Raw genomic sequence first — 273,947 nt, 5'->3', positions numbered from 1 at the left:
GGGGGAGCCAGAGCCAGCCCCGCTCTTCCAAAATAAACCAAGCTTCAAACAACACCCCTTGCAAACAGCCTGGAGGAGAAATTCCTCGTATTTCAGGACCTTGAGGCTGGGAAGTTCTCTGGCTGGATTTTGGGGTCCTTCTGGAGGAAGCAGAGTTCCCCAAGAGTCTGGGTCCCAGAAGAAGGGTTGGGTCTCCTTCCTACACAGTGGAGCCAGGGATGTTTGAGCCCAGATTTCTCCCACTTGCCAGGGGCTGGCTGCACTCTGGGATCCAGAATGTCCAGGAAAAGGCCACTCTGGATCTCTGCTGCCTTGCCTGGAACACACCACTGCTTCTCTTCCCCACCTCCAGCATGCCCAGTGCCACACTGGGGGTTACTGGGAGCACCTGGCCCATGGTCAGTGCAGGCTCCCAGGGGCTGGAGTGACCCCCAGACGTGTCCTGGAGCTGCCTCAGTGACCAGCCCCAGCTTGGACAGTGTTGTGGGTGACCTGGGGACCAGGGCCACCCTCTGGCCCTGGTGGAAAATTTTCATGGAGCAGAGTTCTCCAAAAATCACCTGGTGGAGAGCAGTGGAGAGGGAAGAGCAATGACTGCAGCTCTTAGGGCAATGCAGGACACCTCTGGGCTGAACCTGGGACAGTGAATTCCTCCAAGATGGGCTTAGTGGATCGTTGGGGATTTGGGTGTGGAATAGAATCAAAGCTGAGTGTTTGAGTGTTGTTCTAATTACAGCCAGGCTCCTTTGAAGGAACAGAGCCATCAATAACATCGCTAGAGGAGAAAATTGAAGGGATATCTGCCCAATTAAATAACCTACGGGGCTGGAATTGAGAATCAATGTGCCATGAACCATGAGGGATGGGCTGCAGGAGCCAAGCACTCTGCAGCCTCAGATCTCACCAAGGACAGGATGGCAATTCTGCCACTGTCACTTGTCCAGGAGATGGACAGAGAAGGGCCTGGCACTGTCCTGTGGGGTCTGGATCTTCAGAGCCTTGGGCTGCTCAGGTGGGGGACATGGGCACAGGTGGAGCAGGGATGGATCCGTGCTCCCAGGGAGCACCCAGGAGCTGCCTGTGGGTGCCAAACTCCTGGTGGTTTTCCGGATGTCTTCCTTTTTTGGGAGGCCTGGAGAAGTGGAAGGGAATTCGCTGAGTGTTTGAAGGGTTGGGCATGTTGAACATGAGAGGGATGGGGATGTGGTGGCTGCTGGGGACACAGGGCTGCAGCTGGAGAACAACAGATTTGCCATAGAAAGATGGGGAATTGGAGCAGGATTTTGGGGAAGAACTGTGGATCTGTTTTTCCCTCCTTGAAGAAAACCAAGGCTTGATCCCTGATGTCTGTGGGAGTTTTGCAGGACCCAAGGCAGAGCAGGCCCTCTGTCTCTGTGGAAGTGCTTTTCCATCATCTGGGCACTTTTCCAGCTGGGATTAAGGGTAAGAAACCTCTGCTCTGTGTTTCTCCTTCCTCCTCCTCCTCACCTTGCCCCAAGTGAGCCCCACTGTGGCACAGGGGCCACAAAGCCAAGCCCACCCTGTGTGGGACAGCAGGAGCCGGGCATGGCCAAATCCTGCTCTGCCACTTTAAATTTTTATAAAGGAGAAATTAATTTCATCTTTGCCTAAGTACCTGTCACGTTCAATTACTGAGGCTGATAGTGAAAATGACGAAGCAGCCAGGTCATTAGGCAAATTTTAATTAGAGACTCAGCTGCCCTTTACTAATAAGATGCTACAACTCTTTCCTGGTGTTCCTGCTCTCCATCCACGGGGTCTTTCCAAGCCTACCCAAGGATGTTGTTCCTCTTCTCAGCACCCTTGGGGGCTTCCCATGTTGAGGAAGAGCTTGGGATGAGATGAGGGATGCAGGGGATGGTGGCCAATGGCTCAGTGTCCAGGTGACAACCCGGACATCTGGGCTGGGATAAGTAATGTGTGATGTCCTCACCAGTGTCACAGATGGATTGAGGGCACCCTCAGCAGGTTTGGAGGTGGCACCAGGCCAAGCAGAGTGTTCCACATGCCTCAGGGGTGGGATGCCTTCCACAGGGACCTGGACAAGCCCAAAAAATGGGTCCTCATGAGGTCCAGCAGGGCCAAGAGAGGAGAAATCCAGGAGCTGCCCTGTGGAGAGGGGAAAACCAGGATGGAGGAGGAGAAGAACAGGCTCTTTCTTCCTCTCCTGGCTGGTGACAGGATCAAACCTCCTCATGATGTCCCCAAGCCTCTGTGCCCTGCAGGGACCTGGTTTTGTGTGGGCAATCTCACCAGGGATCCATCATCGAGCTGCCCATCCCAGTCACTGCCAAAGATCCCACAAATGCCATCCTGACCCATCTGTATTTGCTCTCCCTGTCCATGGAATGTGGCTGGAACTGGGCAGGGATGCAGGAAGGGAATCTGTGCCTGGATCCTGGTTTTTGGGGGGGTTGGGGACAGAGTCCTGTGGTCCAGTCTGTGTTACATGAGTAATGTGATGGTTGACTCTCACAATTAAAAGGTAAATATCATGTATACATGTTAAGAGAAGTTTTATAGATTTATAGTTATGTTTTACCCCCCTTGTGTTGTTTTTATGGGGTGCCCTGGGTTTGGGACATTTGGGAGGGTCACTCGTTACTATGGCAGCAGTAACTGATCTCCAATCAAGATTTAATGATTTCCACCACTGGACAGTGAAGAAGGAGTCGACGGACAGAACTTTGGGAGGGGCTAAAGGGTTAAAAGGTGAAACCTCTGTTGTGTGGGTGAGCACATGGTGGGGAAAATCCTCTGCTCCCAGCACCATAATATTTCCTTTATTCACTCTTCTGTTGTATTTTTATAAGATTTTAATAAACCTCTTAAATTTTTTGAAAGTGAATATAATTTCTCTCAAGCCTAAACTTTCTCTGTGGTGCCTTCACCACGCTGATTTTGTCATTCCCATCACTTGCCCATCCCCATGGATCTCCACACAGCTCGGGAATCCCCAGCAGGAGCAGCTTTATTGACAGGAAAGGCGGTTTTCTCATCATGAAAACTTCCTGCAGGAAAGTGCTGCCTTCAATCAAATCCCGCGCGGGAGGGCGAAGGGAAGGGAAAATTCTGTCACGGAGCTTTTTGGCAAAGTGAAAACATCCCTGTTTCCACACATCTGGAAGGGAAAGCTTCAATTTTGCACCACAAAGTGATTTTCACGCTGACATTTCTTTTATTCCATATAATCAGGCAGGTCTAAATATTAGAATTTCACCGCCAGAAGGAAACATTTTGAGTGGCATTTGCCTGCCTTTCCCACCTTCTCTTTTCCTTGCTTTTCCTCCCTTTAGGTGTTTGGGAAGAGTGAAGTTTTTCTCAGGCACTAAAAATTTTGCTGCCTCTTTGTCTGGGAGAATTTTAAGCCTCTTTGCCCCCCAAAAAGCTACAAAATCTCATCCTCTGCCTGATTCTTCCCATCTTTCTGCACTCCATAGCTGGAATTTCTCCAGTTTTTCCCTCTTTGGATGTTCAGCCTAAAACTCAGTGGTTTTGACCAGCAACCAGGAGAGAGGAGATTTAGAAAGAAGATTATGCAAAGAAGTAGTAGCCCTTTTTTTTCCCCCCTTTCTCCTCATCTTGTGCAAATTACCCTATTATTCTGCTCCCTTAGGATGCCTGAGTGTCCTTATTTCTTCTTTTGAGCTAAAGTCATCCATGCATTAAATTAGTTCTCTGCCTAGAAATAGCTTGATTACTTTCTCCAAGCCACACTTAATGGGAGGCTCCCAGAGAGTTTTAAAAATAAAAACCGGGCAAAAAAAGGGTAAAGGGGAGGGAAAAGGAAGAGCAGGGGTAGGATGCAGCCTCCTGGAGCAAATAGAGGAGAGATTTGCCTTGAGTGGGAGGTGTCCTGGAGGGATCCATCCCAGCACTCATGGAATGGCTGGGGCTGGATTTGGAGCTCAGTGAAGTCCTGGCTGTCATCCCTCCCACAGCTCTGGGTGAATAATGAGAGTTTTCCTCACGGTTTGCTTGAATTTTGCCTCAGATTTCTGATTTTTCCATGTGGTTGCTGTGATGGAAGGGAAAGAAGGGAGAGCTTGATGGGATATCCCATCCCAGAGCTGAGCATGGGACAACTGCAAACACTGACAGAGCTTGGGAAGGGCCAGAATCCCTCAGAATCCCTGATTTTCTTCCCTACAATCAGCCTGCCCCCCATGCAAGGCTACCAAGGTGCAGAAAGGAGGAGATTTGGATAATAAACCTCAATTCTCCCGGTGTTTTTGCTGTAATAACGCTACAGGAGCCAGGACAAATTTCATTCTGGGAAGGCTGTGGGACCACAAAACTCCCTTCAAGCCTCCCAAATTCCTCACCTCTTCCTGCAGCACCTTTGAGCCCATTCCCTCCTTTCTGGGGCAGCCAAGATCCTCATCCCTGCTCCACCCACAAACCTCAGCAGATCCCTCACATTCCTCATTTTTTCCCTCAGATCTCTCATTATCTCCCTCATACCCCTCAATATCTACTTCATACCCCTGATTATCTCCCTCATACCCCTCATTTTTTCCCTCACATTCCTCATTTTTTTTCCTCACATCCCTCATTATTTCCCTCAGATCACTCATTATCTCCCTCATACCCCTCATTGTTTCCCTCACACCACTCCTTATCTTGCTCCCATCCCTCTTTTTTTCCCTCATATCCCTCATTTTTTCCCTCATACCCCTTATTATCTCCCTCACACCCCTCATTATTTATTTCATACCTGTCATTATCTCCCTCATACCCCTCAAGATCTACTTCATACCCCTCATTATCTCCCTCATACCCCTCATTTTTTTCCTCACATCCCTCATTATTTCCCTCAGATCTCTCATTATCTCCCTCATACCCCTCATTGTTTCCCTCGCACCACTCATCTCGCTCTCATCCCTCTTTTTTCCCCTCACATCCTTCATTTTTTCCCTCATACCCCTTACTATCTCCCTCACACCCCTCATTATCTATTTCATACCCATCATTATCTCCCTCATACCCCTCACTTTTTCCCTCACATCCCTCCTTGTTTCCCTCAGATCCCTCACTTTTTCCCTCACATCCCTCCTTGTTTCCCTCATACCCCTCACTTTTTCCCTCACATCCCTCATTATTTCCCTCAGATCCCTCATTATTTCCCTCAGATCCCTCTCTATTTCCCTCATACCCCTCATTATTTCCCTCCCATCCCTCATTATTTCCCTCAGATGTCTCCTTATCTCCCTGACACCCCTCCTTATCTCTCTCCCGTCCCGCCGTTCACCTCGGGACCAGCAGGAGCGGTGAAGCTCAAGGTGAATCCCGCCATCCCGGGAGCCTCCAGCTCAATTCCAGCGGCTCTCCCCCACTCCAGTCTCCCTGCTGCCCATCGGGACCATCCCTGATTTCCCTCCCCCTGGAACTCTCCCTTTAACGGCGTTTTTTGCCTCACCCTCCCTTCCTGGGGCTCTTTTCCAAGCAGGCCGAGCCCATCTCCTGAGGGGGCAGCCAATATCAGATAACGCCTCAGAAATGTCCTGTGCCCATTCCTTTGTGCAGCCTTTGGGAGGGGGGTTGCTGATTTTTCCCCTTTATTTCCCTGCCCTGACATTTGCGCTGCCTTTGGGAGGGGGGATTGCTGATTTTTCCCCTTTATTTCCCTGCCCTGACATTTGCACTGCCTTTGGGAGCGGGGTTGCTGATTTTCCCCCCTTAATTCCCAGCCTGTTGGGCAAGGTGGCTGTTTCCAGCTGTTTGCAGGAGTGCCGGAGCTGTTCCTGCTCACTCAGGGCCAATTATCCCTCTTTTCCCGCTGTGTTTTGCTGTATCTGTCCCAGAACCGCATCTTCCCTCTCCTTCCCAGCTTTTCTTCCCACTGGCTTCTCCAAAATCCTCTCACCGAGTGCTGGAAGGAATTTGAGGAGCACCAGCAGATCTGCAGGGAAGGTGTGAGGCTGCCACCCTCTCCCAAGACATTCCCTGCATCCCAGTGTTATAGATATATATTATAATATTGGCTTTTTGCAAATATTAAAATAAATGCTGTGTGAATAATGTTTAATTAACTTTACTATAAAAGGATAGTTTTTATTTCTATTGTTAATTAAGCTTAGATATAGTAGTAAAATAGTTGATACAGTTATACTTGTGTTAATATACTTACTTAGTTGAAATAATATTAAAAAAATATATACTAAAGACCTTACCATTCATATAACTATCAGCACTTACCATCAGTAGAAAATATAGACCAAAGCCCATAACTAGAAGTGATGATAAGAATGGACTAAAACCACAACAAAAGAATACGCACACCCTAAAAAACCCAAAGAAGAGCCATACTAAACAGTTCTTAGAAGATGTAAACTAGTTTAAAGAATAGTTTAAATATGCAACAAGCTAATGCAATAAAAATAGTACATAAAGAGTGTTTTCAAAATACTTGTCTGAGTGCCAAGATGCACCCAGCTGTATATCTTTATTGTCTTTGTCTCCTATTGTCCTTTATTAAACTTTTTAAATTTTTACAAGAAAGTAAAACTTGCTTTTCACAGCAGTGATGCTCCTCCTCCTCTCTCGGATCAAACTAGCTGGAGCCATCCCTCCTTCCCACTGAAGGAACAATTTGTGATTTGGATCATCCAAGCAATCAATTCCTGTTCTGGAGAGTCCCTTCCCTGCTCCCACCATGACAAATGGAGCAGAGGCTGCCATGGAATTGTTATTCCAGAGGAATGAGAGAGGAGGTTTTCCTGCTGGGCAGGGCAGGGAGAGGGTCCTCACTGTATCCACAGGGGATCCTGGGGGAGATGGAGCAGCAAGGGATGATTTGGGTGTCCCCAAAACCAGGAAAAGTGTCCCCAGCCAGCAGTGGGGACAAAACAGGAATCTTGCTCTCCCTTCACTTCCAGGCTCTCCCTGCCTTTTCCAGGCCAGTGGGAAATGAAATCTATGAAGCTTTCCAGATGTTTAGAGGGGACCAGCTGAGGTTGAAGCCTTTTCCATGGGCTCTGTGGGAGAAGAGCCACATCTGGAGGGGGTTTTGCACCATCCAGGCTGCTTTTCCATGGGAATTCCTATTCTGAGCATCCCTCCTGGAGTTAAAGTTCCCCAGCTCACTTTTTCCAAGGCACAGAGGAGCTCTTGGCCATGGGTGGGGAGGTGGGAGGGTGACATCTCCAACCTGGGAAACACCAGCAGGGAAAATGTCCCCAGGCCCTTCCCAGCCCCTTCCCTGATTGCTGGAGGAGAGACAAAACTGATCCAGGAAAATCCTGTCCATGCTGAGAGAGGCTTTTCTTCCTTTAATTAAACAGAAAATGTCTCCCTCCAAAGTCATTAATTACTAATGACACAATTAGAGCCCTCAGTAAAGAGGGGAAGGAGGGATATGACAAAAAAGAAACAAAAAAGAGACAAAACAAACTCAACGCCCCTAAAAAAACCCACTGGCAATCAGAGACGTTTGAAGCTTGAGAGAAATTAAGGAAATAATTGTTTGATTTGGAGTTAATTCTCATTCCTGCTGGGCCCACACAGGATGGGATGGAAACCACTTTCCCAGTGCTTCCCAGAGCAGGGAGAGAGGTCTCTGTCTCATGGAATGAGATTTTCCTACTTGGAGCAGATCCTGAGGCATGCCAGGGTCCTGAAAACCTGGATTTAACTCCATAATACAAATACTCACCTTTTTCCACACCTCCCTTGCCGTCTCTCACAGCCTCAGCCCTGCTTTTCTCTCCCCAGCCATCCCATATTCCCAGCCAAGGAATCAGCTCTTCCCTCCTGCCCCATCCCGAGCTCTGCTGGTCCCAGGGATGGAGCAGAGCTGAGGACAAGCAGGGACAACTCATTCCTGAATTTGAATCTCCTTTTCTTCCAAAGGCCAACTTCAACTGTTTGAGGACTCTCTGAAAAACAGATTAAGGGTGTGGGAAGGAGGGAGCCCTGCAGAGCTTCTTATTCCTGCCAGCTTTAACTCCAGAATCTCACACTGGAATGGCTTTGGGAGCAGAGCGAGGAGAGGCTGGATTAGGCAAAAAGAGCAAATTCCAGCCTCTGGTTTGGGGGTGAAATCAATCTCTGAGCTTGAGGTGGGGTGGGAACAGCCCTGGGAGTGGCAGAGGAATGGGTGAAGGTCACCTGGTGGGGGATCTCCAGGTTTTCCACCTACTTTTCCATGCTGGACCTCCCTTGGGAAGTGAAGGTCCCAAAGCTGGGCTTTGCATGTCTAGAAGGGATGAGGACCTCGGCTGTCCCTCTCCTCTGGGTCTCACAGGGTTTCTGTAGGTCCTGCTTTAATTCCCCTGGCACTGATGATTTCATTGTATCCCAAAAGTGGGGTTTTCCAGGGGGATGGCTCCCATCCCCACAACGCCTCTGTCTCACCCCTCTCCCACTCCAAAACTTCCCAGCCCCAAGATCAGAAAATCAGGAAGGAGGAAGGTCCATCCTTGCTGTTCCTGCCCTTGAGGCCACCAAACCCTGCTGGGCACCACTCTCCTCCCATCAGGAGGCTACAAAGTCCTTGCAGAATTCCCAGGGCAAAGTCAAGGCCTTTTCCCTGTGCCACGGCACCCTCAGGCAGCAGAATTTGCTCAGCATCAGTCGTGGAGGGCCCAGTGAAGGTGTCTGGGTCCTGTCTTCTACTGCGATATCCTCTCACATCAATTTCCACCTACTTTTTATCAGGGATGTGCAAAAAAAAAGCAAGGAAAGGCAAAAAATTGGAAGAAAAATCCAAGATTTCTTGACTTGATTCAGTCTCCAGGGAAGTGGGGAGGGAGAAAAGCTCCTAATCCATGGTTTTGTCTTCAAGCAATTATGTGCAAATGAGTTAATCACAGGGTCACAGGAGCCAGAACCATTAATTAATCCCCAGCATGAGCAGGAAAGATGAATTCTTCGCTGCAGTAAACAAATGTGAGGAACGTGGCAAGGAATCAGCTCCCTCTGGATAATCCCAGAGCTCCCTGAAATGCTTGGTTTGCCCCCCCGCCAGACCACAGAGCAGCCCTTTGCATCCCTGCCAAATGTCAGGAACAGCTTTCCTGGAAAATCCCTGTGTTTGGGAAAGAGGAGCAGGGGAATGAGCGCAAATCCAGATGTTCAGTCACCCCTGGAAAAGGTCTCAGTGCTGCTTCCTCCTGGTGTTCCCAATGTTTGGAGCAGGGATAGGACACTGGATCCCATTAAATCCCAGATCAATCCAGCTCATCTCCAGTGAAAGGGCTCTGGAACCAGACCAGAAAGTTGTAAATCCTAGAAAAATATCCTATTTTCTCTTTTTTTATTTTTCCCCTCCCCCCTTTTTTTGGTACTTCCCCTCATTTTCCCACATGAAGCAGTTGGAAAGGGTAAGAAACCTCCTGAAATTCTTGTGGCAAATTCTTCCTCTAAACCTAAACCATCCCAATTCCAAAAAAATCCTGATTTGCTTTAGGCTGTGTGAGCTGACTGCAGACAATGAAATGAATTTAAACCCTCTATTTATTCAGCTAAATGGAAAGGGAATAATGGAAATCATCCCAAATTCCTCCTGGATTGGGCAAGGCAGGATGAAACTCCCCTGGCTGGGTCTCAGCACCTCCCTGTTCTGCATCCCTTTATCACCCCCCTGTTCTCCCTGGATCTGTGGGCTCATCCCAAGGGAGAGACCCCCAGACCCTCATGGAGATGCTCAGCATGAGGACTACAATCCCAAAAATACAATTGAGGGAACCTGGGAAGGACATTCCCTTCCAGATCAGTGGGAAAGGTGAGGAGTTTTACACACTTTCCCCAAAACCCCATAATTTTAGTGCTCATTCACTTTTTTTTTAAATCTCAGACAATTAAAACAAATAAATCCATTTAAAAGGAACTCAAAATTCTCACTTCAAAGCAATCCAAAGGGAGCTGAGTGTCCTGAAGTGAAACTTCTTGGTTTGAAAGCAGGAGAATGAAACATCCCAGCTCCTCCCAGACACATTCCTGGGCTGTCCCTTCGCTGGGTGTCACCAGTGATGGGGTCTGATATTGGAATAAGGGACTCTGCCACTGACACTGGTTAATTCCACAATTCCAAGTTGTTGCTGCTGTTGCATCCAGGATAAATCACCCAGTGATAAACATGGAGCCCAAAAACAACCCTGGCTGTTGCTCCAGGAGCTCAAGGTGTGACACTTAAATCCCCATCCACGTCTTCATCTTCAACCCAAACAAATTCCTTGGAACAGCAAAAATCCTTTTTAGGGATAGGGAGCAAAAATTAACTCCAGACACCAAGCAGTGGTGAGAGATCCATCCATTCATGTGCTCAACCCATTTCCAGGAGATATGGGGTGTTTTCCTGGGATTTCTCCTCTCATTTCTGGGATCCCTGACCTTTACAGACTTGGCCAAATCCCCCAAAGCCCGGCACTGTTTGTTCTCCCACTCCTGCCTCCCTGCTCCTACTGATCCCCCTCTTCCCAGCCCTGATAACCTTTGGGAAGAGCATTTTGGGAACCTTGTCAGCCACAGGGAAAAGTGTCCCATGGTCCTGGAGGTGAAGGGAGGGATCAGGATGAGGAATCTCCCTGTGAAATTGGATATTTTCCATCAGAGCCAGCTGTGCTGGGGGATCAGATGGGAAAAGCTGGGCTGGGAGAAGCAGGGAAGTGTGAGCTGGGAAGGAGCTGATGGTGACATTTTGGGGACAAGTGAATCGTGGCCCCTGTCCCAGTGGTCAGACAGCAAAAGCTGCTGGTGCCACAGGAAACAAAATTCCTACTTTGCTTAGGTGAGTATGGGAATGCCAAAATGCAGGGATGGAGGTGTCTCTTCCCCAGGACTCTTGGAGTGGTACCTGGAATCCAGCCCTGATTCACTTCAACAAAATCCTAAAAACCCCACAGATGATTCTGGGGCTGCAGCACCCGGGAACAGCAGGATGGAAAATTCCTTGGACCATGGGGAGACTGTGGGGCTGTAGGGAAATCAGCCAAACAAGCTGCCCACCCTGCACTGAGCCATAATCCCCTGCTGGAAAAGAGGAAAAAAGGTTGGGATATCTAAACTCTGCCAGCAGCAGAGCAGGAGGCCAGGCAGCTCCCTGTGTTAAAGGAGAGAGAGAAAATGAGTCCTTTTTGGTCTCCTCACCCATTTACACACATCAAACTTCCCAAATGCTAAGCCAAATAAAGTCTTCTTATCGGTGTATTACCACTTAAGGCTCTTTCAGGCAGATTTAGGATGAATTAGTGCTTTTTTTAACCACAAAAAAAGAGCAAAGTGAAATTTCTCACTCCATCAGCCCATGCAGCCTCTGCCTTAACCCTTGGAGGGGAAAGTGGGGTCAAGGCTGGGCCAAGGTCCCTCCTGGTGCCAAGTTTTGGTGTGGAAAGTGCTTCTTCCCAAGGATCCTGGAGATTCTGGGAGAGGTTTTGGATTGGCTCCAGAGCATCCTGATAACCCCTTGTTACGGTGAGTTATGCAGCTTTTGGGAGCACAGGGAGTGCTCCAAAGTCCCACCTCAGCTCCAGGAGTTGGGAAAAAGCCATTGTGGCTCATTAGGAAGGTAAATTGGCCACTTGGGATCCACAACAGATCCAGGTCTTGTCCTCCTTCCCTCCCAAGCTGGATTTGGGACACAGCAGGACAAGTACTGTTGTCTTCACATGTGCATGGAGGCAAAATTTATGAGGAACTTGAGCACAGAACCTCTCTCAGCTAGGAAAATGGGAATGGGGAGCCTGGAAGGGCTGGGTGATGCATCCCTCTCCCAGTGCCTGGTCACAGGAGAATATTTGCAGCTCCATGCCCAGGAGCACAAAAGATTCACTTGATGTGAGTTCACAGGGGTGGAACTGTCCTCCCAGAGGAGCCACCAAACCCATCAGAGAGCCACCACTCATTAGCAATTAACTGCTTGACTTAATTGCTCTCCATGCCTCCCACTGTTCGCTGTTTCAGGAAAGCTGATGCTTTCCAAAGCATTTTTTTTTCTCTGTGTGTGTTTAGCAGGGAGCAGCCGTTGGAGGCTTTGTGGCTAAAATTATTTCTGGGGATGAATGGCTGTGGCTTCTGGAGCCTCCAGGAATGGAGTCACCATCTGCTCGTGCTTTTCAGGGAGACACATCTTCAGCACACACCCACTCCCACCCAGCTCTGCTCCTCCTGGGCAGCCACAGAGGGCCCAGCCTGGCTGGGAAATTATTCCAGGGGGGAAAAGCAGCTCCAGAGGGGACCACAGCACTTGGGAAGCTGCCAGAAGGATAAGGGCTCTCCAAAGGATGCTCCAGCTGCTGGGGATCCAACCTGATCAAGGCTGGTGATTCCTGTTCTGGAGAGTGTTTGAGGAGGGGTGGTTGAGTCCCATCCACCATCCCGTCCTTCTCCATCCACCATTCCTTCTCCATCCACCATCCCTTCTCCAGCCACCATCCCTTCTCCATCCACCATTCCTTCTCCATCCACCATCCCTTCATCCACCATCCCTTCTCCATCCACCATCCCTTCATCCACCATCCCTTCTCCATCCACCATCCCTTCATCCACCATCCCTTCTCCATCCACCATCCCTTCTCCATCCACCATCCCTTCTCCATCCACCATTCCTTCTCCATCCACCATCCCTTCATCCACCATCCCTTCTCCAGCCACCATCCCTTCCTTCTCCAGCCACCATTCCTTCTTCTCCAGCCTCAGGAATGTGCTCCTACTCATGTTCCAAAAAAACCTCTGTGTCCCCAAAATTCCAGGCTGAACTGCCAGTGCTGGAGATGCAACACAAACCACCCTTTGGGAATAAAGCTGGGCTTTTTTAGGACTTGGCAATGTTTTTCCCTGTCCTCAGCTGCTCCAGGGCTGAGCCAGGATGGGAACTGGTCACTCCAGGGTGGCTTCCAACACCTCCTTCCCAATATTCACGGGGCTGCCACGGGCACAGCACTTTGGGCTTTTCAGTTGGGATCTTCCAGGGTCAGCCACAATCCAGAGCTTTGGGAATGGGGCTGTTGGCCGCTCTGTGGTGGTTCCTCTGTGCCCTATCCTGGACACAGCTCCCTTTGGGACCTACCACCAGGAATCGTAATTCCCTGTCTCCCAGAAGAAGAAGCTGTTGAGATGTTGCTCCTCTTGGAGACCGGCTTTCTGCAGGAAGCCCCAGGCTTTGGGGGGTGGCCACCCAGGACATGGAGACCCAAAAAACCTTGGGAATGACCCAGCCAGTGGCCACCAATCCCCACAAAGCCTCCCAGGCCATCCCTGGTGGTGTGGAGCTGATCTGGGCTGTTTGTGAAGACCCAAAGCTAAATCTTGGCAGGTTCACCTTCAAGAGGGACAGCTCTGGTGCCCTTCCCACATCCTGCTATGGATTAGGAGCCATCAGCAGAGCTGGGAAAAGCCTCCCAGGCAGAGCCAGACGGTGCAGGAGGGATGGTGGAGGAGCTCCATCGGCATCTCCTAGTGTAGGAGGCACCTCCTGCCACACGCCAGGGGCTGGATGGTGCCAGGAGCAGCTCCAGGTGCTCCCTTTCCTCGTGTCACTCCTGGAAATCTCTGTGCCCTAGGCTGGGGCCATGAGGCTCTGCCACACGTGGCTGCTCTGGTGGCTCCTGGGAAGTTGGCCGGAAAATGATCTGGGGTTTTCTGGTCGCTCCTGGGCTCCGTGGTGATCCCCCCACTCTTCAGCAGACTCCAGTTCCCAGCTCTGGCTGGAAAGTGAGTTTCTCCCTCAGTGAGGAATCAGCTCCTCTCTGATTCTTTTTCAGGCCCTGCCAGGATGAGAGGAAAAATCAAAATATGCTAAAGCTCCAGCTGGCTCTGAGAGACCTTCCTCGACCTTCTCTGCAGTCTGTTAGCACCAACTCCACTCTTATTCTCGCTGATTTTTGAGAGCTCCTGGGCCATCCTACTGAATTCTGAAGCTGTCCAGGCCTCTTTTTTTAATTTTTTTTTTTTTTTTTTTTTTTAAGAAAAGAACACTTTCTTCCCAAGGCAAAAGCCAACTCTTTGTGTCCTTTTCACATGCGGCAAGTGGAGCTCACTTTGAAAAAAACACCACAAAGGCAGGAGCGATCCCACATCCCCCCCATCCCAGCTCTCCTCCACTGCACCAAAGCAAATGAAAAGGGAATTTTCAAGTCCTCAATCACAATGGGGAAAGTGCAAGGGCTGAGTTTGGATTCAGGTGGGAGGAAGTGACGCCTTGATCCTTTCCTACAGCTGCTCCCAGCATCCCCATCCTAATATTAGATTAGATGTGGTTGTGGAGAACTGCCCCCAAAAAGCTCCATCTTCTCCCAGGAAAAACAAACTCCAAAAGAAAATTTTATGCAAAGATCCTTTCTCCCCCTCCCAGCTGCAGCCACAAAATTGTCATTTATTGGTGAATTTAGAGAGGCTTTTTTGGGGGAAAGACGTGCTTGGAGACCTTTGCTTGCCTCCCACTTCCAGCCCTGTTTTTCTGACTTTGGAAAAGAAAAAAATCCGGTCTCCATGAAAACCTCACATTGCTGCTGTGGGAAAATCCAGGGGGTTTTTTGTTTTGTTTTGCCCTGGGATGGCTTTGTGGGGGCAGTGTGGTGAGCAACAGGAGCTCCTGGGAAATGAGGAGTGAAGGTGGAAAACTGACAAATATCCAACCCCACTGAGTCCCTCCACTGCAGCTTGGACCTTCTGCGGGGGCAGCAAGACTTCCAAATGGGGCTGGAGCTGCCTTCCCAAGAGCTGGAAAACCCTGGATTGTGCAAATTAAGGGCATAATTAGGTGCATCAGTCATTAATGCAACCCACAGAGACTCATGGCTGCTCCCTCCATGGATGTGGGACGTGGCTTTGTTCATTTTCCCCCAAATTCCTGAGATCACTGAAGTCTGGGGAATGGACCCAGCTCCCAGATTCCAACGCCCCAGCCCATCTGCAGAGCCCAGATCCCAGTTCCCTCTAAGCTCCCAGAAAAGCTCTCAGCTGCTCCCAGTCCCCCAGCCTGGGGACACGGCGCTGCAGGGGACAATTCCCACCCTGCAGTGACACTTTCTCCATGGATCACCATCACATTCCCGCTCCCCTTCCCACCCCTGCCTGGCTCTGAGCCAGCAGAAGCATTTCTTTGCATTTCCTTTGCAGACCTGGAAGGCAAAAGGGATGAAGAGCCGTGGCTGTGCATCCCAAATGTTTGAGGGAAAAGCTCTGGCAGCCTGGAACCGTGAGGGGTGAGAAGCAGGGAAAGAACTGAGTTAATTAACAGGAGCAAAATGAGAATCTGGGGGAGATGATGGATCAAGGACTGCTCATAAACTCTCCAAATACCTCCTATGTGTCACAGGACTGCAGGAAATGTGACTTTATTGTCCAAACCTATGGCAGAGACAGCTTTTCTAGGGAAAAATAATCCTTTTTGTGCTGCTCAGAGAAAACAGGAGGTTCACGTCACTCTGACCTCCTGCTTTATTCCCATCTCCACTGTATTATTGCTCCTGAAAAGTCATCATTTTTCCACTTGATCCCCCAAGCTCTTGGGGAGGGAGATGGAACATCCAAGGGCCATTTACAACATTGCTCTGACCCCAGGGCTCCGTGTTTGGGGAGCTTTGGGAAGCTTTCCTGAGCTAAAAGCCTGCTCCACTCGGGTGGCTCCTCTCAACAGACACCACTGCCCTTGGTCTCTCCCTCTCACACTTCCAGGGCACTTCCAGCAAGTAAACGCCCAAAGTTTTTCCTTGGGATGAAGCTGGGCACCTTTTCCCTTGAACAAAACCCACACCAGTGTGAGAAATGCTACTCACTTCCAAAAAATTTAAAAGGTTTATTAAAACCTTATCAAAAATACAACAGAAGACTGAATAGAGAAAATATTACAGCGCCTGGAGCAAAGGATTCTTCCCACCATGTGCTCACCCACACAATGGAGGTTTCACCTTTTGACCCTTTAGCCCCTCCCAAAGTTCTGTCCATCAGCTCCTTCTGTGCTGCCCAGTGGTGGAGATCACTTCATTAAATCTTGATTGGAGATCAGGTGCTGCCAGAGTAACAAACTGACCCTCCCAAATGTCCCAAACCCAGGGCACCCCATAATAACAACACAAGGGGGGTAAAACACAACTATAAATCTATAGTTAAACTTCTTTTAACGTGTATACATGATATTTACCTTTTAATTGTGGGAATCAACCATCACATTGCTCATCTGTCACACCAGGAATTGGCTGAACCTCTGCACAGGTGGGGTGGTTGGAAGGGCAGCACGGAGCTGGGCTCTCCAAGGGCACTCGAGGGGGTTGGACAGGCAGACTTTGGATAATTCTGATTTATGGCTCTGCTCACCTGTGGAGTTTTCCCTCAGAGCTGCTCCCAGTATCCACATTCCCAGCAGCCAGCCCTGTCTCAGGGCCAGGTTTAAGCAGGAAGCATTTTTGGCTCCTTTGGGTGCCAAACCTTCAGCTCAGCATCTCCAAGTGAAGCTAAAACAGAGCAAATACTCTCCCAGGCCAATCCTCTTGTTGTGTCCTCTCAATTCCAACATTTTACTTGCAGAGCCCCTTCACTGTTGCTTTTTTTTAGCTAAATTTGGTCCTGTTCAACTTGAAGAGAAAGTTTTTCCTTCCTGGAGCAGTGGAATTTGGTGCCAGACACCCATCTGACTGCATGGCTCGGGGCCAGCAGCTCCCTGCCTCGCCAAGGATCCGAGGAATTTCAGAATTTCATCCCCAGACTCCGGATCCTGTTTGTTTCCCATAGCAGGGATTGGTGCTGGCACCGAGCTGGAATGGGAACAGCACCCCCAGAAGTTGTTCTGGGAGATGAAAAGGGGTTTGTTTTCCTCTTTGCATGGAGCTTGGAGCTGCAGATGGACCCAGCTCAGAGAAGGGATGGACTCAGCTCTGTGTCAGGACTAACCTGAGCCCAGACATTCCAGACACCCAGAAAATTTCCCTCTCCAAATTTTTGGCTTTCTGGAGCTGGCACAAGCAGGCTGTCCTTCCTGGGTCACCCTTCATATCTTCCCATGTCCTAATTCTGCACCCTCACATGACGGACGGGTGATCTCTTTCCATGTGCAGATCACTGAATCCTGGGAGCTGGATCCGGTGGGAGATCAGCACTTTCCTGGCCAAAACCCCACCAATCTCATAAATCTTTGCAGCAATGAGCCCCAGTTCACCTCCCTGATGGATTTTCAGGCCTGCTCAGCAGCAGCCTGAGGTCTCAGCTGGAGGCTGAACTCAGAATCCTCCTCTGCTTCCCTCCCATGCCCAGCCTTGGGGAGTGACTTTGCTTTTCCCACCTTGGAATGGGACTGGCAGGAATTGGTTGCTGCAGCTTGGAGCAGCCTCTTGCAGGAGCCTGGGGCAAGGGAACAAGACCACAGCAGGGGAGAGGGTGGGGGAAGGTCCCAGAGTGCATTCAGGAACTTTTTCTGCCTTTTCTCTCCCTAAACCCAGGCTGGAACATTGCAGGGTTTATCAGAGATCTCTGGTTTTTCAGGGCTGAGCAGGTGGGTGGAACTGGAGCAGCTGCTCGGGAGTTGGGGATGTTCCTGTCTCATCCCAGTGGTTTGGAGAGCCCTGCAGGAGCCCTTTCCCTGATTTATTGCCCCGTTGTCACCTCCTGTCCCCACTCCTCAGGGAGGGAATCAAAGCCTGGAGCTGGAGAAATCCCTCCTCTCTGAGCAGGGATTCATTTCCCCCAAACAAAGGAGGGTTTCTCGTCTCCCAAACCCGGTCTAAATCCAGGAATGCACCATAATTTAAAGCAAAATACAAAACATTTTATTTAAATCGCTGAATTCATGAGAAAAATCGATCCTTTAAGTGCGGGTTTGGGCCAAGCCCCACCTGTGTCCTCCCGGGGGATGGGCTGGGGCGGGATTGGAGCTCTTTGGGATTTTGGGGGAGTTTTGGCTGCTGGGTGGCGGCGGCTCCATTTGGCAGTGCAGCAGCAGGGACCTATTTCTGTCGTCCTTCTGGCGCTGGGAGGGCTCAGGCTTTTTTAGGGGCTGCGGGTGCTGTTGGCTCCCGTTTCCCACGGAGGGGGAGCTGCCAATTGCATGAGTCAGGGTGCTTTGAGGAAAAGCAGGATGAAAACACCAGGGCTGCTGGCTCCCACCTCCTGTCTCTCCCGCTGCCAGAGTTCATACAGCTGTTTCCTCCAGCTCAAAACCCGCTGCTAAAAATACTTTGGAAATCTCGAGGATGCTGGCATTCCAAATCGCCTTATTCCGAGGTTTTTCCATGTTTTTTTTTTTCCCTCTTAGTTGCTTTTCCCCGTGCAAAGGAGCTGCCCAGGTGCTCCCTGTGCTGTACCAGGGTTTGGGATGGGTCATGAGCAGGAGGAGGAGGAGGAGGAGGAGGATGGGGCTGGCAGGGACAGTGATGAGCTGAGCCCAGCTGAGTCAGAGCTGCGAATGTGACCCCTGGGAATGGCCAGATCTACACCAGCCCCAGGCTGATCTTGGTCCAGCAGGGAGATATTCCTGCTCTCCCACTCCCACCTCCTCCCTGCTGGCTGTGGCACCGGAGCTCTCCAGCCTGGAGCTGCCCACGAGGCAAGATCTGGGCAGGTGGAGCATCCCATATCCCTAAATTCCAGACCCTGGGAGCTGGGCAGAGCAACGGGATGTTTTCACACTTCATTTATCCTTCTTGCTGCTGGGCACAGTCACATTTTGGGGAAAGGCTGGATTTGGGGCTGTCCTGGGAGCGTAGTTTTGCTTTGCCAGCCTCTCCAGAGCAACAGGGAAGAGAAGCAGGAATGTGGTGGCTTTTTCTCCACATCATGCCTGGGGGATTGGATTCTGCCCCGTGTGATCCTGCCCCTCAATTCTCGCAGCATCCTGAATTATTTCCTGCTCCCAGCCTGCAAGGAGAGAGTCCAGGCATTGTAATTCCAAGAAAAACCAGGAAAACACGCTCTGCTTGATTTTTGCTCTCTTTTTTCCCCCTCTCTCTGGTGTCCCCCATTCCAGAGCCATTCTTGGGCAGGATGCAGCTCAAATTCCTGCCCCTCAGAGCAGGAATCCACAACGGGATTGGAATTCCCCCTGGATCCAGGTGCTCTCGGACTCTCTCTGCAATCCTTCTCGGGGCCACCGATCCCCAGCCGAGCAGGGAATTACCACAAGGAGCAGTTTCCTTTCAGATATTCAATTTTAACTCCCTCTTCCTTAATTTAATTCCATCGTTCCTCCCTTCCACCCCGGGGGAAGCGATAGCACATCCTGATATCCGGGGAGAATTCGCTTTGCTTGTCTTTCATTTGCCTCCGCGACCAAAAGAGGAGAAAAGAAGAGGCCACAATTTGTCTGATGGGATTTTCTGTTTCCCCCTCACCCCGTGCTTCCTAAATCCCTGAGTCCGTGCTGGCAGCACCTTTAGGAGCTGCTGGTGCTGTGGCAGGAGGATGCAGCTCTGTCCCAGTCCCTCCCAGTTGCTCCACCAGTTAATCCCTTAATGCTCTCCCGACACGCTCCCATTTCCTGAGTGTTTCTCTTCCCCCCTGAGCTATTTTTACGAGGCTTTTTGTTACTTCCTAATTGTCCAAACCACTTTTCCACATTTCTCTTGATAAAGGCAGATTTCTAAAAGCAGTTCGGTATCTCAGCCATTTTAGCCTCATCATCTGTCTCATCCCTTTTATTGTTTAGCAAATGCCCTACTTTTGCTGGAGCCTTTTTATTCCCCCCCAAGAGAGGGTTTATTCCCCCCCCCCTTTTTTTTAACAGCTTTTTCTTTCTCTTAAATAATTCCTCTTACACTGATTCCTCCTGCCTTTATTTCACTATTTTATTCCCAGCCATTCCTCTGCTGGGCCAGCCTCCATGGACTCTCCCAGTGCTTAGACTTGGGTTAATTTATTTTATTCCCTTTTCCTCACAAACATTTTGGGTTTTGGGGGGGTTCAGTGCTTTTATCAAAGGAGGGGAAGTGCTGGTGCTGGGTTCCACCCATCCACAGTGATATTCTCAGCAAAACGGAGCAGGTTATTGATGTTTTTGAATTTTCCAGCCTTTTCTTGGCCAAAAATTTTCACACTTCAATGCTTCTCTGGTGCTTCCAGTTGTTGGAGGGAAATCCCAACAGGCCCTTGGTCCCTCACCACAGTAAAGAGGAATTTGGTCCCTAAATGGAGTTTTTGGAGCTGCCTGGGGACCACTCGAGCAAATTATTTCCTCTCAGGAGGAAAGAAATGGAGAGGAGACAAAACATTGCTGCAAAAGGGTATTTTTTGTTTCCAAATACTGGAATAAGGGACGTGAAAGGAAAGGGAATCTCGGAGACAAACAAAGCTGACACAGGGGAGAGAAAAATTCCTCTGGGAGAGAATCCTGAATCCCACCCTGGATGGTTTGTGTAGGACTCACTTTGCTCTGAGTTCAGCAGAATCAGGAGCTTTTTGCCGTTTAAGTCATTTTTCTTACGAGGGAAACAAAAGATGTCAAGAAGATTCAAGTCCAGGTTTGAAACAATCCTTTCCATGAGCCCTCCAGAGGATCCAAACTGGTTTTTCCTCGGCTCACAACGGCCACATTCCGTGGAATTCTGAGGGAACAAGTGACATTTTGAGATGAAAGGGATGTAGAGCACATCCCTGTGGCTGAGTGGGAAGGGCAGGACAAGCACACGGGGATGGTGTCTGTGCCTGGGAAATTAGGGCAGCACAGCCTGAGGTGCCTTGGTGGAGGGTGAGGGTGGAGGGAAGGATCCAGACTGAGAACTGGGGTGTCCATGTGCTCCTGGGTCTGGTGAAGCTCCTGCTTCCTGCTGTGAATGTGGGATAGGAGGGGACAGGGAAGGTGAGGATGGAAGGAAAGATCCAGATTGTGAGGATTGGGGTGTCCATGGGTTCCATGGGTCTGGCTGAAGCTCCTTCTTCCTCCCATGAGTGCTGGGACAAGAGGGGAGGGAGGGATCCAGCCAGGGAGGATCCATGAATTCCTTAATTCTGGCTGCATCTCCTTGTTCCCCTCATGCCACAGGAGGGGACAGGGAGGGTGAGGTGGTTGCCAAGCAAAGGGAAAGGGAACTTTTCATCCTGGAGGCAAACAAAGCTTTTCCAAATGCACGGAGCAGACACCAGAGGATCCACACAGGACTGGGGTCTCAAATAGGAAACATCTCCCTGAGCCAGGACTGTCCCACAAACCACCCCAAAGGAGCCACAGCCAGCTGTGGTTTTCTTGCTGGTGCTGGATAATGCTCCGGGAATTTCCCCAGGGACTGCTCCTAATTGCCTGGAGAGTCCCTGATGGCTGGTGAAAAAAAGGATGACATTCCCAGCACGGCCCTTTCCTCAGCAGGGCCATTAATTATGTCCTTCACTCCTCTGGCAGGCTGGGGATCCTCACCAAGCCTGTCAGAACATAATTCTCCTCAGATTCCCATTATTGCTGTCAAATCCTGTTCCAATTGCTTCCTAAAGTGGAACATGAGGAGAGCAGACACTCCAGCTGCCTCAGGCACAGGGAGGGAGACCCCATAAACCTCCTTTCTTCTGGAAATCAGGCTTGCAGAAACCAAAATACTCCTTTTCTTTTTGTTTCTTTGGAGCTCAGCACATCCATCCTGGCACTGGTGTCCAGCCCTCAGCAGAATGCAGGGATCCTTCCCTCCAGGAATGTTGGGGCACTTCTGGAAAGCTGTCCCAGCAGGAATGACCTGTCCTGGAGTCACAGGAAAAGCTCCTGCAGCAAACCCAGCCCTGGAAGCAGCTGATGAGCACCACGGTGGGAGAAATCCCTCTGCCTTGGGATTTCACCCTGGGAATTTACATGGGGGATAATTCCCTTTTTTTCCTTCCCTCTGTGGGGTGCAGAGGTTGGTGCTTTCAGGGATTGGGAGCAGCTCTATTTTGAGGGCTCAAAAACCAGTCAATCCCCTCTCTGGGTTGCACCAATGTCCCTGCTCATGGACAGTTTGGCACTTGTCATCTGCAGGGAAAAAAATCAAATAAAAATATCTTTACAAGGTGGAATCGTGTCCATCCTTTGTCACCACTCTACAGGGAAAGCAGGAGCCAGCTGGGGCTGGGGGAGGGATCCTGAGATCCAGATCCATCTCAGCTCTGGAACAAACTAGAACAGAAATTCAATGTTTCTTTCCCTTTTTAGTGTGCCTGATGCCTTTTTTAGGACTCTCATGGGAGGCAGGGAGAGTGCAGGGATGTGGGGAGAGTAAAGCACTGGCTAAAGTTGAGGGAAAGGAATTCCAGGTGGGAATAACTCATTGCAGGGGGAGTGACACAGGGACAGGGACCTGTGCTGGGTGGGGACAACTGGGCTGGGAGCAAAACACAGCTCAGGAGTTGGAATATAAAAGGTGGGAAGAGAAAATCCAGCAGTGGATGAGGGTTGGGAACAGGACAGGGCAGGAGCCTGGGGGCAGCTGAGCCAGTGTCACCTTGGCCAGGCTGTGCTGGGACAAGGGTTTGGGCTGGGGTGTCCTGCAGGTACAGGGCACTCAGTGGGAAGGTGAAGGACCAGGATTGATCTTTCCTGTCTGGGCGGAGAATTTTTAGGGGCTGCTCTGCCCTATGTGACAAAGAAGCTGCAAGGAAAACTCTGCCTGGGTGCTTGGGGACTTTGTTCCCTCAGCCCATCCTCGCTGGCTGGGCTGCAAGCTGGGATTTGGGAGAAGGGATCTGGTTGGGATGAAGGTGCTGAGCTCCCCTCTGCCGCCTGAGGATCCAGCCCTGAGCACAGCCTGCAGCTCCCAGAACTCCAGAAGGAGAAACCAGGAGAGTGTCTCCCTTTCCCAGCACTTCACAGCTCACAGAAGTTGTTGGTGCTGCAAAAAGGAGCCCTCGCTTCCTCTGCTGGGAAGGAACCAGGCAAGGGAAGGAAGGAAATGAAATCATCCTCCTCCACAAGGCACCAGAACGCCAAAACCAGCCAGGCTCCAGCTCAGAACCACCTGCAGAGTGTTTGGGGGCTTGGTGTCAGGTGTGACAGCGTGGGGGCTCCGTGTGACCCGTGCTGGGTGTGCCACCACTGGGGAGTGCTGGCTTTGCCACAGACCCACGGCAAGGCACCTCCCTTCCCTTTAACATCCCAAGGAGCTGCAAATGCTGGGAATGCTGGAAGTGCTGGAAGTGCTGGAAGTGCTGGGAAATGCTGGAAATGCTGGGAATGCTGGAAATGCTGGGAATGTGACTGCCAAGGTGCAGAGCTCCGTGCCTCCGAGCAGATGTTGCTCCTCCTGCTACACCAGCGCTCGTCTGCTTCCCAGATGTCCCTGACTAATGAGCAGCTACTTCGTGCTCCTTCCCCTCGTTCCAGGGTCATCCCAGGTCTGAGGGATTTAAAAATATCCATGGACACTGCAGCTCAGCACAGCCGGGGTGGTTTGGGAAGTTCTGGTCCAGTGGCTGACCAGGAGGTGGATTTGGGGAGCATTTTAAACTCCTTTATAAACCTGGAATGAAGCAGAAGTGTTGATGCACGATACATGCCTCACTTTTCCTTCAGCAAACTCCATGGATGCTGCAGCCACAGCATTCACCCATTCTGGTGGAGGTGGGCTGAGTTTCTAAACCACCATCCCATGCAGGAGGTGGATGGAGGATCCCAAACCATCCCATGCAGGAGGTGGATGGAGAATCCCCAAACCATCCCATGCAGGAGGTGGATGAAGAATCCCCAAACCATCCCATGCAGGAGGTGGATGGAGGATCCCAAACCATCCCATGCAGGAGGTGGATGGAGAATCCCCAAACCATCCCATGCAGGAGGTGGATGAAGAATCCCAAACCATCCCATGCAGGAGGTGGATGAAGAATCCCAAACCATCCCATGCAGGAGGTGGATGGAGAATCCCCAAACCATCCCATGCAGGAGGTGGATGGAGAATCCCAAATCATCCCATGCAGGAGGTGGATATAGGATCCCAAACCATCCCATGCAGGATGCTCCATCTTGTCTTTTTCTGAGGGTTTTTGGAAGGGGATGAGCATCCTGCCCCTGACATCTCCACTGAGCCATGTTATTGGGCTGGGATTAAATAAAAACCCCTTTGCAGGTGCCAATGCTGTAAAAATAAATCGGTACCAGAGCTGGAGTGGTGAGAAGGAGGCAGGAGCCTGCAGCTCCTGCTGCACTCGTAATCCAGGGGGAATGAGTGTGTGAATAATGAATGGGCACTGGAAAAATAAAACACATTATTGTGGGGAAGATAAGTCTATTAAAGTCTTGCTGCAGAGCCTGCCTGATGGATTATGGAGTTCTCTGCCTCTGGCTGCAGCTCTTCGCTGTGCTGGGCTGGGTGAGATCCACCCAGAGCTTTCCATGGGCTGTGCCTGCATCCCAGCTCGCCTGGATGGACATTCCTGGCCTCTTTTCCTGCTTTCCATGGGCTATGCCTGCATCCCAGCTCGCCTGGATGGACATTCCTGGCCTCTCTTCCTGCTCCCCAGAAGTGCCCTGGAGTGGATTTTAGCAAGCTTAAGGGAATCCCCATGGGATGGTGGGGCTACCTAAAAGCAGAGGCCAGAGAGAATTAAGGCAATAAAAAGCAGTTTATTTATATTTATTGAAGGGCCTTCAGGTACAGTTAGGGCAGATTAAGTCCCCCAGGGGCTGTGCCCAAAATGGATGTGGGGTCACAGGTTTTTATACTTTCATAATTTTGGTCCATTTGCATATTGGGGGTTAATCTTCCAATTACAGCTTCAGATAATGAAGTCATTTACCCCAAGTTTGCTCCCACAACTCACTTTTGTTTACATTTCTCAGGACCTGAGGCAGTGAGGTGTCCTTGATTTCCAGGCCTGGAGAGGAATTTTTGTGTCTGACCAAATGGGAGAACAGCAGTGAGCACTGTATATGGAGCTTAGAGTTATGCACTAAAGAGCTGCAGGATTACAAATATATGAAAATATAACAGCTAAAACCCTAAGGGATCAGTGGGAGCTGGGTGAATTTGGAAGCACAGCACCCTCAGTCCCTGAGTCCTGGTGGGGTTTCCAGGCTCTGTCCCCACCCTCCATGGGGACAGTGTTGCACCAGGGTTATCCTGGTGGGAAAAGCCTCCTGCTTGCCAAATCCAGAGTTTCCATGCTCAGCTGCAGGAGGAGATGGGCTGCAAAGCTTGGCCATCATCCCAGCATCTCCAGGTGCTGACAATCTCTTCTTCCCTCTCCTTGCACCACCTGAACCACCCTGAGATGGCTGGAACCCAGCAAGAGGTGGTGATGAGGGGTCCTGTGGGGTCTTCAGGCCTTCATCACCCTCCTCTGCCAGCACTGGCCAGGGAATCCCCCACTCCTGTCCCTTGGGATGCCACCTCAGGTGCTGTGTCCTGCTCTTCTCCCAGAGGTGTTGGAAAATCCGGTCCTGCCCCATCACCCCTGGCTGTGCTGGCAAAGGGGGAAAACACCTCTGGCCATCCCTCCTGGCCGTGAGTTTTGCTGTCACTGTGGCTCCAGAGGATAAAGGCACCTCTCATTCACCATCTGGGCCATCCTCGAGCTCCAAAACAGCCCCAGCTGAGCACGTGGGCAGCAAAAGCTGCTTCTCCACTCCCTCAACCCCAAAGCAGCAGCAGCAGCCAAGGCCAGGTGCCAGGACCTTGTGGGACACACGTGTGGGCAGGGATGGGGTCACACTGCTGTCCCCAAGCTCAGCCCCACAGCACTGAGCCCGGCTGTGCTGCCCTAATTAGAAACACCCAAATTAATCAGGGCATCGCAGCTCTGAGAGGAGCCTGTGTTGTTCTGCACTGACCTGAAAGGATTTGTCAGTGCAGCCGTGGTGGGGGACGGTGTCTGCTCCCATTCCAGCTTTCCCTCTGCTCTGGGCTTGGGTTCCTTGGCTTTTTTCCTCAAAGAAAAAGGGGGGGGGGTTTTTGTGTTTCTCCTTCAGCAGCAAGAAATTTCCAAAGGAACAGTCACTTTCAGTCAAAGTCTATCCTTTCTGGATGGGCTGGTGAGGCTTGGGGAGGTTTTCCCCATTTTGAACTTGTCTGGGATGAGACTTGGGCAAGGTGGAAATGGGGTGTGGGGTCAGCACCCTCAGCCCTGTGCAGGGACAGATGTGAGGGGACAAACTGCTGAGTGATCACTGCCTGGCAGCCAGACCCCTGCCTTGTGACAGGTCCAGAGAAGGCTTCAGGGTCTTCCTCCCTCCACTTCAGCCCACTGGCAGCTCAGGCTGTGCTGGGTTTATCACCCAAACAGGGCAGGGAGGCTCTTTTTGTTTTCAGCTGAGCCTCAGTCCTGGGCTTTGATGGGGACACAGGGAGGACAGGTGGGGATCAGTCTTTTCTCCCAGGTAACAAGAGGAAATGGCCTCAAGTTGCTCCAGGGGAGGATTAGGTTGGACATTAGGGAAAATATCTTCATAAAAGTGTTGTCAGGCTCTGCTGCCCAGAGCAGTGGTGGAGTCACCATCCCTGCAGGGACTTCAAAGCAGCGTGGATGTGGCATTGGGGACATGTCAGTGGTGGCCTTGGCAGTGCTGACATTGAACTCAATGACCTTGGAGGGCTTTTCCAACCTAAATGACCCCAGAATTCCATTCCCACAGTGCCAATGCCCCACGAGGAAAAGCACCACAATCCATCCCTGTTTCTTCTTCCTGCCCTCCTCCAGACACACACCAACCCCTCAGTCCATCTGTCACTCCCTGGAAAAGGTGAGCAGGGCACAGACCAGCCCTGAGTAGAGGTGGAGCCTGGGATTGCCCCATCCTGCAGTGGGAAATTACCCCACTGTCACTGTCACTGCTGAAAGGCAGCAAAAAAGGAGGGATTTACTTTGGGATGGTTGTGGAACCTGCATCCACGGGCAAGGTGGCATTTTGGGGCATGGGAGAGCTGCTGGGCATCATTTCCTCCCTCAGATCTGCCCCAAAGGAGCTCAGGGAAGTTAATCCAAAGCAGTCTGAGGTGTCACACCCCATGCCAGGTTTGCTCTGTCCCAGAGCGGTGCTCAAGGTCTCAAGGGCAAAGCTGCAGCTTTTCCTCCTTCTCCTTCTCCTTCTCCTTCTCCTTCTCCTTCTCCTTCTCCTTCTCCTTCTCCTTCTCCTCCCTGGGCTCCCACCCTCGGGAAGGTTCCTGCAGCAGAGGCAGCCCCAGCCCAGGATTGGTGTTTGAAGAACGAGCTCGATGCCTGTTGTGTGATTTGGGAATTGCAGGGGGGAGCAGCAGCAGCAGCTGGGAATGTTGGGGGTAAAACAACATCAATAATGGAGAGAGCACGAAGGGAACCGGCCAGGGCTGCCCGACAGCTCGCTGATTTAGGATTCACTTTGAAAACAGATTTCCCTTCAGGGGAAACACGTGCGTGCCCTGCCGGCAGGAGGGAAGGGAAGGGAAGGGAAGGGAAGGGAAGGGAAGGGAAGGGAAGGGAAGGGAAGGGAAGGGAAGGGAAGGGAAGGGAAGGGAAGGGAAGGGAAGGGAAGGGAAGGGAAGGGAAGGGAAGGGAAGGGAAGGGAAGGGAAGGGAAGGGAAGGGAAGGGAAGGGAAGGGAAGGGAAGGGAAGGGAAGGGAAGGGAAGGGTTGCAGGAGCAAAGTGGAGTCAAATCCCTTCGGAATAGGAGCTGGGCCGGCAATTCCCACTCCATCAATGGAGTGTGAGTGACCAGGCTTTGGCTCCGGGAAGGGGAGGGGAGAGGCTCGTCCTCAGCACAGGAATCCAGGCACATCCCTCTGGGAAGAGCTTCAAAGGCTCTCCTGCCTCGAACACCTTTCCTGCTGGTAGCCTCTGCTTTGCCTTTTCATTTTTCAAACACCGCTCAATCACACTAATGAATACATTCTGGGATAATTCTTCCTGGCTTCCACCGAATTGAAATCAGCTTTTATCAGCATTTTGCCGTGGCTGTGGTGGTTGGTCTGGTCCTGGTGCCCCTTCCCCAGCTGCTTTCTCCTCCCCAAAGGTGACACCACGGGATGACACTGTTTGGAATTGCCCTTTACAGCCAAAACTGATCATTGTGCCCTTTAATCCTGCCCTCTTCTTGCCTCCCCTTCCCTTGTGCCAGCAGGAGCAATGAGGGCTGCTGGGGATGGTCAGGACAAGCACACAGGTGGGTTTTTCTCCCCCAAGCTATCTCCTGGAGCTCACACACCCTCCTGCTTCATCCTTGTGGAGGATGGGGGAGAGGAGGGGCTCAGGTCCATCCGACATGGGATGAGAGGCTGCATCCCTGCCCCTCATCTCCCACAGGGGAGAAGTGGGTGTTTAATCCCAGATTTCTATGGCTGCAGATCTGAGAAGGTTTGGGGGTAACTACAGGAATCCCTCCAGATTTTGGCCCTCATGTTTGGGGTCAAAATCCCCCCTCTGACACCACAGAGAAAGCAGAGGCGGTGATGGAAGAGGCTTCAGGACGTTTTTGGCACATTTGCTGATATTTCCCGGGGGAAATTCCTGCTGTAGAGCCGAGCCATCCCTCCCTCCCTGCTCTCCCCGCTGTCCCTTCGCTGCTGGCCGTGATCGATCCCCGCTGTCACCCCGGGCCAGGTCAGGGCTCCTCGCCCCCAGCGCCCGCCGGGCTGCGGGGGAAGAGTCACCCACAGCAGCGTCACGCTCATTAATCTTAATTAGACGTGCCAGGGCTCGGAGCCCATCAACCCCGGCTCGTCTCGGCTGTCAAAGCCGGGTCCCGCCGGGCTGAGCCCCTGCGTGCCCAGGGAGGGGCAGGAAGAAGGCGGAAAGGATGGAAATTTAGGGAGAGGAGGAGTGCAGACGCCTGGTTTTTAAAGAACACAGAACCTGGAGCGTGCCTTTGCTGTCACCCCTTCCCTTCCCGTCCCCATCTCCTCTTTCACAGCCTGATGCAGAAGCCCCCAAAAGGACCAGAAGGCAGCAGCACCACACCAGGATTAACACTATCCCGAATTTTTTTCCTGTCTTTTCCCTGCAATTTTTTGCATTGAAAATCTCAGAGATTTTTGCCTCTGGCTAACGCAGCCCCTCATCTCTGCACTTCTTCTGAAAGCATTCCCAAAATATTCGGGTGGGGGTTTCCCAGCTGTCTGGCCATTTAGAAGGGCAAAAAAAAATGATCAAATTCCAGCAGCTGCTCAGTGCAGGGGACTTTGCTGCTGCATTAGCTGGATCAGCTTGGAAAATGTATCCTTCAATCAGTTTAAGCCCCTAGGCTTGATGTAATTTTGCTGCTGCCTTCTCTCCGAGGTGCTTTTACGGCTGCTATCTCTGAGTATTTACAGCGAAGTGAGGAGAGACTTGGCTCGGTTTGTCCCCACCACGGGTGGCAGCCCCAGGGTTGGCACAGGGGGGGTTTTCCAGGGATTCATCCTGCTCTGACACCAGCAAGGAGCACCAGCAGAACCCCCAGCTTGGGCAGGAACTGCTCCTTAAACCCTCCCATCCCGGGTTTTTCCTCCTGGGAGCTGAATTTGCTGTGGGTGCAGCTCCTCCTGGATCTGCGAGGGTTCTCTCTGGTTTTTGCCACCCCTTCCATGCAGGTTTTCAGGAAGAAAAGCGTCCCTGGAGGTGAGGAAAGGTGTAAATCAAGCGGTGATGCTGCACATCCGAGAACTCCGCGCTTTCCGCCGGCCTGGAACCAGGCTCGGTTTTAAATCGGGCTCAGAACAAGAGCCAGGCTTGGGCGTGAGCTTAATCCCAACTCCGCCGGACTGAAGGACGCTGTTTAAAGTTCAGCACGAGTTTAAAGCTCTCTGCGAGCGAGGTGGAGCCAAATTCGCCGAATCCAGCCCCGCAGCGAGCGCTTTAAATGGAGCTAATTGCGCATTGTGTGCGATGGGCGAGCCCTGCCTCCAAAATCACCGCTCGTGAGTTCTTGGGAAGGCTCTGCAGCAGCTGCAGAACACTGTTCCCATCCCTTTTTCTATCCAGTGAGCAAAATTCCAGCATGCCACGCAAATCCAGCTGGAAGCACCGCTGGTGTCGACAGGGATTCATTAGAGCAGCCCGGGGCTGTGTTTTAGGTACCCGGGGTAAATCCGAGTGGGATTTACCAAAACCCACAGGAGACCAGAGCAGGGAGAGGAGAAATGATGGGAACCCTCACCGTGGCCTGCAGTGCTCCCTGCTTGTCCTGCACCCTGAAAATGGGGAGATTTCTGCATCATTTCTGCTGCCCTGGATCTTCCCTCCATCCCGGGGATCCCTGCTGTCCCTGCTCCTGGCAGGGGCACTGTCCTCGCTCTCCTCCATCCCTTCTGGTGCTCCTGGGCTGCTCAGGGTGGTGGCACCTCCCGTGGTGCCTCGTGTCCCAGTGCTGCAGGGTCACCCGGGGGTGCTGGGCAGGAGGGATGTGACAAAACCCAAGTGTCCCCAGCAGGGGCTGCAGTGACAGCCCAGGTTGGGACTCCTGGGGACATTCATCCCCACTGAACCCCTTGAAACAGATGATCCCAGATCCCAGGGCCTTCAACTCCATCCAGCTTCCCTTCCCTTGGGTGAAACCCATCCTAAACCCACCCTGTGACCATGCAGGACCCTGTAAATGGTTTTTTATCCCTTTTTTTTTTAAAATCCCACCTTGCAGATAATTCAAATTCACCCACATGGCCCCAGAACTACCACAACCTTCCCCAGCAGCTGCCTGTGGCCTTTGACATGTCCCTCCTGCAGTCATTTTGAAATAAAATAACCTGGATGGATGGGAATGCTCCAGATTTGGGTGGCAGGAACAAAAACTTGTCCTGGGATTTTGCATCTGCCCTTTCACCTCATCCATGGAAGGCACCACGAGGGATGCACCCAAACTGATTTTGGTTTTTTGGGACAGAGGCCATTTGTCCATCCCTCTGTCTGTCCCTCTGTCCTTCACATCTCAATTTAGCCAAGGCTGAGCCAGGGCCATTTGCTGCCTGGACCATGCAGATGAAGGTAAAGTTGTTAATGTGGTAAATGAAATTCATTAATCAAGGGGAAGAGAAGATCCTGAAGGGAAGGGCTCTCATCCATCCACTCCCTGCCACCTCTAATGGGGCTTTTGTTCACCTGCATCTCCATCTCACAGATACAGAAATTCCAGCACTGAGCCGAGTTGGAAATTCCAGCAGGAGGAAGCCCAAAATCCTTCTCCCCATCTCCCTTTGCATCCTCCAGGCTGGGGAGGTTGCTAAGTGACAGCGTTTCTGCTCTCACTAACTCACGGTGAGAACCTGAGTGTTTAAAAGCAAAATAAAAGGAGATTTAAGGACCTGATCACACCTGGGTTTGGGGGGCTGTGTTCTGGGAGGAATGGGGGCAATTCCACGCAGGAATTTGGAGGGGATGGCTGGGGATTCCACCTTGCCTGCACAGCTGGGGCTGCCCAGATCCACGGGCATCCCTGGGGGGGTTTCAGCCCGGTTTGAGCCTGAGGGATGCCGTGCCTCAGTTTCCCCATCTGTGTGAGGAAGCTCAGGTCTGTAGGGACAGCCAGGTGCCACACCTGGATGCCCAGGACCCCGGATCCTGTGTCAGGTGTGATGCTGAAGGGCTGATCCCAATTTTACTGCCTCTGACAAAGGAGCCTGCTCCACCCTTTGCAGCCTCACCTCTCTTTACCCAGGCGAATTCCCGAATGGACTGGGAGGATCCCGAGCCCCTGGACCCCCCCAGCAGCAGGGCTGGGTGCAACCAGCCCAGCCTTTCCCCTCTCCCGCCTGCCAGGCAGCTCCATTTGTATTTTTTATCCCGCTGTTGTTGGGATTGCTGTTCTGCGATCCCATTTAAAATCATTGATTTACCACTGAGTCCTCAATAAGCAATTTGGAGCAATTGGCGCTGTTATCTCGCTGTGGATCACGTGCTGCTGGCAGGGAGAGGGGGGAAAGGGGGAAAGGAGAGGGGAAAGAAGGAAGAGAAGCAGCTGGAGCTCCCCACAGCCAGCCTGGGTCCATCCCTCTCTCCATTGCACATCTCTGGAAGGCTGGAGGGAGTTTGGGTGCTGTGGTGCAGGAGCAGGGAGATGGTCCTGGCTCCTTTTATTGGATTAATCCTGGATTTGCCAGCACAAAGAGCCTGCAGGACAGGGAAGATCCAAGGAGGGCCCCGAGGGTCAGAATTTGGGAATAAACTGGATTTTTCCACCCCAGACTGGACAGGAGCACAATGACAGCCACAGCACTTGTGGGAAGTGTGGCAGCCCCAGCAGCAGTGCTGGGAGCTCTTTCACAGCCTGGCTTCCAAAGTTTGCCCTCTCTCTGCTCAGGTTTGCCACCTTCCCTCCAGGCTGTGTCTTCTTCTTCCTTGTAAAAAAACCTTTTTGGGGAGTGGGGGAAAGGAAAATGAAATGCCAACCTGCTTAGGGGGAAATATCTGCCTCAGTGAGCTCAGAAACAAAACCTCCCCCAGCTCCATCAGGCAAAACACAATTTCCAGGATCAAGGGGAAGGATAAAACATCCCAGCAATGTCATTTTTAGCAATAAATTTCTGGTACCTTCAGAGCCCACCTGGAAAAGAGTTCAGGTTGTCAGAGTGCCTCAAAAAGCACAATTCGGGGGGTTTGGGGGCATCTGTGTCTTTTCAATCACTACAATGAAATCACAGAGCCCTGGGAGGCTGGGCCAGAGAGGCTTTGCCTCCTTGCTGGTGGGTGGAGAATTCTCTCCTGGCCAAAACCTCCAAGACAAACCCCAAATCCAAAATCTGCTCGTGGAGAGAGTGAGAGGATCTGGTAAATGTGAGCGCTGCAGTGATTGAAAACCAATTGTGAACGTTCTTAGAGTGGAGAGGAAATAAATCAGCAGTAAAGCAGCAACCTGAGGGCTTTGAAAGCACCCGAATGAAGTGATCCAGCTGCTTTCCAGAGGGCTTGGGAGCTGCTTTTTGGGGTGTGCAGGGGGTGCCTGTGCCCTGCTTGCACTCACAGTGTGCAAAGTGCTGCTCTTTGGTGGCAGAGAAGCACCTCAGAAATGAAGGGTTTTGGTGCAATGACACTGAATTTGTTGCTGCTGCTCCCAGAAGTCCCTGGTTTGTGTTTCTCCCATCTCCAGTGCTTTCTGCTGGGATGGAGATCACCCTCAGTGTGGTTTTCATGTGCTCTCACCAGGTCCCAGTGTGGTGGTTTGGCATGGGGGGCATTCATGAAAATGATGCAAAGCTTCTGTGTAATTGACAGTTTGTTAAACCACTAAAAAGCTATACAAGCCTCTGTGAAAAATACACATTAAACACAAAAAAAACCCAGGAAATCTCAAAACCACTACACCTGGTTTTTGTGGGTACCACACACAGAACCTGGGGTGACCCCAGCCCCTGGAACCAGCAAAAACCACCCAAGAAAGCACCTCAGGAAAAAACAAAACAAAACAAAACAAAACAAAACAAAACAAAACAAAACAAAACAAAACAAACCCTTCCAAGCTGTAAAGGTGCCCAAATTCCCAGTTTCTCTGTGGGGCAGAGAAGGTTTTTATGTGATGAGTTGGAGCAGGAGGCTCTCCCACAGAGCAGGAGCCTGAGCTGCTCCCTCTGAGACCAAATCCTTCCCAGTGCCCCCAAAGGGATCATTTCCATGCTGGAGGGCTCATCCTGGTCCTGGGGGTGCTGGATTCCACCCCTGTGCACCCCACAGCTTCTTTCCAGAGGCATTTTGGCATCTCCAGCCCTGGCAGAGCAGAGCCAAGGCCATTCCTGCCAGAGACCTCCACAAACTCAACATCTCCTTCCCAGCTGTGCCAACAACAGATTTATTTGGGCTTTTTCTTTTTCCTGGTTCTGGAGTAGTTGAGGAAAAAAAACAGAAATCACCTTCCTGAGACATCATCTGTGCTCTGTCTCCGTTCCAGTCAAAATCAAAAGGGCTTGGGTTGATTTCCAGCTTTTTAAGGTAAAAAATAAATAAATGCAATCAAAGGATGTGTCAGGGGGGGAAGAAACTCCAGATCAAAAGATTGAGGCAGCTCACTGTGAGCCAAGGAAACATGTCAAGAGGAAATATTTTTATTTCTGAATGTGGTTTTTTCTGTCTTTTTCCTCTGGGAGTTTTCAGCCACAAACCATCAGGGATAAATCCAGCCTGGGCTAGTGGGAGGGGTTGAAGGTGTCCAGGAGGGGTGGAGTGAGGTGATTTTTAAGGTCTCTTCCAATCTAAACCATTCCATGATCCAGCAGGTCCCTGTGGGGATCTGGGGTGGGGAGAGGGAGCTTGGGGGATGCAGGATTCCCCACGGAGCTGCCTCTGGATCTGCTGCTTCCAGAGGGGCTGGGATGGGTCCAGAGGGGTTAGGATCACCTGCATGGGGGGTGAGAGGGTGGCACAGCCCTTTGTAGCTGCTAGAGATCAAAGGTGGGACTCAGAGGTGCTCATGGACCTCTCCCAGTGCTTCTCCCAGCTCATGTCCCCCCTCTGCAGCTCCATAAATCCCTCATTGGTTTACACAACCCAAAACAGCATTTTCCCCACCTCCACTGTGGATCCAACTCAGAGAATCCTCCCCTTCCTCTGGGTAATCCCAGAGCCATCTGAGCAGCAATTTTTCCTCATTTTTTACCAGTGGTAAAACCAGGACCTGTGGTACCTCCGTGTCCAGCCCCAAACCAGCACAGATTTATTAATCTGCTCACTGGGGTCCTGCCAGATAAAATGTGAGGACAGAAAGGGATGAGCTCCCAGGAAGCAGCAGGATCATTTCCATGGCATTGATCAGGGCAGAGCTGCTGCTGGCTCAGCAGTTTTGAATCCCTGGATTTCATCAGTGGAGTGCTCAGCCCTCAGCTAATTGGATTTGCATCGTTAGGGTGATCTATGCCTCCTCCAAGTATTCTGGGCACGGGCCTGGCTGGGATTTTAGCAGGGACAGGGAGCCAAAAAGGCCTGAACCTGCAAGGTCAGGCAGGCAAAGGCATCCTGGGGTTGGGACATCAAATATTGGGACATCAAATGTTGGGATATTACTTCCTGGTAAGGGCAGGGACAGAGCTGGAGCTGAAGTTCGGGCTGAGGGAGGATTTTATCTTTAACTGGCACCTTGTAAAGGACAGAACCAGACCCTGCAAATCCAGGGTCAGAGAGGGTGTGAAAACCAGCTGGGATTAATTACTGGGCAGTGATTCCTGTCATATTAATTAGGCTGCATCCCAGACTGCAGCTCTGAGCCTGCCACAAGGTAAACTGAGGCACGGGTGGGTGAAGCTTTGTCTCTGGGCCACCCAAGGGGGCTTTGAGGGGCTCTGCACCTTGTTCCTGTCACGCTGGACCATGACAAAATGCTGTTTCCATCCCCAGTTTGTTTTTTCCAGATGTGTCTCAGTTTAAGCTACTTTCTCCTCAGTCTGGTTTCTCCCTATCCTGTGGAGCAGCTCTTTAGATTTCCAATGAAGACGCAGAGCCACAACCAAAACCAGCTGTAAACTCACCTATTTGCAGGGAATTAAAATCCTTTTTTTTTTTTTTTTCCCTGGCCAATAGGTTTTGCTTTACCCAGGCTGGCAAAAAAAAAAAATAAAAAAAAATAAAATAAAAAAAAAAATATATATATATATATATATGTACTCAATTTTGGCTCCAAGCATGAGGAGAGCCCAGGAGCTCAGCTGTGCCTCAAAAATCAGATATTTGGGAGGTGTTTGCTCCCATGGGAAGAAGGAAATGCTCCAGCCCTGCCCAGCCCTCACAGCCTGGTTTTCAATCATGTCTGGATAATTGGGAGCTGTGTCATGGTGGGTCAGACAAGCTGCTCTTCCCTGACCTTTAAATCCAGGAACTCACCAAATTGGGGCTTTTCTGCAGCCAGGCAGCCGGGACAGCATCTGCTGCCTGCCCTGCCTGGCTGTGGATCCAGGAACAGCCGGGTTTATCCACGGATTTATCCCAACCATCCCTCCACGCCCACCCCAGCGCAGAGCCGGGAGCGGGGACAGGGAATCCTGGCATGGGACCCCCAGGGACAGCCGGGTGACCCCGGCAGTGCCGGGATGGTCCCGGCAGGGGCAGGAGAGAACTGCGGGAAGCGATTCCCGGCCGTGCTGGGGCGGGGGAATGGGAACGAGCCCGCTCCTGGACGGGAATCCGCGGAGCTCAGTGAAAATGCAGCCGTGGTTAAAGGGTCTGCCTCTCCCAAAGCCATCCTGGTGATGCCTCAGGTTCGGCTTTTCTATTTTTCACATTCTGTGCTGCTTCAGTGTGCAGTTCTGAGCTCCATATTCGGGGATGATGAGCTCTGTGCACAGAGCAGGGAGACAAAACAATTCCTGCTCCAGCTGGGCACCAAGGACAAATGATCCAAATCTCAGCCCAAGAGCATAAATAATGCTCTTAAATAGTGGTGATAATAATATAATAAATAATGGTGAAATGAAGAGAGAAAAACAAGCAGGATGGGACTGCATAACCTAAAGCTGTAATTGGATAATTAACCCCAATATGCAAATGGAGCAGAGCTGATCCCAGGGAGAGACCCTGTGGCTGATCGTGCATTTTGGGACCATTTTGGTTCATTTGGGTGCAGCCCTGGCTGGGCTCTTGTGCTGCCAAGGTGGATCCATTGAAATCCTTTTAATAAATCCCTGCTTTATTCTGTAATTCTGCCCAGCCTCTGCTCTGGGGCAGCCTTTCAAGGCATCACTGGTGATGATTCTTTATTGAAACGCTGGAAGGAAAGCCCAGAGGTTTGGAGGAGCAGCCTCTGTCCCAAAACAGAGAATTCCTGAATGATTCAATTTGGAAAGGACCTTAAAGCCCATTTAAGAGCAAAGACAACTTGCCCCACACCAAAGAAACCCAGAAAGGCCACAAAATTCCTGGCAAGCCCGAAGAGAGTCCTGGAGAGCAGCAAAAGCTCCCAGCAAGCCTGAAAAACATTTCAGCGGGGCTCCAGTCCTGCCGTCCTTGGAAAGTGCTGGGGGAGACAAAAAGGAGAGAATTTGAGGAGGCTTCGTGGTGCTCCAGGGGGATTTGGGAACCTGCAGCCAGGATATTTAGAAGGATCATCAGCTAGGAGGAAGGGAACAGCTCCCTCGTGCAGCGGAGGAGCCCCAAAATTCGGTGTCTGATGGGTTTTCCTGTTCCCTGGAGCCCCTCAGGAGCCGGTGCTCAGCTCCAGCTGGTGCACAGACAGGAGCATCCCTCCTCTCTCCCTGGGGAGGGCTCTTCGCTGAGCCAGGCACAAAAAAAAAACCCAAAAAAAAACCCAGCAGCGAGCCCCCAGAAATAACGGCGCAATTAGCAAAGTAATTAAATCGCGGCTGCCGCGCAAATCCTGCCCCGGTAATGTCAACAGCGGGGAGGGGGGACAGAGCCGGGTCCTGCCTTGATTAAACTTCCCCTGGACACGCAGGGATGGCTTTTCTTACCCTGGGAATGAACCTCCCTCCATCCCCCGGGCGTGGGGCAGCTCGGGATGCTGCAGCTCCAGCCCCGCAGCTTTTGGGGCTCCTGGACAAGTCCCAGCCTGGGGACACGGCTGAGGGTGGCTGGAGGCATCCCAAGGGGAGCACAAGGGGGAAAAAGGCTCTGAGTGGGGTTAGAGGGTGAGGAAATGACGGAGGAAAAGGGAAGGGGCTGACCTCAGCACAGCATAATCCCTCTTTTTCACTCTCCTTTGATCCCTCCTCTCTCTGAGCACGGAGACATTGATGCTGCGCGAGGTTTGTGGGGTTTTGTAAGAGTTGAAAGGATTTGTAAGGCACGGCTGGGGGCACAAGCCTCCCGTGGGGAGGAGGGGGACATCGGGGTGCAGGTGCCCAGCTCTACCTCCTCCTCACAGGTGGCTCCTGCAGCCTCGCAAGGCCAAATTAAAATGCAAATATGTCCCTGCCTGCTGGGAACAGATAGTGAACCACTGAGCAGGGAAAAGGCAGCAGGAATAAACACAGGGAGCACTGAGAGAGCTGCTTTTGCATTACTTTATCCTTTTTTTTTCCCTTTCTGTGGCACTTGGCTGTTTGGCTGGGGATGATTTAATGGGGTCTGAGGCAATCAAGGGGGAAGGTGCTGGGTTTGGGGTAGCACGGGTGGGTTTGGGGCTTGTCCCCTGGGTTGCTCAGCTGCAACCTCCATCTCCCCATCTCCAACAGCACACTGAGGTCTTTTTTTAAAAATAATTATGTCCCAACTGGATCATTCCTATGGGAAAAAAAAAATAAACTGGTAGTGGTGGGATGAAGAGGACCAAACACCATCAGAGCCTTCAGAGAATTCCCATTTTCCTGGGGTTTGTCCCTGGCTGTTTTGCATTTGCTGGTGAACTTCCAGGGCATAAGGACCTTGGAAATATTGGTGGGGAGCTGCTTTCCTGGTATTCTGAATTTCCAGAGGGACTGGGAGGGTGGGTGAGACTCAGGGGAGTGTATTTAGGGGTGTCTGTAAGTGCACCCCTGCCCCTGAGCAAAGCCTTGGTATATTATACAGCATTTATATATATAAATATATATATAAATATATATACATTAGAGATTCATATATATGTATGAAGTCTAAACACATCCATATGTATGAATTATAAATATCTCCATCTAAAGGTACCACTAAATAGATGGAGCTACACAGAAGGGTTTGCTCTCTTCACCCTGGGCAGGAAAATCAGCAGGAACAAACACAAAACCCTGAGCAGGGTTTTTCCCCTGGTTCCTCACCCAGGAATTTTGGAAGCAGGGATACTGGGAATTGCCTGGAGGAGATGCCAGGGGGTGCAGGGATGCTGCAGGACACAAACTGGGGGCACACAGCCCTGAGAGCTTCCAACAAACCCCGTGGGGCTGTGGGTGCTCAGTTCCCACATCCCTGGATGCTGGGCTGGATCCGTCAGCTGGGATGGGAAGTGATGGGCTGGAAAACCTCTGCTGGTGCTTGGTGTCAGAGCTTGGGCTGGGAGAGCAGCCAGGAGAGGTGGGGGAACCTGGCAGTGGGGACAGCCCCTGCCAAGCCTGGCCAAGCTCCCTGATTCCCACAGACCTGTTCCTGTTCTCTCCCTCTTCCACCTCCACACGGACCAGAGTCAGGCACTGCCAGCTCTTATTACAACTCTAAAATTGTATTCCACCCTTTTCCGACCTTTCCCCTCCCCCTCCATATTAATTTATGTTAATTGAGCGAGGAGGTTCGGCGGTTCCAGGCAGGGGAGGCACTGTGTTAATTGTCCTGCTCAGAGCCACAATCAGCTCCGTGGCTGGTTCAGACAAAACCAACTCCCTGCAGGCCCTGCCTGCACTCTGAGCACGTCTCAAGCACCTTGTATTTATATTTATATGTGTATATATGTATATAGAAAACCAGCATAGAGCTCTCAGGTAAACTTTGAAGCCACCCAGGGGAGAAATTTTCACAGACCCAAAATTGATAAACGTCTTAAAGAGGCTTTTGAAACACCACACACCACCCCAGACTATGGCTCACCTGCCAGGGAAACTGAGGCACGGGTGGGGCTGCTCTCTGCCCACTCAGGCTGCCCAAGAGGGGAGGATTTTGGAGAGGGAAACCCTCAAAACCACAGCTTTGACCCCAAAATGCTCAGTCAAAGCTGAGCCATCCCCCAGCAGACCCCACAGCCACCCCCAAACCCACTGGGAACCCCACCCTGGGCACCACAGCAGAGATAGGGCCCATGACAGTGCTGCCACTTGCTTTTTGTTTCATTTTTTTTCCTTTTCTGGTCTTTTATTTAAGAAAAAAAAATTAAAGAAAAAAAAGAAAAAAGAAAAAAAAAAAAAGAGACACAGTGGTGGGTAACTTTCGATCCAGAAATAATCCACTGCCAACCTCCACCGGGTGATGCTGGGGGGGTCCCTGTCCCCACATGCTCCATGGGGACAATTGCACAGCCCAGGGTACCCTGGTGTCCCCCCAAGGCTGGGGATGCTCCAGCTGGGCTGGGAGATGGGTGGCCCTGGGCTGGGGGGCCCCTTGGGTGAGCCAGAGGGGCTGGGAGGTGCCACCAGCACGGGGGGACCGGGAGGCATCGGGTTATGGCAGTCAGAAGGCACCAGACAGGCTGAGCCTGGCCCCGGGCATCCCTGCTGGGCTGGCACTGGGGGAGCTGGGCTGGCACTGGCACACACTGGCCAGGTCCCATCGAGGGTGTCCCGGGGGCACTGGGAAGCCCCCGCCCCACATTCCCATCCCGGAGCCACATTCCAGCACTGGGAGGGGGCACAAACCAGTGGCTGCCCCCAGAGGGCTGTGGGGTGGAGGGGGCACAGCACTGGCCCCATGGCTGGGACAGAGGGACAGGCAGGGTGGGCAGCAAATGGCCCAGCTGGTCACCCCCAAACTGGCCAAGCAGCCAGGGAGAGGGGCACAGCGGGAATTTGTGGTGGGGACAGCAGTGCCCTGGGCTCGTGGCCATTGTGCCCCCCACTCCTGCCTCCCCCAGCACCACCCAGCGCGGGCCAACACCCCAAAAACCACGGGGTGACCCAGCACTCACCTCCAAAATTGTGCAACTGAGCGCCGCAAAGGCTGGGGGCGGCTCTGGGGGAGCCCTCACCCTCCACCTCCCTGCCGGGCTCCGGGGGGAAACGGGATCTCTCCCTCTTCCCAGCCCCTGCCCGGCAGGACCCACAGCCTCCTCCTGCCTGGGCCACGCGCACGCCCTGAGCTGTGACCCCCTCCCCTCATCCCCCTGCCCCGGTGGCTGGGGGGCCACGCCAGCTGGTGCCTCCCCTGGCACACCCGGTGGGGAAAGGGCGAGAACTGAAAAAAGGCCCCCCCGAGGTGCCTTTGGACGGGGTGAGGACGTGAGATGTGCGGAAGAAGGAGCCGAGCGCGGGTGTCCGGCCCCGGGGAAGCGTGGTGGCGCGGCGTGGCACGGCGTGGCGTGGCGTGGCACAGCGTGGCAGCCCCTCCCTCCCGCCCCGTCCCCGCTGCCCCTGCGTTAAGCGATCTCCTTGATCCTGCGGATGTAGTTGTGGAGCTCCTCGGGGTCCTGCAGCCCCATGTCCTGGCACACCCATTCCAAGTCCTCCTCGTCGGCGATGGGGATGGAGTTGTAGGCCAGCTCGTCTGAGGGCATGGTGGCGAAGGTGGTGAACTTCACCCGCTTCCGTTTGGAGGTGGGTGAGTTGAGCGGGTCCTCGCTCTGGTCCCGCGTGGAGCCCCCCGAGGAGCCGTCCCCGCGCCCGTGCACCTGGCTCTGCACACTGGTCTGAGAGCTCCCGCTGCTGTGGTGGTCCCCGTGGCAGCACGTCTGCACGTTTTCCAGCGGGTTCCCCGGGCTCTCGGGCTGCGGGGAGAGGTCATTGTGAGCCCGCAAGGGCTGCCCGTTGCCCAGGAAGACCCAGTGGTGGGAGTGGTCCATGTTGGTCTGGCCTTCCGGCGGGATGCGCTTGTGCCGGTACTTCAGCACAAAGACGATGCAGTTGATGAGGAAGACCAAGATGGCCAGGCAGAAGACGCCCAGCAGGGCGTACATCCCGATCTCCAGGTCCGTCAGCCCCCGCGTCACCTGCACGAAGCCGGTGGGGATGGTGGGGAAGTCCTCGGTGGGGTGAGACGCGCTGGACATCCGGCTGTCCTGGCTCGGGTCCGCTTTCCTGTCCACCTCTGCCCGCAGGGTGGTGCTGGCCCCAGCCTCCCCCAGCCCCGGCCTGCTGGACACGTGGTCGTAGTCGTAGGTGGGGTCCTCCTCGGACCCGAAGTGGACGCGCACGGTGGCCAAGGCCGTGAAGAGGACGCTCTTGCGCTTGGTCTTCTGGCAGCTCTCGCAGATGACCAGCTCCGCCCGCAGCAGCTCCCCCGCGCCCTCGCTCTCCGCCACCACCAAGGGAAACGCCCGGTCCTGGGTCACCGACACCACCTTCTCGTCCAGGCTGCTCACCACCAGGTTGTAGTCCTTGGGGTCGTACAGGGACAGGGGGGCCGTGGTGCCGTCGCTGTAGGAAATCCACAGGCTCAGCAGCGCTTCCTGCGGGACCAACACAGGCACCGGTTGCCCAGCAGGAGGCCAGTCCCACCTGCACCCCTTTGTCCATCCCCCATCCACTTCTCCACCCAATTCACCCTTTATCCCTCCATAACCCATCTTGTTCCAACTATCCCCTGTTTTTACTCCTCAGCCTATTCTCTCCACATTTCCTGTGCTTGCCCAGGCCCTACCCAAATCCCAGATGTGGCTACCAGAGCTGGGCCAGGAGCTGTACAGGATTCCATCCCTCCTCTTTGTCCCCACAGTTGTGTCCTGTCCCCAGGCTTGGTTCACAGGTGTCCGTGAAGGTTTCTGGGGTTTTTTGGGATCACCAGGGTGTCACGAGGACAGGGGGTGCTGTGAGGGCTGGAGTGTGGGCAGGATTTGGGAGGAGGGGGTTTCACCCCAAGTTCCCCCCCAAGCCTGGTTGCCCCCCAGGCCTCACCTGCTTGAAGAAGCTCAGGGTTTGCTGCACGGACGTGCGGGCGATGATGGTGTGGCTGTTGCCAGGGCTGGGGTGGAGGGACAGCGAGAGGCTGGAGACCACCTGGGCCTTCAGGTCCGTGATGCTGACCTTCTCCTCCGCCACCGTCACCAGCGTCTCACCCAGCACCGCCTCCACCAGCGGGGACACCACCTGCAGGGGACCAGGTTCCTGTCACCACCTGCCAGCCAAGCCAGGCAGAGGGGGGAAAGGTGGCCAGGGGTACCTTGAAGAGGGTGGTCCCAGGCTCCCGCCCGGCCAGCGTGGAGCTGTCCACCATGTGGGCCACCCGCGGGTCGTCCACGCGCATGAAGTCGCTGACCAGGTCGGTGACCTCCACCAGCCAGTCCGGCCCCAGCATGGTGACCACCTGGCCCGTGCCCTCGGCCGCCGTGGTGTGGAACTGGGTGAAGACCTGCAGCGTGGAGTGCTGGTACTGCAGGGCACAGCCCCGGCTCTGCTTCCGCTCGTCCTCGTCCTCCTCGTGCTCGCTGTCCCGCACCGACCTGCGGGACAGACGGACGGATGGATGGATGGATGGATGGATGGATGGATGGATGGATGGACGGACGGACAGGGCAGTGGGTGGGAAGTTTTGTCAAGCTCCCCACACCGTGGATCCTCAGCCCCCCTCAGGAAAGGTGGCCAATTAGGGAAAAACGCGATGTGACCAAAAAATGGTGGCTCCTGGGCAAAAGATGACTGTTGTCCATGAGGGATTCAGGGAATTTAGCAGGATGTGCAGAGTCAACAGCAGAGTCACCAGCATTCAGTCCACTCAACAAATGAGAGGACAAGGTATCTCTGCTTGGGATGGACACTTGGAGGTCTCTAGACCTCAAAAAAAGGACTTGGGGTCTTGGCTGTTCACAGTTCCCAGAGAACATTTGACCACTGCCAAGGAGGGATGTTCTCCACCAGCCTCACTGTGCCATTTATTCCTTCCCCATAACCTGTGTCCATAACCTCTCCCCTTTCCACCAAAGACCCCTAAGATGCCTCTGTCCCCCACCACCTTTAAAACCTCCTCATGACGTAGCTGAGCAAGACAATTAACCCATGACCGCCACCTCCACCTTGCCTTCTCCAGGCTGGCCAGCGCAGCCCCTCAGCACCCACCTCCTGTCCGGCAGGATGGGCACCCTCCAGCCCTTGACCTGGCTCAGCCGGGCATCCGAGAGCTCGATGTGCAGGGGCAGTTTGGGCACCCACACCGTCATCTCCAGCGGGGCCGACAGGTGCTCGTAGGTGAAGGTGACCCGGGCGCTCATGGAGCCCCGCGACTCCTTCCCGCTGACGAAGACGTAGTCACAGCTGCTGGAAACCTGTGGGACAAGAGAGGATGGGAATGGTCCTGTAGGCATGGCGGAGATCCTGGCAGGAGGCTGGAAGAGCAGAATGGCACCTGGCATGAATCCAGTTCATGCCGGTCCCTGGAGCAGGGATGCTCCCTCCTCCTGGAGATCCTGCTCAGAGGGAGATCCAAACCCCATGTCCACCATGCAAAGTGTGCCCTGACCCAGATGCCCCTGAGATACAGATCCACACCCCGTGTCCACCATGCAAAGTGTGCCCTGACCCAGATGCCCCTGAGATATAGATCCACACCCCGTGTCCACCATGCAAAGTGTGCCCTGACCCACGTCCTCCTGAGGCACAGATCCACAGATCTGCATCCCCCATGCAAAATGTCCCTTGACCCAGGTCCTCCAGCCAGCCCTCACCCTCTCACCTCACCAAGAACCTCCACTTGGTGCCTCAGTTTCTCTTTGGCCTCCACACTGAATTGTCCCTGAGCTAGAGGCACCCATGGGTTCTTCAGAGAGGTTGCAAATTGCTCAACCTGGAAATTTGCCCCAAAATCTCCTCCAGAGGAGGCAGCAAGCACAGACCCCTCTCATGTCTGTCCCCACCAGTGCCTTGTTCCCATCCCTCCTGCTCACCCCACAGCAAGATTCCTGTGGTCTGAATGAATCCTCCATTCCTTTTCTCGCTCCTCCTCTATTAATTCCCATTTATTCAAATGCCATTAGTGAAATTCATTATAAAACAAATCCATCCTGTGGGGGGTCACTCATTACTGCCCGCCTGAGCCAATTAAAGAGCTCAGGGGACACCAGGCCAGCATCTCCCAGGGTTTGAGCTCAGCTCCTTCCCAGCCAGAGAGGCAGAAGACAACCAGAAGGGGTCTCCAACCTCTCATCTACAGCAGCCCCACGGCCCAACCCCGATCCCCTGGCAGGGATTGCATCTGATTTGTTGGATGCTGCAGAAGAACAGAACCCGTTTGCTCAGCCAGCAGCACTGAGCACCTCAACAGCACAGAAGAGCTGATTTCCAGCAGTCGGGAACCCCTGGATTCTCTGATGGCTGATAAAGGGCTGAGGCCAGGCTGCAGGTGGCTGACAGTGGAGGTGACAGCATCCCTGTCTACCTTCCAGCCTATTCCAGGAGCACCTCTGGGCAACCAGATGCAAGAACTCTGCATTTCTGAGCCCACAGCAGGGTTTGACTTCTACAACCGCTCCAGGAGCCCGATGCACGGTGCCCATGGTCCCCTGGGGCTGGTGGAGGAGGCAGAGCCCCGGACCTGGGCTCCTGGGGACACCCCTGAGCACAGGAGGGAAGGGCGATGCAGGAGGGTTTGTTCCTTGTCTTCCTATCAGAGGTACCAGCTCAGCAAGTCTGACAAGACAATCTCATCCGTGGCGAGGCAGCGCCTGAATAAAGATGAGCTCCCAGGTGAATCCTGCAGCAGAGGATCTCTGGATATTGTGCCATTTATCACAATAAACACGATGGGCTCTGCTTGCATTACCTTGGCTAATAAACCCCCCGGCACCTCCTTCTGGGCACCACTTGTTCTGCAGCGGGGAGGGGGCTGAAACTATGACAACAAAAAATCCCTGCACACCAGGCCTGTCCCGAAGATGGAGTGACTTCAGATTAGCTCGGAAATGAAGCTTGTTCGGGGAAACTTCCCGGATTTACGGCGAGGTGTCAGGAACAGAGAGGCTGAGGGCTGCCTGGGCTCCCAGCCAAGGCACCGCTGCCTCCGCTGCTGCGGCCAGGAGTTCCCAGCTTGGCACGGGTACAGGTGTGGGATCAAGGGGACACATGTTCTCCAGGGCTCCCAGGAGTGGGAGAGCCACCACGGTCCTGGTGGTGGCTGTGGGTGAGCAGGGTCCCTGAGGATTGGTCCCATTGAGCTCCTGGGGGAGTTCTCCAGGGGATGTGGAGTGTGGGGTTCTCAGAAGGGTCACACACAGGTGAGGCTGAGCATCTCCCACTCCCTGTGTGACCCTCCACAGCCCATAGGATCACCACCCATTTTAAAAATAAAGGGTGACTTCCATACTACCCTGAGTGGTGATGTCCTCCTGTACACCTTTGTCACCCTGCGTCACCACAGAAGGGGATGAGCATGACAACTCCCCCTCATGCTCTCCCACCACATCCTTCAGAGCCACATCCACACCGAGCCCAGGACAAATTCCACACTACACAAGAGAGCAACCACCAGGGAGCCACCCCAGAGCGGGGAGAGGCATCTCCCCAGCCCGCCCTCACGTTAAATTATTTACAGTAACAGATAGCACATCCCACTCCGTAAGCTGTGATTTATGGAGCAGGTTTAGAGCCCTGACACCGCAATCATACTCCCCGATCTCAGCAGGTAACTGAGAGCTCCCTCGGAAATGAAGCTCCAACACAAACACCAAATAACTCAGCGAGAAATTGCGCGGGGCTCCGAGCGGGATGAGAGCCGGGGCCGGAGGGCTGCTCCCTGCATTATTCATCCCAGCTCCCGGGCATGTGCCTGCTCCCCCCAGGTCTGGGGACAGAGTGTCAATAGATTTATGAGCAGAAAGGCAGCACATTAAACAGTTTAAGTGTCTTGGAGTCCATCCTGAAGTGTATTATTGCTCCAGTGTTTTATCACGCTGGGGAGGACTGGGCTCCATAAATTAGAGCCGGTCCTGTAAATCCCACGGATGTGAATTTTAGTCAAGAACTTGGGTAAGCACTTTGTGGCACTGGATGTCCCCCATGGTGGGTGACACGGCCCCATGGAGAGCAAATCCCAGCATGGACAGAGCTCTGCCATCACCCCTGTGGCAAAGAGGAGGAGGGACTACGGCCTCCCGGAGAATCCAGATCCCTTTCCTGCCTCTGCCCAACTCAGCAGACATGGAAAGGGAGAGCTGGCTGGGTGCATGCAGGGAGAGGGGTGGGAGGTGCTCAGGAGAAGGGAATGATGTCTGGGGGCGGATGGATAGATGGATGGATGGATGGAAATGGTGGCAGAGTGACACGGGCAGGTGGGCAGATGGATTTATTCAGGGATGGAAAAATGTATATGGATGAACAGGGCTGGTGATGGAAAATTGGAGGGTTCGAGGATCAGGGGTTGCCTCAGGGCTGGGGCAGGGAGACTTTGGTGTTGGCCCCATCAGCACCTATCCCACATGGATCTTCCCCCTCAGCTCCCATTTTCCCTCCATCATTCCCATCTCACCAGTCCCCTGATCCAATCAGGACATCAATGTCACTCAAGGCCCGAGTGCAGGTGCTGATGGGAACGTGCAGCACAGCCCACAGTGACAATGTTTCCCCTTATCAGCACTAACTGTTGTGATAACTCACAGTGACTGCTGCTGCCTGCTGCCAGCGTGGGAGCACCCCGTGGCCTCTCTGGGGACAGTGACAAAGTGTCTTATCCTTCTTCTAGCAGACCCCAGGGACAAGTTTGCAGAGACTGGAGCCACCGAGGGGTTGATGCTTGGTTTGGGTGGGGTTGTGAGCCACAACAACTCAGTCACCAATCCCAGCCCAGGGTGCTGTTGGGGCCAGCACTCCTGGAAGAACCCCAGCCACTCATGAGCGTCACAAGACCCCCTCCCCACACCCACCTTGATGATGTCCTCGTTGTTGGACTTGCACTCCACCATGGCCGAGACATCCACGATGACGCCGCTCAGCTCGATGGCAATCACCTTCACGGGAATGGCCACCGTGCGCCCCGTCAGGATGGCCGTGTTGATGATCTCTGTGTCCTGGGCATGGCATGGAAAGAGCACCATCGTGTTAGAGGGCACAGAAGGACCTGGGTATGGGTGGGATGGATGGATGGATGGATGGATGGATGGATGGATGGATGGATGGATGATGGATGGATGGATGATGGATGGATGATTGATGGATGGATGGATGATGGATGGATGGATGGATGGATGGATGGATGGATGGATGGATGGATGGATGGATGGATGGATGATGGATGGATGATGGATGGATGATGGATGGATGATGGATGGATGGATGGATGGATGATGGATGGATGATGGATGGATGGATGATGGATGGATGATGGATGGATGGATGGATGATGGATGGATGGATGATGGATGGATGGATGATGGATGGATGATGGATGGATGGATGATGGATGGATGGATGATGGATGGATGGATGATGGATGGATGGATGGATGGATGGATGGATGGATGGATGGATGACGGATGGATGGATTGGATGATGGATGGATGGATTGGATGATGGATGGATGACGGATGGATGGATGCATGCATGGATGGATGGATGATGGATGGATGACGGACGGACGGACGGACGGATGGATGATGGATGGATGGATGGATGGATGGATGGATGGATGGATGGATGGAGAGGTGCTATAGGGCAGGTGATCAAACCCTCAGGGGGTGCCAATCTCTCAAAGCCAGTAACAACTGAGGGCAGGAACCTGCTCACCATGGCCAGGGGCACGATGGCTCTGATGTCCCTCTGGATGACCGTCAGCTCCGTGACCACCTTCTCCAGGTCGGGCGGGGGGTTGCGGCCCCGGTAGTCGATGTGCCACATGATGCGGCGCGTCACCGACTGGCTCGTGAAGTTCTCCATCTCAAAATCCAGCTGCATGATCTCAGATGAGGAGTCCCCATCCCTGGGCAGGGGGACAGGAGGAGGGGACGCAGTGAGGTGGCTGTCCCAGGTCCCACAGACACCCTGGGATAAGCACCGGGCCATCAGAGTCCCCAGCAGGTCTTCTTGGTGTCCCCAGGCTGCCAAGGGGGACTGGCAGTGGGTGCCACCCAAACCCAGCAACCCTGACCCCACCTCTGCAGAGGCTGCTCCCATGCGATCCTGCAGATTCCCATAGGAATCTCCCAGTGGGAGAGAGAAATGTTTTTCACCACCGCCTCCAGCAGGACAAAGAAACCTCATCAGCTCTGCCAGGGCTGCTGGGTGACATCACGGGGTGGGCGTGTGGCCATGGCCTCTGAGGACAGTGGGTGGCTGCAGGTGCTGGCCTTGTCTCCCTGACTCCATCTTCCCAGCAGCGTGGATAGATTTACTGCTCCTGCCTGGACACTCATGTCCCACAGGTCAGATCCCAAGTGTCCCACACCGAGAGCACTCAGGAATGACAAACAAGTGTCAACACAGGAGCTCAGCCCAAGCTGTTGACTTTACAGGCCTTTCCAATGGGATTCCATAGGGAAACTGAGTCACAGGAGAGTTTCAAGCTCAGACTGCAGGTGGGACAGCACTGAGCTGGGACATGGGACAGGGCTGTCCCCAGCCTGTGAGGGAGGATGAGCTGGGGACAGGGAAGAACAGCCTGGGAGCATCAGCTCAGCAAGCACACACAAATTAATGCCAGGGCTGTGGACAGCAGGACATGGAGCTAAAGGACAGGGTGGACATCATCTCTGGGGTGTCCCCAAGGCACAACATCGTGGCTTGGACACAGCCCCACAGCTGCAGCATAAATTATTCCTACACCCCATGCCTACAATCCAACCTCACCAGACCTGATCCTGCCCTCCCAGCTCTGCAAATCCTTGGAGTGACTCAGGGTTCGACCCTGTCCCAAGTCAAACTTCACTGCTCCCCAAAAGCTGAACACCCCAGAGGAAATCCCAGAGCCCCCACAAACCACAACACTGGTAAGAGCCCCCCAGAGCCAACGAGGAGAGGAGGAGAAGTGAAATTCCAGTGGGAGGGAAGCCAGGACTGGCTCCACTTTCATCTCAGTGCGGCAGCAATTGAGAAGGTCCCATCGATCTGGGAATGCAGGGCACAGCCAGGTTTCTCTCTGATCAATATCTAATGAGTGACAGGGAGCAGGGAAAAAGGAGAGCAAGAAGCTGGAGCTGCTCCAGGCCACGGCAAGCCCTGATCCCACAGCAGCCGTGATGGGCTTTGCAGTGGAGCTGGTCCACAGGGGCTGCTGGGGTCTTGCTCTGCCCCAAGGCAGCTCTGTGGTTCAAGAGGAATCACCAAAGGCCACAGGGAATGAAAGGCAGATTTGGCTGCTCTTCCAATGCCAGGAGTATCAAACCCAGCTGGGAAGAGCAGGTGCAAAGGCAAAGCAGAGCCAGAGGTGGTGTGGAAATGGGATTCCTTGACGTGGGGTGCACCGAGGGGTCCCAGGAGCACTGCCAGGCTCAGCCACCGTCCTCTGCCCTCCCCCAGCATGACCTGCTCAGAACAGACAACAGCCAGGCTGCCAGCATTGGGGAACAATTAAGGATGCAGCTGCTGAGGTGTAAAACACCTCAAATTGGCCATTCTGACCCCAAAGATCAGGGCTCACAGCCACTACCTGCACAGCCAGTGCTGCAAAAGACCCCAGAGCCCCAGCAAAACAACTCCTCTGTTTGCACAGCCTGGAGGGCAACACGGTTTGGAGTCATTCATCCTCTCCACTCCGTTAATATTTCATGGAGTTGTTTATCTAAAAGGTGATTGTAATCACTTTAAATTCCTCCCCCGTCTCTAACCTTTGGAGGCAGATTGGAAGCGGGGCTGGCAGCAGGAGAGGGGGAAGGGAAAGAGGAACCCACGGCTGGCAGCTCAGCTCTCTGTGCTGTACAGGGCTGTGAAAGGGACAGGAGGCTGGTGGCACTGGGGACACTGCTAGAGCAGTCATGGGACCGTGGCTGCTCTTACTGCCAAAAGTTAGGGTTAGGGTTCTGAAAACCACAAAGCCCAGAGCTCCAGGCACACTGCAGCTGCAAAAGGCATCCCAAGGGGAACACAAAACTGCCACAACATGGCTTTCTCCATGGATTTTTCCTTGGAAAAAGCCTTAGCTGGTTTTTTTTTTTTTTTTCTGTGCCTTCATTTTGGAAGCAGTGGGCTGGGGTGATGTGAAATCTGCTGTCCTGGTGAGAAATGGTTCTGCAGGGCTTTGGAGGTCACACCCTAGCAGGCAGGGATGAGGTGATCTTTTTTTCAAGAGTCTGTCCCCAGAATTTCTCGGTTTTGGGGTGGAGGACAGAGATGTGTGGAGATTTCCATGGCAGAGGACAGGAATTGCTTGAGCACATCCAGTTGCTCCCAGGTACTGGAGACACTTGTGTCCCTTTTTCCAAGGCACAGTCACAGAGACATCACTGCTGTTTTCCAGCACTTCAGAATCTTTCCTGCTGCAGTTTTTGACCCCGAGTCCATCCCCTGCCCTCACATTCCATATCCTGCCAGTCTCACATCTCCCCTTCAGGCTGAGAACCCTCTGAGGTCTCAGCTTGGCTTTGTGAGTCCTTTGTCCTTGAGATCATTCTCAGTTCCATCTCCAGGGCTCTCCTCAGCTGCTCTTTCCCAGCCTTTCCCAGAGCCCCAGGAATGTGTGAGCAGGGCAGAACTGCCTGTCCCAGGTGCTGGCTTGGATCCTGCTCCCCATCCAACACTTATGCATCACTTTAGGGCTCGGATGGGACCTTGCCTTTCTCCCCTTCCTTCCCAGTGGAGACACCAGGATAGACAGCAAAGTGCTGCTGCTTCTCACAGCATTAAAACCTATTAAAAAATTAAAATTCTTCCACCCCAGACTAAGGAATCCTCCACAGCTTCACAACTCAGCCCTGAAATCCTGCCAGCACCCAGGTGGCACTGCAGGAACCCAGGGAAAGCTGCTCCAGACCCAAACCCAGCGCTCCCCTGGCATTCCCAGAGGTGCAGCTCTTACCTGGGCCCGGCCCCCTCCACCCTGGACACATCAACAGTGGCCGTGGAGTGTTTGCCACCCGTCAGCAGCTCCGAGCTCACCAGCCACTGCCCGCTCCTGGACTTGGTGCTGAGCAGGTTCACACCTTTCTTGGCCTTCACCCTGCAGAGAGCAAGTCAGGGATCAGGGATGGGTCCTCGCCCTCAGGCACTCCTGGATCCCCTGGGACACCCTGCCATGGCACAGTGGAGCTTTTCCCCTGATCCCCTCAGGCTGGCAGCAACAGCCCATTCCAGCTCCTCTTTCATGGCATTTTGTCCCTCCAATCACTGCTCCAGAAGGATTTTGGTGTGGGGGGATAGAATATAAGAAAATGTAGTGCAGAAAGTAATCTCATCCTTAAGGAGTGGTCCAATTACCAAAGACTAGGAGCAGGCCTGACTTTAACAGGCCACAGCTATGGCCAATAAGAAGAAGAGAGCTATAAAAGAGTGGGTTGGCTGGTTGAGAAGGGAACTGGAGTCTGTAGGCTGTTTTGTGTGGAAGAAAGAGTCAGTGATCTGAAGAGCTGCCCACCAGAAAACACCAAGAAAGTATGAAACTTTTGTGATAAGGAGATAACAGTATGGAACTTTTGTGATAAGATGACAACATTTTGGACCCCCAGCCCCAGTGCTGACCCCAGGCATTGGGATCCCTGGGGTGAAGGACAGGGGAGCCTGGAGCACCACATCTCCCATTCCAGAAGCTCCCTGCTGGTCCAGAGGCCACAGGGACACTTTCAAGTGCCCTTTGAAGAGGTGTGGCCAGGGCTTGTGTCCCCATCTTTAGGGACACGCTAAAGTGATGGGGGTCCCCCTGCACACCTGCCCACACTGGGGTTCCCAGCATCTCCTGCCCACCACCCCATTCTGCTCCCATCTGGTTCTGGGGCAGGAGGAGGGGATATGGGAACCCCCTTCACCCCACAGCAGCCCCAAGGTGGTACCACACCTTGTCCCTGAAGTAGCTGGGAATAAACCCAGAGCTGCTGGTAGGATCCCAGTGCAACTGGGAAAGCCAATGCAGCGGTGCACAGTGGCAGTGCAGAGATGTCCTGCGTGGACAGCCCTTCCCTTTCCTGCAGGAAGCTCCCACTGCAAACCAATATTCCAGACCTGCTCCAGCCTCCAGCAGATCCTACAAACCCCCCACCCCCTCCCTCCTTCCCACAGCTCCTTTTCCACACCCACCCCTTGCCGAAAGCAGCGGGAGCAGCCCCAGGGCCTCACCTGAGGGTGAAGTGCTCCACCGTGGAGTTGGACATCAGGTAGAGCAGGATGCTCAGCACCTCCCCGGGCTTCAGGGGCTTGTCGGGCAGGCGGATGAAGACGTTTCCATCCAGGTGGTGCTCCTGCAGGGCGGGCCTGGGCGGGGGCTGCAGGAGGCTGACGCTGCCGATGCGCAGCAGCGGGTGCTGCGTGGGACCCTCGGTGCGAGCGCCGCCGGCCCCGCGGCGAGCGCCCACGTCCCCAAGGCACTGCCCGGCTCCATCGGGGGCGTGCAGGGTGTAGTACAGCTCGGCCTGCTGGCTCTCCCCCGGCACCACCTCCAGGCCCTCGGGGGTCTTCCTCCTGCCCAGCGGCACGGCCGAGGGGCCGAACCAGGCGTGGGGCAGCTCGGCCTGCACCAGGCACATGGCCAGGCTGCCCCGCAGCCGGCACGAGCTCTTCAGCTCGCGGGCGTCGCGGAAGGCGTGGAGCCGCACGCAGGGCAGCCGCTCCGTCACGTCGAAGTCGTCCCAGTCGCGGCCGGCCACGTAGAAGAGCACTTGGACCACGGGCTGGCTGGCCACCAGCCGCGGCTGGACGATGAAGGCGCGCACCTTCCAGTTGACGGTGAGGCGGTCGGGCACCTCCAGGGTGCTGGAGGGCTGCAGGTGCTCCTTGGGCAGCACCAGCCCCGTGCTGAAGGGCCCCAGGGTGACGTTGAGGACGGGCAGCTCCTTGGTCTGGAAGACGACGAAGGGCTCGGAGCGCTGCAGAGGGGCGCTGCCGTTGCCCGCCGGGCTGGCTCCCAGCTCCTTGAGGAAGAAGGCCAGGCGGGTGTTGGACAGGCGGTAGCTCACGGGCAGCAGGATGGCACCAGCGGGCTCGGCGGGCTCGGGGCTGGGGCCTGGGCCCTTGGCGTGGGCTGCAGAGGGGAGGGAGAGTGCAGGTCAGCATGGGCATCCCCTCATGGCATCCCCTGAGCAGGGAATGCTGAGATAGGCACGAGTGGAGCAAGGAGGAGTTGGAGTTTCAGCCCCCAAAGCTCTGAGAAGGGCAGCAAGAGCCTGGCTGGGTTTCTGTCCCACAAACCAAAAATGCAGAAGACCCCGGGAGCTCAAGCAGGATTGTGCCTCCTGACGGGTGGCAGCAGCCTCACCAAAACCACCCTCATGGGGTGGGGTGTCCAGGGTGTGCTGAAGCCACATCCAGCCTGGTGTTGTCCCTGGGGAGCCTGAAGCACTGGTCACCCACCCCAGCACTGCCTGAACCAGCACAAACCCTTCTACAGAAACAGGCTGGCTTCATCCCAGCTCCATCCCTGCTTCCCAAGGCACAGATGCTGAGTTTCTCCAGAAGCTCATGACCAAAAGTTGCATCCAGGTTAATTTTTGGCTGGCAGATCCCACCATATATTTTTTATTATTATTATTATCAAGGCTTTCCTTCTGCTTCCAGCTCCCAGATCACCCAGGGAAGGTGGCCAGACCTGCTCTGTCCCCACACCTGCCTTAATGGCAGTGTCACAGCCAGTCTGTCACCTGCCATCCACCCAGGGGTGTCACCCACACTGTGCTGTCCCCACGTGATAAACCTGTCCCGGACCAAATTTTTCCAGACCTGGTGGAAAGGTGACACAGATGATGTTGGTGCCGCTTTGTGCAAACCCCAGCAGCGCCCAGGACCCTTCAAAACTCCCCTTTTGTCCTTCATTTTGATCAATTTTGCCTTAAAAAAATAACTCCAGGGCTGGCAGAGCAGGGAGCCCCTGCCAGCCGAGGGGCAGAGCCCCTCGGAAGGATCCAGTTACTGCAAGCAGAGGGAAAACCCATGGAAATCTTCCCGGGAAAGGCGGCCCGCGTTGTGCCGGCAGCTGCGGGAGCCTGGAAGACATCTCAAGGTCTTTGCCTTCTCCAGCGGCTGCCAGGAATTCCCAGGAGGGCTGGATCCCCCCGCTCCGCGCATCCCCCGCTCCCGGCGCTGATTGCAGCCGCTCCCAAGCGGCTCCCGAGCAGCCGAGCCCGAATTACCGGTGTCAAACGGCGAGCCAAGGTGTGATGTGACGGCTCCGCTCCCGCAACCACTCGGCCCCCTTCCCCACGGGGGCTCCGGAGCGTGCCAGGACCCGGAGGGTTTTTCCAGCCCTAAAAAAGTGGCCCCAGCCACTTTCCTCGGGGCTCGAGGGATGCAGGAACCCCCGGCCCGGGCGGGGAGGTCTCTGCTGCGGGGCACAGGGGAGGTAAGCAGCTTAGAGGGCTCATAAAAGGATTAGCACTGTGTAGGGGACAGGCAGGATCCGCATCCCGGGATGGGAGCTGTCCCGGAGCCAGGCACAGAATTCCCCGGGGCTGTGGGAATGCTGGGGATGTGCTGCCACAGCTCCAGGCTCTGCCACCCCATCCCTGTTTTTTCCATCTCCCGGAGAGGCAGGAGCTGCAGGAGAGGTGCCAAACCCTGGGGAGCACCCCTGGGTGCCCCTCTGCTCAGTGATACCAGCACTGAGGGGTTTTCTGCCCTCGTGATCCATGGGAGTTGTTTTCTGCTCTGAAAGGTGAAGGTTTGCATCCTCCTGCCATCCCCAACAAGTGGAAAAGGGGATTTTTTTTTTTTTTTCCAAGGCATGAGATTATTTGAGGGAAAGGATCCAGCAGCTGGAGCGACATGAGCTGGACACACTGGGGTACAGGGAAAGGGGCTTTGCTCAACCCACACTGAAACAGCATCAGACTTCAGACCTTCGAAACCTCCTGGGTTTGGAGCAGCATCAGGACTGCTGATTTCACAGGGAAAACCCCCCCAAATCCCACTCAGCTCACTGCCGAGCACAGCCCCAAGCAAAATCCAGCCTTGAGGTGCTGCAGAATCTGGTGTCACCCTTGAGTGGGGGACAGGGAAGCTCTGTGTCACCCTGGTGAGCACCCAGTGCCCGCAGTGAGGGGCACCCTCTGTCACCCACCCCCTCTCACAGGCTCTGGGTGCGATTTGGCCCCTCCAGCACCCAGCTCCTCCCTCCCTCCGAGGGGATTCTCTGCTGGATAGTGAGGGTTGGGTGTAGCAGGACGAGGAAAGCCCCTCCCAAACCCGTTTTGGTGCCGCAATGGGGACAGGCAGGGTGGCCCTGTCACCGAGCCGTGCCAGCCGGGGCGGGGACAGGGCCAGGCCGGGCTGGGCTGGAGATTAATGGCATGGCCATGATGAGCTGAGCGCCGGCGGGCTGGCGGCACCCAGGGAAGCGATTTCCTTCCCAGGCCAAATGCATTTAAATGATGCTCTAATCTGTAGCCGGCAGGGGACGAGAGCGGCGCCTGGCCCTCAACTAATCCCGACAGGAGAGGGTCTAACCCAGGCTGGAATCACAGGCACGGGGGCGGGAGAAGGGAGGCAGGAGGTGCCTGGAGCTGTGGGTGAGGGAAAGGGGGGATAGGGGTAAATAAAACAGGAGGGAGAATAAAGGATGGATGGATGGATGGATGGATGGATGGATGGATGGATGGATGGATGGATGGATGGATGGATGGATGGATGGATGGATGGATGGATGGATGGCAAGAGAACAGCTCCAGGATGAGAGGGAAGGGAAGGGAAGGGAAGGGAAGGGAAGGGAAGGGAAGGGAAGGGAAGGGAAGGGAAGGGAAGGGAAGGGAAGGGAAGGGAAGGGAAGGGAAGGGAAGGGAAGGGAAGGGAAGGGAAGGGAAGGGAAGGGAAGGGAAGGGAAGGGAAGGGAAGGGAAGGGAAGGGAAGGGAAGGGAAGGGAAGGGAAGGGAAGGGAAGGGAAGGGAAGGGAAGGGAAGGGAAGGGAAGGGAAGGGAAGGGAAGGGAAGGGAAGGGAAGGGAAGGGAAGGGAAGGGAAGGGAAGGGAAGGGAAGGGAAGGGAAGGGAAGGGAAGGGAAGGTCCCAACATCTCAAGAGATGGAAGAAGAGTACCTGGAAGGAGACAGGAAGGATGGACAGACAGCACAGCTCAGGAGACTGCAGTCCCCACTGTCCCCTGCCCTACTTCCTTGTAGGAGGGGAGGTGGCCTCATGTCCCCCTCTGGCCGGGCCTGGGGGACAGAAGGGTTAAGCCCTGCCGGCTGGCTCTGCTCTGCAGCCCCGCTGCCGCTGTGCTGAGCGGGATTTGCAGCACCTGACCTGCATTCCGGGTTTATTGGGCCGGCAGTGAGGGGCCCATATGGCCCTTGCAGCCCGGCAGCTCAGCACGGCACAGCTCTCCGTGCCTGGCCACGTCCCCACCGGCCCGGGGGCTTCCCGAGCCCCCCGGGCTGAGCAGCCCCCCCCCCCCAGCCCCGGGACTCCCGTGTGTCCCCTCGGGAAGCCGGGGGGACTGCCCAGGTGTAAACACACCTTTGTGTTTGTGACCCCTTTGTGGAGCCCCACATCTGCCCCGCCAGATGTGCCCCAGACACGGGGCCAGATGGGCCGAGCTGCTGTGCCCGCCCGGGAGGGCACGTGGGGACAGTGGCAGCGCCCTCCGGCCCTGCCTTGAACCCCAGACCTGGAAAAAACAGCACCCAAAGCCCCTGCACGTCCTCCCAGCATCGGGTTTAGGGTCACCATCATCATCATCTTCATCATCATCATCCCCAGTCCTGATGCAGGGGATGCCGGGCCCAGCCTGGTGGAGAGGAGCAGACTGCATGGAGCCACCAGCTCAAACACCTTCCTCTCCTGAATCCCCAGAAAACGGGGCACAGGCAGGGCCTCCCCATCCTGCTGCCTCCATCCCTGCTTCCACCTGCTCTCCCGAGGCTGGAGACCCTCCTCCTCCTCCTGTTCCCTGCTCCAGAGGCAGCAGCTTAGCCCAGCCCCAGCTGTCGGCCCTGGGGATCGCTGCAGCCACGCTCCAGGGGGGAATCCTGATCCTGGCTTATCCCCTGGGCCACAGCGGGGGCTCCCGGGGCTATAGCCCCACTTATGGGGGAGACACACAGGGAAAGCCCTGGAGAGGAGGGAGGGAGAGTCTGAGGACAGCCCAGGAGGGTTCAAAGCTCTCTGGATGTTAATGGTGGCACTGGGGATTCTGAGGATCGATGGATGAACGCAGCTCCAAGGAATGAGGGACTCCAGGCCCAGCTCTCACAGCTGCTGCCAGGCTCCCGTGGTGTCCTGGCTTGGAACAAGGCAGGAGAGCTGTCCCTAAAGCAGTGACTTGAGCTGCCATAGTGCTAAAGCCACCCCAATGCCCAGGGAGGGATGGAGAGGGTGTCACTGTCCCTGTCAGAGGGCTCCAGCCCAGCTCCCAGCCCAGCTCAGGGCTCCTGGGGAGGGGTTTTGGTGCCCAGCAGTCCCCAGGACCACCAGTGCTCCTTATTCCCAGTCCCAGTGCCATTCCAGGGTGACAACTTTAGCCCTGAGCAGGCTGATGATGGCAGGACATGCCCAGAGGAGGCAGTGGGGTGACAGATCCCCCCAAAACCCTGAGAACCAGGAGCCCCCAAAGAGGACACCCAGCCTGGCTATTCCCCACGGGACACCAGCATGGAACTCTCACTTCCCTTTGCTTCCACCCCATTCCCCTGAGCATTCCGTGTATCCCAGCTCAACCCCAAAATCTGCTGCTTCAGGCTTTGCCACCCCACCCATCAGGACCAAGCACAAAGGGGAAACAGGAGTGGCAGCAGCCCCAAATCCCTGGGATGTGCCACATCTGGAGCTTCTGGACATGCCCCACAGCTGGAGGTGGTCCAGGGAAGGGTCAGGCTCAGATATTTCCCTGCCTCTCCTGGGAATCCCTTCCCTCCTCATCCCACAGCACCAACCCTGCCACCCTGCACTCCCACCCCAGTGGGGTCAGCACCTCAAACACCCTAAAAACCAACAAAAAGGGAGAAAAGAATCCTCCAGGCCTCCACCCAAAACTCAGTCAGCCCCAGTATGTGGCCCTCTACACTCTCAAGGTAAAAAAAAAAAAAAAAAAAAAAAAAAAAAAACCAGAAATTAAATACTAACTAAAACCAGAAAATACAGACAGACCCCTCATGGAAACCTCCCAAACATTCCCTGCAGGCAGAGCCTTGGAAAGTGGTTTTGGTGACATAAATGACAACAAGCTTCCCCTTCCCTCTGATGCATCCAGAGCCTCCATCTCCAGTCCCAGCTAATTGGAACTCAATTAAGTGAATAATTGTTACAAATGTGGAATCACCTTCCCCTGGCACACAGCGGGGAGAGCGTGGGAAGAGCAGGATGCAGGGATGCTCTGGACCTGTCCAGGAGCCGTGGCAGGGATGAGCTGGGAATTCCCATGGCTCTGAGGCTGAACTGCTTCCCCAAATCAGCCTGGGGTAGGAACTGAGTGGGAGCTGGATGGGATTGGAGTCCTGGGATTGGAGTCCTGGGATTGGAGTCCTGGGAGCAGCAGGAGTGGATTCTCTAACACAAGGTTGTGCCTGGTGAGCTTTTCTTGTAGATCCCTAAGATTTCTCCCTCTCCCAAAAGTCCAACCTGGCTTTTCCATCAGCAGGAGCAATAAAATCCAGTAACATTGGTAGAACATATCCTGGGATTTTTTTTTGGGGGGGGAGAAGCAGCATGGAGCAAAAGGGAACCATTCCTGCAGTGCCCAGGGCTGTGCTTCCCCCAGGAAATTAATAAGAGGGAATAAACAAAACAGGGTTAAAAAACCAAACAAACAAACCAGAGACCTAAAGGAATAAATAAATATGGCCTAAATGGGATGTGCCGTGCAGAGGCACAGCCTGCCATAAATTCCTGGAGCCAGCAAGGCTTTTACACAGCAGCTACTTTAGAGCAATTTCCACAAATCACGCAAGGGACAGGCTGGGGGACAGGGAGGAGAAGGCCTTTCCAGGGGAGGGAGAAAAAAAGAAGAAATTAATTAAAAATGGGGGATAAAAAAAAGGACAGGGAAGTGGCTGATTATGAATGTCCAAAAAGGAATGGGAGGGGACAAACGAGGCAGGCCCTGAGGGTTCTGTGGGGCTGCTGGGCTGGGGGAGCCCCACGCTGGGAGCAGCCCAGGTGGCTTCTCCTGAAATCCCCCCTGGGGAGCCAGAAATGGGAGTCAGGGACAGGGACAGCAGCTCCTGAGGGACAAAACCCCAGTGTGGGGACAGAGGCAATGCAGGGACACCCCCGAGGCCACGTGTCCTGCTCGGATCATCACCCCATCCGCTCTCCATCCTGTGCCAGCAGGGCCAGGAGCATCCCCCAGCACCCTCTGAGCACCGAATGTGCCCCAGGCTGCCCTGCCCAGCCCTCCAGGCTGTGCCCACAGCACCTTCCAGAAGGATTCGGTGCCAGCTCTTTCCTTTCCCTCTGCTGGGGCGTGATGGAGCCGGATCCAATTCCAGAGGCACCCAAGGGAAATCCAGCCCCAGATCTCAGCTTTGGGGTCCAACGTCAGCCCCAGAGCCCCAAAAGCAGGGCTGGGAAGTGGTCCCAGCTCAAACCCAGCTGGAATTCGTGCCCTTGCCTCGCTCCAGGAGAGGAGCTGATCCCGCAGCCGCACCGAGCTGGCAGCAGCAGGGATTGCATTTCCAACCTGATTTATCCTCCAGAGCAAAACCACAGCTTTGCCTTAAAGGAAAATAAATGAAAAATGAATCCATTCGCATGTTTTGCCAGCCCTGGGGAAGAGCTCAGAGCAAACCCCAACTCCTGCAGGGGACGGGAGGTGACAGCACCACGTGAGGTGGCAAAGCCACCCCAGCAGCACCTGCTTGGGCTTTAGGGAAAATCCAGGGTGACAAATATATCCAGGTGGTGGGAAAATGCTCAGCAGAAGGTGACAGTGGCTTCAGAAGATTGAATTGGCCTTGGTGGTGGTGTCTCCCCCAAGGCCAGGGCAGAGGTGAGGGGGGACAAGGGACACGGGACAGGCCGGAGCAGCAACAGGTCAGGGAACAGCTCAAGGAAAAGGGAGAGGCACATCCTGAGGAACAACCTCTGCGTGCCAGCCCCGGGGTGCTGCTGGCACAGGTGACAGCCCAGAAATCCCCCAGCCCAGCTGGTGTCTCCCCAGGCTGGGGATGGCCAGGCCACCCCCAAACGTGGCTGGGGGAGCCCAGAGCTCCCAAATTCCTGTCAGGGGAGCTCCAGCCTCCTTTTCCCTGGGAAATGGGCAGCAGGACTGCCTCACTCCACTGAACCATTCCTCCTTGTGCCACCACAACTCCCAGGGGAGATCCCATCCCCAGAGCCACCCCTGGGGTCCCCAGCCCCATCCCAGCCTGTCCCACCCCAGGAGCAGCCACTTCCCTGCCTGCCTGCCCGGGGGGCTGCTCGTTAGCAGAGCCACGTATTTAATAAGAAAAGATTCTGATTAGATTAGCAAGAGTGACCTTTTCCAGACGGATGGGACGCTCCTGTGGTGGCAGTGACAGGCGCCACGCGGGAGGGGACACCCAGCAGCTCCCACACACCCTGCACTGCTTCGGCCAGGCTATGCAGGAACCCAAAATTCAGGTTGTGCTGTCTAAGCCCTTCCCTCACCCACCATCCCCCAGGTGATGCCACATCCTCCTGACTCCCTCCACAAGAGGGTCTGGAGCTGGGATGTGCCGATGGAACGCTGGGGATGCTCTGCAGGGATCCTCAGTTTTCCCTTTTTTGTCTTTTCTAGGATGCAGAGGAGCTGGGAGAGGGACCTCAGCAGCTGGAGTGGTTTAAATAGTAGCACTTAAAAAAAATTCTCAAGGAAATAGCCAGGTTTCCAAAAATTCCTGAGCAATCCCCAGCCATGGGGTGCTGCCACCCCATCCCCTGCCTCAGTTTCCCCCCAAAAGGAGAGGTCTGGATGAGGACCAAACCCTGTGGCTGGTGCTCCCCAAAATCAGTGCTCAGAGGATCTCCCTCAGCCTTTTCCCTTCCCTCAAAAACACCAAGAGGGCAAAAGGGGGAGAATAAAAGAATTTCCCAGGGGGGTGCCCAACTTCACAGCCCTAAATCCCAACATCGGGCTGGGATTTCAGGTATTGGGGTTTGGGGCAGCTGGAGCAGGCCTTGGGGTCACACATGGACACTCCAGAGCCAAAATCCAAAAGGAATATCCCTGCACATCTCCCTTTTCTGTAGCACCAAAGGCAAAACTTGTGCCAGCTTTAACCCTCCCCTCACCCATCCACCAAAAATGCAATTGCCCCTTCCCTGCTCCTGGGGATGCTCAGCTGCTCCCAGCCCATCCCGGGGCTGCTAACCCCGGAGGGTTCCCGGGGCACATTCCCGGTGCTCCGTGAGCAAAGGCGGGTGCAGGTTCCCGGTTCCCGGCAAGTTATGGCACATCTCCACCTGCTGGTGTGAAAACCCCGGAGCTGGAGCCGCTCACAGGGACGGGCGTGGGGCTTGGGGTGTGTCCCCCGCGGGGTTTGGGGTGTCCGGGCTGGAAACCCCGGCAGGGATGGAGCCTGGAGCATCATCATCCTCCTCCTCCAGTCCCTGGGGTGTGGGGGGAGGCAGGGATGGGACACACGGGGAGGGCAGCACAGCCCAGCAGTGGGATGGGGTGGGGTGGGATGGGATGGGATGGGATGGGATGGGATGGGATGGGATGGGATGGGATGGGATGGGATGGGATGGGATGGGATGGGATGGGATGGGATGGGATGGGATGGGATGGGATGGGATGGGATGGGAGGGGATGGGATGGGAGGGGATGGGATGGGAGGGGATGGGATGGGAGGGGATGGGATGGGATGGGATGGGATGGGATGGGGTGGGATGGGGTGGGATGGGATGGGATGGGATGGGATGGGATGGGATGGGATGGGATGGGATGGGATGGGGTGGGATGGGATGGGATGGGAGGGGATGGGATGGGAGGGGATGGGATGGGAGGGGATGGGATGGGAGGGGATGGGATGGGATGGGATGGGATGGGATGGGATGGGATGGGATGGGATGGGATGGGATGGGATGGGATGGGATGGGATGGGATGGGGTGGGATGGGGTGGGATGGGGTGGGATGGGATGGGATGGGATGGGATGGGATGGGATGGGATGGGATGGGATGGGATGGGATGGGATGGGATGGGATGGGATGGGATGGGATGGGATGGGATGGGATGGGGTGGGATGGGGTGGGATGGGATGGGATGGGATGGGATGGGATGGGATGGGATGGGATGGGATGGGATGGGATGTGGGATCCAGCACAGGACCCCAAACCTGCCCTCAATGCTGGGACAGGATCACCCCAGCAGAGCCTCCAGGCTCGTTTGGGAGCAGGGAAACTGAGGCACGCTGCAGGCAGCTGAGGGAAAATGCAGAGTCCAGGCTCAACCCTACAGGCAGCTGAAATCATCCCATAAACCCATCAATCCCCCGTGCTGCATCCCAACAGGTCCCAGCACAACTGCACCGAGCAGACACCACCAGCACCCATGCTCCACATGTCCATCTGTCCATCTGTCCATCCTGGGGCCATCCCACCCCAGAGGTGCCAAAACAAAACCCAAAAATCCCATTTCTGGGAGCAGCTGAGCTGGGGCCTCGGCCAAGCAGCTCCCGGGGAGCGCAGCAGGAGCGAGGCTGGCACGGAGGGCTGCTCTTAAATAAAAAACAAGGGAAAAGGGAAAAAGGGATGAAATCCTGCAAGCAGGAGAGCAGGGCACTGCTTCAGCACGGGCTGACCCCGCCGCCAGCCCGAGCTGCTCGGGAGGAGAGCTGGAGAACCAGGAGCTCTCCGCGGCTTTTTCCGCTCCCTCTGAGACCTTTATTTGTCCACGAAGGGCCAGAGAGGGCAGCTGAGCGTCCTGGAAGGGGAATAAAAACTCCTGGCAGAGCTTTCCCTTCTGTGGGCACTGGCAGCATGGACAGCCCTGGCACAGGCCACCCTCACCCACCCTGGTGGCACCGGGGACCCCCCAGTGACGGGGACATCACATCCCCCAGCCCGGGGAACAGACCCAGGCCTGACCCAGCGGGTTTGTGGGGTCCCAGCAGCAATGGGGGGTCAGAAACGCCCAGGAGGGGATGGGAGCAGGGGGCACATCCAACCCCTGCAGCAGAGGCCGTTCCCCATGGATCACATTCCCACAGGGGTGCTGCCCACAGCCCAGCCTGACAGCGGGGTGTGATCCGGGGAGATGGGGCAGGGGGAGATCCTGCTGCCCTCCAGGCTGCCAGACCCCTGAGCTGGTGCTCCCGATGAGCTCTGGCAGCAAAGCCTGCCCGGGGAGTGCCCCAGGAACAGTCTGGGGTGGGAACAGGGAGCTCTGCCCCCCCTGGGGATGCTACGGAAAGTTGTGGCTCCAGAGCCTGGAGCATCCCTGCTCCTGCACTGGGCTCCGAATTTCCAGGGTGGAAAACCCCTTCCAGCCCCCATCAACTCTCCCAATATCCCCCTCCTCCTTTTTGCACCCCTCCAAGACCCTGGGGTGCTGCAGATGCCGGGAGAGCCCTGCCTGAGCACCCAAAGTGCCTCGGCCGTGGGCTGTTGGTGTGGCACAGAGCCGGGCACAGTCCAGGGATCCCTGCAGCTCCCGGAGGGATCACTCGAGCTGGGCAGTGCCCCCAGGACACCCCAAGCCCGAGGCCAGAGCCAGGTGCCCCCCCAGGCTGCAAACAGCCCCCTCTTTCTGCTTGGCCAGGCCGGGGAAAGCAGCTTCGGCCGGGGCTCGATTTTAAATGGAAAGCATCCACAAAAATCATTCCTGGAAACCAGCCCCGTGTCCCCCGGGGTGCGTGACCCCTCGCTGGCCCATGACAGCCCCCAGCAGCAGGTGCTGCCACCGGGGCAGGCCGGGATGTCACCGCATGTCACCGCAGCCCGGCGGGGGCACGGCAGCGCTCACAACAAGGGGGTGCAGGGCCCCCAAACCCCACGGGTGGGAGAAATAAGGCGGGGGGGGATGCCAGGGGCTGCACCCCCACCCCAAAATGCCGCCACCTGGGCAGAGCTTGCCCAGCAACCCGGCGCAAGTGTCTGGGTGGGGGTCTGGGGGATCAGCGAGTGGATAATAGCGGATAAACCCCTGATCCTGCCGCTCAAGCAGCTCTGCATTAGGGAGACAAGAGTCGGGGGGGCCGGGGGACACCCCCTCGCCTCGCGTGCCCCCCTGCCACCCTGCTGGCAGCCCAGGCTCAGCCCAGCCCGCTGGCAGCGCTCACAAGCACAAGCTGTCATTTTATTAAGCCAGCAATGAACTCTAATCTTCACCCATTCGGCTTTGGGGGGGCACGGAGAGAGCCGGGGAGGGGGTGGCCGCGGGAGGGGGGACCCCCGGAGGGGCAGGGGGTGCCCCGGGTGGGGGGCAGGCGGTGCAAAGCCCCGTATTGCAGGCGTATAAAATATAGAGATGTGTTTATAAATATTGCCCCCCCGTCTCCCCCGGTGCCAGCACTTACCCGGGAGCAGCAGGGAGCAGAGGCAGCAGAGCAGCGCGGCCGGTCCGGGCAGCATCTTCTCCGGAGAGGCCATTGCAAGGTGGGGGACAGCCAGGAAAAGCGGGGGGAGGAAAAAAAAAAAAACAAAAAACCGAGGCACCCCAGCGGCGGAAAAAAAAAAATTAAAAATAATAATAATAATAAAAGGAATCCAAACCAAGCACCAAAAAAACCCGCAGAAATCCCCCTAAATCCAACCACGTGCGAGCCGGGAGCAGCAGCCAGCGGCGGAATTTGGGGAGGGGGGGGAACCGGGTCAGGTTAGGGGGGGCTCGGCTTTGCCCCCCCCGAGCTCAGCGAGCAGAGAAGCCCATCTCCGGTCCCCCACCCCTCCCCACCCCGCGCCCCAAAGCTGCCGCAACCCCCCCCAGTGCCTGCAGGGCGGCCGGGGGAGCGCCCAGCCGGCGGGGGAGGGTCCCCCTCCTCTTCCTCCTCCTCCTCTTCCTCCTCAGGAGCAGCGAGCGGGGGGGGCAGAGCACGTGGAACCCCCTCCCGGAGGCAAAAGCAGCCCCGATGTGCGGATGGAGGATGATGCTGCAGGGTGCGGGTCGCCAGCCCCCCCCCCCCCCGCTGCACGAAAAGAAAAATCAGAATTCCAAGCGCTGTTCTTCCAAAGCGGAAAAAAAAAAATGGAGAGGGGGGGAAGCAAAAAAAAAAGGCGGAATTAACGCGCTCCCCCCGAGGAAAAAGATAAACAGGCAAAAAAAAAAAAATTAAAAAAAACCAAGAAAACAAGAAGAACGTAACAGAAAAACCACAACCCAGAGCCGGGTGAATAATTAATCCCAGGCAGATGCGATTAATCGGCGGCAGGAGCAGCTTGGCGGCGGGGTCCCCGCATGCGAAGGCAAAGTTTGGGGGGGCTGGGGGGACACCCCGGGGCTCAGCCTGGCAGCGGGGGGACCCCGCCAGGAGCGCTCCAAGGAGGGGGTCCCCGCCTCCCCCGCGTTAAAGACGGGGTGTCCCCCCTGCTGCTGGCAGATGGAGGCAGGCAGGGAGTGCCGGGGGCTCGGGCAGTGGAGGGGGGCTCTGCCGCGGCCCCCCCGCCTGTGCCGGGCCGGGCTGGGCGCTCCGGTGCCCGCTCGCCCGGCCCGAGCCGCATCGGGCTCCGCTGGGTGCCAGCGAGGGGAGGGCGGCAGGGGGAGGCGCCTTCCTCCTCCTCCTCCTCCTCTCCCTCCTCCTTCTCCTCGCAGCCCCCACCGCCCGCTCCCCGAGCCCCCCCAACACCCCCGGGGGTGCCCGGCCCTGCCCCGGGGTGGTGAAAATTTTGGGGTTCCGAGCCCTCCTGGGCACGGTGAGCGCGGGGAGGGGCAGCCGGGTTTGGCCACTTGTGGCCACCCTGCAGGGTGTCCCCCCTGTGCCACCCTGCAGGGTGTCCCCTCTGTGCCACACCTGCAGGGTATCTCCCCTGTGCCACCCTGCAGCCTGTCCCCTCTGTGCCACCCTGCAGCGTGTCCCCCCTGTGCCACTCCTGCCGGGTGTCCCCTCTGTGCCACCCGGGGGCTCAGCCCTGTCACCCCCTCCTGGCTGAGCCCCCAGGCCGCGGGTATTGGGGACCCCCTGTGCCCCCCTGGGTCACCCGGTCCCTCCCCGGTGCCCTGCACATCCCGGCACATCCCGGATCGGCTCCTGCAGGGCCTGGAGATGCTCCCGGCACGGCTGGGGAGGGATTCCCTTATCCCGGCTTGCTGGAGCCGCGGGAGAGTTGGGTTTTTGGGAATGCCACGCTCCCCTCAACTGCCCAGCGGGAGTGTGAGAGCGTTTGGGGGCTGAGACCCCACTGCCAGCCATTGCCACCATTCCTGCCCACACCAGGGCCGGGTGCCTCCCCTCTCCCCGCTCCGCTCCCATGCATTCCCCCACCTCTCTTTCCCAGGAAACCTCGGCCAGCTCTCTCCTCCTGGCAGCCTCATTCCAGTGGAAGTGCACAAGACATCTCCATTAACGCCAAAATAATTCACGGCAATTAATGGGGCTGACCTTGAGCAGTGACAGGAGCTGGAGATGCCCCCGGGAAGAGCGCTGAGGAGGAGGAGGGATCCCCCCGAGGGTCCCCAGCACCTTTGGGTGCTGCTGGGAGAGCTCTGGGGACAACACCAGGGTGAGGAGGAGGAGGAGGGAGATGGGCTGTGCCTCAATCCCCGCCACCTGGAATTCCGCAGGAGCGGCCGGGCGCTGTTTTGGAGCGGCCCCGCCGCCTCCCAGGCGCTCGCCGCTCGTTTCCATAAAAATCCCATGATTTATAAACCAATCTCCCAATTGCTCCGGGAGGGGAGGGCTGAGTCCCGGCTGAGCCCCCCGGGGTGGCAGCGCCCAGCCCCTGATCCCCTCCCCAGCCTGCCCGGGTGGGACAAAGCCTCAGTTTCCCCACTCCAGAAGGAGCCCTGGGAGCCGGGGATGATGCCCAGGACGAGCCCTGGGAGCCTGGGATGATGCCCTGTCCTTCCCGGCCTCGGGATCCTTTCCACTGATGGATGAGGCTTTTAAAGAGGGATGTTTGGGTGCAATCCCTCCCGCGTTCCGCGGCGCCTCTGGCAGGTTCTTGGCAGCACCGCTGGGAGATTTTTTTTATTTTTTTTTCCCCAGCCGTTCCAGAAAGGAGTATTTTTACCCCAGCTGGATTTTATTTATGACTCCGGCGCTGGCGGGCGGAGGGGGCTGGAGTGGGCTGGGATCTCTCCCAGGGGGAGATGCCGCAGATAAATCCCCTGATTCCAGCAGGAGCTGAGGCAGGGAAGGGCAAAATGCGACCCCAGAACAATTTCCCACCCGAGCAACTCCTGGATGGATTTTCCAAGGAGTTATCCCAAAAGAAGAAAACCACTGAAGGATGTCCGGGCAGGACTGGACAAATTCCCAAATTCCCGAATCACCCCAGGGCACCTCGGGGGCAGCAGCTCCGTCGCTCTCACCCCATGGGCTGCACTCCCCAAAACACCACACACCCCACGGCCACAGGGCAGGGGCTGGGGGCACTCCCCGCGTGGATCAGCCCGTTCGTGGGGCCGATGCCGCGGGTGCGGTGCCAGGCCGGGCACAGAGCAGCCCCCGGTAATCCCCGGCCGGCGCCGCACCTGCCCTAATCCCGCAGCACTAATCGGGGGATTACAGGGCGCTAATCAGCCAGCCAGCCCTAATCCCTGTGGGAGCCGCTCTGGAGGTGTCGCCGCTGCCAGGGGACCCCCGGGGGTGGCACCGGCAGGGAGCCACTTCCCCTTTTCCCGGGGAAACTGAGGCACGGCCTCTCTCCAGCTCTGCTCTTTCCAAGGCTTTGCTGGGATGAATCCATGAGGAGCCAGGAGAGTTCCTGGCGTGCAAACCCCTCCTCTGGATGCATGAAAACACATCCCAAACCCCATTTTTGGGGGGCTTTACTGAAAAGCCAACAGCCAGCGCTGATCTCTGCACATGGAGTTGTTCTTTTTCACCTCCAGGACCCCCCAAAGAAGATAAATCCTCCATAAACCAGAAAGAATTAATCCAAACCAGCCCTGGGGACACATCGGGAGAGTGAAAGCCTCACTCCAAGCCTCTGTTTTTCCCATTATTTTCCAATAATGCACGCAGGGAAGTTCCTTGGTAGTGGCAGGAGCATCCCAGCCCTGCCCCAGAGCTAATCCTGGGTGGGAGCTGAGTGGCTGATCCTGAAACGTGATTAAAAATACATCTCAATTCCCTCCCTTCCAGAAATCCATTTGTATCCTCAGCCCTTCCTTCTATAGTTCTGATAATGACAGAAATAGAGAAATCCCGTAATTGCCATAAATTCATTTTATGTGATTATTTCTAAGGAGATGGGGAGGGGGGAAGAGCCTTTTATTTGAATTAATTGTCCAGCTGGATTAATGGTTCATTCTGTGGATCCATGGCTCTGTCACTGGTCCCAGAGGCCATCCCAAGGTTCTCCATCCTCCAAGAAAAATGGGTGGGAAAAGCAAAAAAAAAAAGCTGAAATATTTCACTCCCGAGCTGCTGCAGGTCCTGAGCACATCCCAGCAAATTGTTCTGACTTTTGGGTGCCCCAAAGAGTGCAAAGGCACATTAGGTATCGAATGCAATATTTATAATATTAAAATGAATATTTTAATAGCCCCATAAAAGGAGCGGAAGGAAGAAGCAAAGCAGTGGCGCCAAAGCCGCTCCTTCCTGCGAGATAAAAATGTTTCATTTCAGTTTTACTGCTCAGCTCCATCCCTGCCTCCACTTTTATATTCTATTAAAATATTAATTTCGGGGTAGAACGTAGGAATTTAATATTTTAGCTGATTTAAAAAGTCAATATTATCAAAGTTGGGGGTTGAGGGGGGTCTCAGAGGAGAACATCCCAACAGACCAGCAGTGACATTATTTCCCTTTTCCTTCCAAAAATTTTTATCCCGTGGGGAAATTTCTCAATTTCCGCTTTTACCTCTACTTTTGGGAGGAAAAAAACACCAAGGATTGGTTCCCTAACATTTAAATCACTGTTTTTGTGTGCACCCAGAACTCCCTGATGGAAACAGAGCATCCCAACATCCTCCAAATCCAGGGAATTGATGAGCACCCCCTTCCCCCAGCACCAGGGAATCAAAGCACCTAATTACAGCAGCTCGTTAGGAGGGTTGGTTATCTTGGCAGCCAGAGAAGCCAACAAGAGAGTTTCTTTCCTTGGCTTGCTGTTTGTTTTGGGTTTAAAAAAAATAAATTTAAAATGTGGAAGTTTGGAGTTGGATTTAAGCGCTGGGTGAGTTCAAAAGCAGCTCCTCTGAAATCAGGGCTGGGCTGGCCATGGGAATTTGGGGTTGGGAGCAGCGGGGTGAGGACCAGAACATCATTTTATCCTCATTTTGGAAGGGCTGAGGGAATTTACGGCACAGTGAGGGCCAGCCCATCATTTTATTCTCATTTTGGAAGGGTTGAGGTGGGGTTTGCAGCACAGTGAGGACAAGCCCATCATTTTATTCTCATTTTGGAAGGGTTGAGGGGGGGTTTGCAGCACAGTGAGGACAAGCCCATCATTTTATCCTCATTTTTGAGGGGCTGAGGGCATTTGCAGCCCCTACACCAGGCTCTTGAAGTGAGCAAGGCCCAGCAGTTGCTGATAAAACCCAAAAGCAAGAGGTTTTGCCTTAAACAAAGCCCATTTTGCCTCCTGACCCTGAGTTTTCGCGAGGGCAGGACCACAAATACACAAACACATAAAAATTGAAGAATTCTTTCTTTTCCAGCCCTGTGCAGGTTGGGAGCTTGCAGGAGAGCACCTGCAGGTGTCCCCAGCAGCATCAAGGGACACCTTGGGGACTGTCCCCACTCCATCCCCACCCTTCCCTGGCCCAGATGGGAACACTCAGAGTTTCAGAGGAGCCTCCATCTGCTTTGCTTTCCCAGCTGCCCCCTCCCTTGGCTTTTCCAGGCAGATATTCCAGAGGTTTTTTAGGATCAAGGGCATTTAATGGTGTTTTGGGGACGAGGTCACCACAAGGCACAGCCCTGGTGGCCCCTCAGGACCCCAAAGAGTTCCTGGCCAGTCCCAGTGACAGCTCCAAGCCCCTATCTCCACCCCTCTCCCATCTGGGATGCTCCAGGCTTGAGCAGATTCCAGGGAATTCTGGGCAGTGGAGAGGTCGAGCTGGAGACGGGCAGGGTGAGGGGAAGGACACAGGAATGTTCTGGCAAGGTGGGCTCAGCACCAAGCTCAGCATCCTGGAGCTCCTTCCCAGAGAAGGGCTGGGCACCTCCAGGAGGGATTCACCTGGGAATTGCATAAAAAATCCAGTTTGGCTGCTGGCTCTGTGCTCACTGCATCCCAGTCCATCCATCCATCCATCTATCCATCCATCCATCCATCATCCATCCATCCATCCATCCCTCATCCATCCATCCATCATCCATCCATCATCCATCCATCCATCCATCCGTGTGTCCATCCATCCACCAATCCATCCATCCATCCATCATCCATCCATCCATCCATCCATCCATCATCCATCCATCCATCCATCCATCCATCCATCCATCCATCATCCATCCATCCATCCATCCCTCATCCATCCATCCATCATCCATCCATCCATCCATCCCTCATCCATCCATCCATCATCCATCCATCCATCCATCCATCCATCCATCCATCATCCATCCATCCATCCATCCATCCATCCCTCATCCATCCATCCATCATCCATCCATCCATCCATCCCTCATCCATCCATCCATCATCCATCCATCCATCCATCCATCCATCCATCCATCCATCCATCCATCATCCATCCATCCATCCATCCATCCCTCATCCATCCATCATCCATCCATCCATCCATCCATCCATCCATCCATCGAGTCCATCCATCATCCATCCATCCATCCATCCATCACCCCTCCTCTCCTGTCCCTTTTCCCCATTACCTTTCCAGCTGGGTTTTCCCATTCCAGGGCTTCCAGAGTCCCTTTTCCCCCTTCCCTGGCTCCTCCTGGCCAGGGCTGAGTCCATCCCCAAGAGCCTCCTCCCTTCCCTGGGCCTGTCCCAACAGGGCTTTTCCATCTGGGACAGAGACAGCTGAGCATCCCACAGCCTGGTTTGGTTTTTGGGACTCCTTGGGATGAGTTTGCTCCATCCCAGTGCCTGATTTGGCTTTTGGGGTGCCTTGGGATCAGTTTGCTCCATCCCACAGCCTGATTTCTTTTTAGGGTGCCTTGGGATGAGTTTGCTCCATCCCACAGCCTGATTTGGTTTGTTGGGTGCCTTGGGATCAGTTTGCTCCATCCCACACCCTGGTTTGGTTTTTTGGGGTGCCTTGGGATCAGTTTGTGCCTGCCCACGGGGTGGTGGCAGCTCTGGGGTCCCACCACCCCCTGAGTGTCACCTGTGGCCCCAGCCGGGCACTCCTCTGCACCCCAAACCCACCCGAGCACCTCCAAAACCCCAAACCCCAACACCAGCAGCAGGAGCGGGGTTCCCATTCTCCCTCCTTGCCTTCCTCCAGGGAATTTCAACACTTCCCGAGGGAATCTCCCCGAGCAAGGAGGGATCCAGCCCACCCCAAGCTCCCCCGGAGCAGCCCGGAGCCCTCCCGAGGCGAAAGCGGAGCCTGCCTTCGATCCCAAGCCCGGAGCTCGCTCCCGGCTGCCGTGTCCAGCGGGATAACGATGGAGCAGCTGCGAGACCAGCTGGGTCAGCCTAATGGGCATCCCATAATGGCCAGGGGCTCCTGGGGCTGCGGGATCCCAGCTGGAACGGGAACGGGATCCAGTAAAACCCTTCCCTTGGGGCCATTAGCAATCCCAGCTGGGGCTGGGGCTGCTCCCGTCCCGCCTGGGAGGGCAGAACCCCCCTGCAAAAAGCGTTTAGGGCCATGAATTTTTCAGGAGCTCGTTTAGCAGCGAACATCTTCCCAGCTGGTTCTGGGCAAAGAGGATTAACCCCTTGGGGTGGGATCCCCGGTGTGGATGGGGCTGCTGGGATTTGGGGGTGGGAAAAGCAGAGTTAGGAGCAGGGGATGCGTTTTCCTCCTTGTTTTCCTCTCCGGGACTAGGGAATAGCAGCAGGAATTTGGTCCAAAATATCCCTGAAACAAGCAGGAAAATCCCTCGGGGTGCACCTGAGGAGGCAAAACCTGCCGGGAAATCCACGCAGAGGGTTTTGCCCGCATCCCCCATCAGCGGCTCGGAGCCTCCGGGATCCGACGGGAAGGAGCCACCGGCAGGACTGGGAGGCGTCGGGGAAAATTGCATTTGAAGCACAGCCAGTGCTGGAGTCTGGAATAATTATAGCAGCAGGGTCAAAAGAGCCTCCTGCAACATCGTTTCCCTGCTCAATAGGCAGCAGCTGTTCAAAATAAAATAAAAAACCCCCCAGAAAGTCCACACAAGGGAAGGGTGGAGAACAGCCAGGAGAGAGGGGGGATTCTCCAGTGGGATAATGGCTGGGCTGTCTTGGGGGAAAAATCAGGATTTTCTGGCCAACTCTGCTGTTGAAGGTTTCTAGCAATGATTTCTCTCAGAGGTTTTTCAACAAAACTCCCCTGCCCTTGGTGGTGTCTGGCCAAAAACGATTCGGGGTTTGGGTACAGGTGGGCACAGCTCAGTTAAAGCCCCCAGGGCCTCTGGGGAGTGTCTGATCGATCCTTCACATCGACCTGCTAATGGGGCTGCTGTGGGGAGGCATTTTCTGGTGTCTCCAACCCTTCCAGACCCCCTGGGAGTGAGGGGAGCATCTGCTGGGTTACCCCATCCTTCCTCAGCCTCATCTTCCTCCCCCGGAGCTGCATTTCTCCAGTCTGGGATTGGGATTTGTAAAATCCAACAGCCTTTGAGGGCTCTGCAAAAGGACTGAGGTGCTGTCACCAACGTCCAGGGTGTCCTTTGTCACCTCCCTTCACTCGAAAAAAAATTCAAAACCAAACACCCTGGGATTTTGGACCAAAATCCCACAAATTCGAAGCCAAACCCCCTGGAATGGCCAAACCATCTGATCCCAGAGCATCTGCCCAGTGGGGGATGGCAGAGAAGAGCCTGGATCCACACAGGGAGCAATTCCTGGGAGGAATATTGCACTTCATAACTGATGGATGGGAGTTTCACCAGCAGCTTTTGATGGCAGCAGAATTTGGTAATATCCCAGCTTTATTGCTGGGGAAAATGTGAGGATTCCAAGTGGATTTTAGGGTCATTAAAAGCATTTTTCAGTCACTTCTCCCATTGCTGCTGTTTCATCCAGGGATACTGAAGGATCTGGGAAAGGGGTGGGAAGGTGGAGAATCCCAGAAAAAAACAGTGAGCAGGTGAATGGGATGCACAGATTTGGGATGGGTTCATCCTACCAGGGCAGTTGTGATTATCCTGAGAAAAATCCCTGAATTCCCTTTCCTCCAGACAGAGTTCCTGGTTCTGTGCCTGACAGGGGATATTTGTTCCTCTTTTCAGGAGTAAAATTCCCCGAGGGATCCTCAGCCCCTCCTCATCCTGGTGATGGAGGGAGGAATGGGAGCATGGAGAGTGAGGAAATGGCCAAAATGCTGGGAAAAGGGGTTGGAAAATCCAGGAGAAGGTTGTGGAAATCAGGGAGTGAGGGGTGGCAGCTCCTCCGTGACTGCAGCTGAATTCTGGCCCTGGCTTTGGGCAGAGCCAGGAAAGAAAATCCCCCTCTGGGACTGCGGGCTGGGATGCTCTGGATCACCCAAATGGGGTTATTTTCCTGCTTTTTGGCCAAAGCTGCTGGAGCTTGACCTTGAACCAGTGTCTGGTTCCCTCCTGCCAGCCCTGAACTGCAGGGTTTCCAGCAAAATGAAACCAGGAGCTGGGTGAGAGCTGTTCTGCCCAGCCCCGGGTCCAGGAGCTTGGCTGGCACCCCAAATATCCCAAATGACCTCGGGGTGGCTGCCAGGCTCCAGGGGGGCTTGCAGGTGGATTTTGGGGGCTCCCAGCAGCAGGGAAAGGGGAGCCTGGGCAGGGAGGGGAAGCAGACAGCCCCTCCCATCCCCAAATCTCCCAATTAATGCTCCCAATTCCCTGCTTGCAGCCTAATGACGGTGCTGATGGAATCAAGGATCCCTCTGGAGGCTCCCTGCCCCACGGGGAGCCACGGGCCCAGCCTGACTCCGCCACGGCGGCATCGCAGGAAGGATATTGAATTATTCCCCTGCCTTTTTCTGGGAATTGCCAGTTAAGGCTCTCAGGCAGGGCTCACTCCCAGCCCCTAATCTCATTCACCTGCCATTTACCCCGGGAGCAGAGCACGAGGCAGCCCTGCCTTCCCAGGATGCACAGATATGGGGGAGCACGTTGCTAATTAGAGGGAATAATCAATATTTACCAGTGGGATCGCATTGCTCAGGAGAGGGAATAATCAATATTTACCAGGGGTGCTGCAGGGCAATTCCAAGTGTGTGGAGTTGGGGTGCAGCAAAGGGAAAAATGGGACCTGGCACTCCAAAATTCCTCAGGAAAGGAAATGGAAAAGCACAAATTGGGGTTTATTGTGCATGTGGATTAATCACATTAATTAAAAAATCAAAATAATTTCTGAATTATTTTAATTTAAAAATCGTTAATTTAATTCCCTAAGCACCCAAAACTCCAGCCTGGCACCTGGGAGTCTCCAGGGAATGTTCTCCCAGTCCCCAGGATTTCTGGGCCCTAAAACCAGATTTGGGGACACCAAAACCATTTCCAAGCTCGATCCAACTTGGCCAAGTTGCTCATGAAATAAGGAGAGAAGAAATCTGACAGTTTGGGTTTCACACTGACAGAGGGAGAGGCTTTGTCCTGAAATCCCTTCTCCCCTTCCAAGTTGCCTTCGGGGATGCTGGAAATACCCTGAAATCCAAGCAGCCCCCCTCAAATCCCTTCCTTTCAGCCCTCAAAGTTATCACTTAATTAAATACAACCCAAAATGCTTTGATTAGGGCCCAAGACTGATATGTCTCTTTTTTTCAAACCTATTAAAGAATAAAAAACCCCGAAAGCCCTAAGGGGGTGGAAGTTCCCCTCAGTTTTGAAGCAGAACAGGGACAAAGCAGCATCAGGAATAGATGTGGTGTCACAGAGGCAGATGGAGGAGAGCTCTGGATGAGAAATCCTCTTTACCCCACCTATATTTTGCTAAATTTTGATTATTTCTTGGCCGTAAAGTTTTAAAAAATCCCTGTTTTTTAACACCTTCCCGGAGGGCTGCAGCTCCCTGCTGAAAATAGGGAGGCTGACACCCACTCCACGACTCCTCCCGTCCTCAGTTCCACTTTTTTGTGCTATTGATATGAATTTTTTTCTTTCTCCTGGCTCATTTCAAGCCTGAGCTCCCCAGACTCCGGCTGACATCTGTTAATATCCTGAAACCCGAGCCCCAAGGGTTTGGAACCACGACTGCTGCTATTTTCGGGCCGTGCCAGGATCAGGAGGGGTTTTCCCCACCCTGGGCTCGCTGGCAGCCCCGGGCGATGCAGGACATCATCCCGCTGAGTTTTCCATTGGATTTCTGCTCCAGGGGCTGCACAGGCTCCAGAAAAGGTGGAGAAGCTGCTGGGAGAGGGTGAAACCAAAATTGTCCCCAAAAGTGGGGACAGAGGGGACCTGGGAAAGACAAAGCACATCCCGCCGTGCCCAGCCCACCTTCCAGCCTCGCCTCCTCGTCCTGCTAATTCCAGTCAAGGAAAACTCCATCTGGGGAGAAGAGAAAAACAATAATTTAATTTTTTTTTAATTTTTGTTTTGTGCATATTGAGTGTGCCGCGCTCTCTGCCGGAGCCCAGCCTCTGTTTTACCGTACTAATGACTTTTTACACTCCAGGTAAAATCAGAACAAGACGAGAAGGCTTTGGAAAGCTCGTTCTGACAAATTCCTCACTGTAATTACTGGAGCAGAAAGAACTCATCAGCAGAACACGCCGTTGCTCGGGGCGCTAAAAGTCTCGAGTGGTGGTGAATGGCCCAGATCTGGAGCCGGGCAGGGCTCGGCAGGTCCCGCACGCCCAGCCCCGCTCCCTCCCCGGCCCAGGAGCGATTTTATAGCCCAGTGATCCCGAGAAATGCCCGTCCCCCCGGGGCGCTGCGGGGGCTGGGCTGGGTTGGGTGGTTAAAGGAGATTTGGGCTTGGTTTGATTCACTGTGAAGGGTGAGGGTCCCCCGGGATCGTCCCCACTGCTCGCCCAGGTCTGGGTGCTGTGGTGGGGGGAAAAAAATCAATTTCCATCAAAATCAAAATGAAATCCATGGAAAGCAAGAGGGAGAAATAAAGCCCAGCCTGGGCTGGTGGCAAAGCAGCTGGTGCAGTGGTTTCAGCAGCCAGCTGAATATCCTGTGCAATATCCCTTGCAATATCTCTTGGAGTATCCCTTGAATATCCCTTGGAAGATGCCTTGCAATATCCCTTGGAATATCTCTTAGATTATCCCTTGGAATATCCCTTGGAACATCCCTTGAATGTCCCTTGGAACATCCCTTGAATATCCCTTGGGACATCCCTTGAATATCTCTTGGAACATGCCTTGGGACATCCTTGGAACATCCCTTGAATATCCCTTGGGACATCCCTTGAATATCTCTTGGAACATGCCTTGGGACATCCTTGGAACATCCCTTGAATATCCCTTGGGACATCCCTTGAATATCTCTTGGAACATGCCTTGGGACATCCTTGGAACATCCCTTGAATATCCCTTGGGATATCCCTTGGAACATCCCTTGAATATCCCTTGGGACACTCCTTGGAACATGCCTTGGGACATCCTTGGAACATCCATTGAATATCTCTTGGGACATCCCTTGAATATCCCTTGAATATCCCTTGGAACAATCCTTGAATATCTCTTGGGACACCCCTTGGAACATCCCTTGAATATGCCTTGAACATCCCTTGAGACATCCCTTGGAGCACCCCTTGGAACACCCTTGAACATCCCTTTTGGGCTGCGTCCACAGCTCAGGGATGCTGGGGAACAGCCCAGGAGGGGAAAGCCACCGGGGTGTCCCCAGGTGCAGGGGGAGGTGGCAGCAGGCAGGCACGGGCTGGGGAGGAGGGGACAGGGCAGGGGTCCCCAGGACCATCCCAGCCCCACATCCTCCCCCCCAAACCCGGGCCAGGCACCCTCATGGTCGCACCCACAAAATGTTTCTCTTCCACGCGCGATGGCCTGGCCGGGAAGGGGTTTGGGAAGAGCTTTTGAGGGAACTGCAGGCGTGTTGTGACATTCCTGGCCTTCATCCCTCATGTCCTGCCTCCAGCACAGGGAAAACCCATCCTGGCTTGGCTCTCACTGCCCTCTCCAGCCCCGCTCCATCCAGGGCAGCTCCCAAAGAGGGAATTCCCCATAAAATACGGGAGAGGGGGTTCTAAATTCAGTCTGGAGGAGAGGAGAAATCCCTCCATCCCTGGTCCTCGGCCCCTCTCAGCACAGAGGGATGTCCCCCGGGACAGGGGACAGTGAGGACACACAGCCCAGGAGGCCCCAGCGGCACAGGAATGTCCCTCCTGCCTGCCTCCCTCCCACCTCAGAGGATTTGTCACTGGGGATTCCTGGTGGATTAGACACTGCCCCACACGGTCCAGCACCGCGGGAAAAGCATTAGCGGGATAGCGGGGATAGCGGGAATAGCGGGAATAGCGGGGATAGCGGGAATAACAGGAATAGCGGGAACAGCGGGGATAGCGGAAATAACAGGAATAGTGGGAATAGCGGGGATAGAGGGAATAGTGGGAATAGCGGGGATAACGGGAATAGCGGAATAGCGGGGATAGCGGAATAGCGGAATAGCGGGGATAGGGGGAATAGCGGGGATAGCGGGAATAACAGGAATAGCGGGGATAGCGGAATGACGGGAATAGCGGGAACAACAGGAATAGCGGGAATAACAGGAATAGTGGGAATAGCAGGATAGCGGGAGTAACAGGAATAGTGGGAATAACAGGGATAGCGGGGATAGCGGGAATGGCGGGAGTAGCGGGAATAGAGGGAATAGCGGGAATAGTGGGAATAGAGGGAATAGCGGAATAGCGGGAATAACGGGAATAGCGGGAATAACAGGAATAGCGGGGATAGCGGGAATAGCGGGAATAACGGGAATAGCGGGGATAATGGGAACAGCGGGGATAGCAGAAATAACAGGAATAGTGGGAATGACGGGAATAACGGGAATAGTGGAATAGTGGGAAGCTCCCCGGGGAAGGACGGGCTGGGACAGCCGGGGGACACCTGGGGACAGGCAGGCACCTCCCTGTCCCCGTGGCTGTGGCCGAGAGCTGGAGGGGTCCCCAGGCACCGGGGCAGGAGGGGGATTGAAGCACAAAAAGGGACAAACGTGGACCTGGATGGATCCAGAGAGGATGGATACAGAGCAAGATGGATCCATGATGGACCTGGATGGATCCAGAGAGGATGGATACAGAGCAAGATGGATCCATGATGGACCTGGATGGATCCAGAGCAGAATGAACCCAGGATGATCCTGGATGGATCCAGAGCATGGATGGATCCATGGACTTGGATGGATCCATGGACCTGGATGGATCCAGAGTATGGATGGATCCATGGACCTGGATAGATCCAGAGTATGGATGGATCTATGATGGACCTGGAAAGACCCACGATTGACCTGGATGGATTCAGAGCAAGAGGAGAAGTCACCTCCAGCTCACCCCCACCAAGGTCAGCCCCACAGAGCATCCCAAACTGAGCACTTCCAGCAGCACCACCATCCCACAAAGCTTTCCCTGCCCCCTGGAAAAGCTGGATCCTGACCCACGCTCTGCACTCTCTAGCTGTGTTTGCTGCCATCAGCAGCCAATCCATTGATGGGCAAAGCTTCCCTTTTGGAGCATCCTAAATCTCCAAAAAGACTTTTAATTGTTTCCTTGGATGGCTGGTTTGGATTTAGAACACCCAGGTCATGCCAGAGCTCTCTCTGCCCTCTCCCAGAGTGAGGCTGGGGAAACAAAACCTTCCCTTTTGGGGATCTTCCCTTCCTTTGCGGTTCCTGCACCCCAATTCTGGCACTGAGTGTGACCCCAAGAGTTCCCCAGCACCCCGAGAGCGGGGCTGGAGCAAACAGGGAGAATGGATCCCTCTGCTCTTAATCTCCCTCTATCTGCTAATTAAATATTGATGGTAGTTAAATATTCATAGAACATTTGGCTCGGAGTTTTTATCTGTCTTCAGGCGGACGTGGGGTCTTTGATGTGTTATTTTCCTGGTCACCCCGGGTCCCAGAAGCCTCCAGACTTGTCAACACTCTTTTGAGGGAGTTTTTTCCTCCCTTTTGCCACGTGGTGCTGGGAGAGGGTTTGGGTTCTTTCATCCCCAGCTTCTTTTCCCTCGGTGTCTTTCCTCCTGGATCTCTCCCCAGGTGATTCTTTTGGTTCTGGAGGTGTCTGGGAGCCTCCAAAGGGGAGGTTGAGCATCACCCGCTGCTCTGGGAGCCTCTCCATCAGCGGGGAGCGGCCCCGCTGGGTCCCCGCGGGTACAGGGGGGCACGTCCGGAGCCCGGGGTGCTGCACCCCGCTTTGGGCACCCCCAAGGAGCACCGTGACCCGGCCAGGCCGTGCGGAGGAGCAGCACCGAGAGCCGTTCGTGGGGCAGCACTGACATCTTGTGCCAAACGCCGGGAAAACAACTCCCAGGGATTGTTGGGATGCAGGAGCTCCTGCACCGCTGCTGCGCCCCAAACCCTGCTCGTGCCCAGCCGGGGCTGGCACCTCGCCCAGCTCAGGGCTTGGCTGCTGCCATGAACCCCGAGCAAGCCCTGAGGAGCCAAAAATGCCAGAGGGAGCCAGGCCCCAGCCCAGCCCTGCACAGCTGGGGCTCATCCCCAGCTTCGTCCTCATCTTCATCCTCATCTTCATCCTCAACTTCATCCTCATCTTCATCCCCAACTTCATCCTCATCTTCATCCCCAGCTTCACCCCCATCATCCCCAGCTTCATCCCTACCTTCATCTCCATCATCATCTCCATCATCATCTCCATCATCTTCATCCCCATCTTCATCTCCATCATCATCACCAGTTTCATCTCTTTCATTAGCTCCATCTTTGCCCTTATCTTAATTCCCTTCATCATCCCTATCTTCACCTCCTTCATCATCCCTATCTTCACCTCCATCGTCATCCCCAGCTTCATCCCCACCTTCATCCTCTTCATCGTCTTCATCCCCATCATTATCCCTATCATCCCCATCTTCACCCTCATCTTCATCCCCATCTTCACCCTCATCTTCATCCCCATCTTCACTCCCATCATCCCCATCTTCATCCCCATCATTATCCCCATCTTCACCCCACATTTTCATCCCCATCTTCATCCCCATCTTCATCCCATTCATCATTCCCTTCACCATCTCCATCATCATTCCCATCATCTTCATCTTCACCCCCATCATCCCCAACTTCATCCCCATCATTCTCATCCTCATCCCCATCTTCACCCCCACCATCTCCCCCATCCCCTTTGAGCTGTCCCATTCCAACCCTTCCCACCTGGAATTTTCCCTGCAGCAAACTCCTCGGGACACCAGGAAGGTCCTTCCCCACACCCAGCCCAGGAAATATTTCCGGAAGGATTTTAGGGGAATTTCCAAAACGGGGGAAGGGGAGTCCACACCGAGCTCCACCCACCCCACCTGCTCACCTGGAGTGATGCCAGGGGAAGATTCTCAAGGAAAATACCCCGGGGTGAGCCTGGAGGAAATGAATTCATCTCCCCTGGGGTGTCTTTTCCTCCTTGGTCAGGCGGTGGCAGAAAATACGTGTGAAAAAGGTCACCGAGGCCACAAAGGGCAGATCGGAGCTGCTGATAGCTGGGAAAACACCGCGGGAAGCCGGGGCCAGCTCGGGGAGGGGGATTCGGGTGGGCTGAAACAGAATTCCCCAAACCTGGTGATGCTGATCCCGTCACCCATCACCACCTCCCTGCATCCCAGGGACACTGTCCGGGGGAAACCCAGAGAGCCCAGCAGTCCCCAGCGTGGATTGTTGGGATGAGTTTTGATCCCAGCACCTGGGTGCAGAGGATTTTACCAGCATCTTCCTTGCTGGTTCGGGATTTATCCTTCTTTTTCTTGTTTTGTGCCTTTCGGGTCACTGGGAAATCGTGAGGAGAGTGGGAACTGCAGGAATGGGGGTGCAGATCAGGAACGGGGGTTCAGATCAGGAACGGGGGTTCAGATCAGGAACAGGGGTTCAGATCAGGAACGGGGGTGCAGATCAGGAGTGGGGGTTCAGATCAGGAACGGGGGTGCAGATCAGGAATGGGGGTTCAGATCAGGAACAGGGGTTCAGATCAGGAACGGGGGTGCAGATCAGGAGTGGGGGTTCAGATCAGGAACGGGGGTGCAGATCAGGAGTGGGGGTGCAGATCAGGAATGGGGGTGCAGATCAGGAGTGGGGGTGCAGATCAGGAACGGGGGTGCAGATCAGGAATGGGGGTTCAGATCAGGAGTGGGGGTTCAGATCAGGAACGGGGGTGCAGATCAGGAATGGGGGTTCAGATCAGGAATGGGGGTTCAGATCAGGAACGGGGGTGCAGATCAGGAATGGGGGTGCAGATCAGGAGTGGGGGTGCAGATCAGGCATGGGGGTGCAGATCAGGAAAGGGAGAGCAGACCAGGAGTCAAGAGGAGGCTTTGGGTGTATTTGAGCTCTGAACTCGGGGTTTTCAAAGGCCAGGGTTGGGAAGGGCTCGCTCAGCTCGAGCAGCCCAGCCCTGATCGCAATCTCGGGCAGAGGAGTTCGGTGTGAAATCAGCGTTTGAGCCGGGGCCGTCCCCTGCGGGGGCAGCCAGGATGCCGGGGCCAAAGGACACGGGAAATGAGTCAGTGAGCACCCGGAGATGTGGCGGGGAAGGGGGAGAGTTCAGCTGGGGACAGCTGAGAGGGGATGAAATGCCCAGGGACAATGGGGCAAATGTAAAACCCCTTTCCTGTGCCCAGGGACAACGGGACAACCACAAAACCTTTCCTTGTGCCCGGGGACAATGGGGCAACCACAAAACCCCTGCCCTGTGCCCAGGGACAATGGGGCAACCACAAAACCCCTGCCTTGTGCCCAGGGACAATGGGACAAGCACAAAACCCCTGCCCTCAGGAGCTGGGGACAGGGATTGTCATCCCAAATGGGAACTTTTCACCTCTCTGAGGTCTCCAGCACTGCTCTGGGCTCAAACCCCTTCTCTTTGGGGCTGCTCTCCCTCTGGGCCAGCGGGATGTGGGGACACAGCTCCAAAGTCAAGAGAGGAGCCCAAACCCCCAGAGATTTACACCACAGCCACACAATGCCATGTTTTTCACGGTGTTTCCACTTCCCACAGGTGGGAACATTGCTCCCAACTTTCCCTGAGCCTGAATCAGGGAGGTGAGGGCAACATGTGCTGGTCCAAGCCTGGACCAGCTTCTTCCAGCAGCACCTGTGGCATGCTCAGCATTCCTCCCACAGGACTGACATGTCTGAAATTGGATTTAGCTGTGGTTTTCCTGGTGAAATCTCCCCTGGAAAAGGATGGCAGCACTCATCCCATCTTAATTCCATAGGAGGAAGGAGTCTCAGGGCAGCTGGGTGTCAGGCAATGCCCTGGACAAAGAAACCCCCAAAACATCTCCCCTGCTTTCTGGGAGCAGAATCCAGCCGGGCTCTGCAGGGATGTGGGTGGCAAAGGGGACACCTTTTTTTGGGGACCTTTTTTTGGTGACCCAATCTGATAGAAACCATCTCTGCAGCAGCTGGGGAAGTCCTGGGTGGCTGGGGCCGGACAAGGACTTTAAAAAAAAGGAAATGGCACGAACGAGGTGTGAATTCAGTGGTTCCTCCGCGTCAGATGGAAAAGCTGACCCGACCACGCTTCAAAAGGGAGAAGAAGAAATCAAACAGGGGGAGAAGAAGAAATCAAACAAATCCTTGTTAGAAACAGCCCTGACCTGACAAAGCAGCTCCGCTCTCGGGCTGACTTTGGCCGCCCCAGCCGCAGCAGCCGCCCCGGGGGTATTGATCGGCTGAGAGGGAAATGCAGCATCGATAAAGCATCGGCTGGAAAAGCAGCTCTGCCCCGGGGCGAGCGGCATTCCCGGGCTGTCCCGGTGTGTCCCAGGCTGTCCCAGACTGTCTCGGGGTGTCCCGGAGTGTCCCGGGGTGTTCTTGTGTGTCCCGGGCTGTCCCAGGCTGTCCCTGTGTATCCTGGGCTCTCTCTGTGTCCCTATGTGTCCCGGGCTGTCCCGGTTTGTCCCGCAGCCAGAGCTGGGAGTGCAGGCACAGAGCCCCCAAGAAACAGGGGAAGAAAGGGAGGAAAAAGATGTTTTCCAGCCCAGATAATTTCTGGGATCAGGGGATTTTTGGAGCCACCCCAGAGCAGAGACTCTGCCCACGTCCCGAGTCCTTCTCTGCATCAAACACTGATGAGCTGGGAATGTCATTCCCGGCCTTCTTTGCCTGCTGCATCCCGGAATTGTACCTCGGAGTCATTAAAAGGGATTTTCCCAGCCCAATAAACCCTGTTTTGTTTTCCTGTCTTCTGTTTTCCAGGGAACATTTTCTACCCTTAGAGGGCCGTGTTTGCCCCAGCTGCAGCAGGAGCTCTGTGGTGCGTGGGGGTAGGAAGAGGGATGAGGGAAAAGATGGATCCAGTCAGGGAAAGGTGAGCCAAGGGCTGGGCCAGAGCAGAGCCAGAGACATCTCTGCTCCCCCAGGAGGGATGAATTGGGAATTTGGGTGATGACAAAAGGCGCTCAGCTCTGCCAGACAAACACAAACCCCAATTATCTGCTCCCACCACCCCTGGGGCGTCACCTGGCACCTCGCTGTCATCCCAAACAAGCTGAGGCTGATTTCTGGGAAGTGGCTTTGAGAAGAGCAAATTTCCGTTCCCATTCCCTTTCCAGGACTGACCCCAAGGCAGTCCAGGACACAGTCTCAAGCTGCACTAAGGGAAATATAGGCTGGATATTAGGAAGAAGTTTATTACAGAAAGGTGATAAACTTCTGGAATGGCTGCCCGGGGAGGTGGTGGATTCCCCATCCCTGGGTGTGTTTAACAAAGCCTGGATGTGGCACTGGGTGCCAGGGCTTAGCTGAGGTGTTGGGGCTGGGCTGGACTCCATGATCTGGAAGGTCTTCCAAACTGGTTATTCTGTGATTCTGTGCAGGGCCGTGTCCCCAGCGCCCCAGGATCCCTGGCATTCCCAGCGCAGCCTCCGCCTCTCCCCGCTCTCCCATCCTCCGCCAGCTGCCGGCAGCTGGAAGCGCCCTGGGACCTGCGGGGCTGGGGGGAGAAGGGGCTTTTTCGACAGCTGCAGCCAGGCAAAATCCACCAGGAATTCCCTCGCTGGCCTCTGCCTTTCCCAGCCCAGCACGGCCAAGAACATGAGCTGCTGCTTTGGCAGCGGAGCAGGGAAGTGGAGCCACCTGCCTGTCCTCCCCCCGGCCCCCTGGGCCCCAAACACCCCCAAAAACTGCACAGAGGAGTTTGTGTCCCTCATGCAACGAGGCAGAAGCTGTTTCTCTATGTTTCAGGGGTTTTCTCTATAGTTTTATTTTCTCTATGGCTGGTTTCTTTTGGAGGGGAGAGGTAAAAGGGTTTTTGGCTGGCGGTCCCCAGGGCCAGGACACAAAACTGCAGAGCAGGGGGAGGACAGGGACCATGGGAGACCCGGCAGGATGCTCTGCCCGTCCCTTGACCCATCCAAAGGACATCCCCAAACCTTCTCACCTCCCCTGGGGCTCCCTCCACGAGGCCTGGACACAGCCTGCCCAGGGACCCAGGGTGCAGAGCCAAGCTCTGGGAACAGCCTGTCCATCAGCCCCAACGCTGGAGCTCAGGAAAATCCCAAGCCCATCGGTGCCAGAAGCACCGCCTGGGAGCACATTTTTCCTTTCCCAGGGCTGGGGAGGGGATGAGGGGATGAGTTTCACTTACCCTCTGTGCTTTGGGACGTGGCAGGGGCCAGGCCCTCCCCCTGGCCCTGGGGGAAGATCCCCCATAAAAGCAGCCGGGGCAGGCTGGCCCCAGCACAGGCGGCTCAGCCACTGACACAGCCCGCCATGGGGACAGCCACCAGGATGCTCTGTGCCCTCCTCATCCTCTCCACGCTGTGCTGGCACAGCCTGGCTCAGAGTGAGCATTGCCAGGGGCTGGGGGACGGGGACAGAACCCGGGGATGGGGACAGGGACAGAACCCAGGGATGGGGACAGGGACAGAACCCAAGGTTTGGGTACGGGGACAGAACCCAGGGCTAGGGGACAGGGACAGAATCCAGGGCTGGGGGAGAGGGACAGAACCCCAGGCTGTGGGGTCAGGGTCAGAACCCAGGGCTGTGGGGTCAGGGACAGAATCCTGGGCTGTGGGGTTGCATTTTCTTCACGCACATGGTGCAGGGGGATCCCCCCAAAGAGCTGCCGTTGCCATGGCAGGAGGGCTGAGGAGGGGCTGGGGGGTCTCCAGGCTGAGCCAGGCTTGTGCTGTCCCCCAGGAGCTCCAGCCATGCCGGACAAGTGCTGCTTCAACTTCCAGACCAGAAGGATCAAGAGGGACAACGTGGTGGCCTGCTACCCCACCAGCCCCGAGTGCCCGCACCAGGCTGTGATGTGAGTAGCCCAAAGCTCCCGACCCCCTGTGCCCCTGAGCCCCTCAGCACTCAGTGTTGGGGTCCCCACTGAGCCCAGCCCCTCTGTGCCCCAGCTTCAAGGTGAGGAACGGGAAGGAGATCTGCACCCAGGCCAGCAGGGCGTGGGTCAAGAGGTACCAGCAGAGCTTCCAGGTCAGCTCCTTCTCCATCCCCAGCTAGTGGGGTGGCTGGGGACGGCGGGGACTGCTCCTCGTGGGGGACACCACCGAGGCAGAGGGGACATTTCTGGATGGAGCAGCTCACAAGGGACATCCTCCTTGTCACGATGACCCTCACCACCTCCCTGAAGGCAAAGGGCCTTTGCCAGCCCAGCAGGATGGACTGCCCTGACCCTCTGTGGCCCGTGGAGAGGCTGCAGCAGGCGGGGGGTGGAGGGGGAGCAGCTCCACAGTTGTTTTTTGTCAACTCTGACCAGAATTAAAGGCGATTCCCACATGCAAACATCTGTCTGTGCGAGTCTCTCGGGCCTGGGCAGATCCTGCTCCGGCTTTCCTGCCCAGGTGTTGGGATCAGCGAGGAGCCAGGAGGAGCTGGAGCCTCGGCCAGGTCTCTGTGAGGGTGTCCAGGGGTGAGTGGGGCCAAACCAAACCCATGAGGGCTTTGGGGAGGGACAACATGCTGGGAGGAGGGGGCTTCCTGTGCTCCTCATCCACCATCCTAATTAACAGCCCAAATTCCATTAGAGGGGGATCTCAGGGATGCCTGAGCCAGCCCCAAACCCCAGGATGCCACCAGGAAATGTGATGGGTGCTGTGACAGTGGCAGAGGCACCACGATGAGCAGCCAGCAATGGGTGCTGGAGAAACAAACCAGCCACCACCCCAGAGCAAGCAGAGGCCCCAGAGCCAAAGGCAAGGAGTGGTTTTTTGCACAGGAACTCACAAGTGTGAGCATCATCCTGTGCTGTTTGCTGGTGGCCACAACCCAACCCAAAATAGACTCCCAGCCCAGCATCAGTGGCTGCTCCCACACCTCTGAGCAGCCCTCGGGTGTCACGGTGGCCAAAGTGGCTGCCAGAAGGAATTTCCCCTCACCTCTCACCCCTCATGGAGAGATCCAAGCGGTTCTTTCCACGGGGAGGGTCCAAGCTGTCATGGAAAGCCTGGCAGGGGCTGTTATAAATCACCCAGGGCTGCAGGCAGGAGGGCAGGCAGCTCCTGCTGGCCTGGGGAGAACCAGAGCTGCTGGTGCTGACAGAACCTCGGGCTGGACATGAAGATCTCCTTGGCCCTGCTCGTCCTGCTGCTGGCAGCTGCCTGGACTGGGAGCCAGGGGATGTCCTGTAAGTACCAGCAGGGAGATTTTCCCTTCTGAGCTGTCCCAGCTCCTCCTCTGACGGGATTTGGGGCTGGGGAAAAGGAGGGGAACTCAGCTCCTGATGGGGCTGTGGAGCATCAGCAGCTGCCTGAGCATGGGGCTGGCCTGGATTTGTTCAAAATGAGTAAAAATGGGGTTGGTTCAGCCCCAGAGTGCCAGCTGGGGAGCTCTACGGGCAGGGTGCTCCTACCCTGGGGCAGAGCGTCACCCCTGGGGCAGGGCATCGCCCCTGGGGCAGGGCATCACCCCTGGGGCAGGGCATCGCCCCTGGGGCAGAGCATCGCCCCTGGGGCAGAGTATCACCCCTGGGGCTGCAAGATGCTCCCTTTGTGGGATGAGGGAGCAAGGGCAGGACCCACACCCCTCGTGCCAGGAGGGGAGAGCACTGAACCCTCCCTCCTGCTCTCAGTCCGCAGGTCCAGCCCCAGCTGCTGCTCCAAGGGAATGTTCTCCCGTCGGAAAATCCCCGAGTTCAAGATCCTGGGCTACCTGGAAACAGCCTCCAGCTGCACCCACAGGGCTGTTCTGTGAGTAACCCCAGCTCCCAGCCAGCCTTCCTCCCCTCCACCCCACCCTCGCCTCGCCCACCCTCCTTCCCCAGCAGCTGCTCTGCTTTTGGGGACTCCCCAAAAACGAGGCACCCGCACAGGTGCTGCAGGTGGGGCTGTCCTCGCCTGGCTCTTCACCCTCACCTCCCTCCCTGCTTAACCCAAACAGTCCCAGATGGCCCCATTTGTGCTGCCAGCAGGCCAAGAGTCAGCCCTGGCAGGGAAAGGGGGGGCAGGATGCTGCAGGAACCCCTGGGGGATCCTCCACTCCCAGGCTGACTCGGGATGTTCTTTCCCCCCAAGTGTGAAGCTGGCAAAGGGGATGGTCTGCGTGGACCCAGAGGAGAAATGGTTCCAGGAGTACCTGAGGAAGCAGAAGAAGCCAAACAGCACCTTGACGTGAAGCTGCCTTCCCCACATCTCTATTTAATTGTACCCCATAATCCTCTGTGTGTTTTTGTGTCACTCATTAATTTAACAGAGCTGGCTCTGTCCCCTCCCCTGCACTCAATAAACCCTCCTGTGGTCACCTGTGGCTGGAGTGAGATGTCAGTCCTGGGCAGAAAACGGGTCACACCCAGGCTCAGCCTTGCCAGGAAGAGTCCAGGAATCCCGAAGGGCCCAGCTCCCTCCAAGGTGGAGCAGCCCTGCCTGGGAGTGGGGCTCAGGGATGCCCTGGGCAGCTGCCCATGGGGTGGGGAAATGGGAGAAGGGTTCCCTCTGGGGTCTTTGAGGGTGTTTAGGGGTTGGGTTGGCTCAGTCCCTGGGGAGCAGCCCTGGTGACAGCCCCAGCTGGGTGTCACTGCCTTCCCCACCACCCCTGGGACACCAGCCAGCTTGTCACCCAAACAGGGCACCCGTCCAAGCCACGGGCAGGCAGTTTCTCCAGAAAAAAAGCTGCATTGTTCACTTCCCTCTTAGTTTGTGACTCACTTGAATCATCTTTTTGACGAGCTAGGACATGCCTCACTCTTAAATATACCTTTATACACATTGCCAGATTTGTTGCCATTTGTCTGCCCCCATTTAGGGAATTTTTTTGTACAAATCAATGACTAATTTTGTACAATCAATGACCAATGGACAATTAATCTGCTACAATGCCCACAGGACTACATCACCTGGAACTGGTCTGGAATTAGAAGGAATATTCTTGCCTAGGACTGTGAAACTGCAATTCTCAATTTTTGCAGAAAATGAGAGTTAACCAGACTTTTCTAGTTGCTCTTTGGTGCTGGAAATCCCAGGATCCAGCAGAATATTGGGGATGTGTGAAGGATAGGGCAGGAATTGGTTCTCTAAACCACAGAAGCATTAAGGAAAAGACCTTTAAGGTCAAGTCCGAGCATTAACCCAGCACCAAACCACATCCCCAGGTGACACATCTCTGGAACACCCCCAGGGTGGGGATCCCACCCAAGTGCCACATTCACCCCGAGAATCTGACTCAGAGATGGAGCCCACACAGAGGGGCCAGATGATGAAGCACTGAACCACTTGGGGATGAAAGATTGCCAAGGTGGGGCTGAGAGCCACCAGCTCGGTGTCCCTGTGGCCCTGGTGGTGCTGGGTGGCAGGAGGGTGGCAGGCATGGTAACTCAGGTTTCGTTTTTATATTTTTCAGGTTCTGTGCTGCTTCAGTGTGTGGCTCTGGGCTTCACATGAGGGGATGGTGAGCTCTGTGCACAGAGCAGGGAGACAAAACAATTCCTGCTCCAGCTGGGGACCAAGGACAAATGATCCAAATCTCAGCCCAAGAGTATAAATAACGGTGAATCGAAGAGAGAAAAACAGGAGGGATGGGAGTGCATGAGCTAAAGCTGGAATTGGACAATGAACTGCAATGTGCAAATGGAGTAGAGCTGATCCCAGGGAGAGACCCCGTGACCATCGTGCATTTTGGGACCATTTTGGCTCATTAGGGTGCAGCCCTGGCTGGGCTCTTGTGCTGCCCAAGGTGCATCCACTGAGGAGATCCTTTTCATAAATCCCTGCTTTATTCTTTAACTCCATCTAGACTGTTCTAGCTCAGCCTTCCCAAGGCATCAGGCACATGTGGCTGCTGTGCCAAATCACCCCCCCTGTTGCTGGACATCATCCCCACTGATCCCAAAAAAGGTGAGGATTAAATGCGTGAGATGGTATTTTTTGTTCAGACTTAGATGTTTATTAATTCTTATTTATTTTACAGCCTCACAAACTGTGAGTTCTACAGCACGAAACAGAAACTAAATGGAGAGTCAAAAATAAACTAAAAATGGAGCTGTATCTCTCTCTCTCTACAAGGCTTTTTAAGGACAAACTGTCCAATTAAGAGATGACACTTAAATTATTTTTACTTTTAACTTAATAACTAATTACTTGTGGCCCTCAATGAGGATTTTCTAATTTAATTATACAACACCACTCAAACCTATGAAGGTGAAGAAGGAGGACTAGCTTTTGCCTTGAAACTTCTATTTTGTTTTATATATATTACTATATAAAACTTTAAACTCTGAGATTTTTACTATGTGATAATACACACTTCTATTCAAACTACACACTCATAATCTAAGTTCTACAATTAATTTTGGAAGCTTTCTTTACGGCCTCAGGTTAAATGCAGTGTTCTCTTGGGGGTCAGTGCTTGTCAGCACAGAAATGTTTAATAATTCTTTAACGAATTTAATTAATTTAAGAATTAATTTAAGGGTAGTTTTCTGGAATGCCTGGCAGAGGTTGTTCTTTTCCTTTACCATTCCTCCTCTCAGCCTGGTGCTAAAGCCACTCTGATGCAGGACCACAGAAAACCTGTCCTGGGCTGGGGTCTTCCCACAGGACCCTCAGGGAGGGAAGGAACTTTTGGAAATTTGACTTACAAATCCATCAGCAGGGCCTGCTGCAGGAACTCTGCTTTGAAAGCAGAATTAGCCCCACAAAAACCCCACACAGCAGGGTCAGGCCAGCTCATGAGGCTGCCCCGTGCTCTCCTCGGAGCCCCGAGGCACCGGAGCTCTTTGCAGCATTTTTATCAATGAGTGTCACTCCCAGGGGGATGTTGCATAACCCCAGTGGCTTCCTCTGCACTTGCACGGGATCGAGGGGCTGGCAGCCACTTTCATTTCTTCCTGCTGAGGGTTCCTGCCTTGGGGAAGGCAGAGATTGCTTTGATCCCTTTGGTGCTCTCCTGAAAGGGTGCCCAGAGCATCCTCAGCCTCAGGGTTACAGCTGGACTTGATTATCCCTGTGGATCCCTTCCAGCTCAAGAATATATTGTGTTTGTGGGGTGCCCCAATGAAGGAAGGAATGATGAATCTGACCCCATGTTCTCAGAAGGTTAATTTATTATTTTAAGATACTATATTATATTAAAGAATACTAAACTATACTATATTAAAGAATACAGAAAGGATACTTACAGAATGCCCAAAAGATAATAATGAAACCTCGTGACTCTCTCCAGAGTCCCAACACAGCTTGGCCTGGATTGGCCAATGAGTGAAAACAACTCACACCAAAATCCAATTAAACAATCACCTGTGGGTAAACAATCTCCAAACACATTCCAAAGGAACAAAACACAGGAGAAGCAACTGTGATAAGAATTGTTTTCATTTTTATCTGAGGCCTCTCAGCTTCCCAGGAGAAAAATCCTAGGCTAAGGGATTTTTCAGAAAATGTGAATGTTACAAGAATATTCTGTGATTCTCCTCTTGTCCCTTATTTCTGGGATAAGAGCCCTAAGGGAGAGGTTCCTCTCCATTGGACTGAGCAAATTTGGGGTGTGCTCTGGCCCCACACAGTCCCTGCTGCTCCCCCTCGTCCTGCCCTCTGTCAGGGATGGTCCCTCTGCCCAGCCCCAGAGGCTGAGGGGGTTTCAGACCTAATCCCTCCTTTTCTTTGGGATACTCACGCAAGGCAGTGCCAAAATCATCAGATTTTGTGAGACCAGTGCCACGTTTGCTCTCCCACCCCACGTGAATTTGTCTGGTGGTGAGGTGGCCACAGCCTGGCTCAGGAGCAGTTCATAGGAATCTTTGTAGCCTTTTTGTTTTGGCTGCACCTGCCTCAACTGCCTCTTCCTTCCTTATTTATTCCTTATTTATTATTCCTTATTCGTTATTTGTTCTCTTTATTATTTGTCTCTTCCTTCCTTATTTATTATTTGTTCTTCTTTCCCTTTTCTTTCTTGGGTGCACAATATTTTGGTGGCATTGAGTACTCAACCATAACCAGACAAGCCAAAAAAGAAGTGGCATCTTTGGCTCTTTACTCTCCTCCTCTAACTAATGGGCTTTTTCTTTCTTCAGTTTTTCAAATTTGCATTTGTAAAGCTGAAGTTTCTCTTTCCCTGCATTTCCTCCCCCCCCCCAAATTCATGTTCCTCTGCTGGATTCAAACGTCACCTGCTCACTATTGCAGGAGAAATAAAACCACAAGCCATTTCTTTACTCTCCCTTTATATCAGTTCCTGATATCTAATTCCTTAAACAGAATTAAACACCAACTGCCTGCTCTTGCTGAGCTGCACTTTTGTGCAATTCTCTGTAATATCCTCGATTCCAGTCACAATGGAAAATTTCATCAGCATCCAGTAAGAAGTCCCATCCGGCCCTCAGCCGAAAGGAGAACCGAAAGCTTGGCCAGTCACTTCTGCACCAAAGAGGAAACAGTTTTGCTTTTTTTCCATCAGATTTATTAATGGTGAGATTTTCTGTGGTCCCTGCCTGATGACAAGTCATCCTCTGCCAACTGCAGTGCCCACAGTGCCCCGATCTCGTTTTCCAGGTTTTCTGTCTGTGGGATATTCCTCACCATGCTCCTGGTGTTTGTTGGCCCCCAGTGCTGCTCTCTTGCCCATCCTGCCCCTTTTCGCTCTGTTTGGGCACCCACCAAGCCGAGCTCAGCTCATCCCTGGCTCAGGGCTGCTCTCTCCAGAAAAATTCCCAGCCAGGCTTTGGATAGCTCGGGATCTCGTTCCTGTGGTTGACCCCCACAGCAATTCCTGGTTTCCTTCCTCCTGCCTGTCCCACTCCCACTTCTCCCCCATGCACAAACCAAGCTGGCCCTGGTGAGGTGCCAGAATTCCAGGGGTGCCTGGAGGGTAGAGCTGTGGGGAAATCTCTGTGGGACACGTGGCGTTTACAGCCAGAGAGGGTCATGAAAACACAAAAACTTCCACTGGCTGGCCCTGAACTTGGGACTCCTCTGCCCACAGAGGGTGCTTTGAGCTCTAGAGAAACCTCTTGGTGTCTCTGCAATCAGCAGGGAAGAAAAACAGGATAAATTCATGCAGATCTGCATTGCTCTGGGGAATTGAATCTGCCTTTGTGTATCCAGGGACATGTGACAAGCAGGAGCCTTTGCAGCAGGTGAATTTTCCAAGCCTTCTTCAACCACCACCTGGTTATTGGTAAATCCAAAGGATTTATTAATTTATTTATTCATTTGTAGCTCCATGCAGAGAGTGACTGAAACAGAAAGAGCTGAAAATTGGGAGTTGGAGAAAGAGCTGGAAGAGCTGGACTCATTCTTCCACCAGCCCAAGGCCAGACCAGCCCTGCCCAGCTCCTCCTGAGCAGCTCCAGGGGATGATTTGCACCCATTCCCTGTCCTGCTCACACCAGGCAGGACCTGGTGGCTGGGGGACAAGAAGTGGAGATGGGAGCACACGCAGTGCCATGGCTCAGCATTTTGGGCAGCTGGACTTTTCTCTTGAATCAGCCAGGAATTAGTCATACCCCGGGCAAGGTCAGCAGTAAGGCCAGGGGAAGCTCCAGGGCAGCACCAGGAAAAGGCTGGAAAAGACACAAAAAATGGAGGAAGGAGTGATTTTGGCAGCTTGTTCTGCCTGGGTGTGCAGCAGAGGGGGGTGTTTGGGAATTACCCTCTGGAATTGCAAATGCTGCCCTTTTTCAGTCACTCTGCAGTTTCCTGGAGATTTTATCTGCAGTAAGCTGATCCCAGTGAGTACCAGCAGGATCCTCTCCTCCCTCTGCCTCCAACCCTTAATGCTGTGTCCTGCCATGGGAGCCTCTGCTTTTGGGGGCTAAATCAGGAGAGATTAAATTGGATTAAACAATTGTTTGGGAAGAAGTGGGCAAGCAGTTATTGCAACAACTTGAACGTTGAGAGGCCGCAGCCAAAACTGAAACTCTTCAGTGTAAATCCAGAGGAAAGGGAAGGTGGCAGGGTCAGCTGCAGCCAAAAATTAAACCCTGAGAGAGGTGTAAATTCAGCCAGGAGACAGCAAGGGTGGCAGAGCAAGCTGCTGGCCTGGGACAGGGCACCAGAGTCCAGGCCCTGCACCTGCAGAGACTCCATGTCTCTGCAGCCTTTCCAATAAGGAAATTGTTCTTTTGACCAACCACCAGCAAAAAGGGACAAATGTGAGACCTGCCATGGGAGTCTCTGCTTTTGGGGGCTAAATCCGGAGAGATTAAATCAGATTAAATGATCCTGCTTGGGAAGAAGTGGGCAAGCAGTTATTGCAACAACTTGAATGTTGAGAGGCCGCAGCCAAAACTGAAACTCTTCAGTGTAAATCCAGAGGAAAGGGAAGGTGGCAGGGTCAGCTGCAGCCAAAAATTAAACCCTTAGAGAGGTGTAAATTCAGCCAGAGGGCACAGGGACGGTGGCAGAGCAAGCTGCTGGCCTGGGACAGGGCACCAGAGTCCAGGCCCTGCACCTGCAGGGACTCCATGTCTCTGCAGCCTTTCCAGTAAGGAAGTCGTTCTTTTGACCAACCACCAGCAAAAAGGGACAAATGTGAGACCCCCAGTGACTTCTAGCTCAACACAACTTTATTCCCTCATGATCTTCCCTGTCCAAGCAGGAGCTGGTGTTATCAGCGGGGATGAACGTGTGTGCAGTGGCTGTGGACCTTGCTCTGGATCCCCGTGGTGGAGCCGGCTGAGAAGTGGCATTTGTGGCAAACCCAGGGAGAAGTTGGCACCTTTCTCCTGGCAGGGCTTTTCTGCCAGCAGCAGTGGCTGGGGGTGTCCATGCCAGGGCACCCCCAGAGCTGCTGCAGAGCCCTGGCACACTTTGGGAGCACCAGGCACCCAAGGAACATCTCGGAAGCTGCAGCCTCGCGGACAGCGCTTCCCCTTCTGCGGTTTCATCTCCTTTTCCAGCTCAGCAAAAATTGGGTGGTCCTGACATAATTTTCTCAGCATTATGCCATCATTTTCCTTCCTTGAAACCCTGTGCCCGCCCCTCGGATGGGGATAAAACGGGAGCACGGCCCCAGGGCCACAGCAAGAATCCTGCAGCCTCCCCAGCTCCAGCTCCAGCTCCTCTCACAGAACCCGCAGCACCATGAAGGTCCTGGCAGCCACCCTGGCCACCCTGCTCCTCCTGGCCACCTGCTTCTCAGCTGAGGGTCACTTCGGTGAGTCCAGCATCGCTGTGTCCTCCTGGAGAGTCCCTGCCCTGGCAGGGTGGCTCTGGGGAGGGCTGGGGGGTCTGTGTCACACTGGGGGTGCAGGTTTGGAGCTGGGGGTTGCATGGAGGGGGTTCTGCCAGGGGATGTGGAAATCCCTGGAGGGGGCAGAGGCTGTGCTGGGCTCTCACCAGGGCCGTGTGTGTGTCCCCTGCCCTCACAGATGGTGTCCCCAGCACCTGCTGCTTCAGCTACCAGAAGCAGCCCATCCCTCGGCGCCGCGTCAGCTCCGTCTTCGTCACCAGCAGCTCCTGCATCCAGCCGGGCGTGATGTGAGTGCCCAGGGGGGACTGGGGGGCCTGGGGACACACATGGGTGTCATGTGAGTGCCCAGGGGGGACTGGGGGGCCTGGGGACACACATGGGTGTCATGTAAGTGCCCAGGGGGGACTGGGGGGCCTGGGGACACACATGGGTGTCATGTGAGTGCCCAGGGGGGACCTGGGGACACTCGGGGTGCTGCTGCTGGCACTCAGATCCCGCTGCCCCAGCCCAGCAGCTCAAGGCAGGTTTTGTCCTGGCAGTGTGGTCACCCACAAGAAGAAGCAGCTGTGTGCAGATCCAAGGGCAGCATGGGTGCAGGAGCTCCTGAAGCACTTCCAGAGCCAGGAAAACTGAGCCTTCCCTGCTGACAGCCACAATGCCACCCCTGCACAGCTCCCAGCCTCGGGCACCACAGAGAGGATTTGACCCCCAGCCTTCTTCAATGGAGAAAATTATTTTATTTAACTTATTTAAGTTAAACTAAATATTGTTTTTTTCTAAACATTATTTTAAAATAATTTCTAAAAATTATTTAAACTATGTCAGAATAATACACTAAAATAAAGACTATTTTAATCATATCCACGTGCCTGTTAATGAAGGGTCAGTTTTGATGCCTCCTTGCACCACGGTGGGAGAAGGGACCACAGGGACCCCTGGGTTTGCTGTTCCCCAGCCTGGGTCTGGCTCTGGTGCCACCCAGTTTGTCCCCATAGGTGACACCTGTGTCTCACCTGGGGCCGCCAGTGGTGGCTCTTGTTTGGGGAATGTTCTGGAAGTACCTGTGGTGCCACAGGAGAGCTGGGCTATGATTTTCTAGGGGATGGAATATCCTTTGGTCAGCTTGATCACCTGGCCTGACTCTGCCCCCTCACAGCAGCTCCTGAGTCTTGATGAAGGAAAACACCACTTAGGAACAGCTAAAACATCAACATTATTCTCATGCTGAATCCACCAGCAAATAGCTAAAACAATAATAAAATTGAGCTGCAGATCCTTCCCCAACTCCACTGTCCCACCCCACTGGTGACACCACCAGCCAGTTTGTCACCCAGCAAACAGGACACAGGACATGGGGACAGCAGATCCAAATTTCTGTGCCACCCAACTCTTTCCTGACAGGCACATTGATATAATGGAAACTACTTTTGTGTGAATTTATTATCCTGACATATTTGAAATACCACACCTAACAGCTGCCTTTTGTAAGCTCAGAGGTATTTGTGGTGAAGGAAATGCAGTAGATTTCACTCATCTGGGCTTCAGGAAGACACTTGAATTAAGGCCAGATAGTAAATTATGAGCAAAGGCACAGGAGATGTGACTGGCATGTGAAAAGTAAATTTGGTCAAGAGCTGCCTGAAAGGAGCATGATAATTGCTTCAGCTGAAAGGGGCTGTGTCACACTCACAGGGGCTTACCCACACAGTTCCTTGAGTTTCTGCCTCAAAAAATATCCTGCTTGACATTTGCATTAATGACCTTGGCACACAAAGCAGGAGAAGGCAGAGGAATTGTGCTGATGAGGCAAAACGAGATGGGATCATCAATCTGGAGCAGGCCAGGACATCACAAAGGAGGATTCTAATGACCTTGAGGGTGGAGGAGGGATCCAAGGCAGCGGTGCAGAGTAGGATCCTGCTGCTGAGGACAGGGATAACAGCAACACACACTCCAGTTTGGGAGCTGGGAATGGCTGGGGCAGGGAAAAGCCCTTGGCACACATCACAGCACTGATGTTATCATCAAAATAGTCAAATGCAAAAGGTTTGGGTTGAAAAATGAGGGACTGATCCATGTGAAGGCACCAGGGGTTGGAAGGAGGTGCAGGGGGCACTGCTGGTGTGAGGACAGGCTGGAAACCAGCAGAGAGGAAATCAGGTTTGCACAGGGACATTGTAAGGTTCTCACACAGGTTTCTGACCCAAAATAAAAATCAAGCACTGCTCCCATAGGCACCAGTCCCACTGATGGCTCAGGTTTTGGTTTTTATATTTTTCAGATTCTGTGCTGCTTTGGTGTGTGGGTCTGAGCTTCACATGAGGGGATGGTGAGCTCTCTGCACAGAGCAGGGAGACAAAACAATTCCTGCTCCAGCTGGGCACCAAGGACAAATGATCCAAATCTCAGGCCCAAGAGCACAAACAACATGGGCTGAAGAGAGGAAAACAAGCAGGATGGGACTGCAGGGGCTGCAGCTGGGGTTGGACACTGAACTGCAATGTGCACATGGAGCAGAGCTGATCCCAGGGAGAGACCCCGTGAGCGCTCGTGCATTTTGGGACCATTTGGGTTCATCTTGGGTGCAGCCCTGGCTGGGCTCTGGTGCTGCCCAGGGTGGATCCATTGAGGAGATCCTTTTCATACATCCCTGCTTTATTCTGTAACTCATCCAGCCTCTGTTCCAGGCCAGCCTTCTCAAGGCATCACCACCAGCAGGTTCCACAGGCTGTCCTGCAGCTGAGATTCCTTCCCAGGAACTGCCCAGTCTTCACAAGGACCAACTCCCAGAGGCCTTTCAGAGCCCAAGGTTGGGGCTCTCAAATTCCACACTATTGCTGTGGAATCCAATGTTCTCCAAGGCTGTCCAAGCACCAGCAGACCAGGAAATTCCTTCCCAGGAGCAGCTTCACTCACTCCCCTGCAGGCCTGGGGGTGGTTTTGGTGTGAGCTGCCTCACTCTGAAACTGCTCAGCTCATCCCTTCAGTCTGGAGCAGCAGAATAACAGCACTTCTGCCCAATTTCCTCCAGAATAGCCTTTTTGGACACTCCCAGCTCTAACACCCCTTGTTCTGTGCCCTGAAGGAGCAGAGCTGAGGCAGCCTCTGCTGGGCATTCACCCCATTTCCTAAGCTGACCCCTTGCTGCTCCTCAGGGCTGGATTAATTTTGTGGTTCCAACCTTTCACTCTCCACATTCCTTGTGTGTGCCCATCCCAGCTCACTGGCCTTGGGATGTGTCACCATCACTGCAGCACTTCAGGACATCAAATCTCCTCTGGGATCATCAGGGGTTTCTATTTCTTTATTTCCCTCCTTTCAGTTTCCTCCACATCCTCATCTCTGTCCAAGTCCCTCAGAGCTTCCTGGGCCACCTCACTGCTGAGTTGAAAGATTTGTATATATATATATATTTTTTTTTATTTTTTTTTAATTTTCAGGCTTTTTCTGTCGACTTCCTCTTTCTCTGGAATTTCTCTTTCGAATTAACTGGCACAAGACTAATCCTGGGGTCTGCTTGCATCCCTTTTCTTTTCAACCACAGGATGTGGGACTGACTCACATTTTAGGGAGAATTACTTCTACCCTCCCTGATCTGTGAATCCCAGCACCCACAGCATCCCTCCACTCTCCAGTACCCACAGCATCCCTCCACTCCCCAGTACCAGCCAAAGCTGTCTCTCTGGACACTCTCTCCTGCTTTTCTCCTCAATTTTCCTTCTGTGAATTCCCCAGCAGGACAGCTGTGAAACCTTTCCCTTGCTTTTAGGACCAAGCCAGGAGTAATGGCAAGCATCAATCCTTTTCCATCCTTTTCAGAGCCACTTTTTTCTGGACCCTGCTGGGTGTAATTCACATGACAAAGCCTCCTCCTCCTCCCAGGAGAGGCATCACTCCTGATTCAAAGTGCTTTTTGGTGTGAAACCTGCTTTTTACCCTGGGCTAAATGCCTCAGAGCAGCCCCAGGGTGGGTTCCCCAGTGTGCCTCCAAAAAGCTGACCCTGCTACCCCCAAAAATGCCTTGCAGGAAGGTGGGGAAGAGTCCAGACAGTGCAGAGAAGCAGAAATAACAAAACACAGCCAGGTTTTGCATCTGGGCCTGTCCTTGCCCATAGAGCTGAGTGAAAAATGTGATTTTGCAAGCCCATAGAGCTGAGTGAAAAAAAGTGATTTTGCTGTCCCCACAGCAGGACCGTGTCCCCACCACCAAGAGCAGCAGGCTGGGAGCTCAGGTGACAATGACAAATTACAGGTGCCAGCCTGGAGCTCCATGCACACTCCTGAGGTTGGGACACAAGTGGCAGGGATGCTCTGGGAGGGACACAACCTCCAGCAAACACCTTGGGCACAAGAGGCAGCAGGCTTTGGTGGCTCAGAGGGCACAAGCAGAGGAACAAGCCAGACACAGGGATGTCCGCAAGGAGAAAGAGGAAGGAATCTGCTCTGGGTGTGATTCTGCAACAGGCAAGATGTGAACTCATCCTGCAGCTGGTAACTGGCTCCAGAGCAGCAGCAGGGGCAGGAAAGGGTCAGGATGACTCAGGGCTCAGGCACATCTGTGGTGGTGCCCAAATTCCAGGGCCAGGTCAACCCTGGAGCATCCAGGAGGTGAAAATAATCTGGTTTTTGAGGGATAAGTCCCAGCAGAGAATGTGCTGTCTCCAAGGATTGAACATTTGCTGCCCTCCGTGGCTCAGGAGCACCCTGAGGAGCTTCCCATCTGCAGTTCCCCATGAAGGGCTTCTGAGGGAAGGGAGAGGCCCTTGGGGTCACAGCACGTGGTTTTTCAGAGAAACAGAGCAAGCAGGGCTGGGGAGACACAACTTCCACTCACTGTGTCCTCTAGGAACAGACTTCCCCTCTCTCCAGGTGATCTCCCAGCACCTCCTCACTGCTGCAGGATTTTTTCTCACGTTTTTTTCTCTGTTTGAGATCAGAACACCATGTCCTTTCCAGCAGGAAAACAAAGGATGAAATTGTTCAGTGACCCCCGTGGCCCATTCTCAGGCCTCTCTCACCCTCTTTGCACTGCACACCACGATTCTTCCACGCTCTGCAAATTTAACAAATCCCCGCTTGTTTCAAGCAGCATTAATAAAAATATCACATAGCACCAGAGCTGTGGGGTCCCACACACTCCTGGCAGTCAGGGTGAAATCCAGCCAGGCCATTTCCACAGGTTGACAATGACAATGAGGTGTCAGAGGCATTAAGGGATTTTTTTGCAATTTAGGGAGCCCCACAGGACTGAGCTGCTCATGCCATAATCCCTGCCCAGAGCACATTGCTTGCAGATTTTGAATCCCTGTCAAAAATGACGTCAGGTTAAACTCCAGGAAAAGAACAGGAGCAAGTGCCTGCTGGTGTGGGAACACAGGGCTGGGCAGAGATTCCCAAGGATTTCCCAGCCAGCTCTTCCCAAGCTGCTGCAGAGCAGCATTGCAGCACCATCTGCTGCCTGCTGCTCCCCAGCTCCTCAGCAGGCAGCTGAGAAATGCCTCCCTCACTCCTCAGGGTGACAAACCCTGCAGTCACTGATTAGAAAGTGGATCTGTCTTCTGTTCTTGGGGGAAATCAGGGCTCAGGCTCCTCAGAGTTCCCTCAGCTGAAGCACAGGCTCAGATCTTGTGGTCAATACTGCAGGTGAGCGTGAGCAGCAGAAGCACCAACTTACAGAGTTTAATTGCTGCAAATATTTACTCAGGGCTTAAGCAAATTAACACCCTGCTGGCACTTCTCCTTGCAGCAGCCTCCTGTGAGGGCACAGCACACCTGACTCCATGTGTGGCTGTGCATTCCTCAAGCTGATCCCAGCTCCTCCTGCCCCATCTGGAAGGTTCACAGGAGATTCCAGATCCTCCTGACACATCAAAAAGGCTCACAGCTGATCCCAGCTCCTCCTGCCCCATTGAAAGGTTCACAGGAGATTCTACATCCTCCTGACACATCTGAAAGGCCAACAGCAATTTCAGCTCATTTTTCTCCACCTAAAACGTTCACAGCAGTTCCCAGCTCCTCTTTCTCCATCTGGAAGGCTCACAGCAGACCCCAGCTCCTCCTGTCCCACCTAAAAAGTTTACAGCTGACCCTAGCTCTTCTTTCTCCACCTAAAAGGCTCACAGCACATCCCAGCTCCTCCTGGCCCATCTCAAACACCCATCCCAGCCTGCAGGAACGTGGTGCTGCACAGGAGCAATGGCCAGCAAGGACTCAGCAGGCTGAGAACAGCATGTAAAGGCAGGTTTTGCATTTGAGCTGGCAGGAGTGTGACCTTGTCCTTTTCTTCACTGGGATTTACAGGACTAAGTCCAAAGAAATAAATCAAGGGTGCACGTGGAGCAGGTCTCCTCCTCTGGGCCCTGCTCCACAGGGCAGCTCGGACACAAGAGCAGAAGGAAGGCCCAGCACGTGTGAAGGATGTGGGCACAAGCTCCCTTGGCTGTGGTAAGGCACATGCAGAAAAAGAGGGAACAGGAAAAGAAGAACCAGGGGAATCCCAGTATTTCTCCTCACCCTCAAATCTGAGAATGCCACATTTGAAGTTGCTGCAGCATTTCCTGGCTACTACAGGAGATGGTTCACTGTCCCAAGTCCTGGCCCATGCCCCCTCCCCAGCCTTGGGACCATGACAGCATCTGCCTCATCATTCTGGCATTTCTGACAGCTTCTCCCTCTCACACAGCAGCCTTCTGCAGACAGCTCAGGAATTGTGTGTAACAGCCAATGCTCTGCAAACATCCCGTGCCAGACTGAGCTGGGAGAGAATGAACACAGCCCAAGCCACCCAGGCAAGGCAGCAAGTGCTGCCAGGGCTGGGAGCAGTCAGGGCAGCCCTGCAGAGCACTCCTGGCCCTCTCCACAGGCAGCTGCCACCCCTCTGTGCCCAGCCTGCTGCAGATGTGTACAGAGGAGATTTGGGTGTTTGCTCTCCAAACCTGCCTTGTTAATGCTGGAGGAATATTGACACAACACTCCCTTCGAAGCAAGAGGAAATGGAAGCTTTTTGTTGAACCTGGTTTCTTTCTTTAATCTTGGTTTTTAGAACAAGACATTTAACAACATTACCATTCATTTTTATATCACATGTCACAAGTTCAGCTGGGCTCCTGCTTTAGCTCCAGCTGAATGTTGTCTGCTTCCCCAGAAGTCCTCAGAGTGAAGATTTATGGAGAAGCAGACACTTAAACACACACAAAACCAGAAAATGCAAGTGGGCTTTACTAATGAGGCAGGCACTTAGCTGCATGCACCTCTCCACCAGAAACAAGTCCCACTTTAGCAGACACCAACAGCATCTTTTGTCTTTGTCTAATTTGGGAGCTGTGCTGCACAGAAGTGGGAAGGCAGTTAATGTATGCAGAGTTTGCTCGAGCAGAAAATGCTTGATCTGGTCGGGGACTGGAAGAACAGAAGCTCTGCATTCCAAACAAAGGATTCCCCCAGGAATGGGAGGTACTTGAAGATGTCCACTTCTGCATCTGGAATTAAAAGCTGAGATTTCTCACAGAGAAATGCAAATCAATTAAGTGAACCAAGAAATGTTTGGGGAGGAGAAGGAAAATACTTGGCAGGCAAACACTAAAACGTCGAGCAGCTCTGTGGGAGTCATGTCCCAGGGACTGGACCAAAAACATAATTAGTCTGTTGTGGAGATAAACACCAAGCTTGTGTTCTATTTTCTCATCCCAGACACCTCCTGGGCACTTGCTGCCTCACATCCTTCCTCCAGCAGCAGAGCTCTAAGTGTGTGAAGCACCTGGGGGAGGAAGGGTTTTAGCAAAGTCTGAAGTGTTCCTTCCAAAGTGCACAGGCAGTAAACAACATTTCCTCTGGCTTTGCACTGCTCCCAGCCACACTGGGGGCACTTGTGGCATTCCCAGCTGATGGCACCTGCCTGGGAGCTGGATGGCAGCTCTGGATCCACAGTGCCTTGTCTCTCACACCTGGCAGCAGCCAGAGCTGCCCAAGTGCCCCCACAGAGGCAAAAAGGCCACCAGACCCAGCAGGCTGGCAAGGAAACAAGGGCTTCAAATGTAGATCACATCTGAGTCATGCTGCTGAACCTGCAGGCAAATCAAAGAGGGAGAATTAGTGCTGGCTGGAAGTAACTCCCTTTGCTCTGGGTCTTCCTCTCCTCCAACTCTGGAGCCTTTTGTAAGATGCTCTGCAATAGTTTTTTCTTCCTTCTTTAAACAAATTTGCCTCACCCCTGAGTTTAGTGTTAAAAGTTGCTTCTGTTGCCTCAGAAAGAGCTGCTCCCTCAGCTGCTGCTGCACTCAGCTGTGTCCTTTAGTTCTAAGCACACCAGCCCTGAAGGAGGTATTGAATGTTGTATTCAGGAGCTTTTAATTGATCCTAAACCCCTCCAGTTTTGTTCAGATAAACCACAGCAAATCCATCAGGCTTTCCCCACTCCCAACACCTTGCCCAATTAGCATTGCCTACAGACAGCTGATTTCCTTCCCACTGCTCCAGACCACATTTCCTTCCAGCTCTTCCTCATTCTCCAGCCCAGTGACATTTCAAAGCAGCTTCTTTTCTCCTGACACCCAGCTCATTGCTCTTCAGGCCTCTTTGACAGGGAGCACATGGAAGAGAACTGAGCTGTTGGAGCCTGGGGATTTATTGGTCTCTCCCTCCCTGCCTTTTAAAAGCAGAAGACAGGCACAGTATGTTTTAAGCTCTCTATACCTGGGAGCACATTTCTCATTTCCAAGTCTGGCTGATACAAATAAAATTTAACACAGATCCTCCTACTGTGTACAGACATCTCTGCTTCATTTACCAAGGCTTACAGCTTTGCACTCCAGCTTAGATCAGAAGTGAGAAAAAAACAGGCAGCCTCGAGTTATAAACATTCCCAAATGATGTGCCAGCACCAGGGGCTCCAAAATCCTGCAAAAGCCTTGTCAGCTGTGAGGCTGGGACAGAGCAGGACAAACCAGGTCCTACAGGCAGCCACCCTCTCTGAACTCTCAACTTTTAGCCAACATTTAGGAATTTACTTACGAATCTGATTACCTTTATAATCTGTTTTCTGGTTCCTGTGCCCACACTGTTGGCAGCCAAGGAATTGGCTTGGGAAGATGACTTTTCCACTGGCACCATGTGCTGAATTTTGTTGGTGCAGGGCCAGCTGCTTGCAGTGTTTAACAAGTAAGCAGGGAAAGGTCTTTGAAGATTTACATCCACTGCATCTCCAGTTTGGAAGGTTTTCATCCATGATGGGGCCTTTAAAAGAACAGAGCACATGGAAATTTAATGCCCTCTCTATATCAACACTCGTTAAGCCAAAAAGAACATCAGATGAGTAGTCAGAAAATAAAGGCCATCTTTCCTCATCATTTTTCAAGCCTCCCTTCTGTCTCTAAAAAACCATTGACTCAGAGCCATTTTTGCTACATGAGGAACAACCTGCAGACAAAGCCAGCCCTATTCCTGCCCTGCTGCAGGAAGAAGCCAAAGAGTTTATTTAAATAACAAGCAACTTATGACAAAAATCTGGGTCTAGTTCCTCATTGCATTCAAAAAAAATTACACCAAGGCTTATATGACTTTCAGCAACCACAAAGCACATGAATGAGAATGTGAAGCAAACTGTAAGAAACCACATTTAAATGTGTTAGTCACAACAATTTCATTTGCTCCAAGACCTTAAACACTGACTGGGATTTCATAATCATAAAATGAGATTATTATTTTTTGCTGATGCTCCTGGTATTCAGTGCAGGAAAAAAGGCCTTAAGATTTTGTTTTGACATGAATTTTGCTCTGAAAGTGCTCATGCTTCTAATATTTTATCATCAAGGCTGGTGAAGGTTTGGACTGGAACAGAGCAGCTCCCTTTGGCACACACACACTGTTCCATTTTGGGGCTCATGCTGGAGAAAGGGGCAGGGATTTGGGGTTCTTACACTTCCTAAGGAGCGATCCAAGGAGCCCAGCACTTCATTCCAGTGACTGTAAAGCCCAGCCTGTTTTTCCTCCAGCTTCAGAGCATGAATTTCAGACTTCAGTTCTTTCAGTCGATCTTCGAATTTCCTGCTGTTTTCTAAGTAGTCCAGCCTGAGTCCACACATTGGAGGCAAAAGGTTTAGGGTGGCACAATTTAACTCAAGAACAGGTGTTTGTGGAAGGAAGGGAGTTGGGTTTTGTTTCTTTTTATGTTTTTTAAGTAAAATGAACTCTGGCAATGCCAGCCTGGCTCCCCTGACCCAGTGACAAGGGGTTCACTTCTCTCCTTTCTGCTGCCTCACTTTTCACCAAGCATTTCCTCCCAGACTGAGGGATGTCTGATGGATCAGCCCCCAGCAATTCCACACTTTAGCACTAGAGGGAAACTTCTGTCCTCTCACATGCTGTTGGTCCAGCAAGGTGCTTTGTCCCTCCCCAAGACAGAAGGTTCTGGATTTGTCATGGCTTGATGCCACCAAAAAACCCTTCCCCTGTGTGAAAAGCCAGTGTGACACAGACATCACCCACACCATCTCAGTAAAAGGTCTCCAGCCATATGCACATCCCAAATAATTTAAAGATGAACTCTGATTCCCAAAGATTTCATTGCCTTTCTCATCCATTTGCACCACAAGCATGCTGATACCTCTCTCTCTCTATTTCAAAGGAGAGTCTCTTGAGGTCAATGTCCTTCAAATCCAGCTTGATGGATCCCTTGTCAAAGTTGGCATCTCTGCTGTCACCTGGGGAGTACTGGGGGTACTTGGCCATGTGCTGGAAGAGGCAACACAAGCACTGTCAGTCACATCTGATGGGCTGATTTGGGATTTACCTCCTCAGTTCTGCAAGAGTGCCATGTTGAGCTATTTCCTAAGTTTCTGAGACACACAGATGCTCCTGCAGCCCTTCCCTTGCACCCAGCTGAAGTTCACAACCCACAGATCCAAGAGCAGGGATTTATGCTGGCTGCAGTGCTTCTATTTCAGCAGAGAATGGAAACCCATCCTCAGCAGGGCTGGAGCAGCAGAGGGAGTTGGGGCACAGACCTTCAGCAGTGCCTTCTTGCTGGGGACAACTTCACCTGCTGTGCCTAAAGACAGATGGATGTGCCAGGATAACACAGCTGGCTCAGCACAACCCTGTCCACAAAAACTGCCTGGCTGAATGGCACCACGACTTAGGCATGAAGGCAAGGCAGCCTCTGCTCCCTAAAAGCATCACCAGATCTGGTTTTAACTCTTGCCTTGCCTTTCTTACCACCCTGAACAAACCCAGCTTCCACCCTCGCTACACTGCTTTCCCTCACCAGTTTGTCCCCCAGCTGGATGCCACTACTCAGCTTGATGGGGGCTATAAAAATGTCACCAACACCTGACTATCCCTGAGGATGAAGTGGTGCCCAGGGGAGCAGAACTTACAGGATAATTAAGCCTGGTTATGTCCAAGAGCTTCTGCTTGGCTTTGCGTTCGGCCTCGCGGGCTTCGTGCAGGTCTTGCTTCAGGTGCTCTGCTTCCTTGGCTCTGCAAGAGAAAACCCTCAGGGGAATGGCTGATGGCTTCCAACCAACTCGTGGATTTCAGGGCTCACTGCCTTCCAGAGAACAAGCCCACCACTGTGTCATCTTTACCCCAAGGCACTCGTGGGAGGATGGTCACACAGAGAACTGACTGGGCACAGCAGGACAGAGACACTGCTCCACAAAGTGCTGAATTACCATGATTTTCCTACTCCCTAATTTCCATGGGCTCACTTACAACCTGCTGATACAGATTTTCTCCAGGCCATGAGATCCTCCCTGAGGTGGGGAGAGGTTGCTCTTTATTTTGGCAAGTTTCTTGGCAGTATCCTAAAACAAGTAGAAGGATTTCTTAATAACAGGGTTAAAAATCCTCTGTCAACACTGCCCTGCTCTGCATGTTAAGGGAACATGCAAACACTCAGAGTTGTTTATATTCAACATGAGTTTACATGGTTTTACACTTCTTAAAGATCTGAAAGGGAAACAAGAGACCATTCACTTGGTACTAATGAATGAAAACAGCCTCATATCTCACAGGCTATAAAGAGTAAATTTAGATAGGTAGCCAGTGCTCATTTGATAACACTAAACAGAAGATGCTTCTGCATTCTGGATCTTTCTTGGTAAACACCTCTTTCTTGCCAAACATTCTCCTTCTTGCCAAACAAGCTTTGCATCTGATCCTCTGTAAACCTGACCTGCAATACAACACCAGCACCCAGGTGGAACAAACAAGGCACAAGGAGGCTTAGTCCCTCCGAAGTGTCACTTCAGAAATAATTCCTCCCTCCTGGGCTGGGCTCTGAGGAAAGCAGCACTCCCTGCAGCCCAGCTGAGAGCACAGGGAGGGGGGGAAAGCAAACCCCACCTCCTGTCAGACTCCTTCACCAGCTTCACGGCGATCAGCTCCGCCTCCCGCATCTTCTGCTCCATCAGCCGCTTCTCCTCCTTGCTTTTCAGAGCTGTGATCTCCAGCCTCTGGCGCTCCTGCTCGGCCTCTGCAGCATTCTGGGCCAGCAGCTTGGCCTCTTCTTCTGCAATCTGGGCTTTCTCAGCCAGCAGCTCTGCTGCTTCCTGGGATCGGAGCTGAAGAGAAAGAATTTTTCTTCATTTTTGTCCTTATCTAGAATCTCCAAAATCACCCCTGCAGGCAGGCAGGCAGAAGACATCTTTTACCAAGTGATAAAATATTTTTTTAAATAAAAACCCAACAATTTAAGGATCTAATGTTCCTCCTCTGCTCCAGAAATTCCTGTGTCTCATCTCTATAAAGCAAAGAGAAAAATCTTAGAGCTGGACAAAGCTGAAGCCAGCCCCTTCAGCTGCCTCTTTCTCCCAATTTCAGCTCCAAGATTGTTTCCTTTCCCCCCCTCTTAGCCTGAAGAGAGCACTGTGAGCCAAATACAGGGAGGGAATGGCACACAGATTATTGCAGATCAGGATTTTCCAGGGATTCCTGCACGCCCTTTCCACCAGTGATCAGAAACTCTCCAGCCTTGTCTGAGCTACGACTCCTGGTGTTAAAAAAATCCTGTTTCCAAACCAAGAAAGCCCACCAAGCACAAGAGCATTCAGCGTAACTCACCAGGGCCTCGTTGGCCTGCCTGGCTTCATCTTCCAGCTGGAAAAGGCGCCTCTCCAGCTCCTCTTTGGCTCTCTCAGCTTCTTCTCGGAGCTGCTTCTCCCTGGCCAGCCTCTGGTTCTCCATCTGGAAGCAGGATGAGCAATATTGGTGGGGTTGCAGCAGAAGCTCACCTTTGCCTGAGTGAAATGCATCAAAAGAAGAAGGAGCTGCCCTCCAGCTCAGCAGAGATGCTGGAGCTGCCTGAGCTTTGCAGCAGGGAACTCCTCAGGCAGACACTCCTGGTTATTTCAGGCTCCTGGGAGAGCCCTTGGATTGATTTGGTTTGTGCCCCAAATCTTTGGGGTCACCTCTCCACACAAACACCTCTGACCTCCTCAGGTGCCAGAGATGTTCCCACATTCAACCCTGCTGCTCTTCCTCACCTCCCACACACACACTGATGGAACACAGGAGCAGCAAGGGCAGAGCTGCAATAATAATCACTGTCTTCAGCAGCAGAGGAGGAGGAAAAATCTACCTTTTTTCTAGCTTTTTCTTCCCTGGCTTGTGCTTTCATTTGCTGGATCTCTATGGAGTCCACTTTTCTCCTCCTCATAAACAGGTCGTGGTTTCCAATGCACAACTGGAAAATCTGGATAGGAAAGGCAAAACAAATGGGGTTTTGATGGATTTGTGCCCCTGCCAGAGGGACAAAGAGGCTCACACTGGCCTCACAGGACAATTCTGACTTCAGCACAAGTGCTGGCAGCTCCAAGAAAATCAGCACCCAGGGCAGGCTCACAGCCAGGCACACAACAGCTCAGGTAAATTTGTAACAGGATGAGAGATTCCTTCTGTCCATCATCCCCCTCTGATCCCATTTTTCCTGAATTACACAGGCTGATCTAGGCTGAGATCCCAAGATCACAGTTTTGTTTACAAACAGTATTTGTCAGTCAGGCTCAGCTTTAAAGCAGGAAAGCAATTCACTCACCAGTTTGTTCACTTTGAGCTGAGAGGAGAAGAACTTGAAGACTTCTGCTTTTTTGTCAAGGGGTTTAATAGTTAACTACACAGACAAAAGGAAAAAAAAATAAAAGAAAGGAAGCACAGTGAGGAGAAAAGTAAATTGAAACTATTAAAACCAATGCAAACTTGAGCTCATCTCCACTTCTCTCTGGGGAAGCAGTGATTTATGCCACAAATAGGGGCAGGGTGATGTAAAACTGGTTTTGTTCATCAAGCTGTGTTGGAGGATAGACCCCAGGCCCAGCCCAGTGCCAGTGTGGATGGGGATTTTCCTGATGCCACCTGTGCACTGTCCCCAGAGCTCTGGAACAAGCCCTGGGTATCAGGAGAACAGGACACAGCAGCAACACCTAAAACAAATGTGTCAAGAGCCCAAGGACTTGTTCCTCAGAGCAGCAGGTCAAAGTCCTGGAGGCTTCCTCACTGTTTCAGTCCCAAGCTGTTCCCAGAGGCCAGGCAGGGCAGTCCTGCTGCCACCACACCTTGTGCTCTGTTTGGCTGCAGAACAAAATATGGCCCCTTTTTTTTTTTTTTTTTAAAGGCCCTGTTTTCTGTTCCTCAGGGTTCCCTGGCACTCAATTCCTCTAATTCATCTGCCAGGTAATTCCTGTATAATTCCAGGGCATTTGAGTCACCAGGATCATGTCCTAGAGCTCCTTTCACCCTCTAGGTAATGACTGGCTGCCTTCTGAGGAGCAAGGCTGAGATGTGTCACTGAATAAAGTGAACCTTAAACACAGGGCTGCCCAATTTCCCCCCAAAAGGGAGTTAAAGCAGTTTATTCACACATTTCAGGGGAAGTTTGATGATATCAGAGACCAAAACTGTTTTGGAGGCAGCAAACCTGTAGTCCCCTCTGATTTAATGGATATGAATCTAAAAATCTAATCTTAATTTTTGACCTCAGTTTCTGTGGGCTGTTTTCCAAAAGTCCCACAGAAAATGGAACAGGCTGTGCTGCCCTTTGGCTGACAAATTCCAGGTATTCCAGTACCACTGCAGTTTCCCTGGGTTTGTTTTTTCTGATTACAGCCTTCCACACAGCCCATGATTTGGACTGAGAATAAATTTTCCCCACTCCTTCCCTTTCTAGAAGCAAGAGCTGGGCTTCACAGTGAAATTGCAGTGCTGGGGAGTGAAATCATGTCCCAACAAACTGGCAGAAAACCATTAATCCCTCCCTGCATGTCCCCTCTTGCCACTGGGCTCCAAGGCTCAGCTGCAAGGACTTCTGTGTGTGCAAACAGCATTCAGGTTTTGTGGATCACGGAATTCCTGCTGGGATAACTGAGCAAGGCAGGCACGGTGGCATTCATAATGTCTGTCTTTTTCAGAGATCAACACATTTGTTTTGCAAAGGCCAAGCAGCAGGGAAGGAGCCAGCACAGAGTCAGAGCTCAGAGCAGCCTCAGGGAACTCAGGTTTCGAGCTCATCTGCAAGGCAGGGCTGTTATTTTTAGTTTTGTAACAAAGCTCCCCAGGATTTTCCCCTTCTCCCCCAAAATTATTTCAACAGAGGAAGCTTTCAGGCTGTTCCAAGAATCCCAGTCCACACCCATGCCCGTGGAAAAAGAATAATACATCAAAGCCATCATACCTCCTTCTCACTACAGGAAATGTTTCTGATAGAGCTCCACTCAAAGGATTTATTGGGGGAGAACCTGTTATTAATGCTGTAGATATGAATACCTTTGGCATCAACTCCAAGCAGGAGATCTGTGTGGTTTTTGTTTTGCTAAAAAACAAGAGAGATCAGTAAATGGCATTTTTGGTGACATTAAACAACCACAGACAAGAAGCACCTATTTTAATATATTGATATTTGTTTGTATTTTAGGCAATTGGTGTTTATAAAAATATTATGAATGCTGTCACTGGCAATAATAAACTCAGTCCTTTAGGCTGCTTATAGCAACTCAAACTATTTCTCCTTCCTATTCCATACCTGGAGTTACTCAAAACTTTTGTCAGGTTGTAAAATATTAATCTTAACTGTTTTATTCACCTGCTTATTTAGCAGGCAAGAAAACCAAGTCAGAACAAAACCAGAAGTCAGGAGTCCCAGTTGCAAACTCCCTGGAGGATGTTAAAAGGACAGCACCATCATTTGCAGCAAGTAAAAACTGCTAAAATAAGGCACTTACAGCAATTGGGAAATAATTGACACCATACATTTCCAAGTCTTGGGCAATTTTCAGATAGTTCATCTCAGCTTCATCCCTGGAGAATAAAGCCATGATTATGAAATGCCTTTCCAGCCTTTCTCTCCTGGCTGACTCTCCATTTCCCACTTAGAAAAGAAGAGGCAATCTGACCCTTTGTACAAACTTAGTTTTGCCATCTTGCTCTCAATAATAGAAAAAAAAAAGGATAATAAAAACAGCATCTGGACAGAATAAAGAATAAAATAAAGAATAATAAAGAATAAAAGTTGCACCTATTTCAAGAGATGACTCGTGGATAGTGTAATCTTCATTAAAATTCATTAAAAGTCTTATCCCTGGGTTAGTTTTGCCACTCCATGTCTTGGAAAACAACCCTTCCATTGTTTTCCAAGAATATATTTCCTTCAGGAAATAGAGTTCATTGAGAAAAGAGTACTGGACAGAGCTCTTTGCCATGGCCAAAGAAGAGTGAGAATCTCTCCACCCACTTTTCTTCTCCCTTCAAAGTAAATCAGTGAATCTTGAGGAAAATATTCAACAAAAATAATGCTAAGAAGCCTCCAGAACAGACAGAAACAGAACGAACCTAAATATTAGGAAAAGCTGCCTCTGGGTGCTAACAGATCCTATTTACTGTTTAATTGGATTTCCAGACGGGCTGAATTACACTGAAAACAACAAATCCCATAAATAAATGTATGGGGTTTCCAGGAAATGCAAAGATTTCCTACCTGGCAATACCCCTGTGCTCAGCATACCAAGCAGTGATCTTCTCCTCCCACATCTCTGCTGTCAGCTGGTACTGCCTGAGCACCTGCAGGAGAAGGAGGGAGGTTGGATCCCTGGGAAGATCCAAATCCAAGCTCTGCCTCTCCCAGGCAAAGTGAAAATGCAGAGGTGCAGCTCACAGCTTGGGCATTTTGCAGAGTTTTTAATGCTCTGATTAATGCCCAGCAATATCTGCACTGCAAAAAAGAGACTGAAAGATTTTGCACTGCAAAAGAGGAGACTGAAAGATTTTGCACTGCAAAAAAAGGAAATTCAAAGATTTGGGTTTGTATCAAATTAAGACTCACCCTTTTGGGTAACAGCTCATCATGGGCTAGAAAGCCTGGCTCATGGAAATTTGGGTCGTAGTCACCATACTGTCCCAAAAAAAAAAAAGAGTTATTTCAGATTGTTAGAGGCAGAATGCTGAGGGAGTTGTTCCTTGCATAGTTTGAAGTGAAGGCCTAAGGCAGATTTTATTTTGGTTCCCCTGCACACATCCCCTCATCTGAGCAGTCCATGGAAGATCCTTCCAGAAAGATTACACTAAAATGTTAGGCCCAAATAAATCCCCTAAATTGCAGAAGCATAGAAAAAAAATCCTTGTAGTGGCATTTAATGTTGTTTTTTTTTCTGTGTTGTACCTCCAAGGATGTGCTGTGCTTGTACCTCCAAGGATGACCAACTTTACCAGCAAATTTTACCCCTGCTGTGTTTTACACACCACCATGTAGATGTGTTGGGTTAAACCAGAAAAAAGACAATTAAAAAAGAGATTTTCTATGCACAAACCTTGGCCTGAACAGCGTAAGAAGCCAGTAAAACTGTAGCTTCTGGTGAGCAATAGATTTCCTCATCCAGGATCTGCTTCTTAACCTAAACCAACAGAAAAAGGGAGCAAGTTCAAGAAGCTCAAAGTCAGGACTTAAGTCAGGCTTGAAATGAAAGCAGACATGCCCAGACTAGAACTTGGCAGCAAATATCACCTTTAGGAGTTAATCACAGCAACAAGAAATTGGCATTCAGGAACACAGGAAGCCTTTAGTTAGCATTGCATTTAATGAGACCAAAAATGCCAGTCAGCTCTCTCCACACACTTACATAAGGAGTCCTAGAAAAGCAAATCCCATAAAACATCAATTTTATTGTCTGCGCTTCATTTCTTTTAACAATCCTTCTTTTTTCTTTTTCCTGCCTTTGGAAAAGTCAGCTTTGCATACATCAGACATCAGATTTTAGCTTGGGAGGCAGCTCTGGAGGTCAGGTCCAAGCAGAGCAGACTCAGAGCTGTGCAGCTGCCATATAAAAATCACAAGAAATGTTCTCCAGCTTTCCAGAATGAGAGAATAAAGGAGAGCCTCAAAAGAGAAGCTGAATAATAAAGCACTTCATTTATTCATTTTCAGTGGTCTAAGCACAACCAGACAATGCTAAAGAGTCTTTCAACATTATTTTCATTTTAATAACCTGTGGTGCTACCAAGAGCAGAGGTGTTATAGTTTGTAAGGTGTTGTGTGATTTTAAATCAGTTGTGCAATTTCTGTTTGAAAACCTAAAGAGGGAAGGGGAAATTAATCTTCCCAAATCCTCCTCTCAGGGGTATTTAGCTTAGGAACAGCACAGGACAACAAAATTTTGCATAGCTCACAGTCTTAAACATTTCCAAATAGAAAATGACTTGAGCTAGCACAAGTTCTGTTCACAAACACACCTCTGTAGGTGCTGGGAACTGAAATGAACCACCAAGAAAGTTTTGCTTTTAAATTTAGTCCCTGGTGAGCACAATCTGTGAAGCTGAGTTACAGTGCAGGGAACATTCTTTCTAAGCTGTTAAAATGGAAAGAATGGAAATATTTTTCTTCCAATTTGGAAAGATCCTGCTTTCATTCTCCACAGAGCAAATCATGCTCCAGAATTTAGAACAATGTGGATAAATCCCCCATAAGTGTCTGGGTTGTTTTGTTTGTTTGTTTTTTGTGATCAGTTTTTACAAGGACTTTTTGTGAAACTTCATGAAGAAGCAATAAATTACCTCATCTTTAAGCAGCCAATATTTAGCTTTAGTCAATGACATTTATTCAGGCATTTATGCCACATTAATTTGCAAAGGTCTGAAGAGTCAGGAGAGCTGAAATCTTCAGGCATCCAGATGTCTGAACATGTTTTTCCTATTAGCATCCAGGTGTGAGCTGAAGTTCTTATAGTCAGGAAACTTTGCAAGTTCCAATTTGTTTCAGCCTTGTTTGCCTACTTTGGAATGAGAAGAATTTGCTAATTGCATATCTGCTAGTTAAGGCAGGTTCAAGCAGAAAAGGAAAAAAAAAGGAAAAATCAGGATTAAAAGAGCAGGAAAAGTTCTGCTGTCCTCATTCCTTTCCAAAATTAGCTGAAGAAATAAATTGCCAAGTGGTTGAAGGTTCTGGATGAAGTTCTGGTGGGTTTATGAACCCTCAGAGCTGCAGCATTTCCCCAAGATTTCATTAGCACATCCTCCTCAAGGAACAAGGGAATTTACTGGGTTTATTTCCAGCTGCAGACTGAATTTATCCCAGCTACCTGCACAGACTCATCCTGCTGGAATAGAGCAACACTCCAGGGGCTGAAACTTCCACAGGGACTCAGGAGAGAAGCTGGATGTCCCAGACATGGGAAGTGACCATGCCAAACTCATCTGTGGAGCTCTCCCTGGTTGATCCATCTTTATTTTTGATAAAGCTCCAAGAATTTGCTCCTTCATCTCCTTTTTGATGGAGCTCAAATGGTGTGTGCTGCTCTGCTCCTCTCAAACCTTGCCATGTGAATAAGCCTGGATTTCAGAATGCCTATCAAATTCCATGATCTTTTATCCCTACAATCCAAAATGAAGGTTTAGGGAGTACTTGTTTTCTAGAGGTTTTTGCTCTCCAGCACAAAATCTCTCCAAAAACCTCACAGTTCTTCCAGCAGTTCCAGCTTTGCATGGAATTTTAATTTTTTAAACACATGTTAAGGAGCAAAACAAGCCTGGAATATTCAGGTTTGGAATTATCCCCCAAACTGCTGGGTGCTGTCACAAAAACCTGCAGAAGATGAAACATCCAGCTTACCTGGACACAAACCCACAGCAGGCAGGAGAGATGTTTGTATTTCATAAAAATAATGTCTACAAAGTTCTTGAGAGAGCTGAAGCAAGCAGAATTATCCTGAGCTGCCAACAAGATCAAAGACAATGCAAAAGGACCGGGGGAAATACAGAAGGAATTCATGGTTCAAAACTGTTCCCCACCTGAAGGAAGAATAAATGCTGGGTAATTTCCTGTAAGAGTTCCTCTTCTACCTTCTCTGGGTAGAATTTAGCCAAAAAATGAAAGCTAACGGGATCTTCTTTGGGGATTTCTTGATCCAAAACCTGTTTACAGATAAAATAAAATCAAATCAGCAGCAAAAATTATTCATGAGTGTCTCAAGATAATATTCCCAAGGAAAATCAGAAAGCAGCCAATAATCCACTTAAAGCCTTCCCATATTTTAGAGGGAAGGGTAATTTTGATCTTTAATCTAACAGCAATCAGTGGTGATTAGTGTGAGATGCTGCAGGTCAAATGGGATAGAAGCAATCAGAGCAATTAATCCTATTTTCACCTTAAGAAAAGCTACCATGTCAAATTCCGAGTTGTCATGGAACACATCCCTTTAGCTCCCATGCTCCAGAAAGTCAATATTTATAGAAGTAAATAATTAATTGCCACCCATTTTGTCTCCTGTACCTTTTTGTCCATCTTTAACCAGGTGCACATTCCTTTAATTGTGTACTGCAAGCCAAAGAACCAGGTCTCCCTCAAACCAAGGGCTCGGCACACCAGGTCAAACAAATCCTTTCCCTTCCACTTCATCTGAGAGAGAGAAAAATCAAGAAAAACATGGATATCCTAAATGAATTTGCTCCATTTGAGCCCTTCCTCCTGTGAAATCTTATTTCACCTTTAGGTTTTTAATGAAATATTCCTGCTGCTGTCAGAGTTGCTGTGTTCCACCTCCTCTCCCTCTCCAGACACATCCAGAGAGCAGCTGGAGTCATTTAAGCACCAAGCACTTGAGGGAATGAGGATTGTATTATTGATTCCCTGGGATGTGGCAAGTCTTTATTAATATTTGTCCAAAATTTTGACTCAATGGTTTATACAAACTGGAGAGACTGAGAGAAAGCCAGGGGAAATCAAATCAGGACACGGGGTAGGAATGCTGAACAATGAGAACACCTTTCACACCCCTCAGGTATTTCAGTGGCACCAGGCCAAGCCTTTATCCTACTTTGATTTAAATGGGTCTTCTTAAATGTTTTCATTTCAATTTAGCAGCCACAGAGAGCAAACTTTGATTCAAGGTCCCAAATTCACACATGTCTGATGCCTTGCTCCCTTCACCAAAGAGGCTGCTCATCTGTTTCACCACATTTCACAGAAAGATGATTTTATCTAATTGCTAAAACTAAAAACTGAATGGCAAAAAGAAAAAAAAAAAGTGAACTTTTAGGCAGTATTGGAGTGGCAAACTGGAAATCATCCCAGCAAAAGAGCAGTGTCTGGGGAGAAAGGAGAGGTAGCAAAGGAGGGAATACACTGTTTGTTAACATGGACTCTGATCTCTAAATCAGATTTTCCAAATCCTTTATTTTCACAATTCTGCCTGCAAGTACTCCAGAGCAGTAAGTCATACAAGATTAATCTATCCTGTCTCTGCAGGACCTAATAAATTACATTAAATGGCTCACAGAGCAGTCAGGTCCCACTAAACCTGCCAGTCCCACTGGAACTGAGTTTTCTAACACCCCAAAATAGCTGTGTGACTTGTTTTGCTTTTGCTGGATGATTAGGAATTAATTAATCAGGGACAGTTCTGTCCCTTCAATAGTGCAGCCCAATTTATTCAGCAATCGATCATTTATTTTTCCCCAGCCTTGACTTCCCTAATTAATTTATCAGCCATAATTAATAGAACTGCCAGCTCTTTCATCAATCCTTTTTTCTCTTCTGCCCAGAGATCCAAACACCCATTGCAGGTAAAGACCTGGAGTTTATAAATGGCAAATTGGAAGAGAAAAAAACAAAAATACCAGTTTATAAATTATTTTATCAACATCTTAGCACCAGCTCCGACCAGTTTATCCAAGCTGGAAGTGTATTAAAGAGCTGTGTCAGTTCCAAATATATATATATATATATATATTCATGGAGAAGTAGGATCCTTACAAACAATTGGAATGAAGAAAGCAGTTTTAGTATTAATTTAGCTGTGCCAGTCAAATGGATTTCATGCAAACAGCTTTAAATTCTGAACAGAGTTAAGAGAAGAACACACCTGAGATTAAATAATCCATTATTTATAAAAATAGCAGATCAGCTTTAAGACCATCCACGAGCTGATAATGTGAATTTTTCCAATTTCTTGCTAACACAAAGGGCACTCCCCAGCTCCCAGCACTTGCTGACACTCTCACCTCGCAGCTGAACTCCATCTCAGCATCCACTGTTATAATCCTGACTTTAAAAGTCTTGGGTTGTTTCTTCTTCAGGCCTCGGATGGACATATTTTTCAGCTGATGAGGGCAGCCACACCTGAAATCAAACATTGAGGGATGGAAATTCAGCAGCATTTTCTTGGTTAGATTCCAAAGCAGGATGAGTCCAAACATGCAGAATAAATTCACCGTTAGAGATGCATTTTTTGAGGCTAATAAGGATGTTGAAAGAAAAACCTTTTAAATTAGTTTGCTCCTTAAAGGAAGTTGCTCAGAAAATGTTATTGCTGTATTTTCTCAGATTTTGGCTATACAAATAAAATTCTCTTTCTCAAGGGTCTCTGCAGCATCTCCACTCAGTAGAACACCAGAAACTGCAGCTCAACTTTGTTCTATCAAATCCAACACAGTCCTTTCCCATCAGTTATGGCTCCTTCAGCAACTAAACTTGGATTTCTTTATAACACGAGGTTTTAACTCCCTGAAATCATACAAATGCCAAGAATATATGCATTGAAATTCAGTTGAATTTACCACATTCTTTTGTGCTATTCACTCACAATGATAAAAGTAATTTAGAACAGGAATTTTCCCAGTGAAGTCTTGTGAAATTAATTTTGCAGAAGCTGACAAAAAATTCCATCAGAAATCTTCTATTCTAAATGTGATCACCTCCATGCCACCCAAAAAAATTGAGGAGATGCTGCTTCCACAAGAATCTTGTGGAAAGCAAATATTGAAAGCTGGAGTTAATGATGGTGTGAATCTGCTCCAGGCAGTTCTCAGGCATTTCTTTCTGAGCACAGGAAATCAGCCTGTAAAGGTTTTTGCTTCTTTTTACTTTATAAAATTAACAGGTCAAACTTGTATAATGTAGAGAGAATCTGTGAACTGTACAGGGCAAGAGACTGAGGCATTCCTGGTTTCCTGCAATACAAGACTATTACAGTGTGGCAGAATTCCAATCTCCCCTTGAGGAATTCCAAAATAAAGCTCTAGTTTAAACTGAAAATTTCCATTTGCCTGCACCTTCCAGGATTTCATAAAATATTTTGCTCCTTTTTTTTCTGCTGAGCTCTAAATTGGCTTGCAAATGTATTGATTTTTTCACTTACTTTGTTTGTGCCACCCACCCACAAATTTTGAGGGGTTAAATAGGAGGTGAAACAGATATGGAATGTTTTCTTTACAGATTATAGGGAAGTTGAGGCAGGGAAGAGATAAAATAGTTACCAAATCATAGGGATATCAGAGGCAGAGCTGAGAACAAGTGATGGAGACAACTCAGAGTGGGGAGGAGCAGCTCAGGAGGAAATTCATCCCTCTGACACCACTGGGGAGTTGGGGAGTCCTCTCCCTCCAGCTGCCTCTGGTGGAGCTTCTGCTGAAGTCTTCTTTGGGTTTGGGGCACCACTTCTGGAGCTGGGAAGGTAATTGGAGTCCCAAGGAGAGGTCCAAGGGCTAGAAAATCATCTGTGGGGAGATGAAAGCACAGGTTGGAACAGAGGAAGGACGAGTGGTGAGATGTGGTAATGGCTGCTCTTCAGGAGAGGGAATATTGGGCTTCATGAAGGTGCAGCCTGAGGAAAATTCAATAATCAGGATATTACAGTGCTGGAAAAGCACAGGGAGGCATTTCTCTTTCTGAACTTCCCCCCAAAACAATGTGACAGCATTGTCCTGGGGACTGGAGGCACCCAAACCCTCAAAGGACTCCCCCAGTGCTGGTCCCTCCTGGCAGGGGCCACCACCAGCCCAGGAGAGCCACAGCACCCAAAACCAGTGAAAGGCAAGAGCAGCACAGCCAGAGCCCAAATCCATCACTCCAGGGCACCTTTCTCCTCAGGGATTACATTTTACAGTGAAAACCAGACCTTGCCACAAACTTTCTTCTATAATTTGGGCAGCTCAGTGCACCCAGCTGAGCAGAGCTCAGGTCTTTTCTACTTAGCACAGCAAAGAAGTTTCAATGAAGGAAAAAGGGAATATTGAAAATCCCCAAAATGACCACAGCAATATTGACAGGGAGAGCATCATGTGAGGGCATCCACACCAGCAGTAAATTACCACAGACATTTTTTGATCTCTAATCTACAAAATTAATTTTTAACCTGTTGTATTCCAAAGATCTTTTCCATCAGTTTTTTTCAAAATGGTAAATAATTGTACCATACAGCATTTATAGCCTGAGAACTACAGACTTCTATACAAAAATGGAAATAGTTTTATTAGTTTCTAGAAGAAACATTAATGGCTGAAAACTAAGGAGAAAAAAGCTTCATAATTCATTTTTAATATGTAACCTGAAACAGCCAGCTGAGTTAAACAGGAACTCGGAGTTAGGGCCAGTACAGAACATTCTCAGAGTTTCATATGGAAAATTCTGAACAGATAAAATTGAGCAGCTGGAGGAAAATGTACTCATTTTCTCAAAATATGAGGAAAATACCAGAGCTTTTCATTTGGACTTTGAAGTTATTTCTTTTTTCTTATATAACCAGGTTGAAATGACAATATAATTTGTTCAACATTTCCAATAGCATTTTTTTTGTTCTTTCCAGAATTTTTATTCCATGGAAAAGTACATTCTGACTCACAGCAAAAAGACATTTTTGAATATCAAATTTTCCCCAGAAAAGTAAACTGCATTTTAATCAATAGCACTGGTAAAGAAATTGGAAAGGGTTTTCACACTGAATAGCTGAAATGAATGTCAGATCCTGACAACAGAAGCAAGAGCACTTAGCAGAGAAGATTTTAGAGAAAGAACTTTTTTCAAATAAGAGAAATCTTGCTGAAAAAAAAAGCAAGATAAAAAAAATACAGGGGTTTGCAATTTTTTGTGTAAATGCAAAAGCAATTCCTTCTAACAACAGGGAATCCAGTACTCCAAGGCTCCTGACACCCAGCTCCAGTGATTTATTCCTGCAGGTGCCACAGGGATCCAGAAGGAGCAAAATGTGATGGATCAGAGCATGAATGCAAAACAGGGCAGGGTGATGAAAGATTCCTGCTGAGCCAGAACCTGGGAACAGAGAGTTCAGGAGCTGGGAACAAGCACAGGGAGATGAGTGATAAAAGCTTGGTGTGGCGAGGGGAACAGCGAGGCAGCGATGGGGAATAAAATGGGAAGGAACAAAGAGCCCCAAGTCTCTGCTGGTGCCCAAGATGAAAGGAGGGACATCCAGCAGCTCTGGGTTTGAGTGTTGTCCCTCCTGGAGAGGGAGGAAGCAGGAGCACAGCGCGGGGTGCGGTGGGAAGAGCAGGAAGGACTGGCCAGGTGGCTGTGGCAGCAGCGAGGCCGATGTGTCACGGCACAGCCTGCACTGTGATCCACGCGGGGAGGCACCCACAGGCAGGCAGAGAGGGAAAGGTGAAACCTGCATCAGCACACACTCACCGAGCTCCAGACATCCACCAGGACTCAGCACCCTGGAGACAAACCTCTCAAGGTGCCCAAGAGTGAGGGTGCGATTTATGCTCAGTGAAGGGGAATGGGTGGGGTTTGTGGGATTCTCCATGGGGTGTAAAAACTTCCCTTCAGGTGGCACTGGCTCTCAGGGACAGCCATCACCATCCATCACCCTTGGGGCAGCCGCACTGGGGTGGAAAACCATCTGTTTTCACACACACACAAAATCCAGCAGCACTTTTTAAGGTGAGAACTCAGGTGCAGACAGGCAAAGAATTAATGACAATCCAGACCCTCTTACACCTTCATAATGAATCAGCTTGAAAGGATCAGCATGGAGCTGGAAACCCAAAACCTTTGGGACAGCAACGAGGATTCCAGAGACAAGAACTGGGAATTTACTTTAAGAGCCACCACCAGAAGATGCTTGAAGCACCCCACTGCAAAAGCACATTAGCATAGCCACTACTACAGCTTGAAAGAGTGTCAGCGCTGAAATATTTACTGCAGCTCCGAGTGGCAAATTCCCCTGAGTCATTCTGTTTCTCCTGGATTTCCATACTCCAGCTCAGGAATTAATGCAAGCCGTCTGAATGCAGACAACACAGGAGAGCATCGCGGGCTCGGTGCAGTTGTTGACTCACGCTCCTGCCTCTGCTCCCTGCCCGAGGAACAATTTCAGCAAAGAATTCACTGCTTTAAAATGGGTCAGCAAGATAAAGGGTTTTTTTACTCCTCACTCTTAAAAGAAGTTATCTAAAGTCACCAGTTGGATCAAGACTTACCTCACAGATCCTATTTTGAATGACGATAAGAAGGGGGAAAAAAACCCTTTTAATCCAAAAACTCCGTATTTCCCCCGCAGACATCAATATCCAGCCCTCAGAAGTTTTGCCACTGAGAATAAAATCCAAGAACAACTTTTCTACTTGATCCCTTTCCCTTTGTTTCCATGAACTGCAGCATGTTAGCGCCCTCTGAAAAATCAAAGGATCGCTTTCCCAGGTGATAGGAACACTTTAACCATTTCCTGCCTGCACCAGGGCTCCTCCCCACTTCCCCGCTCTGTAATTCAAACAACCAGGCACTAAACTAACAGAAACCCACGAGGTTTGGCTTGGATAGATGTAAAAATGGATAATGAACTTCCGAATAACTCCTTGGATGGTACGTGATCAAATTATTTCAACAGTGTCTCCTGTTCTGCCCATATCAGCCACCTTAAGAAAGGAAACTGCCTGGAGTTGTGCTGTTAATTAAACATAATTCCCTACCCGTCCTCTTCCTGCCGTGAGAGATGATGGGACACCCACACACCGAAAAGAGAACAAGGCTCTAAACTGGGCAGCAGCCAAAAGATCAGCAGAAAGGGGTAAGGGAGCACATTTAAATAAAAAAAGGGATGGCCTCAGCCTGAAGTCACAGGGAAAGACCAGGAGCACGTTACCTCGATGTAATAATTTTGCCATTATTCAGTTTCTAAGTAGTTTGGGGGCTTTTTGCTAACTCTCCATTTTATACAGAGATTTATAGAAACTGATTATCTGCCAGGTTATGGATATATATCCAGGTTAGGGATAGCAAGGACAGGCCAGCTCTCACTCCATATCTACTATAATTATTCCAGATTTATATGGAAAACCTTCAAGATTTGTCTCACATCCATCACTTATCAGCAAGGGGAAGAGCACAGCACGTGTTGATGTGCAGAAACCTCAAAGGGGCTGTACTGAGAGTCAGCTCCATCCCCAAAATTCCATGTAAAGGGGTTCCTCAGCACCCACAGCCTGCATTTGTTTGGAAGAGGAGGCTCAGGGAGGAACCTCATCCCTCCCCAAAATTACCTGAGGGGAGGCTGTGGTGAGGTAGGGTTAGGCTGTTCTACTTGCAGTGAGAAGACAAGAAAAAACAGCTTTAAAGTGAGATGAGATTCAGATTAGATATTAGGAAAAGTGTTTTCACTGTTTGGGTGGTCAGGCATGGGAACAGGTTGCCATGGTGGGGTTACCATCCCTGGAAATGTCTGTATCGGGTGCTGGGTGATGTGGTTTGGGGTTATGGTGGCAGTGCTGGATACAGCTGGACTTCACAATGAAAGAATCAGAATATCCTGAGATGGAAGCGACTCATCAGGAATATCGAGTCCGACTCCCGACAGCGCACAGAACGTTCCAGAACCCCACCACATATCAGAGTTCTTGAGCTCTGTCAGGTTTGGTGCCATAACCACTGCACCAATGAGCCTGTTCCAGTGCTCCACCATGCCCTGGGTGAAAAACCTTCCCCTGATATCCAACATAAACCTGCCCTGACTCAGCTCCAGCCATCTCCTCAAGCCTTGTCACAGATGAGACAGAAAGGATGAGAACCTGCTCCACCTCTCCCTCATGAGAATACTGAGGGCCACAATAAGGTGTGACCTGTCTCATCTTCTCAAAGCTGAACAAATGAAGTGACCTCAGCCATTCCTCTTAAGGCTTGTCCTCCATCATCTTTAAGGATCTTTAAAGAGCTCTTAGAGATCTTTCCTAACTTTAACCAATTCCGCCACACACAAACCCACGCTCGTAACTCCCTCACCGCCTCTGAGGGGGCGGCCGCCGCCTGCGCCTTTAAATAGGGCCGGGAAGCCCCGCCCCCCTGCCCGCCCGGGCCCCGCCCCTTCCCGCCGCGCGGCGCTTCCGTGCTGGGCGCCGCCCGTTCCGGGCCCGGCTCTGTGAGGCCCCGAGGCGCGGCGGCGGCGGCGGTGAGAGGGGACGGGGCTGCCCGGGGTCCCGGCTCGCCTCTGCGGGTCCCCCCGTGCCGCGGCTGGCTCTGGGTGCTGCGTGACCCGCCCGGCTGAGCCCCGCGGCGCGGAGGCGCGGAGGCGCCGGGGCAGGGCCTGGCGCTGCGGGGAGCCGCGCTGGCGGGGGCCGAGGGCTCCGGCTCTTCCATTTCTTCTTTTCTCGCTGCTGCCGGTGCTCGGCGGGTGTTGCCCGCGCTGCACACGCCTGGCTGCGTGGGGTGTTTAGCCGTGGGGTGCAGGAGGGGCCCCACGCTGGTTCCTTCCAGCCCTGAGCGCCCTCAGCTGAGCCGGGCGGGGGAAAAGCGGCCCCCGAGTGTTTGCTGAGGCGTTTCATCCTGGGGCTGTGCCCCTGTATCCCTAAAGTCTGCTTTTGATGTGTTGGGACATCAAAGCGAGTGTCTTACAAATTGGGGGGCACCGAGAGTTCACAGGTGTTGGTTGTGCTTCACAGCGGATCTGAGTGGGAGAGAAAATGGTCATTAATCCCCATTAGTTTTGTATTGATTCGAGTCTTCTGTTGGTTTTTCCCCGACTCTTGCAAGAGTGGTACGGAAAGCTCTCCCTAATTAAACCAAATAAGGGAATGGAATATAATTTACTTGCAGGAAAGAACTCAAAAGCAAACCCATGTACTACGGATCAGACAGCTCTTTGATGTGTCATTTCTGGCTTGAGAAGCTCATTACCTTCCTTAGGTTCCATCAGCTGATAATGAGAGGCACAGGAGGGAAGGACTTTGAACAAAAGCTGTAGGCTGCTCCCTTGTTTGGGTGCACTCTGTTCTGATGAACAGGTTTCCAGCCAAAACAGCTGCTGGAGTGTGTGTAATTCATTATTCAATGAATCATTTCCATGGCTACACTTCTCTCTGTTGTATTAATGACAGTTGGGATGACTCAAATTTTGTGGGGTGAGGTCACCTCATGCTGTTCTGTCCAGTTTTCCTGCTGTCCTGAAGAAACTTTTACTGATAGCAAGGACACAGTGGCATCCCTTCTGTATTGTCAAAAAGGCTGAACTAGTGCAATAAAAGGAGTTTTGAACTGTTCTTCCAACAAAAAGACCTAATGAAGCTGTGAGTCTGAAATAAGGAAAGTTGTGGTATTGATCAGAAAGCGTTGATGTTTTTTGCTTTGTTACAGTAACACATCTGCTTTTCTTGCTGCCAGGCACTGCATGACCATAACTGAACAATGTCTGTGCCACGTGGAGCTGTCCATGCAAAATGGATAGTGGGGAAAGTGATTGGGACCAAAATGCAGAAAACTGCCAAAGTGAGAGTGACCAGGCTCGTGCTGGATCCCTACTTGCTGAAGGTAACACCAGTGAACAGCTTCTCCTGCCTGCTGCCTTTTGTATTTTGTGGAGAAATGTTCTGCTGATTCAACTCGTAAAAGTTTTGATGACTCTTTACAAATCAAACTCCTTAAGGATGTGGCTGTGGGGATGACTGCAAAGGATGAAAAGCAGTGAGTGGTGAGGACTTACAAATTACCTGCTAAATGTATTTCTTTGAAGTGCCTTGTTAATGCACTTCATTTGATCTTTTTGGGAAGGTAAGCTTTTGTTGTTTCACACTTAGATTTAATTTTTCATGTCCATGTGGAGCATGCTTTGGAGACTTGACAGTTTATTAGTCACTTGTACAATAAATTTTATGGCTTTTTTTCTCTATGTATAATTGTAACGTTTCTGTGATCTTGGACTTAGCCCTTATAGATGCACTTCAAGCAGGAAGGTTAAAAATTGTATTTTCTCCATTTTAAATAGGGAAACAGTGCTACATGGAGGTAGAATAAGTTGATTTTGGTAACCAAAAGGTTAAGTGTAGAGTCAGGATTGGAAAATGGGTCTTGTGGAGCCCATGTCAATATTTTATCCAGTAGAAGAACCTTTATTTCTTAACCTAATTTATTTAATAAAGGACTCTGAATTCTGCTGTTCTAATAAGAAAAAAAAACCCAAACTTTTTATATGAAAAAAAAATTTCAGCAAAAAAGCTCTCACATAAAAAGCTTTGAAATACAGATTTCAGAGCTTTTTCTTCCCCATCTGCTTTCCTCCAGGCTCACTGGAGGAAAGTGTTGGCAACGCTATCCTGGCAAGAGATTGGGAAGGGCAGTGCTGTGCTGTCTGTGGAGAACCTGTAGAGTGCACAGTTGCATTTCTCTACATGATCCAAACTGAATCTCACTTTAAAACATACACAAAACTTCAGTGAAATTTATTTATTTGATATTAATTATATATTTATCCATCACATAACTTTGAAATATAATACCGAGATTTCTTTTTTTTTTATTTTTGTTCCTTTTACAGTTCTTTAACAAAAGAAAAACCTATTTTGCCCACGACCCCCTGCAGCAGTGTGTTGTTGGAGACATTGTTCTTCTGAAAGCTCTGCCCGAGCGAAGGAGCAAACACGTGAAACACGAACTGGCTGAAATTGTGTTCAAGGTTGGCAATGTCATAGATCCCATCACAGGAAAGCCCTGTGCAGGAACCAGATTCCTGGAAAACCTGTCAGATTCAGAAAACCTCACCGAGGCAGATACCACCTATCTAAGTGAGAAACTTCAGGAACTTAAAGTTTGTTCAACAGACAAATAGTGGGGGAAATATTTTAAGCAGAGGGCTTCCAGCTTTTGTGTCTCCCTGTCATGGATGTTTGAGGCCCTGCTGTGATATGTTAAATGTTTCAGTGAAATTTGTAGTCAAAATAAATAGTACATGTAGTTGCTTATGCAAAGAGATGTTGCAGGTTGATGGGCACCTGGAGCTTTGAATGAAAATACAGAGAAAAATGCAAGTTTAGTGTTCACACTTCATTTTGTTGCCTGTAGCTTTGCCCCAGTGACAGTTCCCAAAGGCAGCTGCCCTCCTGGAATGACCTCTCTGTGTTAAGACAAGACTACAGCTGTGTGATGTTTAATTTTGGTGGGAGGGTCATTATATTATTTGGTTGTTCTGTATTTCAGGGAGTCTTTTGTGGTTTGTAGGGTTACTGGAAATGATGCTATTAAAGCTTTTGAAAGGAAGTGTAGAATTTTAAAACCAGCTGCATGCTTGTGTCCTTATTTCCTCTTACAGTGCCTTCTGACTTCCAACCTAACAAAAACACAGCCCTTTGCCTTTACAGTGGCAGAGAGGTGAGAATGAAAGCTTTGGGCAGCTTAGTGTGGTTGGCTCTGTCCCCTGACCAAAGGCAGGATTTCATCCTGGCAGAGCTGGATCTCGCTGAGCTGATGGGAATACAAAACCTAAAAGTGATTAGATTTAGTCTCAACAGAAAAGCTAATTAAGATAACACATTTTGGGGAGCTAGAGGGGCTGGTTTGCTGCATGCTTTAATGTGGAGTGAAGGCCAGAACAGTTAGTGATGAAAGATGACTTTATCCTGGGGATCTCGTGTCCTCTCCCCCAGGGCATGCAGCAAGCTGAGAGCCTGCAGCTGTTGCAGCAGCCTCATGTTCTGACTTTGGATCTAAAAGGGCATCTGCCTCAAAATTTGTAGGTGTGGGAGGGGAGAGTGGGATATGAGAGCTGTGAGAAATCCTTTCCAAAGTGTCAGAAGCAAAACAAGATCTAAAATCTTATTCTCTGACCTAAAATATCTTACTTTAAGCAATTGAGTAGCTTCCAGTTGTGTTTTCTGCTGTTGTCAGATTATTAAAGATCATTTGCCCTTTAACTTCCTGCACAAAATCAGTTGTGGCTGCCTAAAAGGCCTGACTGAACTCACCAAATTTGGGACAGTAAGAATGAGAAACTTAAACTTCCTTTGGTGCTTCAAAGCAAAAAATGCTGCTCTTTGAATGCCAGTGTTCATGTGGGATGTCAAGAAACTTTCACTGAAAAGTCTCTGTGTAAAATTCTGTGGGCACGGGCTCTGAGGTTGAGGAATTGCCTCAGACATGTGGCTGTAGGGTTTTTCTTGTTGTTTGTGGCAGAGATTTAGGTTTATGTAAATTCCTCAGGAACTGGAGCTGGCTGCTCACAGGAAAGGAAAAACCTGAGCTCTGATTCCTGCCCAGGTGAATGCAAAATGTGAAACTTCATCCAAGCAGAGATTGGGAGAACTTGGTTACACAGGGTGGAATTTGGCCCTGGGCTGTAGGAAATGCACTGAAGTTGTAGCCAAGCAGAACTTGACCCTCAATATATGGGAAATAAGTGTTCTAAGAACTAGATAATTATAAAAAATAGAAAAGGTTTCCTGTTTGCTTAATAGATTGCATCTACATCTAATTAGGGGAATTAATATGTTCTTGTCTTGTAATTCCCCTTGAGTAGCTGTGAAAATGCCATATTTTTTCCTATGATATTGATTCATCACAGAAGGTTATAATTTTTCCAGTGTAGGCTCTGGGAGGGTTGCACAACAACTTGCCATGCTGTCAGATCAAAATGTGACTAAAACCAAATTACATATCAGACTGTGTTATTTAATAGAGTGATGGCAATTGTAGGTTAAATTGTTTTAAACAGATTGTACTTTTGTAATGTTAAAGCACATCATTTGTGTTATCTTCTGGATTACTCTCGGAAAGTGCTGATAGAAAAATCATAAAATGGGACGGGAAAGTTTATAGGGCCAAGATAGAATCATTATAGGTGTTATGTGGAATGATAAGGATTAGTCACTGACTGCTTTCTGTGTTTGTTGGCTTGTTGCTTTTAGAACTGCCCTTTAATTATTACCCTAATTACCACTTTACCCTTAATTTGAAGTGATTTAAGGATTGATGCCAGCACACACCTCCTCCTCAGCCAAAATATCTCTGAATACAGCAGAGCAGCGTGTGGAAAACCCTTCAGCTGCCAGCGAGTGAAAAATGTACTGGGAGAGCAACAAACAGGGGCTGGGGTCCCTAAATCCAACTGGGTTCCCTAAAACCAGGGCTGGGATTCCCAAAACTGGGGCTGTGATCGCCCTAAATCTGACTGGGGGGCCCCAAACTGGGGCTGGAGTCTCTCAAAACCGGGGCTTGGGGCCTTGCTAAATCTAAGGGGGTCCTTCCTGAAACCAGGGCTTGGGTACCCCTGAACCAGGCTGGGGATCCTCTAGAATTGTGGTTGGAGTGCCCTCAAATGCAGCTAGATACCCCCAAACCGGGGCTGGGGGCCCTCTGTGTCTGACTAGGTGTTCCTAAACCGGGGCAGGGTCCTCCTCAATCTGACCTGGTCCCCTCAAACCGAGGCTGAGGGACCCCAAAACTAGATCTGGGTCCCCAATATCAGAGTAGCGGTCCCCAAACCGGGGCAGGGTCCCCCTAAACCCGACTTGGTGCCCCCAAACCGAGTCCCCTCAGCTGAGGGGCCGTGAGGGGGTCCCGGGGGCCGCCACGGCCGCGCATGCGCAGGCGGCGCTGCCCGCCAGGGGGCGTGGCCGCAGCCCCCGGCCCAGGAGGGAGGCGGCGGGAGCAAGATGGCGGCGCGAGTGCTGCTGCGGGGGAGCCTGGCGGGAGCGCCCGCCGTGCCGCGCCTGCAGCCCGGCGCCGGGCTGACCCTCAGGTGAGCCCTGAGGGGGCGAGGCGGGCGGGGCGGGGGCCGCCGGGGGAAGCTGCGCGCGGAGCCGCCGCCGCCCGAGCCACCCCGGCGCCCCGCCGCGCAGAGCGTCCCCTCGGCAGGCTGGAAATGGCGCCCCGCTGGCGGGGCAGCGGCCGGGCCCGGGGCGGGGAGTGCGAGGCGGCGGGGTGTCCCTCAAGGTCACGGGCCGCAGGGCCGGCCCCTTCCTTCCCTCCGCCCCTGGGTGGGAGCGTGGCCGCGGCGCTGGCCCGCCGGGACGGGGCGGCCGCCGCTGCCCGGGCTCGGGGCGGCGAGCGCCGTTCCGTGCCCGCCGCCTCAGCCCCGCATGGACACCCCGCGTGGAAGCGGAGCCCCGCGGCTCTCGGGGCGCCCAGCCGCCCTGCACTCGTGTGTGCCCGTGTTTAAATACCGGGGGGCTCGCTCCGAGCTGTCCCTGCAGGCTCAGGGCGTGCGGCCGCTCCGCATCGCAACTCGTGCGAGCAACAGGGCGCGCAGGCAGCGGCGGATCTGTCAGCGTGCACAGCCCGAAAGCCGCGTCCCCGGGGCTGGGCTGCCCGAAACCCGCGTCCCCGGGGCTGGGCTGCCCGAAACCCGCGTCCCCCGGGGCTGGGCTGCACATCCCGACAGCTTCCTGCTTCACCTCTCACGGACACTCATGGCATCCCCGTGGGAGTCACGGCTGGTGATTCCACGTTCCCAAGGGAGCTGGGGTCTGTACCCCTCTCCTGGTGCCAGGGCGCACAGAGAGGCGCATCCCGCAAGTTTTGGGGTGCAGGGATCGGCATTTCTGTGTGCCCGAGTTGCTGATACACACACACACAGCTCCTGGTTGCCTCCCAGGTGTAGGAAGCAGGCACAGGGTGATGGAAACACGGGAATTCCCAAACTGGGATGGATCTACACACTTTTTCCTCCTTTTCTTTGAAACAGGGAAAGCTGCTGCTTCAAGCCATAGAGCAGGCAAGACTAAAAGCATCCCTGCCAGCAGCTGTTCAGGGAATATGTTGTGAGGTTTTACCTGCATGTTTTGGGGTTATTTTAGTTTCAAATAAACTTTTTGTAGACCACAGATCAAAAACTGTCAAACACAAGTTTTTCTTACTCTTCCCGGCAGATTGGGATTACCACAAAATCTAAATATTGACCTGGTGTGTCCCTCCCAGGTTATATTTTGTGCTAAAGCAGGACCTAAATGTAAAGAAGTGTTTCCCCTTACATTTTTAATCTAATCTAAGCAAGCTGTTCAGTGTTAGCCCTTGTGTTCAGAGCCCAACCTTTGCAGCAAGAAAGCAAAGCCCACAGTTAAAATTTGCAGCTTGAGAACTTGCTGCCAAAGAGAAGTTGATGCTCACAGCTGTTCAAAGACCTGAATTCAGTCCCTGTTCCTCCAGAGCTAATTTTGGGTCCAGATTGCCCAGAAAATTGAGCCAGTGATCAGTTCAGGGCTTCTTGGTTCAGTGATATTTTAGGATATTGATTAAAAATCAGGCCCTTGAATCTCAGTTTGGGTGCAGTGAATATCTGCTTTAATAAACTCAGCCTGTTATCTTTGTTCTCTGTGAGGTGTATATTTAGTTGTGATTTGTTAATCAGTGCTCATGAGGAGCTTTGCAGCTGCTGGGGAGAAGATTTTCCATAAATGTAAAGTATTACTCATGGCATTGTTTTGAAAATTAACCATACCTCCAGTTTTAGGTGCAGGTGAACATTCAAGTCATGAGATTCTCCTAATAGCAAAGAAATTTGCTTTTCAGAGTTAGCCCTGTAGCTCCAGCTTACTCCTGCTGCTGCTGAAGTTCACAAACAAACATCAGAATTATTTCTCTTTCCTCTTCCAAGTTTGCTGCAAACAATGATCCTTGTAGATGAATTTTCTAAATATTACTTTGCTAACTTGGTTTGATAAAGGGAAGTGGTTTAAAATGAGAGTTCACAGCTCTGAGTATTGCAGGAGTATGGGCTTGACTTCTGTCTCCTGGAGCCAGTGAGGGCTTAATTGGAGGGAGCTTTTTAAAACAAAACTTGAATTTCTGAGGTGGGTTCAGCCCTGAGCTCAGAGCTCAGAGCAAGCTCCACTCCAGCAGCAGCCTTATCATGGAATGCCCTTCAAATGCCTGCCCTCAGGAATGGCTGCTTGGCCTCCAGCACAGCCACATGTCTGTGGGAGTGCCCAGAGCAAGGAGGGCACCGTTTTTAATAAACACACCAAGATTTAGACATTATTTCTTCCTGCTGAAGGTCATCTCAGCTGTGGGTGTTGTATCTCTGCTGTGAAATACTTTCCCTCTCCTCCATCCTGCTCCCATGGGCAGAACCAGGTCATTGTGTTCTTTTCTGGCACTGGGAATAAAAAGTGGATTGTTGTAAAAAACTGCTTTTGTGTAATACAGGTGTGTCCAGGGGGATATTTTCCCAAAGGAAATTGAGGTTTTATTTCCCTATTTTTTTTTCCTGGTAGAAAGCTTTGGGCTGGAGGTCCAGCTGTGTTCTGGTTCCACAAGTCAGTAACTAAGGGTGAAAAGTTGACATCTGAGGCAGGAAAAGGCTGAGATTTTCAGCTTTGGAGTAAATATATGTGGTATAAATACCACGTTTAATATTTTAGTATTTCAGGAAAAGCTTGTGACAGAATTAATTTTCTTCACTGTGGCTACTATGAGGCTGTCAAAAAAGGCAAACTGAAGGAAAAGAAAGAAGCAAAACCATTTGAACTTCTCAGAGATTGTAGAGGATCAGTTAAATGATCAGATTCCTTGCCCTGCTCATCTGGAAAAGAGGAACAATTCCTTTAACACATCACTTTGAAAAGCACAGTTACCACTTGGTCTGGGGGCTCTGATGTGAAGGGAGGTGACACTGTGGAGAAGGTGAATAAAGTTTAGATAAGAAAAGACAGTGAAAATCTTGAGTTTTGAGGCAGGGGAACGTGGATGTTGTGCAGAGAGCCTGGCTCTGTGTCCCTACGTGGTGCTGGAATCTGGAACTGAAATATTTCCTGCCTGGTTGTTTCCTACCACTCATTTTCTTTCCCAAATTAGTCTTTCATGCTATTTTACCTCGTGAAAGACATTTCCCTTTCCCTTTTGTGGAGCTGTCTTTAGGCAGCACAGGAACATATGGCAGTTCCCCTCCCTTTTACACTGTGCAGTTTTCCTTCTGCACGTTTTTTGCTCTTTTTCACTCCTGACTGTTTACACCAGGCCAGACCCAGCCCTGGGCAAAGACAATGGGTGAAAAAGAGGATAAATAGGCAGCAGAAGGAGCCATTGCACAGGGAATAACCATGGGTGATGAGCATTGTGGGAAGTGGATTTGTAGAGAATTTTGAAAGTTTCATAGAAGATTTTATATACATTAATTGTTGTAGTGACAATGTTAGTAATGTAATAATGGATAATGTGCATTGTGGGAAATGGATTTGTAGAGAATTTTGAAAGTTTCATAGAAGATTTTGTATACATTAATTGTTGTAGTGACAATGTTAGTAATGTAATAATGGATAATGTGCATTGTGGGAAATGGATTTGTAGAGAATTTTAAAAGTTTCATAGAAGATTGTATATACATTAATTGTTATAATGACAGTGTTAGTAATGTACCTTGTGTACTTCGCTGTGCACAGCAAATGATGAACAAGGACACCAGAGAAGTTTTTCTGTTCAAGAGAGGGGGGAAATGTGGGAAATGGATTTGTGGAGAATTCTCAAAGCTCACATGTGCATCTGTATGCAGACTTGGAGATAAAAAATACTGACTTAGAAATGCCATAAAACAGAACAGACATTGCTGGGAGAGAAATAGAACTGGAAACAAGTTTCAAAGGATGGCCTTGCAAATCAGACTGGATACTTTGGAGAAATAGAACTGTGAAAGAGGCATTGTAGTGGCACCCACGAGGGGTAATCTTAGATGATTGCTTTAAGGCATTTACAGCATGGTGTGGCTGAAGCTGATGGGCCAAGAAACTTATGATGTAATAATAACTTTATAATATTTATATGTAATTATAATGTAAGGTAATTAAACAATAGGTCGCTTCTGCTTGTGATAATGTGAATTATAACATCATATTGTAACATAACTTTATATTATATATTAATTATATATTATAATATGATTATATAATTAATTATAACATCATAACATAACATATTGTCTCACCCTTCACACGAGACAGAAAATAGAATAAAAGTTTTTAAAACACCTCTCAGTTGCCCCATCTGTGGGTCAAAAAAGAGCATAATCCCACACTGGATAACTGTGAAATTATTATCTCTAATGTCTAGTGAAACAATATAATAATTCTATTCTATTCTATTCTATCCTATCCTATTCTATTCTATTAATAATATATCATCATATATAATATAATGAATATGTTATATTATTAACTTATATAATTAATTATAATTTATTTTAATTAGAATTCTTGATGATATTATATTATTCATATATTACTATATTGTATAGTTATATATAATTAATATATTATTATATGGTATTATATTATGTAATAATGTGTAATGTAATATTATATTATATTATATTATATTATATTATGTAATATTATATTATATTATATTATATTATGTAATATAGTATAATATAGTACAGTATAATATAGTATAGTATAATATAGTATAGTATAATATAATTAATATATCTAGTGAAATGATAAGCCTCAGTGGGGATGAGGCCTGTCTGCCCTGCTGGCAGAGGCTGGCCGGGAGCTTTCAGCCGTGTGTGGGTGTCCCTCGTGCCACTGCAGTTCCTGGCCGTGCTGTGGCGATTCCCGAGCAGTTCCCAGGTGTCCTGCCCGCTCCCTGCTCAGGGCTGTCCTTGTTCCTGCAGGGGGCTGGGCTGCTCGGCCCGCAGCGCCCGCGAGGACAGCTGGCTAAAATCGCTCTTTGTGCGCAAGGTGGATCCCAGGAAAGACGCGCACTCCAACCTCCTGGCCAAAAGGGAGACCAGCAGCCTGTACAAACTGCAGTGTGAGTGATGGCTCTGTGCTCACAGCACCACTGCTCCCTCTGTCCCTCTGTCCCTGTGCAAACTGCAGTGTGAGTGATGGCTCTGTGCTCACAGCACCACTGCTCCCTCTGTCCCTCTGTCCCTGTGCAAACTGCAGTGTGAGTGATGGCTCTGTGCTTGCCTGTCTGTCCAAACTGCAGTGTGAGTGATGGCTCTGTCCCTCTGTCCCTGTGCAAACTGCAGTGTGAGTGATGGCTCTGTCCCTCTGTCCCTGTGCAAACTGCAGTGTGAGTGATGGCTCTGTCCCTGTGCAAACTGCAGTGTGAGTGATGGCTCTGTCCCTCTGTCCCTGTCCAAACTGCAGTGTGAGTGGTGGCTCTGTCCTTCTGTCCCTGTCCAAACTGCAGTGTGAGTGATGGCTCTGTCCCTCTGTCCCTGTGCAAACTGCAGTGTGAGTGATGGCTCTGTCCCTCTGTCCCTGTGCAAACATCATGTGAGTGATGGCTGTGTGCTCACAGCACCACTGCTCCCTCTGTCCCTCTGTCGCTGTCCAAACTGCAGTGTGAGTGATGGCTCTGTCCCTCTGTCCATGTCCAAACTGCAGTGTGAGTGATGGCTCTGTCCCTCTGTCCCTGCCTGTCCAAACTGCAGTGTGAGTGATGGCTCTGTCCTTCTGTCCCTGTCCAAACTGCAGTGTGAGTGATGGCTCTGTGGTCCCTCTTTCCTTCTGTCCCTGTGCAAACTGCAGTGTGAGTGATGGCTCTGTCCTTCTGTCCCTGTCCAAACTGCAGTGTGAGTGATGGCTCTGTGGTCCCTCTTTCCTTCTGTCCCTGTGCAAACTGCAGTGTGAGTGATGGCTCTGTCCTTCTGTCCCTGTCCAAACTGCAGTGTGAGTGATGGCTCTGTCCCTCTGTCCATGTCCAAACTGCAGTGTGAGTGATGGCTCTGTCCCTGTGCAAACTGCAGTGTGAGTGATGGCTCTGTCCCTCTGTCCCTGCCTGTCCAAACTGCAGTGTGAGTGATGGCTCTGTGCTCACTGCACCACTGCTCCCTCTGTCCCTGCCTGCCTCACGGCCCTCTTGTTGTTGTTGCAGTTCACAATGTCAAACCTGAATGTCTAGAGGCCTACAACAAGCTCTGGTAAGTGTTTGAGTTCTCTTTTCACCTTTTAGCCATGTTGATTTGGTAGATATTGTAGTTATATCTGAGTTATGTAGAGAGGAGGTAATAAAAATTCTGCTTTTTTGGGATTTGGTATTAAATAGATCCTATGAAATAGCAAAAAGTCCTGTACTCAGTTCACCCCACCTCCCCCTTGGAATTGCCATTTCCTGAGCTGCAGTTGAGGATGATTCCTGTCCTGAGAGCTTTGGTGACATTTGCTGGAGCAACTCTCCCCCTTCCCTGAGTGGTCTTAAAGTTCTGATCCCTGCAGGGAGAGGTGGAATGTTGGCATTCCCACTGCAGCTGCCAGGCTGATGGGTTTTATCTGCACACTGGAAGGAAAGAGAGATAACTGCTAAATAAAACTACACCAGTGTTAAACTCAGATGTTAAAAAGCCAGGGGTTGCTTTCCTCTCAGCTCCTTTAGATCCCTCTGTACCAGTCCTGAGCTGCTCCCAAGGAGTTACACAAACCCTTGGATGGGGTCTCTGCATTGGGGTGATTCCCTCCAGGGAGAGCAGTACTGGGACAGCTTTCCCCAAAAGTTACAGCTTTACAACACGTAGGAATTACTCACATTTGAAATTGGCTGCTTTTGCAGAAATATTGTCCTTTTCTTTCCCCTCTGGAGCCCTGAAAGAACTGTGTGTTTAAATTTGGGGCTGGAGTGAGCCTGGCACCCAGCAGTGCTTTTCTCACTGACAATAAAAACATTCTCAGCATGATGACACCTTTCTGCAACCAGCTCTGGAGTGTGAGCACAGCAGCTGGGCTGCAGGGAGGGGAGGGAGTCCCAGCTCCCAGTTCATGTCCTCAGCTCCTCCTGGGTGCCTGCACAGCTCATCTGTCACCTCTGTGTGGGGCTGCATAGCCCAGAACTGTTCTCCCTGCTGTAGAAGCATAAAAAGCCACTAGAATAACACTCAATCAAGGTATTTGTAGCTTTTTTTTGTTTAAGAAATAGATCCACAGTAAAGGACAATTAGCATTCAGCCAGCTTGCTGTCTAAAAGCTGAATATAAACATGTCCAATTATGCAAGACAGGGAATCACTTCTCTGCAGTATTTCATGAGCTGCCTGAATGTTGAGTGAGAGCAGAGATTTCTGTTTTCATGGAAAGAGACAAACAGCAAAGAAAGAAACTGCTGACAGCAGTCAGATGAAATATCTGTGGTTAGATTGATTCTTTCCAAAGCAAATTGAAGTATTTCAGGCAAGAAGACAACTTGAATAAAGTAATAAACAAAATTAAGCCTCTCTGAACTTCCCTCCTGCCTCTCCCTAAAGAAAGAAAAAGAGCAGGTTAATTCTGTATCAAATCAAAATGAGGATTAGTCATCAGGCATTAATAAATAATGTAATGAAGATAATTGCAAGAATATATCATTAATCACTTTGGTTAAGGAGCCCTTCTGAAGAATTAGGGACAGGTTTTTTTAAAAGGTGCTCTGTGGGCATTTTTTCTCTTAATTTTCAACAATATATGGCAGAATTATGCAATAACTTCCCATTCCTCTTCAAAGCTGCCTTTCCAGGATCTCATTCTACTTTGCAAAAATGAACTGGTGGTGAAACATCCTTGGAAATATCCTAGGAGTGTCATTTTATCATATTATTTACCCTGGCTAGTGAGAAAATGTCGAGGTACAAATTGGTAATGAGATTTGCTCAAGGTTGTCTGGAAAGTCAGTGGCAGAATCCAGAGGAAAACTCATCTCTAATGACTCCCAGCCCAGCCCAGCCTACTTTTTATTCCTTGATACTGTGCAGAGACTCTGCCTGTGAGCCAAACTGAGGAAGAAGGGTAATTATTCAGGGAAAAATAGAAAAGGCAGAGTTCAAGCAGACTAATTGACTTATTCATCAAGGCACAGTGCAGGAAAGCAGTCTTGACTGAGTCAGCAATCAACAAAACTTAATTTCCTCATGCTAATATGGGCCTCTTCTAAAGTTTGAAAGAGTGTTAGAAATCCTGGGAAGAGTCAGACAGGAGTTGTGTGTTGGAGGTATTCTGAAGGCAGTCCCACTGTTCATTAGTGGTGAGTTGCCTCAAGGTAAGAGCAGTTTCTGAAATCAAAAAGCAATGCTGTGAGCTACAGCCATTACTTCATTTATCAAATTATTTTTATTCATTCAGCTCAGCAGTTGTAACTGGTTTAGAAGAGCGTGCTTTCATATTTCTGAGTTCTCCCCCCTTGAGGGGAGCTTTCCTCAAGCAAAGAAAAGTTTTTCCTCAAGCAAAGAAAAGCTTCTCCTCAAACAAATCACCCATGTATGCTGAGTTTTCAGTGAGATATCCTGATATTTGTTTTCCTGATGTGTTGGATAACCTTTTAGATAGACATAATTATTTAGATACATCTAATTTATTGCATCCAAAGATGCAGTAAATGTTATATGTTATAGAAATGTTATAGATCTTTGTTACAGATTGCTAAAAAAATGGTAACACTCACCTCTCTGTGGGGGTGTATCCACCTTTCCCCTGCATAGCAGAATTTGCTATTTCAGCTTTCTCCTCTGCAAAATAAACCTTGTGAATGTTCCTAGCATGCTGCTGTGTTATACATTGATCAACTGTGGCCTCCCTGAAGGCAATGCAACCCAGTGTCTGTGTGTTCCTTGTTTTCAAGTCAAGAGGTGCTGCCAAAGATTCATGAAGAAAAACACTACCCTTGTGCTCTGGTGGGGACTTGGAACACGTGGTACGGAGAGCAGGATCAGGCTGGTAGGAGATAGAAGTACAACCAATGTAAACCCATGTGCTTGGCAGGTTTTCTTCTTTTGAAATCATCCCTGTTGGCACCCTGTGTGCAGTGAGGGGGTGTGTGCATCACTCCTCAGCTGTCTTTAATGTGCACTGCTTGCTTTTTGTGCTGGGTTGGACAGCAGAGCCTTCATTCCTTCAGTTTTGTCTCGTTGTTGATGTATTTTTATGTTTTCCAGGTGGTGATGGTTGGTAAAATTGACAGAATTTGGGGATATGTTTGTAAAATACACTCCTGTGGGAACTGAATATTTATGGGTGACTCTTGCAAAGGCAGAGTTTGTCCCTCCTTGGGCGCTATAAAAGCTTTGCTCAGCCTTTCAGCTGTAATTGCTGTATGATAATGAATTGCAAATCATTCCAACTTATCTGCATTGTAAACTTCACATTAAACTTTAATGGGGGAAAGTAAAAATCTTTCTGTTCATGTTCATACAAGGATACTGCCTAACTATGAAAACAAACTGGAGCTAGACATGACTGAAGAACTGCTACAGAGGTAACTCCAAAGAGCCCAGTGTAGAGAGAAAACCTGAAAAATACCCTGGGAATTGGAAGGAATGGGAAGCCACAGATCCAAACCCACAGAGGTTCTGTGAGAGCTGTGCCAGGCTCAGTGCTGGGCCTTCCTAATTAAAAAATCAACTGCACACATCAAATCTCCCTGCACTGCCAGCATATTGCAATATTGACACTGAACAAATGCAGAGAATTAACAGCAGATGAACCAAACAATGTCTGAGAGCAACCCTGGAAGTTGAAGGGGAATTGGGGAATGAGGACAATTGAAATGGGAATTCCTCAGGCAGGTCCCAGTGGCTGCTTTTGGAACAGATGAACACAGGCTGGATCTGTCACTGCATCCCCAGCCTGCCTTGCAAATGTTCTTGCAGCACTGGAATAAAGCAGATTGTGGGGTTTGAGTTGTTATTATATTATTTACACTGGCTAGTGAGAAAATGTCAACATAATGAGAAAATGAACGATAATAATGAATTATTATTGTTCAGTGCTGGGTTTAATATCAGGTGGATCCATCAGATCTGCCCTGGGGGTGAGGCAGCAGGAGCAGGAGGAGAAATCTGCTCTCCCATCAGCCTCCTTTGCTCTCTTGGAAAAGGCACAGAGCTGCTTAAGAGGGCAGAAAATTGTTTTTATTTTTCTGTGAGGTGAAATTATTGCCTTGCTTTACTAAATGCTTGTAAATACAGCTTTCTGTGATTTATTAAAGGGGTTTATTCTGATTTATTAAAGAGGGAATGCTTTGAAAAAAAATAGGTACAAACATAGATACTGGAATTGTTTTTACAGGGGAAATCCCAGCAAATATTCAGTTTTCTTCTGCTTTTACTCATGTTGAGCTCAGAAATAACATTTGCATCGTTTTTCATGTCCTACAGAAAGTGTCTTGCTTGTGTGCTGGAGTAATTTACTGAACTGAAAATCTGCCCCTCTGCTGCTCTTAGATGAAATTGGTACAAAGCACGTTTTTGGAACTAAGTCATCCTCTTCAGCTGAATCTTAATTTCTATAACAGTCATGACAAGTCATCACATCTTACTAGCATGGCAACAAAAAGTCCTTTCAGAAATTTCCCTCAGAGTAAATTGCAAAATTTTCCAAGAGAACCCCTCAAAAAGCAGATGATTCCATTATCCCTAAAATAATCCAATGTGCAGTGCTTTTATTAATGAAAAGCTATTTTCAAACCTGCTGCCTGGTTTCTATTTTTGTGTAATTTTGTAGTGTGAAGAGCATTTTATAGTGTGATTTTTCCATAAGATTTAGCACTGGTCTGGGACATCCCTGAAAAAACGTGAAATTTTCTCTGTTTCAGTTCATTTGTGGAGATATGAGGGAGGTTACCCAGCTCTCAATGAGGTCATGAGCAAACTTCGTCAAAATAAGGTAAAAAAACCTGATTTTCTTACTCAGAAGAGAGCAAAGAACAGGCAGAGCAAATTTTAAAAAAGCAGATTTAGATACCAGAGTGTCTCATCCCTTCCTGTACAAGCCCAGAAACCTCTTTGAGGTTTTCCTTTCTTTGAGAAAGGATTTATTGTCATATTCAGCTTCCTTCACCTGTAAATCCTTGGAATTCTCAGATTCACCAGAGAGAATTCAGCTTCCTTTCAGGCTTTCACTGTCCCACAGCCCTGACAGCATTAAAAAAACCCCAATCCAAGGCACACGTGGTGTGCTGCTGTTTGTTGTGGCAGACTTGGACCCTTTTCCCTGTTGTGTTTTTAGGAATTCACGGAGTTCCGTAAGGAGAGGGGTAACATGCTCCTGTCCCGCAAGAACCAGCTCCTGCTGGAGTTCAGCTTCTGGAACGAGCCTGTTCCCAGAGATGGCCCTAACATTTATGAACTGAGATCCTACCAGCTCAGGGTAAGTCCACATTTTATTTCTTCCTGATTTTTTAAAGCTCTGTGCCGTCCTAAAACCTTTGGAAGGTTTTTATGGCAAATTTTTCTTATCTGAGAAATCTGATTTTATCCAAGCTGGTTTTTGTGAGTCAGGGCTGCTCTCAGAGTGTGGGGTCTGAGGTGGAGGCAGGCTCCAGCAAGATCCTGATGTCTGCAGGGCTGAAACCCTGTGGTTGCTTTGAGGGATGCTTCAGAGATGAGTAAGAGGTGGTAAACAGAGCAATTAAAGATTATTTTAATATTCTTATCACTGACAGGAAGGGACTGTGTTAACACAGGGTGGTTTCCATACAGACAGGGTGTGAAAATTGTATAATATTTTGTTTTAAACTGTAACTTTAACAGTGTGTTCTGTTTCTGCAGCCTGGAACAATGATTGAATGGGGCAATTACTGGTAAGTGTTAATTAATTGAGGTAAGTGTTGCCTTCAGCCCTGGGGTGCTGCTGGTTGGGAGGTGCAGGTGTGGAAAAAGCAGGACAGGATGTGCCAAAGCCACCAAACCCCAGGCAAGGGGCTGCTGCTGCACTTGCAGCCCTGGTCAGACAATCCTGTGACCCTCTGAGGGAAAAAAAGGAATTTTGTGCACAAACAACCCTCTGTGGTTTGGCTTTGCTTCCCAAAACCCTTTTAGTTTGCTGCAAAACCCCTGGATTTTCAGCAGAAAGCTGCTTGGGAAGGGTGGCACTTCTTCTGGGAGCCTTGGTTCACCTTTCCCAAACCACTTTCAGCTGAGATCTTGGCTCTTTGGGCTTTCAAAGTCAAGTTGCTTCTTGAAAAGCTGCTGAGCAGCATATTTGTGTTTTAATATATGGCTTAGAAGCACTTGAGACAGTTTTCTATTGATTATATGCTTGTGGTTTTGTCTTACTTTTAACCTGTGTAAGCTTATTTCAATTTCCACTCACTGTCTTTGCAGTTCTAGTGGTTGATAGTTAAACTATTTGAAGTATTTTCAATTATTTGGACAGAGGTGAGGACTTAGATTTTCAGACTTGTCGTTGATATCATTTTTTCAATTACACTCATTTGAACAAATTGAATTTAGAAATTTTTTTTTTATAAAATAGGCACATCTCTACTGGTAGAAAATCTGTCTTATAAGATACAACAAGAGAAATATTTATCTTAATTTATGCAAAATCTGCATGAATAAAAAATTGTATTTCGCTACCACAAAATCTGTGGAAAGCTGACATGACTAAAACTTAAAGATTTAGTTATAAAACCTGCCATAAAAGGCCACTTCACACTGTTCCAGTAATTACCTTTATCCTGAATTTGGTTGAAAAATGATTAATACAAAATGTATGAAAATGTAGCCTCCAACTTTAATGCATCCTACCAAGACTCAGAGCTAAATCTTAATTACTTAGTGCTGAAAACGAGCAGGGTGCAGCTTTTTTCTCACTTTTAATTGCTGAAGTGCACAACAAATGCAGTTCAACATTCCAGCTTCCTTTCCAGTCTGGTTTTTTCCCATTTCCAGTGTTTTTTCCCTGATTTCCTGCCCATGTGTGCAGGCTCTGATGTGTCTTTGCTCCCTGCAGGGCTCGTGCCATTCGGTTCCGGCAGGACAGCAATGAAGCAGTTGGGGGATTTTTCTCCCAGATTGGACAGCTCTACATGGTCCATCACCTTTGGGGTAAATCCTCTCTGCTTTCTCCTCCCACTCAGCCAACCCAGTCACTTAGCCCAGGAGGAGATATTTTTACAAAAGGCAAAGGAAATGTCTTAAAAGTTGGGGTTTATTTTTTTTCCTTTCCCCATTTTTTATTTTCTTAATTTGCTGGTTTTTTAAAAATTTTTGTGTAGGCAAATCTATTCTTCACCAAACAAAAAATTAATATTTCCTGTTTTGTTCTGTTTTTCCCACAGTTTCTGCTGTCCCTTTCTCATTAGGAGCTCAGTGTTTGCTCTCAGTCCCACAGCCATGACCCTGCTGTCCCAACTCATGCTGAAATCAATTTTTTACAGTTTCATTTCAAGCCTCACATTCACCACACATGCAGAAAGGAAAGTCAGGCATTTATTTCCATTCCTGCATGGAGGTGTTTTGGCTCTCTCTGTGCATTCATATTCATAAACACCTTAGGATTGTTTCCATTTGAAAAACAATAATTTGTTAGAAATTACTCCATTTTTTCTTCATATCCCAGCAATCCAGAATTTTAGGTTTCAGCAATTTGGCAGCCCTCATGCAGAGCTGTGCCCCTGCATTATCTTACCTGTGCCCAGGCATTTTCTCTCTTCCCCAGCTCCTTCTCTTTGTGCTGCTCTGGGAGCTTTTCCTGCTGGCAGAGAAATCCTGATTTTTTTTCCTTCCTGCTCTTCCCAGCCTCCTAATTCCTCCTTGGAATTCTTTTAAGGGATCTCTTCCTGTGCAGAAGGCAAAGGAGTCACTTTGTGCTTGTTTTCCCAGCTTACAAAGACCTGCAAACCAGGGAAGATATAAGGAATGCAGCGTGGCATAAACCTGGCTGGGATGAGCTGGTTTATTACACAGGTAACCCATTAACTCCTCTGGAATGCTGGGGGCAGACTTTGGGCTGTGCCACCCTCTCTGCTCCTCAGCACATCCCACTGGGAGAAAAAGCTTTGGATCTCAGGGGGAAATGTGGATCTCTGTCAGTTTTTGGTCTGTGAAGGAGCAGAGGGTGTTGCACTGAGCTGTAAAGTGAATTTTGCAGCTGGTTGTACATGGAAAAGTTGCCCAAGTGCTAAAAAATCGCTGCATTAATACTGAATTTTTATTGCAGCATTTCTGTGGAAGAACAGATTTATTGAAATGCTTGTCCAAAGATTTAAGGAGCCAGGAGTGAAATCTACCTTTATGTTAAATGATTACTTCTGGTATTTAATGAAATACAGGAGCCTTGTTAAATGCATTGCTGGGAAAAGGGAATTTAGACTTTGGAACAAAAAGCCAGGAGATCTTTGAGATCAAAGAAAGCTGTCACAACAAAACTCCCAGAAGTGTGCCAAGCATGTCAGATGTGGGTTCCACAGGGCACATTTCAAAGGAAGTACACCACAAAAATGTAGGATCACTTCCATTTTGGTAAAAAATAATGGAAATATTTGTCTTCAAACGAGCAGAGAGATGATATTAAAATCATTTTTTCCCACAGCCACCGTGCTGGAGGGATGATTGCTGAATGTGCTGAACTCTGCCAGTGAAATTCAAACCTCTCTCCATTTTTTTCAGTGCCCCTTATTCAGGAGATGGAGTCCAGAATCATGATACCCTTGAAGATTTCTCCACTTCAGTAAAGTCACTGATTTTCTTGTGCCTACATAGATGAAGTGACAAGTATTTGTCTTAATTTATGGTATACACTGTATATCATAGTCTGAAATATAAAAGTACTGTATTGAGCTTATAAAAGAGACCTCTTTTCTTCAGAACCCACGACCTTCTGCTCTTAGGGGGAAAAACAAAACAAACAACAAGACTGTGATTAAAAGGTTGGTGAATTGAAAACAAGTGCAGATGTGTGGGCCAGGTCCCCAGGGAATGTGTGACCTGCAGGATTTGAAATCTCCTGCTCCACAGGCACTGCCCAGAGCTCAGGAGCAGCACTGCTGTGAGCATTTAATGACTGCAGCTCTCCAAAACAAACGTGGCAGTGAAATGAGGAGCTCTGGAGAAATGAGAATTTCATTTCAGATTGTGAAACGAGCAGCTCTGGGGTTGCTGTGAAATCACCCCTGGCTGGTGGAGCAGGCCTGAAATCAGCAAATCTCCATTTCCAAGCAGGCAGTCATTAATTTGGGATGATCCTGTGTGGCAGGGGATGGATTTTGGACAGCAAGGGGCATTGCAGGGTCTCCGAGCACACATTTGTGTGGAACCTCCCCCTGGAATGAATCCCAGGCAGGGTGAGCCACGCTTCCCCACAGACACTGCCTGAACACCCTGCAGGGAATCAATCCACCCCAAAGCATCCCCCTCCCCAAACAGCTCCAAAATCTGGGAAAAGGGGTTGAATTTAATAAGCAGTGCTGGCTCAGCCTCAGAGGGGGGCTGCAGTCCCCGTGGCTGGGTTGGTGTGTGAAGCTGGGCTTGGCATTTCTGTGTACCATGGTGTCCAGTTCTGTTTTGGTTTCACTTTTAGGCTAGAATGTATCCACACTTTTTGGTGTCTGCAACGATGTGAACATCCTGTAAGTGACAATAATATTCTCTCTCTCTCTCTCAAGTGGCTCCAAGAATCAGTGTAACATACTGAATGTACAAATCAGTTCTGAATGTCCAGTTTGTACATTTCAAGAAGTTTTCAGGAAGAACATATCAGTCAATAAAAACCTTTTAATTTTCACTTTTTGCTGGAATCTCCTATGTGTTGCACCACTTGTGGTTTCTCTCCTCTGGCATTGTTTAGTATGGAAAATTTAGAATATTTCAGCTTAATTGACCAATATCACAGCATTTCCCATTTTCTGCTCTCCTTCTCCAAAGTGAATTTACAGCCCCTCCATCACATCCCATTCTGCTGAGTATTCCAAAGGATATGAGTGCTGTGGTGATAAATACAAAACACTTTTCCTTTTGATTTTTCTCCACAAACTATGCTTCATTTTTCAAGTGTGGCTTCTGCCTTCATGAAATACACTGCACTCGTGCCTCCCCTTGAATTTTCACCTTGAACAAAGTCAATATTTGATCTGGTTCTTGTCTGGTTTTATATTTTCCTCCTGTTGCCAAGTGGTGATGGGATTTTACTGAGTCACATTCTGTGCTGTATCAGCTTGAAGTTGCTCAGTGGGCCAAGGAAATCATTTGAGCTGATCCCCCTTGTAAGTCAGCCCTGAGCACTGATTCCACCTGGATTTTGGGGCTGCTCTTCAGCTGCAGAAGGAAAAAGGGGATGCCAATATCACCTTCCAGTCCTTTTTATCTCCCCCAGATTTCTTTTCCCTGGAGAATTGTGCTTGTAACTCCCACCCAGCAATCTCAGCCAGAGACAAACAGCAAAAAAACATGTTTGGAGCTACAGGATTTTTTGTGTTCTCATGCACTCCATGTTTTTTACCTTCACCAGGAATGAAATTCTGCCTGGCACAGCTCTCGTTGTCCAAAGACCACAAAGTTTTGCCTGGATAAGGAATCAGAGGAGGAACTGTGTGTCCTGTGGGGTGACATCACAGAGTGCAGGTCCCTCACCACCCCCAGGATCTGAATTCCCCCTGGAATTCTGAATTCCCCCTGCCCTGATGTGTCATGGATGAGCCTCCCCTCATTCTGAGCTTCCTGCTCCTGCTCTGGCTGCCCTCAGGGACAGATAAAACAGAGAAAACTCCTTATTTTACCTGCAGCTACAGCAGTTCCTGTTGTTTTCCTTACAGAAAACAGTGTAAGCTCCAGTGGAAACGGGTAATGCCAATCTTTCCTTGGCTCCCCTTTGCCTGAGCTTGGTTTTCCCTGGTGCTGTGAACTCTCTTGGGATTTTCCCTCTTGATTCCATGGCTGAGTTCAAGTTTTCCTTAGGTGAGCAATCCCTGAGCATTTCTTACAGAGCAATCCCTGAGCATTCCTTGCAGCACAGCTGCTGCAGTTCAGGACTGAAGTCACTTCCCAAAGGTTGAAAACTGGGAGACAGTGCTTGGAAAGGCCTCTGGCAACTCTCAGCTCTTATTCCACTGCAAGGACACAATTAAAACTCGGGTTTCATTGTCCTGGAGAAGGCTCCAAACTGTCCCTCATTCAAATATATAATTTAAAGCAGTTCTGCCTCATTGAATAATCACATTAAAAGCCTTTTTTTTTAAGGCTGGTGGTCAAAAGGCCCAGCTGGAGCCCAGGTGTGACCTGTGCTGCTCCCCAGACTTTGCCCCTCTGTGCTGGGATGTGTCCAGGCAAATCTGTGCCACTGAAACTTTCCTCACCCTGCTCTGTTCCCTGCTGGGAATTTTCCACTATTTCACAGACAAAACAGCTGATCCTGCCCCTGAGCTCAGCAGTGCTCCTGCTGCCTCCTGGCCTGGAGGTCAGCCTCCACATTTGCCCAGTGCAAGGGGAGGGGGGCATTTTTTTTTTCTTTTTTTTTCTTTTTTTTTTTTTCCAAGGCAGTGTGACCTAAAGAGCTGTTGTGAAATCCCTGGCACAGCCCCACGTTTCCATGGTGCCCCGAGTGGCAGCAGCTCCTGCAGTGAATGTTAAAATCCCTCCCAGGCTCCTGCCTGGGGGAGCTGCAGAGCCCTGAGCCCGTCCCACTGCCTGCAGATTTGTTTCATTCATGGCCTTTTAATTCCATAAAAAACAGCAAAGAAACTCCTGCACTTCCTGACTGTGGGATTACACAGGGAAAAGTGGGAGCAGGAACTCTGCAGCCCTGCCTGAGCAGAAGCAGGATTGTCCAGGATTGCCCAGGACTGTCCAGGATTGCCCAGGATTGTCCAGGATTGCCCAGGACTGTCCAGGATTGCCCAGGACTGTCCAGGATTGCCCAGGATTGCCCAGGATTGTCCAGAATTGCCCAGGATTGCCCAGGAGCTGCCCTGGGAGCTGGCTGGGCCTTCCCCCAGGAGGGATTTCCACCTTTCACACTCCCAGCAGTTGTGGGGAGCGCTGCCAGCCGTTGTCTGCTTGGCTTTTGTGGGCTCTGCTGAGGCCTCTGCAGATCCTCTGGGGCTGTTTTGTGTCTGCCTTGCTCCAAAAACCATCCCAAGTTTGCTGCTGGGTTTGTTTTCTTTTAACCCTTCTACTTCTCTGCTGTTTAAATGCTGTTGTAACTTCAAGCCAAACCCATTTTTCAGCATCACAGCTCTGGGCTGTGGTGACTCCTCTGTCCCCAATTTCCTCCTCCCAAAATGAACAGAACCAGAGTTTGCTTTTATTGTGGGTGATGCTTTAACAACTGGACAGCAGCTGTCCTGTGGCACCTTGCTTTAATCATCATAAATTAAGGAAATTCCGTGCTAACTGTGAAAAGCAGTGATTATTGTGAGGCAATGTGAAATTTTGGAGGGTAGGGACATCACTTGTTTCTGTTCCACCCAGAAATACCTGGTGGGTGAAAGAATTGCCACACTTCAGTTTCTGGAAAAAATACTGGGGCTCTTTTTAAGCACTTACAAGATAAAAACCTCAGCAGATATTAAATGTTTTTTACACTGAATCATGTCATATTTACCCATCTTTCTCCTGTGTGTTGTGGGATTGAAGGAAGGGGCAGGTGTGATGTATTTTAACATTGGAAAAGCTTTTCCCATCCTCACAGGTGAGGCTCTTACAAGTCAGGGAAATAAAAGTCCCACAATGTGAAAAACACTCAGGAGAGCTGTCAGCATTTCCCAGGTGTGTTCTCCTGGATCAGACATCCTTAAAAACCAGGATCCACCAGCTGGAGCTCAGAGGAGCTCTTAGAACAGGTCAGGCAGAGTTTAGGGGTGGTTAATGCACACTGCAGGCAGAGGAAGGGACTGAAGTTTCCCAGAATTTCCTTTAAAGGTTGATGGAATCACTCCCATCCTGTTACAGCTGATGGGGGTGGGTTGGAAATTAATAAAAATCCCACAACCACTGGGACCACTTCCCAAAATCAGCAGCTTGGGGTTTGGAATATTTTAATGAAGGATGGGAACCACTCTGTCCCTCACCCGAAAATGTTTCTTGGCCAGGGATGAACCCTGGATCTCAGATTTCCATGCAGCTCCTGTCCCACACAGGCTGAGTGACTGATGTTGAGTAACAGATGACACCACAGGTTCTCTGTGGCCATAATTTTAATGAAATCAGAGACATTTAGGGATGTTTTCCACCTGTTCACTGCTTACCTGCTGCTGATTCTGTGCAGTGAAAGGTACTTGCCAAAGTGCAGCCTGAATTTTATTTTTTTAAAATTATTATTATCATCATCATCATCATCATCATCATCATTATTATTATTGATCAGGCAAAGTTCTTGTTTGTGGCCTTGTTCTTTTTTTGTCACCCAAAATCAGTAGAGGCATTACTGATGAAACAACAGATGTGCAATATTGACCCAGAGATAATCCCTTAAGGTATTTTTAACTTTTTATTTTCTATGTTTGGTCTTCCCTTGGAAGTAAATAATTTATTTCTTCCACCATAGGAAAGTTTTATTAAAAATTTTACCCATTTTCATTCCAACCTGTTTGAGTAGCATGGTGCCATTTGCCACATGAACCAGAGTGGAAAGTCCCCAAGCCCCAGAATCATAAAAAACTCCAGCCCACGAGTTTGCAAACAAATAAATGTTTAATGGCATTGTATAATGGATTTACAGGTGTTAAATAGATTATTTTACAGGAGGATTTATCGCTCTTCCAGCTCCTTTAGCAGTTCATCAAAGTGGCTGATGTACCACTTTGCTTTCTCCTTTACTTGCTTTCTGACTACGTTGCCTCCAAATCCAATGAAACAATCCTGGAAAAACACAAGGAATGGGCACATGGATTATTGCATGGAAGGAGTGGAGCTCTCAGTAATTAAATTTGCTTTTAAGATTGGATTTTAAAATCCCTGCTCTGTTTTCCTTTGCATGTTCATTTTTCAGATTTATTAACAATTCATTCTGCAGCATTTTGGTTATTGGGGTTTGTCTCAGTGCCTTGTGGCTTCCAGACAGTTCAGATGTGAGATTTTACTGAGAATCTGATGTAAATGTGATGCAATTCCATTCAAGAGCAGGTAAACATTGGCTCATGCACGAGCATCCCACAATTACCCCTCTCCTGTTTATCTTACCTGTGTTTGCCTCATCTCAGAGATACCAAAAGCAAACTTTAACCCTGTCCTCAATCATTAACCAGAGCAATCATCATTTCTCCATCTCACAAAACCCCCTGCAGTGAAAGTGCAGGGCTTTAAAATTTCCACTGCAGATTTTTTTCTTTTTTTTTTTTTTTTTTTTTTTTTTTTTTTTTTTTTTTTTTTTTTTTGCCTTGAGGTGGGAAACATTAAACAAATCCTGAGCAGTTTTGGGGTATTGGGGGACTTTTGTGTGGGGAAAGGAGCTGAAGGGGAGATGGAATTAAAATCTCTCCCTGGGACATGAGCATTTATAAAAGTTATCTTTCTGTTTTTTTTGTTTTGTTTTTTTTTTTTATTAAAGAACCCAAACCTCACTCTTCTTTTTGCCCCAAGGATTTGCTCAGAAGGAATTCAGGATTTCTGTAATACTCACTCCAGGAGGACAGGCTTCCATGTCTGTAGCTCCATCTCCAATCATAACCACTTTCTTGAAATGGAACTGTTCTTTCAGATGAGTGATGACCTTTCCCTTCCCCCCTGATTCAGCTGTTGGTTGTGTTTCATCAAATCCTGCATATTCTCCTAGAAAACAATGGAAGGACAAGTTGGAAATACAGATATTTTCTGGTAAATGAAGGAAGATCTCTCTGCCTGTGGTCTTGACTTCGGTGCATGCAGTCCTGTAAAACTCACAGCACAGCATCCCAAATCAGTAATTCCAAAGTAATTTTAAGAATGGGATTTCACCCAAGCCTTTCAAAGGAAAATAGAGACATTTTCAGAGAAAACCAGAAACCTGTGTGGGCAGTGCTGCCAATCCATTCCCAGCCACTCTGGTGTGACCATCCCAGGAGCAGCACCCAGGATGAGGCAGAGCCAGAGAATGAAACCCTGAGTGAGGAACAACCTCAGCACCCACAGCTCTGCTGGGGCAGAGCTTCAAATCCAGAGAGCTCTGCTCCAAAGGCCCTGAACAGGAGGGCTGTGAGAGCAGCTCAGGTCATGGACTCTTTGACTTGAAGGAGAGGAGAAACTGAAACTCTGCTCTCAGCAGCTGAAGCGAGTTTTACCTTTGGCACAGCTTGCAATTAAAAAGTAACTGCTGCTCTATTTCTTACACTGACCATGCCCTGAGCTGGTTTCTGGTAAGGTTTTGTAATTTTCCTCCATGAAATCAGCTGGATTGGTAACAGGACAGGGCCTGCAGCCCAATACCTGAGAGCAGGAGCCAGAAAAGTGCCATTAACCAGCAGAGAGGGGAGCTGGAGGGGGCTCTCACCATTGAAGTAGAACTTGAGCCTGTTGGCAAAGACGTTTGCTGTGGGGATGTTCAGCTGCAGGGCCACGTGCTCCACAATGCTCTGAAAGCCCCCCGAGACCAGGAACACCTGAACCCCTCGTTGGTGCAGCCTGCTCACCAGCTCCCTGAGAAGAGACAGCACAATGGTCAGAGAGATCCTTCCTGAGCCAGGCTTTGTGCTAGTCCAGCTTAGCCTGGGGTGTGCTGCTTCCAGCTCCATCCATCTCTGCTGCCCACAGCTTTTCTCTCTCTGTTTGTGCCCACACCTGGCTGGCAAGAGCTGGACAAACCATCATTCCATTCCTCAAAAACAAGCACTCCCAAAAACTGTCTTCTTTCCACTTTCACATTAGTTCCCTTGAACAAGTGAGAGCAGATCCAGTTCAAGTTTCATTTCTGAAGCGAAACAATGGCAAGAAAATGAATCTGGAATGCAGCAAAAAGTAGTGGATGAGATAAAACCACTGCTCCAAAATGCTAAGTGGGCTGAAAAGTGCAAAGTGCAGATGTTTTTAGCTCAGAGTTGGTTCACCAGATGCTGGACATTGATGCCATCTTTAGAAGAGGGCACCACCTAGAGAAAAGGAATCAAAAAGAGAAGTTTGTGAGCCCAGTTCATGCCAGCAGGACTTGAAGGCAGTGCAGGGTTCTGGGGATTTGGCTCTGGAGGCAGAAGATCAGCCTGCAGCAGGGGAAGGGGTGGCAGGACCAGCAGAAACACTAAAGACTGAAAAGCAAAGCAGAGCCTTAAAGCAGGACACAGAAAAGGAGGAAGAAAGGGAAGGAATGAAAAGGAGGAAGAAAGGGAAGGAATGAAAAGGAGGAAGAAAGGGAAGGAATGAAAAGGAGGAAGAAAGGGAAGGAATGAAAAGGAAAATCATGTGATCTCGAACAAGGAAACAATGTTCTCTTTGTAGTTACCTCTAGCTGTCTTCTACAGAAAAGTAGAAGGATCACCAAAAACTCTTTTTATATGCTAAAAATATTCCAAACTTGAAGCTATGGTCAGATTTTGTAGTAAAGAAATTCTTTTGAATTGATAGAAACAGTTTGAATAGGGAAAAAATCCCCAGAGCTTTTCAGTTTAAACAGTTCATGTTCATTCCAAACCTCAGGATGAATGAATACACATATTTATGTGGTTTTGCTTTAATTTTAATGTTTTTAGGGACTTCAGAATGGGTAGCTCTGAGCAATGGATCCCCTAAACTGAGCCAGGGGTGTGACTGCACTGAGCAGAGTCAGAGAGAGGGAACAGAGTTGCAGAATAGAGCAAATTTAGGGAGGTATTAAATCTCCTCCCAGTCCCATCACCCCTGAAAAACCAGTGGTTGAACAGATTCTTTTCCATTCCCATTTAATCCTCAAGCCAGGATTTGAGCTTGGCAGCCAAGGTGCCAGTTAATATCTAAGAATCTCTTCTTTTTCCATGGATGCTTAACCCCTAGCCATGAAGCCAGGCTCCCGATCCAAGCTCTGTACACACCCAGCATGGGGATGGAGAGAAAAGGCAGCACAAACCAGCTCTGTGGCCTTACAGCATCACTAAAGACACAGAATTTGGTTTATTTATTCCATCTGCTTCCTGAGTACTTAAAAAAAAAATTCAATTCTTCTTACCTTATTCCTGGAGTTAGCTGAGGTGGGTTGTCAGATATTAATTTCTGCACTTGTTCATAGGAGGGCCGGATGAGACCTAACCGTGCTGTGAGAGCTGCCTTGAATGTCACAGTGCCACCCATGGCTCTGCGGGTCCTGAGGGACAGCCAAAGAGTCAAATCAGGGACATTCCACCCGCTGGGGCTTCTCCCAACAACAGAGCATTAGCCAGGAATGACAAGGAAGCAGGTAAGAGAGGTTATGCTGAGCCCCAGTGATTGGTGGCTAGGAGATCTCCATGGATGGGAGAAGCAGTGGAGCAAAGGAAAATGGCTCCATTCCCTCTCTGATGCCATGCTGGGACTTATTCCTGAGCTGAGCCTAACAGAGCTTTGGCTAAAAGCTCCAGCTTGTGCTGCTCCCCAGCCTCAGCCTCAGCAACGGGTTGGGAGTGCTGTCCCCTCTCCTCCATCTCATGGTAAGGTTTCCTCGTTCATACCAGGCTTTGGTAGTGCTTAGCCAAGTGTAATGATGAGGGCTGCTCTTAGTCTACCAAAATTACCAACAAAGATTTCATTCCAGGATGGTTTTGTTGGGCAGCCTCACAATTCCCAAACCAAGCCACTTCACCCCGCATTAATTCCTCTTATTAATTCCACTCCCAACCCCTTTACAAACTGCAGTGATCTCCAACAGAACGAAATGCCTGTAAAGGACAAATCCACACCCAGAGCTCAACCAGCCACGGCTCGTTCTGCCTGGCCCCGTGGGAGCTCCCAGCCCCACTCACATCTCTGCCACGGCGTCCCCGACCCCGCAGAACTTGGCCAGCTCGTCGATGCCCTCCTCCCTGATGACCGTGCTGTCCACGTCGAAGCACACGGCGTCGGCGCTGCGGAAGATCTCCTTCAGCTCCATCAGGGAGGCCATCCTCTTGGGAGCCTTCTTACTGTGAGGGGACAAGATGAAGTCTTTGTCTGAGGGGGAGTAGTGCAGTGTTTCCTGAGCCATTGGTGCTGCTGCTCTGGCGCGGGCGAGAAGGGCCGAGCGCAGGCGGCTCAGGGCTTTTATCCCAGAGGTGATGGTGGTGGAGGTCTGGCTCAGCTGCTGATTTGTCCCTGGCTGTTGCTGCCTACTGATGGTCACCTCGTGCTCCAGGTGGGCCGTGGAGCCCTGGGCTGCTGCTGATTTGTTGCCTGCTGCCTCAGCCCATTCGTGGGTTCAAGGTTGTAATCCTTGGCATGGCCTGAGGCACCAGGCTGCCAAGAGCTGCGTGGGATTGCAGGGCTCTGCTTCATCTCAGGGGGGTCTTGGTTTCTCTCCAAGGTTTGAGTGTCACAGCAGTTGCTGCAGGACACCCAGGCCCTAAGGATTGTTGCAAACTAGCCTAAACCTCTCAATGAGTGGTTGTCCTAAATCAGGAAGGTTTAGATCCTGTCCTACATCCTCATTAATAAAAGATTGGACCATTAGCATTGGGGATTAGCCTTTTATAAACCCATCAAACACTTGGCTTTTGAGAACTTAACTCATCAAGACATCACATTTTCCGTAACAGTCCCTGACAAAAGGTTTTTTCTACCCTTTTAGATTTTTCCACTTCAACATGTTCAGCACTTCTGCAGATCAGAAGCTTAAGGAGTTAAGTATCTTCTTAGTCATCCCTACTCTGCTTGTGCTTCATCCTTTCACAGGGGAATTAATTCAGTGTGGATTTTACTGTTTACTAATCTATAATTCAGATGCAAACAACACCTGCCTATTTATCTCACTTCTCAGATTTTTGTAGAAGTTTTTGTTTCTTCCAATCTCTCAGACATCTCTCAGGACATGTCTTATATGATTGATCTGGGTTGATGTTCTTTTCCTGGGATAGGGGAAAGACACCATCAAACAGCACATTGTTAAGAATTATGGATGTCTTTATAACCTTTCATCTTTTGTTTTCCTCTCTAATGGTCAAAGCAGGAGCAGAACCTTTGGGTTTATTCCCAAGAGTGATGAATATTGGGATACAAAAGGCTTTATGAAAAATTCCCATCATCACTACAAATGTAAAGAACACACCTCTCTCATGTGCTCTTGTGCATGGAATAAAAGAGAATGCTCCAATCTGTTGTTGGGAGGTGGAAATCTGTCTAAAGGACCCACCCAGCCTGAGTGGTGAAACCTGCTGTGAACAGCCAGGAGCTGTGTCTGCACGAGAGATCCTGCCTGACAGGCAGGAGATGTCAATAGGGGACAAACAAGTGACATGAGAGGCACAGGCAGCCCTCAGACAGGGCTTTGGTGGGGTTTATTCTCTGCCTTTGAGGTGGCACTAGAGGAGGTGCCCCAGAAAAGGGCTTTTACAGAGCCCCCCTGAATGCAGTTTGGCACAACCCTGCCCTTGGTGCATGGACACACCACAAAACCCCAGCCTAGCCTCAGGATCATGGCTAAAGCACTATTTACTGCAGGCCATGTGGGGTTTCATTTTTCCTACAAAGACTGCACTGGACATGCAAGAGAAACAGTTATCAGCCATCAGCACAGCACATAAAAGCAAAGTGGCCACAGCCATGAGAACTTCCCTGTGCCAGCAGCCAGCTCTGAGGTAAGGCTCGGTGGCCAGGGGCCAGCTCTGAGCTCAGGCTTGGCACTGGCTGGGCAGGTGCCACGTGAATGGCACGTTTGCTGCAGCCTTGACTCGCCTGGGTGCAGAGCTGTGCCTGTGTGTGCAGTGGAAGCTCCCGGAGCTGCCTCGGGGCAGCTGCGACATCGGCGTCACCGTGTCCCAGCCCTGCTGCTCAAAGCCACCATTGCCACACCTGGGGCTGCGCTGCAGGCCTGGCACAGCACCTGGCACAGCGTGAGGCAATGGCACCTGTGGGGACACTGCTCTGTGACGTGACTGCTGGGGGACAGGCTGGAGTCTGGGGCTGGGTGCACGGCTTTCATCTGCCCCAGGAGAACGTTATCTCTCCAAAGTGATGAAATGTTCACGTCTCTTTCTCTCTGATGTCCACATTTCCCAAGCTCCTTTCCCTGCTGGATGGGCTGCCAGTGATGGCATGAAAGCTGGGCTGGACTTGGCACTTTGATGGACAAATAAAGAAGAATTATTGTGAAGTCACAATTGGAATTAACCCTGTCCTCTCCTTATTCCTCTTGGAAAATAGTTTCAAGCTGTGGTTTATGTTGTCTAAAAATGACAAACTGGAAGGGAAGAATTGCAAAAATCATCAGTAGCACATCAGAGCAAAAAGAATTGAAGTTGTGTAAAACCCTTCCATGGACAAATCTCAGCTGCAGTCAGGGAAAAGCAATTTTGTATTCCAGAGTGATCCAGGCCTGTATAAGTGGCAGAGGTTAATTACTCCAAAATACAGAGCATCTGATTGCTTTAAAGGGTAAATGTTTTAATGAGATGGGAAGAAACAAGAAATTCCCACAAAATAATGGGTTCTGTTTCCATATGAAAAACACTGATAGGGAATCTTTGATCTTCCTACCACTGAATTTCAGGTAGGTAATCAATTTTTAGCCTAAAAAGCATCCAAGCAGCAAACATTTCAACAGGTCTGACATAAAATACCATGGGGACAATCTGGAAAGAAGAATATGGGGAAGAGAAGAACAATAGGCAAAGAAGTGGCTAAAGAAGCCAAAAGAGTGTGAAAGAGAGTTGGGGTGAAACTTGAGATAAAGATGGAGAAAAAATAAAATGAGAGAAAAGGGGAATTTCCATGAGCTCTCCTTGCCTCCAGACTATGTAGTGTTTCATTAGGCTGTTTAAAAAAAAAAAAAAAGGCAACACATTTTCACAAGAAATAATTCTCTTTCATAATAGACAGGTGGAGTCACAAACAGGGGAATGATGTAAGAGCACATGGGAAAGGAAAACAACTGAAATCCTCTCTGTTTGCTGTCCCTTCAAAGAAGGGCGCTTGCCTCACAGGGAAAAGCTGCCCCATCCTCTGTATCCACATGTAATTAAAACGGGAGCAGTAAGTGGTGCTCAGAACTGCAGGTGTTCTGACGAGATCTCAAACCCCTCATTGTGACTAGACCTCCCTTGTTGTCATATTTCAGCTTTCAGAAGTGCTGCCACGCTGCTGCTTTGCATGATGATCCCATTTATTGCTGTTAAAAATGAAGATTAAGTGAATCTTAATGAAATATTACCCAGCACTCAGGAATATCCTTGTTTGCAAACAATTTCTGATTCACTTCCCCACTTAACATTGTATTGAACAGTAACAGAAGTTCAACCACATTAAACTGTTTCTCTTGCCTTGAAGGGAAACTGCTGCTCAGAGCAAAGGATTTGGAGAAAACAGTTCTTGAAAGTTTTTTCAGGACCTTTTCCTCCTACAGCTTCTAAGAACATTCCCAGGAGTGTTTCCATGGTATGAGTTTAAACAAACCACTTAATCCTCATTGTTTCCAGTCCTGTGTCTGTAAAATGGGAATAAATACATGGCACAGCTTTTCTGTGCTGAGCTTTCATCCTCAGAATTAGCAACGTCTTGAAAGCTTTAGAGGAAAGCCGATACATTTAAGCAGATTAGTTACATTTAAGCAAATTGTGTTTGTGTTTTATATAAGTTTTAGAAGTTCGACCCATCCACACATAACTTTCTGTGGTTTGCAGGGTGAGAATAGGAAGATTCAGTCCTAAATCTCCCGGGTTTTCTTCATTTTTTTAGGTTTTTGTTAAACCTCCCGGGTTTTCTGTTTCCTTTTAGGTTTTGCTTTAGCCCCCTGCTCAGTTTGTAAAGGCAGCGGCACAAAGCTGTGTGCAAGCCCAGAGATGAGCTGCCCGCAGCTCCACACGATTATCTGCACAGCAGTGCCTCACAGCGAACTCCTTTAAGCACCTCGCGAAAAGCAGGTGAAAAAGGGCAGAAAGAACCTGCTGCATGTTGACATCCACCTCCCAACCCTCCAACCCCCTCCGGCCCGTGCTGCCAAAACGCGCCCGATTGCATCATTCATTCACGCCGCTCTCATAAACCAGCCACCCCGGCGGGCAGCACAACATCCCCGCTGGAAAAACCCCCCCGGTGTTTTTTCCAGCCGAGCTCCAACCCGTCCTGACCTGCGAGGGAAGCGCGGTGCCGGGGACTCGGGGCGCTGCTGCCGCTGCCGGGCCGGGAAGCGGCGGGGAGGGATCAGCTGCGCCCTCAGGGGCACGGAGCCCGCGCACGGGCCGCGCTGGCCGGCAGCCGCATTCCGCCGCCCGGGCCCCGCCAAAGCGCTGAGTCAGCCAGCGCCGCGCTTCGCCCGGGCTGCTCGCACACATGGGAGCAGAGCAGGGCAGGCTGCTCGCTGCCAGCCCGGGCGGCAGAGGTGTGACCGCCGCGGGGCAGGGGAGGAGCCGCGAGCGGGGCCTGGCTCGGCCCGGCCCGGCAGCGCCGGGACACCGGGCAGCGCCGGGACAGCGGGCAGCGCCGGGACACCGGGCAGCGCCCGTCTCGCCTCCCATCTGAGTCTGTCCCGGCTGAATCAGCGGGTTTTGGGAGAGAAGGGAGGATTTGTGAGCTGGGATCAGGGATTCATCAGGTTGGAAGCGACCTTAAAGATCATCGAGTCCCCAACACCGCAGCTAAGCCAGTGCCGCATCCAGGCTTTGTTAAACACACCCAGGGATGGGGGCTCCACCACCTCCCCGGGCAGACTATTCCAGAACTTTATCACTCTTTCTGTAATAAACTTATTCCTGACATCCAGCCCAGATCTTCCCTGGCACAGCTTAAGGCTGTGTCCCGTGGTTCTGTCGGTGCTGCCTGGAGAAAGAGCCCAGCCCCACCTGAGCACAGGCACCTTTCAGGAATTTCAGATTGCAGGATCTCCTCTTGGCTTAAGCTGTTAGTGCATCCCCGAGCAAAGCTACACACACAGATCCCAGCCAAAGCTGGCAAAGGGAAAAGGCGTGAGAAAAGGCTCTGTTTTTTCCCCAAAAGCTGTGGAAAAATTGCCAAAGCTGCCCGTGTTTGTGCTTTGGCATCCCAGGGAAGAGCTTCCCTCACTCACTGCCGTGGGTTGGAAAACGGGACAGTGCCAGCCCAGGAGTTCCTTGGTTCAAGGTCAAGAAAAGCTGATTTAGCTGATCTAGCTGCTTTTGCCCACTTGTGCCAGCAGTCCTGTGACTGCTGCCCGTGTGTTCTGCACCGCTGGATGCTCCAGTCACACTCTGTGCATGACCTCTCCTGCCATCCTGGCAGTGCCACCCCTCAAAACTCCATTTATTAATGAAATCCCATCACCTTTCTGCCCCTCCTCCCTTTATGGTTTTTCACAATTTCTCAGTACATGACGGGATCATCTCTCAGGAACTTCTGGAGTCAGGAAAAGATGGGAGCAAACCCCTGAGCTGCCAAACTGGTGCCAGGGATCAGCAGCCCCGTGCTGTTTGTCAGCTTTATCGAGGCAGGACAGGATGTTGTTTAAAGCAGATTTAGAAATCATTTCTGTGAATAAGGTTAAAGGAAAACCCATCTTGATAAAGATGAAAGAAAATGGCTTTTACTGAGAATCTCAGAGGGGTTTTTGCCAAGATAAGCAGTGTCTGGCTTGACTAAGAGAATTGCTGCTGAATATTTCATGAAGGATATTGCCTTTATTTGGCTTAGTTTAACGGACATGTTAGCTTTAATTTAGTTAAATATTTTGATTCTAACCTGGTGTAATCCATTGAATTCATAGGGCAATTTAAGTCTGGTAAGCATTTGCCCTTCATTTTTATTACACACAAAAAACAAATAGAACAATTCTACAGCTAAGACTGAAAAAAAAAGGAAAAAAAGCTTGTCTTGATGCCTGAAAAATGCTGCAAAATGGGACTTTAATGTGAAGATGCTCGTGAGAAATGTTACTATAACACAAAATAACTACCCTGAGGAATGTGAGCCAGCAAAGAAACACAGAGAGCTCTGCCCGGGAGCTGCAGGAGGATGCTCAGGAGTGAAAATACAAACTTGATCCGAACACAGCACCCAACTCTTGTACCACAGAACCTCTCCATTTGTACAAAAACAGCAGAAACCACCTGCATGGAGGATTAGGACATCTTTGAAAACAGCTTTTCCCTTTTTCTCCCCTCTTCTCTTAAAAAACCCATCTCATAATTAAATTTTCCCTTTACTTTCCAGCAGAAATAATTCCTCCCACAAACCTGAACCTGGCCCACATCGCTGCCAGCCCCACGGGTGTTTTAGGATGGGGAATTCCTGCCTTTCCATAGGCATCAGCAAGGAAAACATAAAATAGAACAAGCCTGCTGGGATGGGTTTGACAAGGCTGCCCTCTGCTGAGAACAGCCCTGAGAGGAACAGGCAAAAAAATAAAAATAACAGAGAAGCAAAGGCAATAAAATATTTGATCTGGGAGTTGCAGAATCCAGGGCAGAGCTGGGGATCCGGGGGTTTTAACTGGACATTGCATCTCAGATATTTGCACGGCAGCCTCTTGGGCCAGGCTTGGTGGTTTGGTTTGTTATGGTTTCAGCATCCCAGTGAAGTGCAGGCAGCATTTTAACAAAGTTCCAGAGCCAATATTGAAATTGCAAGTGTGATTCCCTGCATTTTGCAATGTTTAATGTTTATTTCTAATGACTGCAATCACAGAGGAGAAAGCCCAGCCACTCCCCTGGACTCAACGTCAAAATATTTCACAAGACACTGCTCAACAAACCTGTAGGATGTCCAAACACCACCTAAAACGTTAAAAAAACAGAATCCCAAGGAGATCAGCAGCTGTCCCTTCCAGGAAGACAGACAGGCCACACGTGGGACTCCTCCTCTTGTGCACAGCGTGGCATTTTGCCCAGAAACCTGAGATCCTCACCCAAAGCAGGTGCCACAGCCTGCAGCCAAACCCAGCCAGGCTGCCCTGACACTCGACACTGGCTTTTCCCATCAAGCTCCCCCAAAACTCCTGCGCAGCAAAACTGGACCCAAGAGCAGGCTCAGACTTTTCTCCTGGAGCTGGTGTGGAAATACATCCAGCTCATGGCATGGCTGAAGCAACCCAGGGCTGCGTCCACAGCACCCTGCTGCAAAAAGTGGGATGGAGAGGGAGGGATTTTATAAAATCCATAGGTTTGGTTGGAAGGGAACTTAAAGAGCATCGTGTTTCAGCCCCCTGCCATGGGCAGGAACGCTTTCCACCATCCCAGGCTGCTCCAAGCCCTGCCCAGCCTGGCCTTGGACACTTCCAGCTTCTCTGGGCATCTTCACACCAGGTGGGAGAGTGCTGGGGAAGGGTCTCTGCCTTCCCTGCACCAAATACTGACAAAATCCTGGCCTCGGGGCCAGTTGTTCCAGGCTGCAGAGCACTGGGATCTGCCTGGGATTGTTGTGGGGCCGGGCACCTGCCTCGTGCAGCACTCGGAATAAGGAGAGGTTGTGGGCAGCTGCCTCACACAACACCTGGAATGAGCAGAGGTTGTGTCACAGCCGGCGCTGCCGTGTGCTCCAGTGGGTGTTGGAGGGTACAGGATGGAGCAATTTGGGATTCAAACCTGGCGCAATCGGTGCCCGCAGGGGTGTGAGGGACCACGGCAGGAGCGTCTTCTCCAGCTCCTCTCCCGGGAAACTCACTCGTCCCTTTCTGAGTCCAAAGACACAAATATTTGTGTCTCCAGGTGTGAGCCCTGACAGGCCGCTTAGGGAAAATGTTTTGGCACACACCGAGGTTGTCTTGGCAATATTTCTGGTTTTATTCTACACAGAAACCTCTGCGTGGACCATCCCCACCCTTAGAACCCCCGGGAGGGATTCAGACCAGGAAAGCCCCGGGCAGAGGGTGGACACTGGGGGCTGTGGAGGCCCCAGTGCCCCACACATCAGCTTGTGTGTTATAAAATGAGTTTTCTTTAACCTCAATCCCGAATTTAACCAAGAACCATTGATTATTAATCCAGTCTACTCAGCGATCGGTCTAATGTGAAATCACCGGGTTTAATTATTTATTCTGACGGTTCTGCGGAGTTGCTGGGCGTGCCCGTGACACGAGAGGGCGGATTAAGCACTGACCATCCCCGCCCGCTCACACACCACCCCCACCCGCCCCGCGCTCCCCTCACGCCCGCTCTGAGGGCAGCGCCGCGCCCGCGCCTCAGCGGCGGGGAGGGGGCGGGACTAGGCGGAGCGACAGGCGGTTCAGCCAATGGAAGCGCGGCTAGCCCTCCAACAAACCAATGAGAACCGTGACGCCTCAGCGGCGGGAGCACCCTGTATGAGCGACATGCATATTAACCAATAAAAACGCGGCATCGCGCCGCCGGGCCAATGGGCGAGCCCGGAGTGTTCTAGAAGGGGCGGGCGGGAGGCGGGGCCGCGGTGCCCCGCCCCGCCCGGCGCGGCCCAGAGCGCGGCGCAGCCATGGCGGTGAAGGCGCTCAACCCCAAGGCCGAGGTGGCCCGCGCCCAGGCCGCGCTGGCCGTCAACATCAGCGCGGCCCGCGGGCTGCAGGACGTGCTGCGGACCAACCTGGGGCCCAAGGGCACCATGAAGATGTGAGGGAGCCCCCGCGCCTCTCGCCGCGGGTGGGGTTGGGGGGGAGCGCGGCCTGAGGGGGAGCGGCGGGGCCGGGGTGCGCGGGGGGAACAAAGGCGGGGGGGGAGAGAGGCCGAGGGGTGAGGGATGGGGAGGCAGCGGCGCGGCCCCGCGCGCGTTTCGGGGCCGGATGGATGGATGGATGGATGGATGGATGGATGGATGGATGGATGGATGGATGGATGGATGGGGAAGGAGCGGGGCGGGCCCGCGGCCTCGCACGTGTGGCGGGGCCGGGGCGCTGCTCACCCGGCCCGTGCCGCCCGCAGGCTCGTGTCGGGCTCCGGAGACATCAAGCTGACCAAAGATGGCAACGTGCTGCTGCAGGAAATGGTGAGCTGGGGCTGGCGGGGCTGAGGGAGGGACGAGCGCCTTTGGGTGAGGGGGAATCGCGTCTCCCCTGCCCCAGCCGCCCTTATCTATTATTATCTATTAAAGCAAAATGGGCCTTGGGAGGAGGGTAAAGAAATAGGTGCAGGTTAAGGCAGTACTGTAAAGAGAATAATGTTAAAAGTATAAACGGCACCATAAGAATGCTACTCCTTAGGCTGATGATTTTACTCAAACCAGTTAGGGTAAACCATTAGAACATCGCCTTCAGTTCTTTCCTAGCTGGTCTCAGATTTTTGTTTGCTGCGGTGAAATTTAACTGCTCAGCTTCTTATTTCTGTCTAGCAAATCCAACACCCCACGGCCTCCTTGATAGCAAAAGTGGCAACAGCACAAGATGACATCACTGGAGATGGCACCACCTCGAATGTCCTCATCATTGGAGAGCTCCTGAAGCAGGCAGATCTTTACATTTCTGAGGTGTGTATGCAGTGTTCCGTTTGTAGGTGAGCAAGTTAAAACCTTCAGTGGGACCCCTCAGTGGGGTTTTGTTAAATGTTTAACAGTGGAACATAAACACATTGTTCTGCTTAAAGTGAGAAGTTGTAAAAAGGGGGGGAAAGCTAGAGGAGAGGACTTTAAACCCTGTTCAAAATCAAACCCACTTATTGTGGATACTGTAGCTTTTAAGGTTTATGTGATACCTGCTGTTACTTTGTTTTGTGCGAGTCAAAACACGTCTGGGGTGTTGGAAAGGGGCTCCTCCCTGAGGGCAGGTGAGCGTGGGGATTGCACAGCGAACACCCAAGTGTGCTTTGTAGTTCCCTTGGTTTGAGGTCTGTGCTAAATCAATCTGTACTTTTCCTCTGCATTGGAAGGATTTGCATTCCTTTTATATGTATTCAGAAGGACAGAACACATGGCCTGGGTGTGTCCACCCCATATTCCCTGTGTTTTACCTTTCCATGGAATGGTGAAACCACAGGTTCTGTTTGTGGAAGAAGAACCATCTTCCTTCCATTGTCCAACGACCTCTCTTCCCTTGCCTCAGGGTTTGCACCCTAGAATTGTAGCAGAAGGATTTGAGATTGCCAAGGAAAAAGCACTTGAGGTTTTGGAGCAGGTCAAAGTGTCCAAGGAGATGGACAGGGAGACCCTCATCGATGTTGCCAGGACATCCCTCAGGACTAAAGTCCACGCTGAGCTTGCTGACATCCTGACAGAGGTGAGCGTCCCTGCCACCTCTGCCTCTGTGTGGAGAGAGCCAGCTCTGAAAGTGCTGGGACTGTAATTTGAAGTGTGAAAGGTGTGAGCTTGCATTTTGGAAGACTGATGGTCATTCTGGGCTGTTTCCCTCCCCTGTGCTGCAGGCTGTGGTGGATTCTGTCCTGACAGTGAGGAAGCCAGGGGAGCCCATTGACCTGTACATGGTGGAGATCATGGAGATGAAGCACAAATCAGAGACAGACACGGCGTAAGTCAGGAGGTCCTTGGGCTTCAGTGGGATGGGGCCCTGAGCTTTGAGGAGCCTGGGGGGTTTTGGTTTCTCTTTAGGGTGTCCTGAAGCTACCACTGGCAGAGTTAAATACAGATTTCACCCATGAATATCTTGGCAGAAGTTTCTCACTCACTGAATTTGATTCTTTAATGAAATTGTCAAATAGCAAAGAGCAACACTGGTTTAACAATGTTGGATAAAAATTCTTTTTTCTTAGTGTTTGTGGCTTGATGATGCTTTAGGTTGGCTTCTGTTAAATACAAAGCAGCATCTGATAAATGAAAACTAGGTTGTGGATTGGATATTCCATAGGCTTTCCATTTCCCTCAGTGCATGGATGAATTCTGCACTAGCTTTCCTCAGTAGCTGCTGCAGTCAGACACCATGCCAGAGCAAATTCCTTTGTTTCCACTGTGCCTGGTGTGCTTTTTTGTGGGAATGAGCATGCCCTTGGAAGGGGAACACATCACCCTTGCTCACTGCCAGCACAGGTGCCCAGGCAGCTTGGCTTGGAGCAGTTCCACCCTCTGCACTCCATGAAATCCTGTATTTGTGTCCATGGACACCCAGAATGGGTTTTAATCTCACAGGCTGATCAGGGGGCTGGTGCTGGATCATGGAGCTCGCCACCCTGACATGAAGAAAAGAGTGGAAGATGCTTTCATTCTGACCTGCAATGTGTCTCTGGAGTATGAGAAAACGTGAGTACACAGAAAACGCTTTAATTTAAAATGTGCTTAAATACCAACCAAGACTGAAGGGGAAAGGTGAACAAATCTCTGTGAGAGGCAGAGCTTCACAGTGGTTTTTATTTTGTTGTGTGATCACAGGAAGGTTGAAAGTCCTTCCTTTCTTGGGCACAATTTGATATTCCAGGGCAAACACATCAATGCACTTCAGAGTTCTCTCAGTTTCAAGTGTCTGCCTTATTTTTTGTAGTGGAGAAGCTCTGACCCAGAGAGCAGGAACAGCAGTGTGGGTTGGAGGGGCTGGTTTGTTGTGGATTGATTTCTGTAGAGTGTTACTGAAAGGCTCATTCCTTATGCTCAAGTTTATTTCTACAGTAGAGAGGAAGCTTTCTCACTGCTTTTTTGTGGGATTTCTTTTCCCCTTCAGAGAGGTGAGCTCTGGATTCTTCTACAAAAGTGCTGAGGAGAGGGAGAAGTTGGTGAAAGCAGAAAGAAAGTTCATTGAAGACAGAGTCAACAAAATCATAGAGTTGAAAAGAAAAGTCTGTGGTGACTCAGACAAAGGATTTGTTGTGATCAACCAGAAGGTGAGATGAAGAGAATAACTACAAATTATTTGAAATGCCAGAACTAGTTCAATTTAGGCTGATACTTCTGAATATAATGTAGAGTTCCTACATGAGCTCTTTGAGCCTTGAGGAAGATCTTGTAGGTGTCAGAGTGAGAGGAGGTGCTTTTGGCTTTGTCCTTGTGCTGATGGTCACTTTCTGTTTGCAGGGAATTGACCCCTTTTCCTTGGATGCCCTTGCCAAAGAAGGAATAGTTGCTTTGAGGAGAGCTAAAAGGAGGAACATGGAAAGGTCAGTTTTGGGGAGAGGAGAGGATACAGTAATCTGCTCCTCCAAGCTGAGACAGTCAGTCAAGTCTGGCTTAAATCCATCTTTAAAGGCTTGACTAAAAATTCCACTTCAGTCTCTGCAGCTCTTCTGGTGTAACTCAGGGCAGTTTGGACAAACTGCAGAAAGGGCAGTTTGAGCTCTCAGGATGCTTTAAATGCAGACACCTACAGAGGAGCCTTAATTCTGGAAGTTAATTTTTTAAAGAGCTCTTCCATGAACAAAACCAAACTGTTGCAAGCCTAGGATTTGCAGGCTGAAATACTGCAGTGATTTTGGGTTTTATTGAACATAAAGCTGAGTTCTGCCTGTTCTCTGTCAGACTGACCCTGGCCTGTGGGGGCACTGCCATGAATTCTGTGGAGGATCTCACTCCCGACTGCCTGGGACACGCAGGGCTTGTCTACGAGTACACCCTGGTGAGTGACCACGTGTTTGAAAGGTAAAGCTGGAGTATTGAAATAAAATACACTAAATCCACTTGGATGTGAGCATCTGCCTGGATGTTTGCTCCTGTCATAGACTGAGAGAACAGAAATAAAGTTCTGCTGCTTCTCATCACTTCTTGAAGTGCTGTCAGTACAGAACCCAGCCTGAAAGCATCCAGTTTGTCAATTTGAGTCCACATTGCTGGGGCAAGTGGCTGACAGGCAGACGTGACTGTTTCCACAGGGGGAGGAGAAGTACACCTTCATTGAGAAGTGTGAGAACCCGCGCTCGGTGACCCTGCTCATCAGGGGCCCCAACAAGCACACGCTGACCCAGATCAAGGATGCAGTGAGGGATGGGCTGCGGGCTGTGAAGAATGCCATTGAGGATGGTGAGTGCCCTCCCTGTTCATCGTCATAAGGACCTGTAGAAACTCATCCCAAAATCAAGGAATTGTGTCAGCTCCCTTGGTTCCTGCTCCAGTCCAAGCCTGAGCTCGGGGAGAGGTGATTTTACAGTTCTGTGGTTGATTGCTCACCTGTTCAGGTGCAGGATTGGAGGGAGGAGATCAAACTGCACTAGAGATGAGCTGTTTCAACTGAAACAGGAGCTTTTCCCTTGCAGGATGTGTGGTGCCAGGAGCAGGGGCCCTGGAGGTGGCAGTAGCCAATGCTCTTGTGAAACACAAGCCCAGTGTGAAAGGAAGAGCCCAGCTCGGGGTTCAGGCTTTTGCTGATGCTCTGCTCATCATCCCTAAGGTAAAAAGAGTTCCTGGGTGATAAAGTGGCTTCAAAGCACACACAGACTCAGAGCTTTTTCTGCTGGAGGGCTCTCTAATCACCAAAATGAAGCCAATCCCTTTTTTCTGTGCCAGGTGCTTGCTCAGAACTCGGGATATGATCCCCAGGAGACGCTGGTGAAGGTCCAGGCAGAGCACATGGAGTCGGGGCAGCTCACTGGGGTTGATCTCAACACTGGTAAGGACTCCCTCAGCCACAGGCTGATGCTCCAGTAGGAACCTGGCTCAGCTCTGAAGCACAAAGCTCTCTGAGTGCAGAAAGTTTTATCTTTATTGATGAAAAGCTGTACAGAAGCCTTGGCAGTCAGGCTGCTGTAGTTCAGTGTGTGCTGATTTGAGGTTTTTAGAGGATAAGGAACTCTGTTGGATACAGTGAGTGATACCAGATGTCAGCCAGCAGAAAGTCTCTGTGTGAACTGGTTTTTTAAAGGCTCTTCACTTCTGTTGCAGGGGAGCCAATGGTGGCTGCAGCAGCTGGAATCTGGGATAATTACAATGTCAAAAAGCAGCTGCTTCATTCATGGTAAGGCTGGCAGGATTTCTCTTGTAACATTACTCTGTGTGTGTTCAGGGGATGTAAAAGTGGGGATCCCATGTACAGGAAGATGTCTTGAAACACAGAAATGAAGCTGAGTTTGGCAATTGTAACAATATTTCTTTCCTGTTTCCAGCACGGTGATTGCCAGCAACATTCTCCTGGTCGATGAAATCATGAGAGCTGGGATGTCCTCCCTGAAGGGCTGAGCTGGAGCTGCTCCCTGTGGAATTAGTCCAAGGAATCCACGCCAGGGCCCTGTCCTTGGCTGTGGTGGATGTCCCAGCACCAGAAGTCACTCTGCCATGAGGGGCAGCCCCTTTGGTACCCAGGCCACTCAAAATCTCAGCAACTTAATCAAAGATTTGGCTCTAAAAAGGAGTTATTTATTTTTGATTTCACTGAACTGTGTGGCTGCAGTTGCTTTCCATTTTTACCCAATAAACTGTTCTGTTCTGTGCTTTGGGTGTCTGTTCTTTAACCTCCACCCCTCTGGAGCATCCTGCAGTGGGGGCTGCATTCTTGAGTCCTATATGGGGAATTTTGTGAAATTACTACTGAAGACTTCTGTGAAATTATTGCTACTACTGCTCTGGCAACAGGGCGGGATCAGGCCTGGAATTTGTTCAGTAAATTCTAAAAACAAAGAAAAAAAAGAAAAAGAGAAAAAAAAAAAAAGCTGGATCAAGACAGTCACTTAGTATTTGTACTTCTTATGAATAAAACTGAGTTCACTTGGGTGGGGGGTATGAAGGACCTGTTTTAAGGGTTGGATTTTTATAGTGGTGCTTCTACATTAAAGTATTTATGGATAACGGGTGCCAGAGCAGGTCTGGGCAGAGCTTCCACTGGGTTTGTGGCAGGGGAGCAGCCTCCTGCCCTCCGCAATGATTTTCCCTAAAACCAGCGGTGCTTTGTGTTAAGATAAATCTCCTTCCTCTATCACACACGAAACCTTAAAAAAACCCTTCAACCACCCAAAAAAGCCCGTGCTGTGTGGACGGGGGGCGGTGGCGGCGCTGCCCGGCAGTTCTAGCCCCGCGTGCGGTGACAAATCCCCGTTCCTGCAGCGCCGCTGCCCCGGAAGCGCTCCCCGAGCCGCGGCACCTCCGGCCCGGCCCGCGGCTGCCCCGCGCCGCGATGGGAGCGGCGGGGCTGCTGCTGCTGCTGTGCTGGGCGCTGCTGGGCGGTGAGAGCCCCGAGACCCCCCGGCATCCCCCTCCCGGCATCCCCAGAGACCCCCCGGCATCCCCAAACGCCTCCGGCATCCCCAAACCCCCACGGCATCCCTAAACCCCCCGGCATCCCCCTCCCGGCATCCCCAGAACCCCCCCGACATCCCCAAACCCCCCGGCATCACCCTCCCGGCATCCCCAAACCCCCCGGCATCCCCAAATCCCCCCGGCATCCCCAAACCCCACCGGCATCCCCAAATCCCCCCGGCATCCCCGGCATCCCCCTCCCGGCATCCCCGAACCCCCCGGCATCCCCCTCCCGGCATCCCCAAACCCTCCCGGCATCCCCCCCCGGCATCCCCAAATCCCCCCGGCATCCCCAAATCCCCCCGGCATCCCCAAACCCCCCCGGCATCCCCAAACCCTCCCGGCATCCCCAAACCCCCCCGGCATCCCCCTCCCGGCATCCCCAGAACCCCCTCGGCATCCCCAAACCCCCCGGCATCACCCTCCCGGCATCCCCCTCCCGGCATCCCCAAATCCCCCCGACATCCCCCTCCCGGCCGGGGATCGCCCCCTTCCCGCAAACGGGACTAGAAGTGCTTTGAGCTGTGCGGACAGCGATCGCTGTCACCCCCTCCAGCTCAGGCTGCGACATGCTGTCGCTAGCTGCGCCTCGCCAGTGTCTAAAAATGAATGCTGTAAATGAAATGTGTCCCTTTTCAGCGCTCGGAGAGGATGGCAGCATGGTGCAGCTGCCCGGGGGCACCTTCCAGATGGGAGCCGGCTCCCTGCACAGGACGGGCGAGGAGGCGCCCGCCAGGGCGGTGACAGTGAAGCCCTTTGCTCTGGACAAACAGCCGGTGACAAACGGGGACTTCAGGTGAGCCCGCCGTGCCCCGGGTGCCGTGGGGAGGGGCAGGGCCGGGTGGGTGCCAGCTGCTCCGGGGCTGGTTCCTGGGTCTGAAAAGCAATGCTTGGGCGCTCATTGGGAAAAAAATGTCAATAGGAAATCACTGTCACAGGTGCAAGCTGAACCATCGTGGCAGTGTGCCTTGCAAACATAATTTTATTTCCTTTTTTTGTCCTTTTCACCCTCTCTTTCCTCTTTTTTCTTCTTCCCTTTTTCATCTCCTCCTCTTCCTCTTCCTTTTTCCCTCCCCCTCTCCTTCTCCTCCTCTCTTCTTCCTCTCTTTTTCTTCTCCTCCTCCTTTCCCTCTCCTCTCCCTATTCTTTCCCTCTTTTCTTCTCTCTCCACTCTTCTCCTCTCTTTTTCTCTCTTCTCTTCCTCTTCCTCTTCCTCTCTTCTTCTCCTCTTCCACTAACAGCAGCCACAGGTTTTATTGACTTTTAAGGGATTTTTTTCTCTTTGCAGTTATGGAAACCTGAGTGCAGGCTGAGTTTACCTGCACAGGTAACATTAAAAGTATCAAATCTGTGCAAAGACTGTTTTATCTGTTAAATCTAAATTAAAACATCTGGAGCTGGGGGGTCTGTAAGTTTTGTACCTTTTGCCTTGCTCTGAACTTGTTGCACAAGCAGATTTGTGAGGCAGAGCTTGAAGAACTCTTACCCAGAGCATGTTGTATTTATGCCAGGGAGTTTGTTAGAGAAAAGAAATACAAAACAGAAGCAGAAGCATTTGGCTGGAGCTTTGTCTTTGAGGATTTCGTATCTGAAGAGCTGAAAAAAAAAGTCACCCAAAAACTGGAGGTAAATCTGAATCCTGTGATGAGTTTGGTGTTGCTTTTCCACTGAGGAGCAGCTCTGCAGAGCCTGCTGTTCTCAGAGGTTTTTCTTTAGTCTGGGGTTGTTTTCCTTTTGAACCTCAGCAGGGCTGAGCTGAGGTTGATTCATGTGCTCCTCTGTTTCCATGCTCTGTGAGCTGTCAGTCTGGGAGCTGGGAGGAAGTAAAATGTGCTTCAAAGTACTTCAGTAATCTAACTTTAATATAGAAAAATGAACAGCGTGAGCCTCTTGATCTATTTTCACTTTTAAAAGCAGACGCCTCTGCTCTGTGGGAAAGCAGCACCCAAATGTCTGTGATAACCCAGCTCCAACTGCAGCATTTCCCAGACTAACACACCCTGCTGTGGGACCGTGTCACCAGCCCAGGTGTCACCAGTTCACCTTTAATCTTGCTGTCATTTCTTTCCCCAGTCAGCCCCGTGGTGGCTGCCCATTGAGAAGGCTTTTTGGAGACAGGTGAGTAAAATCCTGGTGTGGAAAAATCCTGGTGTGGAAAAATTCTGGTGTGAAAAATCCCGGTGTGGAAAAATTCTGGTGTGATATAATCCTGGTGTGGTAAAATTTTGGTGTAGTAAAATCCTGGTGTGAAAAATCACGGTATGGTAAAAACCTGGTGTGATAAAACCCTAGTGTGATAAAATTCTGGTGTGAAAAATCCCAGTGTGGTAAAACCCTAGTGTGATAAAATCCTGGTGTGAGTAAAACTCTGGTGTGCCAAAATCCTGCTGTGGTAAAATCCTGGTGTGATAAAATCCTGGTGTGAGTGAAATTCTGGTGTGCCAAAATCCTGGTGTGAGTAAAATCCTGGTATGATAAAATCCTGGTGTGAAAAATCCCGGTATGGTAAAACCCTGGTATGGTAAAACCTTGGTGTGGTAAAATCCTGGTGTGGTAAAATCCTGGTGTGATAGAATCCTGGTGTGGTAAAATCCTGGTGTGATAAAATCCTGGTGTGGTAAAATCCTGGTGTGATAGAATCCTGGTGTGGTGACTCCTCTCCATGCTGGGAGCTCGTGTGTTGTGTGTGCTGAACCTTATTGACCAAAAACGTGAAAAACCACTTTCCATCTTTTCATCTCTTCCACCCCTTACTCCCTTTGTAACAAAAACTGTGTAAAATGAATTCAAATCTGCTTCAATCCCTCCCAGCCCTCCGGCCCTGGCTCCAGCATCAAGGACAGGCTGCATTACCCAGTGCTGCACGTGAGCTGGAACGATGCTCAGGCCTTCTGTGCCTGGAGAGGGAAGCGGCTCCCGTCGGAGGAGGAGTGGGAATTTGCTGCCAGGGGAGGACTGGAGCGTACGTAGCACAAGCTCTGAGCTTTTCCCAGAGCAGGCATGGAGGGGTGTTAGCTCCACCAGATGCAAACCTCCCTCCAGGGATGTTTTCAGATGTTGATCTGGGGGGTTTGAACCACCTCTTTTGGCCTGAGAGGGTGAGAATATTAATAATATCTCAGTATTCTAAGCTGAGCAGAAAAGGACAATCCTAAGAAGTGTCTTTTTCTCCCTGGCAGAAAGGATGTATCCCTGGGGAAACAAGTTCCAGCCAAACCGTACAAACCTGTGGCAGGTAAGATGCTAAAAATCATCCCATCCGTGCTGGGCTGTCCTCAGGGTGGGGTTTCACTCAGCCACTGAGTCAGGCTGTCCTGGGAAACACTGTGGGTGTTTCAACTCAGAAACTCAGCTTCTGGGGGGTTGTAAAAATACCTTCAAAGGGAACAGGCCCGGGATTTTACTGCTTCTAAAAAGTCACACATAAATTTATTTGAAGAGGGAACTTCAAGTTGATCTCTCTTGGCCAACATAAATTGACACCAGAGTTATGTGCCTACTTGAAGTGTGGCAGAGCCCTGTGAGGAGCAGGATTTGGGGTTGTTTCCGGGGTGGTTCTTTGCTGGGAGTGATCTCTGTTCCCCAGGGTGCCTTCCCTCGGGGGGACATGGCTGAGGACGGCTACCACGGCGTCTCCCCGGTGACAGCCTTCCCTGCCCAGAACAGCTACGGTACAGAGCACCCTCACCCTGCTTTGGGGATGGCATCTGCCCCCTAAATTCATGTTAATTATCATATCCTGGAGCTGGGCAGAGTTTCAGACCTGTGGGATCTGGAGTAGAGTAAGTGAGCCCAGGAAAAGCCTTGATTTCGGTGCTGGAGTTGGCTGAGGTGCAGCTGCTGCACTTCAGGCACCAAACCAGCTCCTTCTAATTAAAACTGGGTTGTTTTGCAGCTCAGTGGGGTGTAACAAAAATGCCAAGGACATTTTCTGGCTGCCATGTCCTCGTGCACCGTTTGAAATACATTGAGGAATTTCTTCAGCCTCACCACTAAACCACACTCTTGAATGATCCTTTGACTGTTTTTCCCCTTCCCACACACCAAATTTACATTTCTTGCACACCTGCTCTCCTGATTCTGACACAAAACCATCTCAGGGCTCTATGACCTGCTGGGAAACACCTGGGAATGGACAGCATCAGAATTCCTGGCTCCAGGAAGGGCATCCAGGGCCCAGAAGATGCAGGTGCTGAGAGGGGCCTCGTGGATTGACACTGCAGATGGCTCTGCAAACCACAGAGCTCGTGTCACCACCAGGTAGGTCTGGCCAAAGCCTGGATTCTGCACAAGGATTTTCTCTGGCTTGGTTTTATTTTAAAAGATGTTTGTTCCTACACAATTTTTTTGAGAAGCAGTTGGCAGAGCACATTACAAATATGGCTAAAACCACTCCTGCTACAAATCCATTCCTAAATGCTTCTCAAATCTTGTGTTTTCAGCAGGTATTAATAATGAAATGCTTTTCCCTAAGTTATTCAGGGGAATTGGAAGATGTTTCTAGGCTGTTCCAGCAGGTCACACTAGGGTTGTGAGTGTTGTAACATATTAGGGACATGTGTGACAAGGAAGGATCCCTAATTTTGGGTCTCTCTTTCCCTGTGAGGATGGGGAACACACCAGACTCTGCCTCTGACAACCTCAGCTTCCGCTGCGCTGCCGACGTCCCGCCCGTGCCAGCCTGGAAAGGCCAGAGCAAAGCTGAGCTCTGAGGCCTCACTGGCAACACCTGAGGCGTTTTCTCCTGTGGAGATGAACAGTAACCCCCAGCTGTCACTTCCATTAAACCCCAGTTGTTTCTAAAATTAAAAATCATTTCAATCTTTTCGGTGCTGGGTGGGAGCAGTGATTGGGAAGGCAGGAAGGGGGGTTTGTCTTTAGTGTCCTTTTGGTGTGGGGGATACTCCAGCTCTCCTGTTGTCCATGTAAAGCAGAGGGGTGCATGTGTGGGACTGGGCCAGAGCTGCTGTGACCTCCAGCCCCAGTGAGGGGACACCCACAGCCCCCTGTGACCATCAGGGTGGGGCTGCCGGGGGGAAGTGATGGGGGCACATCCCTGGAAGGGGGAGTCATAATCAGTCCCCATTCCCTTGGGAAGTCCCAGCTCTGGAGCAGTGCTGAGCCTTCCCAGAAGCAAAACAAAGCATTTGAGCAGTGACAAAATGATGTGTGTGACAGATGTGTGTGACAAACCAGTGCCCCACCTCTCCTAGGAGTTATAACCAGCACAAATTCTCTGTGCACGAGCTCTGCACCAAACCTGACCAGAGCAAGAAGGGTGGGCAAGAACACTGCTCAGGGATCCCTCAACCAGCTCCAGCTGTCCCAAAACAGGCACTGCAGGTGCCTGAGGGCTGAGCCTTCCCCATGGGGAGCTGCAGCTGGTTCTGGCTCTGCTCAGTGTGGCTTCTCCAAACCCCAGGAGCTTGTTTCCTGGGTTTGTATTTGCACCACTCCTGAGCCAAGTGAAATAAAATTTAAAAACCCCCGAAATCACCGTTTTGTTTTCCAAGATTTTACTCGCCTTACTGTGAGCCAAACCAAGGGCTGGGGCAGCGATCAGAACAGCCCCTCCTCGGTTGCCAGGGTGAGCAGGATGGCCTTGCAGGTGTTCTCGAAGAGGGCAGCTCTGTTCTGGGCCTCCCCCTTCTTCACCCAGTGGCGGTAGGTGCGGAAGGCGCAGGCGTCGATGAGCTTGCGGACGGGCTTGAGCGCGTACGGGTCCCTGAGCACCAGCTCCCGCGTCACCGACTTCGCCTGCCGGTACTGGTAGTAAATCCTCACCGAGGCCAGCACGGTCAGGCAGATCACCTGGGCAACGGGGAGCAGCCTGGCTGTCGGGGGAATCCTCCCACAACGGCCTCTGGCGTTCAGGGGGATCCCCACAGCAGCCTGGGATTGAGAGCAACAGCCTGGGATTGAGAGCAACAGCCTGGGATTGAGAGCAACTGCCTGGGATTGAGAGCAACAGCCTGGGATTGAGAGTAACAGCCTGGGATTGAGAGCAACAGCCTGGGATTGAGAGTAACAGCCTGGGATTCAGGGGAATCCTCCCACAACAGCCTGGGATTGAAAGCAACAGCCTGGGATTGAGAGCAACAGCCTGGGATTCAGAGCAACAGCCTGGGATTCAGGGGAATCCTCCCACAACAGCCTGGGACTCAGGGGAATTCCCACAACATCCAGGAATTCCCACAACAGCCTGGGACTCAGAGGGATTCTCCCACAACAGCCTGGGATTGAGAGCAACAGCCTGGCATTCAGAGCAATAGACTGGGATTCAGAGCAACAGCCTGGGATTCAGAGGAATTCTCCCACAAGAGCCTGGCATTTAGAGGGATATTCTCCCACAACAGCCTGGCATTCAAGGGAATTCCCACAACAGCCTGGAACTCAGAGGAATTCTCCCACAACAGCCTGGGATTCAGAGGGATTCTCCCACAACAGCCTGGCATTCAGGGGAATTCCCACAACATCCAGGAATTCCCACAACAGCCTGGGACTCAGAGGGATTCTCCCACAACAGCCTGGCATTTGGAGGGATTCTCCCACAACAGCCTGGCATTCAGAGGAATTCCCTCAATGGGGTGGTCCCAGTGGATCACCTCATGTGGGAGTCAGGAGGGAGCTCAGTGCCTGGCACAGTTTAGTTTCTGCAGGGTTGGCACAGGGCTCATGCCAGGGAATCACAGAATCACAGCATGGTTTGAGTTAAAAGGGAACTTAAAGCCCATTTTACTCCCTGACGTGGGCAGGGATGTTTTCCCCTATCCCAGGTTGCTCCAAGCCCTGTCTGACCTGGCCTTGGACACTTCCAGGGATGGGGCAGTCAGGTTCTCTGGGAAACCTCTGCCAGGGCCTCAGCACCCTCACAGCCAAGAATTCCCACAATCCCATCTAACCCTGCCCTCTGGCAGTGGGAAGCCATTCCCTCCTGCCCTGTCACTCCATCCCTTGTCCAAAGTTCCTCTCCAGCTCTCTTGGAGCCTCTTTAGGCAATGGAAAGGGCTCTAAGATCTCTCTGGAACCTTCTCTTCTCCAGGCTGAACTCTCCAGCTCTTTCAATGGTTTTTTTGGAGGTGAGAGGCAGTTTCTCCCTTCTCCCTTAACTCCCTCCTGTGAGAGAGTGCCTGGGCTGCCCAGGCTGCCGCATCCTCCCAAAACCCAGCCCCATCAGCCTTACCCAACCCCCAGCTTCTCCCAAACCCATCCCACTGCTGGCTCCCGCAGCTCCCAGCCTCATCCCCACCTTGAACTTGCGGAAGGGGCTGAAGTGCCGGACCTCCTCCACGTCGTACTGCTGGAAGAAGGGGTGTGCCAGCGCCTCGCCCGCCGTGTACCGCTGCCGCGGGTCCACCACCAGGAACCGCGAGATCTGCAGGGGCACCGCTCAGGCTGGGCTGCCCCAGGCCTCTGCAACACCCCCTCCACCCCGCCCGAGCACCTACTAGGTCCTTGACGGTGTCGGAGCGGTCGTCCCACTCCGGGGAGCCGAAGTGGTAATCGCCGTTCATGATCATGCGCAGCATCAGCATCTGCTTGCGGTGCCAGAAGGGCGGCGAGCCGGCCAGCAGGGTGTACATGATCACCCCCGTGCTCCACCTGTGGGCAGCGCACACGGAGCCTGCAGCACCCCCGTGCCACCCCCGGGGCACCCAGCTGGCTCTGCACCCCGGGGAAACCAGCAGGGAAACCGGCAGGGAACTGCCCTGCGTGTGCCTGGGGAGGGGGGCTGAGCTGAGCTGGAGCGGGGTTTGAGCTGAGCTGATGGGGACTTGTTCCCTGGATGCTGCAGGAGGATGCCTTGAGATGGAGTATTTGGCCCCTGCAGAGTTTTTTAGGGAAGGGAGTGGGGCTTGGTGATGCCAGCCAGGCTGGATGCCCTCGGGCACAGCTCAGGCTGTGCAGTGCCAGGTGTCCTGGCTCAGACTGGAAAGGGGATGAAATGCCCTGTTGTGTGTCACAACTCTGATCACTGCAGCCTGAAGCCACCAGAGGTGGTGGCAAAGTCCCTGCAGAGCTCTGGTGGGCTGCCCTGAGCTGGCTGCCCTCTCAGGGGCTGCACAAGGAGTGTTTAAAACCCCCATGTCTTGGAGCTCAGCCTAAGTTGATTTCCATGAACAGAAAGTGTTGGTTTCCCTCCCACAAAGGGGCAAAGGCAGGAGATGGGTTTGTCCCCACACTGCTTAACCCCCTGTTCTGTGCCAGAACCCCCCGGTGACCCAGACAGCCCCTCACAGCCACCAATATTGGCTTTTGGTGCATCGTTTCATTCTTTCCAAACTCTCAAACAGGTCCCCATGGGCACAATTCTGGTCATGCCTCAAACCAGGTGTGTTTTTTAGGGAACAGTTTCTCACTCACATATCCACCTCCTTCCCATAGCCTTGGTGCTCATCATCCATGGAGCACTGCAGGATCTCGGGGGCCAGGTAGCCAGGAGTGCCACAGATCTCTGTGGGGACAGGGACAAGGGCACAGCATCAACCCAGGTGCCATTCCCACCCAGCTCCAGGCAGCCCATGGTGGGATCTTTGCAGGCATGGTGCTCACAGGGAGGAACTGCAACCTGTGTGCATCTCACTGGTGACTTTTTTGGTGAATTATTGCAGCTAAAAAGTGAGCAAAGAAGATTATACGGATGCTTGTGGGAGGGGATGCCTGTTGTTGGGTTTGTGGCTCTTTGCATGTAGGAGCCGGTGGAAAACAAGTTGGGGCAGTAAGTGGATGAGGTAATGGGGATCAACTGCAGGAAAAAAGAAGTGGAATGGATTAGGATGGTTCTCCTAAAGAGGAGTAACTTTTTCATGGCAAGGAGAGAGGTGTGGAGGCTGTGTGCAGGCAGAACTTGTGTGTGAGAACAGCAAAAGCGGCCAAACAGCACCAATTTACACCCCCAGGTGAGACTAGTGACAAGGAGAGAGTGGGGCTGGAAAAACTCACCAGCCCAGCATTCCCCCACCTCGCCAGCCCCCTACCTTTGAGCTTCTCATTCTCATTCAGCTGGCAGGAGAAGCCAAAATCTGTCAGCTTGATGTTCATGTCATCATCCAGCAGGATGTTCTCCGGCTTCAGGTCCCGGTGGACGATGTTGATGGAGTGCAGGTACTGGATCACTTCCAGCAGCGCTCGCATGATCTTCCTGGGGATGGGGACAGCTCATTCCTTGTCCCAAATACCCACTGGCACCATGATCCCAGGGAAGGGGACAGGGACAGTGCACAGGGACACAGCCCAGGGTGCTGTGCTCGCCCCTCAAACCACACTCTGCTCTTGCAAGGTGATTTTCACCCCTCTGCACCTGGCCTTACCTGGTTTCTTTCTCGCTCAAGGTGACTTTCTCAGTGAGGTAGTCAAAGAGCTCCCCTCTCTTCATCCTGCATGAGGGAGGGGACACAGAGTCAGGCAGAGGCTGAGCTGCAACAGCAAACCAGCCCCGAGTCTCTGGGGAGGATCAGTCAGGGGTCTGTGCCCCTTAACAGCCCAAAATAACTCTCATTAAAAGGGGTAAAAGTGCTTTTATTTTTCAGTAAAATATCAGGCAGAAGGAGAAGCTGTGCCTGGAGAGGGCAGGTTTTGGGTAGAAACACAATTGTTAAGGTTGAAAAAGATCTGTAAGATCACCAAATCCAACCATCAAAGTGATGGGGCAGGGATGGGGCTCTCCAGTGCCACCCCACTCCTCTGACATCCACTGCACTGCCCTGGCATTGGGAATTGTGGCTTTGCAGACACCCTGGTCCCACCGAGCATATAAATAACCCTCAGGGATGCATGACAGCTCCCACCAAAGGTTACAGGGAAACCCGAGCAGTGCTGAGCCGCTGACAGAGGGAAAACAGTGCTGGCAGCAGAGCTGCAATGAGCTTGCACTAATTGGGGCTTGGTTCTACCTTAAGGGCTGCTTGTCCCTCCACTTTGCCATTTTTGGGCCATAAAAAGCTGGGACCAATCTGCAGAGAGGGAGTGGGCCCAGGGTGCTGAGCCAGCTGGTACTTACAGGTCAAACACCAAGAAGAAGAAGGTGCTGGATTCATAGCTGTCCTTCAGCTGGACTGTAATAAAGCACAGGGGCTGTGAGCACAGTGTTCCTGTCCATCAGTGGACTAAAAATCTGATTAAACTGCTAATTGAGTTAACGAGGAGCTGATCTTCACAAGTGTGGTGCTTGGGAGACAACATGGGGGGCACTGCTGGGGTGTGTGTGTGGAGGGAGAGCAAACAATGCTCTGAGCAGGTGCCTGGCATCATCCAGGGATTTCACCCCAAAAACCCTTCCTGGGGACACCCTGAGGAACACAGAGGGCAGAAATTGCCCTTGAGTGGACGCTCAGGGCCTGACTTACTGACGTTGGGGTGGCCCGAGACCTTGCGGAGGATGTCGATCTCCTTGGTGGTGGCTTCCCGCAGCTCCTGCACCTCCTTGGGGGAGATGTTCCCCGCCGTGATGTCGATGATCTTCACGGCGTATTCCTGCCTCGTGGTTTTGTGGATGCACCTCCGGACCACGCTGCTCACCCCCCTGCCAGGGACAACAGGGACAAAAGGGGGGTTCCACCCTGCCTGCCCAGCCACCGGCACCTGGGCTGGCCGGGATTTTCATGCACCAGCGGGTCTCGCTCTGTCACCCTGTCTCGGTGGGACAGAAGGTTTTGAGCTGATGGAAAGTGCTGTTCCATGCTATTTTTAGCCCCATGCTGCTGTGGGCCCTGTTTGTATCAGATTCCCAGGGAACACTGTTCCTGTCTGGTACTGGAGGACGCGAAACCAAAACAAGCCGCTTGCCAAAAATAAAGCTTTACCTGCCCAAAACCTCCTTCGGCTCATATTTTTCATAAAACTCCTTGGATGAGTTCCAGTCTGGTAGATCTTCTTCCTTGGTCATCTTTGGCAGCGCTCTGGGCTTGTCTAGGGGCAGAAAGGAGCTGCAAGGAAAAAAGAGCCAGGATGGGCACTCACTGCCCCCAGAGCTGGGATCATCAATCCCTTATGGAAGAAAAAACATTGAGGAGGAAGGAAGAGAAGGAAGATCCTGGACCAACCAAAGGGGGTGTTCTGCTGCTTGGAAAAGCCAAGCTTTGCCCTTGGGATGCTGCAGAGATCCCACTGGGAACAGGAGAAACCCCACTGGATTCCCTCATAGCCTGGCTGTCCCCAGGGGCAGAACCAGCCTGGCTGGGGCCAAGGCTTTGGGAAATGCTGCAGCACCCCAAAACCTCATCCCTTCCCTGTGCCCAGCAGCCTCCAGAAACACCACCCCACACCAACACCACCCCACACCAACACCGCCCCACGAGGAATCTGGAAGCTGCAACCTGCCCCTGATGATTTTCTCTTTCATTTCCTTGTTACTTTTAAGATTACAAAGTTGTCTTTGGCTGAGAATAAGGAGGGAAAATAGTGTTTGAAGGGAATAGAAATGGACTGAGGAGGAAAAAGAGGTGGTGAGGGCCAGTGAAGCAGCAAGAGGGGCCGGGTGGGTCAGGGTGCAGGTGGGGACAGAGGGACTGGGGACAGCGGGAGCTGAGCCAGCGTGAGGACAGCAGCTCAAAGAGCTCCCTCAGCCACCCCTGTGCAGCTGCCAGCAGCCTCCACAACTCCTGAAAGGCTCCTGTCCCATTTCTTTTTCCTATTTCAGGCTTGGAGGGATTTTTATGCAGCTTGTTTCTGTGCCCATACACGGAGTCCAGACAGTTAGGATGGAAAGCAGCTCTTACAAGCCCGGGCAGCAAAACTGTCCCTTTGGGATGACAGTTTGCTGCTGGGGAGGGGACAGAGGTGGGCAGGAGATCCCCAGCTCTGTGAGTTTCCCTTTGCCCTCCTTTCAATAGCTCTGCCAGGGCATTGGCAGCTCTAAGTACATTTAAATCTCATTAGCAATGTGTTATCTGTCCTGACCTGGTTTTAAGGACCAAAGTGTGTTTTGGGTGTCTGGCTGCTGCGGCCAGCGATGTCTAACACGGGCTGGAGCATTTCTAAACAACCATGACCTTAACTTAGAAAATTTTTGTTGTTGGCAATACTATGAGTAATTCCAAACCACGCTGAAATCACAAAGGAGAGGCAGGACCAGGAAGTAGGGAAAATAAAATATCTCTGAGGTGGCGGGGGTGGGGGGGGGGGTAAACAAAACTGATTATTTGTGAAAATCCAGGTCCTGGGGTTGGTGTTGTGGGGAAGGGCTGGAGGCTGGGGAGCATCCACGGAGCACTGCCGGGAGAAGCCTGGAACCTGCGTGCCGCCTTTTCATGGGAAGGAAGAACCCGGGAGTTTGTTTAAAACACCGAGGAATTATACAAGCAGCAGGTGCAGGGCTCTATCGGGACACTCTGGGTTCACTGGCAGAGTGCAGGGGGGTCGTGAGGGGATTTTCTGCCGGGAGGAACACTGAGGGCGAGGCGCTGGGCATCGCCCCCCGCCCGCAGCTGCCAGACGGGGGGATCTCTGAGGAGAACAAAGATATTCCAAATATCCACCGGGACAAACCCGCAAAGCTCAAGCAAAAAGCAAGCTTTCAGAGCGGCAGGGCAGCGCGGCCCCTCTCCCTCAGCGCAGGGGCGCTCCAGCCCCGACCCGGAGCCAGAGAACGCTGAGCACGGGAGTTTCCCGGGGCAGGACCCCCCTCACAACCCTCCCTCAGCGCCGCCGGCTCCTCACCTCGCTGAGGGGGCGCCGGGCTGGGCCCGGGCCTGCCGCCGGGAGCCGCCGGGAGCCGCCGGGAGCCGAGCGCTCAGGGCCCGCCGCCGCCCGGCCCCGGAGAAAGCGCAGCGCGAGCTGGCAGCGGCGGGAGCCGGGCGGGCATGGCCGGGCTACGGGCACGGGGGGGCCGGGGCCGCCCCGGAGCTGCGGCACTTCCCCGGTTTAACCCTTCCGCCGCCGGGCACGGCGCGGCCCCGGCTCCTCCTCCCCGGGGGCGTTGCTGCTGTGGGGCCGCCGGGAGCCGGGGCTGCCCCGGCACGGCACGGCACGGCACGGAGCCGGGAGGGAGCTTTAAGGGCAGCCGGTGCCAGCGCTGCCACCGTGAGCACCGAGCCGCTCTGTCCGCAGCCAGGGCCGGGCGCCTCTTGGACACTGCCAGGGATGGTGACTCCACAGCTTCTCTGGGAGCTATTCCAGTGCCTGACCACCCAAACAGGGATTTTTTTTTTCTCTCCTAGTATCTAACCAAATCTCCTCTGTATAGCTTAATGCCATCTCCTCTTGTCAGAGAGCGACCCAAACCGCTCACTGATTTTATTTCAGTTTCAGCAGGACGGTGAAACACTCCAAAATGAGATGGGAGCTTGGTCAGCAGAGGCGAAGCTGCTCCTGTCACCAGGACAGGCAGCTCTGTCCTCACCCCCACTGTGCGAGGTGACTCCTCTCCCTTCTGAACGCTGATTTCATCTTTTCACTTCCAGGAGATGCAGGTGAAGTGCTTTAGGAATGGGCATAACACATCAGGGAAAACAGGTTATGCTAGGGAAACTATTTTAACAGGAACTGCACTTTTCAGAGCAGGGTCATTCCCCATCACAGTTCCTGCTGGGAGCACAGCTTATCCAGGATTTTCCAGCGATGACCAGGGGGTGTTTACTTTATCAGCCCCCAGGATTTGAGTAAGGCATGACGTGGCTGCTCCCTCTGATGGGAAAAGGAAGGGTTGCACTTTGCATCAGTAAATACTTTAATTATTTTCATGTAGCAGCCATGGCTTTGTAACTTGCCTCAGCCAGGCAGGAGGGAAGGCTACAGGCCCATCCTCTCATGGGTCAGCCCTATTACAGCACAAAAAGAAACAGAACACCCTGCCAAAATTCTCACCTCCTCACCCTTCTACTCCAGCACTCAACTAACACAAGGTACTTCTAGAGAGAGAAGTTTATTTATAGACATTACATACATTCAACACAACAATCAGCAAACCCAGTAAAACCCACGTTAGCTCATTCTGCTTTACTATTCAACTCTTCCATTTTGTGCTAAATTAAATTGCGGCTGTGAGGTTGGATCACATCAGAGGCAGCTATGGCAGAAGTCAAGCCACAGAGATGACAGTGTGAATATATGAACTAACAAGATACCAGACAGCTTTAAACTTTATTACTGAAGCTTTTTGTTTTTCATTCACAGGCCAGTTCTTGCAAGATGATCTTCAGCAGCCTCCTTGTACAAGCTTAGGCCAAACCTGAAAGGGAAAGTTTTCTCAGTGAGTTTTGGATCCCTGAATGTAAGGATAAAGTTTTCTCAGTGAGTTTTGGACCCCTGAATGGAAGGGTAAGGAGGTATCTCAGCAAATTTTGGATGCCTGAATGGAAGGTGCTTTCCCTGCCACAGGACAGATTTGTCAGGGTGCTCCCCCTCCCCTCCTGCTGGGACATGCTGAGCTGCAGACATCAGCACTGCTGCACAGCTGCCTCCTTCCTCCCAGGACAGGATGGTTTTCTCTTTAGAGCTCTGCTAATGCCCCAAATGTGCTGCTGCCTCTTTTCCAGTCATCTTCAAGCCATGCACCAGCACAAAGCATCAGGAATTTACCCTCTCTCCACCCCACAGGACCACAGCATGAAGTTCAACAGAACAGCAGCTGCTTTACCTGACTCCAGAGCACCTTCATCACTCCCCAGCTGGATCAAACCCCCAGGACATCATTCCCATGATTCATTTACTGATTATCCCATGTAACAGCTGCCTGCCAGCTCTGTGTACTCACCATTGGAAATCCTGCACTGCTTGAGCACCTCACTGAAGCCCTCGCACAGCTTGAGGTCAGTCTGCTTCTGGGCACACTCCAGGAATTGTTTCATCTCATACTGGCAAGGACCTTGCTGCTGCTGCTGGGCAGCCTGAGCTGCCTGGGGCTCCTGAAACACCAAATGGCTCCGTAAGGACCCTTCCAACAAAGCCAAACAAGCCCCACACTGCTTGCTATGGGTTCTTCCCTGCTATTCAGTCAAAATCTTCATTTTTTAATGGAAAACAAGTGAAGGGCTAAAGTACAAAACAACTTTCCAGCAGCAGAATGCCACATTCGGAGCAGTTTGTAAAGTTACAGAACTTCAGTGATTTTGGTACACTCAGGTAACTCTGGATGGCAGCTGAGCTAAGGTCTCCCCAACATCAGACCTGGAACATGGAAGTCCTGCCAGAATCAGAGGAATGCAGCAGAAGATAACACCAACACCTTGCACACATCCCTCCTGCATCCCTCTGAACTCTTTTTAAGATGACTCAGGGTGAGTTACCTTGGAGATTCAGTCTGTAGTTACAGACTATATATAGTTTTATATAGACTACATAAAGACTGTAAGCACCCCAGCTGTGACTCCTGTGGTGTTTAAGGCTCCAGCAACTCCCTCAGCCCCCGTGGAGCTGAGCTGCCCTCAGCCAGTGCCCAGCCACGCTCCCCCTCACCTGGTAGGTGACATCAGGCCTGGCAGCCTCGGAGCTGCCCCCTCCACTGAATCCTCCGGTGATGGCGTGGCCGATGGTGTGCCCCACGGCCGAGCCCACGGCCACGCCGGCAGCGGTTGTGGCCATCTGGGCCATCAGCCCCGGCTGCTTCGGGGCCGGCGCCGCCACGGCGGAAGGCGGAGCCGCTGCGGGGACAGAGGCCCGAGGAGCCGGGGCTGGAGACGCGGCTCTCCTGGGGGGTGCCCGGCTGCAGGGACACAGAGAGAAACATCACTTCATCATCATCATCATCATCACGATCCCAAACCGCGCCGGGCAGAGGCCGCGTGGCTGCAGGGCTGGGAGTGCAGCGCTCCTGCTGGAATGTGCCCAGCTGGAGGGGACACGCAGGGTCACACACACCCCTGTTACACGCAGAAGGAATGAACTCGGCGTTCTGCTACGCGTCTTATGCAAGACAAGGCCAGGGTTACACGCTTCTTTCTGCTCACACAGCTGCTTTGGGGAAAAACAGAGCGTGACCCAAAAGCAGATTGCCACGGTGCTGGTGTCCCGGCCCTGCGGCCGAGCAGACCCACTTCCATCCCCCAAATCGTCCCCTAACCCACGGGCAGCCCAGCCGGGCCCACCCCGGCGCGTCACCGCCCGCACCATGGCGGCCAGGCCACTGCGGCCTGCGCGGGGCAGCGGGGAGGAGGAGAAGCGGCCCCCGCCGGCCTCACCTGGCGGGGGGCGGCACGCGGGACGTGCGGCTGCGGTTGCCCCTGGGCATGGCGGCGGGAAGCGGAGGCAGCCCCGAGGGAAGCGGAGGGAGCGGCACGGCCTGGCCCGACACCCGCACGCCGCCGCTGAAGGTCACCGCGGCTACGTCACTTCCGCAACGCCGCGCGTGGGGCGGGGCCGAGCGGAGGCCACGCCCCCTCCGCCCGCCTGAGGCGCCGCGCGGCAGCGGCGGCGATGGCGGCGATAAATAAATAAACAGACACCTAAACTGCGGTTAAACCCGGGCTTGGGGATCATTTGGTCATAATGAGCGTTTAAATAGCGATAGACCTGCGTCTGTCGGACCTTCAGCCGCAATAAGCGCCTAAATTGTGATAAATAGGCGCGTGCGGGATCCCCGGTCACAATAAACAGTTAAATCGCGTTAAACCCGCCTTTGTAGGATCCTCTGTCACAATAAACACCTAATTAGTGTTAAACCGTCGTCTTGGTGGGACTTTCAGCCACAATAAACACCTGAATAGGGATAAACGCGCTCTTGTAGGGTCCTCAGCCACAATAAACTCCTAAATCTGTGAGGGACCATGGGTCACAATAAACTCCTAAATCTGTGAGGGACCATCAGTCACAATAAACTCCTAAATCTGTGAGGGACCATGGGTCACAATAAACTCCTAAATCTGTGAGGGACCATCAGTCACAATAAACTCCTAAATCTGGGAGGGACCATGGGTCACAATAAACTCCTAAATCTGTGAGGAACAATGGGTCACAACAATTTTCTAAATCTGTGAGGGACCATGGGTCACAATAAACACCTAAATCTGTGAGGGACCATGGGTCACAATAAACTCCTAAATCTGTGAGGGACCATGGGTCACAATAAACACCTAAATCTGTGAGGGACCATGGGTCACAATAAACTCCTAAATCTGTGAGGGACCATGGGTCACAATAAACTAAATCTGTGAGGGACCATGGGTCACAATAAACTAAATCTGTGAGGGGCCATGGGTCACAATAAACTCCTAAATCTGTGAGGGAACATCGGTCACAATAAACTCCTAAATCTGTGAGGGAACATCGGTCACAATAAACTAAATTTGTGAGGGACCATGGGTCACAATAATTTCCTAAATCTGTGAGGGGCCATGGGTCATAAAAAACACCTAAATCTGTGAGGGACCATGGGTCACAATAAACTCCTAAATCTGTGAGGGACCATGGGTCACAATAATTTCCTAAAGCTGTGAGGGAACATCGGTCACAATAAACTAAATTTGTAAGGGACCATGGGTCACAATAAACTCCTAAATCTGTGAGGGACCATGGGTCACAATAAACTCCTAAAGCACAATAAACCTGAGCCCGTGGCACCTTCAGGCACAGTAAACACCTAAATCGCCATGGAAAGTGTTCCAGCCTTCAGGGAATCGTTCTCTGTGGAAAAGGAGCCTCCAAAAACCTCTTGGAATTCAGTCCTTCAGTAGAGGAGAAATAAAATTTTATTTTATTTTATTCTTCTTTTTAATTTTATTCTTTTATTTTTATTTTATTCTTCACAGAAATAAAATTTTATTTTATTTCTATGGATTCCTGGGTTCTTCTGGAGCAGGGAGGGGATCCCAACAATCCATAGAAACATCTCCAAGGGGTGCCAGAGGATGATCCTGGATTCTTTTTTGTGATGCCCAGCAAGAGGACGGGGAGTAATGGCCATAAACAACAAGTTTCACCTGAACATGAGAAGGAACACATTCCTACCCCACCTGGATGTGGTCCTGCGTCACCTGCTCCGGGTGACCCTGCCTTGGATGATCTCCAGAAGTCCCTTCAACCCCAACCATTCTGTGATTCTGTGATTTTCACCCCAAAAAAGAAGCGAGGGTCCCTCCTGGCCCCTCATCCCCACCCTTGTGCCGTCTCCTTGCTTTAGAGACACTGTCTACTTGCATCAATTATTTTTAAAATTAATTATTGTATTAATGAAGCTGTTTCTACACACAGCAGCAACGATGATACCACAGTCAACAGTTATAATTCACGGTAAAAAAATTACGTGTTGGCAGTTTCTTCACTTAGAAAGAGGTGAAAGACCAAATATTTCAACATCTTTTACATCAGGAGATGTAACTGTTGCCTGATGAAAGAAGTGCCAACACTGTGAGTTTATAGAGCAGGAGCACAGCTCAGAAAAGCAGTTGCTGACAAGAGAATTCTCAGGAGATAAATATAAATGATAAACCACGTTCAGAGCAGGGACATCTGCAGCTCAGACCTCTGGTGTTGCTGCAGGACAGCTTCTTCTCCCTGGCTCTTGGCCTCCCTCCATCTCTGAGAGCAATAATTGAGCAATAATTTTGCTTTTCTAGAGTTCGAGCAACTCGTTTCTTAATGAGTGGTTTTCTCAATGCTTTTTAATTAATAGTTTTCAATTTTCCCTGGGGTTTTTTTGGTTTTTTTTTTTTGGTTTTGTTTCTGGCAGAGCGATTCTTGACGCTTGAAGTCATTCTGCGACCGCGTCCCTCTTGGATTTGTTTTGTTTCGCAGAACAATGAGGGCAGGATGGCACTGCAGGCAGGATGAATGCTGCCATTGTGCTTTGTCCTCCTGCTTTCCTTGGGAAAACTCCAGAGCTGCCTTTTCTACCGGCTCACCCTCGCATCTGCTGATGCCCACAGCGCACAAGGATTTGTAGAAAGGCACAAGAAGCAGGAGCTGGTGGCCATCCCAAAAGAAAAATCAGCAGTAATGGTGGTTGTGGTGATGTTCCCAGCGAGCACAGATTGTTTATTTTCAGCTGCCGTGACTTTGATGTGGGTTCACCACAGGGATTAAATGGTTCTTCAACCACCAACCAGGTGCTGATGCTTTTGATAGAAAGATGTGAAAGAAACAAATCCAGCCCCGATTTTGGGTTGTTTCTGTCTGATTGTGACCCAGTGTGGCAGAACGGGATCCCAGATCTGGGAAATAAGTGATGAAATCCCATTGCTCACGTGCCAGGCTGAGCGAGCCCTGGGGGAATCCAGCAGCAGCTGCTCCCGAGCCAAGCGGAAAATCAAACTTTTCACAGATTTCTTCTGACTTTTCACAGATTTCTTCTGACTTTTCACAGATTTCTTCTATCGCCTGTCCAAGTTACACGTCCCACACAGCCTCGTGGTGAGCCCGTGAGTGTGACAGCCCCTCTGCACACCGGGCTCTGTGCAGGATGCGGGAGTTGGGCGCATTCTGCCCAAAATCACAGAGAAACCCCTGGGGAACGGGGCTGAGGCTCACAGCACCTCAGCTCCGTGAGGGGACACATCATCCCTGAGCGTCACCTCAGCCGGGGAGACTTTTTTTGCGTTTTTAGGAACTGCCTGGTTCCCCTGCATCCCAGAGCAGAGGGAAAAAATGCGAGGAAAAGCCCATTTTCCTTATGGAAAAGCCCATTTTCCTTTTGGAAAAGCCCATTTTCCTCCTGGAAAAATCCATTTTCTTCCTGAAAAGCCCATTTTCCTTATGGAAAAGCCCATTTTCCTTTTGGAAAAGCCCATTTTCCTCCTGGAAAAATCCATTTTCTTCCTGAAAAGCCCATTTTCCTTATGGAAATGCCCATTTTCCTCCTGGAAAAATCCATTTTCCTCATGGAAATGCCCATTTTCCTTAAGGAAATGCTCATTTTCCTTTTGGAAAAGCCCATTTTCCTGCTGGAAAAGCCCATTTTCCTTATGGAAATGCCCATTTTCCTTACGGAAATGCTCATTTTCCTTATGGAAAAGCCCACTTTCCTGCTGGAAAAGCCCATTTTCCTTATGGAATTGCCCATTTTCCTCCTGGAAAAATCCATTTTCTTCCTGAAAAGCCCATTTTCCTTATGGAAATGCCCATTTTCCTCCTGGAAAAATCCATTTTCCTCATGGAAATGCCCATTTTCCTTAAGGAAAAGCCCATTTTCCTGCTGTAAGTGCCCATTTCCTGCTGGAAAAGCACATTTTCCTCCTGGAAAAATCAATTTTCTTCCTGAAAAGCCCATTTTCCTTTTGGAAAAGCCCATATTCCTGCTGGAAAAGCCCAGTTTTCTGCTGTAAGTGCCCGTTTTCCTTACAGAAAAGCCCGTTTTCCTGCTGTAAGTGCCCGTTTTCCTTACAGAAAAGCCCGTTTTCCTGCTGTAAGTGCCCGTTTTTCCCGCTGTTTTCCGGCGGGGCGGGGGCGGCGCCGTGAGGGGACTCTGCCGGGGCTCCCGGCGGCCGCCAGGGGGCGCCACGCCACGCGCCCCCCCCCACCCCCGCCCAGGCCTGACGTGACGTCGTCGCGAGGCGCCACGTCCGGCGCGAGCGGCGAGGGGCGGGGCCAGGGCGGGGGGGGGAGAGGGAGGGGGGTTGCGGCGCGCCCGCCCGGCCAGCCAATGAGCGGCGCGCGCGCGTGCGCGGCCGGCCAATGAGGAGCGCGCGCGTGCGCGGGGCGGGGCGGCGCCGGGCGCGCGTCGCGGGCTGAGGCGGAGGGACGGGGCCAAGATGGCGGCGCCCGTCCTGCTGCGGGTGTCGGTGCCGCGCTGGGAGCGGGTGGCGCGGTCCGCCGTGTGCGCCGCCGGCATCCTGCTGTCCCTGTACGCCTGCCACCTGGAGCGCGAGAAGGGCCGCGACAGCCACTACCAGGCCCTGTGCGACCTCAGCGAGCGGGTGCGCTGCTCCGCCGCCATCACCTCCAGGTGAGGCGCGGGTGGGACCCGCCGGGGGAAGGGGCTGAGGGCTGCGGGAGCGCCGGGGACGGGTCCCGGAGTGCTGCCTCCCGTGCCTCGGGGCGTGCTGGGGGCCGGGCCGGCGCTCGGAGGGGCTGCGGGCCGGGCGGGGCCGGGCAGCGCTCCCGGTGTGGGGCAGCCCCGCGGCTGGGGGGCCGCTCTGCCAGCGGGGATCTGGGCATCGCCTCGGCTGCAGGGCGAGGCACCCGCAATTGCTGTGTTGTAATCGGTGGCAATTAGGTGGAGTGACAGGCGTTTTAGTGGTAAAAGCTCGGGAGAGAGGAGTGCTGTGGCTGTGAGCAGTGGTTAAGGACAACATAAACATTGCGGGTGGTTCGCTTTGTTAGCTTTAATTGCAGTATCTGTGTTGCGTTTTCGTTGGGACATCTCCTGGCAGCACGGGAGATGCTTTGGTGATCCGGAGGAAGTGCTTCGTTCAAGGGAGACTTGGCTGCCTCTGCAGCACAAGCCCAGTCCAAATCCTGACTTATTTTGCAGATGTCCAGCCAGTACAGCAGTTGTTTTCCAAAGGCCAGGGGCTCTTGTTTCTGTTAGGAGAGTCATTGTATGAATCTGGTTCTCGAGCAAGTCTGTGTATTAAATCCTTCCTCTTTATTTTAATGAGAATTTTGTTGTTATTGTGTTAGTGTATTCAGCTCAATGAGTGCTTGAGATTTCCTTTCTCCCCTCTCAGTGTAACCTGTGCAAAAGCTGTCACAGTTTGTAGAGAGATACTTGCTGTATCATCATAACAAGCCAGTTTGGGGGAGTGTTCTCATCCTCTGTCAAGCTGTGAGCTGTGAAATTTTTGAGGCAAAACATCCAGGGAGCTCTTTTTCCTAAATCCTCTTCTGTGGTTGTGTGACAGAAATCTGGATCTCTGGCCACCTGATATTGTGGCTGAGTGAAGGCTTTAACTCTGCTTTTCTGTCTGCCTCAGGTCACCTTTCGTTTGTGAAGGTGCTTGTTCATGTCTCTGCTTGGGAAGTGGCCCGAAATGAGAAGTTTGGCTCTAACTAGGGAGGGAACTTCAATAAACTCACCAGATAAATTCAAATCATATAAATTAAATCATGCTTAGGCTACTGAGATTAAACCACGTGAGTCTCATCAGGAATTTAATTTTGGTCACAGATACAAGGTAAAAAGAGAATAATTGAAGCCTGTTCTTGTGTAGAATTGGTCCTCCAACAGTTTTTTGCTGTTGTGACAGGGAATTGGATGTCACAGTTTTGATGCGTGTTTACTGAACACTTGGGAGAAGGAAATTACCTAAAGATATAATTGGGATTCTTTCTAATTATGGAACCAAGCTCGGTAATTACAGCGTTCATTAGCAGTGCTGCAGCTGACACGTTGAGCAAGACCTGGGAATCCTTTGCTGGAGGAATTCTGGAGGATATGTGAGGAGTTAGGGATGAAATGCTCTCAGATCTCCCAGCAGTTGCTAGGAGAACCATGCCTGGAGTGAAGCACTGCAAATGCCAGGAGAGCTCGTGATCGCTGGAGCAGGTGGTGAAGGGAGTTTGTGGAGAAGGAACGTGCAAGTTCTGCTCACTCCAACCATATTTGGAGAAGAATTTGCTTTCCAGGCTGTGCAGGACACAGAGGGGGAGCTCTGCTTTAAAAGTGAGGCGGGAGGGCAAGGCTTTAAAGTTGGAAAGAAATTAATCTTGTTTTCCACGTTGCCACAGCTCCCCGTCCGTTGTTCTCTCACTTTCTCCAGCTGGGTGTTCCTTGTTCCCACACCACCAAAAGTTTCTCAGGAGCTTCATTTCTAAAAGGAACTTTTAACTACACTTTAGATTTCACTGGGGTTGTAAAGTTTCAGTTTTGTGTTCCAGCTTTTTCACAGGTAATTCAGATTTAACTGTCACATTTCTTTTCTCATTGAGCTGTTACACTGACAGTCAGAAATTATTGATTAGCTAATTATTAGAGTTAACTTGCAGAGTTAACTGGGTGAGAAACTTCTGTTTCTACTTTGGCTTTTAGATGCTTCCTTGTGTTATGTGACTTTTCATTTAAACTGGATTTGCCGATGGAACTTGGAATTTTGCAATCTTCACATCTTGAGCTTTGACTCCAAGAGTGGCCTGAACTTTAAAAAGCCCTTAATGCTGTTAGGATTCATTTTAAATGCATAGAATAATTAGAATAAATTAGTTGATTCCTTCCTGAGCTGACTTTCTGGTATTTTGGGCGGAGTTTTTTTTCACCAGCTGTTGGTATTTCCAAGTCTTGCTTTTAAGCCAGATCTGGCACTGGCACAACAGCAAGAACAGAAATGTAAAGAGTGCCAGCATGCAGAGGGAGGAGCACAGAAAATCTCCTATCAGAGCCTGACTCATGCAGAGGGCTGTGTTGGAGAGATCCCTTCCCAGTATCCCTTCCCCAAAACATGAATGGTCAGCATATTTCAAATTTTTATCAAGGGGAAAGTTCATGAAATAGTTTAAAAATAAAATTTGCTAAGGAGTGGCTGATAATGGCAGGTATTAGGGCAATACCTCACATCCATGGCAATTGCTGTATTTATTTTAAATTAATTGCTGTCTGATAGTTGAGAATAATTAATTGTCAAGAATAGCTTTATGTATAAATTGGCTGTTTCATTAACTGGCTAATAGTTTTGGACTGTAAAATAGTTTTGGTCTTGCTGTATTTTCACAGTGGGAATTAAAGTAATAAAACACATTTCCAGTCATACAGGTCATGCTACAGCTCGAAATAAAATGTGACCTTTAAGTGCTAACAGAGAGACCCAGAGCATTGGCTTTGGCCTTTTCCAAGCCCTGAGAGATTTTGGGATCTTCTAGTACATTTTTCCTTTCTGTCTTGATGAATTGGAGACCACTGGAGGATGAATTAGTGGCTTGGAATGACTTTAGTGGCCTGGCATGCATTGATGAGTGCTGCAGAGAGCCTCAAGACAGCAGCACAAGCGAGCAAAGGGCACCTGGGTGTCTTTAGCAATATTTGCAGCTGCGTCACTGAAGGGGTTTGGCAATAGTCAATATTGATCTTTGCCTGATTGCTGAAGGAGTTCTGGAGTCAAAATGGCATTTTGGGAACCTGGATGTCGTTGGTATTTTGGGAATTCCCTGTTCTCTTCATGGGCAAAGTCTTGGATTGGTGTTTGAGGCACTTTGAAAAGTCTGGTGTGACACAATGGTTTGGGTTGGAAGGGACCCTCAAGGTCATCTTGTCCCGGCCCTGCCGTGGGTGGGGACACCTTCCTCTATAAAAGCTGCACATCCACCTTGTGTTTTCTGTGGATGCACCACAATATTCACCTGGAAGCTGCTGAAAATGCCTGTTAGGTGTGGGGTGTGTTGTGGGCAGGCCTGCAAGGGTGGCCTGTGACAGCTCTGGTGTTACTGTGTGGTTCTGCTCTCTTCAACCACTGAATTTACACCCGTGTGTTCTGTTGGGTTGTTTGTTCCTCTGCAGAGTGGGAGTGAATTGCTCTAAGAGCTGCAGGTGAAACTGCCCCGTGCTGGTTTCTGGCAGAGCACACCTTGCTGGAACTGTTCTGGTGCCTCTTTACAGGGAGCAAAGTGACAAGAACAACCCCATTGTCCAAGGAAATGGGACATGGAGAAAACTTCCCAGACCTTCCTAAGCTGATGGTTCTGTTGTGGGGCAGTTCCTGTAAATTCTGGTCTGTCAAGTTTGCTTAATTCCAAGTAAAGAACATTATGTGGCAGTTATTAATATTTATAATAATTAATTCCTGATATCCCATGAGTTATTTTCATTGCTGTACCTGCAAGCAGACATCCAGATATGTTTGAGGTTTTCAGCTGCAAGTGTTAGTGACTGCTGTGAGGTGTTAGGAGATGAAAAAGGGATTCTGGATTGAGTGGGTTTGCTGCCTGAGGGAAGCTTGGAAAATCTCTGCTTTGGAATTGGGCAGGGAGAAATTGGAGGAGCCAAATTCAGTGCCACAGGGGAGGGGAGGGAAAGCCAGAGTCACTCCTGTGCTGAAGGGAAAGCTGCCCTGGGAGCCAAGGTTCTCTGTGCCTTGTCCCCAGCTGGGCTGGCACAGGGGGGCACAGGGTGTGAGCTGGGAGGAGCCAGAGCTGATTCCATGCGCTGGAGAGGGGAGGTGTTCCAGGAATGCTGGTAGAAACCAGCTTGGAGCTTTAAAGTTGCTCTTAAAGCTGCAGAAGCTGATAACTCAAGTATTTTGTTGGTTTTTTTAAATTTTATCTTTCTAGTTGAAAATTGATGGTTTAATACTGATACAACACTTATTGACTGAGGCACATCTTTTATAAAACACAGCAGTGCTCCTGCTGTGAGAATCTTTTATTTTCCATCCTTACAGTGCTCACACAAACACGTTAATTTTTGCTTTTCATAAATATATCACTTCCAGCTTGGCTGGAATTTGTAATAGGGCTAGGAATTATTTTGCCTGGTGCAAAGTAAATTTAACAAAGTGCTTATAATTCAGATTTGGGCTTCACTTATGGTAGCTTAATAGAAAAGATTGTTAAGGAAGGAATAGAAGGAGTCAGTCCTGTTGGCTTGTATCTTAAATAGCCAGTGCTTCTGTAAAGGCTGCTATAAAATAATTATCCTCTGCTTAATATTTTGCTGATCTAGACACTGAGAGTTTTTACAGACTGTCTGAAGCAGAGCTGGAGGATATATAGAAGAAAACCTCATTTGGTTATGCTAAATGCTGCTAATAGTTTTAAACATGAAATTAAGTGTATCAACACTTTTGAGCACTCCTGGCAAGTTTACAAATGGGAATTTTTAATCTTCTTTTTTTGTGGCTTCTAATTGAAGGCTTTTACTTAATTTATTAAAACTGTTAAGAGTGGCCTTGAAGCCATGAATTAGATTTAATCCAAAATCCTCTGGTGAAGCTGGAAAGAAGTTGCAACCAAAGTTTCTTAACATGCTCCAGATCCTTTGACCTTTATATGAGCTTTTCACTGAAGGCAGGGGCTGAGCTCTGCTCTCCTCTGAGAACTTTCACTCTGGACCAGAAATTATCTCAGAAGTCCAATGTTGCTTAAGGAAATGGGCACCTCACTTATCAAGTGTAGCCTTTTTTATTTTTTGTTTTTGATAAAATTTGATTTATTGTTTCCTCTAGGTTACAAAGTGGTAAGGGGTGCTTGCTGTTGATAACAAAATAATGGTCATGGGATGGTAAATAATCCTGAAATGAGAGGAAGTAACTACTGCTTAAGTAACTACTACTACCCAAAAAGCACCCAAATTTGAGTTCTTTCCTTGCAGTTTGAGTACAGAATCTTTGTTACTGTTTGCCCTTTTGCACCAAACCCAACAACTGAGAGAGACTTGTGTTGGCAACTGCTGCTGCACAAATGCAGAGATTTGGGAGCAGAGAAGCCTGTGAATAATCTGGAGGATTTGATTGCATTTCCAAGCAGGGGAACTCCATCTCACTGGGATGAGAGCTGGCAATTCTCCTTTTGTCAAGGCATGCTGGGCCTGCCCTGAGCCAGCGTGGTTCTGTCCATGCTAGAATGGAAACACAGGGTTAGTTCAGTTCAGTGTAAACCCAAGGGTTTGCCAGGTGCACTGCAGGGGATGTGACTGCTCATCCCCAGGGCTGGTTGTCGAGGTCAGTGCTCAGAAAGCTCCTGGGACACCCAGCAGGGCCTCGGGGGAGGCTGCCAGGTGTTGGTGCAGGTGAAACCCCAGCTTCTGGTCCTTAAGGACAGTGGAGGCCAAGCAAACATCACTCTTGGGGAATGATCTTTGACAAACCTGTTCAGAACATCTGCAGGCAGCTGTCACAGCTGGGGCTTGGCTCCAGAAACACTCCAGCGTTTCTCACAGGGGCTGCAGGGGACACTGAGCCAGCTCCTGGCTAAACAAACACCTTCTACTCGGTTTGTTTGACTTGGTGGGTTTGGCAGGCTTGGAATTCTGCTGCTTTTGGAGCCTGTGCTGACAACTCAGGGCTTGTAACTTGTTCAACTGGAAGGTTGTTTGCTTGTCCTCTAAAATGTTGGAGATGCTGGTGGACTAAATGAGGTTTTTGTGTTCCCTTTTAGCATTTTCTCTGCTAAGTTATGCTAAAATGTTTCAAGTGGGTCCCCTAATATGCTGTTCTGGAACATAGAGGATGTTCATAATTGTGCAAAAGAGATTGAAGTGATTTTAGTGATGTAAAAATGTAAGGTTTTATTGGAGGTACATCACTTGTGGAGCACAGTGACCTCAATTCTTTTTGTCTTCCTGTTAAGAAGTAACAATTGCACACAAATACTGTTTTAAACTCTGAAAATGCAACATTGCTGAGCTTTGTGAAGTACCTCAGACTAAAAGGGACATTGTTTAGAGGGTGGATAATAACAACTTTTAAAACCTCCTTTTGATAAAAGACAGTGAACATTGGACTGAAAGTCACTGCAGTGCTCAGTTGTAGATGTTGGGAAAGGAGATGAATCACTTCATTTTTGATTTCTTGAATCACTTTTTAACATTTTGAAGAACATTCAGAATGGTCCATGCAGATAGGGAGGGAAACCGAGTTACCAAGATTTTGAGTTAAAGGTTTGTTCCTTGTAATTAGCTGAGATTGCTTTGGATTTTAATAGCAGTGAAACTCGGGTGTGGTGAAGGTGGGTTTGGCAGCTGTGTGTGTCAGAGTGCTCTGAGTCACCTCGGGTGACAGCGACCTGGATCTCAGCACGGGGCTCCTGCTCCTCAGGGATGGAGCCAGCAGGCAGAACCAGGAAAAGCTCGCAGAAATCAGCCTCTGCTTTCATCTTGCTCTGCCAGCAGCTCTGTACGTCCTGCAGGTCATTTGGTTTAGCATTCTGTATTTAAAAAAAAATAAAATTCAAATGATAACACTTCTTCTAAATTACGTTTTTTTGTAAAGTGCAGGTTACATGAACTACTTCAGAGTTTCCTTTTTACAGCTTATCTTGCTATTAGGACTTTCTTCTTGCTATTTGTTTGCCATATTTTTTTAGACTTTGAAAGTTCTCATTAATCAGGCAATTCACACCTGAGTCTGGTGTGAAAATGAGCACTAACCACTCAGTTTTTATCCTTCCTCCACTTGCTGGCAGAAGTTCCTGGTTCATTGTGAGTTTTACAACATTAATAAAATTAGGAGACAATTTAGACTTTTCAGCAGGGAAATGGGAGTATGCAAAGTAAATATATTAAGTCTAAATACTTTGCTTTTCAGTTTGATGCAGAACACTTGCTCCCACTCCAAACCTTATAAGGCTGGGAAAAGTGTTCTGTGCTAAACCCCAGGCTGCTTAGCTGTCTCCCAGTGTGTGGAATAAGATGTGAGCTTAGTCCTGGGCTGAAATGTAATACTTGATGTCCTCAAAGCTGCTACAAGACACTTCATGAACTCCTGCGTGTGGCAGAAGCTTTCCCTGTGCTCTGACCTTGCAGCTCTGCACGGATCACTCCAGGACTCTGACTCCTGGGAAGGGCTGGAGCTCATGATCCTTCCACTGGCAACATTTTATTGTTCTCTTGCAGAGCAGCTGCAGGTCAGGCTCTGTGAAATGCCAGTTCTGATATTTTGAGCTCGAGTTTGCTCTCAGACACCAGAGGATGTGATGAACATCAGAAGTGAGAGTGCTCAGGTAGGGCTGGATTCAGCATCCTGCAGCTGGTTGGAGTTGGGCTGATGCTGAACCTTTGCCCACTTTGGGTTGTGCAGGAGAACCTGAGTGTGTTCAAATCATTTTAATGTCAGCCTGACATGAATTCTCACTTGGAGACCACAACAATACACTGAGCCCGTGAATAGCAGACTGAAGCACCTATAAATGTAATAATACAGAAAAATGAACTATTCAATGTAAAAATGATCAATTCTTTAATGTATTTGTGTGGCTCTCTAATACAGCCTTGCAATTTGGACAACACAAGACAATTGTTACATGTGCTGTGACCATCTTATCAAAGGAAGGCTAAAAAATTAACAGTTCTCACTTAAAATCCAGATACCATTTGAACTGTGGGAGGAAATCCAACCACAATTGGGATTCTTTGTAATTCTTTGTAACTTCCATAGCCCCAGAGCTGCCCTGGGGTGAGAGCAGAGAGCCAGGCAGTTCTGCACTGCCTTTCCTGGCAGCTCTGGGGTGCTGAGGCTCTGTCCCCTGGAACAGCATGGTCTGTGCTGCCTTGGGGCTTAATACTGGCACAAAAGTTTCACTTTTAAAAGATCTGAGACCAAACTAGCTGAAAGTATGTTTAATTTTTGACTGTTTATACAGTAAATCTGCTTTCTAAGAATTGGGACCTGCTGGGTTTCTTGGGGAGAAGAGCACAAGGGTATTAATAGTAAATTCAAATGTAGTCTGCAATTAAAATGATGAGTTTTGCACAGATGGCTGTGAGACTACAGAGTGTTTTGGAGATGATATTAGAGGCACCACAATGAGGACAATTTTTCTGTGAGAAAGCTGCTGTGAGGTGGTGATGGCAGGTCCCAGGTGAGTGACATCAGCTCCACTCCTGCCATGTGCAGGGACAGACCCGAGCTGTGTCTTGGCTCAGCAGGGCCATTGCCTCTAGGACAGGAAACTTCCTGAAAACTGCACTTTCCTTGGAGTTTCCTGCTGCAACAGGATGAGGATTGGCACTTTTTTACCTTGCTCAGTTAAGCTGCTAATGTGAAGCAAACCTTACATTTGTTTGCTTGGCTTGATGCTCCAAAAATCTGCTGGCAGATATCCCAGTGTGCTCTTGTGAGTTAAATTACCTTGGAGGAGCAAAATAACTTCATATTTTCAAGTGACACTAATAAATAGGCTTCTCACTTTGCTTTTACAAATAATGGCATGATCTGCCTTAGGGCATGGAATTAATGGTTTCTGGCACAAACACAATTGCTAATTTAATCTTTCCTCCTCCTTTTGCAGCAGCAGTTTTGTAGGGCTTGTGCTGCTTTCTGCCTTATCACTGGAAAGTTGAAAGTCACTTTGTAGGGATTTCAGGTGTTGGTTCAGAGTGTCCCACTGTGCAAGAGCTCCAGCAAACGAGGATCTTGTGATGGTGCCATCCTCAGCTCGTGTGTGTGACAGATTTGGGTTCCTCCTGAGCTGCTTGAGGAGCAGCTCAGGTACAGATTTATGGCCTGGTTCTCCTGCTCTGATGCACACAAGTGAGTGGAACAAATCCTTGCCTCAGCTTTGTAGTGACCTTGTGTCCAGCTGACTGTGGTGCAGAGAGCTGCTGAAGCTGTCACTGGGGGAAGGAGGTGTTTCTGTGACAGAACAGCTCCAAACTCCAGCCCTGGGAAGCAGAGCTGCTGCTCAGGGAGGCTCCAGCTGGGTGAACTCAGCAGCTCCTGCTGTGTCAAACAACTTTCATCAGCAAGGTGTGGGATGAAGCCGTGCCCAGTGCTCCCCCTGTTGCTGCTTGGTTTTCCAGAACTCCACATAAATCCTGTCAGAATATGTGTCCTTTTCTTTCCCCAACAGCCCTGAACTGGAAGTGCTGCTGGAAAGCAGGAGGTGGCCAAACAAGAGTTAATTAATTTCCCTGTTTTACAGATGGGGTCGAGGATTCGGTCTCTTGGGTTCCATCTTTGGAAAGGACAGTGCAATAAATCAGTCAAACAGTGTTTTTGGCCTGGTGTTTTATATACTACAAATGCTACTGGGTAAGTACTCATTCACTTCAGAGCCCCAAGTGTAAAGCAGGGCTGTGGGGATGAAGGAGGAGAGCAATATCCATTGCACAATCTGCAGGAAACCAGATAAATGCTTCTGATTTTTATATCTTGGGTTTTTTTAGCAGCACTCTAATGATACATCTGTCCAAAGGGCTTAAAAACCCAACTGATAACAAGAGTAATTGCATTTTCTCCTGATATGCTATTAATAATCCAAGTGTGAAGACAGTTTCTGTGCTGGTATTTTCACTCCGGTATATTTGGCATTGGATTGCACGGTGGAAAAGAGAGGGAATAAAAATGGAATGGGCAAGTTTTGGAGGAGTAATGGAGAGAGCAGGCAAAAAAGTGCATGAAATATAATTTTGTGTATTTCTTGTTAACTCTGTGGTTTGCTACAAAGCTGTTAATCCTGACAGAAATAACATGACCACAATTTTTCCTGTAACTCAGTAATATGAAGATGGTTAATCCTACACACACTCCTTACCACAGGGCTGTCAGACAGAGCCTTAGCTACTCCTCTCCAAATCCCCAGGTGCTATCTTAGCCAGAATTTTGTGTAACTGCTGCTGAGTGGCTGAGTTTGAATTCAGTTTTGCTCTGTGTGGAGAGGGGTGAGTAACTTTGTCTCTCTTGTTGCAGGTATGACAGCAAGTGCAGTAGCAGCTCTAATCCTCATGACATCCTCCATAGTGTCTGTAGTAGGGTCCCTGTACTTGGCATACATTCTGTACTTCGTGCTGAAGGAGTTTTGCATTGTCTGCGTGCTCACATATTTGCTGAACTTCATTCTCTTTATCATCAACTACAAACGACTAGTTTATTTGAACGAGGCCTGGAAGAGGCAACTCCAACCCAAACAGGAATAACCCCTGCTGGAACTTTTGACTGACAGTCTGAAGACCCAACTTCCATTAAGTTTATTTTGCAGTAATTTTTTTATTCTCCATATCAGACACTTCTTGCCCCCCTTTCCCCCACAAGAATCATAATGGAAATTTTGAATTCTAAATTTCAAGGGGCCCCAGATAATTTCTCTGTGCTAATCTTCAGTTTCAATGAGGTTCTGAAAGAAAGCTCTATAACAATCAAAGACAAGCTTTAACTTTACTTGGAAGGAGTTTTAGCCACAGCAAAACCTAGACTCTCTCTCTTCCCCCTCCACTTGTGAAGTGGGTAACACTTGCTATAAAATATCCTGTATATAAATTCAGGTATAACAAGATGTGATCATGACATGAAATATTCTAGACTAGCATCACCATATTTAATATTGCCATGTTTACAGTAAGTGTATTTTTTTCTTTTTTTTTCTTTCTTTTTTTTTTTTTTTAGCTGATGGACTTAGATTTGACTAGGACTTATACTGTAAATAAAATTAGAACTCTTGGTTTCATCCCTGGAGAACTCACTGTCCCATGGGTTGGTTAGGAGCTGTCAGAGGTTCAGCTCAGAGTCGACTGACATGATGGAAGAAGTGACCTCCAAAGAACATGGAGTTGCTGCTCTCACTGTTGTGATTTCACAAGAATGATGCTTGGGGTTGGTTCCATTTTTTTCTTCTTTTTTTTTTCCTTTTTTTTTTGTCTCCAGTAACAAAAATGGAATTAAAGCTGAAACCTGAAGTATGTTGATTAAACGACAACCTCATTAATTTCTGTACAGAACAAAAATAGCTTCATGTGGTCAATGAAAAGCTGATTTGCAGACTGGGGGTCGGATGAAGTGTTCTTTGAAAGGACTCATTTCCAGGCAGAGCTGTTCCTTTTGAAGCTGTGCTCAGCCAGCCAGTGTTACTAATGTTTGATGTTCTGTGAATGCTGCAGTATAGAATTGCAATTTGCAGTGGAAACCACTGAGTGAGCAGGATAACCAAGCAGTGCACTGAAAAAGCAGTTCCTTAATTGATCTTGGTCAGGATCTGTGGTTTGTGCTATATTGGGAAATGAACTTTAGGCCTGACACACACACACAGAGAAGATCTCTTGGAAGGGCAACCTGTTTAATGGGATAAATAAGTCAATGTGCTCCTGAAAATGAAATGTGATATAGTGCTATCATTGCTCTTTCTAAGAACTAATTAGGGGAAAAAAAATTCAACTGCATATTTTAACAAAGGAACAAAATTGTACACGTTGTTTCTGCACTCAGTATTCTAAGGCTGAATGTTAAAAGTGCCTTCTGTCTTCAAATCTTAAACCAAATACTTTGTGTTGAACTTGGCAGGCAGAAGTGTCCTTGCTTTAAAAATGAACAAACAAAATTCCCAGCAAACTTGCTGGGGATAGAGGAGTATTAAGAGATCTGGTTTTAGTTTTTAGACTGAGAAGTGGTAGCAGTATTGTTTTCAGTTTAATTTAAAAGCTTGATGTGATTTGGAAAAGTGAAATATTTGTGTTTCAGACTGTGTGACACCAAAATGTGTGGGTTCAGCTACTTTCTGTAATTGGTGCTGTGCTGCTTTTTGCCCTTGTCAGTTCGAAATATGAAGAATTCCAACTGCATACCCATTTATTTAAAGAACTAATTTAACTCCTTTTAGCATCTTCATTCTCAAACATGAATGTCAGAGAGCCACTTCCATTGCAAGTGGATTTTAAACACTAAGGATAAACTTGACTGTGAAACGAGCAGTGTTTCCATAGAGCAAAACAAGGCTGGAGATCGAATTCATAAAATTAATATTTCAATTACTACTGAGCTAATTCTGGTTTATACCAAGGCTAGAGGTGGAAACTGCTTTTGTGTACAGAGTTGTGTGGTGTGAGTAACATCTGTTGCATGTAACACTAAATGACTTGTCCCTCGTCTGACAGTTTTAGCCAACAATCCATTAAATGAGTTTTGTATTGACCAGAGTATAGTTAAAGCTTGTCTTGATGTTTAGTTCTGTCTCTCAAATGCCTTCCACTTTGATATTAAGGGGAATGAATGATGTTGAATTGGTCCCTCAAGGCTTGGCTTTGTTCCCTCCCAAGCCCTGAGGCAGTAGCAGTGTTTAATGTATAGATTTTATTTTGATGCATTCCTGTGATCTACACTAAAGCATCTTTTTTTCATCCAAGGAAGAGGTGAACATGTGCTGCTCCTGTCTCAGAGCAAGCAGCCATGGAGACAAGTCTAATCCATGAGTACTTGGTCCAATTTCTGGGAAAAAAAGAGGAAAAAAAGCCGCATCAGCTGAAAGTGTTGGTGTTGACTTAACTTCACTGTGTCTTGTGCTTGTTTGTGTGGGCAGTCTGTTGATTCAGTTTGTTTAGTACAAATGTTTAGGGCCAGATTTCAGCAGTCCTTGTTAGTGTGCACATGGGGAGCAAATGGAGCTGGAGTTTGGGCTCTGGGAGAATTTGCAGCCACACTTTGTGCACAGCTTTGCAAATCTGATCCTTAATTGTGAGCTCTCTTGTCTTGTGTGCTTCCCTTGCAGTTACTTTTTACTGGAAGTGATTTGCTAGAAATGGCCCTGATTTCTTCTGTTTCCCTCTCGTGCTTCAGAAATGCAGTTGGCCTCAGAGAGGGCAGAATAATCTTAGCAGGAGAAATTTGGACCTTTCTGCTTCCAGTTCTTTTGACTCTTTCCTTGCTGCTCCCAGTGATAGAAACAGCATTTTCCTTCCAGTAAAATGAGTTGTGATGGAAATCAGGAGTGCAGCTGTGCCCCCCTGCCTGCCCCAGCCAAATGTGGTGGCAAATGTGTGCTTGATGCTGGTTTTACCCTTACAAATCCAAAGGCAAATCCTAAAATTTCTCAAGGATGCAGGAGTCTGGGTAAAGGCAGGTAAATGATATTTGGGCTGGCAAGAGACAAGGGGGTGTTACAGAGATCCTCGTTGTGGTTTCAACACTCAGGAGAATGGAAGGGATAAAATTCACAGTATCCAAACACAGGTTCTGAATTTGGGCTCTTCCTGCCCCTTTTGGCTCTCTAGAATCCCAAAATTCCTTTAGGATCATGGAATATTCTGAGTTGGAAATTTCACAGTGAGAGGCGGATTGGAAAGGCAAAAAAACCTCATCCCAAACCCTGCTTAGGAATGATCCATTCCTGAAATCCTCTTACTGTAAGGTACTTGCTACTCTTTAAGGCCAAGGAGGAAATGAATATTCTTGGAAGTTTCTTCCTGTGAAACATTTGTGACACTGAGGCCAACGAAACATTGCTGAGCACCTTTGGGGTGTGAAGTGACAGCAGCTCTCTGGTGAGGAGGTTTCTCAGTGCTGGAGCTGGCATTTTTGTGCTGCTGCAGTCTCAGTTGTTCCAGGAGGTTGGAGAGGTGCTTCAGGCAGTTCTGCTCCTGATTTACCTGGGCTGAGAGCAGAGCTTGGCTTTGGTTCTGCCAGTGTTGTTTAAACTGACAGAAAAGACATGAAGTATTCTGTTACCACAAAACTGTGTTAAGCATGGCCTCAATATTAGGTGTTTGTTCTGTACAGTAGATTCCATCAACTATTTATTCCCAGTGCTTTCAACTCCAAATCCAACACCCATTTGAAATGGAGTCATTGGGCAGATATTCCTTTTCTCAATATAGGCTGAGAGATTCTCTGCTGGAGGTTTAGGATCCAATTTTGCTAACAGGTAAAAAAACCATGTAAATATGTACGAATTCTATTTGTTGCACATAACTTTTGGTATAAAAAAAAAAGAAAAAAAAAACTCCAACAAAAATAAATGTAGAAATTACCTGTGGATGTCTTGCTGCAATCATTCTTATGCTGCATTCATGCAGTCCAAACATAAGAGCTTGAATGAACCCAACCAGAGGCCTTTTTGGACTCAGTCTGAGCCTTAGAAACTGTTTTTAATGTCAGTACTGTAATTCTGTTTCTAGAAATTGTACCAAGTCGTGTAGTTTGTTTTTTTTTTTTTTTTTCCAAGACCTTGTGTGTGTTTAGCAGTAGAAGGGTTAAAGCACTTGATTCTCCCCAGGTCCCAGTGTTCCCAGTAGAATTCCTGCAGCTTTGTGTCTGGCTGAGCATTGTGTGTAAAGGCTGAGCAGCGTTGACTTGAGGCTTTCAATGTTTACAGTTCTTTAAGCAAAAAAAGAAACAAAAAAAAAAAATCCCAACCTTGTGATTTTTATCACTTTCTGCTTTATTGGGGCTGCTCAAAGCTGGTCCCACAGACCACAAAAGCCCTGGAAAAACTGCTGGATGTTTCCCTGGATTTGGAGAGGGAGCTGCTGGGCAGGGCAGGGTTTGCTGAGAACAAGCAGAATTAACCCTCAAATGTGTGCTCAGATTTTGGGGGGGCTGAGCTGAGCCCGGGTTTGTAAGGAGTGACCAATGTCAAATCCTCATCTGTGTTTGGGTCAGGTCTGTTGAAACTGGGGAAGAAAATGAGTTTTTAAAGGATGATGGAGAAGTTGAAATGACTTTCAAACACTGCTAGCTGGCAGTACCATGGTGTGTTTGAACAACTGTCTTTGTGTTGTGCATAGAGTTTTATATTCTGGGGCTTTAGTTCTAGAGAAAATCTAGGCCTAGCACGGCGTGAGGAATGCTGTAGTGTTGTTTCTTTTCCCTTAAAAACACAAGAAAAACTGTTGTGGAGTCTGCAGTGAACATCTGTGTCCTTATTCTGCTGGGGCAGGGTGGAAGGTGCTGCTGGTTCCTTGTGTACCACCTCTGAAGGGAACAGAATTTGGCCAGCACACAGGAGAAAAGCAAATCTTTGCTTTATATGGTCAGATTTGGTCACTTCCCTGAGGCTCTCACACAGAGGCAGCTGCAGAACAGGAGTCATGGCACCAGTGTCACCCAGAATCTAAATTCCAGTAACCAAACTCCAAATTGTAACTCCCCAAATGCATTGGGCAGCCTCTGCTCTTGTTCTGCTCCTTGTGCTGCTGCTTTTGGGGCAGTGCTGGGAAGTTTGCAGAGTGAATATTCTGAGTTTTGCTGTGGGTGCTGGTGTGCTCCATGCCGGGCTAAAGCCTGGCCCAGGCTGGGGTGCAGGCCTAAAGGGACAGCACTGAAGCAGCCCAGGGATTTCCACCTGGCCCTGCCCCAGAGGGCTTCAGGCCACTCCCAGAAAAGTTTGGAACAGAATTTCCCTCTGGGCTGCTCTTCCTGTGCTGAGATTGAATAAGAAGGAAGCCCTTCCACAGGGAAGTGGCATTGCTGGACACAGTTTGTGTCTGACAGTGGCAGTTTTGGTACTGTAAAATAAATAGATTTCAAGTTGAGTTGATGTAGTCCCTCCCTCTGTAACATTCCACCCTGCTGCTGGAACAGGAATTCCAAACTCTCTGTTGGGTGGCTCACACCCCTCCTGGCTGCTGGGAATGCTCAGGATTTCTCACACATCCATCCTGTCAGGCCAGAGCAGCTGCACAAACTGTGCTCCTCTGCAATCCTGTGGACAGTTTGCTGTGATCTCAATAGTCTTAACCCTTAGGGGAGTTTAACTGGAAAACCTCATTTGCTTTAGAGGGATGTGATGTTCATTTAGAGTAACTTAGGTTTTGTTTTTAAGTTCAGCATTGAGTTGTATCATGTAATATTTGTAATTTTTTTGCCATAAACAGATACCTCAGTCAGGATTTCTTAACTTCAGCTCATTGCAAGTGAATATTTGTTTTCCAGCCTGGAAACAAGAAGCCTCCAGACAAGGCTGAGCAGAGGAAACAAAAGTTTCTGATCTGCTTTGCATCACAGTAACTACTTCAGGTGGACTAGAAATCACATTGGACTTGCAAGACTTGAATCAGGCATAAAACTTATTTAAACAGAGATTTAATAACGAGTTCAACATAATCCCCAGCCACTGACCCCTTTGTTTTCATTTGAGGAAGAGGGAATGTGATGTCATTACAGGAGGAAGACAGCTTGATTCATTTGCAATCCTCCAGTACCTGTCCCTCAGAACAAAGGCAGCGGCTTTGGGCTGGCGCTGGCGGGTGAAGATTCCTTTCTTGTTCCCCAGAACTCGTGTCGTCCCTGCAGAGAAGTTACAAAATAAAAGAAATGTATAAAGCAGGCTCTTCCAGGCCCCGCTTGAGCTGTTACAATGTAGGTACTAAATCGGGCCAGGTGGAAGAGACCTCTGCACTTTCTTTGCACAGTCAGGTGGAGCAGGGAAGCGTGGCAGGATCCGTGCGTGGGACAGAGCAATCAGCTGCAGTTCTTGTTTTTACAGCTTAACTGGGGTGTGCCCACTGTCAGTGTCCTAGCTACTGGTGATTGGCTCCACCTTCAGATTGGATGGAGGAAATGTGATGCCTGTTCACTGTCCTGTGTGGTGTCTGGATCCTTTCTGCCTGTTTTAGTTTTCACAGGAAATTAGATAAAAGGATTGCAACACGTAGAGAGACTGGAATTGCATCTGTGTCTGACCTTGTCTACATTTTCTCAGTCCTTTTTGATGCTGCTTTTCTGGGCACTGCCATCCCTGAGCTCTCTAATGCCTGTCCTGGTGCTCTGCAGGGTGTTTTAGTGCTGTTCCTCCCTCCCTGACTGCTCACCTAACCCACTGCAGGTGGACTAAGCAGAACAGGTTCATTACTGATTGTTTCACTTCTGTGGGACTGCACTGTAAATTAAGGAATTTCCCTTCCTTTGTGACTGCACTTATCTATTAATCATGAGTGGAGAGTCATGGTGAGACAGCTGTGTGCCAGCGTGGCATCTGCTCCTCTGCTGCTGAACTCTGCCAAGTAAATAATGAGTATTTGAGGTGCTCTGTTCCCAGGGCAGCTGTAGGTGACACTGGAAGCAAGTGAGATGGCCCTGACAGCTGCCTGAGGCTCTGAATTGAGGGTGGCCAAAACCCAGGAGCAATCTGGGTCCCTCACAAGCTTCCCCTTGTGAGATGAGACATGCATGGTCCCATGTTCTGGGAGCATCTGTGCAGGAGAAAGGAATTAAGCACAGGCAGGACCTTCCCTCTTGGCTCTGGTCATGCTGGATTTTGTGACAAAACCAGCTGTGCTCTGTCCTGGTGAACAGAGGGCCTTTTGTCCCACCCTTCAGCACAGTGTTTGTGTGGCATCAACCACTAACTCCCAGGGAGGATGGAGAGGTGTTTAGAATATAAATAAAAGCTCACCTTGATTGGTCATGAAATCAGCAAAATTCCAGATGAGCTCCCCGATCACGTACTCCTTCCTCTTCTTGTCCAGGACAGAGTGGTAGCCCCTGAGCAGGGCCTGCTGGTACTCCTCAGTGAACATCATGGGGGGGTCCTGCCAGGAGAGCCAGGGGAGCAGGCTCAGGGCACAAACAACCCCATCCCACGGGCTCCCAGCTAGCCCTGAGCAGCAGCTCTGGGCTGCCTGCTCTGCTGGCTGTGCTGCATTGGGCTGCCTCTTGTGACCATCACAAACACAACTCCAGGTATTGCCAGCTCCCCTGGTGGCCTGTGTCATGACAGGGACAGCAGTGCCACCCCCCTGCACCAGGAACCTCCATCCTCCAGGATTTGCTTTCATTTAAGCATTGTAGCATTTTCAAGGACAGATTTTGGAGTCCTCTTTAGCAGACAAAGTGAGTGGCAAAGCTCTGTGGTTTTGGGAGCAGGATCCCAATCCTGGAGCCTTTTGGACACTCCCAGCTGGAGCAGCTCCCAGCAAAGCCAGGCCCAGTGGTGCCAGCCTCTCCCAGTTACAATTTTCTGCCTTCTCAGAGCAGTTTCCACCACAACACTCACACTGTGCAGCCCGGGCACTGAGTCTGCTCCATATTCACTCTGGATGATGGGTTTTTGGTAGGTTTTGTACCAGTTCTCAAACTGGGCTGTGAGTTGGAGTGGGATCACTTCCAGGTGGCCTGGGTCGTGGTACCAGGAGAAGTAGCTGTTCACACAAATCACATCCACATAGGGAGCCTGCAAAAAACAAGGTGAGAGAGTTTTGGCACAGACTTCAACCTTCTCTTGTAAATCTAAATCCTCCTTTGGATTCATTTAATGGAATCCAGGTTTATTACACATACAACTAATTGTTTCCCCCATCACTCAGGCCCTCCAAATATAATCTTTCTCAGAAAAAGAAAAGGATAAATTTAATAAGCTAACAGCATTAATTTGGCATTTTTCTTACAGATTAGGAAGTCACAGCAAAGAGTTAGACAAGATCAACACGTTTCATTCTCAGGTTTGTTAGAAGTTTTTTTGTTTCCAAGATGTCTCTGGCTTGCTGGTACATTTAGATGTACTTTTTCTTTTTGAGTATTGGAATGTGATTATCAAGTGAGTGGTCAAATATTTTGACTAGCAACTAAATTTTGTGCATCAATGGTGCAATACTAAGACTAAAGCATTCTGCAAGTTATCTGCCATTTCTACCACATGGACAGTGTGATAAAAGGGCACAAAGCCCCCTCAAAATAAAGTGATGTTGTATGTAACTTGTTCAATGTTCTCTTAACATGTTTTGTAATAAAAGAAAAAAAATGTTCTAATATCACATCAGTGTATGAGAGATCTGTTCTTGTTTGCCTGAGCTCCTCCAGGTGGGCAGAGTGGGAATGGGAGATCCAAAAGCAGATTCCTGCTGGACTCCTTCAAATTTAAAACCACCAGAGGTTTGGTTTTTTTCTGGGGTGGGGAGGAAAAACGTCAGAGTTGCAGCCATTCCTGCTAATCAGAGGACATGTTAGAAGAAATCCAAAGTGTAACCTGGATCAGGGATGTGTGGCAGCACCAACTCACCTGCTAGAGGTGATTATTGTACAAGGATCTCCCCTGGAAACAAATACAGGTGTTAAAAATCCTTAGTCCATGCAATGAAAGGCCCCAAAATCCAAGGAAATTGCCTTTTGGTTATTGATCCGGCTCTGGGGCTTTAATTGTGGAGCTGGAGGAGCTTTTAGATTATTCAACACAAACAGACATCTGCCAAAGAAGATCTGGAGCAGTTGAAAGCAGGAATTAAAGCAAAGCTTCCTTCCTTTAGACTTCCACAAGGGTTGTGAGCATTTTAAAGAGGTTTAAGCTTTGGCTTAATTGCAAGTGAAAATCCTGAGCATTAGTAAACACAATCAATGGCATAGCAAAGCATGACAATATTAATGGAATCCAGGGGCATAATCCTGCACACAAAGAATTGTTCTCTCTTACAGATCCTTTTTTTTTTTCAGCTGAGCTACAACTACAGGATAAGGTGATTTCTACTAGAAACAAAAATGTAATTTTTCTTTAGCCTTTCCCTGCTTAATATCTCCAGTAAATTTAGGTAGGAGCTGGGGGGAAAGGAGCATAAAACAAGTGACAAGAGGAGGAAATTTAATGTATGAATTTAAAATAAAAAAGAAAAGAAAGAGCTAGAAAATAAAGCAAACTTACACCACGATCAAGAGCGTAATTAGCATCTGTCACAAAGGTGACTGGTCTGGAGGGGTCGAGAGCTTTAGTGTGAGCTATCACTGTCCTGTTTGCAAACAGTAAAGCAAGAGTTCAACAACAGCACGGAGCAGCACAGCCCCCTCTCCCCAGGCTGTCCTTCCACCCCCCAGAGCTGCTTTTGATTTAGCAGCCAGTGTTTGAAAGAAATAAAGAGAATATCTGTCACCGAGGGGGTGCCACGCCACCTGAGAGAGAGCAGAGTGGAAGCACACCAAGCACAGGCACGGGGGTGGTGCCAGCAGCTCACAGGTTGAAGGGACAGTTGAGTTTGAGGACAAATTTGTAAAAATGGGAAGTTTCTGAACAACTCCTGGGATGTGTTCTTGAGGCCCTGTGCCCCAGCAGGCAGTGGATGTTCCTGAGGAAGCCCTGAGTGAGGGAGATGGGACAGAATGGGAGTCGAGCTCTGCTGCTGCCCTGACATTGCAGGAGGTGCTGGAACATCCTGAAGAATGAAACTCAGCGCTCTCTTAATGCACCTCAGCTCCCAGGGACAGTCTGCTGCCCCTTACACAGCTGCTCTGGGCTATCCAAAGCTTAAATCTCTTTAGAAATAAACCAAGGGGGCTGCAGGGACTCAAAGCAGTGGCTTTGAAGTGGGAAGCCACAGAACAAATAAGCAGCACTAACTGCAAAACCTTGTGTTCAGAATGAAAGGCCAGTTGTTTTACAGCTTTGCTGTAAATCTCAAAGGGTTCAGCACTCATCTTCCAGTGCTAACAAGGAATTCTCACCAGCTCTGATGTTACTCAACCCTTAGCTCAAGGAGAGATGCTCAAGCCAAGTGGACTCCTGGTAATTTTGTGGAGTCCTGGTGGTTCAGAACCAACACGCTGGGACAGTTCTGAGCTGTGCAGCAGTTCCATTTTTAATTTGCCTCCACAGGTTCAATTCCAGTGTTCCCAAAAATGCCTGCCCTCCCTTTACTACCTCTCTGTGCCATCCCAAAGGAAGAAGAGGCATCATCTGCCCAGAGATGAGGAGCAGAGGCACTTACTTGAAGTAGTGAGCAGCTGGGGGCAGCTCTGAGGCCGGCTCGTTGGCCACTGACCACATGACCACCGAGGGCCTGTTCTTATCCCTGCGGACCAGCTCCTCCATCACGGCCAGGTGATGCTGCAGGGACTTGTTCCCAAAGCTCTCCCTGGAAGACAGCAGGAGGTGAGGGTGTAAAATCATCCATTTCCCTGTGACAGCTCAGCCTCTGGGCACAGCAGAGCCTTGACGCTGGGGATGGCTGAGGATGGCTTCTGCCCTATTTCCCCAAAGTTTGCTGCACAGGTCAGGGCCGTGGTTTGGGCTCGTTAATGCAGCCATGTGGCAAAATGTGGCAAAATGCCCTCTGGTTGCCCAACATCATGAGGCACCACCGGTGGCGCAACGGGAGATTTCCAAACAGAACAAAGTACTCTCACAATCAGCACAACGGGTGCCACAACGAGCACAGAAGTGTAAAACCAGTGACTTGGGAAGAGCGGAGGGAGGAGCAGAGGAGCGAGGGCGGGTGGTGCTGGGCACTCTTACGGCAGTTTGATGCCCACCCCCGGGCTCTCGTCGATGACCGCGATGCCGTAGGCGTCGCACAGGTCCATGATCTCCTCGGCGTACGGGTAGTGGCTGGTGCGGAACGAGTTGGCCCCCAGCCAGCGCAGCAGGTTGAAGTCCTTCACAATCAGGGCCCAGTCCAGGCCTTTACCACGGATCTGGGGGGAGAGAGCAAGCAGCCCTTGTGAACACAGCTTCCCTGCTTGAGCCAGCCCCAGCCCTGCCCAGGGTGGGGAACCCGACAGCCCCTGGCACAGTCAGAGGGGTTTGGGCTGGAGGGGACCTTAAAGCTCAGATCATTCCACCCCCTGCCGTGGGCAGGGACACCTTCCACTAGCCCAGGCTGCTCCAAGTCCTGTCCAGCTGGCCTGGAACACTTGCAGGGATGGGGCAGCCACAGCTTTTCTGGGCAATAGGTGCCAGGGCCTCCCCACCCTCACAGCACTGACTGACTGACTGACTGCCAGCATGTCTGCCTGAAAGCTGTGGCTGGGAGATGCTTCAGTGTCCCCACCAGCACATCCATGTGCCCTGAGGGATGGCAGGACTGGGCATGGTGTCCCCTTAGTGCTTTAGCCTGGGAGGAGGGTGTGAGGAAACAGCTCCTTGGAGAAGAGAGGGCAGGGGAGGCAGCACAGGTGCCACCTCGGCAGTGTGAGCTGAGGTGGCCCTGGGTGACCCTGCCGTGGGTGCCACACTTACATCTGCATCCTCGTGCTTGTTGACCCCGTGGAAGTAGAAGGGCCTGCCGTTGATGAGGAACTGGCTGCTGGTGACGTGCACGGTGCGGATGCCCACCGGGAGCGTGTACACGTCCTCCAGCAGGGCCCTGCCCACCTGGGCCTGCAGCCTCACCTGCAGTCAGGGAGGAACAGGAGGGAGCCTCACAGGGATGCCCAGCGCTCCCTGCCCTGTCTGGGAGGGAGATTCTGGCCCCACATCCCTTCCCAGCCCTCAGCACACAGCCTGTTCCTCACTGCTGCTGCTCGGGGGGAGCCGGGTCTGACTGAACAAAAAATACAAATCCAGGTGTGGAAGCTGAAGGATGAAGAATGAGCCCCTGGATGCTCATCCCAAAAAAACTTCAGTGTCTTTTCCCCATGGCATCCCCCCAGGCCATGTCTGTGCCCTGCACCTTGACACATCACCTGCTCCCAGGTGTGACCCTGAGTCCCTGGAAACCCAGAGCAGCTCATGCCCCTGATTTCTGCAGCTGAACATCACCACTGATCCTTAACTCCCGCAGGATCTCCCAGGCTCCAGCTGATGTACTCATCATCTCCCCAGAGGGGATGCATGGACCCTCAGTGTGAAGGGCCAGCAGCTCAGAGCACACTCCAGGAATGCCCTTCTCCCTGCCAGCCCCTTCAGAAGCTGCCAAAGCTTGATTTGATTAGTGCCTAATTAGCAGAGCCACTCTGGTCACATGCACAGGGCCCATGAGAGGACATATGGCAGTGCCTTAACCCTGTTAAACACACCCAGAGAGGAGAAATGCCACTTTACCTCCAAGGAGTACAGGTATCCAGGGTTCTCGTGCATCAGGTAAGGCCACCAGAGGTTTGGGTTGAGGACTTTGAGCTCTCCCACTGGGCCATCACCTGTAGCAACCACCTTCCCCTCTTGGTCACGCAAACTCAGGGACAAGGAACTGGCTGTGCTGCCAGCCACTGCCACCTGATACTGCACCGTGGCTGGCTCAGAGAAACAAAGACAATCAGAGACTGCAAGAGACAGCTCGGCCTCAGGAAAAGCCACTGGGAAACAAATTCAATCAGACTCGTGCAGGATGTTTTCCCTGCTGCCCTTGGCACCTCCACTTGGAGCCCGAGGGAGCTGCTGTCACTGCTCTGGACCTACCAAGAGTGTCTGATGAAGTGGTTGTGACAGTGATGTCATCGATGTAGGCAGCAGGGGTGGTGTACAGCACAACTGGGCGGTGGATGCCAGCATAATTAAAGAAATCAAACTTGGTGTCCTGCACAAAGTAGTTCTTGGGGTACCTGAGTGAGCAAGACAGGAGCAAGGCTGCATTACACTTCACTACACAGCTGAAGGCAGCATGTGGATGCTGGCAGTGCAAAATAATCATAATGTAAAATATCTTTATGCCAGGCTGGATGTGTCAGATGTTACACTGAAGGATTTTGCAGTTAACAAAGAAGTTAACAAAGATCTTCGTCCTTCAGGAGAGCTGGTACTTGCAGCTCCCAGCTGAATCCAAGCTTCTCAAGCCTGCCCTGGATTCAACTTGGCAAATCCCCCAATCTGAGCCCCCTGTGCACAAACAGATGCAATAACTCCCTGCTGATTCCTCACAACACCACAGCTTCAACTCCTCACACCTCCACCGACAAACCCACCATAAATACAACCCCAGTGAGGGATTTCTGAACCAGCAGCTGAACAACCCCCCTCTCCCACACCCCTGGGATGAGCCCAGCAGCAGAACACCCCAGGACTCACCTTGACTTGTCAGCCATGTACTGGATGGAGCCCGGGGGCAGCGTGTGGGGGGTCAGGGTGTTGTTGAGGGCCACAGTGATGCGGCACAGGGTGTCTGGGCTGCTCTGCACCACGCTGCTGATGTCAGCCTCAAAGGGCAGGTGCCCCCCTTCGTGCTCCACCACCTGCACCCCGTTCACCCACTGCAAGGAAAGACACAGAAATGGCTCATTGGGGTTCTGTGGTCAGCAGAGAACAGGGCAGTCCAGTTACAAGGAGCACCTGGGCTCTTGATCCTCAAAGGGTCTTTGAGGGACCAACCTGTTGCCGCGATATTTATGAAAAACCCTTTGCTAGGATTTTTCTCCTATTCTAGCTGAGAAGCCTCAGAAAAGAAATGTAAACAATAAATATCTGATGGCTGTGGAATGTGGTCTGGACATTGTTTGCCAACAGGTGCATCTTGGATTGGCTCATGTGAGTTGTTTTTACTTAACAACCAACCAAAGATGCAGCTGCCTCGGACTCTGAGGGTCACCAGCTTTTATTTATTCCATTCCCTTTCCTTCCCAGCTTTCTGGGATCCTTTTTTTCTCTATTTTTTAGTATACTTTTCGTATATAATAAATATGATAATGAGATGATAATGAGATGATAATGAGATGATAATGAGATGATAATGAGATTATTATAATGGTATGATTACGATATGATCATAATGATACGATAATGATACGATAATGATATGATGATATGATAATGATATGATAATGATTATGATATTATTATAATGGTAAGATTACGATATGATCATAATGATACAATAATGATACGATAATGATATGATGATATGATAATGATATGATAATGGCAGGATAATGGCAGGATAATGGTAGGATAATGGTAGGATAATGGTAGGATAATGGTAGGATAATGGTAGGATAATGATATGATATATCAGCCTTCTAAAACATGGAGTCAAGGTTTTCCTGTCTTCACTCATCCTGGCACCCTCGAACATCACCGTATCAACCTTGATCCTCAAAGGATCCTTGAGGGATCAGCCCTGATCTTTGAGGGATTCCCTTTGCTGGGAGCTAGGTGTGGCTCACATCAAGTGTCACCGAGGGGCAGATCCATTAATCAGGAAATGTTAATCACCAATCCCAAAACCGCAGGATCAGAGAAACTGGGATTAATTCTTGCTGGGCACGAGCTCAGAAGGGGATCCAAAACCGATCCAGGGCCGCATTTGCCGCACAAACCATGGAAGTGCCTCTATCCCAGCCCGATTTAGGAAGCACCGGTGCCCAGGCACGTACCACGATGCAGTAGTAATGGGCGCTGCCGAAGCGCAGCAGCAGCCGGGGGGCGGGATCGCCCTGCAGCCAGCGCGGCGGCAGCAGCACCTCCTTCTCGTACCACACCCAGCCGATGTAGTTCTCCAGGCTGGGCTCCTGCGTGATGTCGTTGAAGCTGGCAGGCACCGGCATGTCAATGACAGGGCCGCTCTGGCAGGGATTAGGGGGAAAAGGAGGGAACAGAGAGGTTAAAAATCGGAGTTTTACTGCTGGAGGTGTCCCCCTTCACTGACAGCCCCACAATGCCTCTGCCAAGGGGAAATACTTGGGAGAAGCTGTTTAAAAACACTGAGGTGTCTCACAGCTCCTATACAAGCCCTAATTAGAACCTGCCTGTTCCTACAGGAAGCAGCTGCTCCTTTCTTTGCCCCTCCTGCTGCACAATGAAGTGTTTTCATTAATGGCCCTGGCATCATGGAATCAGAGGAGTGAGGAGGGAAAACCCAAGCCCAGATTGTTGTTTCAGTGGGAATTTTCTCCTTCACAGCTCCAGAGCAATGTGGGGGTTGTGGTGCTGTTTGTCAGCTAAGAGCTGTAGTTAAAGTGTAACAAAATAATAGATATTTTGGGCAGTAATGAGTATTTTGGGATATTTTTCTCCTCGTGGAGACTGTTTGGGATTAGCCCAGCCTTTCTCACTGTGTAAAAGCAACAGAGATTCCCTGGGAATCCATTCAGCTGCTTATTCCAATATGAAGATTAGAGGGAGGCAGTGTCACAGTACATTGAAAACTGAGGAATCCAGATGCTGTTGCCAAGCTGTTCATTTTCAGCACTTTCTGCACTCAGGATGTTGCACCAAGGAGTTCTGCAGCTTCTCCCTTCCTGAGGAAGCCTCAGGAAATGGAATGAGGAAGGTCTGAGCACCCAGGGTGGGCATCATGTGCGTGGCTGACTCAGCACTGGCACTGCACAGAGCCCAGTGCCCTCAGCAGAAATTCCTAGTGGGAAAATCCTTGGATGGGCAAGAGGATTTTCCAGCATCTGATGCAGGAAAACCTTTGCTGTGCTGGCCAGAACCCGTGTGTCCTTCAGGGAGAGTCTCTGAGCTCTAAAACAGGCTGAGTGCACTCATCTAAGCCTCCCTTTGAAGGGGCATAGCTCAGGATTGCTCTCCTCTGCAAAACTTCCAGCAGCACAGTGCCCTCCAGCTCTTCTCTCCTTCCACAGTCCAGCAACAAAATCAGACAAAAGGCTAAAAACAGAAATAATGAACGACCTAGGGATTTTATGTATAAAACGGATAACTCCTTTCTGTCAGGCAATGCAGATATTTCCAAGCAGATCTCAGCCACATCAAAACTTTTCTACCAGCACTCTGAAACTCTGGAACAAACAACTCCCAGCGCCCTTCCAGGCACATTTGTGCCGAAGCTGCTGGAAGCTCAGCGCTGTGCAAGGCACCCGGAGGTGAACGGGGCTCGTTCAAAGCGTGTCTGCCTCAGGAGCAGCGCCGGGGCATCATCAGGGGCTGCTAATTAGGAACTGCCGCAAGAACGACCCGGGCCGGGCCAGCACCGTGAGCAGAACGGCAGCGGCTCCGCCAGCCCGGGGGGAAGAAGGCAGGGAAAGAGCAAGAGAGGGAGAAAGGAGCCCGTTGGGAGGGGAAAGAGCGCGGCCCGTGCCCGGCGCTGGGCAGCGCCCTCCCCGCTACCTGCCGGAGCGGCCGCCGGTACCAGCGCTGCGCGAAGCCGGCGTCCCTGCCCGGAGACAGATCGGCGCGGAAGCTCCAGAGCCCGCCGAGCTCCCTGCGCTCGCGGGAGGGGGTGTCCCGGGGCTGCAGCATCCCGGCGGGACCGGCCGCCAGCCCCGGGAGGAACGGGAGGAACAGCAGCAGCACCGGCAGCGAGCACGGACCCGCCGCGCCGCCGCCTGAGGCCGCCAGCGCCATCTTGGCTGTGGGCAGGGCCCGCTGAGGGAGAGGGGCGGGGCTGAGGGAGAGGGGCGGGACTGATGGAGAGGGGCGGGGCTGAGGGAGAGGGGCGGGGCTGAGGGAGAGGGGCGGGGCCGCGGCTGAGGGAGAGGGGCGGGGCTGAGGGAGGGGGCGGGGCCGCGGCTGAGGGAGAGGGGCGGGGCTGAGGGAGGGGGCGGGGCCGCGGCTGAGGGAGAGGGGCGGGGCCGCGGCTGAGGGGAGCCCGGTCCCGATCCTTGTCGCGATCCCGATCCCTGTCACGATCCCCATCCTTGTCACGATCCCTGTCACGATCCCGATCCCCATCCCTGTCACAATCCCTGTCACGGTCCCGATCCCCATCCCTGTCATGGTCCCAGTCCCGATCCCGCCCCAACGGGATGAGCGACGGCAGAGCCCCACAGGGACAGGGTCCTGTCCCACGGTCGCCTCCGGACAAAGCCACGAGTGTCCCGGCATAAAGGCGCCTCCAGGAACTTTCAGGCTCTCTTCTGGATAGCCGGATTTCATCGAGAGGCGAGTGGTCTCCTCCCCTCCCTTCCCCTCCCCTCCTCTTATTTATTACTTGGGGGTTTAAATGTATTTATCACCTACTTTTACTTTATTTATTCATTTGCTTACTTATTTATACTTTTTTTTTTTTTTTTTTTTTTTTTGTCGCAGAATCATTTATGTTGGAAAAGCCCTCTGAGGACACCAAGTCCAACCTGTGACCCAACACCCCCCGTGCCACCCAGAGCAGGGCACTGAGTGCCACATCCGCTCTTCCCTTAAACCCCTCCAGGGACGGAGATTCCAGCTCCCTCCACAACCCCTTCTGATGTTTGGTCTTCCCTTTCTGGGAAGAATTCCTCCTGATGTCCAACCTAAACCTCCCCTTAAGCGCAGCTTAGGTTTATTATTGTTGCTTGCTTACTTTTGGTTATTTCTTTATTGCCTGCTTGCTTACTTCTATATATTTTCAGAGTATCTTGTTGAAGTGTGAAGGTTAAAAGTTATTGGAAATGGCAAAAGGGGCGCTGATGGCTTCTTGAGGAGAAGAGGGAGGGTGAGCTTTTGAAGAGCAAAGAGACAGGAGCAGGATTTCAGTGAACTGGACACTTCAGTGTTTGTCAACTCCAGATCAGTGGCACGGGATCTCTCCCCACACTCTAAGCCTGCTCCTTGAGCCTCTTGAGCAGCTCCCGCAGCTGCTCGATCTGGGCGGACACGCTGCTCTTGGCGGTGCCGCCCGCGGCCGTGTACTGCTCCACGCTGCTCAGCACGCTGAACACCTGCGCCACGTCGCTGCCAAACAGGGGGCTGGGGGCACAGGGGCTGTCAGGGGGCTCTGGGCTGCTGCGCCTGCCCAGGGCCTGGGCACAGGCTGAGGGACTGAGGACGGACCCTTTTCCCCAGGGCAAACGCTCCTGAGCTGCTGACATCAGCTTGGAGCTTCTGACATCAGCTTGGAGCTTCTGACATCAGCTCCAAGGGGACACCGAGGGACTTCAGAGCCAAAGCCCTCTGGGGGCTTCCTGCTCAGGGCAGAGGTGTCTCCCAGCCCCTCCCAAGAGCTCCTGCCCATGCCCATTCCACCCTGCTGGAGTGGAGTGGAGGTGATGTTGTCCCCCTCCAGTGTTTCAGCCTTTGTGATATTTGAGGTTGAGGTGCTGCCCAGCCCAGGCACTTTGGGGAAGGCAGATGAGGGAGGCTGAGCCCTGCCTGTGCAGGGAAGTGAAATAACAGAGGTACAAACCTGATGCTCTTCAGGTCCTCCAGGCTGAGGTGGTTGATGGTGATGCCTTTGGTCTCAGCCAGCTGCACGGCCTTGCCAGAGGCCACGTGGGCTTGTCTGAAGGGCATCTGCAGGGGGAAGGGGACAGAGCAGGGGGGACTCAGCTCAGTTTCTCTGTGCCCAAAGAAATCCCAGCTCCTGCTCTCCCTCTGGCACTTACTCCCTTCCGGACCAGGTAGAGAGCCAGGTCTGTAGCCAACATCTCGGGGCTCAGCGCCCTCTCCATGCTCTCCTTGTTGATCTGCAGGGGGAGGATCCCAGGGACACGTTACCATCAGCTCCTCCTTGGGGTGTGTTAGTGGCAGGGTGAGGGGAATTCATCTGGAGCTCTGAAAGAATGCTGTGAGCAGCTGGCAGAGGGTACCAAAATGAGCAGTGTGGGTGAAGAGATTTTACTTGGGAACAGTATGGAGCTCTGTTACTCACAGAATATGCACCATGATAATGTTGAATAAAGAGAGGATGAGAAGAATCCTTACCCGGAGGGTGGAAATCACTCCAGTGGCAACCTGGAGCACAGCATTCAGGGTGTCCACGACATCAAAGACAGCCTCCTTGTCCTCCTGTGTTGGAACAGTGATGGAAATGGCTCTGAGCCAGCCTGAGTGCAGCCCAAAAACCGCCCAGGCTGAGCAGCCCAGCCCTGCTGACTCCTCCAGCCAGCAGGAGAGATGCTGTGGAAGGAACAAGGGCTCTACCTGCAGGTCCTTGTTGTAGGTGCTCGGGAGTCCTTTGAGGACCATCAGAATTGCAGCCAGCTGCAGAGGGAACAGGAGAGGCAGGGAGTGAGGCACAGAGCAAAGCACAGCCCCACGGCAGCTCCAGAACCCACAGCTCTTTACAAAGACAAGGCAAGAAGAAGGAGATTCTCCAGCCCCAAGAGGAGCAGCTTCCTCTCCCTCCTCCTCCTCTTTTTGGGGCTCACCCGTCCGAACACTCGCCCGGCTTTGCTGCGGATCAGCTCCAGACTGTCGGGGTTCTTCTTCTGAGGCATCAGGCTGCTGCCAGTGCTGGGTGGGACATGAGTGGAGTGCACTGCTGAGCAGAACCCTCATCCACACACACACACCATCACTGACCCAGCCCCACAAAGCAATGTGTAGGGCCCTCTTCACTGTGCTCCTCTTCAGGGTGTAGGAAATCAGTGAAGTGACTGAGCTGCTCTTTGATTTTGCACCTTGTCTGGAGCTCCCACACAGTCCCACCTCTCACAGAGAAACTTCAAAGGGGGCTCCCCTTCCAGGGTCATATCAGCAGGGCAGACTAAGTGTTAGTGTGACTTCATGGAGGGAGGGCTGTGGCTGTGCCACCCTGCAGACAAGGAGTCTGTTGGGATTGCAAACCCAGCCACGCAAGCAAGGGCTCTGGCAGCATTCCCAGCACAGGAGGAAGTTCTCTCTGCCCGCAGGTCCTGGACAGGACTTGCTGGTGAATGCAATCTTGGTTAAGTTACCAGAATGAAAAATAAGTGACCATTGCTGAGGAATATTCACCCTGAGGCTGCCTTTGTGCCAGGCTCTTGATGCTGGGTCAGCCTCATGCACAGACAGACCCCAACCACTGCCTCACCCAGCGTGGGGGGCTGAGGAGGAGAGGCTGAGGGAGGAGCTCTCTGCCCTACCTGTAGGCATCAGAGAAGGTCAGGAAGCCAAACTCGCTGGTGCTGTAGATGATGAGATCCTCAGCCATCTTGCTGAGGTGGATCATCAGCAGGGTGGCAGCAGAGAGGAATTCCACTGCAGGGAAGGCAGGAAATCAGGAGGAGAAAGGGTGCCTGGACAACCCAGGGAGCCCTGAGTAGGGATTTACATCCTAGTGATGGATTTCAGTCCCTTATTAAGGAAGGGTAACTGGGAAGGTGTCAGGAGCTGCCTCCCCCCGTGCTGGGAGGCTTTGGCTGTGCTTACCCACAAAGTCCCTCTCGCTGACAGCATCCATGCTGTTCAGGCTGATGGAAGCAAAGTCCAGCTCTGCAAGGAAGGGGATGGACACAGGAGGTCACACTGGCCCTGACAGGAGCCTGACTGCACCAGGCTGCCCCAGAGGAGGTGACTTTGTTTCTGTTCATTACCCTCCACCCCCTTGCTCATGTGCTGCAACACATCCAAAATACCATTAGGACAAGGTGCTGATGCTTCCCAAAATCCCAGATATTATGAGTAGTCCCAGGGAGACATTTACCACTGCACAGCAGCTCTCTGTCAATTCCCAGGGGATTTCCAGCCAGAGCTCCACTGCCAGGGGAGAAAGAACCAGAAGTCACCCATGAGACCCCAACTACTATCAGACCAAAACTGAGCTCTAGTCATGACATCTCTCTGAAAATTTCCCTGCTCCAGTTCACTTTGATTTCACAGTGTGGTCTGAGGCTCATCAAACCCTGAATTCTGGACTAAACCAGATTTTCTCTCCCAAACAGAAAGATTTGCTTAATGGAAGCCTTGTAATCCTTGATTTTCAAGAAGGACTAGAAAAATATTTTTATGGTCAGTGTCTTTGGAGAGCCAAGCTGGGCTGCAGTGTCTATGGAATAGAAACCCCAGTGGCTCAGGGGATGGACAGATCTGCCTCTTGTCCTTATCTCAGAGCAAAGTGGGGGCTGAGAATCACAATAAGAAATAAACCTTACCTTCCCAAAGGCAAGACATTGATCCTCCTCTTCACCTCTCCCAGGCGCTCAGAATCGCGGGTCAGAGCAACAGCATGGCTGGGGAAGGACAAGAGAGATGAAGCTGGAAAATATCCCACTCCAGGAGGTGAGAATGGCCAAAGGATGGACAACAGGGACTTGCCCAATCCGTGTTTGGATTCCCAGCTGGTCAGAGCCACATAGGGAATTCCTATTCCAGTTTGCAGGGCTCCCTCTGGTTTGTCACCAGCCCTGGCTGTCCCCCCAGCAGAGCAGGGCCCCGAGGCTGGAGAGGGTGGCAGGTGCTCACCTGAGCAAGAACTGGCTCCATCGGATGGGCTGGGCTTTCTGCAGGTGGGTGTAGCCAGGCAGGATCACATCGATTTCTCTGGGAGGGAAAGCACAGAGAGGGCAGGGACAGGTCTGTAACTCCCTGCACAGGAGATCCTGCAGCTGCACAGTCACACAACAAGCCTGGGAGTGTCCTGCCCCAAAAAGGCCAAAGTTATGGAAAACAGGGACTGAGGAAAAGGACTCACGTGGCAGCACGTTCCACCAGGGTCTCAATGAGCTGCAGGAGGTGTGTGGAGATGATGGAGAGGGAATTCTTCATGAACAGCTTCAGGTCAGTCACAACCTGTGGGGGATTGGCCACAGCCAGGCCAAGCACAACAGGACAGATTTAGTGACCAAATATTGCTCAGCAGAACCCCTGGCACTGTTATCCCCTCCTGTGTGATGGGAAGGGATTTCTTCCTCCTGTGGGATGCATCCCTGGTCACTGATTTGTGAAAGCTGCTGTTGCTTTCCATGGACAGAACCAATTTCAGTGGACTTGTCAGATATTGTCAAATTTGAAGCAGAAAATTCCCAAACAACACAAGTTGATCGTCCTGAAAGACTGATCCTGAAAGATGTGTGCACCCAGCCAGCAGAGTCAGGGGTTCTGGAGGTTTTCAGAGATGTCAGTGGAATGTTGTAGCCTTTTACCAGCAGGATGCAGCCCTGCAGATCCCACTCCCCTGGGTGGATGAGTCACTGCAGCATCATTAGTTTAAAACCATCATTAATTTAAAGGGAATACAGGCTGGAGTGTGTCAGGGATGAGAGAAACGGCATAAAAATATTGAATTAATGAATTGAGGTGGAGGAATACAAAAGGAGAAGAAAAGATTCTGTCCATACCTGATCATTCCTGCTTCTGCCAGTGTGCAACTTCCCAGCTACGTCTCCAATCAGCTCCTGAGGACAAGAGCAGGATTCCTGTCAGCATCTCTGTGTGCTGAACAGGACAATCCACATGAGCACATCTCCCTGCCTGGAAGGGACTCAGCTCCAGGATCCTGTCAGTAACCTGGGGTGTGTTCTGGGGAAGGGCAGCTTTGGCTTCTGTGCTTGTACAGTGCCACAAAAGGGGGCTTGGGGACCCTTGGCTGTGCCCAGGGGCTTCAGTGCCAGCAGCTCCAAAGGGATTTGCCAGAGGGACAGAGGGACAAGGCCTTAATGTCAGGCAGAGGGTCAGGAACCAGAGGCTGGAGGAGCCAAACCTTCAGCCTGCGCTCGTTGGCAGTGTGGATATCCTCATCAGTTGGTTTCAGCACAAAGACTCCCTTGGACCATTCCTCAGAGATCTGCAAACAGCAGCACCACCAGTCAGCCACAAGAGTTTTTAAATCCAGGGAGGCTGCTCTCAGGTCAGGAGCCATTCATTCGCCTGACAGTTTTTGAAGGAAAGAAATACCTTTTCCAGGCCACCCAGGATCTTCTCCAGCTCAGTCTTAGACAGGATCCCAGACTTTTCCAAGGCTTTGGCATAAGCCATGCTCCCCTGGATGTCCACCTCAGACAGCCTCTGGTCATAGCTGATGGAAGCATTGAGCATCTCCATGATGGGATCTGTGCTTCCACTGAATCTTCCACCCCAGAGTTTATTCCCCTGAGAGAGAAAATAGCTAATTAAAGAGGCCTAATGACTCCAGAGAAATCCTGTGCAGTAAATAACATCCCGTGGTCCATTTATCTGATACAGAGTCCATGCTCAGCCCCTTTCAGTGTGACAGCACTGACCACAAAGTCCCCTGGACTTCAGGACCTCTGGCAAGTGGTTGAAGAGCTGGAGAACACATCACTGTCAGTGTTATTTACCCCTGAGCTCCAAGGTCTGGCCCAGGAATCCTCCAAGATATTTTACTTCTGGAGTAAAATATTTTACTCTGCTGGGAGTCCTTGAAATTGATATCAGGGAAAGGTGCAAGACCAGCAGAAATTTCTGTTTTGAGGCCTTGTAAAGGGAGGAAAAACCAAGCAGTCAGTAGGATTAAAGTGACATTACTATCCTCTAATCCTTTTTGTCAATCTTCTTTGATTGACAAAGAGCTGTGGGCCAGCACAGAAATAAAAGTGGAGTTTTCCCATCCAAGCCAGGATTCCTGTGGTGAAGTCACCCCCTGGAATGTGTCACCCACTCCAGGCAGTGACAAGGCTTGTGCAGGGTTCCAGCTGTGCCCAGAGCAGGGTGTGTGTTGTGTGGGAGCTTCTCCAGCAGTGATTCAGAGCCTGGCTGCCCTCACCTGAGCTGTCTCAGCTCAGATTTTTGCTTGCCCAGGTAAGACAACCCAAGAAGTTTTCATTCTGCCAGGCTTGCACTCAAGTGGGTAAGAATTTTATTTGGGCAAAGACAATTTATCCAGGATTTCAAAAGCAACTTTCCAGTGGTACCAGGCACAAAAAAGAATTACAGGATACCTGAAGGAAGGGACTAAATACAGCTGCATTGCAGAGTGGATAATTACTAATCTACTTGATTTTTGAAACACCACTGGCAAGTTTCTTCTCATGCTGGTCACTATAACCACCATGGACAGCAAGGAGCTGGCAGGACAGCTGGAAGCTGATCTGTGCCAGGGCTTTACCAGCCAGACAAAACACTGAAAAATGTTTTCCCTGGTGACTGTTTCCATGTCGCTGTGCCTGAAAGGACAACAGGACAGAGCCTGCAGAGGTGAGGGTGTAGCCATGTGTAAAAGGCAGCTTTGTTAGGAAGCTGAGGGAAGGCAGAGAGGGGAATCAGAACTGAAAAAGAAATGTTAGAGCTCCACAGCACTCATTTGGTGCACCCAGGAGCAAAATTAATGCTAAATTAAAGGCCGTTCCAGAGGCTCAGCACTTGACTGGGGACCAGGAGTATCCAGGTATTTAAAGCTTCCCATCAAAGCAAGAAGGGTGTCAGCAGAAACATTGCAACATACACATTTACAGTCCAGAAATCAAAGCCGAAATGTTCATTTTAGGCATCTCCAGGACTCTTTGGAGCAGTAGCTCTGCAGCCTGGCAATGACAAACACTGCCTGGAACATGGAGCAGATTTGGAGAGCAGAAAGTGAACTCGCCAGGATGCCCGGTCACGTCTGGGCAGGGAAGGAAACTGAAGACGCAGTTTTTGTGCCGAGCAGTGTTTGTTTGCACAGGCTGCTGCGAAGTGCCTGAGCGCGAGCCCCAGGCAGGAGTGTGGCCTTTCCCAGGAGGCAGAGAGGCCCCGGGACAGCTCCGCTCGGCTGAGCACCCCCGACACCCCCGGCAAGCAAAGTTCGCTCACCTCGGCTGCTGCCATCGCGGCCGTGCTGGCTCCGGGGCCGCTGCGGGGCGGCTCCGGCACGGCCCCGGACCCGGTCCTGGTCCTGCTCAGTCACGGCCCCGATCCCAGATCCGCTCCCGGTTCCGATCCCAGCTCCAATCCCGGTCCTCGTCCCAGCTCCGATCCCGATCCCGATCCTGCTCACAGTCCCGATCCCAGCTCCGGTCCTGATCCCGATCCTGCTCACAGTCACGATCCCAGCTCCGGTCCCAGTCCCGATCCTGCTCACAGTCACGATCCCAGCTCCGGTCCCAGTCCCGGTGCCGATCCCAACCCCAGCTCCAGTTCCGATCTCAGCTCTGTCCCGATCCTGATCCCAGCTCCAATCCCTGTTCCAACTCCACTCCCGGTCCCAGCTCCAATCTCGGTGCCGATCCCAGCTTCAATCCTGGTCCAGATCCCAGCCCTGGTCCCGATCCCAACTGGATTCTTGGTCTAGATCCGAGCCCCGGTACCGATCCGGGTCCCGGTACCGATCCCAGCTCCAATCCCGATCCCAGCCCCGGTACCGATCCCAGCTCAAATCCTGGTCCTGATCCCTATCCCGGTCCCGATCCCAGCTCCAATCCCGGTCCCGATCCGGGTCCCGGTCCCGATCCCAGCTCCAATCCCGGTCCCGATCCTGGTCCCGGTCCCGATCCCAGCTCCAATCCCGGTCCCGATCCGGGTCCCGGTCCCGGTCCCAGCTCCAATCCCGGTCCCGGTCCCGGTCCCGCTCCAACCCCGCCGCGCTCCCGGCGCTCCCGCAGCTCGTCCCGCCCGCCGGGGCGGGGAGTCCCCGGGCCAGCCCCGCTCCTGGCCCGGCTGTGCCTGCCCCTGTGCTTGTCCCTGTGTCTCACAGCACACTCAGGAACGCCATCCCTGTTTTCTTGTCCCCGTTCGGGGTTTGCTGTCCTTTAACCAGCCCCGGTGTCACGTAGCTGGGAAGGATCCTAATCCAGGTCCTTGTCTGGAGCAGCAGGACCCTGCCAGTGCCCCCAGCTGCCTCTGGCGGCCCCACAAGGTCCTTTCGGAGCTGCATTTCCCGTGCAGTGCCCTCAGTATCCATCCGGAACAAGGCTCAGACTCTGCCTGTAGGCACCGATTAATTCACTGCTTCTCAAACATTTCCACCCATGATTATTTCTCTTTCAGACTTGCAGGCTTGAGGATGCACAGACCATCACACTGTCTACACTGAGAAAAACTCCTTGAACAGTTTTGTTGCCAGATTCCTTCTTCTTCTGAAGTGCCTCACTTTTAATGTTTATTTTTTTCACGTTCATCCTTTATGGATGTTCACACTCCAGCTTTGACAGGAGGTTGCTGAGGGTTTGGAAGAATGGTGAGCACGAGATTTACATCCAGAATGACCCAGCTGATAATCAGCCTAAGTGAATTCCTGGCTCCAGCACCTTCCTGTGGCCTGTAATGAGCAGGGGTTTGAAACCAAAACCCAAATCCCAATGAGTCAGAGGAGGGTGATGGTGAAGGTCTGAAGACACCATGGACCAAACTCTGTGGAGCTCCACAGGCCCCTCCAATCTAAAATATTTCACAATTTTAAGAAGAGGGTGGATGGGTGGGGAGTACCAGTGGCTGTAAACTACTTATTTAAGTAAGAGACTAAAATGTGGTAGAATGCTGCTTCCCCTTTCATTTTGGCCCTGTGCCACCAGCACAGGCCATGAGGGACAATGCCAGACTTTTGCTGCTGGGGGCAAGAGAAAATCTGTTCAGCTGAGGATCTGAAGAGAAAGAACTAGAAGATACAAACAGGAAAAATAAGGGGAGTGGCATGGATCAAGAGAGTTTATGGGAGGAAAAAGAACTGTGAGGGGGAGATGAGGAAATCTCTGTTCTTCTGACTCTGCAGGTGTTGAGTATTGGTGTTACCTGTGGCTTTCTTGTTCCTTTAGCCTGGCAGCTGAGTGTGCAAAAGTGATTTCCTGGCCACAGGTGACCAGTCTGGAGAGTGAGACAAGAGCTAAAACAAGAACACAGCAGGAAGGGAGGGAGCAAACACAAAGGAGGTTTGTGGAAAGATAATTTAAATGTGCTGTTGAAATGCCAAGTGAATGAATTTGTTTTAAGGCTGGAATAAGGAGAGACTGAGTGGTGGGAAGTTGGTAAAATGGAATTTTGCTGTTGCTGATCCTTCTTCCAGGTGTTAAAAGCACAAATGCTCCAAAGGTGCAAGCACTCTGTGTCTCCTGGGGTACTTTGGCTGGAGATTTAGCTGCTGACAGTGTGTCCTGTCTGTGCTGCAGCCCTTGCCCCAAAGCTGGTGAGGCAACACCTTTGTTATTTCTGTTCCCTGTGTGTTCCAGACCTGCAGCTCTGAGTCAACAACGTGCTGCTGCCTCAGCATGGGGAGAAGGGGCTAAGCAAAACTCCAGCTTTGCAAGGCTGGGGTGGGAAAGCAATTTTGCTGAGTAAAAAAGGACAATCCCCATCTGCCACCCTCCTCTGCAAGAGACACATCCCCAGCTGCAAGGGAGGAGAGCCCACACCCTTCCAAACCTGGGCTGAGCTCAGCCCATCCTCACCTGAAAAAACAAGACACAAGAGCAGGATTTCAGTGAACTACAGACACCCCAGTGTTTATTAACTCCAGATCAGTGGCACAGGCACTCTGCTGCAGGCACGGGATCTCTCCCCACACTCTAAGCCTGCTCCTTGAGCCTCTTGAGCAGCTCCCGCAGCTGCTCGATCTGGGCGGACACGCTGCTCTTGGCGGTGCCGCCCGCGGCCGTGTACTGCTCCACGCTGCTCAGCACGCTGAACACCTGCGCCACGTCGCTGCCAAACAGGGGGCTGGGGGCACAGGGGCTGTCAGGGGGCTCTGGGCTGCTGCGCCTGCCCAGGGCCTGGGCACAGGCTGAGGGACTGAGGACGGAGCCTTTTCCCCAGGGGAAACGCTCCTGAGCTGTTTCTGCCTGACAGCAGCTCCAAGGGGACACCGAGGGACTTCAGAGCCAAAGCCCTCTGGGGGCTTCCTGCTCAGGGCAGAGGTGTCTCCCAGCCCCTCCCAAGAGCTCCTGCCCATGCCCATTCCACCCTGCTGGAGTGGAGTGGAGGTGATGTTGTCCCCCTCCAGTGTTTCAGCCTTTGTGATATTTGAGGTTGAGGTGCTGCCCAGCCCCGGCACTTTGGGGAAGGCAGATGAGGGAGGCTGAGCCCTGCCTGTGCAGGGAAGTGAAATAACAGAGGTACAAACCTGATGCTCTTCAGGTCCTCCAGGCTGAGGTTGTTGATGGTGATGCCTTTGGTCTCGGCGAGGTGGACGGCCTTGCCAGCAGCAATGTGGGCTTGTCTGAAGGGCATCTGCAGGGGGAAGCAGAGGTGGAACTCAGTGACCAGGCAGCTGGGCTGCTTTTCCATGAGGAAAATGGGTGTGCTACTTTCTCAGCTGGCCTTTTTTTCCCTTAGGGCAATGCAAGCTGAATCTGGCAGTGTTGGGGTGGAAGAGGGGAGGATTTAGGAATAAATTATAATCAAGTAATTTGGGTGTAAATCACTATGAAGTCTCTCAGGTAGGACTGCTTGACAGGCGTGTAAAGGATGTGTTTTCAGCTTTCATGGTTGTTGACTGCTCATCACCCTGGGGCCTCATCCCAGCTCCTCACTGAGCAGTTCTACATCCAAAGAAATCCCAGCTCCAGCTTTCCCTCTGGCACTTACTCCTTTGTGAACTAAGTAGAGAGCCAGGTCGGATGACAGGATCTCAGGGCTCAGTGCCTTCTCCATGTTCTCCTTGTTGATCTGCAGAAAGGAGGGGCAGAGGGAGATTTACATATCATCTGTTCTTCCTGGGGCACAAAAGCTCTAAGAGGGACCAAAATGAGCAGTGTGGGTGAGGCACTGAAGAATTTTCACTTTAGGACCAGTCTGGAGCCCTGTCCCCTGTGTTACTCACAGAATGTGCTCCATGTTCAATACTTAAAAGATGAATCCTTACCTGGAGGGTGGAAATCACTCCAGTGGCAACCTGGAGCACAGCATTCAGGGTGTCTACAACATCAAAGACAGCTTCCTTGTCCTCCTGTGTTGGAACAGTGATGGAAATGGCTCTGAGCCAGCCTGGTACAGCACAACAGGCTGAGCAGCCCCTGCAGCAGAGCAGGGATGTGATCCCAGAGGCTCCTGCCATGGCACTCAGGGTGGCACCTGCAGCATCCCCTCCCTCAGCCCCTATCCCAGCACAGAGCCAGGGGCAGTGCACAGAAATGGAGTGCTGGGACAGCTCAAGGGCAGGGGATGACTGTGTCTGCTCAGAGAGATGCTGTGGAAGGAACAAGGGCTCTACCTGCAGGTCCTTGTTGTAGGTGCTCGGGAGTCCTTTGAGGACCATCAGAATTGCAGCCAGCTGCAGAGGGAACAGGAGAGGCAGGGAGTGAGGCACAGAGCAAAGCACAGCCCCACGGCAGCTCCAGAACCCACAGCTCTTTACAAAGACAAGGCAAGAAGAAGGAGATTCTCCAGCCCCAAGAGGAGCAGCTTCCTCTCCCTCCTCCTCCTCTTTTTGGGGCTCACCCGTCCGAACACTCGCCCGGCTTTGCTGCGGATCAGCTCCAGACTGTCGGGGTTCTTCTTCTGAGGCATCAGGCTGCTGCCAGAGCTGCAAAGAAGATGTGTGCAGTGCACTGGTGAGCAAAACCCTCTTGCTGAAATCTCTGTTCCTGCCCTCTGAAAGGAACCTCTAAATCCCCTTTCCTAGCACTCCTCTTTAGGGTGTAGGAAATCAGTGAACTGAGGGTGATGAGTTTCTCATGCTTTCCACAGCAAAGCCTTTGGTTTTGCACCTTGTCTGGAGCTCTCACACAGTCCCACCTCTCACAGAGGAAGGAAAAGGAGGCTCTCCCTCCAAGCCACTGCTAAGGTGGTGTCAGCAGGCCAGGCTAAGTGACTTCATGGAGGGAGGGCTGTGGCTGTGCCACCCTGCAGACAAGGAGTCTGTTGGGATTGCAAACCCAGCCACGCAAGGAAGGGCTCTGGCAGCATTCCCAGCACAGGAGGAAGTTCTCTCTGCCAGCAGGTCCTGGACAGGAGTTGGGCTGAACACAGACTTGGCTGAGTTAAGGGAATCAGAAATAAGTGACCATTGCTGAGGAATATTCACCCTGAGGCTGCCTTTGTGCCAGGCTCTTGATGCTGGGTCAGCCTCGTGCACAGACAGACCCCAACCACTGCCTCACCCAGCGTGGGGGGCTGAGGAGAATCCCTCACCAGAGACCAAAAACCTACCAGTAGGTATCAGAGAGGGTCAGGAAGCCAAACTCGCTGGTGCTGTAGATGATGAGATCCTCAGCCATCTTGCTGAGGTGGATCATCAGCAGGGTGGCAGCAGAGAGGAATTCCACTGCAGGGAAGGCAGGAAATCAGGAGGGGAAAAGGTGCCTGGACAACCCAGGGAGCCCTGAGTGGGGATTTAAATCCTAGTGATGGATTTCAGTCCCTTATTAAGGAAGGGTAACTGGGAAGGTGTCAGGAGCTGCCTCCCCCCGTGCTGGGAGGCTTTGGCTGTGCTTACCCACAAAGTCCCTCTCGCTGACAGCATCCATGCTGTTCAGGCTGATGGAAGCAAAGTCCAGCTCTGCAAGGAAGGGGATGGACACAGGAGGTCACACTGGCCCTGACAGGAGCCTGAATGCACCATGCTGCCCCAGAGGAGGTGACTGTGAGCCCTTGAGCAGTCCCAGCAACACAAACACTTTTAGTGGGATTTTTGTTTTGATGCCAGACAGGCAGAGTGCAGCAGGGACTGCTCTTCCTCCCACCTCACTGGCACTGCCTGTATCTGCAGCAAAAATAATGGGAAATGAAAGGCTCTGGCTCCAGGATGGGGCGCTGTGGTGCCATTCCCTCCCTCCCAGGTGTGACAGGTACTCCCATGCCCCTCAGGATAACATTTACCACTGCGCAGCAGCTCTCTGTCGATTTCCAGGGGGTTTCCAGCCAGAGCGCCACTGCCAGGGGAGAAAGAACCAGAAATCAAGTAATCCTCCTTTCATATCCATCCAAAGCTGAGCTCTGGGAAGCAGGCAAGGCATTCCTGAAGTCTTTGCAGAGCAAAGCAAGGCCAAATGATCACACAAACAGTAGATCTTACCTTCCCAAAGGCAAGACATTGATCCTCTTCTTCACCTCTCCCAGGCGCTCAGAATCGCGGGTCAGAGCAACAGCATGGCTGGGGAAGGACAAGGGGGAGAGGGCACGTGAAGCAGGGAATGGCTCTTTGCTTCCCAGTCATTATCCTGCCATGCCTGGAGCCTGGGAACCCCCCTCAAACATGAGGAGCCTGGGCAGAGCCAGGGGACACAGGGAGTTCCTGTTCCAGTTTGCAGGGCTCCCTCTGGTTTGTCACCAGCCCTGGCTGTCCCCCCAGCAGAGCAGGGCCCCGAGGCTGGAGAGGGTGGCAGGTGCTCACCTGAGCAAGAACTGGCTCCATCGGATGGGCTGAGCTTTCTGCAGGTGGGTGTAGCCAGGCAGGATCACATCGATTTCTCTGGGAGGGAAAGCACAGAGAGGTGAGCAGCAGAGGCAGCAGGGAGGGCAGGGACAGGGACAGGGACACAGCAGAGCTCCTGGCAAGGTCACAAACTGAGCATCTTTAGGCTGTGTTGTGCTGAAGCCTGTCCATCTCCTGTCAGCCTTCAAGCCAAGCACACTGGGTTTAGCTGTTCCAGAGTGGTGAATCTGCCCTGGGCCTCCTGGAAAGTTGCCTGGAGCAGTAACCCCTCTGGGCAGGCAAGGATTCCCCAGGCCACTCCAGGTCTGGAGTGTGAGGAACAGAGCCAGACAGGGAGATAACACAGCTCAGCTTTTTCTCCTATAGAAAAACCTGAAACATTTTGTCCCCTCCTTCTTATGGGTTTGGTGCCTTCCAGAATCTTGTGTGGACCTCCCACTTCAACTCCCTTGCCAGACATGAAGGAAAGTTTCTCTGAAGGATGAGAAAAGTTTCACAAGGGGCCATTGTGTCCCCTGGGCTACCCCAAACTGCCTGGCTGTAACTCCCTGCACAGGAGACACTGCTGCTGCCCAGTGGGGTCAGACAAAGGACAAACCAAAGAATCTCCTGCCCCCAAAAGGCCAAAGTTATGGAAAACAGGGACTGAGGAAAAGGACTCACATGGCAGCACGTTCCACCAGGGTCTTAATGAGCTGCAGGAGGTGTGTGGAGATGATGGAGAGGGAATTCTTCATGAACAGCTTCAGGTCAGTCACAACCTGTGGGGGATTGGCCATAAAGAATGTCACATATACAGTGACAGCAAGGCAAACCTCTCCTTCTCCTGTGTGATGGGAAGGTGCATGTTCTTCTCATCATTTGGTCATATTTCTGTGGTAATGTCAGCATTTCTTGCTCTCCAGGAAGAGTTCCAGAGATCATTCCGGACTGAGGTCTCCTGAAGTGGGGTAGAGGAGGAATACAGAAGGAGAAACAAAAAGATTCTGTCCATACCTGATCATTCCTGCTTCTGCCAGTGTGCAACTTCCCAGCTACGTCTCCAATCAGCTCCTGAGGACAAGAGCAGGATTTCTGTCAGCATCTCTGTGTGCTGAACAGGACAATCCACATGAGCACATCTCCCTGCCTGGAAGGGACTCAGCTCCAGGATCCTGTCAGTAACCTGGGGTGTGTTCTGGGGAAGGGCAGCTTTGGCTTCTGTGCTTGTACAGTGCCACAAAAGGGGGCTTGGGGACCCTTGGCTGTGCCCAGGGGCTTCAGTGCCAGCAGCTCCAAAGGGATTTGCCAGAGGGACAGAGGGACAAGGCCTTAATGTCAGGCAGAGGGTCAGGAACCAGAGGCTGGAGGAGCCAAACCTTCAGCCTGCGCTCGTTGGCAGTGTGGATATCCTCATCAGTCTGGATCACACCAAAGACTCCCTTGGACCATTCCTCAGAGATCTGCAAACAGCACAAACACCACAGTTACCCTGCTGTGCCTGGGGCTGTGAGTGTCCCCAGCAAATCCCAGCTCCTGGATTCCCATTCAGGCTGCTTGCTGCATCCTGATCTTCCATGGTATTGGTGGGATTCACCTCTCTATGCAGGATAACCCTGCACTGTTATGGAGGATTTAAATATTGCAAGGAAAAATTGAGTTTAAATATCAGTGATTTCTTTACCATCATCCACAAAGCTTTTCCTACAAAACATTGCACAGACTCACCATTGTCCAGGGTGGGTGATCAATAACAATGGATATTTTATAAAAGCACTTCTCTGCTGCCTCCTCTTCCCCCCTACACCTGCTATGCATTGCCTCCTGCCAAGCTGGGCAGCCACACTCAAAATTCCACATGCCAGCAGGAAAATGATGTTCTTACTTCACACTGAAATGATTCCTATGACTGCTCAGTCTGAAGGGGACACGAGGACATTTAAAGGCACTGTTTAAAACAGCAAGATGCTGTCAGGTAAGGAAGGATTCATTCCAGCACACATGAGAGTTTGTGAAGGGAAGAAATACCTTTTCCAGGCCACTCAGGATCTTCTCCAGCTCAGTTTTGGACAGGATTCCAGCCTTCTCCAAGGCTTTGGCATAAGCCATGCTCCCCTGGATGTCCACCTCAGACAGTCTCTGATCAACAGTAATGGAAGCGCTGAGCATCTCCATGATGGGATCTGTGCTCCCCACAAACCTTCCTGCCATCATTTTGTCCCCCTGCAAGAAATGAAGAGACACAGAGTTATGGATAAATCCCCTAAAAATCTCATCATGTCATCCTTACAAAAGTAAAACTGAGGACCACCTCAGGAACGGTTTTATTCAGTCTATACCAGCAATACCCTGGACTTAGAGCATGTCACTCTCACTAGAATTTAGTCTTTGAGGTTACAGGTCTGGCTTGGGATCCGCCAAGATATTTGAATTCTGCAGGACTCTGAAAATAAACATCAGGGTGTGTGGTGCAAGGCCAGCATGGAACTCTTTTTTAAGGCAGCCTCTGACCCTTGAAATACTCAAAAAATCCCACTGTTTTAGGGAGACTAGAAGAAAATATTCAGCTGACAAGGAGCTGTGGGCCAGCACAAACCACACGCTCTAAACCACTCCTGTAACTACAAAGTGTCTGAAGTTACCGTTTGAAGCAGCTCCAGAGCCCACGACGTTGTCACATAAAATTAGGATAAAACCGGCAAAATTAGGATGAAACCGGCAGAAAGGGAGACCTGTGTGCCTTTCAATGGGACGCAAAGGGAAGAGAAAACCCCAAAGCAGCCCCAGAGGGGCTCGCAGGTGCGCGGCGCCGGGCGGGCGGCGGAGCTACCATGGACAGCGGGCAGGGACGGCGGCTTTCCCCGGGACTGGAGCCGGGAGGGCAGGAGGAGCCTGCGGGGCAGCATGAGGGCTCGGGGGGCGGCAGCTCTGAGTTTGTCCGCCAGGGAAATGGGGGAAAAAACCAAAGTTTGGCAGCTCCTCGCTGGACAGCCAGTGATGGGCAGAGGGTAAAAGGTGCTGCTGGGAGGGAAGGGCTGGGGTGGGAAGAGGTGTCCAGGAACATTTTCGCTGCCGGGATCAGAGGTGGGACGGTGGATTATTGCAGCACTGTACCCTTTTCCATTGGAAAACCACTCACAGAATCATTAAGGTTGGAAAAGATCAGCGAGTCCAACACTGCCAGGACCACCCCTAACCCACGTCCCCAGGACCACACGGACACCTTTCCTGAACCCTCCCAGGGACGCTGATCCCACCCGTTCCAAACGGAGCAGAGAAGGACCCGCAGCAAAGCCAAGCTCCCCCTCACCTCGGCTGCCATTTCGGACGACGTTTTGCTCGTTTGTGCAGCGGTACTGGCACTTGGTGCAACCTGCGGGACAGCGCGGAGATGCTCAGCTGCCGCCGTGCGCGCTCCCGGTCCCCCGACACCCCTCCTGGTGCACTCCCGGCTCTCCGGGCATCACTCCCTGCCCCGCTCCCGGTTCCCTGAGCATCACTCCCTGCTCTGCTCCCAGTGCGCTCCCAAGTCCCCGGGCACCGCTCCCTGTCCCCCGGGCATCGCTCCGTGCCCGCTCCCGGTTCCCCGGGCATCGCTCCGTGCCCGCTCCCGGTTCCCCGGGCATCGCTCCGTGCCCGCTCCCGGTTCCCCGGGCATCGCTCCGTGCCCGCTCCCGGTTCCCCGGGCATCGCTCCGTGCCCGCTCCCGGTTCCCCGGGCGCCGCTCACCTGCTCCGCTCGCAGCCCCGGCCGCTCTGTGGCTCGCTGCTCCCCGGCCCCGCTGCCCCGCTTTTACAGCCCTCGGCTCGGGGCTGGCGGCTCGGCCCGCCCCGGGGCGGGGTGTGCCCGGGCCCGGCCCCGCTCGGGTCCCCCCCGTGTCCCCCGTGTCCCTTCCCAGCCCCGCGCTGCGGCTCGGGGACGGGCGTGCCTTGGACAGGGAGGCTTGGGAGGGATGCTGGGGTGATGCTGCTCAGCCGGCGTGGCTGCTGCGCTGTGCACAGGTCAGGAACATCCTTGGAATGCTTTTCTGGCAGTATTGATCTCTCTGTGTCTCCCCCCTCTAATGAACAATCTTTAATATAAACGGAACTGACCCAGTTCTCTGTGCCCACTGCTACCCCAGCAAACACAAAAAACAGATGGGAGCCTCTTGTTGTTTCCCATCTCTGCACGGATGAAAGAGTTCACCCCACCTGGAAAGATGCTGCAGCCCCAGATTTGGGGCTCCCCTGCTGTCCCCAGGTTGTGGGGTCACCTGAGAGCCTCGGGGCTTGGAGTTGTACTTGTGGCAATGACTTCTATCTTAAACTCATCACACCCTGAATATCATGGAATGACTGATGGAAAGCACAAGGGACCTTTTAGAGCAGCAAAGCATGAATTCCTCATGAACTCCTCAGACAGAGCATTTTCTGCAGCCCCTCCACAGAAAGCTGAATGTTTGCTGCTTTCTCCAAGTGAGCTCCTGCAGTGCAATATTTCTCCATGTACATTGTCCAAACCTCTCACAGAGCTCAGGAGACATATTCCAGCTTTCTCATCCACGTTTTTGTTGGATTTTCCTCCCTTAAACTGACCCTTGTTCTTTTTCTGCTGTTCTCTCAGTTCTACAACTTATCCCCTTTTCCTTTTTCCACTGGGAAACCGAAACTGTTCTCAATTCTTTTGCAGTCCTCTTTCCTCTTGTAAAATCCCTCATTTTTACCACTTTTCTTGTCTTCACCTTTTCAAAGTGTCCTTGTCCTCACTCTGGGCTTTGTCAGGAGATTGCCAATGTTGTGAAAACATTAAGCACTGTGTTTATAACTAGAGTGAATGGGTGTAAATAAGATTTTGCTAGCCCGTGTCTGATATTACATGTGACAGGGGATATTCCATCCACATGGGATCTGTCAGCAGTGCCACTGTGGATTTAGCAAACTTCCCAGGGATTAGCTGGCTTGGAGTGCTCTGCTCAGCTCCTGCCCCAGTGTATCTAGGAAATTATGAATTCTCTCTTTATTTTTAGCTTAAATAGGCAATAACTATGTTTTCTCCATAATAATCAGTGTAGGATGTAGATTAATGTTTTTGTCATAAGAGTGGAAGTAAAACAAAATGCAAGCAGAATTCCTCAACTTAAAAATGAACATTGAAGAAATGGGATTTCTTAAAGATGCTTGGAGCTGGAGAGCTGAACTTTTTTGAGGGGAAAACAGTAAAATAGCAATGCAAAATATACTTCCTAATGCAAACTGAAGTTCATTCTCATTATTGTCTTCTCCATTTGTTCTGGTTTGGATGTCTCTCCACTTCCCCTCATCGCCTCTCAGTGATTTATTTGAAACAGAAAAATTAACTTCAAAATCCTCATCCCACAGTTAATACTGGGGAAGTTCGGAAGGAAAAGTCTCCCACTTCTTTTCCTTTCTGGCACAGGGGATGGCAAATCATTCCTACAGCAATATTCCCAGCTCCACCCTTTTCGAGGTGAAAATAAATACTGGAGAGTAAATTGCCAATTCTGCAGCACAGAGAAGTTTAATTAAATACATTTGAATGTTCTCAAATATCTGAACTTTATTTGTACTTCTGTAATCAATCAGTCTCTCTCTGCTATTTCACTTTTTTGCTGCAAGAGTGCAATGCTGAGGGAGTGCAGCTCCAAGGGAGCTTTGGTGGCTCTGGAACTCCAATTTTCCAACAGGACTGTGAAGGAAAAGGATGGCAGAAACAGCTACAGTGCACCTTCTTTTAAAAACATCCTTTTTTAGCTGTCTTTTTGCTTTGGAGAAATAAAGCAGCTCCATGGGCTGAACGTGCCATGCAAACACACCGTCAGCTCGGAGCCCTGCTGACATATTTTTGTTCAAAAAAAAACCCCTAACTTTGTTTTTAAGTAATTTTTGAATGTAAAAGAAAAAAAAAATAGACAGCATAGGGTGCTGAGGGAAATGCTGAACACAGTAAACACCTTTGATGACAAAGACCACAAATAGCCTGCAGATCTGCTGGCAGTAGCAAGTCCTGGGCCCCCTGCTTTCAATAGTTAACAGAGGCCCCTCTCTCCCCAAGCCTCGCTGGCAACAATCACAATGTTCAAATGTTGACATGCTAAGCACATTTGGAAAAACCCATGTCTGCATTCCCTGTGGATGGTGTCTAACACCTAAAGGGCAGCAGTGAAAGCCCAAGTGACCTCCTCACCCCAGCCCTGCCCCTGGGCCCTGCCTTGGCTTTCCCTTTGTGGGGCAGTGGGGATGGAGCTGAGCCATAATTGTATTTACAGCCTGCCAGGCTTCCTGTCTGCGCTGGGAGATGGTTAGGGGATCTCCTCCGGGGGGGAAAAACAGGTGTTGGAAGAGGGGTTTGTGTCACGCTCCTTCCTCCCCAGCTGAGCCTTCGCGGTGGTTTGTAAAAAGCAGCACTGGTTGGAGAAACGTGTCAGGAAAGTGAAATTTTGTGGGAAAAAATGTGCCAGAAAAGTGAAATTTTGGGGAAATGGTGGAAAAATGTGTCAGGAAAGTGAAATTTTGTGGGAAAAATGTGCCAGAAAATTGAAATTTTGGGGAAAGGGTGGGAAAAAATGTGCCAGGAGAGTGAAATTCTAGGAAAAGGGTGGAAAAAATGTGCCAGGAGAGTGAAATTCTAGGAAAAGGGTGGAAAAAATGTGCCAGGAGAGTGAAATTTTGTGGGAAAAATGTTCCAGAAAAGTGAAATTTTGGGGAAATTGTGGGAAAAAAACCATATCAGGAAAGTGAAATTTTAGGGAAAGGATGGAAAAAATGTGCCAGGAGAGTGAAATTTTGGGGAAAGGGTGGAAAAAATATGTGAGGAAAGTGAACTTTTGGGGAGAGGGTGGAAAAAACATGTCAGGAAAGCAAAATTTTGGGAAAAGGGGGGAAAAATGTGGCAGGAAAGTGAATTTTTGTGGAAAAATCGTGTCAGGAAAGTGAAATTTTAGAGAAAGGATAGAAAAAATGTGTCAGGAACGTGAAATTTGGGGGAAAGGGTGGAAATAAATATAATAATTTGCTGCTGGGGGAGAGATATAGAGAGATGTAATGGATTAGGATTATTGTGCCGAAGGTTCTGAACCCTTAGCTGAAGAGGCAGCCAAGGATTAGCAGATTTCTGGAATGAAACGCTGAAATTTGATTGTCTGGAAATGCACTATTTTCACCTGAAACCTGCCATCCTTTCCCTTCTTTCAGGCAGAGCAGTCACAGAGCTTTTGCTGGGCCAGTTTTGGCCAATTTTCAAGGCCAGCTAATCCTGACATGAAAAAGGGCAGCATCCATCCCATCCTGTGCTCTGAGTCACACCAGCAGCTCTCACACCTCTCTCCTGGCTTTTTTAAAAATTTTATTCCACAGGAATAAAAAAAAAAAATATTTTGACACAATAAATTATTTTGACATATAAATTAATTTCTGTCTGTATGTGATGGGGTGCACATGCCCAGCAAAACTTTTTTTAGGGGTTTTCAAATTAAAAGGGCTGAAAAGCCTTTGCAGCTGGCTTTTAAATTTTGCCCAGCACTTGTATATCTGGTGATGGAAGTTTCTGGAAAACCGGGAGCTGCTCATTGCCCGCTGTCCTGGCACTGGAGACTGTTCCTAAAGCACTGCAGTTTGCTCGTGTTACTCTGAATTTATTTAGGATTTGCAACACTCCAAGGAGAAGAAAAGGCTTAATTTTGTCTGGTTTGGTCATAGAGAAAACAGTGTCTGGCGGGTTTTGTGCTGGAATCGCAAGGCAGAGGTTGTGGGCATAAATTTGACCCATTCAGTTCCCTAAATCCCTAAAAGGATCTTAAATCCCAGCTGCAAGCAAGCAAATATATCTGTATGACACTCCTGGGGGAGTTAGAGGTGCTGTGTCTGCGTATGAAATTTTCCCTGAGAGATAATGTCAGAATTAAGGAATTAATATTTCCCTGGCCAGGTAATTTTCCTTGCTGTTTCCATTAGGATTTTCAGCTGTTTGCACCCACTGAAGTGTCACTGGTTTTACTGAGGATAAAAAGGGCTCTTGGAAAATTGAATAGCACATGGTTTGGAGCGGAACGAGTCACGGTGACAGCTGGGGAAGACGCGGAGCGGATGAATTTGATGGATGCATGGACGGGCGCTTTAAAATACAACAGGAGCGTTACACAACCACCTCAGCCTCGCAGCACCCCGCACGTGGTTAAAGATTTTATTTGAAAGTACTTTCGCGATACTGTTTTGCCTTTGTCGTTGTTAACAGCGGCTAATTGCCAATTTGGGTAATTTCGGAGAAAAATTGCGCCATTTTCTGTCTGATGTACACAGAAATGCTGTGGTGAAAGCACGCACTTCATCACAGGCATTGGTGGTTCAGTGGTAGAATTCTCGCCTGCCACGCGGGAGGCCCGGGTTCGATTCCCGGCCAATGCAGTTGATCTTTTTCTCGTCTACTTTTTTTTTTTAGTTCCTTATTTCTCCTTCCTTTTCCGCTTCCGTCGCAGCCGCCAAGTCCTCCTTCAGCTCTACTGCGCCTCGGCCCGCTGCTCCCCCGGCGTGCTCAGCCGGGCTGCGGCTGCCCGGGGGTAGCGGGAGGATCCTCGGGGAGGCCGCGCCGGGGAGGACAAGATGGAGGTGTAAGGAAGGGCCTGAGGGGGGAGCACGGGGCACGGCCGGGCCTCGGAGCCGCTCTGCGGTTCAGTGGCCACAGCGGGGCTGCAGGGCATCTCAGCGGGGTTCGTGTGGGGAAAATCTCTATGAGGGGTGTGAGTGCATCTCTATGGGCATGGGGAGTGTGTGGGTACATCTGTATGTGGTGTGTGTGGGGGGGGTACATCCATGTCGGCCTGTGCGTGAGGGGTGTGAGGGTGCAGTGAATCCGTGAGGGGTGTGAGGGTGCAGTGAATCCGTGAGGGTGTGAGGGTACAGTGAATCCGTGAGGGTGTGAGGGTACAGTGAATCGGTGAGGGTACAATAAATCCGTGAGGGGTGTGAGGGTGCAGTGAATCCGTGAGGGTGTGAGGGTGCAATGAATCCGTGAGGGTATGAGGGTACAGTGAATCCGTGAGGTGAATCCGTGAGGGGTATGAGGTTACAGTGAGGGTACAATAAATCCGTGAGGGTGTGAGGGTACAATGAATCTGTGAGGGTATAATAAATCCATGAAGGCTGTGTGGGGCCAGTGAGTCCGTGAGGGTATGAGGGTACAGTGAGTCCGTGAGGTGAATCCATGAGGGGTGTGAGGTTACAGTGAGGGTACAGTGAGTCCGTGAGGGCTGTGAGGGTACAATAAATCCATCAGGGGTTTATTGCACCCAGCAGTGAGTTCAGGCGTTCTGCTCAATGTCGGAGGAGTTTATTTTATTAAAAACTCCTGCCGGACAGGCTGTTGGGGCAAAAGGCAGCATGGCTCGGCCTGAATCCCGCTCTTGTCACCTTCTGTCCCCTTCTTGTCACCTTCTGTCCCCTCCCGCTCCCTCTGCCCTTCGAGAGGTAAAATGGGGATTTTTCATTATTCCAGTAGGAGCTGGAAATGCCGGAGAAGGAAAAAACCTGAGGGGTTTGTGGCAGTGATTGCAAACGCAATAAGAGAGGTGGAATTTTGGCTGGTGGCTCTTTCCGGCCTTCTTACCATGTGATTTGACCTATTTTGAAACTTAAAATCTCACAAGTTCTGGTGAGGCTGGTTAAATTTTTAGTTTTCATTTAATTTTAATTTCTCTAATGGGTGGGGGCATTTATGGGATGTATCCCCCAAAGTCACTGAGCTCCTGTAACCCTGTAATCCAAACCAAAAGGTGATAAAAAATATTAAACATTTGCTGAAGTACAGGTTTGTATGACAGTCTTAATACTGCAGCCTGCAGAGAAATGAGCTGTTCTGGCTGTTGTACGCTGACAAAAATGCTTTTGATACCATTAATAAAAAATCTGTGATGCTTCTTACACATCCACTGAATCTTTATTAATCTTCTTTTGCCTCCTGCCTGATTTGGAAGGGAAGCTTTGCAACTTTCCAAGTTCTTACTATGGATTTTTCTTACCAGAATTATTCGGTGTTTCTTAGCAGAATTATCTGTTATTGGAGAAAAGAACTCTCAGAAAACTGTGGTTTAAATATACATGTGTGAAGCAGCAGCCTTAAAAATATAAAGTGTCAGTGATATTTGTAAACGTATGATGCCCTGTACTAAAATATTTTTTGATATATGCAGCCCTACTCAAGAGTATTTTGTTTAGGACTAAAATTTGGGCAAATATGAACTATTTAAAGACTCTAAAAAGGGTTTCTATTTCTGGAATTACCATGAAATTTTTTACCTTTCTGCTTAAGTCTTAATCACATAAAAATTAAGTGAAGTGTTGAGCTGACTGCTTAAAAATACACATTAGAACCCATTATTCAGAATTCCTTGTTTCCTGACTGTAAAAATTGATAGCTGTGTGTCAGGACTGAAGGAAATTTTATTTCTATTGCAAAAGTGGATCAGTTTATAATTCTGATATTTCAGAGCTGTGGAAGATTTGAGACTGGCTCGTTGGCAGAAGTGGAAAAAAAAGTATTTTTCTGAATGGCAAAGCAGATTGGAATGAAAAAAGGAAAACAATTGTCTCAAATGATTTCATTCTTAACCCTTGATTCCGCAGCCTCATTTGCACGGCCATGCGTTTGTTTCATCCTCTTTCAGCCGAAGAATTCCATAGGTAATTCTCCCTATAGAATGTCTTTGATCCGCCGGGATTTCTGTAGGGCCCTGCTGAATGCAAACATTCTGAAGACTTGCATTTACCTCCCAACAAAAGCTATATATGGTTTGTGAAACATGAATGAAAAACTAACGCGTGCCTGAGCTCACTTGCTGAAGTTTCACTCGGGTCAGCGAAATGGAAGTTGAAGTTCATCTCAGCGTATTTTAGAAGGTCCTTTTCATTTAAAAACAATGCGAGAACCTGTGGAAGTTTGTGGATGCATTTACCATTTGAAAGTGATGAACGTGACAGTTCTATTCAGGCCGTTCTCGGTGCTTAACAACACATTGTACCTTTTTTGTTGGTTTTTTTTGCTTTTTCCTAAGCTGCTGCGCAGACCTGAGAAAGGCCTTTTTTTCCTTTTGTATGGAAACTTTCTGTTGTTGTGGCTACTGACTGCTCAGCAGAATGTGGTGTTCAGGGAATAGAGGATGTTCTGGGGCAGGTTTTCTCCCTTTTTATACTTTAAATGTATAAATTTACAATATCCAGGAGGAATAAAGGCACGCTCTGCAGTCACCCTGCCAGCCTTGGATAAGGATTCTTGTTTAATGGGGACTGAGGAAGTGGAAAATGGGAAACTCAGCCTTGCCCTTCGAATATAGGAACAGGCACAGTAAGATGGGAAGAATAAATAAAGAGGAAATGCAATAAATTGGTGTTTTTTCACTCAGTACAGCATATAAAAATTAAAGCCCTGTTTGTGTATATACACACACACGTCCATGGTACTAAAATACTCAGGGTGCTCTTGACTGATAAACAAAACACTGCTTGTAATCTGAATTCTTTTTCCCATCATTTTTTATTTGCATAAAATCTGAGGCATTTTTTCTAAGGAAGAAGCAAAGCCATTTGGTTTGAGTGTGTGAAATTGGGTGAGTGAGTGAAATAGGGTAACTGAGTGAAAGGAGTGTGTTGTACAAGTGTGTTATGATTTATGGGGCAAACTGTGCAAAATACACTCAATATTTATGTCACAATTTTACTGACAGCATGGTAAATATTTTCCAGAGATGGCAGCTGTAGAATCACCAAAATAAGATGTCTTGGGGCTTTTTTTTTTAAACTTTTTAGTGTCTGTGAATGGGCAAAGAAAAGCTTCATACAGTTTCATTTGGAACAAAATTAATTATTTTCATTTTTCCTTTTAGAAAAGATGCAAATGCTGCATTGCTGAGTAACTTTGAGGTAAGTTTGTCTTCATTCTGCTTTTAAAGCAGCAGTTCCAAGCTGTCATCAGTCCCTTGTATAATCTTTGGAAGCTGAAACCTGGCAGTGGCAATCAGCAGAACCTGCAGGGGATTTACTCTTCCTTACATTTGGTTTGGTTTCAAGAAAAAAAACCCAAAATTTTAAAAAAATCTTCTTTTTAAAGAAGATCTGGAAATGGTTTTGCTAGTAATGGATACAGTATTGTTTGTTTGGTCTTGAGATTATTCTGAAGTGGGTATTTTTCCTCTCTCATTTTAAGGGGGTGGAAAGAAATGTCATGTCCTTGCTGATTTAATTTAAGCCAGGTAATGGAAATATTTTGCTTTACTGATTAATTTAATTTTTGGAACAGTTTCAATAACCCAAGTGGTTTTGCATGTGTTATTGTATTGCTGAAGCTGCTTTCTATTGCAGCTGTTTTGTTCTATTCTGAAATTAATCTTGAAGTGTTTTACCCTGTATCTGTGTGCACACAGCAGAGCAGGCACCTGGTGAGTGTTGATCTGGGAAGAACTCTGCTAATTTCCTCTGAGAAGTAGAGGATACCCTGTCAGCCAAACTGGTGTTCAGTGCCTGGCTGTTGAAATCATGTGAAAAAAATTGCAAATATGATTTTTTCAAGTAGTGATTCCCTCCAACTGCTGCTCCCTTTCCATTTGCTCCTCCTCCCAGTGGCAGTTCCCCTGCAAAGCCAAGGTTCTGTAAATCCAGGGGATGCTTTGCACCCCAAGTTCCATCCCTGTGATGTGATCCTTGCTGTCCTTTTGTGTTTGTTGTCGAAGCTCACAGCCCGAGTTTGAGATCTCAGCATTGGCAGCTGTTCCTTCTCCATGGAAGTGTGAAGTAATGGAGGGTTTGTAGCTGATTATGTTCATATTTCTCACTGTCTGGAAATGTTTGGTTTCTTCTTTCTCTGGACCTGTCAGTTTGTAATTCCCTGGGCTGGATCTTGAGTGAAGCCAGGTAAAAATGAGGGATGAACAGTGAGAAGTGCTCTCTTGCTTTGCTCTGGGTGTTGACTCTGGATACACTGCAAAGCCTGAAGCAAAACAGCTGGAAAAGTTCCATTCATGTGTTTAAAATAATCAGAGCTTCCAAAAAAAAAAACAATTTACATCCTTATTCATCAATCTGGGGCCAAAACATTTCTCATTCCAGTTGTTGGTCCATCCACCAGAACAGCCACACATTTATTGGTTTTTTTCTGATAGGATTTTTCCTGTTCATTTATGATTTCCTGCTGAAATATTTGTAGGTAAAATGCTCTCAGGTGCTCTAAACCACTTTGTTTTTTTATCTTCAGGTGTACCAGTTACTTACTGATCTCAAGCAGCAGAGGAAAGAGAGTGGCAAAACCAAGCAGAGCTCTGGGCAGCAGAATCTGAACACAATCATGTATGAGGTGAGCAGCACTGGGAAAATCCATTTAGCAGTTAGCTCAGGCTGCAGTCATTCACATCCTTAGGGTTGTGGGTTGATCATTTGGTATCAAATTTCCCCTGGTTCAAACCATAATGAAATGGTTTATCTGCCACTTTGCTGTGGTTGTAAGGTAACTGTACTGCCAGGGCAGAGTTAGGCAGCTGCTGTTCTTCAAATCTAGAAAAGAATTTCAACATTTCAAAGCCCCTGGTTTTCAGCTGTTTAGTTTTGTTAGGTTTATTTTTTTTTTTTTAATTCTAAGTATTCCATCCTTTTAAAACACAGGACAGAGCTCACTGTCATCTGATGAATTGTGATATCACCTAGGGTGCTAATTAAGATGATGATTTCAAAGCTGAGGCACAGATTACATTGTATTTTTTAATTAACAGAACGAAATCAATAGTTCCCAGCCAAAACAGATCATCTAAATTGGTTTTTGATCCAAAGAAAAGCCAAACCCCACATACAGATAACATCACTTGGATGCCAGGTTGGGAATAAACACTTCACCCCTTGCTGGGAAGGAATTCTAAAATCTTATTATACAAATACTAACATTTAAAATAAATGACCAACTTCCCAGAGCCTTGCAGTGGGAGCCATTGTGTGTGTGCTGGAGAACTGCACGAGCAGCACCAGGACTGACAGGCAGCTGAAAGCTTTGCCTTTGCTTGCATGAGTAATTCTGTTGAGCCCTGAAAGCACTCATGTGGATAAGATCTGGCCTAGGCTTTGGTTTTGTTTTAGTTCTGGCTTTGTTTGAAAAAGGTACAGAGGTTGTAATTCCTAAACCTTGCATTCAACAAAGTAGAGGCTTACAAAAAATGGGAATTAAATCTTCGTGGAGACTGACAGTCTCTTCCTGCACCTCTGGGAAACAGCTGAGGAAGATCCTGTAAGTAAATTTGGTCAGGATGCACCTGGAACCTTGAATTGCTTTGTTAGTCTATGTGTTCAGTACCTGTAGGGTGCTTGGGGGAGTAGTGGTGTCAGTTCTGGGTGTATTTTCTATGTTTGACTGCAATAAAAGCAGAATTTGATTTTATAGGATAGTTTTTGGATTTCTTCACAAGCTCCCTGCAGACTTGGTTCAATTGGCACTGCAGTAACTCCATAAAAGGAGCTTTGTTTTTCTGTATTTTTGGCTTTCTCATTGATTTTAAATTGCCAAAAAATAATAAACCTGGAAGAGAAATTACTGCTGTGAAATAATTACATTACCTGACAATATAATAATTTCATTTCAATCACTGGTGGTGAATAACAGCTTCATTTGATCTGGAAATGTCAGACAGGGCTTAAAGAAAGGAAAAATAAATTATAATTATTTCCAACTCTTCATTTTGGGGTTTAGTTCAAGCAACAATAAATATTTAGGAAGATTTGAAGTCATTTCCAGTGAAAAATCAGCTGTGAGATGGAATTTTTGTGGGGTTTTTTATCTACAAACTTTTTACTCAGTTCAGATTACTTTGTGTAATGTAATTCCATTATCCACCTGCTCAGTGTTGTTATTGTAAATAAAGCAAATAAATAGAACATTTACTGTCACAGTTAAGGTTGGTAGGTGTTACATGGAAAAACTGATCAAAGTTTAATTGTTTCAATTAATTTTTAATAGCAAAATGTCATTGTAGATTTCGTAACAAGCCACGTAATCTGCTTCTATCAACTCTAAATTGCCAAAAATGCAGTTAAAGGATAAAAACAAGGATAGATTAGAGATCTTAAAGAGGATTTCTGGGCTGGCAGTGAGAATATTCCTGGCACTGGGCACATGAAAACTTGGGTTTAGGATGAATTCAACTTTCCTGTGTGCTTCTAAAGACAAAATCCAAACAAGGAGCAAACCAAGCAAATCACAAACACAAGAGGGGGGTGTTTTAGAAGGCAGAGCTAAAACTCAGTCCTTTCCTGTATTCTTCAACTTGCAGTTTTGGGCTTTGAACAGCTCACATAGAGTTGATTTCCAAACCTGAATTGATTTTCCCATTTTTCTTGGGTCTGAGGAGACTTTTCAGAGTACTTGTTCTGTACACAACTGGTAAAACAAGTATTAATTCATTAATAGTTAATGAATAGCTAATTAAATATACATTAAATAAGACATGTTTTCTTTCTGTCCCTTGCAGACACTGAAGTACATTTCAAAAACACCCTGCAGGTACCAAAGTCCTGAGACTGTCAGGGAGTTCCTGGTAGCAATGAAAGACCATAAATTAACCAAGTAAGTGGAGCTGTGCATTTGAACAGGAGTAAAAACTCAATTAATGCTGACAAACGGATCCCTGTGGACAGTGTGATGGTCTGATGAATGGATTCTGAGTCTTTTCTGCCATTATTTAAATGCTCAGCCAAACATCTTTTCCTTCACTTGTGGGTGTTTCTGTCTTTATGTGCTGTTTGTCCAGGATCTCTGAGATCTACACTTCAGTAATTTAAATATTGTATCAACCAACCCCCCTCCTCCCCAGCAGTTTCCTGTGAAGCTGAACATCCAGTTGTTATTTTGGGAAGTTCTGCTTGGAAGAGAAAAGATTTCCTTTGCAGTTCCAAGACTCCAAGGGCATTTTTCCCTTCTGTGAGTGCCTGTTCTTGAGGCACAGAATCCTCTTGGAGCTCTGCAGAGTGGGAGTGAAGCCTGATGTAAATAGAAGAGGAATCAGCTGGCCACTTGTTTGGATAGCTCTGATCACTCCTGACTTCTGAAGCAGAAAAATACCAATATTTAGCTGCTTCTAAATGACTCCTCCTTCACTTCAGAGGAGGAGTTTTTTAGACACTGTGTTTTATTCCCTGCTGGGAGGACTCCCAGGGGGTCCATCCTCTGGGAAAGGGGCTTTTCATTCATTTGGCTGTGCCACAGAATGCACAGGGAGAGCTCTGCAGTGCTGCAGGGCAGGTGTTCAGCCTGTCCAGAGCAGGGAGCTTTTAGTTAGAGTTTCAGTGCCCCCTCTCTACAGACAGGCACATCCAGCCCAGCAGCAGCTCTGCACACAGGGATGCTGCTCCTGGGGAATTCTGGCCTGGAATTGTGCTTGCAGTGCTTTCTTTGCCAGGTCAGTAAGTCAGTGTTGAACCCTGCTGTAGCTCATATTATCCAGCAGGATACTCATTTATGTATCATTTTCTGGAGGTGTTGAAGCATGGAGAAAAGAAAATACTCTGCAATAAAAATACCAGGGGTGTAAAGAGGTGGTAATGTGGCACTGAGAGGTCTTAAAATTGGCAGCAAACATTTCTTGAGTAGCAGTGAGCATCTTTCCCCTCTGGTGGTGTAAACCAGCCCTGTCTGAAGAGAAATAAGCTTTGCTGTCAGTGCAGGGCAGCAGTTTAGGAAGAACCAGCAGAGCAGGATTTTTCAGAGTAAAACAAACTGAATGATGTTGGTGTAAAACTCCCATTAAAAATCAAAGTGTTTATTTTTATTTAAAGCTCACTTCTAAACTTTTCAGGTAAAATCTGACCAGGACCTGAGGGTTAGCTCTTAGTGTTATCACTTTAGGTGCCTTCACTGCAACTGCTCCCCTGGATGGGATCTCCAAGGGTGAAATACTAAACAATTTCAGTTATAACAGAGAAACTTCCAGCTACAGATTCTCTGTCTGCCACAGTGCTGAGCACTTTTGTAGATCTACCCAAATATTCACCTTCCCACAGCTGCTTGTTCAGTGAGCTGCAAAGGTTGCAATAGTTACCAATGAGCTTTTGGACTGTTTCATTTTTTGTGGATGCTCCGAGGTGCCTTTGGGGTTAGGTATCATCCTGTGTGTCCTTTTCCTGAGGCAAGGGAAGTGAAGCAAGGGAATTATTCCCAAATCATTTCTTGTGCCTGGTGGCAGCAGGATGAGAGTGAAGAGCCAGCCAGTGGTGCAGGTGACAAGTTTCCTGTCAGAATTCAGATTTGTTCTGTGAGCATCCTGTACAACTTTTATCTGGTAAAGAACTTCCCAACTCTGCCACGTGCTTTACAGAATAAAACCCAGAATTGTTTTGTGTGATTCTGGCACTTCTCTTTTTCTGATCTTTTCCATCTTTTCCATTGTCAGGGCCCACCTGGCAGCCCCTTCAGCCCAAACCACAGAGGGCACAAGGGATGCAATTGCCCTTTAGGGCACTTTATGTTAAAGCACTGGTGCCTCCAAGGCAATTTGGAGCTGCCTTTGGTTCCTAACCAAGGTCATTTCAACACTGCTCCTCTTGTTAAATAAAAAGGCTTTGATGGTTTCCATCCTGTGGGATGGAGGTGGTGTTTAGGGATTTCATCCCAGCTGTGTGCAGAGAGCTTCCTTCCCTTGGAGAGGAAAGACCTGCAGTGTTTGCTCTGCCAGGACCTTGCTTGTGTGATCCCTGTAGTGACCTTTCCTCCCACCAAGACTAATGAGCTCCAGACTCTCTGTGCTGCTTCCTTTCCGGGTAAGGCACCCCAAAATGTGCTCTCTGAGCTGCTCAGCCACTGTCTGCAGTGGCTGATGAGATTTATTTGTGTTAATTGGGGTCTGTCCTCAGACAATTCAGTCTGGTTAAAGGATCAGCAACACCCCATCACCCCAGACTGCTTCCCTGCCCTCTACATTCCTGTCATCACTCCACCTTTAATCAGAGGGGAAACAATTAAGCAGCGTTTTTATGCTCTTAATTAGGCTTAGCCTCTTTCCTAATACCAGGACTTGGAAGAGAGGATTTGCAGCCCTGCCTTGGGCTGTGCCGTTCCCTGCTCAGGCTGTGATTGCTGCCCTCAGCACTAGGCTGTGCTCGTGGATGGGAGAATCCCCAGCTGGGGACAGAGAGCAGCCAGGGAAGCACCAGGAACTGGGGCACAGCAGAGCTCTGAATCAAGGGAATTCTTATTTTTCCTTCCACAGCCCTGCAGGGTGTCAGGCTGCACGTGATGTCTGTGTTCCAGTGAGAGAACTGGTAACATAATTCTGGCAAATTCTGCAGTTCCTGGAAAATCACCTCAAATCCTTCTGTTATCACTGATTTTTGTCACTCAAAAAAAACCAGGTTAACAGACCAGCATCCATTTTGTGATAGATTTGTCTCATTAGTGTTACAGACACAAAAAAGGCTTCCTAAAAGCAGATTTTTAAAATAAATTTAAAAGATTTTAAAAACACTAACATGTGCAAACAAATTCCAGAGTCATTTCAGAAAGCTGCCTTGCTAAATGGAGCAAATCCAAAGCCAGATATTTCACTGATACAGTTAAAGTGTGGTGAAACAGTTTTTCCCATCATTTTTAATCACTACTTTGGTAAAATTCAAACTGTAGAACTGAGATTTTTTTTTAAAACTGCAGCTCTGAACCCACATAATGAATTTTATTATTACCTTGTTGAGGCCTCAGGCTTTGGCTGAAGCTGCAGTTCAGTGAGCCATGTTGTACTTGGAAATAGAGTTTGCCACTAGCAGCTCATTTTCCACTCTTAGTGCTGGAATGGCTTCATATTTGTAAGGTATAGTGATTTGCATTGATGAAAAGAACATTTATTAAACTGAAGCTCTGTAATTATGGTTCAAAGACAACTGGCTCTACTTGTGCTTCTTCCTGCCACTGATAGCCCATCTTGCTTCTAATTTTGGGATAACCAACTTTCCAATCACTGCATATTATTATAATTTAAAAAAAATAGTCAGGAACATTGCTCTTTTTGTCTTTAAATCAACACAGTTGAGGAAGTGTTGAGCTGAAAATCTTCAGTACTTCTAGAAAATATTTTCCCTCATGACTGCCAAAAACTACAACAGATACAGACCTCTGCAATATTAAAGGCTGAAGGATTTGCTTTGTAATTTTTGTCTCCTCCAGAGCTTTCAAAATGAATGTTCAGCAGCAAGTCAGCATCATGCTCATTGAACAACAGCATCATTTAAGAGATATTATAAAGATTATTCTCAGTTTTTCCAGTGGGAATCCTTGTGGGGAATCACAGCACCCACTGGGACTGTGATTTCCCATTTTGGGGAAATCCTCCCTCAGCTCAGGGTTCAGGCATTAAAAGTTGCCATGCTTGATTGAGGACCATGGGATTTATATTTCCAGCAGGAATCAAACCCCTGCTTGTGTGTCCAGCTGTTACTTCATGGTTTTCCTGGTAACCCTCAAACATCCATTCCTGAGGATAAATTTGCTTCTGCTCAGGCACAGATGTTTGAAGGGTTTTTTTAGCTCTCTGTGCTGGATCTTGGCACTGCTCTCTCCTTACCCAGACCTCTTGCTGGAAAAACACTCTGGGAGTTCAGCAGATTAAAAAAGAGGGCAATACCAACACACAGAGGAGATTTTGGTTAAAATATAAACTGCAAAAGTTTGCTTAGTGCTGACAGAAAATGATGCATTTTGTCTGAATTTCCACAGGAGCATAGAAATATTTGTATTATTTTTTTAGAATGGATGTATCAATGTAGGATTGTGCTGTCTGTGATCCTGAACATGACCCAGAGGTGGTTTTTGTCCTGTAGAAGTGTTTTTTTAGGATTTTTAGGTTGGAACTCAACATCTTCACCTCCTCCAGCACTCCCCCTCCCACACCTCAGACCCCTTTTCCTCCCCATAAGTGCACAGGTTTTTGTCCCCTGCAGCCTGAGCTCTGTGTGTGTCCCCAGCCCCACTCCAGAGCATTTTCCCATCCTGGAAAAGCTGCTCCTGGCTGCAGGACGTGGGCTCAGCAGGAATTGCCATGGTGGGATTTCTCAGCAGGCAGGTCCTGTACGAGTCTGCAGCACGGCCCATTAACTCTGATTAGTGGGATCTTGCTTTTATGTGAGAAAATTGCTTTCTCTGTCACTCATCTTTTGTATGGATTCTCCTCTTGAGTGAGCAGCTTTCGTGTTCCAAACTGGTACTAAAATCCAGGCAGAGCAGGGAAAATGCAGATGCTGAAGTTTGGGGGCAATGAGGCTGAAAATGTTCTTCACCTTCTGTTTGGATGAATGGGACAGTTCCCCTTTTATTTAACGAGCACCAGCGTGCCACGAGGGCTGTAGGAAGTGTAAAGATGAATTCATGGGAGCTGGAAAAAGTTAATTTTACTTTTTAGATTTAATGGAGCATGAAATAAACTCAGGCTTAGGTCTGTGCCCAAGCCAAACACTGCAATCAGGGCTGATCCTAATGCATGGTTGCCTTACTTAAAACTAATCTCTGATGAAATTGTGGTTATTCAGGTTTTAATTTGTGTGAGTGCTGTCAGGAAACTCCAGGTCCACGGAGAGCCTGGTCCCAGCAGTCAGTTTGTGGGATCAGACCAGAGCCTGGTCCCAGCAGTCAGTTTGTGGGGTCAGAGCAGAGCCTGGTCCCAGCAGTCAGTTTGTGGGGTCAGAGCAGAGCCTGGTCCCAGCAGTCAGTTTGTGGGGTCACACCCAGAGCCTGGTCCCAGCAGTCAGGTTGTGGGGTCAGACCAGAGCCTGGTCCCAGCAGTCAGTTTGTGGGGTCAGAGCAGAGCCTGGTCCCAGCAGTCAGTTTGTGGGGTCAGACCAGAGCCTGGTCCCAGCAGTCAGTTTGTGGGGTCAGACCTGAGCCTGGTCCCAGCAGTCAGTTTGTGGGATCACACCCAGAGCCTGGTCCCAGCAGTCAGTTTGTGGGATCACACCCAGAGCCTGGTCCCAGCAGTCAGTTTGTGGGGTCAGAGCAGAGCCTGGTCCCAGCAGTCAGTTTGTGGGGTCACACCCAGAGCCTGGTCCCAGCAGTCAGTTTGTGGGGTCAGAGCAGAGCCTGGTCCCAGCAGTCAGTTTGTGGGGTCAGAGCAGAGCCTGGTCCCAGCAGTCAGTTTGTGGGATCAGACCAGAGCCTGGTCCCAGCAGTCAGTTTGTGGGATCAGACCAGAGCCTGGTCCCAGCAGTCAGTTTGTGGGGTCAGAGCAGAGCCTGGTCCCAGCAGTCAGTTTGTGGGGTCAGACCAGAGCCTGGTCCCAGCAGTCAGTTTGTGGGGTCACACCCAGAGCCTGGTCCCAGCAGTCAGGTTGTGGGGTCACACCCAGAGCCTGGTCCCAGCAGTCAGTTTGTGGGATCAGACCTGAGCCTGGTCCCAGCAGTCAGTTTGTGGGATCACACCCAGAGCCTGGTCCCAGCAGTCAGTTTGTGGGATCAGTGTTAAAAATGTGCAGTGGTTACTGAGGTCCAACTCAAACCTCTGCCTTCTGCTGCTGCTGAGGGCTGAGCAATCCAGTTTCCTGTTAAATGCATTTTAGAGACATTTTGGGAGTGTTTGTTTCATTGCTTCCCTCATAATTACATATTACCATGTCTAAAGATCGTTGTGTCGGGGTGTTAATTGGTGCTTATGCTGCACAAGTATTTCTAGATGAAATATGGCATTTATGCAGCTTTTGGGGCTTTTTTTTTTTTTTTTCACCCTGCTGCTTGTTCCTTTGTGTTGTTCTGCATCATTTTCCAGTAGGGAGCTTTGCTGATCAAAACCAGCCATGAAATCCTTCAGATGACACATCTGAATGTGTTAATCACTCTAAGGTCTCTCTCATTCTTCTGTACACATTTATAAAAACTGCAGTTACCCTGAAATGGTGCTTTTAGGATCTATTTGGCCTGGCTGTAAAATTTGTAAAATTTCTGTCTATCCCTAATGAGTTGGAGTGCTGTTCATGGCTTGTGAGCAAAGCTCTTGGAGAGGTGACCTTTTTTTGTTGGGCCCTCTATTTCTTCAGGAAACATCAGCAGTTGCACTAATTGATTGTTTTAGTCACGATGTGTAATTGGTGTTAATTTATTTGTGCTTGCTGCTGTGCCAGTAATCTTCCTGTGATAAACACAGCCCTACCTGCTTGAAAATAGCTCTGGGTAAATCAGGTTTGCATTCTTCAGCTCAGGCATAAAATGGCTTTTGCTATTTGATCCTCTTTATTTGGCTCTGGAGTTTATATTTCAAGGATATTACTTTGAAGAGAAGAAGATGAGGAAATGTATTTAATAAAACTCAAATAATGTGCTTTGTGTGGTGGAGCTGGAGGATTGGGATGTGTCTTGCTGCAAAAGAGAAGAAAGAGTTGTTTGAGAAGGCTCTGAAGTGTCATGTGAGAGAAGCTTGGGTAAAATATGAGTTCATCACAGTCTGTCCTTGTGAGCAGGGCTGGGGGAGGAGGAGGAGGGGGCTTTTTACAGGGGGGATCCTCAGAGGAGCTCTGGAAACTGAGCACCAACATTTGTTTGGCCAGGGAGCAAAGCACAGAGCACTGAAAGCACCAGCTCTGCCTCCATCAGGCACCAGAGCAGGGAATTGCCAGCTCTGGAGGAAAAATCTTTCAAAATTCCTGCTGAATTGGCCAGGATTTTATAGAATAAAGGTATTATTTCATATTCTTTCCCCAGCTCTGCATGGCAGTGCTGCCTTTAGCTCTGCTTTTACACAAGTGACTTTTATCTCTCATTGATTCCTTAAATCACCTGCTTGCCGTGTAAAGGATTTGAGTGCTCATCTCCTGTCATCAATAATTTGGGGTTTTATTCTTGGTTTTTGTGACTCTGGTAGGTGGCAGCAGTCACAAACTCCTCATCTTTCTGCCTGTAAAGTGCTCTGAGTTCAGAGCAAAACCAGCCATGCTCTCCATAGCCTCATGTTGGAAACACCAAATGGATTTGAGTGATGAACATGGGAAAACAAAGGAGGTGGAGTCCCTGCTTCCCATCACCAGTGGAAACCTGTTTTGGCTCTCCAAAAGCAAAGGAAACTAATAATAAATAAATAAACAGGAGGATTTTTCTGGAGCTTTCTGTTAGGGATTGTTGATATCTCACAAATGCTGGGTTGAAAATTCACAAGCTTTTCTTCTGAAGCTGAAAGGATTATAAAAATGGACATTTTAGCTGGATCATCCAGCAGCTAGTGGCAGAGGCCTTTTGAAATGAAATTATATCTCTGAGGTATCTCCAGACACACTGAAATTGTTGGTTGTAAACATGGAGTGATCTGTGTTCTCTTAAAAGCTGTGAGGTTTCCTTTCTAAAATCCCCCAGGGGAAAACCCTCCAGAACCTTTAAACCCTCCAGAATCAGTTTAAATATGCTTTAATCCCTTCAGAATCAGTTTAAATATGCTTTAAACTCTCAAGAATCCATTTAAACGTGCTTTAAAGATGCTCTATAATAAATAGTCAGGAATGGTTCAGCTTTACTTAATGCTGAAGATGAAGCATCATCTTTTTTAAGGAACAAATTGCTCCACATTTTTCTCTCTGCATGGAAAAGCAGATTTTAATTTTGTGCTTTTCAAAAATGTATTTTTACCTTGGAGAATGTAATAAATGCCAAGATTTAGTTTTTCCAAATTGTAGTTCCTTACTGGAACTTTGTATTTGCAACAAGCTAAAAGAATAAACAACTTGCTGCTGTTTGATGGGACTGTAACTCCTTGGGTATGAAAATTGTTCTAAATTGTTCTTGTGGCTGTGTGTTCATGGAGAAGTTTGGGATGTCTGCTGAGTTGTTTAACATTTCTGCAGAGCTTTAACAAAGCAGCAGTTAATTAATGCTTGCACAGTAATGATCTGAGGGTCTCTGCTTGCCACCTTAGGCCAACAGCAGTGTGGCTGAACACAGCAAAGTCCCCAAACCATTAAATGTCCAAATGATGGCCCTTCAGCCCCACTGCAGAGCCAGCCAGGATCATTCCTGGCAGTGACATTTCATCCCTGAGTTGGCAGGAATGTGTTTGCATCACTTGAGGGGATCCTCAAACCACCCAGTAATGTGCATTTTCTTCTCTGTGCTTTACCAGGGCAGAAAAGCTGCAGCTGCTGAACCACAGGCCTGTGAGTGCAGTGGAGATCCAGCTGGTGAGTCCCGGTGCCTGGGCCTTCAAAGCTCAGCTGGCAGCAGCAACTGGACAATTGCTTGCTCATGGGCCCCTGATTGAATGTATCCCTTTATTTTATGCACATTTTACATCCACAGCTTCAAATCCACTCAGCTTCCTCTCTGTGCTCTCAGACAGATTCTCCACCTCTGCTTGTTTCAGTGGCACATTTAAAATGCCCAGTGCAGCCATTAAATGTGATTTATGAAAGTGTTGCAAATAAGAATATATTTAATCTATATTTTGCTGTGCAGCTCTGGGATGGAATACTTTATTTTTTACATCTTCCCTGTGTTTTTTTTAATGGCATGTTTTAAATGGTTTTTCGTTACACTAAAATCAAAAATTCTAAAAAGAAATGAGCCATAATGCAGGATGAGAGATGGATATAAACTTTCTGCTGGAAAGTAGCCATTGTCAGCCTAAGAATAATTCAGCTGTAAGGAGGCATTGTCACTAAATAGAAATAGATGCTTCTGTTCTCTCAAGCATCTCCTCAGGAGTACAAACCCCTGTGGTAATAAAGAGCTTGTTACACTCAGGATATTATTTCAATAAAGATCTCTTGCATTGAGAACATCTGTTTGCAATCTTCCCCTGGAGCCAGGCTGAGGAGGAACAGGATCATATTTTGCTGCAAAAAAAGGGGGAAGGATTAAAGAGGGAGCAGCAGGACCATTTTTCTTCTGTCACCAAGGAGCAGAGAGGGAAATGCTGCAAGCTGCTCAGGATGATCCCAGCTGAGGAGTGAATGCTGAGGAGGTCAGTGTCCATCAGCAGCCCGAGCAGGACTTTAGTTACTCAGAAACCACAGCTGGAGCCTGTCCCACACCTTTGTTGGCTTCATGTGCTTACACAGATTTGTTTTATTGCCATCTGCAGGCTTTCCTTCCCTTCTTTAAATGCAGTCATCTTTTGGGGCTCTCAGGTGACTGCATGGCTTTGTCTCTCCTCTCCTGTCCTACCTGCTGTATTGTTATGCTGCCTACACATAAAATATTATATATAAAATTATATATAACTATAATAAATAAATATTTTATATATTTATACAGAAATATATAGAGTATATATATGATATGTAGTAAATTTAAATACATATATAAATAATATTAAAATAATATATATATAATAATATATAATATAACATATAATATATCAAATATTGAAAATAGTTTTCTCCTGTGTCATGTTTGAAGAAAATAAGAATTTTGGGCCTTTCTATTAGAAGTCAGCTTTCTGGAGAGTTATTTTAGATATATATGTTTGGAATGTATTTCTATAGAATTAATTATATTTAAATTATATTTTTATATAATTATCATATTAATATATTTATATATAAATATTTGGATTGTTTTAGAAATTTCAGTATTTTAGATATTCCAAGTTTTGGAGTGTCCAAGTTAACTAAAACTCATTGAAACCTGGAGAACACAGGCACAAGACTGGAGCTGTCAGTCCATGGTTGATCAAACCCTTCTGCAGTGCCCAGAGCCAAGTGCAGAGTTCCATGTCTGTACATGTGGGGCTGAGCCAAGTCTGTGTGTTCCTGAAGTGCTGGGGAGCAGTTTCCCTGTTCCACGTGGTTCTGCATTCCCAGGGCACTGCAGGGTGTGAGTGTCCTGCAGTGTTAACCCTGTGCTCCCCGAGCTGCAGCACACTGAGAGCCTCCAGCAGAGCCTGTGGAGCTCAGGGGCTGCTGGGCAGCTGCAGCTTGGTGCTCCTGACATCAGAGCTGGGGGAAGCAAGGAGGTGATGTTGCTGTTCAGTCACTGGCCTGGACCCTGGTTTTGATGAGGACAGAGGCTGCAGCAGCCACTGAACACACAAAATCTGCCTTTTCTGGGTATAAAACCACACACAGGTCACCCATGCCCAGGTTCCTGCAGGAGAATCCATTCCCTGCAGTGCTGGATGAGACACAGCCTGCTGAGAGGTGAATTCTGCTCTAAAATTTGATTTTAGATTCAGAGCCTCAGTATAAAGCCACACAGAGGTCACCCATGCCCAGGTTCCTGCAGGAGAATCCATTCCCTGCAGTGCTGGATGAGACACAGTCTGCTGAGAGGTGAATTCTGCTCTAAAATTTGGTTTTAGATTCAGAGCCTTGATCTTGAATCAGGAGCCTTGATTCTCCCTTCACTGAACTTGCTCTGAATCAGAAATAAATGCTGGGGAGAATTTCTGAGTTCCTGGCATGGGGGCACATCAATCTTATTTTTCAGAAAGCTTTAAACAAAATGCCAGCCAAGTCCAAGCTGGCTCTCACTTGCTCAGTTTTGATGTCTCAAACTTTTACTCAGTGCAGCCTGATCATGGAATGGGGTCTGATTTACCTGGCAGGCTCATGGGAGAGGATATTTATCATTATCATTGTAATTATTGCTGCTTTTTGCCTTTCTTAGTCTTTCACTCTCCCTCTACAACATTCCTTCTTTTTAGCTGTATGCAAACAATAAGTCCATTTTGATAACATTATTTTGCAGCTAAAAAGCAAATTCCTGCTGTGATCTTTTGATTTTCTGTAAACCTTAATGCATAAATTGCTGCCATTGTCCATCTTTGCCTTTTCCAGCTTCTGTGCCAGGATTTATTTTCCAGCAACAATAGCAACAAAAGGAGCATGAAATTCAAATTCTTACCCACAGAGTAAAACACTGTACACATTGCAGCTGTCTTGACCTCCTGTTTTAATCTTTAACATATGTAGGGTCTGGCTCAGTGATTCCCAAAAGGAGGAAATAAAAAGTCAGGGATGTTCAGCTCACCATGAGAGTGGTGAAGATAAAGCATCATCTTTTTTAGGGAACAAATTGCTCCACGTTTTTCTGTCTGAATGGAAAAGCAGATTTTCATTTTTGTGCTTTTTTAAAATGTATTTCTACCTTGGAGAATGTCATACTTACAGGCTGGCACATTGTTTTTATACTGGAAAATAATAATGGAAAATATTTTGGAAAATCAAAGATCTTAAGGGGGTTTAAACTGTTTATTTTCTCAACAATGTGTTTTGCCTTGCCTTTGGTTAATTATCTCTGAGGGACATTAATTCAGTCATTCAGTCTTTTACTTTATTTCTTTTTTTTAATGTGTTTTTTCCCTATTGATGTGGTGCTGAGCAATTTCAAATCACTGCTCAAAGGAGGAAATAACAGTGATTTTCTCATCAAACGTCTCCCTCCCCCACTGGAGGTAAATTATGTGCTTGATTGCTTTGGAAATGATCAGAGCCCCTATTTCCTTTATTACTGTACTTAACTGATTATTTTAAAATCTAATCCTTAGCTTATTATTCCAATAAACAATAGCTTTTAACCCACAGGTTGTTCTTTGATGCTGAGGTTTGTTGACCAAATGCTGAGAGAATTTCTCAGTTCTTTCAGGGCTTTTTGGGGTTCTTCAGTGTGGCTTTATTTATTTTTCATTCTTGATTTATTGTTATGTCTCAGGAGACTAAACCAAATAAACATTAGCACTGAAAGCAGCACAGAGAGGAGGATGAAATCTCTGAAATTCTGCTTTTATTTGGGTAAGCACAAAAGATAGGTATGGTTTGAATTAAGGATGTTTGTCCTTGTTTCACTGAGTGAAAAAAAGGAATTTAGACAGTCCTGAGTGATTTGTGCTTCCATTTGTCTGTGGCACTGTGAGCACAGATTTACACCTTAATTTATGAATAAACACTTTAATCCCTGGGATTCATCTTCATGGGCTGGCTGTGAATTTCTGAGATTTCAATTTGAGCTGCAGGGGGAACGTGCTGCTTTTAGTGTGAGCTGGGAGAATTTTATGCCAATTAATTTATAAAGTTTTCCTCTTTGATTAGATGTAGAGCATTGTGGAAACTAAATGGGAGCAGTGCTGACCTTTGAATATACTGCAATGGAAACTGAGTAACAAACTGCTCTGATTTGGGTGAAATAGAAATGATGAGTGAGTGCTGAGCTGAGTGAATAATCCCATTTCCCAGGTAACACACGCTGGCTGTGGTTATCAATGACATTGCTGTGCTGCAGCAGTTTTTCCTAAACCCCTGCAGTTATTTTGGGGCAGCACAGCCTTGAATGCTGAAAAGCAGCAGTGACAATTATGACATCAGGGGGCTTTTAATGCAGAAATGATATTTCTGTCACACTGCCCACTTCTGCTCCTCACCCACATCTGCAGATACTGAGGCACTTTGGTCAGAAATACCCCAAATTTGGTCAGAAACACCCCAAACTTTTCACATGGCATCCTCTGAAAGGGGAAACTGTTCCCATTAGGGCTGGGTGGCACTGCCAACATCAACATCTGAGCTCATCCCCTCCCCTCAAACATTTGCATTTTTGTTTTCTTTACTATAAACTTTGCATTCCTGGCTGCTGATGGACTCAGTCTGGCTCTTGAGCAGTTCCAGCCAGTGCAGGGCCTTTGGCTGGAGATTTTCTCCAAGATTGGTAAAATTGCTGCTGGAAAAGGAGGTAGCTGAATCCAGCTGGGGTTCTTTGCCTCTTAGGCTGCCTCTTACATCTCATTTCTCTTCTCAGCACCATATTTCTTAGTGCTCTCAGCATCAAAGGTGTTTTGTCTTGCAGCTGTGAGAACATCTGCTGAATGTAGGATGAGTGACCTCCCGTTCCCCTGAGATCTGTTTTCTTTTAGGACAGTTTCATTTGCCTCTTTATCTACATGCTGTCTGGGCTTCATTTTTGAATTTTTCCTTTTGGCTTCTTGCTTTGCTGCTTCCTCACTGCTTATGTTGTCATAAATCATCTCAGGCTGTTTTTTCTCTTCCTGAAAGAGTGAAAAAAATTGATTTTCACAGTTTGTGCTTTTGATCCTTTGAAATCTCAAATAATATCACAACAAAATAAGGCTGAAGCATCAACTTGACTAGGAAGCTGTGTGTCCATCCTGCTAAATATTGATTTGTGTCTGTTGGGGATTCCTGGGAGCTGCTGGACAGGCACCAATTTTGCCAATTTTTGAATTTTGCTGCAGCAGTTGAAGGAATTCCCACTTCCCTCTGGATCTGTCAGCAGAAGGGAATTTGGGAGCTCCATCCCCTCCTCAGTGCAGGGTCTGGCATCTCTAAAAATGCTTTTCCCAACATTTTAATGAGCCATCACTTAGAGCACCAGAGCATCTGAAACAGCAGAGATGATTTTCTTCCGTCAGCTTCGTGCTCAGCTGGGATTTCTGGGGCTGCCAGAGCAACCCCAGAGCTGTGTGTCTGTCCCTGCAGTCTGTCAGCCTCGTGCTGTGCCACAAAAATCACATCTGGGGCTTGGGGCATTACTCATCTGGAGTCACTGGGGAGCAGGGAAGAAAACAGGGATTAGAATTCACATGTTCTGCTTTAAAATCAAGAACTGGTGCTGATCAGAAATCCCTGGCTTTTGTTTGAGTTCTGATGTCATCAGAGCAAGCACCTAAAGGAGAAAGTGGAGAGGAAAAAAGGGAGAGGAGATACAGATCTAGATAAAACTAAAGTGGGAAGAGGGTTGGACTTTATGGCTTGCAATAAATCAAATGTAAACAAGGCCAAGTGCTGTTTTTGTGAGAGATGGTAACAAATCTGGGAGCATTGCTTCAGTGACCCTGCCTGGAGTGATCCAGGTGTCCAAAGCACCTGGGCTGGTTCTTTGTGAGCTCCTGCTCCTGCAGCACCTACCCCACCTTGCAAATGGAGTGTAGCAGAAATGAATAACCCCATAATGCAGTCTGCTAATCCTCTGTGAGATTCAACAGCAAAGGTCGTCTGGAGAGGAGGGATTTGTCAGCAGCACTGGCACCAAGGAGTGGGTGGAGCAGATTTGATCATGGAAGCACAATCCCAGAACAGTTTGGGCTGGGAGAGACCTGAAAGAACATTTAGTTCCAGGGACATCTTCTACTTCCACACTTCCTGGTGTGGTGCTGGTGCTCCAAGGTGTGCTGAGGTGATTCCCTGTGGGAGTTGCTGGCAGGAATCAGCTGCCAGGGGCTCCCCCAGCCAGGGCAGGAGGATCTGAGTGTGTGTGAGCACAGGGTGTGCAGGGGAGCAGCTGCTGGGAAGCAGAGCCAGGGCTGCTGTTCAAGCCTGTGTCCTACAGTAGCTGTTGAGCTTGGAAACCACTCCCCAGGGATTTTCAGCCTTTGATGGGGATAGTCCCCAGAAAGTCATTAACAAATGGAAATGCAGCGTCTGCCTTTTGCTGAGGAGTGGATTCTCTGTGTGTGTGCAGATCTGTGGATGATCCTGATGAAAGATGATCAGATTGTGCAAAGAGGACTCTGAAGAAAAGCAAAAACGAGCTGAAGTCCCACTCTGCTTTTCAGAAGGCATCTGAAGAGCTGGCAGCTTACAGCTAGAGCTGATTAAACCTGCATTGACTTGGAACCATCATTACTATAAATCACTCCTCTTCAAAGGCCATTTTCAAGGACTTGCTGTAAAAAAATGAAAACTCAAACCCCACAATCCTAATTGGTTTCATTTGTCTTTGAAGAGTTCTTCTGACTTGCTTTTCCAGTCCTCTGACAAGCTTTTTTGCCTTTTAACAGCTGCCTATAAATTAGGGCAGTTGTTTTACTGGTAGCAGTGATATAAAAGCTGCCACAGCTCCACAGTGGGAGTAGGTCCCTAATTAATCTCCTGGAATCATGGAGTTGAGTCATCACAGTGTTTTTGATGTTGCTCAGAGCTTTTAAATGTCTTTATATCCAGGAGTCTCCCAATCCAAGCAAATTCCAGGGGAGTACAGCTGCCTGTAGGATGAGGTGGGTTCTTTTATGGGCTGATTGTTTTGTGCAGGTATTGGATGAGATGCCAGGATCCAGGAATCCCTCTCAGGGTGTCCCATGAAAACACAGAAGCTTGGGAGAAAGGTCAGGAAAGTGGGGCTGCATCTGAGCTAAAGGAAAAGCCTGGCTCAGGACAAGGATGTGGAGCTTGAGAGAGGCTTTAGGGTGAGCCAGGCTGTTCCCAGGGTGGTGTTTTCCTTGCTGTAAGGAAAGCAGGATCCCATTACACAGTGCCAATTGTCGTGGTGAACAATGGAGTCCTTTCTTTCTTTTTTTTTTTTCTCAAAATATTCCAAGAGTTCTGCTTTGTAAAATGCTTTTGTGATGAGCTCAGGCTGTGTCTTGACAAAGTCTTCCCTGCTGAGCTGAGTCCTTCTCCCTGAGGGAGGAAGTGTGGATTTCATGATGCCAATGGATTTTTTTGTTTGTTTTTTTTTCTTTTGACGTGCAGATGGTGGAAGAAAGTGAGGAGAGGCTGACAGAGGAGCAGATCGAGTCCCTCCTGCAGACAGTCACCAGCATCCTGCCAGGGGATCCAGAGGAGCAGCACAGGGACTTGGCAATGGCACCAGAGGACAGAGGTGACCAGGCATAGGGGCAGCACTTCCAGAAGAGAGCCAGCTGCTGTTACTCTGGGTTTGATACCAGTTCAATCCTGTATTGGACATCACTGTAAAATATATTCAGATTTTTATGATTTGGAGGTGATGAGGGAACCAATTGTTCACAAGAAGCAGGGAAAAGGACTCTATTGTTTGGGTGTTTGGGCATAAAGGGGGGTGGCAGTGCCAGGGTTTGCAGCCTGAGGAGTGCTGGGCTCAGCATCTCTGGGGGTTTTTCCATTCCCCACAGAATCAGCACAGTGAGAATTCCTTTCAGAAGCTTTGCAGTTGCCCAAGTGGCTCCCAGAGCAGTGCAAAGCCAATTTTGGGGCTGTTTGCAGAGCAGGACATGGGCAGGGGTGGGCAGGAGCTCCCTGGGGCCTGGCCAGGCACTCCCAAGTCTTGGCATCATGGAATTGAGAGCATCTCTGGGAGGGCACCTCAAGGATGTCTGATAGTCCCTTGTAAAGAAAAGAGATCCAGATTCAGCAAATTGCACTGGGAGCAGAGAGCTGGGGGGGGTTGAAGCTGGGAAATCAGAGCTGTGAGTGCCCAGACAGCAGAATATTGAGGTGTCTCTTTGCCCTCTGAACATTTATTGCAATCTTCACACACAGCCAAGGCACTCCTGTGATGGAGGAATAAATGAGGCAGCACTGAGCTCTTGATCTGGTTTGGCAAAATGAGAGTCAGGCCTGGATGAAGCAGAATTTCCTGAGCTTTTTTGTGTGATGAAGGATTTCAGGATCAAGTATTTCATGTTGAAAGCCTTTGTGATTATAATAAATCATTTGTGTGTGAATATCCACACCAAGTCAGCCACTGGTTTAAATTGTGGCTGCAGACCATTCTGTTATAATTATTATGATGTACTGGAAATAGAAATAAAATTTTAAGTACATCCTGGGAGTTTTGTGACTTACAGATGAGATCAAATCACAAAATCTGACTTTTTTTTTTCCCCTCAGCTCTGTCATGGGTTTATTTTGTGTTTTTATGCAGAGAATTTGTGCTTTCTGAGCTTCAGTTGTGCAGTGTATGAAAGGGACTGATAAATTCCAGTGTCTGGGGGATTTGTCATTTTTGTTTCCATGGTATTTAAGCTTCTTTGATGTTTGGAGAGGAAAGAAAATTATTGGAAAATACATTTGTTGCCTCTTAAAGATCATTTATCATACATTAAATGCCTTCCAAGGCTGGAGACTAAAGGTACATTTAGACTGGGTTTGTTTAGTGTTGGAGGGGGAAAGTCCTTGATGGGTTTGTGATACATCAATGTATATTTTTCTCTCCAAAAGGAAAGAAAATGGGAGATCATAGCATGGAAAGACACAGAATTAATTTTTAAATTAACATTTTTATTCACAGCAGCCCCTGATGCTGTTTGACAGGCTACAGCCTTGGGCTGCAACTCTTTACATTTTGATGTGCCCTTTCCTAAAATGAAGTTATTGAGATTTGTTCTGCACATATCAAAAGCAGCTGGAAGCAGACTGTAAATATCTCCAGCCAACAAGAACAGCTCAACAGATCCCTGAAGTTGGGTGTTCCACCTTGGGATGGATTTGTTGCTGGGCTGGGTTTTTGCCAGCAGCTGTGTGCTTGTGGGGGTGCTGTGCAGGATGCAGGAGCTCCTTTCTGTCAGTATCAGCTCCAGATGTTGCCAGCTGGTAGCCCTCTGTAAATCCATCCATGGCTTGTAAACAATAATTCCCCTAAAAATCCAGTGCTGGACAACATTTGACAGGCTCTGGGCTTGTGGCATGTGCACTGCATCAAGAAATGAGTTTAAACCTGTAAATTCAGGTGAGGATTTACTCTGAGGACAGCTTTGAGTTGTGTTGTTTGATCTTTGCTGGGTCAGAACCCCCAGATCAGAAATGATTTATGGAGGCAGATACCACCTTGCTGATGTGACACCATTTCCCAATGTCCTGAATATCACACAGATCTGCCAGTCTCCCACATTGCTTTTTATTCCCTTAATTATCCCCTTAATTAACCATTCCCTACCACAGGGGATGGACCCTCCTAATCTGGGAACAGAGAAGGTGGCACTGAGTGGCTCTGGGGGTGCAAGGAAGGTAAATTGTGTTCTGAGAAGAAACTGAGCACTCAGCACTTCCTGAGTATTTAAGAAGTGGACATCACTTTTAATTTTCTATTTCTTATCTCTCCCTCACTATTTTTTTCTCTGTTGTGTGTTTGGCTCTGCTCAGGGCTGCTCTTGTGCTGAGAAAGGGGAACAAGCTGCCAGAATCCCTGATCTGATACTTGAAAACACCTGGCCTTTCTCTTCCCAGAAATTCACATTTCTGGGGGATTCTTTGGCAGTCCCTGCTGGAGAGGTTTTATTAGAAGAGGCTTTATTTTATGGCAGGAGAAGGAGCTGCTGCTCTGCCTGGCTGTGCTCTGGTGCTGGGCAAGGGAATGGATCTGCTGGACCAGCTGTGCACAGGGAATTTTGAGGAAGATCCAGGAAATCCTTCCTGCTGAGGGGAGCAGCTTTGGTGGAGCTCAGGGCTGGGCCTGTGGATTTTTGGATTTTCTTTTTTTTGTTAAGGTGGGGATTAAATATGTGAGATGGTATTTCTTGTTTGGACTTAGATGTTTATTAGTTCCTATCTATATCATAGTCTTACAGACTGTGAGTTCTACAGTACTTCATTCTAACAAACTAAAAATGGAGCTGTAGCTCTCTCTCTACGAGGCTTTTTAAGGTTAAACTGTCTAATTAAGAAATGACACCTAAATTATTTTTACTCTTAACTTAATAACTAATTACTCCTGGCCTGCAATGCAGATTCGTTTTTTCTAATTACACAATACTACCTAAACTCATTAAGAAAGTGAAGAAGGACCAGTCTCTGCCCTAAAACTTCTGTCTTATCAAACTTTATATATATTACTTTATTATATATATAATATTTTTAATATATATTACTATATTCTAAAACTTTAATTTTCTACCATGTGATGTTAAACACTTCTATTCAAGCTACACATTTAAAATCCCAATTCTATAATTTAGTTTTGGAAGCTTTCTCCACAGCCTCAGGTGAAATGCAGTGTTCTCCTGGGGGTCAGTGCCTGGCAGCACAGAAAGTCTGAAATTCTGAGGAGCCAGGGTTCCAAATGTGCCCACCACTGAGTGCACAGTGGGACAGGCAGGGAGCAAAATTCCTTTGCTTTGTGTTTGTGTGGGTGTTCATTAGCTGAAGGTGAGCAGCCTGAGGCAGCAAAAGCAAACCCACAGAATCTGGAGCTTTGGGGTTTTTTTTGGAAGCAGATTGACTTCAAACAGCACTGAAATGGCTCTCACCTGATTAATTCACACTGTGCTCTCCACCCCGTTGGAAATTTGTGGTTTTTTCCACACAATTTCCTTGACCCTGCTGGAGCTGGGGGTGGGCTCTGTGATCTCCTGAGCTCCCCCCCTTGCTGTCAGTGCTTTCCCTCCTCCAGCCATGGTTCAGTGCTTCCAGCTCAACCAGGCCCCTCTCATGAGGGCTGGGATGCAGAAATCTGGGATTTGCTCCCTGTCCCCCTTCCCATCCCTCCCTGCTCCCCCTTGGCAGGTGGGAGCCTGGCTGGCAGGGTGCAAATCCTCCATTCCTGGGATGTGGACAGGGGAAGGGGACAGGCTGGAGGCTTGCAGCAGGGTTTGGTGTCCTGCTGTGGGCTCAGCCCTTCCTTGGGGCTGGAGCTGGGGTTTGTGGGCAGCTGGGGCTGTTCCAGAGGAGGCTGCTCTGCTGTGAGGGATGATGGAGTTTCAGGGTGATCTTAACCACAGTTTTCTCTTGAATTTTTCTTCATTTGGGTAAAATTACTCTGCAGTGCCTCTCCACTGCCTTAAATTTGGCCCAGTGCAGAACCATTCCCTTCCCCTGGCTGTGCTGGATCCCTGCAGCTCAACCCATCCCAGCCCCAACTGGGATTATTCTGGATCCTGCTTTTGAAACACACACACACAGATATTTTTTCTGTGTTTCATTTTCTCTGATGCAACTTTTTATTGCCTCTGCCTGCCCTGGGGTGGCAGCTGTGCCAGGGCAGTGTGCAGACAGCACGTTCTGCCTTCCTTGGCACCACTTCCACTTCCCTTTGGAAGCAGCAGCCTCAGCTGGGAGTTCAACTTGTGACACACTTTGGGTTTTGGCAGAGAGGACTCAGGAAAAGCTTTGTGCACCTCAGCCTGGCCAATATCAGGCTTTTCCTATTTTTTTTATTGTTCCCATAACCAGGGTGGAATTTAACTCCTGGGGATATGCTGGAGCCTTTAAACATGGACTAGAGAGATTTTTGCCAGGTCTAAAAGGATCTCCCAAGTTTGTTGCCTGTGAAAGAGGGAGAGGAACCTGAGGGCTTTTATTGGCAGCTCTGGGTCAAGTATCTGCTCTTGCACAAGGCTGAGAGGGTTCTAAAAAATTGCTGGATTTTTATTAATTTGATGTTTTCAGTTTCCTGAGTGCCCCAGACCAGGACAGGGATGAGCAACACATGCTGAGCTCTGAAATGTTTGGGGTGGACAAAAAGCAGGTGAGATTTGGGGAAATGTGCAGGACAGGCACCTTGGACATCCCAGTCCCCATCTGGGTGCACTGGTGTCCCTTATCCTGTGGGGAAGGTGGGACAGGACTCACCTTCCTGGGCTTGCCTGAGCCCTGAGCTCTGGAGCCCTTCCAGCCTCACCAGCTGCAGTGTTAAATCTCAATCCCCTCTGTCATCTGCTGGGTTTTTAATACTCTTCAAAATCATCTGCATTTTCCCTTTTGTGTGGTTCCTGCATTTCCTGACACAAAGCTCTGGCTCAGGGGTGAGCAGCCGTGAGGGAGGGAGGGAAAAGGGAGGACTGGAAACACCCACACAGAACATGATGGGATCCAGCTCTTCCCCCTGCAGGTTTGCTGTTCATCACTCATTCCACATGGGATCCAGCTCTTTCCCCTGCAGGTTTGCTGTTCATCACTCATTCCAAATGGGATCCAGCTCTTTCCCCATTCAGGTTTGCTGTTCATCACTTATTCCACATGGGATCCAGCTCTTTCCCCTGCAGGTTTGCTGTTCATCACTCATTCCACATGGGATCCAGCTCTTTCCCCATTCAGGTTTGCTGTTCATCACTCATTCCACATGGGATCCAGCTCTTTCCCCTGCAGGTTTGCTGTTCATCACTCATTCCACATGGGATCCAGCTCTTTCCCCTGCAGGTTTGCTGTTCATCACTCATTCCACATGGGATCCAGCTCTTTCCCCTGCAGGTTTGCTGTTCATCACTCATTCCAAATGGGATCCAGCTCTTTCCCCATTCAGGTTTGCTGTTCATCACTCATTCCACATGGGATCCAGCTCTTTCCCCTGCAGGTTTGCTGTTCATCACTCATTCCAAATGGGATCCAGCTCTTTCCCCATTCAGGTTTGCTGTTGATCACTCATTCCACATGGGATCCAGCTCTTTCCCCATTCAGGTTTGCTGTTGATCACTCATTCCACATGGGATCCAGCTCTTTCCCCATTCAGGTTTGCTGTTGATCACTCATTCCACATGGGATCCAGCTCTTTCCCCATTCAGGTTTGCTGTTGATCACTCATTCCACATGGGATCCAGCTCTTTCCCCATTCAGGTTTGCTGTTGATCACTTATTCCACATGGGATCCAGCTTTTTCTCCCTGCAGGTTTGCTGCTGATCACCCAGAAAACCCCCAAGAGCTGCTGCTCCCCCCTGCCCATGCTGGGTGAGCAGGCTGGGGGATGGAGATGGGCTAATCCAGGTCAGTTTAAACCTTGTCCCTTTCCCTCTTCAGCATCCTGCCCCCAGGCATGGGCTCAGCAGGAAATTGCCTCTTTCCCATCCCCATGGGCTGCTCCAAGTGGGACAGGAGCCCCTGGCCTGTGTCACCACCTCAGGTGACACTCAGCAGTTGGAGCCACGGGGAAAAGCAGCTCAAACCTCTGGAAGTGGCCCTGAATGCTCCTCATGCTCCCAAAAGCTGCTGGAGGGCTCCCATGGGTAACCCATCCCTGTGCTGTGGGGTTGTCACCCTTGGAAGCCACCAGGTTTGGTGGGGTGAGATGGGATGTGCAGGTTTTCACCCCAAACTGTGACTGACTCTCCAAACACTTCTTCCTGTTTGGGTTTTGAGTTTTTCCCAGCCTTTTTCCTCTCCTTTTCCACTGCTCTGGAGCTGAAACCTTCCCCCCAGTGCCAGCTGAGCTGGCCAGGAGCAAGGGCTCCAAGGAAAACCACAATATTTTGGGAGCAGTGGTGAGGCAGGGAGAGTCAGAGGGAGCCTTTGGATTCAGCAATTTCTGCTGGGGCCTCAGCAGAGCCCAGGAGTTAATCATTCAAATATGCTTATGTGTAACTAATCTCTGCAGGACAATGAGCTGAGGAATTACTGAATGCAATTGAAATGGGCCAGAGTGGTTGCTATAAAAAGGGTGTCCTGAGCCAATGGGAGCCAGCAGGCTCCTATAAAAGCGGGTGGGGAAGGAGAAGCAGCTGGTGGGAAGAGATCCCCAAAATCCCAAAGCGTGTCCTGAGCTGCCTCTGCTTGGGCAGAGATCCTCCTGAGCTGCTGGAGTCAGGCTGAGCTCAGTGGGAAGGGCTGGATCTGCCTGGAAACACCTGGTGGAGCCCCAAAAGATGAAATCCAGCAGTGCTGTGAGTTGGGGTCTGATTTGGGGGGAGATTGGGATGTTCTTCCAAGATCTGGGTGGGATCCATGGAAAAGCAGCTGGTGGAAAGAGATCCCCAAAATCCCAGAGTGTGTGCAGAGATCCTCCTGAGCTGCTGGAATCAGGCTGAGCCCTTCTCCAGCATCTCTGGGGTCAGTGGGAAGGGCTGGGTCTGCCTGGAATCACCTGGTGGAGCCCCAAAAGATGAAATCCAGCAGTGCTGTGAGTTTGGGGTTGGATTTGGATACTCTTCCAGGATCTGGGTGGGATCCATGGAAAAGCAGCTGGTGGAAAGAGATCCCAAAAATCCCAAAGTGTGTGCAGAGATCCTCCTGAGCTGCTGGAATCAGGCTGAGCCCTTCTCCAGCATCTCTGGGGTCAGTGGGAAGGGCTGGATCTGCCTGGTGGAGCCCCAAAAGATGAAATCCAGCAGTGCTGTGAGTTTGGGTCAGATTTTGGGGGGATATTGGGATGTTCTTCCAGGAGCATGGGAGGAGGTGGGATCCATGGAAGTGGGGGCCCAGGAGAGGCTGAATTTTGGAGCAGTGAGGGCTCAGCAGCGTTACCCTGTGGGGTATCCCTGCAGCAGGCACCACTGCCAGGGCCTTCAGCAGGAGCAGGAGGTGAGGAGAGGGATGGGAATGGATTTCAGTGCATTTAGGGATTAGATCAGCTGGGCTGACCCCAATGACCATGTCAGGGCCTGTCCTGCACACTCATCCCTTGGCTCCCAGCCTTCCCAGCAGGTTTTGGCTCCATCCCTGATGTTGTTTGGAGCCTCACAGGGTCAGTGCTCAGAGTGCCATTGGTGAGCTCAGCCCTGGCCACAGCTGGCAGGAGAAAATTCCTTCTGGACCTTTCTGCCAGCCTTCAAATCCCCCAAAGAGGTGTTAAGTGTTAAGTGCAGCTATTTCCAGCTCCAGGGCATGGACATTTATTCCTCTGGATGGCACTGCCAATCCTTCGAAAAGCAGGAAATCCCAACATCTCCAGGCATCCCATTCCTCCTGCTGCTCTTTTTGTTTTTAGTTTAATAATATTTTATCTGTCTGGTTTTGTGTCTTTCCTGCCTTTTGTCCCAATTGAAGCCACAAACAGATGATTTACACCAACCCCCCCATGAAATCAGCCTTCAGCCCCCTTTTTTCTCCTTGCAAATCAGCCAATGGGTGTGAGGAGTTTTGGATGGGATCATCCCTGCCCCAGCCAGCTGCTCTCCCATCCAGCAAACGAAGAGCACAGCCTGTTTCCTGTTAAATCTTGCTGCTTGCATTGGTTTACATTGTTTGTCTGATGTTTTACAGCTTCCAAGCTGATGTTGCATTAAAGCTGGCTGGGGTTGAGGCAAACAATCAGATGCAGGCACTGGCAGGGTTCCCCAAATGCTTTCATGAGGGTTGATCCCACAGTCACATTTTCTCAGTCCCTGCAGGAGCTGTGTCCTGGCCGAGGCTCCAGAAGATGCTTCTGGGACAATTTTGGTGTTTTGGGACAATTTTGGAGCTGTAATTGCAGGGCAGGTGGTGGAGGGGCTGTGCCTGCTCCTCCAGCCAGGTGTGGTGGCTCTGGTGCTCCTGAGTTTCTCTTGACCCCTGATCTGTGTTTTCACAGTTTCTCTTCCTTGCTGTCCTGGTGAGGGGAGTGAGGGAGGCTGCACCATCCCATCAGCCCCATTAATGGTCTTCCTTCAGAGCTTTGATCCTGTGTCTTTGGCACTGGGGTTTTTTAGTTTATTTTTTGGGGTTTGTGAGCTGCTTTCCCTTCCTTGTGCCATTTTCCAGGTGCAGATGAAATCATTGCTTTTGATCTCTTTATTAACGAGCTGATGGGTATTTATCTCATTAGGAGCACAGTGTGCTAAAGCATTACAAACTCAGGCCTTGATCTTGCCAACCACGGGGAATTTTCAGCCATGTAAACCTCATGGGATAAGAAATAGGAAATAAATAAGAAATAAAAAATAAGAAATCCCTCTTCTCTTAAAGGGTCAACTGAGAGCATCACACATCATCCAAAGCCTTCAGCAGAGACTTTATAAAAACTCCAGCTTAGCCAGTCTCTGTAATACTGATTTGGGGTTTTTTAGGGATTTTTTTTCAGGAAAACCTAAAGAAGGGGAAGGAATTAGGCAATGGGTTATTCTGGGATGTCCCCGTGCCGGAGATGAGCTCTCCTCCCGCACACGTCCTCGTGCCACATCAGCAGCTGTCTGCAAGCCAAGGGCTGGGGAGATGCCTATGGCTGGAAAAACAGCTCCTTCTGTATTTGTTGGACTTCCTACCAGCTGGAAAATCCCAAAGATCTGCACCTCCAGGGGCTCCTGCAGCTGGGGGGAAAGTCTTCCTGTGAAATGAATCCGTGTGATGCCTAAAATGCCTGTGATGAAGGCAGCAAGGAGATGTTCCTGCCCCCAGAATTATTTCTCCAGACATGTGGCAAGGTCAGTTCATAGCTGTCCCATCTAGAAACCAGCAGGGATCAGACAGAGATGAGGAATATGGAGCTATTTATCAGAAAATAAATAGCTCAGCTGTTTTGGGGTCAGAGCAAAAACCACCTTGATCCTCTCTGAGCCACGAGCAGGTGAAGGTTAGGTTGTAAAAATGAAATCTGTGTTCTCCTGGCTTGAATCCCCTCAGTTTAAAACCTCTTGCAGCAGGAAAACCCTGCTTGGTGCTGGAGCAGGATGAGTCCAAAGCCTGCAGGAGCCAGGGATCCCTGCCAGGCAGTCCAGGGGAAAGCAGCAGGTGAAGATGCACGAGGGTGATGCAAACCTGCAGTTCTGGGGCATCCCTGTGCTGGCAAACCCTGGGAGTGGCATTTCTGCTCCCACAGGGATTCCCATGGCTTGCTTTGGGTGGCTTTGGACAAACCTTGCCCTGCCAAGGGCAGGCTCTGCACGGGCACTGCCAGAAAAATCTCAGGGAAAAGCAATAAAAATGAGTGTTCCTCTGGGAAAAGCTGAGCCAGACACCAACATCCTTCCAAGTCAACCACTGTCCTGCCTGGGTGTGTGGCTGGCAGGTCTGCTCTGCTCCTGAAATCTTGTGTGAGGCTCAAGGGGTGCAGGAACATCTGATTCTCCTGGGGTGCAAAATGTCACCAGCTTCATGTCTTGTGGGGCCTGTTTTCCCTAAACTCAAAGGCTTGTGGACACAGTTCTTGGATTTTCTCCTCCCATGGGAATTTTAAATCTTTCCTGAATGTCCAGGTTGGGTTTTTTGGCTCAGCCTGCCCTTGCAGACCCTGCTGGGGTCCAGCTGTGTCCAGCTGCAGCCAGCAGTGGGTTGTTCCCATTCCCTGGCCCTGCCTCAGGGCTCTGGGGTCACCCCCAGCCCCAGGGCATCTCAGAGCTGCCCTGTGGACAGGGCTCCTGCCCTGGCATCCTCCAGGGCACTCTGAGGGTTTCAGGGCTGTGCTGGTGGAATGATTGGCAGTTCCCTTTGGCAGGAAGGTGCCAATCCCATCATTTTTCCCATGGTTTTGTTCCCATCCATGAGTGCCCAGCTACCAGGATGGACTCAGCAATCCCTGACCCAGAGCCAAGGAAGCTCTTAGGGCTGCAGGGACAGGGCACACAGGGCTTGGGATTTTGGAACTTTACCCAAAAACCAAATGAATTTCCACAGGACAAGCTGAAATCCAACCCTGCTTTATCACATCCTCCAAATCCCCCCCTTCACTTCCTTCTCTGAAGGCTCCAAACTTCTACAACAGAGCTAACAGAGATTTTTTGAGCCCCTCACCCCTCCCTGCCTTTCCAAACTCCCTTTAGTGACCTCAGACACGAAAACCACAAGCACTGAACCTCCTCCAGCTGCTTCTCCATGAAGGAGAGATCAGAGATCCTTCTCATGTGAGACACAGAACGGGGTTGTGCCATTGCTGCTGAGGGATTTGAGGGGAAAAAAAAATCATATTTAACAGTTCTGGTAAGAACAGCTCACCCTGCTCAGGGCTCCTGGAATGAGCTGGACAGAGCCAGGGGGAAATTCTTTGCATTCTTGGGATTGGGAGGTGGAATTAAGGTGAAATGCTCCTGGGTGAGGGCCAGGCTATCTGCAGTATAAATATCACACTGGACTTGAATTCAGGAGTGCTTTTGGAGTGGAGCTGATGGCAGGAAGAGTGCTTGGTTGGGAGTCCAGAGAGGGGAAAAAAAAAGGAAAAAAAGTCTCATTTTGAGCTGTGAATGTGCCAGACCCCAGCTAGGAGAGGTCAGGGCAGCAGAGATGCTGCTCCCCAGGAGAGCCCGGGCAGCAAAACGTGTCCCTGCTGCTGGGGCTGGCACGGGCTGAGCTGCCCAGGCTGTGCCTGGCTCCTCTGCCTGGGGGGAAGGTCTGGTGGCTGCTGTGGCTCACGTCTGGAAATGAGATGGGGAAAAAGCAGCATTTGAGCTCCGAGAGAGCACCAGAGCTCAGGGATGCTCCTCCGTCCTCCTGCCAGCAGCAACCCCTGGCACAGCTGGAACTGAGAGCATGGCAACAGCCATGAGCTGTGGGAGTGATGGGGGAAACAGGGAAAATGGGGAAATGGGGAAAAAAACAGGGAAAACCAGGGGGAAATGGGAAAAAATGGGGGAAATGGGGAAAGAAAAAGGGGGAAAACGGGGAAATGGGAAAAAAACAGGGAGAAACAGGAAGATGGGAAAACAAGGGAAAAACAGGGGGAAACAGGGAAAATGGGAAAAACAGGGGGAAATGGGGAAAAACAGGGAAAAATGGGGGAAACAGGGAAAAACATGGAAACAAGGGGGAAAACCAGAAAACAAGTGGAAAAACAGAGGAAAACAAGGGAAAAACAGGGGGAAACAGGGAAAATGGGGAAACAAAGGAAAAAACAGGGGAAAATGGGAAAACAGGGGGAAACAAGGGAAAACAGAGGAAG

General features: G+C 50.1%; 17 protein-coding genes, 2 long non-coding RNA genes and 3 other non-coding genes across 35 annotated transcripts; 12 read left to right on the top strand and 10 right to left on the bottom strand.

The window, feature by feature from the left end:
• Positions 1-39,432: 39,432 nt before the first annotated feature.
• On the bottom strand, positions 39,433-65,897 carry TMEM132E (transmembrane protein 132E). Of its 2 annotated transcripts, none has more exons than XM_064394652.1 (9): positions 64,723-65,896; positions 52,440-53,340; positions 51,190-51,330; positions 47,967-48,159; positions 47,108-47,251; positions 43,314-43,519; positions 42,421-42,700; positions 42,156-42,347; positions 39,433-41,710 (listed from the first exon to the last, which is right to left on the bottom strand). In XM_064394652.1, the coding sequence occupies exons 1-9, from the start codon at positions 64,793-64,795 to the stop codon at positions 40,682-40,684; spliced, it is 3,159 nt and encodes a 1,052-aa protein (XP_064250722.1). In that variant the 5' UTR covers positions 64,796-65,896; the 3' UTR covers positions 39,433-40,681. The 2 variants fall into 2 exon arrangements, with proteins under 2 accessions (XP_064250722.1, XP_064250723.1); XM_064394653.1 differs by having other exon boundaries at positions 40,891-41,678; positions 64,723-65,897.
• A 19,314-nt stretch (positions 65,898-85,211) lies between these two features.
• LOC135283939 (C-C motif chemokine 3-like) lies at positions 85,212-86,210 on the top strand. Its single transcript, XM_064395105.1, has 3 exons — positions 85,212-85,324; positions 85,681-85,795; positions 85,890-86,210. The coding sequence occupies exons 1-3, from the start codon at positions 85,252-85,254 to the stop codon at positions 85,993-85,995; spliced, it is 294 nt and encodes a 97-aa protein (XP_064251175.1). The 5' UTR covers positions 85,212-85,251; the 3' UTR covers positions 85,996-86,210.
• Positions 86,211-86,865: 655 nt separating this feature from the next.
• Positions 86,866-88,174, top strand: LOC135283552 (C-C motif chemokine 7-like). Its single transcript, XM_064394477.1, has 3 exons — positions 86,866-87,118; positions 87,563-87,680; positions 88,005-88,174. Exons 1-3 carry the CDS (start codon positions 87,049-87,051, stop codon positions 88,102-88,104), a joined length of 288 nt encoding a protein of 95 aa, XP_064250547.1. The 5' UTR covers positions 86,866-87,048; the 3' UTR covers positions 88,105-88,174.
• A 5,157-nt stretch (positions 88,175-93,331) lies between these two features.
• Positions 93,332-94,688, bottom strand: LOC135283733 (uncharacterized). Its single transcript, XR_010349386.1, has 3 exons — positions 94,080-94,688; positions 93,571-93,732; positions 93,332-93,481 (listed from the first exon to the last, which is right to left on the bottom strand). It is a non-coding gene; the product is annotated as an uncharacterized LOC135283733 (long non-coding RNA).
• Positions 94,689-94,934: 246 nt separating this feature from the next.
• On the top strand, positions 94,935-95,972 carry LOC135283754 (C-C motif chemokine 3-like). The gene is made up of 3 exons (XM_064394830.1): positions 94,935-95,076; positions 95,291-95,399; positions 95,652-95,972. The coding sequence occupies exons 1-3, from the start codon at positions 95,004-95,006 to the stop codon at positions 95,743-95,745; spliced, it is 276 nt and encodes a 91-aa protein (XP_064250900.1). The 5' UTR covers positions 94,935-95,003; the 3' UTR covers positions 95,746-95,972.
• Positions 95,973-102,112: 6,140 nt separating this feature from the next.
• On the bottom strand, positions 102,113-123,635 carry LOC135283509 (merlin-like). Of its 9 annotated transcripts, XM_064394400.1 has the most exons (20): positions 121,807-122,138; positions 121,527-121,682; positions 118,843-119,082; positions 117,589-117,706; positions 115,859-115,984; positions 115,378-115,500; positions 112,905-112,988; positions 112,421-112,489; positions 112,076-112,158; positions 111,324-111,399; positions 110,777-110,914; positions 109,145-109,219; positions 108,689-108,802; positions 108,172-108,294; positions 107,455-107,672; positions 106,485-106,587; positions 105,713-105,840; positions 105,027-105,177; positions 104,134-104,343; positions 102,113-103,175 (listed from the first exon to the last, which is right to left on the bottom strand). In XM_064394400.1, exons 3-20 carry the CDS (start codon positions 118,848-118,850, stop codon positions 103,140-103,142), a joined length of 1,983 nt encoding a protein of 660 aa, XP_064250470.1. In that variant the 5' UTR covers positions 118,851-119,082; positions 121,527-121,682; positions 121,807-122,138; the 3' UTR covers positions 102,113-103,139. The 9 variants fall into 9 exon arrangements, with proteins under 9 accessions (XP_064250470.1, XP_064250475.1, XP_064250473.1 ...); XM_064394405.1 differs by lacking the exons at positions 121,527-121,682; positions 121,807-122,138 and adding an exon at positions 123,602-123,635; XM_064394403.1 differs by lacking the exons at positions 121,527-121,682; positions 121,807-122,138 and adding an exon at positions 123,479-123,603.
• A 37-nt stretch (positions 123,636-123,672) lies between these two features.
• Positions 123,673-126,860, top strand: MRPS17 (mitochondrial ribosomal protein S17). The gene is made up of 3 exons (XM_064394410.1): positions 123,673-123,767; positions 124,976-125,122; positions 126,126-126,860. The coding sequence occupies exons 2-3, from the start codon at positions 125,000-125,002 to the stop codon at positions 126,414-126,416; spliced, it is 414 nt and encodes a 137-aa protein (XP_064250480.1). The 5' UTR covers positions 123,673-123,767; positions 124,976-124,999; the 3' UTR covers positions 126,417-126,860.
• Positions 126,861-129,167: 2,307 nt separating this feature from the next.
• On the top strand, positions 129,168-144,989 carry NIPSNAP2 (nipsnap homolog 2). The gene is made up of 10 exons (XM_064394408.1): positions 129,168-129,320; positions 134,187-134,326; positions 135,401-135,446; positions 138,106-138,200; positions 140,077-140,147; positions 140,490-140,630; positions 141,032-141,063; positions 142,218-142,312; positions 143,090-143,173; positions 143,876-144,989. The coding sequence occupies exons 1-10, from the start codon at positions 129,235-129,237 to the stop codon at positions 143,938-143,940; spliced, it is 855 nt and encodes a 284-aa protein (XP_064250478.1). The 5' UTR covers positions 129,168-129,234; the 3' UTR covers positions 143,941-144,989.
• Positions 136,535-143,186, bottom strand: LOC135283514 (uncharacterized). The gene is made up of 2 exons (XR_010349248.1): positions 142,896-143,186; positions 136,535-137,992 (listed from the first exon to the last, which is right to left on the bottom strand). It is a non-coding gene; the product is annotated as an uncharacterized LOC135283514 (long non-coding RNA).
• A 3,883-nt stretch (positions 144,990-148,872) lies between the features above and the next one.
• On the bottom strand, positions 148,873-157,622 carry PSPH (phosphoserine phosphatase). Its single transcript, XM_064394409.1, has 6 exons — positions 157,369-157,622; positions 153,076-153,234; positions 152,307-152,441; positions 150,666-150,811; positions 149,820-149,968; positions 148,873-149,059 (listed from the first exon to the last, which is right to left on the bottom strand). The coding sequence occupies exons 2-6, from the start codon at positions 153,213-153,215 to the stop codon at positions 148,949-148,951; spliced, it is 681 nt and encodes a 226-aa protein (XP_064250479.1). The 5' UTR covers positions 153,216-153,234; positions 157,369-157,622; the 3' UTR covers positions 148,873-148,948.
• A 3,978-nt stretch (positions 157,623-161,600) lies between these two features.
• CCT6A (chaperonin containing TCP1 subunit 6A) lies at positions 161,601-167,463 on the top strand. The gene is made up of 14 exons (XM_064394407.1): positions 161,601-161,787; positions 162,097-162,160; positions 162,503-162,637; positions 163,209-163,382; positions 163,528-163,631; positions 164,246-164,356; positions 164,772-164,931; positions 165,122-165,204; positions 165,563-165,659; positions 165,913-166,060; positions 166,294-166,427; positions 166,544-166,646; positions 166,919-166,991; positions 167,140-167,463. Exons 1-14 carry the CDS (start codon positions 161,654-161,656, stop codon positions 167,210-167,212), a joined length of 1,593 nt encoding a protein of 530 aa, XP_064250477.1. The 5' UTR covers positions 161,601-161,653; the 3' UTR covers positions 167,213-167,463.
• Positions 162,947-163,078, top strand: LOC135283957 (small nucleolar RNA SNORA22). Its single transcript, XR_010349539.1, has one exon. It is a non-coding gene; the product is annotated as a small nucleolar RNA SNORA22 (small nucleolar RNA).
• Positions 163,987-164,122, top strand: LOC135283956 (small nucleolar RNA SNORA15). The gene has a single exon (XR_010349538.1). It is a non-coding gene; the product is annotated as a small nucleolar RNA SNORA15 (small nucleolar RNA).
• Positions 167,464-168,075: 612 nt separating the features above from the next.
• On the top strand, positions 168,076-173,089 carry SUMF2 (sulfatase modifying factor 2). The gene is made up of 9 exons (XM_064394396.1): positions 168,076-168,192; positions 168,905-169,061; positions 169,777-169,891; positions 170,339-170,383; positions 171,077-171,227; positions 171,445-171,500; positions 171,852-171,936; positions 172,366-172,525; positions 172,872-173,089. Exons 1-9 carry the CDS (start codon positions 168,144-168,146, stop codon positions 172,975-172,977), a joined length of 924 nt encoding a protein of 307 aa, XP_064250466.1. The 5' UTR covers positions 168,076-168,143; the 3' UTR covers positions 172,978-173,089.
• On the bottom strand, positions 170,107-181,172 carry PHKG1 (phosphorylase kinase catalytic subunit gamma 1). 3 transcript variants are annotated; one of them, XM_064394394.1, is made up of 11 exons: positions 180,923-181,172; positions 179,068-179,190; positions 178,612-178,787; positions 178,266-178,320; positions 177,577-177,642; positions 177,244-177,407; positions 176,630-176,720; positions 175,714-175,867; positions 175,515-175,640; positions 173,790-174,076; positions 170,107-171,355 (listed from the first exon to the last, which is right to left on the bottom strand). In XM_064394394.1, exons 2-10 carry the CDS (start codon positions 179,148-179,150, stop codon positions 173,825-173,827), a joined length of 1,167 nt encoding a protein of 388 aa, XP_064250464.1. In that variant the 5' UTR covers positions 179,151-179,190; positions 180,923-181,172; the 3' UTR covers positions 170,107-171,355; positions 173,790-173,824. The 3 variants fall into 3 exon arrangements, with proteins under 3 accessions (XP_064250464.1, XP_064250463.1, XP_064250465.1); XM_064394393.1 differs by lacking the exon at positions 170,107-171,355 and having other exon boundaries at positions 173,765-174,076; XM_064394395.1 differs by lacking the exon at positions 170,107-171,355 and having other exon boundaries at positions 173,765-174,076; positions 179,068-179,173.
• A 938-nt stretch (positions 181,173-182,110) lies between these two features.
• On the bottom strand, positions 182,111-184,549 carry CHCHD2 (coiled-coil-helix-coiled-coil-helix domain containing 2). The gene is made up of 4 exons (XM_064394397.1): positions 184,381-184,549; positions 183,659-183,905; positions 182,958-183,108; positions 182,111-182,432 (listed from the first exon to the last, which is right to left on the bottom strand). Exons 1-4 carry the CDS (start codon positions 184,428-184,430, stop codon positions 182,422-182,424), a joined length of 459 nt encoding a protein of 152 aa, XP_064250467.1. The 5' UTR covers positions 184,431-184,549; the 3' UTR covers positions 182,111-182,421.
• Positions 184,550-188,842: 4,293 nt separating this feature from the next.
• On the top strand, positions 188,843-208,169 carry VKORC1L1 (vitamin K epoxide reductase complex subunit 1 like 1). The gene is made up of 3 exons (XM_064395068.1): positions 188,843-189,077; positions 198,638-198,747; positions 199,405-208,169. The coding sequence occupies exons 1-3, from the start codon at positions 188,884-188,886 to the stop codon at positions 199,629-199,631; spliced, it is 531 nt and encodes a 176-aa protein (XP_064251138.1). The 5' UTR covers positions 188,843-188,883; the 3' UTR covers positions 199,632-208,169.
• On the bottom strand, positions 205,484-216,367 carry GUSB (glucuronidase beta). The gene is made up of 12 exons (XM_064395067.1): positions 216,113-216,367; positions 214,420-214,608; positions 213,119-213,300; positions 212,513-212,655; positions 212,159-212,346; positions 211,355-211,507; positions 210,632-210,810; positions 210,105-210,251; positions 209,048-209,132; positions 207,413-207,589; positions 206,813-206,948; positions 205,484-205,704 (listed from the first exon to the last, which is right to left on the bottom strand). Exons 1-12 carry the CDS (start codon positions 216,347-216,349, stop codon positions 205,547-205,549), a joined length of 1,974 nt encoding a protein of 657 aa, XP_064251137.1. The 5' UTR covers positions 216,350-216,367; the 3' UTR covers positions 205,484-205,546.
• Positions 216,368-217,036: 669 nt separating this feature from the next.
• LOC135283447 (argininosuccinate lyase) lies at positions 217,037-225,006 on the bottom strand. The gene is made up of 16 exons (XM_064394267.1): positions 224,372-225,006; positions 222,518-222,712; positions 222,324-222,407; positions 221,962-222,018; positions 221,316-221,413; positions 221,087-221,164; positions 220,777-220,854; positions 220,329-220,381; positions 220,055-220,117; positions 219,769-219,883; positions 219,073-219,157; positions 218,846-218,905; positions 218,627-218,710; positions 218,308-218,388; positions 218,109-218,215; positions 217,037-217,672 (listed from the first exon to the last, which is right to left on the bottom strand). Exons 1-16 carry the CDS (start codon positions 224,384-224,386, stop codon positions 217,522-217,524), a joined length of 1,404 nt encoding a protein of 467 aa, XP_064250337.1. The 5' UTR covers positions 224,387-225,006; the 3' UTR covers positions 217,037-217,521.
• Positions 225,007-226,965: 1,959 nt separating this feature from the next.
• On the bottom strand, positions 226,966-234,641 carry LOC135283448 (argininosuccinate lyase). The gene is made up of 17 exons (XM_064394268.1): positions 234,570-234,641; positions 234,151-234,213; positions 232,869-233,063; positions 232,220-232,303; positions 231,858-231,914; positions 231,525-231,622; positions 230,820-230,897; positions 230,502-230,579; positions 230,306-230,358; positions 229,923-229,985; positions 229,637-229,751; positions 228,926-229,010; positions 228,699-228,758; positions 228,351-228,434; positions 228,074-228,154; positions 227,610-227,716; positions 226,966-227,206 (listed from the first exon to the last, which is right to left on the bottom strand). The coding sequence occupies exons 2-17, from the start codon at positions 234,160-234,162 to the stop codon at positions 227,056-227,058; spliced, it is 1,401 nt and encodes a 466-aa protein (XP_064250338.1). The 5' UTR covers positions 234,163-234,213; positions 234,570-234,641; the 3' UTR covers positions 226,966-227,055.
• A 4,530-nt stretch (positions 234,642-239,171) lies between these two features.
• Positions 239,172-239,242, top strand: TRNAG-GCC (transfer RNA glycine (anticodon GCC)). Its single transcript has one exon. It is a non-coding gene; the product is annotated as a tRNA-Gly (tRNA).
• A 19-nt stretch (positions 239,243-239,261) lies between these two features.
• Positions 239,262-263,290, top strand: CRCP (CGRP receptor component). 3 transcript variants are annotated; one of them, XM_064394270.1, is made up of 6 exons: positions 239,262-239,445; positions 242,713-242,749; positions 244,077-244,175; positions 246,331-246,425; positions 254,931-254,988; positions 262,231-263,290. In XM_064394270.1, the coding sequence occupies exons 1-6, from the start codon at positions 239,438-239,440 to the stop codon at positions 262,372-262,374; spliced, it is 441 nt and encodes a 146-aa protein (XP_064250340.1). In that variant the 5' UTR covers positions 239,262-239,437; the 3' UTR covers positions 262,375-263,290. The 3 variants fall into 3 exon arrangements, with proteins under 3 accessions (XP_064250340.1, XP_064250341.1, XP_064250339.1); XM_064394271.1 differs by lacking the exon at positions 239,262-239,445 and adding an exon at positions 239,451-239,544; XM_064394269.1 differs by lacking the exon at positions 239,262-239,445 and adding an exon at positions 241,458-241,513.
• Positions 263,291-273,947: the final 10,657 nt, after the last annotated feature.

This window comes from Passer domesticus, chromosome 19 (genome assembly GCF_036417665.1).
Source record: "Passer domesticus isolate bPasDom1 chromosome 19, bPasDom1.hap1, whole genome shotgun sequence".
Taxonomy (NCBI): domain Eukaryota; kingdom Metazoa; phylum Chordata; class Aves; order Passeriformes; family Passeridae; genus Passer; species Passer domesticus.
Note: the sequence above shows the minus strand (reverse complement) of the source record. Positions and strands in the feature narration are given on the sequence as shown.

Bases quoted from the DNA above. Each gene is read 5' to 3' on its own strand.
- TMEM132E (XM_064394652.1), bottom strand. From the start codon at position 64,795: ATGGCCTCTCCGGAGAAGATGCTGCCCGGACCGGCCGCGCTGCTCTGC. The intron at 51,331-52,439 runs GTGAGGCCCTGG...TGCTCTCTGCAG, and splicing joins GTGGAGCACTTCACCCTCAG to GGTGAAGGCCAAGAAAGGTG. The intron at 42,701-43,313 runs GTGGGTGCTGAG...TCTGTCCCGCAG, and splicing joins CCCATCCTGCCGGACAGGAG to GTCGGTGCGGGACAGCGAGC.
- LOC135283939 (XM_064395105.1), top strand. From the start codon at position 85,252: ATGGGGACAGCCACCAGGATGCTCTGTGCCCTCCTCATCCTCTCCACG. The intron at 85,325-85,680 runs GTGAGCATTGCC...GCTGTCCCCCAG, and splicing joins CTGGCACAGCCTGGCTCAGA to GAGCTCCAGCCATGCCGGAC. The intron at 85,796-85,889 runs GTGAGTAGCCCA...TCTGTGCCCCAG, and splicing joins TGCCCGCACCAGGCTGTGAT to CTTCAAGGTGAGGAACGGGA.
- LOC135283552 (XM_064394477.1), top strand. From the start codon at position 87,049: ATGAAGATCTCCTTGGCCCTGCTCGTCCTGCTGCTGGCAGCTGCCTGG. The intron at 87,119-87,562 runs GTAAGTACCAGC...TCCTGCTCTCAG, and splicing joins TGGGAGCCAGGGGATGTCCT to TCCGCAGGTCCAGCCCCAGC. The intron at 87,681-88,004 runs GTGAGTAACCCC...TTTCCCCCCAAG, and splicing joins TGCACCCACAGGGCTGTTCT to TGTGAAGCTGGCAAAGGGGA.
- LOC135283754 (XM_064394830.1), top strand. From the start codon at position 95,004: ATGAAGGTCCTGGCAGCCACCCTGGCCACCCTGCTCCTCCTGGCCACC. The intron at 95,077-95,290 runs GTGAGTCCAGCA...CTGCCCTCACAG, and splicing joins CTCAGCTGAGGGTCACTTCG to ATGGTGTCCCCAGCACCTGC. The intron at 95,400-95,651 runs GTGAGTGCCCAG...TTGTCCTGGCAG, and splicing joins TGCATCCAGCCGGGCGTGAT to TGTGGTCACCCACAAGAAGA.
- LOC135283509 (XM_064394405.1), bottom strand. The intron at 112,490-112,904 runs GTTTGTGCATAG...TTTTTGGGACAG, and splicing joins CTTACGCTGTTCAGGCCAAG to TATGGTGACTACGACCCAAA. The intron at 109,220-110,776 runs GTATGATGGCTT...TTGTCTGTGTAG, and splicing joins TTTCCTGTAGTGAGAAGGAG to TTAACTATTAAACCCCTTGA.
- MRPS17 (XM_064394410.1), top strand. From the start codon at position 125,000: ATGTCTGTGCCACGTGGAGCTGTCCATGCAAAATGGATAGTGGGGAAA. The intron at 125,123-126,125 runs GTAACACCAGTG...TTCCTTTTACAG, and splicing joins TGGATCCCTACTTGCTGAAG to TTCTTTAACAAAAGAAAAAC.
- NIPSNAP2 (XM_064394408.1), top strand. From the start codon at position 129,235: ATGGCGGCGCGAGTGCTGCTGCGGGGGAGCCTGGCGGGAGCGCCCGCC. The intron at 138,201-140,076 runs GTAGGAGATAGA...TCTCTGTTTCAG, and splicing joins CGGAGAGCAGGATCAGGCTG to TTCATTTGTGGAGATATGAG. The intron at 143,174-143,875 runs GTAACCCATTAA...CATTTTTTTCAG, and splicing joins TGAGCTGGTTTATTACACAG to TGCCCCTTATTCAGGAGATG.
- PSPH (XM_064394409.1), bottom strand. From the start codon at position 153,215: ATGGCCTCCCTGATGGAGCTGAAGGAGATCTTCCGCAGCGCCGACGCC. The intron at 150,812-152,306 runs GTAAGAAGAATT...GTCTCTTCTCAG, and splicing joins CAGCTAACTCCAGGAATAAG to GGAGCTGGTGAGCAGGCTGC. The intron at 149,060-149,819 runs GTGAGTATTACA...GTGTTTTTCCAG, and splicing joins TGGAAGCCTGTCCTCCTGGA to GATTGTTTCATTGGATTTGG.
- CCT6A (XM_064394407.1), top strand. From the start codon at position 161,654: ATGGCGGTGAAGGCGCTCAACCCCAAGGCCGAGGTGGCCCGCGCCCAG. The intron at 166,061-166,293 runs GTGAGTGCCCTC...TTTCCCTTGCAG, and splicing joins GAAGAATGCCATTGAGGATG to GATGTGTGGTGCCAGGAGCA. The intron at 166,647-166,918 runs GTAAGGACTCCC...CTTCTGTTGCAG, and splicing joins TGGGGTTGATCTCAACACTG to GGGAGCCAATGGTGGCTGCA.
- SUMF2 (XM_064394396.1), top strand. From the start codon at position 168,144: ATGGGAGCGGCGGGGCTGCTGCTGCTGCTGTGCTGGGCGCTGCTGGGC. The intron at 171,228-171,444 runs GTACGTAGCACA...TCTCCCTGGCAG, and splicing joins TGCCAGGGGAGGACTGGAGC to AAAGGATGTATCCCTGGGGA. The intron at 172,526-172,871 runs GTAGGTCTGGCC...TTTCCCTGTGAG, and splicing joins AGAGCTCGTGTCACCACCAG to GATGGGGAACACACCAGACT.
- PHKG1 (XM_064394394.1), bottom strand. From the start codon at position 179,150: ATGACCAAGGAAGAAGATCTACCAGACTGGAACTCATCCAAGGAGTTT. The intron at 178,321-178,611 runs GTAAGTCAGGCC...GCTTTATTACAG, and splicing joins CTCGGGCCACCCCAACGTCA to TCCAGCTGAAGGACAGCTAT. The intron at 176,721-177,243 runs GTAGGGGGCTGG...CTGTCCCCACAG, and splicing joins TGAGAATGAGAAGCTCAAAG to AGATCTGTGGCACTCCTGGC.
- CHCHD2 (XM_064394397.1), bottom strand. From the start codon at position 184,430: ATGCCCAGGGGCAACCGCAGCCGCACGTCCCGCGTGCCGCCCCCCGCC. The intron at 183,906-184,380 runs GTGAGGCCGGCG...GTGTCCCTGCAG, and splicing joins CGCGTGCCGCCCCCCGCCAG to CCGGGCACCCCCCAGGAGAG. The intron at 183,109-183,658 runs GTGAGGGGGAGC...TTGGTGTTTCAG, and splicing joins GGCCTGATGTCACCTACCAG to GAGCCCCAGGCAGCTCAGGC.
- VKORC1L1 (XM_064395068.1), top strand. From the start codon at position 188,884: ATGGCGGCGCCCGTCCTGCTGCGGGTGTCGGTGCCGCGCTGGGAGCGG. The intron at 189,078-198,637 runs GTGAGGCGCGGG...CCTGTTTTACAG, and splicing joins TCCGCCGCCATCACCTCCAG to ATGGGGTCGAGGATTCGGTC. The intron at 198,748-199,404 runs GTAAGTACTCAT...CTCTTGTTGCAG, and splicing joins TATACTACAAATGCTACTGG to GTATGACAGCAAGTGCAGTA.
- GUSB (XM_064395067.1), bottom strand. From the start codon at position 216,349: ATGGCGCTGGCGGCCTCAGGCGGCGGCGCGGCGGGTCCGTGCTCGCTG. The intron at 212,347-212,512 runs GTAGGTCCAGAG...TCTCTGAGCCAG, and splicing joins CACTTCATCAGACACTCTTG to CCACGGTGCAGTATCAGGTG. The intron at 210,252-210,631 runs GTAAGAGTGCCC...GCTGTCTTCCAG, and splicing joins GGGGTGGGCATCAAACTGCC to GGAGAGCTTTGGGAACAAGT.
- LOC135283447 (XM_064394267.1), bottom strand. The intron at 222,408-222,517 runs GTATTTCTTTCC...TGCTGTTTGCAG, and splicing joins TCCTGGGTGGCCTGGAAAAG to ATCTCTGAGGAATGGTCCAA. The intron at 220,382-220,776 runs GTAAGGTTTATT...CTCCCCTGGCAG, and splicing joins AATGTCTTGCCTTTGGGAAG to TGGAGCTCTGGCTGGAAATC.
- LOC135283448 (XM_064394268.1), bottom strand. The intron at 232,304-232,868 runs GTATTTCTTCCC...TGCTGTTTGCAG, and splicing joins TCCTGAGTGGCCTGGAAAAG to ATCTCTGAGGAATGGTCCAA. The intron at 228,759-228,925 runs GTGAGCCCCAAA...TTCCCTCTGCAG, and splicing joins CCGGGCGAGTGTTCGGACGG to CTGGCTGCAATTCTGATGGT.
- CRCP (XM_064394269.1), top strand. From the start codon at position 241,473: ATGCGTTTGTTTCATCCTCTTTCAGCCGAAGAATTCCATAG. The intron at 241,514-242,712 runs GTAATTCTCCCT...TTTTCCTTTTAG, and splicing joins TCAGCCGAAGAATTCCATAG to AAAAGATGCAAATGCTGCAT. The intron at 244,176-246,330 runs GTGAGCAGCACT...TGTCCCTTGCAG, and splicing joins TGAACACAATCATGTATGAG to ACACTGAAGTACATTTCAAA.